This window comes from Petromyzon marinus, chromosome 50 (genome assembly GCF_048934315.1).
Source record: "Petromyzon marinus isolate PM22_M1 ecotype Great Lakes invasive population chromosome 50, UKy_Petmar_22M1.pri1.0, whole genome shotgun sequence".
NCBI classification, from domain to species: domain Eukaryota; kingdom Metazoa; phylum Chordata; class Hyperoartia; order Petromyzontiformes; family Petromyzontidae; genus Petromyzon; species Petromyzon marinus.
The window spans coordinates 11503177-11791534 of NC_133716.1; the positions used below are offsets into that span (position 1 = coordinate 11503177).

General features: G+C 51.2%; 4 protein-coding genes and 1 long non-coding RNA gene across 8 annotated transcripts in view; 2 read left to right on the top strand and 3 right to left on the bottom strand.

Moving 5' to 3' along the window:
* Positions 1-10659: 10659 nt before the first annotated feature.
* LOC142931204 (uncharacterized) lies at positions 10660-22521 on the bottom strand. Its single transcript, XR_012947208.1, has 3 exons — positions 20435-22521; positions 17447-18441; positions 10660-17172 (listed from the first exon to the last, which is right to left on the bottom strand). It is a non-coding gene; the product is annotated as an uncharacterized LOC142931204 (long non-coding RNA).
* Positions 22522-24149: 1628 nt separating this feature from the next.
* Positions 24150-188558, top strand: LOC103091800 (retinoic acid receptor RXR-alpha-A). 4 transcript variants are annotated; one of them, XM_032973029.2, is made up of 11 exons: positions 24150-24285; positions 27241-27300; positions 154448-154713; positions 172985-173144; positions 175877-176056; positions 179210-179400; positions 181768-181897; positions 183518-183650; positions 186058-186149; positions 187039-187144; positions 188390-188558. In XM_032973029.2, the coding sequence occupies exons 2-11, from the start codon at positions 27273-27275 to the stop codon at positions 188535-188537; spliced, it is 1434 nt and encodes a 477-aa protein (XP_032828920.2). In that variant the 5' UTR covers positions 24150-24285; positions 27241-27272; the 3' UTR covers positions 188538-188558. The 4 variants fall into 4 exon arrangements, with proteins under 4 accessions (XP_032828920.2, XP_032828919.2, XP_075930988.1 ...); XM_032973028.2 differs by lacking the exon at positions 24150-24285 and having other exon boundaries at positions 27169-27300; XM_032973030.2 differs by lacking the exons at positions 24150-24285; positions 27241-27300 and adding an exon at positions 112739-112856.
* A 7021-nt stretch (positions 188559-195579) lies between these two features.
* On the bottom strand, positions 195580-217458 carry DPP7 (dipeptidyl peptidase 7). The gene is made up of 13 exons (XM_032973027.2): positions 217305-217458; positions 214414-214628; positions 211682-211821; positions 210089-210252; positions 208396-208531; positions 206096-206177; positions 205021-205187; positions 204028-204088; positions 202890-203008; positions 202218-202374; positions 200622-200686; positions 197404-197471; positions 195580-196268 (listed from the first exon to the last, which is right to left on the bottom strand). Exons 2-13 carry the CDS (start codon positions 214625-214627, stop codon positions 196184-196186), a joined length of 1458 nt encoding a protein of 485 aa, XP_032828918.2. The 5' UTR covers position 214628; positions 217305-217458; the 3' UTR covers positions 195580-196183.
* A 7463-nt stretch (positions 217459-224921) lies between these two features.
* Positions 224922-252300, bottom strand: NAF1 (nuclear assembly factor 1 ribonucleoprotein). Its single transcript, XM_032972997.2, has 10 exons — positions 252201-252300; positions 244837-244942; positions 242891-243281; positions 241595-241733; positions 235943-236036; positions 231052-231134; positions 228978-229138; positions 228314-228365; positions 226443-226518; positions 224922-225951 (listed from the first exon to the last, which is right to left on the bottom strand). Exons 2-10 carry the CDS (start codon positions 244850-244852, stop codon positions 225476-225478), a joined length of 1488 nt encoding a protein of 495 aa, XP_032828888.1. The 5' UTR covers positions 244853-244942; positions 252201-252300; the 3' UTR covers positions 224922-225475.
* Positions 252301-263396: 11096 nt separating this feature from the next.
* The window catches only part of LOC116953090 (LIM domain transcription factor LMO4.1-like), a 47728-nt gene continuing 22766 nt past the window's right edge, over positions 263397-288358 (top strand). Inside the window, exons 1-2 of the mRNA XM_076074874.1 lie at positions 263397-263920; positions 267469-267833. Coding sequence (XP_075930989.1) covers positions 267505-267833 — 329 coding nt within the window. The 5' untranslated portion in view covers positions 263397-263920; positions 267469-267504. The remainder of the gene's footprint in view (positions 263921-267468; positions 267834-288358) is intronic.

Here is a 288358-nt window from a genome sequence, read left to right on the forward strand (position 1 = left end):
CAGCACCTCCTACGGCTACCACCGGCTTGACTCCTGACTCTCGTCGACCCCTCTCTACCCCTGGTTCCCTCTCCACCCTTCTCACTCTACCCGTTCCCACGGTGACCCCGCCTTCGTCACGGGGTCCCCCTTAAATACTAGACGAGACGTGACGTCATCGAGCCGCCCAGCGCGCATGATGCCACGTTCCGTGACGTCATCGCACTGGACGGCATACATGACGTCACGTCCCCATTTTACTCCTCTACACATGTGGTCACAACACTATAGTACTATAGTAAACAGTATACGCTCGCACGGATGTTGACTATACGAGTGAGGCACGCCGACTGAGACCGAGCATGGGAGATGATTACCCACAATCCCGCAGCGAGAGAGAGAAGAACCATTGGCTCAGTTGTAATCACGTGACACTCGGCAGACAAAGCACGTACTGTACGTACTGCTCGTATTGCAAGACATCGCTCGTTTATCAAATTATTATTTATTAAAAAAAATTGCTCGTCTTGCAAAACACTCGCAGACCAAGTTACTCGCAATCCAAGGTTTCACTGTAATCCCTTGTCCATCATGACGTCCTTTTTACTTCGATGTGTCAACAGCGTTACGGAGATCACGTGATGACGTGAGGGATCTGCCTTTGTAGTGAGGGTGAGATCACGTGATGACGTGAGGGATCTGCCTTTGTAGTGATGGTGAGATCACGTGATGACGTGAGGGTTCTGCCTTTGTAGTGAGGGTGAGATCACGTGATGACGTGAGGGTTCTGCCTTTGTAGTGAGGGTGAGATCACGTGATGACGTGAGGGTTCTGCATTTGTAGTGAGGGTGAGATCACGTGATGACGTGAGGGTTCTGCATTTGTAGTGAGGGTGAGATCACGTGATGACGTGAGGGTTCTGCATTTGTAGTGAGGGTTGTGAGTTGACGAAGAGGAGGGGGCAGGAGGCGCCCCGCCCCCCCACGTGGAGTGACGTCAGCCGCTAATGAATATTCATAGAGGGGGGAGGTGTCCACTGTCGTCGTCCTCGATTTGTGCCGCCACTCACCAAGCTGTAGGGCAGTGGTTCTTAACCTGGGTTCAATCGAACCCCAGGGGTTCGGTGAGTCGATCTCAGGGGTTCGGCAGAGCCCCCGCCACGGAGGTCCGGACACACTTGAATTATTGTGTAAATTTGTGATGACACACACGGCCCGCTTGGCCATCACTGGCTGCAGATGATCATGCTACACTGCTTGGCCAATCAGCGCTGCGGGGAATTTAGTGCGTACTCAGTAGTCAACGTGTGACTGTTGTTGTCGTACGTCGTGTGATTTCTTTAATATTTTATCCATTCTAACTATGTCGGGCAAAAGAAGAAAGTGGTCGGACGAATATGTACAACATGGATTCTCATGTATCACGGAACGTGATGGGAGTGAGCGTCCTATCTGCATGATTTGCAACGCCAAGTTGAGCAACTCTAGTCTTGCACCGGCAAAACTAAAGGAACACTTCTTGAAGCTGCATGGAGACGGGGAATACAAGAACACAACACTTGCTGAATTCAGGGTGAAGAGAGCCAGATTCGATGAAAGGGCCACTCTGCCTGCTCTTGGATTTGTACCTGTTAACAAACCGATCCTGACAGCATCGTACAAAGTTGCTTACCTGATCGCAAAGCAGGGCAAGCCACACACCATTGGTGAAACACTTGTGAAACCAGCTGCATTAAAGATGGCGAATCTGATACTCGGAACAGCGGCCGAAGGTAAATTATCCCAAATTCCCCTTTCAAATGACACCGTCAGTGACAGAATAGAAGACATGAGTAAAGACATCTTGGCTCAAGTAGTCGCGGATCTGATTTCAAGCCCGGCAAAATTCAACCTTCAACTCGACGAAACCACAGACGTTTCTGATCTAAGCTTGCTTGCTGTTTTACGTACGCTATGTGAAAGACGACATGATAAAAGAAGAGTTTTTATTTTGTAAGCCTCTTACAACAACAACGAAGGCAGCCGATGTGAAGAAGCTTGTGGATGACTTCTTCAGAGACAACAATCTTTCATGGGATATGGTTTCTGCAGTTTGTACGGACGGAGCTCCAGTCATGCTGGGAAGAAAGTCTGGTTTTGGTGCGCTAGTAAAGGCCGATGCACCACACATCATTGTGACGCATTGTATTCTGCACAGGCATGCGTTGGCAACAAAGACCTTACCTCCAAAAATGGCAGAAGTATTAAAAACTGTGGTGGAATGTGTGAACTATGTGCGAAAAAGTGCTCTGAGGCACCGCATCTTCAGTGAGCTGTGTAAAGAAAAGGGCTCTGAATTTGAGGTACTTCTGCTCCATTCTAATATTCGGTGGTTATCCCGGGGACAGGTGCTGAATCGTGTTTTTGCCATGCGTGTGGAATTTGCCCTGTTTTTGCAAGAGCACCAACACTGCCATGCAGATTGCTTCAAAAATCCTGAGTTCATTCTCATTTTAGCGTACATGGCTGATATATTCGCAGCTCTCAATCATCTCAATCAGCAGATGCAGGGTGGTGGAGTCAATATCGTGGAAGCGGAAGAACACCTGAAGGCTTTTCAAAAAAAGCTACCGTTATGGAAACGACGAACAGAGAACAATAACTTCGCAAACTTCCCGCTTCTGGACGACTGTGCAAGTAAGATCGAAGATGTGTCTGGAATCGGAGATATTTCTGTATCCACGGAACTGAAGCAAACAATTGCCACGCACTTAGATGAGCTTGCAAAGTCTCTCGACGGATATTTCCCTACAAGAGAGTGATATCCAGCATGGGTGAGACAGCCGTTCACGTTTGCTGTTGAAACAGCAGATGTCAATGATGAATTCCTCGACGAAATCATTGAAATTCAGCAGAGCCAGGTTCAACAGCAACTCTTCAGAACAACAACGCTCTCAACGTTTTGGTGTCGACAAATGAACAAGTATCCAGTTATTGCTAAGAAAGCCCTGGATTTTTTTATACCATTTGTTACAACATATCTTTGTGAGCAATCCTTTTCGAGGATGCTGGACATAAAAACGAAGAAAAGGAACAGACTTTGCTGTGAAAATGACATGAGAGTGGCACTTGCCAAGGTGAAGCCACGCATATCTGAACTGATCTCTCAAAGGCAACAGCAGAAGTCACATTGATTTCCAGGTATGTAATTTGTTGTGAGTTTATGCATTGTGTTGGTTTTATTCTTTGAACAAGGTAATGTTCATGCACGGCTCATTTTGTGTACCAGTAAAAAACATATCTACGTCTTGAATTTGAAAAAAATCACATTTTATTTTTCACTAAAGAGGGGTTCGGTGAATGCGCATATGAAACTGGTGGGGTTCGGTACCTCCAACAAGGTTAAGAACCACTGCTGTAGGGGTTCTCACCACCAGCTGTAGGGGTTCTCACCACCACGCTGTAGGGGTTCTCACCAAGCTGTAGGGGTTCTCACCACCAGCTGTAGGGGTTCTCACCAAGCTGTAGGGGTTCTCACCACCAGCTGTAGGGGTTCTCACCACCAGCTGTAGGGGTTCTCACCACCAGCTGTAGGGGTTCTCACCACCAGCTGTAGGGGTTCTCACCACCAGCTGTAGGGGTTCTCACCACGCTGTAGGGGTTCTCACCAAGCTGTAGGGGTTCTCACCACCAGCTGTAGGGGTTCTCACCAAGCTGTAGGGGTTCTCACCACCAGCTGTAGGGGTTCTCACCAAGCTGTAGGGGTTCTCACCACCAGCTGTAGGGGTTCTCACCACGCTGTAGGGGTTCTCACCACCAGCTGTAGGGGTTCTCACCACCACGCTGTAGGGGTTCTCACCAAGCTGTAGGGGTTCTCACCACCAGCTGTAGGGGTTCTCACCAAGCTGTAGGGGTTCTCACCACCAGCTGTAGGGGTTCTCACCACCAGCTGTAGGGGTTCTCACCACCAGCTGTAGGGGTTCTCACCACCAGCTGTAGGGGTTCTCACCACCAGCTGTAGGGGTTCTCACCACGCTGTAGGGGTTCTCACCAAGCTGTAGGGGTTCTCACCACCAGCTGTAGGGGTTCTCACCAAGCTGTAGGGGTTCTCACCACCAGCTGTAGGGGTTCTCACCACGCTGTAGGGGTTCTCACCACCAGCTGTAGGGGTTCTCACCACGCTGTAGGGGTTCTCACCACCAGCTGTAGGGGTTCTCACCACCAGCTGTAGGGGTTCTCACCACCAGCTGTAGGGGTTCTCACCACCAGCTGTAGGGGTTCTCACCACGCTGTAGGGGTTCTCACCAAGCTGTAGGGGTTCTCACCACCAGCTGTAGGGGTTCTCACCAAGCTGTAGGGGTTCTCACCACCAGCTGTAGGGGTTCTCACCACGCTGTAGGGGTTCTCACCAAGCTGTAGGGGTTCTCACCACCAGCTGTAGGGGTTCTCACCACGCTGTAGGGGTTCTCACCACCAGCTGTAGGGGTTCTCACCACCAAGCTGTAGGGGTTCTCGCCACCACGCTGTCGGGGTTCTCACCACCAGCTGTCGGGGTTCTCACCACCAAGCTGTAGGGGTTTTCACCACCACGCTGTAGGGGTTCTCACCACCAGCTGTAGGGGTTCTCACCACCAGCTGTAGGGGTTCTCACCACCAGCTGTAGGGGTTCTCACCACCAGCTGTAGGGGTTCTCACCACGCTGTAGGGGTTCTCACCACCAGCTGTAGGGGTTCTCACCACCAGCTGTAGGGGTTCTCACCACCAGCTGTAGGGGTTCTCACCACCAGCTGTAGGGGTTCTCACCACCAGCTGTAGGGGTTCTCACCACGCTGTAGGGGTTCTCACCAAGCTGTAGGGGTTCTCACCACCAGCTGTAGGGGTTCTCACCAAGCTGTAGGGGTTCTCACCACCAGCTGTAGGGGTTCTCACCAAGCTGTAGGGGTTCTCACCACCAGCTGTAGGGGTTCTCACCACGCTGTAGGGGTTCTCACCACCAGCTGTAGGGGTTCTCACCACCACGCTGTAGGGGTTCTCACCAAGCTGTAGGGGTTCTCACCACCAGCTGTAGGGGTTCTCACCAAGCTGTAGGGGTTCTCACCACCAGCTGTAGGGGTTCTCACCACCAGCTGTAGGGGTTCTCACCACCAGCTGTAGGGGTTCTCACCACCAGCTGTAGGGGTTCTCACCACCAGCTGTAGGGGTTCTCACCACGCTGTAGGGGTTCTCACCAAGCTGTAGGGGTTCTCACCACGCTGTAGGGGTTCTCACCACGCTGTAGGGGTTCTCACCAAGCTGTAGGGGTTCTCACCACCAGCTGTAGGGGTTCTCACCACCAGCTGTAGGGGTTCTCACCACGCTGTAGGGGTTCTCACCACCAGCTGTAGGGGTTCTCACCACCAGCTGTAGGGGTTCTCACCACCAGCTGTAGGGGTTCTCACCACCAGCTGTAGGGGTTCTCACCACGCTGTAGGGGTTCTCACCAAGCTGTAGGGGTTCTCACCACCAGCTGTAGGGGTTCTCACCAAGCTGTAGGGGTTCTCACCACCAGCTGTAGGGGTTCTCACCACGCTGTAGGGGTTCTCACCAAGCTGTAGGGGTTCTCACCACCAGCTGTAGGGGTTCTCACCACGCTGTAGGGGTTCTCACCACCAGCTGTAGGGGTTCTCACCACCAAGCTGTAGGGGTTCTCGCCACCACGCTGTCGGGGTTCTCACCACCAGCTGTCGGGGTTCTCACCACCAAGCTGTAGGGGTTTTCACCACCACGCTGTAGGGGTTCTCACCAAGCTGTAGGGGTTCTCACCACCAGCTGTAGGGGTTCTCACCCCCACGCTGTAGGGGTTCTCACCACCACGCTGTAGGGGTTCTCACCACGCTGTAGGGGTTCTCACCACGCTGTAGGGGTTCTCACCACCAGCTGTAGGGGTTCTCACCACCAGCTGTAGGGGTTCTCACCACCAGCTGTAGGGGTTCTCACCACCAGCTGTAGGGGTTCTCACCACGCTGTAGGGGTTCTCACCAAGCTGTAGGGGTTCTCACCACCAGCTGTAGGGGTTCTCACCAAGCTGTAGGGGTTCTCACCACCAGCTGTAGGGGTTCTCACCACGCTGTAGGGGTTCTCACCACGCTGTAGGGGTTCTCACCAAGCTGTAGGGGTTCTCACCACCAGCTGTAGGGGTTCTCACCACGCTGTAGGGGTTCTCACCACCAGCTGTAGGGGTTCTCACCACCACGCTGTAGGGGTTCTCACCAAGCTGTAGGGGTTCTCACCACCAGCTGTAGGGGTTCTCACCAAGCTGTAGGGGTTCTCACCACCAGCTGTAGGGGTTCTCACCACCAGCTGTAGGGGTTCTCACCACCAGCTGTAGGGGTTCTCACCACCAGCTGTAGGGGTTCTCACCACGCTGTAGGGGTTCTCACCACGCTGTAGGGGTTCTCACCAAGCTGTAGGGGTTCTCACCACCAGCTGTAGGGGTTCTCACCACGCTGTAGGGGTTCTCACCACCAGCTGTAGGGGTTCTCACCACGCTGTAGGGGTTCTCACCACCAGCTGTAGGGGTTCTCACCACCAGCTGTAGGGGTTCTCACCACCAGCTGTAGGGGTTCTCACCACCAGCTGTAGGGGTTCTCACCACGCTGTAGGGGTTCTCACCAAGCTGTAGGGGTTCTCACCACCAGCTGTAGGGGTTCTCACCAAGCTGTAGGGGTTCTCACCACCAGCTGTAGGGGTTCTCACCACGCTGTAGGGGTTCTCACCAAGCTGTAGGGGTTCTCACCAGCAGCTGTAGGGGTTCTCACCACGCTGTAGGGGTTCTCACCACCAGCTGTAGGGGTTCTCACCACCAAGCTGTAGGGGTTCTCGCCACCACGCTGTCGGGGTTCTCACCACCAGCTGTCGGGGTTCTCACCACCAAGCTGTAGGGGTTTTCACCACCACGCTGTAGGGGTTCTCACCAAGCTGTAGGGGTTCTCACCACCAGCTGTAGGGGTTCTCACCACCAGCTGTAAGGGTTTTCACCACCACGCTGTAGGGGGTTCTCACCACCAGCTGTAGGGGTTCTCACCACCAGCTGTAGGGGTTCTCACCACCAGCTGTAGGGGTTCTCACCACCAGCTGTAGGGGTTCTCACCACCAGCTGTAGGGGTTCTCACCACCGGCTGTAGGGGTTCTCACCACCAGCTGTAGGGGTTCTCACCAAGCTGCAGGGGTTCTCACCACCACGCTGTAGGGGTTCTCACCAAGCTGTAGGGGTTCTCACCACCAGCTGTAGGGGTTCTCACCACCACGCTGTAGGGGTTCTCACCACCACGCTGTAGGGGTTCTCACCACCAGCTGTAGGGGTTCTCACCACCAGCTGTAGGGGTTCTCACCACCAGCTGTAGGGGTTCTCACCACCAGCTGTAGGGGTTCTCACCACCATGCTGTAGGGGTTCTCACCACGCTGTAGGGGTTCTCACCACCAGCTGTAAGGGTTCTCACCACCAGCTGTAGGGGTTCTCACCACGAAGCTGTAGGGGTTCTCACCACCAGCTGTAGGGGTTCTCACCACCAGCTGTAGGGGTTCTCACCACCAGCTGTAGGGGTTCTCACCATCACGCTGTAGGGGTTCTCACCATCACGCTGTATTTAGTAAATACTCGGCATGCGAGAGCTTTGGGCTTCTTTCGCACCAAGCGTAGCCGACCGTTGCTACGGGATTTGGTCCTCGCCTAAATAAATATAATGAATGTTAACACACAGACATTTACTATGGTTAACACAGATATTTACTATGGTTAACACAGATATTTACTATGGTTAACACACAGACATTTAAGATGGTTAACACACAGACATTTACTATGGTTAACACACAGACATTTACTATGGTTAACACACAGACATTTACTATGGTTAACACAGATATTTACTATGGTTAACACACAGATATTTACTATGGTTAACACAGACATTTACTATGGTTAACACACAGACATTTACTATGGTTAACACACAGACATTTACTATGGTTAACACACAGACATTTACTATGGTTAACACACAGACATTTACTATGGTTAACACACAGACATTTACTATGGTTAACACACAGACATTTACTATGGTTAACACACAGACATTTACTATGGTTAACACACATGTATTTACTATGGTTAACACACAGATATTTACTATGGTTAACACACATGTATTTACTATGGTTAACACACAGACATTTACTGTGGTTAACACACAGACATTTACTATGGTTAACACACAGACTTTTACTATGGTTAACACAGACATTTACTATGGTTAACACACAGACATTTACTATGGTTAACACACAGACATTTACTATGGTTAACACACAGACATTTACTATGGTTAACACACAGACATTTACTATGGTTAACACAGACATTTACTATGGTTAACACACAGACATTTACTATGGTTAACACACAGACATTTACTATGGTTAACACAGACATTTACTATGGTTAACACACAGACTTTTACTATGGTTAACACACAGACTTTTACTATGGTTAACAAACAGACATTTACTGTGGTTAACACACAGACATTTACTATGGTTAACACGCAGACATTTACTATGGTTAACACACAGACATTTACTATGGTTAACACACAGACATTTACTATGGTTAACACACAGACATTTACTATGGTTAACACACAGACATTTACTATGGTTAACACACAGACATTTACTATGGTTAACACACAGACATTTACTATGGTTAACACACAGACATTTACTATGGTTAACACACAGACATTTACTATGGTTAACACAGACATTTACTATGGTTAACACACAGACATTTACTATGGTTAACACACAGACATTTACTATGGTTAACACACAGATATTTACTATGGTTAACACACAGACATTTACTATGGTTAACACAGACATTTACTATGGTTAACACACAGACATTTACTATGGTTAACACACAGACATTTACTATGGTTAACACACAGACATTTACTATGGTTAACACACAGACATTTACTGTGGTTAACACACAGACTTTTACTATGGTTAACACACAGACATTTACTATGGTTAAAACACAGACATTTACTATGGTTAACACACAGACATTTACTATGGTTAACACACAGACATTTACTATGGTTAACACACAGATATTTACTATGGTTAACACACAGACATTTACTATGGTTAACACACAGACAATTACTATGGTTAACACACAGACATTTACTATGGTTAACACACAGACATTTACTATGGTTAACACACAGACATTTACTATGGTTAACACACAGACATTTACTATGGTTAACACAGATATTTACTATGGTTAACACACAGACTTTTACTATGGTTAACACACAGACATTTACTATGGTTAACACACAGACTTTTACTATGGTTAACACACAGACATTTACTATGGTTAACACACAGACATTTACTATGGTTAACACACAGACATTTACTATGGTTAACACACAGACATTTACTATGGTTAACACACAGACATTTACTATGGTTAACACACAGACATTTACTATGGTTAACACACAGACATTTACTATGGTTAACACACAGACATTTACTATGGTTAACACAGACATTTACTATGGTTAACACACAGACATTTACTATCGTTAACACACAGACTGCGCGGTATTTACCGGGGCGGCCTTCCGCCATTGACCTGCGAACCCCTCAAGAAGCTGCGAGCGCGCTGCCAGCCGGACCCCCACGTGGCCTCCTGCGTGGCCCCCCACGCAGGAGGCCACGTGGCCCCCCACGTGGTCTCCTGCGCGGTTCCCCACGTGGCCCCCACGTGGCCTCCCACGTGGCCCCCCACGTGGCCTCCCACGTGGCCCCCCACGTGGCCCCCACGTGGCCTCCCACGTGGCCCCCCACGTGGCCTCCCACGTGGCCCCCCACGTGGCCCCCGTGTGGCCCCCATGTGAGCTTCAATCGAACTCGGGTGGCCGGGTTCGTAGCACAGCGTGCTAACCGCTACACCACCACTCCCACGTGGCACTTTTCTCTACCAAGCACCACGTTGGAAACGCCACAAAAAGCTCGTGTCAGAGCTCCCAGAGACACAAAGGCAAAGATCCCCCGTATAGCCTTAACAGACTGTAGGGGCAAGTGCTATTAGCGAACACCTATAAAGGCCGGCACGGCACACGAGGGGGTGGGTGGCCAACACCACGCACGGCCGCCTTTGTCTCCCTAGTGGCGATGTTCACACATCGCACCAGGTACTCATTTGATGCTGAGTCGACCTAGGGGAGGCCCAGGACCGGTTAAGATAACCGTCACTGATGTTGGCCGTGAGCGGGAATCGAACCCGGGTCGCCAGGTTTGTAGCACTAACCGCTACACTACCGTTCCGCACATACACACAGACACACAGCCACACAGACACACACATAGGCACACAGCCACACACACACAGACACAAACACATAGACGCACACAGACACACGCACAGACAGCCACACACACAGACACAGACATAGCCACACAGCCACACACATAGACACAAACACATAGACGCACACACACGCACATAGACACACGCACATAGACACACACACAGACACACACACAGACACACACAGACACACACAGACACACACACAGACACACTAAAACCCACAAATATACGTAACAAAAAAAAGAGACGTGGAATTCTAATGCTCTGCACAATTTTATAATCAGCAATGCCAATCAGCTGGAGAAATGTGCAAATTGGAAACATTCCGGACCGAAACTGCATAATGAACTCACTCGCATTGCAACCTATCATGGGATATTTTCCTTAATGCATACCGCAAGTGTTACGATAATGGCCCATGTCTTGATAATGAAGAGACTGCCTGTCATTGCCGTATAATAGAATGCCACTGTCAGAACTATGAGCACGCACCCCCAAATGGGTTGGTTGCGACATTTAAAGCGTAACTAAAAATCCCCGCTGCAAACGCAGGCCACCGCGAGATGTAGTGAATACGATTCATCAGCAAATGAGTGAACCAAATTTGCCTCGAGTGTAACTGCACGGATTCCAATCGCAAAAAAAACCGACTCGAACACGTTCGCCACTGACACTTGCACCCTGAAGGGACGAAGCAAATTGAGAGCATCTGCAATGAAGGTCTATCGCCCGAAACGTCACCTAGTGTATATATAGTTTTAATTTGAGGACCATGGTATTTATGATAAATGCGTTGAGTTCATTGACGTTGGTGATTGAATCAGAAATCTGAATAATTATTTATACTGGAGGAATCCGATGAGCTTGGGGCACAGGGTAAGAAAGTTACAGCAACAAACAGCACAACAACACGATAGGAGTGAAAAGTACAAGACAGCTAAACAAATCACCCAAACACAAATACAAATAAACCATCCCCATCCTACCAGGCAAAGCCCACTGAGATATTAACTTGTTTTTCAGCAGCGACCAGATTGATCATCATCACCACCAGAGTGATCATCACTCGTTATCAAAAAAAGCCATCTTCGGCAATGTCGTCATCATCATCATCGCCATTCAAATTACTCAGTTGCTGTGAACAGTACACTCACTCCCAAATGGATGAGTGAAGTTGGCTATGTTGTATGTCTCGCGTATGTAATGAAGCATGTGAGATGTTGTAACACTAAAATGTGTTATATGTGTAGTGTAAAGCGCCGGCTGGTGGCCAGCAGCGGCAACTGTGGTAGACAGACAGTACACACGCCGGTGAGGGCGTGCACGGGGTGTGTTGGCAGAGCAGAGGAACTAGGGCAAGGGTCACGGAGGACCCCATCTGGAGGCCCCTGGAACCTGCTAGCGGGTTCGAGAAGGGAGGCGCGGTCAGGGCGGAGCCAGGCCGTGCTGGGAGCATAAAAGGAGCCGAGAGCGGGGGGCTCGAGGCTGCCGGTTCTGGGAGTGGACTCGTCTCGTCGTCGCTGTCGTCTCGTCGCCGTCGTCGCCGCCGTCTTCACGAGATGTTGCGCTGCCGGAAGTTGTTGGCTGTCTCAGTCGGCGCCGCCGGTGTAAGATGGCTAGCGTTGTGTACAGGCTAGGCTAAGCTACTGTGGAGTGTGCAGGCGAGATCGTGTGTGTTCAATAAAGGTGCCTCCTACAAACCTCGTCTCCAAATCACTGACACTACATATATATCAGCACAACATGTCCTTGCCTAAACCGACACCTCTGTTCAATAATGTCGATGACGGGTTCTATCGATTACCTGTGTTTGAGTCCCAGCCATGGCTAACGTCATCAGCGAACGATATCAGTAACAGTACCAGGTATCCCTCGATTTACGAAAGGGATGCGTTCTTTAAAAAAAACACGTGTAGAATGACATTTAGTAAATCGGAAATGGCTTTCCTATTCATTTAGTACTAAAATTCAGGATGCGTTTCGGACAGTCACTCCAACTCTACTCTGAATCATATTAAAAACGATTGAATAATAATTCATTTTAAAAAGTTCTTTACCTTTTGATGGAACTCCGCAATAGATCTGCTGCCACTGCGGGGACACCGTGACGACCGTGACGACGATGACGACGATGACGACGCTGCCGCGACGACGACGCAGCCACTGCGGGGACACCGTGACGATGACGACGACGACGACGACGCTGCCGCGACGACGACGCAGCCACTCCCGGGTTGGTGGCTTCTCGTCTTGACGACCTCGCGGCGTACACACAGGGGGGAAAAAATCGATTTCGTTCGTCGAAAAAGTGTCCGCGAATTGCCAATGTGCGCTCGCGCGACATTTAGATAAAACCGAGCGTTCGTGCACCGAGGGATTCCCGCGCCGGGCCTCCGTCCGTCGCCGATGAATGCTGCCGGCATCGCGAAGTCATGGGCAGCAGGGTGGGCAAGTGCAGTGGTCAACACTCGTACCTCACAGCAACAAGGGTGCCGGGTTCCATTCCCCGACTCGTGTGCCTTTCTGCGCGGAGTTTCTATGCTGTCTCTCTTTCTCTTGCCCTGTTCTGGATGGGTTTCCTCCGGGCACTCTGGTTTCATCCCGGAGTATTGAAGGAGAAGAAGGAGGAGGAGAAGAATGTAACCGGAATTGGCTAAAACATCCCAATGCTTAACAGCAACAAAAATAACCTGAACATTACTCGATTGGGATTACACGCAGCAGCAGCAGCAGCATCGCCCCCCTACTGCAAAATAGTGTTGTGAACGTCAGTGAGGATTATACTAATTATTATAACAAGCGTAACAATAATAAAATGCATAGTAAAGGTTTTTGGGTTAGATCGCGTTATTTATAAATGTGTCATAACCCTCCACCACCCGACACGGCCAATCAGCAAAAAAGTGTCACGTTGACAAAAGACAATTAGTTCACTACTTTAGCCCTGATGAATAACATGTGGGGGAGCCTTCATCCAGCAGTGGATTTAGAAAGGGCTGTGCATTATAATTCCAGGTTCTCTGCTTAATCTTGATTTGAAGCTTTCGTGACTGCAGGAATTCGTACTCTTTGGTTCTTTCGGTAAAGTCACGTCGGTAGAAAAAACAATAGATCACAACGTTTCGATCGCAACACAAGCAATCGTCACCAGGTGGGACAACTACAGCAACTGTCTGCTTAAGTTACCATTATTTGCATCGCTTGCATAATGTACAGATTCAGACAGGATTTGTAATTGGTGTTTTTGCTCCAATAATTGCAGTTTATTGGAGTAAAATAATCATCAACATTGATCAAATAGGTGAACAAGCACACATTGAAAAAAAAGGAATAGGTTTTACCCTTTATGGCAATAAAACAGGAGGTGTTAAGTTGTTCAAACACCAAATATAAACTTTTTGCAAGGAATCAAGTCGGAACTAACCACACGTACTTGTGGTGAACATGAAAACAAACTCTGATAATACAGGGTGTTTAAATAATATGGACCAGATTTGAAATCGCTTTATCTCTGTAACCACGAACCGCCCATGAATGAAACTCTTACCACTTGAAAGGGCGGGGCATAGAGAGGGCGGGACATAGAGAGGGCGGGGCATAGAGAGGGCGGGGCATAGAAAGGGCGGGGCATAGAGAGGGCGGGGCATAGAGTTTAAAATGATCACCGCTCGATGCCTCTCCCAGCGCTCAAACAGCCCCTAGCCTCAGTCATTCTCTAGATGGTGACCCCAGCACACAAACAGCCCCTAGCCTCAGTCATTCTCTAGATGGTGACCCCAGCACACAAACAGCCCCTAGCCTCAGTCACTCTCTAGATGGTGACCCCAGCGTACAAACAGCCCCTAGCCTCAGTCATTCTCTAGATGGTGACCCCAGCACACAAACAGCCCCTAGCCTCAGTCATTCTCTAGATGGTGACCCCAGTGCACAAACAGCCCCTAGCCTCAGTCACTCTCTAGATGGTGACCCCAGCACACAAACAGCCCCTAGCCTCAGTCATTCTCTAGATGGTGACCCCAGCACACAAACAGCCCCTAGCCTCAGTCACTCTCTAGATGGTGACTCCAGTGAACAAACAGCCCCTAGCCGCAGTCACTCTCTAGATGGTGACCCCAGTGAACACAAACAGCCCCTAGCCTCAGTCATTCTCTAGATGGTGACCCCAGTGCACAAACAGCCCCTAGTCTCAGTCATTCTCTAGATGGTGACCCCAGTGAACACAAACAGCCCCTAGCCTCAGTCATTCTCTAGATGGTGACCCCAGTGCACAAACAGCCCCTAGCCTTAGTCATTGGCAAGACGGTGACCCCACAGCAACAAAAGGGGCGTTTAGCTTCCTGCAGTTCAGCAAGACTGAATCCGTAATTGCGGTGCAGCGTGTGTTTCAACGGCGTTTTGGCATTGATCCGCCAATGTCAAAGAGGAAACAGGCTGCTGATGTAAGGGGAAGAGCACAGGGCGACCACGCACCTCAGAGGAAAACGTGAGAAGAGAGGCGTTTGGGACGAATTCAACTATAGTCTTGTACAGCAGGTGGAGGGCACATAGAGCATTTATAAAATGGTTAGTAAAACTTGATAACTAATTCAACCGTTTGTAACTTTTACATGATGATACCTCCTTTGCCAGTAACAAGATATAGTAATAGGTTTTACCCTTTTAACTGGCCTTTTGGCATCTTCTGGTCCAACACCAGTGGAGACTAGGCTCTAAGAAAAGCCGTCTCGGGTGTGGACCAATCAAATTCAAGGACAGTGCATATCATTATCAGAGTTGTCTCTTTTGTTTGCATTTTGACTGCTTGTGTTGTGGTTATTGCAAACATGATACCTTGAATAAAGGTGTCAGTTTTTGTGCCAGTTAAAAGGGTAAAAACCTATTACTACGTTTGTAACTTTTTGTGTAATTATGACATGTCATCGTGAAATATACTACTTTGAAATTGGGTCCATATATGGCATTGTCTTTGAAACTGATTGGCCTAAATCAGAGACGGCCTTCTTTATGGCGTAGTCTCACCACTAGTGTTAGACCAGTGAACGGCAAAAGGCGAACAGCACAAAGACAATGCCGCACGTATCAGAGTATTTATAGCTGGAGGTGAGCAGCTGTATCATGGGGGACCTTTTTGCCAGTGTGCATGTCCACCACAAGTACAGTACGTGTGGTTAATGCAGTAACTTGATTCCTTACTAAAGGTGTCTATTTGGTGTTTTAACATATTAACACCTGTTTTGTTGCAAGGGTCAAAACTATTCTTATTTTTTCATACTTTGATACTGGCAAAAATATCCCATGATGCACTGTAAATAATGATCTCAACTCAACACGACCATATTTATGTATAAATGCCCATATATATTTTTTGTATTAAATGATTGCAATGGAAAACTTAAGTGAGTTTGTGTAGGACACGTGATGAGAAGCGACGATGATGGCTGCAGGATGAGACTGAGGACAGAATGACAGCTAAAGGATGGAGCACGCCCGAAATTAACCTCAACTTTTTATTTCATTTTGCCAGCTAAGGTCCACTGAGCTATGAAGCTCTTTTTGAGAAGCGACCTGGCCATCACGAATGATAGCTCAACGAAAATGGCTTATCATGCGGACATGTATAGCAGCCAAATACTCTAAGCACGTGATGTTGACTACAAATGTGGAGGGAAAACCGGACCCCGAGAAAAATCCACGCGATCACGGAGAGAGAGAGACACACACACTCCAAATACACAGCAGGCACCAAGGTCAGGATCGAACCCACGACCTCCTGTGTACCAGGCGAGGTCGTTAACATCTCCTAGCCATCGTGATGACGATGAGAGAGAGACACACACTCCAAATACACAGCAGGCACCAAGGTCAGGATCGAACCCACAACCTCCTGTGTACCAGGCGAGGTCGTTAACATCTCCTAGCCACCGTGATGATGATGAGAGAGACACACACTCCAAATACACAGCAGGCACCAAGGTCAGGATCGAACCCACGACCTCCTGTGTACCAGGCGAGGTCGTTAACATCTCCTAGTCACCGCGGCGCCCGTGATCTTAATGAATATCAACGATGGAGATGGAGCTATGAGAAGAGTGATCCACCACAGCGAGATGAGTTGTGGCATCGCACCAGTGATAGATGGCGTGGGGAGAGAGGGAGAGAGAGGCATTCGTCCAGCAGTGGATTGAACTTGGCTGACGATGACATTAGGACACGATCAGAATGACACGCAGGAATAGATACAGTACAGCAATGACCCCGATATGTTTTCACCCTTCAACGTCGTTTCGCAAAACATTTACGCCGTCACTTTAGTCATGAACGCTGCCGCCGCCGCCACGCTCACGGCATCGTCCCTCCTCTCTCGTCGTTCTCCGTCGCCTCTCGGCCCTTCGCCTCCAACCACCCGCCCTCTGCCGTCCTCTTAACGTCGCGTCTTAGATTTACGCCGTTTCGATTTACGACGTTTCAGATTTACGTCGGTTTCTATTTACGTCGCTTTCGATATCCGTGAGTCGCACCTCTCAGAAACGCCCCCAAATCGCGGGGGGGGGGGGGATAACTCTAACACGAACAGTTGGTTTCATTCCAACGTGCCTGCAACGTTGGTTGGACAAACCCTGCACGCTTCCCTGGGGGAGAGCGGCGGGGATTTTGTGTTCTCCTCCCGCCCGAGTGGACGATTCAGAGCGAGCCACTTCGGCGCTGCTGGTTCTGGCCGACGCCTGCCTCCACGCTGCCGCTGCGTGGAGATCGCGGGGAAGCTTCCTTGTTGCCTTGTGGTTGCGAAGGCGAGAAATAGAGAGGGTAGAGAGAGGAGAGGCAGAGAGGGTGGTAGAGAGAGAGGGAAGGAGAAAGAAAAAAAGAAAAACATTTTTTTTTGGTCTTTCATTTAAAAGGGGGGGGGGGGGGGGTTACATAAAGCAAAGAATTAAAAAAACAAAAAAAACGAAATGATGAACGGAGCAAAGTGCCGACTACACCGAGCATCTTCTTGTTTCTTCTGATCGTAAAAAAAAGAGGGAGGGAGGGAGAGAGAGGGAGAAATACCCGAAGGGCGACGGACCCCAACATCTTCAGGGGCTGGTCAACGTGCTCTTCGGCTACGCCAAGCTCGCCATATACAGGGCGAGGAAGGTGGCCCTGGAGGGGCAACGTCCAGCCAGCAGCCTGGGCATCTTCTGTGCTCTGGTCGGAGCCAGGGTGTGGCTGGAGTTCCGCCACGCGCGGCTGACCCACGCCGTGCCGGCCTTCAAGGAGCAGTGGGCGCTGGAGGAGGCCGTGTGCTCGGTGGCAGATGACGGTAGAGAGCTCTGCATGCAGATTGTGAGCTACCCATCGGAGGCCGTTTGACTGTGGGAAGGGCTGCGTGCAGATGCATCACTTGTCGTAGTTATAAAGAAAACAGAGAGCGAGAGAGAGCCAAATGGAGTAGGAGGAGAGGGGGTAGAGAGAGAGGAGAGGCAGAGAGGGGGGTAGAGAGAGAGGGGGGGGCAGAGAGAGGGGGGTAGAGAGAGAGGGAAGGGGAACATTTTTTTGGGTCTTTCATTTAAAAGGGGGGGGGGGGTTACATAAAGCAAAGCATTAAAAAACAAAAAAATCGAAATGATGAACGGAGCAAAGTGCCGACTACACCGAGCATCTTCTTGTTTCTTCTGATCGTAAAAAAAGAGGGAGGGAGAAAGAGAGAGAGGGAGAGGGCCTCTGTAATTTTTTTTCCATTCTTGCCCCGCTCATGACCCAGGCAGAACAAGATCCTAACCCAAACCTGACCTCCAGCTTCATGGAAAAAAAAGAGGTCCCATTAGGGGTGCCTGCGATGGACAACAAAACAGCAAGTGACGACTATTTTTTTTTAAAATACAGTGGTTCAGCGTTAAATGTAAAATGTTTACACGTACATGTAGTGTACATCTCTTTGGAAATCCACGGTTGAAGCTCTCCCCATACCATATCAGTCACGGGGGCTGTTTGACCATCATTCTTCACGGTCCTGGCCACTGCAGCTTCGTACATTTATTCCTCCGCGTTGATGCCAACCGTGGCTGGGAATCGAACACAGACATGCCGAGTTCATAGCGCAGTGTGCACACTGTGCCTCCACGGATTCTGTCCCTCCACCCACAGTATAATTATTTATTTAATGCTGGCAGAAAACACTGTTTTATTTCAGCATCAGCGCAAAAACTCCACACCAGGCGAATCACTCGGCTCGCTTATGATCGGTCGTGTACAGTACCCACGCAGGTGTTCGGGACGCGAGCGATGTTTGTCTCGGCCGCCGCGTCCCCGTGAGGGACGCCGATCATCCCCAGCGATCATCCCCAGCGATCATCCCCAGCGATCATCCCACCGATCATCCCACCGATCATCCCACCGATCATCCCCACCGATCATCCCCAGCGATCATTCCACCGATCATCCGACCTATCATCCCCACCGATCATCCCACCGATCATCCCCAGCAATCATCCCACCGAGCATCCCCACCGATCATCCCCAGCGATCATCCCACTGATCATCCCCAGCGATCATCCCCCCCGATCATCCCCCCCGATCATCCCCACCGATCATCCCCACCGATCATCCCACCGATCATCCCCACCGATCATCCCCACGATCATCCCCACCGATCATCCCCAGCGATCATCCCCAGCGATCATCCCCACGATCATCCCCAGCGATCATCCCCACGATCATCCCCAGTGATCATCCCCAGCGATCATCCCCAGCGATCATCCCACCGATCATCCCACCGATCATCCCCCTCGATCATCCCACCGATCATCCCCACCGATCATCCCCAGCGATCATCCCACCGATCATCCCCACCGATCATCCCCAGCGATCATCCCACCGATCATCCCCAGCGATCATCCCCCCCGATCATCCCCAGCAATCATCCCCACCGATCATCCCCACCGATCATCCCCACGATCATCCCCACCGATCATCCCCAGCGATCATCCCCAGCGATCATCCCCACGATCATCCCCACCGATCATCCCCAGCGATCATCCCCAGCGATCATCCCCAGCGATCATTCCGCTGGTCATGCCGCTGCAGGCCGTGAGTGCTGGGGCCGGGGGCGTCCAACATTCAAGGCCACTCGTGCTGAACGCGCGCTCTCGCGATCCCTTCCTTCTTACGGCATCATCATCACCACCACTATCATCATCACCACCACTATCATCATCACCACCACTATCATCATCACCACCATCATCATCATCACCACCACTAACATCATCACCACCATCATCATTATCACCGCCATCACCACCACTATCATCACCATCATCACCACCACTATCATTATCACCATCATCACCACCACCATAATCATCATCATCACCACCACGATCACGAACACCACCACTATCATCACCATCATCATCAACAACCGCCATTCGCCACTAAGTGGCGGTGACGTCACCACGACGCTTGTGCCAGGCCATGTGCACTTTGAGGCCACGTGAAGTGTCGAACGCCCGCTGGCAGGAGGTCACGGGGCAGACGCAGGTGCCACGGGTCGACTGACCGAGATGACTGGCTGATGCACCACCTGTGCCCCCTACTGTGCCAACCTGCTGTGCTTTAGCCACCCGGCGCTCCGCTCGTTGTTGTGAGCGTCGCTCCTCAGCCCTCCGTTGTTGTTGGAGGGCGACTGCCTCAAACTGCCCAGTAGCGTCCTTCACGAGCCTCCTCCACAGAGGCCGATCTTGACACCGCTGGTACCAGTCATCGGCAAGTCCACTCAGCTCCACGTCCTCCTGTACCACATCACTCCAGCTCTTCTCTAGCCCGTGCCGCGCCCGTTTAGCCCCCTCGATCCGCCCGAACAAAAGCTGTTTAGGCAGGCGGTGGCTGGGCATGCGGGCTACATAACCCAGCCATCATGATCACCACCTCAATCATCATCATCACCACCATCACGAGTATTCCCACCAGCCACTCGGTCTCGGCGTTTCTGAATGCCCCCCCCGCGCCCCCCACACCCCCCACCCCCGCCCCGTACCCTGCACCCCCACCCCCCACCTGTCTCCTTTCATTGTGGAGCGCCGCTCGCCGTCCATGCAGAATCGCAATATTTCTGTGGACTGCAATAATCCTCCTCCTCCTCCACAGGTGTCCAGTAGGGGACGAGTGAGAAAGTGACAACAACGACGCCCCATACAAAAACATCGTAAGGAGTGCAAAGTGAAGTGTGTAGGGAATCTAAGCAAGTCACTTAACGTAAAACATAAATACACAAGCCCAGGACATCAACTCGTGGCCGTGTTTCACTCAAGGCAGCGAAGCACAGAGCGACATCACCATTGAAGCCGCCTGACTGACGCCACCTGACTGAAGCCGCTTCCACTCCCACTGGCGATCGGGAGAACTTATCCCTGTGCCAACCTCGCCACGTTGGGGACCCTCCTCCTCCTGGTCAAACAGCACCACGTGGGGCCTGCAAAGGAAAAGCCACGCCGCCGGGGACGACGTTTCGGGCAATTGCCCCCCCCCCCGAAAGAAGTTTAACAGTAGTGTAGGCTTTCGCGACCAATATGTTTAATAATAAAGGTTTTTGGGGTTAGATGTATAAATGTGTCGTAACCCTCAACCACCCGACACAGCCAGTTAGGTTTGTCACGTGTGTTGGAGAGTGAATCCAAAACGTTTCTAATTTTGAGTTCGACGTTTCGCTATTACATCCAGCATCATCGGGCGATTTCCCAAAATCCTTTATTATGCATTATTATGAGTGCGAAAGAAGTTCAATATACATGCATACATTACAACCACCACCATCACCATCATCACAACCACCACCACAACAACCAAAATCACCATCACAACCACAACAACCAAAAAAAATCACCATCACAACCACAACTACCACCATCACAACCATCACCTGCGATTATTAGCCCGGCTGGCTTCGTACGGTGGGAAATAAGTTCAACATACAGTACATTACAACCACCACCACCATCACAACCACCACCACAACAACCAAAATCACCACCACCATCACAACCACCACAACAACCAAAATCACCACCACCATCACAACCACCACCACAGTACATTACAACCACCACCACCATCACAACCACCACCACAACAACCAAAATCACCACCACCATCACAACCACCACAACAACCAAAATCACCACCACCATCACAACCACCACCACAGTACATTACAACCACCACCACCATCATCAACCACCACAACAACCAAAATCACCACCACCATCACAACCACCACAGTACATTACAACCACCACCACCATCACAACCACCACAGTACATTACAACCACCACCATCACAACCACCACCACAATAACCAAAATCACCACCACCACAACAACCACCACAGTACATTACAACCACCACCATCACAAGCACCACCACAACCACCACCACCACAACAACCACCACAGTACATTACAATCACCACCATCACAACCACCACAACAACCACCACCACAACAACCACCACAGTACATTACAACCACCACCACCACCACAACAACCACCACAGTACATTACAACCACCGCAACCACCACCACCACAACAACCACCACAGTACATTAAAACCGCCACCACCATCACCGCCACCACAGTACATTACAACCACCACCACCACAACAACCACCACCACAACAACCACCACAGTACATTACAACCACCACAACAACCATCACAGTACATTACAACTACCACCACAACCACCACCACAGTACATTACAACCACCACAACAACCACCACAGTACATTACAACCACCATCACAACCACCACCACAACACATTACAACCACCACCACCACCACCACAACAACCACCACCATCACAACAACCACCACCACAACCACCACAGTACATTACAACCACCACCATCACCACCACCACAACCACCACAGTACATTACAACCACCACCACCATCACAACCACCATCACAACCACCACCACCACAACAACCACCAAAGTACATTACAACCATCACCACCACCGCAGTACATTACAACCACCACCATCACCACCACCACAACCACCACAGTACATTACAACCACCGCAACCACCACCACCACAACCACCACAGTACATTACAACCACCGCAACCACCACCACAACAACCACCACAGTACATTAAAACCGCCACCACCATCACCGCCACCACAGTACATTACAACCACCACCACCACCACAACAACCACCACAGTACATTACAACCACCACCATCACAACCACCACCATCACAACCACCACCACAGTACATTACAACCACCACAACAACCACCACAGTACATTACAACCACCACAACAACCACCACAGTACATTACAACCACCACCATCACAACCACCACCATCACAACCACCACCACAGTACATTACAACCACCACAACAACCACCACAGTACATTACAACCACCATCACAACCACCACCACAACACATTACAACCACCACCACCACAACAACCACCACCATCACAACAACCACCACCACCACAGTACATTACAACCACCACCACCATCACAACCACCACCACCACCACCACCACAACAACCACCAAAGTACATTACAACCATCACCACCACCGCAGTACATTACAACCACCATCACAACTACCACAACAACCACCACAACACATTACAACAACCACCACCACAGTACATTACAACCACCATCACAACAACCACCACCACCACAACAACCACCACAACCACCACAGTACATTACAACCACCACCATCACCACCACAACAACCACCACAGTACATTACAACCACCATCACAACCACCACAACAACCACCACCACCACCACAACACATTACAACCATCACCAAAACAATCACCACCACCACAACAACCACCACAGTACATTACAACCACCACCATCACAACCACCACGACAACAACCACCACCACAGTACATTACAACCACCACCACCATCACAACAATCACCACCACAACAACCACCACCACCACCACAACCACCACAGTACATTACAACCACCACCATCACCACCACCCCCACTACAACAACCACCACAGTACATTACAACCACCACCATCACAACCACCACCACCACAACAACCACCACCACAGTACATTACAACCACCACCATTACAACAACCACCACCACAACAACCACCACCACAACCACCACAGTACATTACAACCATCACCACAACAACCACAACCACCACAACAACCACCACAACCACCACCACAACCACAACAACCACCACCACCACAACAACCACCACAACAACCACCACCACAACAACCACCACCACAACCACCACCACAGTACATGGCATTGGGCGCAATGCTGTGCTGTGGACGCCTAACGTTGTAACGTGGCCGAGAGACGCCCACCAGAGAGACGGAGCGATGGAATCAGCCCATCCACTCGCATTGCTGGGCTGTTCGTGATCGCGATGGCGTGGGGAGGCCCTCATCCAGCAGACGAAGTCCCCAAAAGCGTGTTTTTTGTTGGTCTGGAAATACTTTACCCCGCCATGTGAACGTGGCGCCTCCAATCATTGGCCAACTGAGAATGTGTGCGCTATGAAGGAGGGGGCCATCGCCCGAAACGTCGCCCCGATTTCCTTTTATTGGCCACAGCGTTTACAACGAACGCCGCTCGCAATTGCCCGCTGGCAGCGGGGCGAAGCGACTTTGGAGTTTGGCTGCGATTTGCCCTCGGCCGGCGTCACTTGCGCCGCTGTCGTCCGTCGCGAGTCCCCCCCCACCCCCCCACCAACACAAGCGGCACCCCCCACCCCCAACACAGGCGGCGGGGACACCCAACAGCGCGTCACGTGACCAGCCTCCAGCCCAGCAGTGGAAGGAATTTAAAGGAGAGACGGAGCGAGACACTCGGTACACAGACACAGAGATACACACACACAGATACACACACAGAGAGACACACAGACAGAGACACACACACAGAGACACACACAGAGACACACACACAGAGATACACACAGACAGAGACACACAGAGAGAGACAGAGACACAGAGAGACAGAGACACAGAGAGAGACAGAGACACAGAGAGGGACACACAGAGAGACAGAGACACACAGAGAGACAGAGACACACAGAGAGACAGAGACAGAGAGACAGAGACACAAAGAGAGAGACACACAGAGACACACAGACACACACAGAGATACACACACAGGGAGACAGAGACACACAGAGAGAGACACAGAGAGACAGACACACCGAGACACACAGAGAGACAGACACACCGAGACACACAGAGAGAGACACACACACAGAGACACATACCACAGACACACACACCACAGACACACACAGAGACAGACAGGGACACACACAGACACACCGAGACACAGAGAGACACACACAGACACACCGAGACACAGAGAGACACACACAGACACAGAATAAACACACAGAAAGAGACAGACAGACACACCGAGACACATACAGACACAGAGAGACACACAGACACAGAATAAACACAGAGAGAGACACAGAGAGACACACACAGACACAGAATAAACACAGCGAGAGAGACACAGACACAGAATAAACACACAGAGATACACAGAATAAACACAGAGACACAGAGAGACACACACAGCCACACAGAGACAAAGACAGAGACACACAGAGACACACACAGACACAGAATAAACACACCGAGAGAGACACAGACACAGAATAAACACAGACACACAGAGATACACACAGATACAGACACAGATACACACAGAGACAGACAGAGAGCGACACACACAGAGACATAGAGAGACACACAGACATAGAGAGACACACAGACACACACGGAGACACACAGTTACACACAGAGACACATACAAACACAAAGACAAAGAGCCCCTATAGCCTTAACAGACTGTTGGGGTAATTGCTGTTAGCGAGCACCTATGAAGGCCGACAGGTACATAGACATAGATACACACAGAGATAGACAGGCGGATACACACAGAGATACAAACACACAGATACATAAACTCACAGATACATAGAGAAACAGAGATACACACACACATAGAGATGCACACAGATGCATACACAGCGATACACACAGATACGTACAAAGGGATACACACATACACAATTAGAGGTCCCATACCCAGAGATACACACAGCTTCATATATACAGACAATTGCTTGGACATATAGAAGGATAGGTGCATAGAGAGACACACACGCAGAGACACACACACAGGGACACACAGACACACGCAGAGACACACGCAGACATACAGAGACACAGACACACGCAGAGACACACGCAGAGCCACACAGAGACAGACACACACGTACAGACACACACGGAGACACACACGGAGACACACGCAGACACACACACGCAGACACACACACACAGACACACACACACAGACACACGCAGAGCCACACAGAGACAGACACACACGTACAGACACACACAGACACACGGAGACACACACGCAGAGACACACAGACACACGGAGACACACACGCAGAGACACACAGACAGACACGCAGAGACACAGACACACACACGCGCAGAGACACACAGACACACACAGAGACACACGCAGAGACACACACACACAGATACACGCAGAGCCACACAGAGACAGACACACACGTACAGACACACACAGACACACGGAGACACACGCAGAGACACACAGACAGACACGCAGAGACACAGACACACACACGCGCAGAGACACACAGACACACACAGAGACACACACAGAGACACACGCAGAGACACACAGACAGACACGCAGAGACACAGACACACACGCAGAGACACACAGACACACACACAGAGACACACAGACACACACGCAGAGACACAGACACACACACGCAGAGACACACAGACACACACACAGAGACACACAGACACACACAGAGACACAGAGACACACACACAGAGACACACCCCCACAAACACGCAGAGACACACAGACACACACACAGAGACACACGCAGAGACACAGAGACACACACGCAGAGACACACGCCCACACACACGCAGAGACACACAGACACACACACAGAGACACACAGACACACACAGAGACACAGAGACACACACACAGAGACACACCCCCACAAACACGCAGAGACACACAGACACACACACAGAGACACACGCAGAGACACAGAGACACACACGCAGAGACACACGCCCACACACACGCAGAGACACACAGACACACACACAGAGACACACAGACACACACAGAGACACAGAGACACACACACAGAGACACCCCCCCCCCCCACACACACGCAGAGACACACAGACACACACACAGAGACACACAGACACACACACAGAGACACACGCAGAGACACAGAGACACACACGCAGAGACACACACGCAGAGACACACCCCCACACACGCAGAGACACACAGACACACACACAGACACACAGACACACACACAGAGACACACCCCCACACACACGCAGAGACACACAGACACACACACAGAGACACACAGACACACACACAGAGACACACAGACACACACACAGAGACACACGCAGAGACACAGAGACACACACGCAGAGACACACCCCCACACACACGCAGAGACACACCCCCACACACACGCAGAGACACACAGACACACACACAGACACACACACACGTGTGTGTTCTCTCGCTGCACCGATACACACAAAACGTGTGTTGTAGCGCTGCTCACAGACACACAAACACACACACAGACACACAGACACACACACAGACACACACAGACACACACACAGACACACACACACACAGACACACACACAGACACACAACGTGTGCTCACCGCCCGGCAGGACGCGAGGCAGGAGGAGGAGGAGGAAGCGACATGGAGGGAAAGAACTTCTTCCACTTCGGTGAGACGGCGGCTCTGTAGATCTGTGTCTCTGTGTGTCTCTGTGTAGATCTGTGTCTCTGTGTGTCTCTGTGTAGATCTGTGTCTCTGTGTAGATCTGTGTGTCTCTGTGTGTCCCTGTGTGTCTCTGTGTGTCTCTGTGTCTCTGTGTGTCTCTGTGTCTCTGTGTAGATCTGTGTGTAGATCTGTGTGTCCGTGTGTCTCCGTGTGTCTCTGTGTGTCCGTGTGTCCCTGTGTGTCTCTGTGTGTCCGTGTGTCTCTGTGTGTCCGTGTGTCTCTGTGTGTCCGTGTGTCTCTGTGTGTCCGTGTGTCTTTGTAGATGAAGGCAGCCGGGCGTGGTGCTGGCCACCCACCCTCTCGTGTGCCGTGCCGGCCTTCATAGGTGCTCGCTAACAGCACTTGCCCCTACAGTCTGTTAAGGCTACACGGGGGATCTTTGTGGGTGTTTGTTTTTGTCTGTAGGTTTCGTGTGGGGAGCGGTGGTGCAGTGGTTAGCGCACCGCGATGTGAACCCGGCGAACCCGAGTTCGCGATTTGCCACTCGCGGTGGTCGGGTGTCTAGAAACTGGCCTCGCCTAGGTCGGCTCAGCCTTAAACGAGGACTCGGTGCGCGGCGTGGAAACACCAGCAACTGGGGAGACAAAGGCGGCCGGGCGCGCGTGGTTGCCGGCCACCCACCCGCGCGTGCCGTGTTGGACCCTTCATAAGGGGCTCACAAACAGCACTTGCCCCAGCAGTCTGCTCAAGGCTATACGGGGGACCTTGCTCTTTTGCTGTTCATGTGTGCACGTGTTCATGTTTGTTGTTGATGTACATTTTTATGTTTGTTGATGATGTGCATTTGTGTGTTGTCGGTGTAGAAACAGAAGGAATGTGCGTGGTGTGTTGTGTGTATGCGGTGTGTGTGTTGTTGATGTGTGTGTGTGTGTTTACTCTGCACGTGTACACAATATGTGGTTTTAATGATCAGGTAGCTGAGAGACATCTCACCGGGACGATGCCGTGAGATGGAACACCGCGTTAGCCAGGGCCGCCCAGGATCACCGTGATGTCAAGTGACGCAGCTTCGTCTCTCCGCTTTGTCTCTCTGTGATGTCTCTCTGTGATGTCTCTCCGCTTTGTCTCTCCGCTTTGTCTCTCCGCTTTGTCTCTCTGTGATGTCTGTCTGTGATGTCTCTCTGTGATGTCTCTCTGTGATGTCTCTCCGTGATGTCTCTCCGTGATGTCTCTCCGTGATGTCTCTCCGCTTTGTGTCTCCGCTTTGTGTCTCCGTGATGTCTCTCCGTGATGTCTCTCCGTGATGTCTCTCCGTGTTGTCTCTCCGTGATGTCTCTCCGTGATGTCTCTCCGTGATGTCTCTCCGCTTCGTCTCTCCGCCTCGTCTCTCCGTGATGTCTCTCCGTGATGTCTCTCCGTGATGTCTCTCCGTGATGTCTCTCCGTGTTGTCTCTCCGTGATGTCTCTCCGTGATGTCTCTCCGCTTCGTCTCTCCGCCTCGTCTCTCCGTGATGTCTCTCCGTGATGTCTGTCCGTGATGTCTCTCCGCGATGTCTCTCATTATATACTGCCCTTATTATGTTTGAAGCTGCAGTGTTTTTGATAAATTAAAGACGAGCTACAGCAGAGTGATTGTGGCCTTGCAACCCAAACTCCGGCCCATATAGTAAACCCATAGAGACTCAGAGAGATACATCGAGACCCATAGAGACTCGGAGAGATACATCGAGACCCATAGAGACTCAGAGAGATACATCGAGACCCATAGAGACTCAGAGAGATACATCGAGACCCATAGAGACTTAGAGAGATACATCGAGACCCATAGAGACTCAGAGAGATACATTGAGACCCATAGAGACTCGGAGAGATACATCGAGACCCATAGAGACTCAGAGAGATACATTGAGACCCATAGAGACTCGGAGAGATACATCGAGACCCATAGAGACTCACAGAGATACATCGAGACCCATAGAGACTCGGAGAGATACATTGAGACCCATAGAGACTCACAGAGATACATCGAGACCCATAGCGACTCAGAGAGATACATCGAGACCCATAGAGACTCAGAGAGATACATCGAGACCCATAGAGACTCGGAGAGATACATCGAGACCCATAGAGACTCAGAGAGATACATCGAGACCCACAGAGACTCAGAGAGACACATCGAGACCCACAGAGACTCAGAGAGATACATCGAGACCCATAGAGACTCAGAGAGATGCATCGAGACCCACAGAGACTCAGAGAGACACATCGAGACCCATAGAGACTCAGAGAGATACATCGAGACCCATAGAGACTTAGAGAGATACATCGAGACCCATAGAGACTCAGAGAGACACATCGAGACCCATAGAGACTCAGAGAGACACATCGAGACCCATAGAGACTCAGAGAGATACATCGAGACCCATAGAGACTCAGAGAGATACATCGAGACCCATAGAGACTCAGAGAGATACATCGAGACCCATAGAGACTCAGAGAGATACATCGAGACCCATAGAGACTCAGAGAGATACATCGAGACCCATAGAGACTCAGAGAGATACATCGAGACCCATAGAGACTCAGAGAGATACATCGAGACCCATAGAGACTCAGAGAGATACATCGAGACCCATAGAGACTCAGAGAGATACATCGAGACCCATAGAGACTCAGAGAGATACATCGAGACCCATAGAGACTCAGAGAGATACATCGAGACCCATAGAGACTCAGAGAGATACATCGAGACACATAGAGACTCAGAGAGATACATCGAGACCCATAGAGACTCAGAGAGATACATCGAGACCCATAGAGACTCAGAGAGATACATCGAGACCCATAGAGACTCAGAGAGATACATCGAGACCCATAGAGACTCAGAGAGATACATCGAGACCCATAGAGACTCAGAGAGATACATCGAGACCCATAGAGACTCAGAGAGATACATCGAGACCCATAGAGACTCAGAGAGATACATCGAGACCCATAGAGACTCGGAGAGATACATCGAGACCCATAGAAACTCAGAGAGATACATCGAGACCCATAGAGACTCAGAGAGATACATCGAGACCCATAGAGACTCAGAGAGATACATCGAGACCCATAGAGACTCACAGAGATACATCGAAACCCATAGAGACTCGGAGAGATACATCGAGACCCATAGAGACTCAGAGAGATACATCGAGACCCATAGAGACTCAGAGAGATACATCGAGACTCAGAGAGATACATCGAGACCCATAGAGACTCAGAGAGATACATCGAGACCCATAGAGACTCAGAGAGATACATCGAGACCCATAGAGACTCAGAGAGATACATCGAGACCCATAGAGACTCAGAGAGATACATCGAGACCCATAGAGACTCGGAGAGATACATAGAGGCTCATAGGGATATATGGAGACCCACAGTGACACATAGACACACATAGATATACATAAACATACGTAGAGATACATAGAGACTTATCGAGATACATTAAAGACAAACCACAGCAGTGATTGTGGCCATGCGACCCAAACGAATGGACCACACACACCTGTAAAGCCCTTATCAGTGCCCTACCTTATTACAGGACAATTCAGAACTTATTGGTCACCCCGTGCCCTTATGAATCTCAACGTTAGTCCTATACACTACACTATACACTAAATTACTATATACCTGTAAACCCCTTATCAGTGCCCTACCTTATTACAGGACAATTCAGAACTTATTGGTCACCCCGTGCCCTTATGAATCTCAACGTTCATCCTATACACTACACTTTACACTAAATTACTATATACCTGTAAACCCCTTATCAGTGCCCTACCTTATTACAGGCCAATTCAGAACTTATTGGTCACCCCGTGTCCTTATGAATCTCAACGTTTATTCTATACACTACACTATACACTAAACTACTATACAGTGAGGGAAAAAAGTATTTGATCCCCTGCTGATTTTGTACGTTTGCCCACTGACAAAGAAGGGATCAGTCTATAATTTTAATGGTAGGTTTATTTGAACAGTGAGAGAGAGAATAACAACAGAACAATCCAGAAAAATGCATGTCAAAAATGTTATAAATTGATTTGCATTTTAACGAGGGAAATGAGTATTTGACTCCTCTGCAAAACATGACTTAGTACTTGGTGGCAAAACCCTTGTTGGCAATCACAGAGGTCAGACGTTTCTTGTAGTTGGCCACCAGGTTTGCACACATCTCAGGAGGGATTTTGTCCCACTCCTCTTTGCAGATCTTCTCCAAGTCATTAAGGTTTCGAGGCTGACGTTTGGCAACTCGAACCTTCAGCTACCTCCACAGATTTTCTATGGGATTAAGGTCTGGAGACTGGCTAGGCCACTCCAGGACCTTAATGTGCTTCTTGTTGAGCCACTCCTTTGTTGCCTTGGCCGTGTGTTTTGGGTCATTGTCATGCTGGAATACCCATCCGCCACCCATTTTCAATGCCCTGGCTGAGGGAAGGAGGTTCTTACCCAAAATTTGACGGTACATGGCCCCGTCCAACGTCCCTTTGATGCGGTGAAGTTGTCCTGTCCCCTTAGCACAAAAACACCCCCAAAGCATAATGTTTCCACCTCCATGTTTGACGGTGGGGATGGTGTTCTTGGGGTCATAGGCAGCATTCCTCCTCCTCCAAACACGGCGAGTTGAGTTGATGCCAAAGAGCTCTATTCTGGTCTCATCTGACCACAACACTTTCACCCAGTTGTCTTCTGAATCATTCAGATGTTCATTGGCAAACTTCAGACGGGCATGTATATCTGCTTTCTTGAGCAGAGGGACCTTGCGGGCGCTGCAGGATTTCAGTCCTTCACGGCGTAGTGTGTTACCAATTGTTTTTTTGGTGACTATGGTCCCAGCTGCCTTGAGATCATTGACAAGATCCTCCCGTGTAGTTCTGGGCTGATTCCTCACCGTTCTCATGATCATTGCAACTCCACGAGGTGAGATCTTGCATGGAGCCCCAGGCCGAGGGAGATTGACAGTTCTTTTGTGTTTCTTCCATTTGCGAAAAATCGCACCAACTGTTGTCACCTTCTCACCAAGCTGCTTGGCAATGGTCTTGTAGCCCATTCCAGCCTTGTGTAGGTCTACAATATTGTCCCTGACATCCTTGGAGAGCTTTTTGGTCTTGGCCATGGTGGAGAGTTTGGAATCTGATTGATTTATTGCTTCTGTGGACAGGTGCCTTTTATACAGGTAACAAGCTGAGATTAGGAGCACTCCCTTTAAAGGTATGCTCCTAATCTCAGCTCGTTACCTGTATAAAAGACACCTGGGAGCCAAAAATCTTTCTGATTGAGAGGGGGTCAAATTCTTATTTCCCTCATTAAAATGCAAATCAATTTATAACATATTTGACATGCCTTTTTTCTGGATTGTTTTGTTGTTATTCTGTCTCTCACTGTTCAAATAAACCTACCATTAATATTATAGACTGATCATTTCTTTGTCAGTGGGCAAACGTACAAAATCAGCAGGGGATCAAATACTTGTATCACTGTATACCTGTAAACCCCTTATCAGTGCCCTACCTTATTACAGACCAATTCAGAACTTATTGGGGTCACCCCGTGCCCGTATGAATCTCAGCGTTCATCCTATACACTACACTATACACTAAATTACTATTTACCTGTGAACACCTTATCAGTGCCCTACCTTATTACAGACCAATTCAGAACTTATTGGTCACCCCGTGCCCTTATGAATCTCAACGTTCGTCCTATACACTACACTATACACTAAATTACTATATACCTGTAAACCCCTTATCAGTGCCCTACCTTATTACAGGACAATTCAGAACTTATTGGTCACCCCGTTCCCTTATGAATCTCAACGTTCATCCTACAAATCCTGTGTTGAAACGGCTGTACGCCGTATGGACCTGAAAGCTCAGTTTCCCTGCACAAGACTACGGGGTAAACCGTCTGGGTTGACAGCTGTGGGATCAAGAAGTAATCCGCCGTAATCTCCGCTCCTCTGAGCATGGGAGGAGGAATGGCAAAACTGCGCGAAATCTTCTCTCCTGAAGCCCTCTCCTCGTGGCTGCCAGGACCTTGACATTTATCATCTGGCTCCTGGATGTTATTGCCATGCGGAGGGAATGGAATAGAATTGACGAGTGTGTTGAGTTTCACAGAATGTCCAAACGTTAAACCATCTACACAACCTACACAACTTGTTTGGCACTATGTGTGTGTGCGTATGGGGAGTGGTAGTGCGGCGGTTAGCGCGCTGCGTGTCAAACCTGGTGACCCGGGTTCGATTCCCGCTCACGGTCAACAACAGTGACGGTTATCTCAACCGGTCCTGGGCCTCCCTTAGTCGACTCAGCCTCAAATGAGTACCTGGTACGGTGTGTAGTTAACATCGCCACTGGGGAGACAAAGGCGGTCGGGCGTGGTGTTGGCCACCCACTCCCTCGTGTGCCGTACCGGCCTTCATAGGTGCTCGCTAACAGCACTTGTCCCAACAGTCCGTTACAGGCTACACGAGGGATCTTTATCTTTGTTCTTGTACCGCCATTGGCGGAGTGTCACTGGAACGTTCATAAATGCCCCCTTTCCTGGCTTCTGCATTCACGCCGTTGCTCAGCAATGCAGTGGCCCCTGCGGTGCCGCGACACGCAGGGAGTGTGGTGGGCCTGGACGGTAACGATGGAGGGTTGGGGGGCTGCTATTGACGAGCACTGCACTGATCTTTCACGCCGGTCCAAGCGGCGGATCGCCCTAAATGCGTCTCTCCCTCCTCGTACCCCGGAAGCTAAGCTGCGTCGAGCCTGGCTGGCCCCGTGGATGGGTGCCCACCAGTGCCTGCCTGCTGCATGGGTCTGCTGCCCAGGAGATGGCCGCAGCCGCGGGTCACCTCCTCGCGCGCACGGTCGACTTTCTCCGCGACCCCCGACCCCCAGTGTGTCCGCCGCCCGCTCAAGCCGACGACACTCGTCCCCCGCGGTTGTCCAGACGTCCCAACGCGGACGCCGCCCCCCCTCTTGACAGAAGGGGCGTTGGGGCGCAGTGCGAGGCTCGTCCTTGTGCCTGGTGGACGCACCCCGCGCCTCTCCTCCTGTCGATCCTCGCCTCCTCGTCGGCACGCCCGCCGCTCTTATTGCCGGGTGCCGAGCGCAAATGCACGCGGTGTCAAGTGAGCGGCAGCGGGCGGCGATGTCGGAGTCTTGCACAAATAGATGAGTAGGTCGATCGTGTCTTGCATTGAGCGAGGCTGGAGGTGAGCTGCAGTGTGGTGAATGGGTGATGGAGTGAGCTCGTTGGGACCCGCAGTGTGGTGAGTGAATGGGTGAGTTGTTGTGACATGCAGTGTGTTGGTGGTGGTTGAACACCGTGTGGATGAGACGACACGGTCAGTGTCTGGTTGACCAAGCTCTCAACGCGGGTGGAGGAATCCACGGTTGAAGTTCACGGTAACAGTCATCGCGGTGGTGGTAGTAGTAGCGATAGAAGAGCGATAGGGAGGCAACTGACCGGCGATGAGCGAGTGACTGTGGAAGTGATTCAGTGAGTGCTGGTTCATCAATGGCCCCGGCTTCTGCCTCACTCTGACTTTACCGCAGCGAGGTGGAACTGGGTGACCCCACCCCAACCTCATGCCAATGTGTGGCTTGTAGAGCGGTCTTGTCTGTCCTCCATACTCAAGCACATCTCTCTCCGACCCACACCTCTCCATTCTATCAGAATGCGTCTCTTTATCTTTCGCCTCTTCTATGTACCCCAACGCCTGCGATTAGCACGGCTGGCTACGTACGGTGGGAAAGATGTTCACCACGCATCCATGCATCTCTCCCGGACGCGTCTTTCCTCCCTCCTACTCCTATGAATGCTGCACACCTATCTCCTGTCCAACTAAACCCGAATGAATCTATTTTCCTCCTATTCCTTATTCTTGAATCTCTCCTGTAATATAAATAATCTCCTATCACTTCTGTCCCATCTGGGTACATCTCCAGCAGCATCTGATGGCACCGCTCTCAACATCTCTTCCATCTCGCCTGAAAATAATCTACACAGGTAGTCACCATATCCCGCCATCTTCTGTTACTGCATCTCCGTCTCTTACATCTCTCATCTCACCACATCTCTCATCTGCAATCTGCCTTCTCCCATATCGCCATGACCGTATCTCTCTCTCTCTCTCTCGTCCGCTGTGTCTTTCATCTCACCAGCAATCTGGGTTGCTATTAATACACGCACGTTATAAATAAAGCGTGTGCCACAGGTTATGTGACTGTGACCTGTGGCTCCGGGCACGTGAGTGACTCTGGCCCCCGTTGCAAAAGGTCTGCGTGGCCATGGCTTATATTACAGTGTGAGCCGGTATCAGCCCATCATCATCATCGTATGGACAAGGTCACTGACTTTGTAAACTACAGCGCTGAACAAAACGGCTTTGCACGAGTATCCTGAACCCTCTTAGGTTTCATCACACACCGCTCATTAGTCTCTAACCTCATCCTCAAATGTAGACACGTTGATCCGTACCCAAGCTACGGATCATTTGTTACCCGGATAATTTTTAATGTTTCGACGAAGCCATTCCGAACTCTCAACTCGGAAGGAGTCGGGGGGGAAAAGCGAAATTTCCCGTCACCCTTTTTGTTGTTGTTATTGTTGTTGCTGTAGTACCGACGTAAAATGTCCTATAGATCGTACGTATCTCTCGTACGTACACACGTACGTATAGGTTGTACGTATATCGTATAGATCGTACGTATACCGTCAGCGCCACGGGTGCCCGGTTGCTCCTCCTTGCCGTAACGCGCCCCCGGCTACGGAGCCCGAGCACGGCAACGTCTCTCCGCGAGGACTCGAGTCGAGGACCCGGGGTCGGGGCGGGGGGGCCGTGATCTCGATGCTGCGGCAGTCTGTTGCCACGCTTGATTGCGTGGCCAGGAGTGGGCGGCGCGGGTTCCTGAGGGGTGCACGCTGGCACGACGGGATCCCGGCCCGGTATTTGAAAAGGGGTGTGGGAGGGGGGGGTGTCGAGAAGTTTCGCCAAATCGTCGCCACCGGAATTCAACGTTTGTCCAGAATGCCCCGGCGGTTTGGTCGCCGGCCGATTAAGAGTTGAGGACTTCTTGTTGCATTCGGTTGGCGAGATGTTAGCTACCTCGCCGGGTATGCAGGAGGTCGTGGGTTCGAGCCCGGCCCTGTCGCCTGCTGCTGTATATTTGGAGTTTGCGTTTCTCTCCCCTTGGTCGCGTGGATTTTTGTCCGGGTCCTCCAGTTTTTCCCTGCACACGTAGAATCAACATCACGGGTTTGAGAGTATTTGGCTGCTATACATTTCTACGTGATGAGCCAACTTCATTGAACTATCATTTGACTTTACCGAAAGACCCAAAGAATAAAAAAAAAGTTAAATCGTTAATTCGAGCAAATTCAATGCTGTTTTGGTGAAATATTAAATATTTGTATTGTTATTCTTGGGTCTTTCGGTAAAGTCACTTAGATAGGTTCAACGAAAATAAAAAAAATAACAGAAAACTACGACGCTTCGATCTACAACCGCTTGCGTTGCAATCGAAACATCGTAGTTTTCTGTTATTTTTGCAGAAAACTTCGATATGAATTCCTGCAGTCACCAAAGCTTTAAGTCGAGATTTGTATTGCTGATTAATCAACATTAACGCGAGTCATATATAGGGTAAGGCGTTGAAAGATTGACATTATTGGGAGACTGTAGTGTGTGCTTATTGTGTTTAATGAGGTGAGAAAAATGGAAGTTGCTCGCGTGGCGTGGGGCGTTAGTGTGTCAGTAGAGGGCGATGATTGGCATGTACAGTAGAGTCCCAGTTTAGTCATTCTCTGCAGAGCAGCGATTCTCAGAGTGTGGTCCCCCGGTTCCACCGGCGGTCCGTGACGGTCTTCCAGGTGGTCTGGGACGGTCCTCCAGGTGGTCTGTGACGGTCCTCCAGGTGGTCTATGATGGTCCTCCAGGTGGACTGGGACGGTCCTCCAGGTGGTCTGGGATGGTCCTCCAGGTGGACTGGGACGGTCCTCCAGGTGGTCTGGGATGGTCCTGCAGGTGGTCTGGGACGGTCCTGCAGGTGGTCTGTGACGGTTCTCCAGGTGGTCTGGGACGGTCCTGCAGGTGGTCTGGGACGGTCCTGCAGGTGGTCTGTGACGGTCCTCCAGGTGGCCTGTGACGGTCCTCCAGGTGGTCTGGGACGGTCCTCCAGGTGGTCTGGGACGTTCCTCCAGTTGGTCTGGGACGGTCCTCCAGGTGGTCTGTGACGGTCCTCCAGGTGGTCTGGGACGGTCTTCCAGGTGGTCTGGGATGGTCCTCCAGGTGGACTGGGACGGTCCTCCAGGTGGTCTGGGATGGTCCTGCAGGTGGACTGGGACGGTCCTCCAGGTGGTCTGGGACGGTCCTGCAGGTGGTCTGGGACGGTCCTGCAGGTGGTCTGTGACGGTCCTCCAGGTGGCCTGTGACGGTCCTCCAGGTGGTCTGGGACGGTCCTCCAGGTGGTCTGGGATGCTCCTCCAGGTGGTCTGGGACGGTCCTCCAGGTGGTCTGTGACGGTCCTCTAGGTGGTCTGGGACGGTCTTCCAGGTGGTCTGGGACGGTCCTCCAGGTGGTCTGTGATGGCTGTGATGCAAACGCAGCTTGATCCGGACAGTAATGACGACGTTTATTCTACCTTTTGTTTCGGACATTAAGTTAGGTAAACTACCCTGATTGAACTACCCTTACCCTAAGATCTAATGCCACCCCTTAAAAATAACACAACCTCATCTTCTGCTTAAAAAAAAATGTTCCGTAATATCAATCATTTTGTATGACTGCTATCTAGAGAGGTAAGTGAATGCGTTTTGTCATCAGGGGTTGGGGGCTGGGTGGTCCACGGTAGAGATTTCATCGGCTGAGTGGTCCGCGAGCCAAAATAGTTTGAGAACCACCGGGGTAGAGGCTGAGTGGTGCGGCACGTGTTGATGGTAGAGGCTGAGTGGTGCGGCACGTGTTGATGGTAGAGGGTGAGTGGTGTGGCACGTGTTAATGGTAGAGGCTGAGTGGTGTGGCACGTTTCGATGGTAGAGGGTGAGTGGTGCGGCACGTGTTGATGGTAGGGGCTGAGTGGTGCGGCACGTGTTTATGGTAGAGGCTGAGTGGTGCGGTACGTGTTGATGGTAGAGAGTGAGTGGTGTGGCACGTGTTGATGGTAGGGGCTGAGTGGTGCGGCACGTGTTCATGGTAGAGGGTGAGTGGTGCGGCACGTGTTGATGGTAGAGGGTGAGTGGTGTGGCACTTGTTCATCGTAGAGGGTGAGTGGTGCAGCACGTGTTAATGGTAGAGGGTGAGTGCTGTGGCACGTGTTCATGGTAGAGGGTGAGTGGTGCGGCACGTGTTCATCGTAGAGGGTGAGTGGTGCGGCACGTGTTCATGGTAGAGGGTGAGTGGTGCGGCACGTGTTCATGGTAGAGGAGTGGTGCGGCACGTGTTCATGGTAGAGGAGTGGTGCGGCACGTGTTCATGGTAGAGGCTGAGTGATGTGGCGCGTGTTGATGGTAGAGGGTGAGTGGTGTGGCACGTGTTCATGGTAGAGAGTGAGTGGTGCGGCACGTGTTGATGGTAGAGGCTGAGTGGTGCGGCACGTGTTCATCGTAGAGGGTGAGTGGTGCGGCACGTGTTAATGGTAGAGGAGTGGTGCGGCACGTGTTCATGGTAGAGGATGAGTGGTGTGGCACGTGTTGATGGTAGAGGATGAGTGGTGCGGCACGTGTTAATGGTAGAGGGTGAGTGGTGTGGCACGTGTTAATGGTAGAGGCTGAGTGGGCGGCACGTGTTGATGGTAGAGGGTGAGTGGTGTGGCACGTGTTCATGGTAGAGGGTGAGTGATGCGGCACGTGTTGATGGTAGAGGGTGAGTGGTGCGGCACGTGTTCATGGCAGAGTGGTGCCGCACGTGTTCATGGTAGAGGATGAGTCGTGTGGCACGTGTTGATGGTAGAGGGTGAGTGGTGCGGCACGTGTTAATGGTAGAGGATGAGTGGTGTGGCACGTGTTCATGGTACAGAATGAGTGGTGTGGACGTGTTCATGGTAGAGGATGAGTGGTCTGGCACGTGTTAATGGTAGAGGGTGAGTGGTGCGGCACGTGTTCATGGTAGAGGGTGAGTGGTGCGGCACGTGTTCATGGTAGGGGTGCGGTGCGGCACGTGTTCATGGTAGAGGGTGAGTGGTGCGGCACGTGTTCATGGTAGAGGGTGAGTGGTGCGGCACGTGTTGATGGTAGAGGGTGAGTGGTGCGGCACGTGTTCATGGTAGAGGGTGAGTGGTGCGGCACGTGTTCATGGTAGGGGGTGAGTGGTGCGGCACGTGTTCATGGTAGAGGGTGAGTGGTGCGGCACGTGTTCATGGTAGAGGGTGAGTGGTGCGGCACGTGTTGATGGTAGAGGGTGAGTGGTGCGGCACGTGTTGATGGTAGAGGGTGAGTGGTGCGGCACGTGTTCATGGTAGAGGGTGAGTGGTGCGGCACGTGTTCATGGTAGAGAGTGAGTGGTGCGGCACGTGTTGATGGTAGAGTGTGAGTGGTGCGGCACGTGTTGATGGTAGAGGGTGAGTGGTGCGGCACGTGTTGATGGTAGAGGGTGAGTGGCGCGGCACGTGTTCATGGTAGAGAGTGAGTGGTGCGGCACGTGTTGATGGTAGAGGGTGAGTGGTGTGGCACGTGTTCATGGTACAGGGTGAGTGGTGCGGCACGTGTTCATGGTAGAGGGTGAGTGGTGCGGCACGTGTTGATGGTAGAGGGTGAGTGGTGTGGCACGTGTTGATGGTAGAGGATGAGTGGTGCGGCACGTGTTCATGGTAGAGGGTGAGTGGTGCGGCACGTGTTCATGGTAGAGAGTGAGTGGTGCGACACGTGTTGATGGTAGAGGGTGAGTGGTGCGGCACGTGTTCATGGTAGAGGGTGAGTGGTGTGGCACGTGTTCATGGTAGAGGGTGAGTGGTGCGGCACGTGTTCATGGTAGAGGGTGAGTGGTGCGGCACGTGTTCATGGTAGAGGGTGAGTGGTGCGGCACGTGTTCATGGTAGAGGGTGAGTGGTGCGGCACGTGTTCATGGTAGAGGGTGAGTGGTGCGGCACGTGTTAATGGTAGAAGGTGAGTGGTGCGGCACGTGTTCATGGTAGAGAGTGAGTGGTGCGGCACGTGTTGATGGTAGAGGGTGAGTGGTGCGGCACGTGTTGATGGTAGAGGGTGAGTGGTGCGGCACGTGTTGATGGTAGAGGGTGAGTGGTGCGGCACGTGTTGATAGTAGAGGGTGAGTGGTGTGGCACGTGTTGATGGTAGAGGATGAGTGGTGTGGCACGTGTTGATGGTAGAGGGTGAGTGGTGCGGCACGTGTTCATGGTAGAGAGTGAGTGGTGCGGCACGTGTTGATGGTAGAGGGTGAGTGGTGCGGCACGTGTTCATGGTAGAGAGTGAGTGGTGTGGCACGTGTTGATGGTAGAGGGTGAGTGGTGCGGCACGTGTTCATGGTAGAGAGTGAGTGGTGCGGCACGTGTTGATGGTAGAGGATGAGTGGTGCGGCACGTGTTCATGGTTTGATATCATCCTGAACGTTCCGGAACGCTGTACCGGTGACCATCGTTGACACACCGCCACATCCATGTCACCTCATGATGCTGCGGTAATTGTGGAGTTATTGGATTGTAGGGCGAAATAAGACAACGTACAATCACATAGGGAAATTATGGATATGGGCATTCCCTGTATGCCTTACGCTGATATTCCCTCCTCCCAGCCAGTCCAGCAGCGTGAGGAATGGAGCCCTGGCTGTACGTACGTACGGTGAACTTTTTTCGCACCGTACGTAGCCAACCGTGCTAATCGGAGGTGCGGGGGAAGGACAACAAACTAAACACGAACGGCAGCTGTAAAGAAATGAGTTTTTAATCTAAATGATTTAAAAGTGCAGAGCTCTGGTAGCTTTCTAATATCGAAAGGAAGAGCGTTCCAGACGGCCGCAGAAGCGCATCTGAAAGCGCCACGCGATGCGGTGAGACCGTCTTTGTGCAAGGGCATGCGGTGGACGCAGCCCGTGTGGGCTCGGGTAGCGGATATTCTCCCGTAAACACCGCAGTCATTCGCTTGTTTACGCTTTGATCGAAATGAAAATTAAGCTCTGATAAACGATCTGTCAGGGTGTAAACATTGCGCAACGCGTTGCGAGCTGCGTTTCCGGGAGAAAGTTTGTGGTATTTTGGGGGATATGTTAAGAGAGATGCTGCATTATATGGTTATTTGCATGCATACATGAAGACAGAAATATGTTCAAGTTAATGACTTTATTAGGGGTTGCATGAGCCTAAGCACAACACTACGCGGTGACCTTTGACTTCGGTAAAGCAAAAGAAACCCTTGACTATATTTACCTTTTTAAATCATGGAGTGTTTTAGACATTTCTCCCAGACACTCTGTCACAGTCCCTCTGTTTATCTGAGCGGAGAGCTGGGTAAAGTAAAATTTTCTGAAATAAAATACTAACCTTCCGACAAAGTCCTGGGCAAAATGTAGCCCTTTCTGGGGACTTAAAAGCGTGAAATCTCCGGACATTCTGCGTGTCGGTGCACGTAAGAAACCGTACGTGTCCGTCACGCCGCTTACTTGAGTGACTTTAGCCACGTTCGGCCTTCCCCCCCCCCACGACTCAATTGAATCGCCGACCGCGAGCCATGCGTAACACCGCGGGGATGCTTGGCCGAAGGTAACAATAACAACAACAAAAACCCCTTCGCCTCGCCGATTGATCGCAGGTGATCAAGTTAGACCGCCTCTAGAGAGAGCACAAAGTTACGATGGTGGCCTCGGCGGTGCCGGCGGCGGGGCAACGCCTCGCAGCTCCCTCGCTGCAACGCCGCTTTCAATTCTCGCCGGGCTAATCCGGCGAGGCACGAGGTTGTCCCTGTTCTATTTTAAACTAAGCTGAACTCTTTATTTTTGTCTTGCCAGGTAAGGCCCACTGAGCTGCATCGCTCTTTCTTTAGTTGCCACCTAGCCACATCGTGGTAGCTCAACGAAGTGGATTGTCACCGTGTGGACATTTCGAGCAGCCAAACGGACTGTGAAGTGCGTGTTGGGATCGAACTCGCGACCTCCTGTATACCAGGCGAGGAGGTTCATATCTCGCGGCCACAGTGCCGGTTGGTTACCCTCACGACGCTTGTGGTGGGTGGGGGGGTTGGAGTCGCTCGCACGAACGCAGCCTTCATTCCCCCTTGTTGAGAGGACGGCAAGACTGGGCCCCGGCATAGGAATGGGGAGTTTTTGTTCTTTCCCCCCCCCTCCCCCCACAATAGGAAATGAGTACCTACCGAATCGATTTGAGGGAAGAGAGTCACTTTGATTTATTTTCTTTTATTTTAAAAAACACCTGTGCGATGATGAGGCAAAGGGTTGTTGTTGTTGTTATTGTGAAGTGGCTCCTCTATGGCCACGTGTGCCACTGGACAGGAAGTGATGGGCGGGCCTTTGGTGACGTCACTGGGATCATCGCCCCACGCTGGGAGTGGCTCGCAGGGGGTTTCCCTCCTTCGGGGAGCGAGGCGCAATGTGGAGGTGCCCACGATTTTTAAAGGGTAAGCAAGTGCGATCACGATGATAGTAAATAGGACATCGAGTCATCAAAAAAGTCGTCCAATAAAATGTTTAGTCGATTAATCAGCTCGTGTCGCTAATCTTCCACGCTGTCAATCGGACCGTACACATAATGCTCCTGCTATCTTTAGTTGAACGCAAGGTCTCAGATGTGTTCCGAGGTGGTGGTGGCTTTGCACGTGGCCTGTAATCCGGCGCTGTGGAGGCGGTGAGGTTTACTCAACCCCATAACAAATGTGTGTGAAACTCCTTTCCCGTGCACATCAAGGAGGGCGCCATGTGCCCTGCCTTGGCAGGAGACGGCGGCACGGCAAAATGTGGATCCTCACGCGTTCCGTCTGTGTGGGATAGAGCGTTGCCCCCTCGCACGCGTGAGTTATATTTTTGCTCCGGGCACTCCGGTTTCCTCCCATGACCCTTCTGACAGAGAGTCCCTGGAGTCAGTTTGGCTTTCCTGGATAAAAAAGGAGCTATTGTTTATGTATTTATATTTAAATAAAAAAAAGCCCCGTTTAAAATCAAATGTAGGGAATCCTCCCCCGGTGTTCCCGTTTCCTCCCACATGCAAGCTCCGCGTTAATCGGCTGAAAACGCCCCTCGTGTATCGGGGACCACAGAGCTTGGGCCGGCTCCACACCCACCGCGTGGCTTCTTGCCACCGCCTTCCTGCTCCTCCTCGTCTGCGGTTCCTCTTCCTTCCTTCCCGCGCCTCTTGAGTCGTCCGCTGTCTTCGAGGGCGAGCGACACGCCAGGCGGCGGCAGCGGCGCGGGTGTCGGGCCGGTCGAGTTCCTCGCCCGTTTAATCCCGCAGGACTCCGGCAACACATTCAAGGCCCGCAACGACGCGGCTCGTTTTTATTTTGTTGTTGCAACGTTGCCGACGGCTCCGGGGAGTGGCGGCGTGGATGGGCCCCGCTGCTCTTTGACCTTCCGTAAAAAATAAAACGTCAAGTCGTTAGCCGCCTGCCCGGCGTCGTCGCGAGCGGCGAGTTCAATATCGCTTGTGGGTCATGTCGGCCCGTCGTCGTCGTCATCATCGTCATCGTCGTCATCGTCGTCATCGTCATCTCCCCAAAGTTTATACAGCAGGTTTATTTCACGGGAATTCAACGGTTCTGTTCTATCATTGTGTATGATGATGATAGCAGCAGCAGCAGCAGCAATATATTCAGGAGCTGAATGCCAGCGGTGTGGAACTCTCCTTGCTCTGATTTTTTCTTTCCTCGGCCAAGCCTGAGAATTGGTGTACTTATGCAATTGGAACTTATATACATTATCAATTTGTTTTGTGATTTACTTACCGTGTACTTTGCACCTCCTATCATTTTTGCGTGTACTCTTTATTGTTTTAACTTTCTGAGCTGCCGCTTTACTGGACACATCTGTGAACAAGAACTTCGCAGCTCATGGGATTACCTCCAGGATGAATGAACATTCTCCGATTCTGAATTTCGAGGTGCGCTGCTGGTCACGACGAGAGGGCTTCAGGAGGGAGTGGGAGAGAGTTTGCATCGTTTGGCTCTTCCTCCTCCTCCTTTTGAAGGAGCGCACACTGCAGTGGTTTTACTGCACGGTCCGTAAGGCCGACGCTCATGATGCACAAGTGGAAAATAAAAAAAAACTCTCCCGTAGTAGCGTGCGACTGCGGCCACGCAGAACGGAGACCGTGCGACGTATAACGACGCAACGTCCCGCTCCACGGATGCGAAGGCGAGGCATCACGGCGATGCACTCCGCCACTGCTCCTGACGCCGTTGGCTTGTCCCAGCTGCACGTGACGCTGCCGTCGTTGCACCGCAATGGACGTCGGCAGCCGTGCGGCAAGAAGAAGAAGAAGCGGCGGCGCTGGGAACAACAACCCCCCTCTTGGTCATCCGTTTCATCAAGGGTCGATGTCTCTGTGCGGCAAGGCTGCCCTTGGAGGACCCCTCTTGGTGTGCGGCGGGGTCGATCTCACCTCCTCGGGATCTGTCGATCGCTCCGAATTGCACATCCCTCCTGCCTCTCGCCCGAGCGAGCCGCCCGCCACCGCTGCTGCCCTCAGCCCACCCCCAACCCGTCTGTGTTGCCAGTGATGTGGAACCGAACCCGGAACCCCACAATTGTTTAACTTGAACACTAAAATATAAACTAAACTGCTATTTATTTTACTAGCTAAGGCCCCAACTGAGCTGCATAGCTGTTTTTCAGAAGCGACCTGGCTATCACGGATGATAGCGCAACGAAGTGGCTCGTCATCACGCGGGAATTTATAGCAGGCAAATACTCCAAACGCGCGATGTTGATTCTAAATGTGCAGGGGAACAAAAACAGAGGACCCGGAGAAAAATCCACGCGACCACGGGGAGAGAGACACGCAAAATCGGGCGTCAGGGTCGGGATCGAACCCACGACCTCCTGCATACCCGGCGAGGGAGTTAACATCTCCTAGCCACCGTGGCGCATCGCTGGTGCTCGTGAGCATCACTCCCTGTGCTCCGCTGGGGATGCGGCCCAACACAGGAAGGGCGGTCAGTACCTCGACATCCGTGGGAATTCACTAAACGAAGTTTCGGTATAACGTGCTTGGGATTTATCACCGTCATTTTGCGCAGAAATCTTAAAAGAAAGTCAAATAGTAAATAAATAGACTGAAATTAATCAAAAGTACATTTATCGATCTACAGCGCTATATAAATAAGAAGACATGCCAGTGTTTTTATTTTAATACTTTACAGTATAAAATATATCCTTATTTTCAATATAAATTGTCTTTGCCTTTACAGTATAAATGGTAATCTGTGAAGTGTTTCTCGTGTCAAATGGTAAAGTTGCGAAGGCTGGGAACACATCCTCCGCATAGTACCAAGCGTATACGTTATGCGATATATGAACAAAGGTCCAGGAATGCATCTGCTTTGTATTTCGCGGTGTTACTGTACTTGGTCAGGCACGAGATGCTAACTACCTCGCTTGGTATACAGGAGGTCGTAGATTCGATCCACATCCTGAAGCCTGCTGTATATTTGGAGTTTCCATGTCTCTCTCTCCCCGTGGTCGCGTGGATTTTTTCTCCGGGCTTCTCCAGTTTCTCTCTCGGCACTGCGAATGAACGTCACGCGTTGAGAGTGTATGGCCGCTGTAATTGTCCACACGATGGCGAGACACTTCGTGGAGCTATCGTTTGTGATCGCCAGGCCACTTCTGAGAGAGCTACGGTATAGCTCAGTTGGCCCTACCTGATAAAATAAAAATAGTTTAGTTTTAAATTTTAGATAGCCGGTAGATTGTCCCTGTCCGATCTCGTTCGCGTTGATGCGCGCGCTTGTCATTGGCCCTCCGATCTCCTCCGCAGTGCGGTTCGCCCGCGGACGATTTGACAAAGCTCACTCGAGTTGTGACAAAAAAAAAACCTAAACGGATTGTTGCACAAGGCCATAGCAACCTAAACGGTTTAGGGTCATCTAACTTTAGCATCTTGAGTTTTTATTTTTGTAAATAACCCCAGGCAGTGTTTGGGATGCTGCAGATCCCAATCCCTGGTGATACAAATCCACGCAACCACTGGGAGATCATGCAAACTCCCAAATATACAGGCATCCGGCTCTGGATCGAACCGACGATCTCCTGTACACCAGACGAGGTAGTTAACATCTCACCATTGTCAGGATCGAACCCACGACCTCCTGTACACCAGGCGAGGTAGTTAACATCTCGCCACCGTGGCACCCATGTGGTAATTCGAAAGACAAGAGTATTCTCATTTTCCGGAGTGACCCGGTGTCAATGTCACATGATGGACGAATGTAGGTTTGTTGAACTTCTTTTGCACCGTACGTAGCCACACTCCGCTCATCGGAGGTGCTGCCGTAGAGGCGGCGCACGCAGCTTTGAGGTGCTCATTTCTATAATTTTATCCTTGACGGTCAGGAGCCGAATCCGGGTATGCAGAGATCACGGCGCCGTGTGAGGCCTGTGCGAACGTCGGCGGCGTCCACACGCGGCCTGACAGACCACAGGGGATGTATGGCTCGTTTGCGAGGTCCTATTAATTCACCGCACACGACAAGGGTTTGGTGTGGCCTCGGACACGGCCGGTTCGTTGCCTTTGTCTCCCCAGTGCTGATTTTTTACGCACCGAACCAGCTGGTGTTACTAAACGTGGAGGGGAAAACCCAGAGGGCCAGCAGGAAATCCACGCCGCCACGGGGAGAGAGAGACACGCAAACTCCAAATATAGGGTCGAGATCGAACCCACGACCCCCTGTACACCAGGCGAGGTAGTTAACATCTCACCATTGTCAGGATCGAACCCACGACGTCCTGTACACCAGGCGAGGTAGTTAACATCTCACCATTGTCAGGATCAAACCCACGACCTCCTGTACACCAGGCGAGGTAGTTAACATCTCACCAATGTCAGGCTCGAACCCACGACCTCCTGTACACCAGGCGAGGTAGTTAACATCTCGCCACCTTGGCGCTGCCTCGTGGAAGTCCAGGACTGGTTCAGATGCTCCTGCACAATTATTTTTGTCCATGAATGAGAATAAACTCAGGTAGCCGGGAGTAGAGCACATAAACCACTGCACCATCACTGCCACTGCCGACACACGTATGCATGCGCACACATTCGGGTTGAGTTTTGGATTTATAATGTGATATTGTCATATGTTTATAATGAACACTGTTAAATATTTACGTGTGTACATGCTAACAAAAGCTCCGTCACCCGATAGCATGTGACGCCACTATTGGCGAGCAAAGTGGAGGTGGTGGATGTGGTGATGATGGTGGTGGCGGTGATGGTTGATATTGTGAATCATGTGGTGCTGGAAGTGGTGTGGTGATGGTGGTGGTAGACAAGGTGGTGGTAGTGGTGGAAGTGGTGTGGTGATGGTGGTGGTAGAGAAGGTGGTGGTAGTGGTGGAAGTAGTGTGGTGATGGTGGTGGTAGAGAAGGTGGTGGTAGTGGTGGAAGTGGTGTGGTGATGGTGGTGGTAGAGAAGGTGGTGGTAGTGGTGGAAGTGGTGTGGTGATGGTGGTGGTAGAGAACGTGGTGGTAGTGGTGGAAGTGGTGTGGTGATGGTGGTGGTAGACAAGGTGGTAGTAGTGGTGGAAGTGGTGGCCATGGTGGTGTTGTTAGTGGGGAGGGGCAGTGTAGCGGTTGTGGCGCTGCGCTACGAACCTGGCGACCTGAGTTCGAGTTCCGCTTGCGGCCAACACCAGTGACGATTATCTGAACCTGTCCTGGGCTTCCCCTAGGTCGACTCAGCCTCAAATGAGTACCTGGTGCAGTGTGTAAACATCGCCACTGGGGAGACAAAGGTGGCCGGGCGTGGTGCTTCCCACCCACCCCTCGTGTGCTGTGCCGGCCTTCATAGGTGCTCGCTAACAGCACTTGCCCCTACAGTCTTGTTAAGGCTACACGGTGGATCTTTGTTTTTGGTGTTAGTGGTGATTTGTAGGTGGTAGAAGTGGTGGTGGTGATATGAAGGTAGTGGTTGTGGAGGAGGTGGTGGTGATTTGGAGGTGGTGGTGGCGAGGTGGTGATGATTCTGGGTGTTCCGACCACTTGGCTAATCGCACACACACATACACACACCCACACAACAACAACTGCCATTCGCCACTAAGTGGCGGTGACGTCACCACGACGCTTGTGCCAGGCCATGTGCACCTTGAGGCCACGTGGAGTGTCGAAAGCCCGCTGGCAGGAGGTCACGGGGCAGACCCAGGTGCCACGGGTCGACTGACTGAGATGATTGGCTGATGCACCACCTGTGCCCACTACTGTGCCAACCTGCTGTGCTTTAGCCACCCGGCACTCCGCTCATTGTTGTGAGCGTCACTCCTCCGCCCTCCGTTGTTGTTGGAGGGCGACTGCCTCCAACTGCCCAGTAGCGTCTTTCATGAGCCTCCTCCACAGAGGCCGATCTTGACACCGCTGGTACCAGTCATTGGCAAGTCCACTCAGCTCCACATCCTCCTGTACCACATCACTCCATCACTTCTCTAGCCCGTGCCGCGCCCGTTTAGCCCCCTCGATCCGGCCGAACAAAAGCTGTTTCGGCATGCGGTGGCTGGGCATGCGGGCTACATGACCCAGCCAACGCAGCCTTGCCTGCCGGAGGAGCTCACCGAGGGAACCTTGCCCAGATCTTTCAAGGATTTGTGAGCTCCTCACACAATCCAACCTGGTTAAACCCAGGATGGATCGTAGGCAGGCTAGCCTAAATGTTTCTAACCGGCGAAGATGTTCCATTAGGGGGGTCCACGTTTCGCAAGCGTAGAGAAGGGAGGGAATGACCGTCGCCGAGAAGACCTGAAGCTTAGTGCGGAGCGACAGACCAGGTAGCTTTCACACAGCATTACGCAACCGATGAAAAGATATTGCCGCTCGACTGATTCGGAGTGAGACCTCTGCTGTTAAACTGGAGCCGGTCATAAGCCATCCCTTGACCGCACCCGGGCATCGATCAGCCTCCCATTATATCTGTACCAAATGGAGATTCCCCCGGTACAGCTATTGAAGGCTTCACGAACTACGTGGTCAAAATACATGTTAAATAATGTGGGAGCCAGAGGACATCCCTGTCACACCTGCTCACCATCATGAAGGTCCTTAATGATCGTGAGCAGAGGGTCAGAGACTCCAAAAGCACGAAGAACAACCCAGAGCCCAGGCCTACTGATGGTATCATAGGCCTTAACCAGGTCAATAAAGCAGAGATGTAGGTCTTGCTGGAATTCCCTACACCTCTGCTGTAGCAGACGGACAGAAAATATGGCATCTGTGCAGGACCGCCCTTTCCTAAAACCGCATTGGGGCTCCGCAAGCCTCTCATCAGCGTGCCTGGCAAGGTGATGTTGAATAATCCTTGCCAGGACCTTTCCCGGCACACTGAGGAGTGAGATGCCCCTGTAGTTGTTACAGTCTGAGCGGTCCCCCTTCTTAAAGAGGGGGATCACCAGGACATCACTGAACCCGTCCAGTGGACCAGACTGTTGTTATGATGTCATATAGGGCAGTCTGTGCACAAACGCCACCCTCCCTCAGCATTTCGCTTGGGAGATCATCTCCTCCCGGTGCCTTTCCGTGGTTTCAGACTCCAGATCGCCTTCAGTACTTCCTCAACAGATGGCACCTAAGCCAGCCACTCACAGGGGGTGACTTCCTCCAATATTTGAGGCACCGCAGCCTCAGCAGGGTCATCCCCACTTTGTGCCACGATGTTTTCCTGGCTGAGGGATTTCCCCTCCCCCAGGACATCACAGAAATGCTGAGCAAATCTGCAAACCTGTTCCTGGGGGTCGGAGATTGGATCACCGTTTTTTCCCCTAATAATAGTAATAGGTGTTGCGCTGCAGGTTACTTTTTTGATGGAGTAGAATAGAGATTTGTGATCACGGGCCACTGAGGCAGACTCCATCTCCTGCGCAACCCGCGACCACCACCCATCCTTGCAGCGCCCCACGGCTCTCCGATCCTCCGAGCGAAGGCTGCGGTAAGCCTCATTCTCTGACGTGGGATTCTGTAGGTGATGACAGTGGGTCTGTCGCTTTTTCTCAACTATCCTGAACACCTCCTCTGTCAGCCAGGGTCTCTGGGGAGGTCTGGACCACGTACCCAAAGCAGCCATTGCAGCTGCATGAGTCACAGTCCTAAACCTCACCAATTTACCCTCAACATCAGGAGGAGTGGGGGACGATGCCAACCCCAGCTGCAAGCAATGATGAAATTCTCGCTTGCAACTTTCATCAGATAACTGAGACCAGGCCACTTAAGGTTTGAATGGGGTCCTGGGTGTACACCCACCACCGGAGTGGAAGAATAGCAGGCGCATCTTACAGATGACAAGTCGATGGTCAGAGGGCAGATCAGCTCTACGGTAGGTCCTGGTGTCAAGGACATGGGCTTGCATCCGCCGGTCCGTCACTATGTAGTCCAGCAGATGTTCTTGCTTGGACCCGGCATGCATCCATGATGTTGTGTGGATGCGCCGATGCCGGAACAGCGTGTTAGTAATTACAAGCCCATGGGTTGCACAAAAATCTAGCAACCTCCTACCGTTGTTATTGAGCTGATCTGGCTCATGCCCTCCAATCACTCCAGACCAGGTGCCAGCATCATGACCAACTCGTGCATTGAAGTCACCTAACAAGATGACTCTATCCCGAGGGGCCACTTTAGCCATCACCTGTGACAGGAGGTCATAGAAGGCATCTGACTCATCGGCTTTGCCTGCATCCCTCCACGGATGTTCGTCTTCGGTGGGGGCATAAGTAACCACGACCACCACTCTTCGCCTCCGGTTGATGGAAAGGCGAGCCCAAAGTAGCCTGGGGCTTACAGCTTCCCACACCACACCGCCACGCTCCCACGCCCCCTTCATTCTTTTGTTCAAAAGAAGAGCCACACCCTGTTGTTTGTCAGTCTGCTGCCCCGAGTAGAGAACTGTCCACCCCTCATGGTGGCAGGAGCCAGAACTGGTCCACCGGACCTCCTGAATGCCACAGAGATCCAGGCGGTACCGGTCCAGCTCCCGACAGAGGAGTGGCAGCCTCTCCTCCGCAGTGAGCGTTCGAACATTCCACGTGGCCACACGAAGTGGCTTTTCGTTGTTTCTGGAGGAGCCCCGAGGGTAGAGATTCAATCTCCTGGCTTCGCCAATTGGGGTTTGGCCAGGAGACGTCATAGACGCCTGTCCCCCCGGGGCCTCCGGCACAAGCTTATTAGTTAAATTTTGTATTCGTGGTAAAAATGTTGAAAGTGGAGGGGTTACCAGCCCCTCGCACCCGTCCAGAGCCCCCGTTTAGCCCCTGTGGTGGTCACAGACACCATGAGAGGAGGGGTCAATCGGAATTGGCCCTCCCCCCACAGCACTGTCCACGACACAGTTGCCCGTCCGACACCACGAGGAGGTAAGGGGTTGTTTTGCCAGACAGAAACAAAGACAAAAGACAAAGATCCCCCATATAGCCTTAACAGACTGTAGGGGAAAGTGCTGTTAGCGAGCACCTATGAAGGCCGGAACGCTACACGAGGGGGTGGGTGGCCAGCACCACGCCCGACCGCCTTTGTCTCCCTAGTGGCAATGTTTACACATCGCACCAAGTACTCATTTGAGGCTGAGTCGTCACACACACCCACCCACACACACCCACATACCCACCTACACCCACACACACACTCACCTACACACACACACACCCACACACACCTTACACCCACACCTTCGCTGTATTGGAGCGGCGCTCGTCTAATTAGGAGAAGCGATCTCCCCACGCACTTCTCTCTCCGCGTGACCGATGGCGCCGTGATGAGTGTTTTTTCGTGGCCAGAACACTCCACTTGTGGGATACCCGGGTTCAACTTCACTTGTGGGATACCCGGGTTCAACTTCACTTGTGGGATACCCGGGTTCAACTCCACTTGTGGGATACCCGGGTTCAACTCCACTGGTGGGATACCCGGGTTCAACTCCACTGGTGGGATACCCGGGTTCAACTCCACTGGTGGGATACCCGGGTTCAACTCCACTGGTGGGACACCCGGGTTCAACTTCACTTGTGGGATACCCGGGTTCAACTCCACTTGTGGGATACCCGGGTTGAACTCCACTGGTGGGATACCCGGGTTGAACTCCACTTGTGGGATACCCGGGTTGAACTCCACTGGTGGGATACCCGGGTTCAACTCCACTGGTGGGATACCCGGGTTCAACTCCGCTTGTGGGATACCCGGGTTCAACTCCACTCGTGGGATACCCGGGTTCAACTCCACTGGTGGGATACCCGGGTTCAACTCCACTTGTGGGATACCCGGGTTCAACTCCACTTGTGGGATACCCGGGTTCAACTCCACTCGTGGGATATCCGGGTTCAACTCCCGCTCGGGGTTTTAATCGGCTCGTCACTGATGAAACGGACAGCGCTTCGTGTGGCGGTCGGTCGTTTTTGTCCATGGGAATGTGGAATTTACACAACTCGCTTCGGGCCACCCCTGAAGTCGCGTACCGAACCGTGTTTGTTTTGAGCACCGTTTTGATCGCCGTATGTGTGTGTACGCGTGTGTGCGTGCGTGTGTGTACGTGTGTGTGCATGCGTGTACGCGTGTGTGCGTGTGTGTATGCGTTTGCATGCGTGTATGTATGTGTGTACGTGTGCGTGCGGATGTGCGTGTGTGTGCCAGTGTGTGTGCCTGTGTGTGTATGCCTGTGTGTATGTGTATGCGTGTGTGTGTGTGTGTGCCTGTGTGTATGCGTGTGTGTGTGTATGCGTGTGCTGATTTATAACTGAAAATTCTTCCAGTACTGTACTTGGGGGGAGAGAAAAAGCTTGCAAGTATCCCCCGTGCAGCGCGGTTTCCTCGATGTGTAGGAAATCATTGTACGGTTTTTTTGGTCGGTGAAGGGGTTTTTTTGTTAACCGGATCTTACTTAGTGTCAATTGAATGCATGAAAAATGTGGCCAAAATTAGTACCAGATGGGCCAAGGAAAGGGTTAAACCCCGCTTGCTGCTTGCTGTGTATGTACGTGTATGTGTGTGTATGTGTGTGTGTATGTGTGTGTGTGTAGGGGGAGCGGTGGTGTAGCGGTTAGCGCGCTGCGCTACGAACCTGGCGACTCGGGTTCGATTCCCGCTCACGGCCAACACCAGTGACGATTATCTGAACCGATCCCGGGCCTCCCCTAGGTCGGATCAGCCTCAAATGAGTACCTGGTGCGGTGTGTAAACATTGCCACTAGGGAGACAAAGGCGGTCGGGCGTGGTGCTGGCCACCCACCCCCTCGTGTACCGTTCCAGCCTTCATAGGTGCTCGCTAACAGCACTTGCCCCTACAGTCTGTAAGGCTATATGGGGGATCTTTATCTTTGTGTGTGCGTGTGTGTGCGTGTGTGTGCGTGTGTGTGTATACGTGTGTGTGTGTACGTGTGTGTGTGTACGTGTGTGTGTGTGTGTGTACGTCTGTGTGTGTGTACGTGTGTGTGTGTACGTGTGTGTGTGTGTACATGTGTGTGTGTGTGTACGTCGCTACAAATCACGATCGACCACAGTTTGATTCCTGGCAATGGCTTACATCATTGGATATCATAACGGGCCCTGGTCCTTCCCTAGGTCGACTCAGCCTTAAATGAGTACCTGGTGCCTTAATGCAAATGTCAGCACTGGGGAGACAGCGGCAGCTGGACGCGGTGTCACATCACCCCCTCGCGCGCCATTCCACTCTTCATCGGTTCTCACTCGCAGCACTTGCTCCGACTGTTTGCACAGCTATAGGGGGAGCTTTGTCTTTGTGCTTGCGTGCCTGTGTGTGCATGTGCGTGTGTACGCGTGTGCGTGTATGGAAGCGTGTGTGTGTGTGCGCACTTGTGAGCTTTTGCTCATCACCGTTAGCGGTCGTGACACAGCGATGGAAATTCCACATTCCCGTGGCAGGGACCAGCCTTCGCCCGAGACATTTTGGGCCACATTCCGAAAGGAGCGACGTTCAGCGTTAAACAAACGCCGCTCAGATGCTCTGGTCGAGCATGCCCTTGAGATTGTAACGGTCGCTTACAGCTCTCTGTCTCTCCACTGCTGGACGAAGGCCTCTCCACGCCGTTTCGGGCCATGGCGATCGTTTGACCGTACCTGACCACGTGCGTGGGTGGGCGAAGGAGAAGCCCACGTGACTGGCATGGACGCCGCTCGCCGCTCATTTGAGGCCGAGTCGATTCAGGGGAGGCCCGGCACCGATTCAGATGTTCCCCAGCGGTGGCCTTCGCCGGGATCTGAACTCTGGCGGTGGGGTTGGTGGCGCGGTGCGGTGACCGCCGCGTCACCGCCACCCACGCCCCGTCACACACCGAGGTGTCTGGACGCGTCGCGATCCATCGATGGAGTTTTTTCTCTTTGCCCTGTTGTTGTCCGCACCTTCGGACAGGCGTTGGAGCGGCGCAGCCGTGGCGGCACCGCACGTTCGTCTCTCTGTCCGCAGGGCGGCCGGCCGTGCGGCGGCTAGCGGGAGTCGCTTTCACGGACAGGACGGTCTGCCTCATGAGTGGGCCCCGCGCATCGTCAAGGGTGAGAGGAGTCTCGCTGCAACGACGTGGGCTCGCAACCCCCCCCGCTCCCTCGGCCGGCGTTCACGACGCAGGAGGACGACCGAGTCAGAGTCGGAAGAGGCTGGAGTTGAGATTTGAGATTTCGGCGGGGGGGGGGGGGGGGTCTGCTCACTCATTATCGTCAGGAATGAGCATTCGAGGTGGCTGGGTAGTTCGGAGGTCAGAGCACCAAAGCTGTGGCACCGCTGAACTCCCTGGGTTGGAATCCGGGTTGCAGCCGCCCCTGATTCAATCGACGATTTAATTTATTTTGAACCAAGTTAGAAGCGACCTGGCTATCACAAATTACAGCTCAAAGAAAGTGGCGTATCATCATCGTGTGGAAATTGAAGGCAGCGGCCGAATGCTTTCGACGCGTGACGTTGATCTGAATGTGGAAGGGAAAAACCGGAGAACCCCGCCGAAAAATCCACGCGACCACGGGGAGAGAGAGAGAGACACGCAAACTCCACATATACAGCAGGCGCCACGACCTCCTGCATGCCTGGCGAGGTAGTAAACATCCCGCCACCATGGCGATTCGGCTGCCTTCTTCGCAAGTCTCTCCGCCCGGTCAGCAAAGAATGCACCAAAAAAACCCCAGAAATCTTCCCGAGATTTCTGTGGTGCCGACTTAAGAGATTCTGACGCGGCCATTATGGCCCACCGTCGCCCCCACCTTCCCCCACTGCCCGGCCGCCTCAAATATCCCACAAGGTTGTTGCTCACCGTTTTAGCAAAAGCTCAGGGATTATGTCATTTGCCATCTGGCCCAGGCTGCTCGTTCTCGCCACGGCTGGCTTCTCACACAAACAGTGTACTATCGCGCGTGAGTGATACTGTACGTGCCTTTATGTGTGGGGAGCGGTGGTGTAGCGGTTAGCGCGCTGCAGTGCTACGAATCCGGCCACCAGAGTTCGATTCCCGCTCACGGCCAACACCGGTGACGATTATCTGAACCGGTTCTGGGCCTCCCCTAGGTCGACTCGGGCTCAGACAAGTACCTGGTGCGGTGTGTAAACATCGCCACGGGGGAGACAAAGGCGGTCGGGCGTGGTGCTGGCCACCACGCCCTCGTGTGCCGTGCCGGCCTTCATAGGTGCTCGCTAACAGCACTTGACCCAACAGTCTGTCAAGGTTATGCGAGGGAAGAAGCACAAATAGAAGGGTTTTGACCTGCAGTGTGGGGGGTGAGTGGGTGGGTTAGCAGCCGAGTGGGTGGTTGAGTGGGTGGGTGAGCGGGTGGGTGGGTGGGTGAGTGAGTGGGTGAGTGAGAGGGTAGGTGAGTGAGTGGGTGGGTGAGCGGGTGGGTGGGTGGGTGAGTGAGTGGGTGAGTGAGAGGGTAGGTGAGTGAGTGGGTGTGTGGGTGGGTGTGTGGGAGGGTGAGTGAGGGGTGGGTGAGTGAGTGAGTGGGTGAGTGGGTGGGTGAGTGAGTGAGTGGGTGGGTGGGTGAGTAGGCGGGTGGCTGGGTGGGTGAGTGGGAAGGTAGGTGAGTGGGTGAGTGGGTGGGTGAGTGGGTGAGTGGGTGGGTGGGTGAGTAGGTGGGTGAGTAGGTAGGTGGCTGGGTGGGTGAGTGGGAAGGTAGGTGAGTGGGTGAGTCGTTGTGATCTGCAGTGTGTGTGGTGGTTGAACAACACACAGATGAGACGAAATCGTCTCCTAGAATGAGTTCTCATTATGGCCGGGACCATGCAAATGAGTGAGTTCCCGACAATAGTCACCACAGAAATTAGCAGCGGTTGGAGGAGCCGCGGGTAAGGAGAGGTGACTGACGGGCGAGCGAGCAACTGGAGTGTGTCGGCGAGTGTTGGATCTTCACTCGCCCCGACTCGTTTTCACTTCTGAATTGTCTCAGGTGCAGTCCAGACGGCCCGACGTGGCAATTACATCCTTAGCTGCTTCTTGTGGGTGCGAGGAATGTTCGTCATCGGTTGGGCCCCGAAACAATATATATAAAAGGGAAATTTGTGAATATGTGTGTCTGTTCAAAATGTTTAGCGTGCTTCCCGGCATGCAACAAACTTGAAATTTGCCATGTGGGTTCCTTTCCAGACTGTACACCATGCAAACATTATAAAAATAGACTTTTGTATATTTTAGGGGCGGGGAGGCGCAATAATGTATATATGTTGCACAGCAAGTGAGCTGTGACGTCACATCTGTCATGTGACCCGTGTGCGGAAGCGTAACGGAGTGTGCCTGCTGGTCGCGGGTAAAGCGAAATACAAATGTGCTGCAGGTCTAAGGCGTTCTTCACGCAGCATTGCTTTATTATTTCAGTTGTTTACTGCCGTACGCACCCTGAAAGTTGTGTGTCTGCAGCAAGCGCGTGTATGTGTACCTATGGACGCACGCGCGTGTGTGGGGGGGGAGCGGTAGCGTAGTGGTTAGCACGCTGCGCTACGAACCCGGCGACCCGAGTTGGATTCCCGCTCACGGCCACCGCCGGTGACGATTATTTGAGCCGGTCCTGGGCCTCCCCTAGGTCGACTCAGCCTCAAACGAGTAACTGGTGTGGTGTGTGAACATGGCCACTGGGGAGACAAAGTCGGCCGGCCGTGGTGAATCCAAGTCCCGGGCGAAGCCGGGTAGTACAGCTACTTTTTAAAATGACGATCATAAAAAATTGTGCACGCTTTCAAACGCGTGCCACTCTTTGACTTGCCGGGTTGGTGGTGGTCGCGCCATTCGTTTCGTGGCCAACCCCAAAAGCGTGTTCACGACGCTTGGAATTTACACTTGGCGAACTCGCCGGATCGTCACCAGCTCTTACTCCAAGTCATGTCGGAGGAGTTTAACTCTCCGTGCGTGCGTGTGTCCGCGGGGAGTGGCGGCGTAGCGCTACGAACCCGGTGACCCGAGTTCGATTCCCGCTCACGGCCAACACCGCTGACGATTATCTGAATCGGTCTTGGGCCTCACCTAGGTCGACTCGGCCTCAAATGAGAACCTGGTGCGGTGGGTAAGCATCGCCACTGGGGAGACAAAGGCGGTCGGGCGTGGTGCTGACCGTCCACCCCCTCGTGTGCCGTGCCGGCACAGTCTGTTAAGGCTACACGGGGGATCTTTGTTTTTTGTGTGTGTGCGTGCGTGCGTGCGCTTCGAACCCCGTCGCCCGAGTTCGATTCCCGTTGGCCGGCCGACAGCGGTGACGGACATCTCATGACGGTGGAGCGCCGCAGATGTCCGCGGTCCGGTCCCCCTCGCATCACCGCAGATAGCCGCGTTGCCGCTGCTCGGTGCTGTCGTGCCATTGAACCCCATGGGCTCGGCTTTGCACTCGGGCGAGGGCACGCCGAGCCAAACTCCGGGCCCCGCGGTGTAAAGCGCGGTTGCCGACTCTTCGGCATCCGCTCCCATCTCTCTGGCCTCTCTCTCTGTGCGTGCGTGCTATGAATTATGGGGCCTATTGCCAAAAACGTCGCCGATTTTATACATTTCTATTTTTCAAAGAATACCACGCGGTGTTATTGTACGCATGTCAGCATGTACTTTGAACTTCTTTCGCACCGTACGTAGCCAACTGTGCTAATCGAAGGTGCGGGGGAAGGACACCAAACTGTGAGTCTATGGGTCTCTGTGTGAGTCTATGCGTCTCTCTGTGAGTCTATGGGTCTCTGTGTGAGTCTATGGGTCTTTGTGTGAGTCTATGGGTCTCTGTCTGAGTCTATGGGTCTCTGTGTGAGTCTATGGGTCTATGTGTGAGTCTATGGGTCTCTGTGAGTCTATGGGTCTCTGTGTGAGTCTATGGGTTCTGTGTGAGTCTATGGGTCTCTGTGTGAGTCTATGGGTCTCTGTGTGAGTCTATGGGTCTCTGTGTGAGTCATAGATCTTTGTGTGAGTCTATGGGTCTCTGTGTGAGTCTATGGGTCTCTGTGAGTCTATGGGTCTCTGTGTGAGTTTATGGGTCTCTGTGTGAGTCTATGGGTCTCTGTGTGAGTCTATGGGTCTCTGTGTGAGTCTATGGGTCTCTGTGTGAGTCTATGGGTCTCTGTGTGAGTCTATGGGTCTCTGTGTGAGTCTATGGGTCTCTGTGTGAGTCTATGGGTCTCTGTGTGAGTCTATAGGTCTATGTGTGAGTCTATGGGTCTCTGTGAGTCTATGGGTCTCTGTGTGAGTCTATGGGTCTCTGTGTGGGTCTGGGTCTCTGTGTAAGTCTATGGGTCTCTGTGTGAGTCTATGGGTCTCTGTGTGAGTCTATGGGTCTCATTGTGAGTCTATGGGGCTCTGTGTGAGTCTATAGGTCTCTGTGTGAGTCTATGGGTCTCTGTGTGAGTCTATGGGTCTCTATGTGAGTCTATGGGTCTCTGTGTGAGTCTATGGGTCTTTGTGTGAGTCTATAGGTCCCTGTGTGAGTCTATGGGTCTCTGTGTGAGTCTATGGGGCTCTGTGTGAGTCCATAGGGTCTCTGTTTGGGTCTATAGGTCTCTGTGTAAGTCTATGGGTCTCTGTGTGAGTCTATGGGTCTCTATGTGAGTCTATGGGCTCTGTGTGAGTCTATATATATGTGTGAGTCTATAGGTCTCTGTGTGAGTCTATGGGTCTCTGTGTGAGTCTATGGGTCTCTGTGTGAGTCTATGGGTCTCTGTGTGAGTCTATGGGTCTCTGTGTGAGTCTATGGGTCTCTGTGTGAGTCTATGGGTCTCTGTGTAAGTCTATGGGTCTCTGTGTGAGTCTATGGGTCTCTGTGTGAGTCTATGGGTCTATGTGTGAGTCTATGGGTCTCTGTGAGTCTATGGGTCTCTGTGTGAGTCTATGGGTCTCTGTGTGAGTCTATGGGTCTCTGTGTGGGTCTATGGGTCTCTGTGTAAGTCTGGGTCTCTGTGTGAGTCTATGGGTCTCTGTTTGAGTCTATGGGTCTCATTGTGAGTCTATGGGGCTCTGTGTGAGTCTATAGGTCTCTGTGTGAGTCTATGGGTCTCTGTGTGAGTCTATGGGTCTCTATGTGAGTCTTTGGGTCTCATCGCCAACTCTGTCATCATCATCAACATCATCAACAACCGTCATCATCATCATCGTCTACATCAACAACCGTCATCATCATCATCGTCTACATCAACAACCATCATCATCATCGTCAACTCTGTCATCATCGTCAACATCGTCAACAACTGTCATCATCGTCATCACTGTCATCATCTTCATCATCGTCAACATCATCAACAACCGTCATCATCGTCATCATCGTCAACTCCGTCATCATCGTCAACATCATCAACAACTGTCATCATCATCAAATGAACACCGTTAACATCGTCATCATTGTCATCATCGTCAACAACCATCATCATTGTCAACATCAACATCGTCAACACCGTCAACATTGTCATCATCGTCAACGTCGTCAACATCAACATCGTCAACGTCGTCAACTCCGTCAACACCGTCGATGTCTTCAAACTTTAATCCGCGCCTGGAAAAAAATCTCTCGCTCCTCGAGCTACTCGCTGGTAGCTCACCTCGCCGTCGTCGAGACGTTACCACGTGGGGCGCGTTACATGTGACGTTACCACGTGACGTTACCACGCGGGGCGCGTTACCCGTGACGTTACCCGTGACGTTACCACGTGCGGCACGTTACCCGTGACGTTACCCGTGACGTTACCCGTGACGTTACCACGTGCGGCACGTTACCCGTGACGTTACCAGGCGCCACGTGCCGCACAGCAGACGATCAACATCCGCTGGCATCGTTGGAAATGAGAAGGCCGCTGGTGAATTACTCGCCTGGTATTGTAACACACGGCTGGTATTGTAACACACGGCTGGTGTTGTAACACACGGCTGGTGTTGTAACACACGGCTGGTGTTGTAACACACGGCTGGTGTTGTAACACACGGCTGGTGTTGTAACACACGGCTGGTGTTGTAACACACGCCTGGTATTGTAACACACCGCTGGTATTGTAACACACGCCTGGTATTGTAACACACGGCTGGTATTGTAACACACGCCTGGTATTGTAACACATCTCTGGTATTGTAACACACGGCTGGTATTGTAACACACGGCTGGTATTGTAACACACCTCTGGTATTGTAACACACGGCTGGTATTGTAACACACGGCTGGTATTGTAACACACGGCTGGTATTGTAACACACGGCTGGTATTGTAACACACGGCTGGTATTGTAACACACGCCTGGTATTGTAACACACGGCTGGTATTGTAACACACGGCTGGTATTGTAACACACGGCTGGTATTGTAACACACGGCTGGTATTGTAACACACGGCTGGTATTGTAACACGCGCCTGGTATTGTAACACACGGCTGGTATTGTAACACACGGCTGGTGTTGTAACACGCGCCTGGTATTGTAACACACGGCTGGTGTTGTAACACACCGCTGGTATTGTAACACACGGCTGGTGTTGTAACACACGCCTGGTATTGTAACACACGGCTGGTATTGTAACACACGGCTGGTATTGTAACACACGGCTGGTATTGTAACACACGGCTGGTATTGTAACACACGGCTGGTATTGTAACACACGGCTGGTATTGTAACACACGGCTGGTATTGTAACACACGGCTGGTATTGTAACACGCGCCTGGTATTGTAACACACGGCTGGTATTGTAACACACGGCTGGTGTTGTAACACGCGCCTGGTATTGTAACACACGGCTGGTGTTGTAACACACCGCTGGTATTGTAACACACGGCTGGTGTTGTAACACACGCCTGGTATTGTAACACACGGCTGGTATTGTAACACACGGCTGGTATTGTAACACACGGCTGGTATTGTAACACACGGCTGGTATTGTAACACACGGCTGGTGTTGTAACACACGGCTGGTATTGTAACACACGGCTGGTATTGTAACACACGGCTGGTGTTGTAACACACGGCTGGTATTGTAACACACGGCTGGTATTGTAACACACGGCTGGTATTGTAACACACGGCTGGTATTGTAACACACAAGGCTGGTATTGTAACACATCTCTGGTATTGTAACACACGGCTGGTATTGTAACACACGGCTGGTGTTGTAACACACGGCTGGTATTGTAACACACGCCTGGTATTGTAACACACGGCTGGTATTGTAACACACGGCTGGTATTGTAACACATCTCTGGTATTGTAACACACGGCTGGTATTGTAACACACGGCTGGTGTTGTAACACACGGCTGGTATTGTAACACACGCCTGGTATTGTAACACACGGCTGGTATTGTAACACACGGCTGGTGTTGTAACACACGGCTGGTATTGTAACACTCGCCTGGTATTGTAACACACGCCTGGTATTGTAACACACGCCTGGTATTGTAACACATGGCTGGTATTGTAACACATGGCTGGTGTTGTAACACACGGCTGGTGTTGTAACACATGGCTGGTATTGTAACACACGGCTGGTATTGTAACACACGGCTGGTATTGTAACACACGGCTGGTGTTGTAACACACGGCTGGTATTGTAACACACGGCTGGTGTTGTAACACACGGCTGGTATTGTAACACACGGCTTGTATTGTAACACATCTCTGGTATTGTAACACATGGCTGGTATTGTAACACACGGCTGGTATTGTAACACACGGCTGGTATTGTAACACACGGCTGGTATTGTAACACACGGCTGGTGTTGTAACACACGGCTGGTATTGTAACACACGGCTGGTGTTGTAACACACGCCTGGTATTGTAACACATGGCTGGTATTGTAACACACGGCTGGTATTGTAACACACGGCTGGTATTGTAACACACGGCTGGTGTTGTAACACACGGCTGGTGTTGTAACACACGGCTGGTGTTGTAACACACGCCTGGTATTGTAACACATGGCTGGTATTGTAACACACGGCTGGTATTGTAACACACGGCTGGTATTGTAACACACGGCTGGTGTTGTAACACACGGCTGGTGTTGTAACACACGGCTGGTGTTGTAACACACGGCTGGTATTGTAACACACGGCTGGTGTTGTAACACACGGCTGGTATTGTAACACACGGCTGGTGTTGTAACACACGGCTGGTATTGTAACACACGGCTGGTATTGTAACACACGGCTGGTATTGTAACACACCGCTGGTGTTGTAACACACAAGGCTGGTATTGTAACACACGGCTGGTATTGTAACACACGGCTGGTATTGTAACACACGGCTGGTATTGTAACACACGGCTGGTATTGTAACACACGGCTGGTATTGTAACACACCTCTGGTATTGTAACACACGGCTTGTATTGTAACACATGGCTGGTATTGTAACACACGGCTGGTATTGTAACACATCTCTGGTATTGTAACACATGGCTGGTATTGTAACACACGGCTGGTATTGTAACACACGCCTGGTATTGTAACACACGGCTGGTATTGTAACACACGGCTGGTATTGTAACACACGGCTTGTATTGTAACACATCTCTGGTATTGTAACACACGGCTGGTATTGTAACACACGGCTGGTATTGTAACACACGGCTGGTATTGTAACACACGGCTGGTATTGTAACACACCGCTGGTGTTGTAACACACAAGGCTGGTATTGTAACACACGGCTGGTATTGTAACACACGGCTGGTATTGTAACACACGGCTGGTATTGTAACACACGGCTGGTATTGTAACACACGGCTGGTATTGTAACACACCTCTGGTATTGTAACACACGGCTGGTATTGTAACACATCTCTGGTATTGTAACACATGGCTGGTATTGTAACACACGGCTGGTATTGTAACACACGCCTGGTATTGTAACACACGGCTGGTATTGTAACACACAGCTGGTATTGTAACACACGCCTGGTATTGTAACACACGCCTGGTATTGTAACACATGGCTGGTATTGTAACACATGGCTGGTGTTGTAACACACGGCTGGTGTTGTAACACATGGCTGGTATTGTAACACACGGCTGGTATTGTAACACACGGCTGGTATTGTAACACACGGCTGGTGTTGTAACACACGGCTGGTATTGTAACACACGGCTGGTGTTGTAACACACGGCTGGTATTGTAACACACGGCTTGTATTGTAACACATCTCTGGTATTGTAACACATGGCTGGTATTGTAACACACGGCTGGTATTGTAACACACGGCTGGTATTGTAACACACGGCTGGTATTGTAACACACGGCTGGTGTTGTAACACACGGCTGGTGTTGTAACACACGGCTGGTATTGTAACACACGGCTGGTGTTGTAACACACGGCTGGTATTGTAACACACGGCTGGTGTTGTAACACACGGCTGGTATTGTAACACACGGCTGGTATTGTAACACACGGCTGGTATTGTAACACACGGCTGGTATTGTAACACACGGCTGGTATTGTAACACACGGCTGGTATTGTAACACATGGCTGGTATTGTAACACACGGCTGGTGTTGTAACACACCTCTGGTATTGTAACACACGGCTGGTATTGTAACACATCTCTGGTATTGTAACACATGGCTGGTATTGTAACACACGGCTGGTATTGTAACACACGCCTGGTATTGTAACACACGGCTGGTATTGTAACACACAGCTGGTATTGTAACACACGGCTGGTGTTGTAACACACGGCTGGTATTGTAACACACGGCTGGTATTGTAACACACGGCTTGTATTGTAACACATCTCTGGTATTGTAACACATGGCTGGTATTGTAACACACGGCTGGTATTGTAACACACGGCTGGTATTGTAACACACGGCTGGTATTGTAACACACGGCTTGTATTGTAACACATCTCTGGTATTGTAACACACGGCTGGTATTGTAACACACGGCTGGTGTTGTAACACACGGCTGGTATTGTAACACACGGCTTGTATTGTAACACATGGCTGGTGTTGTAACACACGGCTGGTATTGTAACACACGGCTGGTGTTGTAACACACGGCTGGTATTGTAACACACGGCTGGTGTTGTAACACACGGCTGGTATTGTAACACACGGCTGGTATTGTAACACACGGCTGGTATTGTAACACACGGCTGGTGTTGTAACACACGGCTGGTATTGTAACACACGGCTGGTGTTGTAACACACGGCTGGTATTGTAACACACGGCTGGTGTTGTAACACACGGCTGGTATTGTAACACACGGCTGGTGTTGTAACACAAGGCTGGTATTGTAACACACGGCTGGTATTGTAACACACGGCTGGTGTTGTAACACACGGCTGGTATTGTAACACACGGCTGGTATTGTAACACACGGCTGGTATTGTAACACACGGCTGGTGTTGTAACACACGCCTGGTATTGTAACACATGGCTGGTGTTGCAACACACCTCTGGTATTGTAACACACGGCTTGTATTGTAACACATCTCTGGTATTGTAACACACGGCTGGTATTGTAACACACGGCTGGTGTTGTAACACACGGCTGGTGTTGTAACACACGGCTGGTATTGTAACACATGGCTGGTATTGTAACACACGGCTGGTATTGTAACACACGGCTGGTGTTGTGACACACGGGGGGGTGGGGCTAGTACGGGGGGGGCTAGTACGGGGGGGGGGGCTAGTACGGGGGGGCTAGTACGGGGGGGGCTAGTACGGGGGGGCTAGTACGGGGGGACCTAGTACAGGGGGGCTAGCACGGGGGGGCTCGTTGCCACGGTTTTGTCGGACTGGAAAACGTGAGCTGAAGGTTTTGCACTGTGACCTGTGGTGTACCTTGGGGTGAGCGTGTCCTCGAAATGCCAGACTCGTTCAGGGGGAGTGGCCCCCGGTAAACGCACCCGACGTTGGGCAAACGTTGGGCCAGCGCGTTCCCTGATTACCGCTGGCTGTGGACTGTTTTTCTTCCGTTTTCAAACGATGTCGTTGTGCCTGGGAGCAATGTTGTGGTTCTCGCGTAGTCGCGTGCAGGTGACGGAACGGGGCGATTCAACGGTGGGAAAAGGCAACAGCGGCAGCATCGCAAGCCCGCCTCTGGAGAAACGCGACCCGACGCGTTTTGGCGTGATCGAACGCCACGGGTCACTCAATTGGGGGTTGCACGCACACGGCGACAGGGCGGCGATCGTCGCCACGTTCCGGCTCCGCAGATCACGCCGCTGTCGAGCGCGCAGGCAGTGCGACTGCGCCGTAGGAGCCCCCGGGGGGGGGGGGGGGGTGTCTTTGGTTGGTGATTTTGGTGACCCAGGTGACCCTCGCGAACGAGACTCAGCCCTGGTCTCTCAATCTCTCGCTTGGCGTGACGAATAATACACTTTTGACGGCAGTTCCCGGAGGACGCAGCAGTGAGGTGCGACTGCGCGGGGGATGTGGCGTGCATCTCTCCGCTGATCGGGTTTTGAGCTTTGGTGTCGGCACAGCGGTGGCTCCGCTGCCGCACGTGGCTGCCTGGGATCCGGCGCCGTGTCCGGCAGTGGCAGCAGCGAGGGTCGGTGGTTCTTGACAACTGCCGCGAGACTCCCTTTGCCGCGAGCGTCGAGGAGGTGCCGTGCCCTGGCTCGCCAGGAGAAGGCGGTGCACCAAAGTGTGCACTCATGTTTCCATCTTGTTTAGGCATCGAGTGTTGCTTCATCTCACGCGCGTGTGGATTTCTCTCTGGGCGCTCCGGTTCCCTCCAAGCACGCCCCTTTTCTGAAAAAAACATAGTCCCCTGGAGGGAGCGTGGCTTTTAATGGATAAAATAAGGAACTGTTATTTATTCATATTTCACGTACAAAAAATATATAGAAAATCTGGGGGAATCACCCAAAATGACGCTCGCGCTATCCCGTGGGCCCCAGGGTAACTTCACTTCACCCAGGTTACCTGTGAAATCTCGGGGGGGGGGAGGGGCGCATGGTAATCGGCAACACTGTGCAACACATTTTTTAAAAAATTTTTCCTGGGTAGTGTTATTTCCTAATTGCTTATGCCTCAAAAGGACAGAAAATGGCTGTTATTCTCCACAAACTTTGCTTATGCGACCAGGACAGTTATATTTTGAAATGTACCTATTTTCCAGAACATTTCAGATAGATTCAGTGCTGAGTAAACTTGGAGTAACTTCTAGAATATTCTAGAACTTTCCAGTAATATAAATAGTAGTATAAGTAAAGGGGCGTTGAGCCCACCAGTTCAGTTTAGTTTCAGCTGCCCAAGTGGATACATATCTACATTTTTCTGAGATGGCATCAAGAAGCTGCAAGCATCCGGCAGACGCATTTTGCGATATCTGCGGCCAATTCATCAAGACAGGAGCGAAAAAGTACTCTGTAGAAGCATCTGCTAAGATGTGCGAGGCCTACAAGGCATATTTCGGCATGCCTGTCGGGGATCAAGACAAACTCTGGGCACCTCATTTCACCTGCGAGCAATGCAAAGAAAACTCTAGAAGGTAAGATGGACAATTGTTGCTCGGAATTTTATGTTATAAAATTTGTTAACATTTTTTTAATTGTAAAAGTTTTTAATTTTTACCATTTTCAATGTTATTGAAAAAAATCTATCATATATGAAACATGTTGCGAGAATCTCTTACACATTAGTCATGGGTGAAATAAATGTATTTTTGTAGGATAGTACAGGGGAAAAGAGAGCCATGAAGTTCGCTATCCCAAGAATTTGACGGGAACCCACAACGTCGGACTGGCAAGAATGGACCTGCTATCACGTATCTGGACCTTCCTTCATCCATCGCCCCGGTGCCACACTGCCATGAGGTCACCGTACCCACTCCTCCGGATAGACAGCAGCCGTCTTTAGAAGAGAGCAGAGATCGAGGAAGAAGTTGTAGATCCAGATGACAACTTCAGAGGTGGAGCTGAGGAGAGAAATCTATACCACCCCAACCAAAAAGACCTCAACGTCTTGATCAGAGATCTTGGTCTCACCAAGTCCAATGCCGAGCTTTTGACGTCTAGGCTCAAGCAGTGGAACTTGTTGGATGAAAGTGTGCTAGTCGCAGATCAGAGGTAGCGTCACCAACCTTTTGCAGCTTCGTCACCCGTCAAGATGGGCTCTGCTTCTGCCACAATGTGACCAGTCTGTTCGAGGCAATCGGAATTGCCTGTAACCATTGACAGCTCATCCAGGAGCCTCAAAGCCGTGCTGCTCCATCATGGTAACAAGCACCCGTCTCTTCCCCTGGCTCACTCGGTGCACCTCAAAGAGGATTACAACAGCATCAAGACTTTGCTGGATGCCTTGAAGTATGATGAGTATGGCTGGGAAGTCATCGGAGACTTCAAAATGGTGGCACATTCTTGATGGGTCTCCAAGGCGGTTTTACCAAGTTTCCCTGCTATCTTTGCCTTTGGGACAGCAGGGACACCAAGGCGCACTACCACAGGCGGGACTGGCCACAGCGGACCGAGTTCTCTGTGGGGAGGAACAATGTCAAGTGGGATCCACTAGTGGCCCCCAGAAGGTGCTGATGCCACCACTGCACATCAAATTGGGCCTTATGAAACAACTTGTCAGAGCTGTAGATAAAGAGTCAGCAGCCTTTAAGTACCTTCAAGACTTCTTCCCGAAGCTATCTGAGACAAAGGTCAAAGCCGGTGTCTTTGTCGGACCACAGATAAAGAAGATCCTGGAGTGCAATGAATTCCCCAAAAAGCTCACTAGTAAGGAGAAAGCGGCTTGGGACAGCTTTGTTGCAGTAGTTCGGGGCTTCCTGGGCAATCACAAGTTTGAAAACTATGTGGAGCTGGTTGAGATGAAGAACTACGGCACAATGGGCTGCAGGATGTCTCTCAAAGTCCATATTCTTGATGCTCATCTTGATAAATGCAAGGAGTACATGGGAGCGTACTAGGAGAAGCAAAGCGAGTGCTTCCACCAGGATATACTGGACTTTGAACGCCGCTACCAAGGACAGCGTAACGAGAACATGATGACTACATTTGGGGGCTGATTCGTGAAAGTGATTTATAGTATAATCGTAAATCTCTAAAAACTACTCACTTCTAAATCTTTTGTAGTCATTTATGTATTATTTTAGTATAAATACATGTTAATTTTTATTCATATGTCGTTGTTTTCTGACTTTATGTAAACGAAAAGACAAATTCGCCCATTTTCTCATAAAAAATAGGTAAATTTGAAAATATCATTGTCCTGGTCACAAAAGCAAAGTTTGTGGTGAATAATGGCTATTTTCTATACTTTTTAGGCATAAGCAATTAGGAAATAACACTTACTACCCAGGAACAAAAAATGTGTTACATAGTGTAATCGGAGAGAGAGATCACTTTAATCAAAAGTTTCCCCCTCGTAGCAGCCGCCGTACACATCAAACATTTGCACAAAAAACATTTTTCGTTTAAAAAACCGCCACCACCCCCACCACCACCCCACCACCACCACCCCACCACCACCCCACCACCACCCCACCACCCCCCCACCACCCCACCACCACCCCACACAAAGGCTCACCGCCGTTCAATGCTCGTGCCGCGCTGTTGTTAATCATTACAATGAGACTTTGACAACGTGTGAACCCGGTTAAACTTTGACACTTGACCCTCGATTGCTTTATCAAGAGCCCGTGGCCTGGCCGCCGCTGCGGTTGGCTGGCTGGCTGGCCGGGGCCACTTTGAGCACACACGGGGGTGGGTGGGGGGGGGGGTTGGTGGATCACGCGGAGATCGTAACGTGCTGCGAGACCCAATCAGAATCTTCGTGCAGCCTGGAGAAATCCGATTAACTATGAAGCTCTTTTTCCCCACAGTAACATGCACGGGGTCAGAAAGTTTCAACAACAAAACAAAAAGAAATAAGTAAAAATGTGATTTATGTATTTGTTCTTTCGCACTGTACATGCTAATGCTGGGGAAGGACAACCAACTATGGGTCTCTGTTTGAGTATATATACATTTAAACTATTATCATTGTGACCTATCACTCGGTAAAATTGCACTCATAAGAGACTCCAAGCCCCCTCTCACCCACGCCGCCCGTGCACAGCACAGCAGGTCTCACAAAACCCATCCATGAGGACCCTCCTGGGTTGGGCCATCGCGTGCGGCGGATTTTCTCCGCTCTCCTTGACGAGTTGCCCTGTCGAAGCAGAGGAGAGGCGCCCACCGCCGTCCCATGCTCAGAGGACCTCGGCCAAACGTCCTCGATGCAAGATGCGCGTAAAAATAAATCGTGGGACCCATTAAGGTTTTGCTAGTTAAATACAGCGCAATAGTGATAATGATGACGTGTTTGCGTGTGTGTGGAACTTCTTCCGCACCATACGTAGCCAACCGTACACGCGTAAAAAGCTCACACATTGTTTACATACACACGAAACATTACATGTACATGCATACCTGAATACCTTGCACAATAAAGACAAAGATCCCCCGTATAGCCTAACCCAGAGTGTTGGGGCAAGTGCTGTTAGCGAGCACCTATGAAGGCCGGCACGGCACGCGAGGGGGTGGGTGGCCAGCACCACGCCCGGCCGCCTTTCTCTCCCCAGTGGTGATGTTTTTACACACTGCACCGGGTACTCATTTGAGGCCGAGTCAACGTAGGGGAGGCCCAGGACCGATTCAGATAATCGTCACTGGTGGTGGCCGTGAGCGGGAATCGAACTTGGGTTGACGGGTTGGTAGTGCAGTGCGCTGACCGCTGCACCACCGCTCCCCACGTACACACACCAGACACCCATCTCAAACAGCTCAAAGTAATGTCCTGCTGCTCAACAGAGCATCGAGGCATTGGTTCTCATCTCCCGTTTACAGCCCTGAGCCAGCGGTGGCATATCCACCATGCTTTGCTGGGGCCGAGTCGATCCATAGGACAACGAGGGTTGATGGAGCGAGTCAACCCCACGCTCGCTCTACCGCAGGGCCACGCGTACATCACACTCCTCACTCGCAGCAGCAAACGACATTACCACAGTACTCGTGCCACGCTAGGTGCACCTTGAGTCCACGTAGAGTGTGAAAGGCTCGCTGGCACGAGGTCACGGGACAGACCCAAGTGGCCATGCGTTGGATGGCAGACGCACCAGCTGTGCTCCCCATTCCGCCAGCTCGCTGCGTTTTATCCGCCCGGCGCTCCGCTGGTTGTTGTGAGCGTCGCTCCTCGCCGCTGTCGGAGGGCGACCGCCTCCAACTGCCCAGCAGCGCCCTTCACCTCGTATGCACACGTGCACGCACACACGTGCACAATTTAATTAAGCGGTGTGTTTCACATATACAGTGACGTTGAAGGGGGGGGACGTCACTCTTGAACCGCATTTCATCGTGAAATGTCCTCTCGATGGCCGTTAGGCTAATTGTTGGTTTAATATAGTGATGGATTTTGTGATTGATTGGCTGTGACTTTGAGAACAATGCGGGTGCAGCTTCGGCTGTGGGGGGGGAGGGATCTGCTGGGCGCCGTGGAAGAAGACCGCGCGTCTAAGTGGGGCGATGGCGACGAGGAGCAGCGGTGTTCGAGTGCTCGCTCACTCACTCTCTAGGGACTCCCAGAATCCTCGCTGCGTGTGTCTGTGTTTGCCTCTCCCCGTGTTTGTCTCTCCCATTGTCTGCGTCTGCCTCTCCTCGTGTCTGTTTGTGCAGCAGTCAAGGCAAGCTGAATTTGATTTCCGTTCGCGGCCAACACCAGTGACGATGATCTGTACCAGTGTCCTCACCGAGGTGAACTCACCGAGGTGAACTCAGCCTCAAATGAGTTCCTGGTGTGGTGTGTAAACATCACCACTGAGGACACGAAGGTGGCCGGGCTTGGTGCTTGCCACCCACCTACTCGTGCGCTGTGCCAGCCTTCATAGGTGCTCGCTGACAGCACTTGCCCCAACAGTCTGATAAAGGCTTTATGGCGGATCTTTGTCTAGCTCTCTAAATATGTCTGACTTTGTATCTGTCTGTGTGTGTCTTCTGTCTCTCTCTCACTGTCACTCTTTACATTTCTCAGTCTCTTTCAGTCTCTCTGCGTGTCTTTGTCTCTCTCTGTGTCTGTTTTGCCCCGTGTCTCTCTCCGTGCCGTCACGTTAATCTGCAGACGCATGGATGCCTGTTTCCGCGTCTCCGTCCATGTCTGCGTTGCGCTTGGGGTTTGAGACCCTGGTGGTTGAGCGCTGTGGGTGTCTGTGCACAGCTCCACTGCTGCACTGCTGCACAGTGCGAGCGATGGGAGTGTCTGCGTCTGCCGCGGTGCGTTTTCACGGCCCCCCCTCCGCCGGCTTTCCGGCGAATGAGCCGCAGCGGTAATTTGTTCACCGGGCTGAAACCGTCGGCACTCGGCAAGCGGTTTCGATCACGGGCGGCAGAAACCTGGATCCAAACCTCGGGCTCTCAACGGCGCTGGCCCGTCGTAACGTGCCGGGCCCCCAAACCCCCTCGCCGACCTTTGCGCCTCGTTCACGTGAAAACCCGCGTTGTCGCGTGCGGGTGACTGACAGGACGGAGCGATTCCAATGTTGGAAGAAAAAAAGCTCACGGCAGCTGTGTGACACCGGCGGCCTTCACAAGCCCATCGCTGGAGAAACGCGGCCCCAACGCGTTTCGCCTTTGCCGCATCCGGCAAAGAGCGGCCGTTGTTGATTTATTTTTGTTGTTGTGGGCCGTTCGAGTCATATACGGCGTGCAGGCTTATTGGCATTCCAGTAGAGGAGGCCGAGCTCACTGCTGCCACCACCACCGCCACTACCAACACCACCACCACCGCCACCACCATCACCACCAACACCACCGCCACTACCAACACCACCGCCGCCACCACCGCCACCATCACCACCAACACCACCGTCACCATCACCACCGCCACCCCTGGGCGGGTTCACGAGGTCAGGTGGAGTGCGGCTCGGTATGAGCAACCGTGGATTGTGGGGGGGCGGGGGGTTCGTGTGAGGTGGGGGCTTGGAGGGGGGTGTGACCACAAGGAGTGGAGATCCCGCACCGTGGGGACCACGCAGCGGGGTTGGCGGATCGCACGCGCGAAGTCCCCGCGTGCGAGACGCCTGATCGGCGGTGCCGTGGTATGGCCAGGAGATGGCAGTCCAGCAAGTTCTTCGTGATTGGTGCTTCCTCGTCTTCTTCTTCTTGTCGTACGGCCGCTGATGTAGATGTCACGGCGACGAGTATGACTCCACATTCAAGGAGGTCAAGCCCAGATAACCCGATGCACTGGGGGAGACAAAGGTGGCCAGGCGTGTTGGCCCTCACGAGCGCACGCTAAGAGCCCTTGCCCCTACAATGCGTTGCAGGCTATACAGGGGATCTTTGTTTTTGTGTATGCGTGTGGCTGTGTGCACAGTCTGAGCCCTTACAGGCAACGCGAGCGCATGCACGTACACGTGTGTGCGTGGGTGCGTGTATGTGCGTGTGTGCGTGGGTGCGTGTATGTGCGTGTGTGCGTGTATGTGCGTGTGCTGTGGGAGTGCTGTAGCGGTTTGCGCGCTGCGCTACGAACCTGCCAACCTGAGTTCGATTCGCGCTCACGGCCAACAACATCAGTGACGATTACCTGAACCTGTCTTGAGCCACCCCTAGGTCGACTCAGACATAAAATTTGTACCTTGTGCCATGTGCAAACATTGCCACTGGGGAGACAATGGCGATCGGTGCTGCCACAGCGTGGGCCTTCATAGGTGCTACTCGCGAACAGCACTTGCCCCTTACAGTCTGATCAGGCTACATGGGATGATCTTTGTCCTTGTTGTGTGTGCGTGTTCTGTTTACTCTGTGCGGGCAATTTGATTGTGATGCTAATATCGTTTGCCAGGGCCTTTTGAAGCCTGGAATTGGGAACAAACCGAGCCTCGGGGCAGTTAGACAAATCGTACGATTCAGCTCCAATGCGTGGCGTCTTTACAAAGCCGCATGCCGGGTTAACCGTGCCCGTGTTCAGAGCGCTCAGCTCACGTTTGGACGGTTCAAAAACCCTGCTTTTACGAGTACGCACTACATCCCCGTCGTAAAGCCAGCGGAGGCTGTGCTGCTGTGGTTTCATCCCGTTTCACGTCACGGGAATGTAGAATTTCCACGGTCTGGCTGGAGGGTGTTTCCCGTGGAGGTGAGCGTCAGTCCCACGCCTAAACTGACGAAAAGGGGGAGATGCGAATTTTTTTTCTTCTGGGCTCTGACCCAGGGCCCCCCCCCCCCCACCGTTTTGATTTGAGCGGGAAATTTGCTTCGAAGGACCGACGCAGAACGTCGCGGCGCCTTTGACGCGCGTAAACGCCGAGGCGCGGAGCGAGGCTGCGGTGTGCACAGAGAGAGGAGTTGCTCCACCGCCTCGCGATCGGAGGGTGCCTCGTGCATCTGGTCTGCCCGTAACCACCACGACGGATCGCCGGAGTCGTGCTTCCCTTCTGACCTCTCGAGGTCAGAGAGACTTCGTTCTGATAGAGGAGTCGCTCCGCCGTCTCGGGAGGGAGCCTCGTCGCCCTGGGAGGGGAGGGGAAACATCGTCCTCCCCCTGCCCCCCCCCCGCCCCCCTCGTTCACCCTGCTCCCCCTCCGGCCAGCAGGGTCTTGCTCCGCGTCACGGCAACGTGCTATGGAGACGATGCCTCGCAGCTTTAGTGGAGACCGCGATGTTACCCTCCGTTCGGCTGAACGAGGCTTCAGGTTTTGTTTTTTTTGACACGCTGCTTTAGGATTTATTTTTTTGTATCCCGTTACTTTGTACAGAGAAAAATAAAAATGAACGAGAAAAATTACCAATAAATGCACAGAAAGTAATAAATAAATGAGATATGCTTCAATGTGCGGTACTTTGTAAATAAGAATAAAATATTTTTTCTCCACTACGTTTAATTAATGTCAGTTTAAAATGTTAATACTGTACAGTATAAAATATAATATTACTTTTAATGCAAAATGTCTTTGTTTACAGTATGTATGGTAAGTTATGTGGGGTTTATAGTACAAAGCGGTGAGTTACCAAGGATGGGAGCGCATCCTCACGGTACTAACGCTCTACGTTATTCAACATATGGAAACTTCAATGGACGAACGGAGCTCCAGGAACGTGTCCACTTTGTGCGTGTCGAGGTGGTACTCCACCTCTGGGTCGCCTACATGGAACCTCTCTCTGCGGTGACGACAGAGGCTGGTCAAGCGTGTGCCAATCATTTGTAAAAAAATGTTGGTCGCGAGAGCTGGGTTCGGCCGAGTTCATTGACAAACCAAAACGACGTTTTATTTTGTGAGGTCATTGCCGGCGGGGGAATGAGAGCCACTTGACGAACCGGGTCTCACCGCAGACGGCTGAAACCCAGGATCTAACCCAGGATCTCCGCGGTGCCCGCTGAGTGTGCTGAACTTCTTTTGCACCCTAAGTAGCCAACCGTGCTAATCAGAGGTGCGGAGGGAAGGACAACAAACTAGCGGCTTGCATACAGGCGTCACCGCCAGCTACTACCGCTACCCCGCACCACGTAAACCAAGGAACGAGCGGTTGAGCCACAAGCATTGTGCGTGAGTTTATGTTACCCGGGTTAGAGGGCTGAACTTTACCGAAGCAACCTCCTCGCGAGAATCTTGTGGCCTTTGAATATGGGAGGATGGTGAGGACGCGAGCCATTTTAATGCCGGGGTAGGGTCAGTGACTTGGACGTTTCAGAATAGAAGGCGGCAGGGAAGCATTGTTGATGCGAAGAGGAAGGGCATGAGGAGTTCGCGATGGGTGAGACGCGTGTGCGGGGTGGAGGAGGGCGGCTTACAGGGACGGGGCACTGTGGCGGCGAGACTGTGAGAGAGCGCTCCTTGAAGGACATTCGATCCGCGCATCTGGAGGATGCACGGATATGGGAGGGCGGTGATGATTTGGCAGAGGCGCCGGTGAAGGACGTGTCGACCGTTGTTAGATTTTATCATCGTTACTCCCCACCCCTGCCCCCCACCGCTGCCCCGCATTTGTTCCGAACCCGCCATCGGTGCCGCGCAGAGCAGAACCGCTCGCGTTGGCAGCGCGACGCTGGGCGTCAAGACGACGGCCTACGGAAGCGGATATCGCAGAGCTACCCCTTAGAACTCCGTGAGTGACCTCTGGACCTCTGGCTCTCGCGCCCGCCCTGTCAAACAGAGAGTGGCGTTCGTCACATGACGCTCGAACCGATGTTTTAATCCTCTCCGTTTGAATTCGCACAGATTTCGTCCCGAACCAAACGTGAAGTGGCCATTTTTCTTTTCGTGTAGTCATCGGTGAAACCTTCGACTCGCCACCGTCTCTTGAGAACCCTGTAGGGCACGTGATGGTGGCGAGATGTTAACTCCCTCGCCTAGTGTACAGGAGGTCATGAGTTCGATCCCGACCCTAACGCCTGTATAGTTACAGTTTGCATGTCTCTCTCTCTCCCCTGTGGTCGCGTGGATTTGTCTCTGGGTCCTCCGGTTTTACCCTCCACATTAAGAATCAATGTCACGTGTTTCGAGTATTTTGGCTGCTATGAATTTCCACATGATGACAAGCCACTTATTGAGCTATCATTTGTGATGGCCAGGTCGCTTCTGAAAAAGAGTGACATCGCTTTGTGGGCCTTACCTGGTAAAAAAAACCACGGTAATTGGTTCCACGAAATCGGTCGTTAAGTGATTTGGTCATTAAGCGAGTGTAGGAAATACATGTTGAAGGCTTAATTCGTTCCAATAGCATCCGAAGTTATCCTTTTTCACCTAAGAAACGTATTTTACGATATTTATACATAAAGATAAGAACAACATTATAAACACATAACATTAAAAGAAACATGGTTAGTCAATGCATTGATTAATATTTACTGTACCTACAACAGCCCAGCGTTAACAGGGGCATGGTCGGTAAGTGTACACTTTGATCTCTTTGGAGGCCGTCGTTAAGTGATTAGTCGTTAACAGGGGTTCTACTCTACACATTACACTACTATACACTACACTATTATACACTATACTGTATACTACACTACTATACACTACACTTCTTTACACTACACTGTACACTACACAGTGGGCTCTATCGAGACTCCATCGTTGAGTGATTAGTCGTTAACAGGGGTTCTACTCTACACATTACACTACTATACACTACACTATTGTACACTATACTGTATACTACACTACTATACACTACACTACTATATACTACACTACTTTACACTACACTATACAAGACAAAGATCCCCTATATAGCCTTAACATCATAGTTTTTTGTTATTTTTTGTTATTTTCTTTGAAGTCATCTACGTGACTTTACCGAAAGACCCAAAGAATACTTTAACAGACTGTTGGGGCAAGTGCTGTGGGTGGCCAGCACCACGCCCGGCCGCCTTTGTCTGTCCCGTAGCGATGTTTACACACTGCACTAGGTACTATTTTGAGGCTGAGTCGACCTAGGAGAGGCCCAGGACCGGTTCAGATGATCGTCACCGGTGTTTGCGTGAGCGGGAATCGAACTCGGATCGCCGGATTTGTAGCGCAGCACGCTAACCGTTACGCTACCGCTCCCACACTACACTATACACTGCAGAGTGGGCTCATCGAGACTCCATCGTTGCGTGATTAGTCGTTAACAGGGGTTCTGCTCTACACATTACACTACTATACACTGCACTATTATACATTATACTGTATACTACACTACTATACACTACACTACTATATACTACACTACTTTACACTACACTATACACTACAGAGTGGGCTCTATCGAGACTCCATCGTTGAGTGATTAGTCGTTAACAGGGGTTCTAATCTACACATTACACTACTATACACTACACTATTATACACTATACTGTATACTACACTACTATACACTACACTACTATATGCTACACTACTTCACACTACACTGTACACTACACTGGGCTCTATCGAGACTCCGTCGTTGAGTGATTAGTCGTTGAGTGATTCGTCGTTAACAGGGGTTCTACGCTACACATTACACTACTATACACTACACTATTATACACTATACTGTATACTGCACTAGTATACACTATACTACTATATACTACACTACTTTACACTACACTATACACTACACAGTGGGCTCTATCGAGACTCTGTCGTTGAGTGATTAGTCGTTAACAAGGGTGTTCTCTAAAAGGGGTTCTACTGTATGGAAATAATAGTAAAACAAATGGAAACCTGGATTGGAACCGAGGATCTGAGTGGTGCCGGCGTTGCGACCTCCGGAGGAGGCACTCGGAGGTCGTGGTGCAGAACGGGCAACAGTCGCGGGATCCGGCAGAAGGAAGGAAGCGAGCAACGGCGATACGCGGTGCCATTTACGGCGTCGGCCACGATCGTCGCTCTACCCCCTCCTTTCGTATGGCTGACGTAGACGCAGAGCAACAATTACAATTTCATATGCAGGTGGTCAAGCCAGATAACCGCGTCAGGCGTAGCGGAGTAGTGCATCGCTGTGATGTCTCCTTCGTATTTGTGGATCGGGGCATCGCGTCGTTGTGTTGTACTATGGTCTGTTCTGGACGGCTACAGTCGCACCACCACTGGAGAATTAAACATTCTCCATTTGTGCAGCGTCACCGCATCTGCTGCTGCCGTGGTTTGTGCAGTGGATGCTACCCCCGCTCGTCCCCTGAAAGAGCCGAGCGGCGTTTAGCAGGAGGACGTATTCGGCCAGGCCTGCTGTGTGTGGAGGCTCAGATCTGCCTCCCTTCCTAATTGCATTAGCGCTGTCAAGGGGGATTGAGGGGTCAGTTGTGATCAGAAATTAGGCTCAGAGAGTAAATTCGGGGTGCGGTCTCTTTGGGATCCTCGGGGTTTTATTGGGGTTTATACAATGTGTATGGAGAATTAACGAGGTGGGGTTCCGCCACCACCAGCGCCGTAACCGCCACCGCCAATGTCGTGTCCAGACACACGCAGTGGATGCTGACCCACAACTCTGCCAGCTGTGAAACGGGCATTAATACTTCTCTCCAAGACATTTTTGAAGGACCGTTAGTGTGGCCCTACGAAGCCTGGGTGTCATGGCGGAAACCTCCGAGAGCGCCTGAAGGGCCTCAGCCTGGCTCTATGAAGCCTTTAATGTCAGCACACAACCCGTAGGAAGTACAAACATGCCTGAATCATCTCTCGGGAGATGCCAAGGTTAGCGGTTGATCTGAAGGATTTTAAAGGTGCCACTGTGTGCCTTTATGAGCCTCTCAAATTCAGAAGGATTTCTTAAGGGATTGTATGGACGCCAACGGGCTGACTCGGGCACAAGCACTGGGGGGACCCCCAGCGACTCATCGCAGTGGCATTCCGTGCATGCCTGGGCCAAGCGACGAGCTCCGGCGGAAGGCGATTTTCACGAAGGCCCGACTGGCCGCCAGCTAGCCACACGCCGAGGTGGAAGAGGGGGCCCGAGCGTGCTCCGCTACGCTCCCCTCCCCCGCAGGAACGCGATTTCTCCACGCACACAACAGCTGATGGGCGCCTCTGCACGGTCCCAGCCGGTAACGGGATCCCTGCAAGTCCAGAGCCAAGGGATCGTCGGAGCGGCGGCACACGGGGCCCTCCCAGCGGACACGGCGCAGGCCCCACGCTCGCCCGCGTGGCGACGGCGTAGCTGTGGTTACTACGCCTGCGGCAGCATTGGCCAGGGTGGCCGAACGTCTGCCGCGAGCGGAGGGGGACAAACGGCGTGGCATCGCCAGCACGCGCATGGCGGCGGCGCTCGGCCTGAACCCCGCTGCTGCTCCTGGATGGGCTCAGTGCGGCACTCCCAGGCTGCGGTGCCGAGGGACGGCGTCGAGCAACGGCGCTAGGTAACAGGAGACTCTCGGGTCGTCAGGCCACTCAGTAAGATGCTCGGGAGTTGAAATACCGGTCGCTGGTCGACTCATCCTCACCCTCGTAGTCGTCGTCATGATTATCGTCGTCGTTCTTTCCGGGGCAGTAACACGAGTTCCACGTTTAATTGACGTCAGTGGTGTTCGTCTTAGGGAGAGGCTGACTCCCCCCCCCCCCCCCGCGCCGTAGATATGTGGACTTTCTTCCGCCACTGGCTAAGTGGCCGCGTGTTGAGGCAAGCGCTTGTCACCACGTTTGGTCGAGCCGCGGGGGTGACGCTTGACGCAGCCGGGCCCCCTCGGCGCGGAGCATTCGGCCAATCTCCCATGCAGGACCTTTCTTAAGAGACTCGGCGGGGTTTCGTTTCTGCCTGGGCCCCACGATGTTGCCAAGCCCCTCATTCAATTGCATTTGACAACTCAAGCTGTTGTCCGAGGCACGTCAACGTCGCCACTTCCGCGGCAAATCCCATCGGGCGGCCCTAAGCCTCCTCTGACAAAAAAACGTACGGCCGGGTCTGCCGCTCATAGGCTTCGCCCACCTGTCCTGGCACCTGCTCACCGTTACGTCTAAAGCCGTTTTATAAAGCATAAGCCTCTTGGGGAGTCTGCACCTCAAACGACACTAATGTAATTAGTGCCGTTTAGGGTGCAGCCACTTACAGTAAGGGAAACAAGTATTTGATCCCCTGCTGATTTTGTACGTTTGCCCACTGACAAAGAAATGATCAGTCTATAATTTTAATGGTAGGTTTATTTTAACTGTGAGAGACAGAATAACAACAACAAAATCCAGAAAAACGCATGTCAAAAATGTTATGAATTGATTTGCATTTTAATGAGGGAAATAAGTATTTGACCCCTCTGCAAAACATGATTTAGTACTTGGTGGCAAAACCCTTGTTGGCAATCACAGAGGTCAGACGTTGCTTGTAGTTGGCCACCAGGTTTGCACACATCTCAGGAGGGATTTTGTCCCACTCCTCTTTGCAGATCTTCTCCAAGTCATTAAGGTTTCAAGGCTGACGTTTGGCAACTCGAACCTTCAGCTCCCTCCACAGATTTTCTATGGGATTAAGGTCTGGAGGTTGGCTAGGCCACTCCAGGACCTTAATGTGCTTCTTCTTGAGCCACTCCTTTGTTGCCTTGGCCGTGTGTTTTGGGTCATTGTCATGCTGGAATGCCCATCCACGACCCATTTTCAATGCCCTGGCTGAGGGAAGGAGGTTCTCACCCAAGATTTGACGGTACATGGCCCCGTCCATCGTCCCTTTGATGCGGTGAAGTTGTCCTGTCCCCTTAGCAGAAAAACACCTCCAAAGCATCCACCTCCATGTTTGATGGTGGGGATGGTGTTCTTGGGGTCATTGGCAGCATTCCTCCTCCTCCTCCAAACACGGCGAATTGAGTTGATGCCAAAGAGCTCCTTTTTGGTCTCATCTGACCACAACACTTTCACCCAGTTGTCCTCTGAATCATTCAGATGTTCATTGGCAAACATCAGACGGGCATGTATATGTGCTTTCTTAAGCAGGGGGACCTTGCGGGCGCTGCAGGTTTTCAGTCCTTCACGGCGTAGTGTGTTACGAATTGTTTTCTTGGTGACTATGGTCCCAGCTGCCTTGAGATCATTGACAAGATCCTCCCGTGTAGTTCTGGGCTGATTCCTCACCATTCTCGTGATCATTGCAACTCCACGAGGTGAGATCTTGCATGGAGCCCCAGGCCGAGGGAGATTGACAGTTCTTTTGTGTTTCTTCCATTTGCGAATAATCGCACCAACTGTTGTCACCTTCTCACCAAGCTGCTTGGCAATGGTCTTGTAGCCCATTCCAGCCTTGTGTAGGTGTACAATCTTGTCCCTGACATCCTGGGAGAGCTCTTTGGACTTGGCCATGGTGGAAAGTTTGGAATCTGATTGATTGATTGCTTCTGTGGACAGGTGTCTTTTATACAGGTAACAAGCTGAGATTAGGAGCACTCCCTTTAAGAGTGTGCTCCTAATCTCAGCTCGTTACCTGTATAAAAGACACCTGGGAGCCAGAAATCTTTCTGATTGAGAGGGGGTCAAATACTTATTTCCCTCATTAAAATGCAAATCAATTTATAACATTTTTGACATGCATTTTTCTGACTTTTTGTTGTTATTCTGTCTCTCACTGTTCAAACAAACCTATCATTAAAATTATAGACTGATCATTTCTTTGTCAGTGGGCAAACGTACAAAATCAGCAGGGGATCAAATACTTTTCTCCCTCACTGTAGATTTGCCATGGTGGCAAGATGTTGACTACCTCGCCTGGTATGTAGGAGGTGGTGGGTTCGATCCCTGACGTCTATATATTTGGAGTTTGCATGTTCTCCCTGCGGTCGTGTGGATTTTTCTCCGGGTCCTCCGGTTTTTCCATACGTTTAGAGTATGTGGCTGCTATAAATTTCCACATGATGGTAAGCCACTTTGGTTGAGCTATCATTTTTGACAGCCAGATCGCTTCTGAGAAAAAGAGACATGGTTTATAGTTTACAGATTTACGGTGGGCAGCCGGTCAAGCTTTCTGCGAAAGGGAGGTCTTCGCGTCGGTCGCAGCTTCAAACGGCGCACGGCAGAACGCATGGAGCTGAGACCGCGGGTGCTCACTTTGCATGGTGGGGGGTTGGGGTCGAAGGTTCAGTGTCCCCCGTGCGGCGATTTCCTCGGGTGGAATTTTGTCAAAGCACGTCCCGTGGTTAGCCGGGCGTCGGTCGCTACGCCGTTGCTGCTGCTGCACATGGCTGCCTGTAATACGGCACGGTAGAGGTGGCAGCGGCATTAGCAGCAGCGAGGGTTTGTGGATCACCGCACACAAATCTCGTGACACTCCCTTGCCCGTGGGCATTCCAGGAGGTGCCGGTACCCTGGCTTGCCATGAGAAAGCGGTGCGGCAAAAAATGTTTCCTCCTCGCACGCGTGGGTTTTTTTTTTCTGCCAGGTGCCCCGGTCGTGTCCCACACTCTTTAATTAGCCGGCAACACTTTGAACATGCGTAGAGGAGCGCAGAGCTTGGGCAATTGTTGGCGCGCCGGCTCATCGCGTGGCCACTGCCATCCCCGCTCCTCGTCTGTGACTTCTCTCCTCGCCCCTCTGAGTCGTCACCTCTCTATTTCTCGCTACGAGAGGGAGCCAATGCCACGCGGCAGCAATGCGGCATTTTCAAGTCGCGGCGATTGGTCATCTGTCGGCGTGGTGAGATACGCTAAAATGCCGGTCGCAGTCAGAATCCAGAATCGTTTCAAAGATCCACGGCGCTCCACTGCCGGATGCGAGTTACAACAATAAACAATGCGACAGAAAAACAATCGGGGTGCAAAGTGGAGAGAAGATAAGTGGGTCGCTAATATTAAGTGAATAAAAAAATCGATGAATACAAATGACAAAAGTGCATACATTCCTGCCGAATTTTCAACACTAAATGCAAGCTTGGGCAAGACAACAACGGTCCGAGACCACAACCGAGACAACAACAACACACAGTCCCTTCATAAGAAGGTACTTAGCATACAGAGCCTCATTTGCATTTCGAGTATTGCGACTGAGTGTGCAATGGATGGACAAAACGAATCCTTCTGCGCGACAGACCGATGACGACGATGACGACGACGACGATGATGACGTCAGGAATGGTGGCGACCAAGACGGCAGCGACCATGACGAATCAAGCCGACGGCAACGACGACGGTGATGGTGGCGGCGGCAGCGACCGTGACGACGGCGACGTATGCCAGCCCCTTTTTTCCGAGCGCTTCTTTCGAGCCGTGGGGGTGCGGTTCGGCAAAACTTGGAAAACTGACCGAGAACGGTGCAACGAGTGCGCGCAGAAGGGGTGCTGTCGAGTCAACGCGGAAAGCGTTGGTACCACGGTGGGGGGCGGGGGGGGGGGCCCAACGTTGGTCCTACGGTTCCAACCCGCACGCCGACGTTGGTCTCAACGTTTGCGCGCGTTCACCGGGGCGAGGAAGGGACGAATGCAAATCGGAGACGCCTCATCGAGCGTTTAATGAAAGTCGGTTGGTCCTGGCAGGGACGCGTCGCCAGGTGGGAGGATGGCGGCCGAAGAACGAGACTTTGTTGCAGCGTGACCGGCCGTGGGAGAGGGAATGCATCCCTGGGGAATGCCACCCACTCCTGTGGAGGTGGGGCGGGTAGCGGAAATTGTACATTCCTATGGCAGGGGCCATAGGAATGTAACCACGGACTTCGCACGCTTAGTGTGACCCGGGTCAGCGGGGACCCCCCACCCCCCCCGCCGCACTCAGCCGTGCCCAGGCTGTCTCGGTAACCTGCGCTCCGCCGGCATAGAGCCGTCAGATCAACTCGGGAGCCCATTTGGGACTTCACGCCATTCTTATCGTGCGAGGCCGTCGCGACGGAAGGCGCTGCGTTTCGCAGACGCGGCCTGCAGTGGCTCCGCGATCGGGGTGATGTTTCTGCGCGTGATCCCAATTTGGCCTTTTATAATTTTGGCCAAAAATTTGGGCCGTGATGCTGGCACACGATGGCCTGCCCTCTTCGAATGAACGTCGCGGGATCCCTAACAGCCACTGTGAGGCAGATGGCTCGAAGACCAAAAACAAATACAGATGGTCTCCGTTTTACGATGGTCCACGCTCACGACGTTTATGCAACACCACCACGGATTGATTGCGATGCAGAAACTTGATTTCCGACGCGTCTTCCGCATTTGAACAGAGTCGGTCTGGTTTCCGAAAAAAATGTATGGTTTAATGAGTTATCACGTTTTACTAACCATTTTATAAATGCTCTACGTGCCTTCCACCTGCTGTACGGACAACACCGAGACGCTAGTTGAATTCGTCCCAAACACCTCTCAAAGTGTCTTCTTCCACTGATTCTGTTTTTGAGGTCATCTAGATTAGTCGCTAATGGTGGCACAAAGACACCACGGTCTTTGACGCATCCCCACAGGAAAAAGTCGCAGGGTGTGGTGATGTCTGGTGATCTTGAGGGCCAACAGTGTAGCGACAAGTCTTGGGGTCCCGTGCGACCTATCCAACGTTCAGGCAGTGCGTCTTGTGAATGACTGAGGCTAGGGGCTGTTTGTGCGCCGGGAGAGGCATCTCGCGGTAATCATTTGAAACTCTATGCCTCGCCCTCTCTATGCCCCGCCCTCTCTATGCCCCGCTTTCTCTATGCCCCGCCCTTTCACGTGGTAAGAGGTTCATTCATGGGCGGTTCGTGGTTGCAGAGATATAGCAATTTCAAATCGGGTCCATCTTTTTGAAGCACCCTGTACATTTTAAGAATCATTTACCAAACGAACTAAAAGTTTAAGAAGCGGAGACGTATATAAATAGGTTTTAAGGCACATTTAAAAAATGTCCAGACTCGGCGATCATCAGTGTGAGGGCCGCTACACATTTGAAACGAATTGTTGGGGTTTGACAGCAGCCCGATGACGACGAAGATGATGATGATGGGTGGGGGTGTCTTCACGTGTTGTGTATTGTCGGGGGCCACACGTCAGGGGCCGCACGAAAGGCCACCCGGGGCCGCCAGTGGCCCGCGGGGCCTTGCAATGAAGAACGCCGGCTTATGGGAACATAGGGTTGGATTTTCGATGGTCCGATTAACGACGGGCTTTCCAGCTACGCATTGTGTCGTAAAAGCGGTGAACCGGCTGTACGTTGTGTTGTTTACGTTTTACCCACAATCCACCGAGGCAGTGTAGAATCATTGTGCGCTTTGTGACATCTAGTCCCCCGAGTGACCGGTTTCGTGTCCAGCCATGGTGGCTCTGGGCAGAGTGCTTGACCGCCAAGGTTGAGAATTCAAACCGGGGGTTGTGGGTCGCCTCGGCCCATCGACTTCAGCACCCCTTGGTGGTTTTCTTATGGGAAGAGTGACCTCTCCCATGGAATTCTTCATCATCGGTGATCATGGAGGTGAGCTCCCCATCGCCACGCTCGTTTTTTGAGCATGGAGAGGGGGGAGACGTTGAGACTCTTCAAGGCTTTTAGCCATTCGCAACAACAGCTACAGCAGTTACCTACTCCCCAGGATCAATGCCCTGCTCCTGTGTGTGCGTGTTTCAGACAAAGGAGCTCTTCTTCTGTCTTTGTGATTTGACGAGAGCGGGGGGTGAAAGGGATGACTGATTCGAGTCAAATGTCAGACTACTCTAAGATCGTGACATGCGTCCTTGCCGCATCAATTACTGGCAGCCTCCAAAACCTGCTTGGGCTCATGTCGGTGCCACCGCTGGAAATCTGCGGAAGCCCTCTTTACAAAATCAAAGTACCGTAGTCAGTGTCTCTGCCATGCCTACAGCAGGGAGAGACTGTCCGTATGATGCCGAGTGTTGCCTGTTTCCTAAAAAAAAAAGTTGTTCCCCTTTTTTCGCTCGACCTTAGAAGAACGATCGATTTGGCCGGTTCAATACCTGACCAGGATTTGAACTTGGTCACGTGATTGAGAGCCGAGCGTTCTGACCACAGTACCACCGGGTCACACTGCAGGTGGTCACAGCGAATCCGTCAATGACTCGAAGTTGATGTGCATTACACTTCTGTAATGGTTATTTGCATACTGTTGTGAGCGGTGCCACGGCGGCGAGATGTTAACTACCTCGCCTGGTGTACAGGAGGGGTCATGGGTTCGATCCTGACCCTGACACCTGTATATTTGGAGATTGCATGTTCTCCCCGTGGTCACGTGAATTTGTTTTCGGGCCCTCCGGTTTTCCCCCCCACATTTAGCAACGACATGCGTCTCGAGTGCTTTTGGCTGCTGCAAATTTGAGAGCAAATTCACAACATATACAATCTGAGTACGAAGTTTCGCCAGCAATTACAACTACCTTCATCAGGTGACAGCCAGATTTGTCTCCAACACACCGGTGTGCTGTACTAGTAATGCATTGGCATGTTCTTTTTACATGACAAACCTTACCAAGTGGCTGTGTCGGGCGGTGGCGGGTTTAACGACACATTTATATTTACACGATCTAACCCCCAAAAAATACATTATGAAGGTTTTTTGTTGCTGTTGCAATGGGAACGAGACGTTGTTGATCGTCGAGCGTCCCATCGACCGGCGCAAGAAAAAGGTATTCAGGACGTGGCTGTGCAAGGCGGGGATTGGCAGGAAATGGGGTTAACACGCCGACGGCAGAGGAAAATTGCGCGCTCGTGCAAGATAAATAACTAAATAACGGCGTCCGCAGCGGTGGTGGTGACGGCAGTGGCGATGAAACCGCCGAAGCTCACCTTGACGGTTTCCTGGCTGTGACTGCGACGGCCACGGGCGTCATGGAAACGTCGCAGTTGGAGCCTCGTCGGTCATGGCGGAAATGCGGCCACGGTGGCAGCGGAGTTTCTGCTGCTTGCCTGCGGTGGTTCGCGGCGGTTCGAGCCCGGCGGCCACCCTGGGCCTTTCTCACGGGAGAGGATTGAACGTTTGATAGTTTTTGCGCTTTCTCTATGCTCTGCAGCAGATATGATCAAAGGCTCCCCATGAGGTTATTGGGAAGCGGGGTGTGCCATTGCGTGCCCGTGCCACAGTCCAACATTTGCCAAATGCAGTATTTAAAAAAATGTTCGCAAATACATTTTTCATGCATGGCGGTAGAGCTGAGTGCTGAATTCCAATGTTGAGGTCTGCTGCTGGCCATGGCGAGAGGGATTCGCTAGAGAGAGAGAGTTCGTTCGTGCAGTTTTGGTGTTCCTCCTCCTCGTTTGGGTTGCATGGCCATGGGCGCGCACTCCTGTGGCTCGTGTTGTTAATTTTCCATTCGTGAAGGAAATGTGGTGCACATCGGCATGTTGATGATGCTCTGATGTGGTTGATGGTCATCGGTGTTTTCGAGGGGGAGGAGGGGAAGGAAGGGGAGGAGGGCGAGGAGGAGGCGATGTTTGGATCTTGAGCGAGGCGTTCATTCTGGACGCTAACAGCGTTCTTCCAGATCTGGGTGAGAATCTAGAACTCGCAACTTTGGATAAAACCACACAGGAATATCTCCACCTCTTGGGAGACTACTGCAGACTATACCTGTCTGTGAAACATAGCGCCTTTGCAATAGCCTCGCCATATTGGAATTGTGCGAATACCAGATGTACAGTGAGGGAAAAAAGTGTTTGATCCCCTGCTGATTTTGTACATTTGTCCACTGACAAAGAAATGATCAGTCTATAATTTCAATGGTAGGTTTATTTGAACAGTGAGAGACAGAATAACAACAAAAAATCCAGAAAAACGCATATCAAAAAAGTTATAAATTGATTTGCATTTTAATGAGGGAAATAAGTATTTGACCCCCTCTCAATTAGAAAGATATCTGGCTCCCAGGTGTCTTTTATACAGGTAACGAGCTGAGATTAGGAGCACACTCTTAAAGGGAGTGCTCCTAATCTCAGCTTCTTACCTGTATAAAAGACACCTGTCCACAGAAGCAATCAATCAATCAGATTCCAAACTCTCCACCATGGCCAAGACCAAAGAGCTCTCCAAGGATGTCAGGGACAAGATTGTAGACCTACACAAGGCTGGAATGGGCTACAAGACCATTGCCAAGCAGCTTGGTGAGAAGGTGACAACAGTTGGTGCGATTATTCGCAAAGGGAAGAAACACAAAATAGCTGTCAATCTCCCTCGGCCTGGGGCTCCATGCAAGATCTCACCTCGTGGAGTTGCAATGATCATGAGAACGGTGAGGAATCAGCCCAGAACTACACGGGAGGATCTTGTCAATGATCTCAAGGCAGCTGGGACCATAGTCACCAAGAAAACAATTGGTAACACACTACGCCGTGAAGGACTGAAATCCTGCAGCGCCCACAAGGTCCCCCTGCTCAAGAAAGCACATATACATGCCCACCTGAAGTTTGCCAATGAACATCTGAATGATTCAGAGGACAACTGGGTGAAAGTGTTGTGGTCAGATGAGACCAAAATGGAGCTCTTTGGCATCAACTCAACTCGCCGTGTTTGGAGGAGGAGGAATGCTGCCTATGACCCCAAAAACACCATCCCCACCTTCAAACATGGAGGTGGAAACATCATGCTTTGGGGGTGTTTTTCTGCTAAGGGGACAGGACAACTTCACCGCATCAAAGGGACGATGGACAGGGCCATGTACCGTCAAATCTTGGGTGAGAACCTCCTTCCCTCAGCCAGGGCATTGAAAATGGGTCGTGGATGTGTATTCCAGCATGACAATGACCCAAAACACACGGCCAAGGCAACAAAGGAGTGGCTCAAGAAGATGCACATTAAGGTCCTGGAGTGGCCTAGCCAATCTCCAGACCTTAATCCCATAGAAAATCTGTGGAGGGAGATGTGTGCAAACCTGGTGGCCAACTACAATAAACGTCTGACCTCTGTGATTGCCAACAAGGGTTTTGTCACCAAGTACTAAGTCATGTTTTGCAGAGGGGTCAAATACTTATTTCCCTCATTAAAATGCAAATCAATTTATAACTTTTTTGACATGCGTTTTTCTGGATTTTTTGTTGTTATTCTGTCTCTCACTGTTCAAATAAACCTACCATTGAAATTATAGACTGATCATTTCTTTGTCAGTGGACAAACGTACAAAATCAGCAGGGGATCAAATACTTTTTTCCCTCACTGTACCTATGGTTTGATTTGGTCCATTGCGATTTGTTTCTTTTACGCGTGTAAAAAAATATCTTCCTCACTCCAATCGACATTCGGTGGCGACCGGCACCGTGGTACCAGTGGCGGAAATTCCACATTCCTATGGAGGTCAGTATCCATAAGATGGCCACTGGCAACGTCCCACAGAATGGTCTTCGGTGAGAAAGTGCAAAATGTTCCCGAAATGCGGAGTCGATACCTTAAACCGGGATTGAACTCACGCATAACCGCTGTGAGTGGAACATTCTGGCCACAGCATAACCCAGGCAGACCCAGAGATGATGATAATGATCATATTGAATACGCTGGTGAAGATAATCATGTTTCGTTATTGATATATCGTTCATGTAAATTACATCTCTCACAATCGCTCAGCAAACCACAGACACGAGCCGGGACACAGCAGCCGCAGCAGCCAGGCGGTGGTGAACCAGCGGCGCTACCAGCAATTGCCCAAGCTCTGCGATACTCCACGTGTTACGATGTTTTCAGCCAATTGACGGGGCGTTTTATTCGTATCCAATGGGCAAACTAACGGGCGTTGGTGTACGTGGGCACTTGAGATGATGGTACAGTTCATTTCACAAGCGCAGGGAAAGGGAAGGGAAAAAAAAATGGCCCGGTCCTCGTGGGTTCGTTAGTGCCGTCGGTTCCTGGAGACGTTCACGTTCGTGGTCGCCGGTGAGCTCGCGTTCGTTCCCTTTAACCTCTTGGACTGTCGGCGCGAAGACGAGGCCGTGTAAAACCTTGCCGGGCATTAAAGCGGAGCCTTCTGGGTGACGTCACAAACAAATAACCCTGCCTTTACTTAATGCATTGGATACTAATGAAATACGGTGACGAAATATGTCTAAAATGTTCAACTTTCGCATTTTTTTTCGTGTAACCAGGTATGTATGTATGTTGAGCTTCTCAACATAAGTAGCCAACTGTGCTAATCGGAGGTGTGGAGAAAAGGCAAATAAACAAAAGTTCTAAATAAATTAGTTTTCATTCTAGATGTAAAGTGTATAGCTCCAGTGGCTTTCTAATATTGGAAGGAAGAGCATTTCAGATGGCCGCAGAAGCGCATCTGAAAGTGCGCGATGCGGTGACCGTCTTTGTTGAGTGGTCAGCCAAAGTTCACCGCTGCTGCTGCGAGGATGAACTGGAGTTCGCGTGATGGTTCATGCTCATTAAGACCTTAAGAGGCCAGGATGAGTCACATTGCGAGAGTGACTCGGGGCATGAGTCTGCTGCCAGTAGGGTGGCGATGCTCGTTCCTTTGTATGATCCCAATTGAGTAATATGCGGTGTGACTTTCGAATTTGGCAGATTTCTTGATCCTGACGCCACCACGCAATGGGCTCGCTCATCTTATCGCTCCACTGCGAGTGAAGCGGACGGCGTGTGTTTGCCATTGCGTTCATTACACAAGCGTGGTATTAATCAGGGCGGCCGCTTGAATTCGAACCGTGAGGGGGCTCAATCTGGCCAGCGCCCCCCAGCATCACGGCAATCGGAAGGTCGCGAGTTAAAATGCCCGGCTAAACTAAAACTACCAAACAATTTTAAATTTTACCAGGTTTTCTTCTTCTTTCATGTGGCATGTATGCAACAGTTTGCATAGACATCATAGTTGAATGTTAAGGTCCTTCAACCAATCCAAGGTAGCAGTAGATGCTATATAGATTGCAGCGATACTGCCAGGGTGTGCATGTGTAGTGGCATAGAATGGGTCACTACGGCGCGTCGCGCTGGTTACTGACAGAGAGGGGAATTGTGGGCGTAGATGCCGTTCTGCCAGCAGAGCAATGCCACGGAATGGGTCACTTGGGTGCGTAGCGCTGGTTGCTAACAGAAAGGGACATATGAGGACGTAGTAGCCCAGCCGGCTAGCAGGGCACGTGATAGGCCGGGGTAAGGGATGTGGGGCAAAGGTGACCGAGGGGACAGGTGGGGTATAGCCCAGAACCTTCTGGTAGGTTCCAGAAGGGGCGTGGCCGAGGACGGAGCCAGGTCATGCCGGGGGCATAAAAGGGAAGTCCCGAGGCTGAATCAGGGCTGTCTGTGGTTGGAATGGAACGTCGTCGTCTTCGGGGTCGTGGGTCAGGCAGCGTGTGGGCTGTCGTTATCCCGTGTGTGAACAAGTGTCTAAAGTGTAGAATAAATGTGTGTTGCCTCCTACGACTAGTGTGTCGCTAAAGTAACCCACTACACATGGATGGTGCACTCAATACTTGCATAGTTTGGGCTTTACCAGTTAAGGAAGACCCCCACTGAGCTACGTAGCTCTTTTTTCAGAAGCGACATGGCCACAAATGATAGCTCAATGAAGTGGCTTATCATCACGTGCAAATGTATAGCTGTAAATGTGTGATGTTAATTCTAAATGTGGTGGGAAAAACTGGAGGATCAGGATAAAAATCCATGTGACCACGGGGACAGAGAGACTCCAACTACACAGCAGGCGTCAGGGACGGTTAGGGGGTTACCTCTTCCCATCATCTCTACGGTGTCGATAAAACGAGTACCACTTTACATGGGAAGTCAACAGCGGTTGTCTGCGGATAGTCTCGCTCCCGCCATAGAAACGTGCAATTTCCACCGATGCCTCGATGCTCGATTTGAGCAAGGAAATCGCTCTCGCTGTCAGCGCGCTTAGCGAGTCTTTGCGCTTGCCGAGGTCACTTCACTGCCCTCGCTATGAGGTGGAGACGTTTGTCACCACCTCGTAGCGAGGTCGCTTCACTGCCCTCGCTACGAGGTGGAGACGTTTGTCTCTGTCTCTCTCTCTTCGCTCTTTGCAGGTCAGTCGTAAGCGGCGATGAAGAACGGGGTGGTTTCACGTTTCCCGTAGATCAGTGGTGGCGCCTTTGAGTGGCTGATGAGGCCTGCAGATAGTTTATATTCTGCTTCCATGCCGCCGCCGCCTACCGGTCATTTGACTTAATCTCGGCAATTTGCAACTCAGCGATTAGTAACTTCCCGTTAGGGTCACGGAACGTGGTGCAGGGAGAGGGTTCTTGGTGTGGGCACATAGTGTACACCGTTCACTCTGTACACTCCGTACACTCGTTACACACAGTGCATTACGTGTATTAGGTGCATACATAGTGCACTTGTTCTGGGATCCCTCGTAGTCGAGTAATGATTTCCCTCCAGGTGTCACTTGTCCGTGTTGTGAGGTGGGCCTGGCTGGCCATGGGTCTGGAGATGGCTGAGTAGGCCAATCCGTGACCTGCAGATCTTGACACAGTGGGGGGCAGGGATGGTCCATCCTGAGGCTCACCCTGGTCGTCTCTGTATGTTGCTTTGTGGCGTGTTCTCTTCCTGGCTATCAACTCTCTTCGGATGGCATCAAAGTGCTGAGTTCCATTGTTGTGAATTTGGCCCTCCATGATGGTCTATCAAGAGCAGAGATTTCCCAGTTGTTTGGATCTGTGTGGCTTCACTTGAGGTGCATTAAAAGGTTGTCACGGAAACGCTTCCTTCGACCTCCAGGGGCATGTAATCCATCGCTGAGCTGGGAATAGAAGATTTGCTAAGTAAGTCTCGAGTCGTTGATCCCCACAAGGTGACCTGCCCATTTGAGTTGGTACTTCATCATGATGGCTTCTATGCTGGATGAGTTGGATCGCTCCAGGACACCGGTATTCGTTTGTCTTTCTTCCCAGGTGATGTTTAGTATTTTCCTGAGACAGCGTCGATGAAACATTTAGAGAGATTTTACGTGTTTGCGATAGGTGGTCCAGGTTTCTGCACCACATAAGAGGGTTGGAATGATCACTGCATATACAGCCACTTTGGTCTTGGTGGTAATGTCGTGGTCTTTTGAAGACCCCGTTCTTAAGTTTGCCAAAGGCAGCACTAGCTCGGGCAATCCGAATGTTGGATTTCATAATCAACTAAGACATTGCTAGAGAGATGGCTGCCTAAGTATGGGAAACTGGAAACGTTTTCGAGTATTGCATTGTTGTTATTGATTGTAGGGGGTGGTAGGTGTCCTCCAGGAGCTTGTTCAAAAAGGATCTTTGTTTTGCTGGTGTTGAGTGTTATACCCAGCCTCCTGTAAGCATCTGTAAATATGTTGACGATGACCTGCAGGTCAACTTCTGAGCAGGCACCGACTTGGGCATCAGCACCATATTGGAATTAATGACGGATGTGATTGATGTTTTCGACTTGGCTCTGAAACGGTTGATGTTGAATATGTTCCCGTCTGTCCTATATGTGATAGTTATGCCTCTGGGAAGTCTGTTTCACTGTCAGATGAAGCATTCCCACCAGGAAGATGGAGAAATGAGTTTGTGCAATAACGCAGCCTTGCTTCACACGGGCCCTTACTTCGATTGGCTCTGAGGTTTCACCACCCGAGGGGTTGACAGCCTTCATGCCGTCGTGCAACAGACGGAGGACGTTAACACATTTTGTTGGGCAGCCACATCTTAGAAGGATTCTCCATAGTGCTTCACGATTAACAGAATCGAAAGCTTTAGTCAGATCGAAGAAGGCCATGTACAATGGTAGTCTCTGCTCCTGGCACTTTTCTTGGAGTTGTCGGGCTGAGCAGATCGTGTCTGAGGTTCCCCTGCCGGGTGGAACACCATTCAGTGATTCAGGAAGGAGTTCTCTCAGCAAGTGGTAGAAGTCTCTTTAGTAGGATTCTTGCCAGCATTTTACCAGCGGTGGCAAGAAGAGAGATTCCTCTGTAGTTGTCACAGTCTGACTTGTCAGCTCCTCGATGAATCGCTGCTCCAGGAGGAATTGATGCAATAGACGCCTCGATTCGGGTCCCACAAGACCACGTATGGGCAAAGACGCGACCCTACGGGCAAAGCCATGCCCACTCTCTTCCATATATGGGGGCTGATCCGTGGCAGCAATTTTCCTCCAGGACATAAGAGCGATGTTACGAAACGGCGTTATAAGAGGCAGCGCTATAAGAGGTATGCCTGTAGCATATATATACTTGTGTGTGCAGATGAAGATTCAGCACCCATGAGCACTTCATCCGTGACGCGCCCTATCCTGCCAGGCTCTGGGAATCTCAGCAGGTTTGAGTCCTTGTGCGGTGGCCGCACGGAGCGACCACCGCGCGCAGGTGTCACGGGCAGGCCGTGGGCACGAAACGGGCGTCACCTGTGCGACTTGCGCCACCCTCCTTCGTTAGGGCTCCACCGCTCGATGTGGTGATGTTTACGGTCAAGCATCCCCCATTGCTTGCGACGGTGGTGGGCGAGGGGCGCCTCTTCCGGCGGTGGGATGACGAAGCGGGGCTCGGACGCCGTTACGTGGAAGACAAGTGGCGAGCTGCGGGCTACGTTCGTTCCGTGCGACCAAGAAGAACGCGAAATACGAGCGAAATGAAATGCGAATCGCCAGCGCGGCTTCGCGCGTTCTCGTAATCTCTCGCCTGATCCCGGCTTAGTGCCCCAAACAGCATGCACCCTTGTGCGTGCGTGTGTTCATTACGTGGCCGTATCGGTGTGCCCTGTGTCTGTGCGCGGTGCAGTTTTTGGCGCTCTGCGCCGCAAACCCGGCGACCCGAGTTCGATTCCCCGCTTACGACGACTATCTGAACCGGTCCCCGGACCTCCCCTAGGTTGACTCGGCCTCAAACGATTACCTGGTTACGGCGTGTAAACATCCCCACTTGGGAGACAAAGGCGGCCGGGCGTGGCGTTGGCCACCCACCCCCGCGTGTGCCCGTGCCGGCCTCCATAGGCGCTGCTCGCTTACAGCGTTTACCCCAACAGTCCGTTAAAGGCTATATGGGGTATATTTGTCTTTGTGTAAACACACGTGTTTCTATGCGTGTGCACGCGTTTCTATGCGTGTGCACGCGTTTGTCCGTGCGTGTGCACGCGTTTGTCGGTGCGTGTGCACGCGTTTGTCCGTGCGTGTGCACGCGTGCGCACGTGCGTTGCTCCGTGATTGTTTGGTGACATTTCCCGTCCACCGCCTAAGAGCAGTGTCTGTAATTGACTCCATTATCCCACATTAGTGGCGGTGCTCACCCGTGTGAGTGGGGGCGTGGACGCTATCCCCCCTCCCACCCCACTATACAGCCAGAAGCACAGCATTTGTGATTCACTGTGGGGCCCTGTGCAGACAGTAACAGGGCTGTGTTGTTTACTCTCTCAGCGACCAAGCGGGCCCATCGTGATGGCCACGTCGGAGAGAGACAGCCTTTTCTTCCCCCTCCGCTGACATCCTGTTTTCGGATCCGGAATGTATCTTCCCGCGATTGAGAGCCGGATTCTCAGCTGCACGCTGGCCATACCAATGCCAAAACCGATAGCTGCATTTGAGTTACATGTATATATATTTTGTTCATGTTATTAATCACCCACCCACTCACCCATCCAGCCAACCGCTCGCCCACCCACTCAACAACTCACTCACCCACTGAACAACCCACTACCCACCCACTCAACAACCCACTCACCCACTCAACAACCCACTCACCCACTGAACAACCCACTCACCCACTCAATAACTCACTCACCCACTCTCCCACTCACCAACTCACTCACCCACCTGCCCATTCACTCATTGATCCGCTCACCCACCAACTGCCCACTCACCTAACCACGAAGTATTCATACTTCATAGTCACTTACGTGTCCAGACTCCCCGAGTCTCAAGACTCGTTTTCAGGAGAGTACTGCTGCCGATGAGTCCACCAATTCCCCTTCGAGTATTTGTATTTGTGTGTGGGAGGAAGCTGGAGTTCCAATCACTCCGCCGGACCACGAGCGACCCGCTCGTTGTACCGCCGTCCTTTGCCCCACCACACCACCCTGCCGGCTCAGAGTCTCGAAGGAACATCGGCGATCTCCTTGCGCGTGCCGCCCGATATCCAACGACGGCCGACGGGTTTTTACGAAAAGTTCACGAGCTGCAACGACAGCAAAAAACGGCGGGGAAAAGTCTCTCTCTCTCCCGTCATTTGTCGTTTTTCGTCACCTGGTTGCGGTAGCAAACGGAGAGGTGAAAGCGCGGCCGGAAAACGGAAGGTGGCAAGTTCAGCGTTGCCGCTCGCTTGGCCGTTGGTTTTTCCATTCATCATTCCAGTAGTGGGGTGGGGGGGGGTCAAGAAAACGAGTACCGGTTAGCGGCGCGTCAACACCGGTGGTTGTTGTTTGGGATGGAATCCCCCCCCCCCTCACCGCAGGAACGTGGAATTTCCATCGCTTGCTCAGGGCTGTAAATAGATGAGCACCTCGGGCCCACTTTAAAAAAAGAAAAAAAACGACTACATTTAGCCGATGACCAGGGGTGGTGGCTTTAAGAGTTCAGAGTGCTGAGCCAGCACTGGTGAAAGCCTGGGTTTGCATCCGGGGTTCCAGCCGCGCGTGATTAAACCAGCTTCTCAACCGCAGTGAGATGTCGGCCGTTGGCTCCCGGTCACCAAATGACTGCAGGGAAACACCCCTCACATTCAATGCCACCCTTCACTTCGCTTAAATTCAAGCTCTGAGAATTAAGACGTACGTTGAACTTCTTTCGCACACCGTACGCAGCCAACCGTGCTCATCGGGAGGTGGCGGGACGTAATATCGTTTTTTGGCTGTCACGCCAAAATCACGCTGGTTGAAGTAAACTTAAAAATGTGTCTCTGCCTCTCCCCGACACGAGCTTGTGGGGTGGGTGGGTCGCTAGCCCGCTGGTTCTTATTGAAGGTATTTGAGCCAGTGGTGAAAATTGTCAATTCCACATTACCATGGCAGTCGCCAGTCGTTCCTCGTGAGATCAACTCCAGCGTCGTGAGCGTTGCTCCCTATGCGGCCAACGCGCGTGGGGCCCCCTTTGCCCGCTGCGACAGGAGGAGAGAGCGAAAACAACACGGGAGGGTCGTCGTGGTAATGCCGCGGCGAAGGAGACGGGCGAAATGCATTCCCCCGTAATGGACGTGTTGTTGTCGTCAAGTGTTGTGACGAGTGTGTGCAGTGGCGCTCTTTCGCTCAAGTGGGGGGGAGCGGCCGGCGCAGCGGCTAGCGCGCCGCGAACCCGGCGCGACCCCGGTTCGACTCCCGCTCACGGCCACCAACACCGGTGACGATTGTCTGAACTGCTCCAGGGCGCCTCCCGTAGATCGACTCGGCCTCAAATGGGTAGCCGGTTGCGGTGTGCAAACATCGCCGCTTGGGGAGCGGCGCTGGCTACCCCGCTCCACTCGTGTGCCGCTCCGGCCTTCATAGGGGCTCGCTCGCAGCTCTTGCTCCAACACTCTGTGAAGGCTACATGGGGGATCTTTGTCTTTGCTGTGACACAATTCCACAGCAACGCTGTCGTCGCCACGGCTCGTCCGTGGCCCCCCCTCGCCCCCCCTCACCCCCCGTGCTCTGCGTCCCGTTGCACGCGCGCACAAATATCACCCTCTGTGTTGGGTCATCGTTAAACACTGGCAGTATACGCACACGGTGATCCAACTCAAACGGTACTAACTGTGACTGAGAATTGAGCCGTGATGTTGGTCGTGAAAAGCCGATGTATAACGTTTAGAATTACACGTTCGGGGCACCGTTGTGAAGCACGTCATGGATGGCGTGGGGGGTAAATAACCTCACCATCACTTGCACTGCCTTCTTCTTCTTCCTCTGTCGTACGGACTGAGGTAGCCGCAGAGGGAACAACTACGAAGCCGCATTCAGGCGGTCAGATCGCCGTGTCAGGAGGCAGCGGAGTGCACTGCTGCCCGATAATCGTCCAATGGTCAAACGATTCAGCCTCGCCCTCGGAGCTAATCCGAGAGTTAAAATATCGGTTTGACCATCATGCGATGAATGTCAGCGTCATACGCAGAGCGAGTGGGAAGCACCCCGCCCTCTGCTGTGCGTGGTTCCAGAGGTCCCTTGAAGATGAAGAAGGAGAAGAAGGAGAACTCTCAGATGTAGCTCTGTGACATCCTCTTGTGCGGGCCGTTTCTCTCACGCGAAGGGTTTGCTCTTCACTGCCAGGGTTCTCCATACATCCTCAGCTTCGGAGCTTGGCTTAGGCTGAGTTAATTGCGATGCGACGATGAGCATGGTTGGCTAAGTGCGGTGCGAAAGAAGTTCAACGTACTTACAGGCGTACATGCGAGGGGCTCTACGTGGATATCGTCACGCGTGAAGACCTCGTTTTTAAAGCCTGGCCACTGGAACCTAGCGCCACCCCTCTCGCCGAGACTCCGCAAGCGTGGCTCGGCTTCGCGACGAAATCTTCAGCGGGGCTTTAACCCTCCTCTGGCGATTTAAAACAGGGGGTGTTGAGATATTTAAAACGCCGAATAGTTACCAAGTGTGCGCCAACACACCACGTGCCTTTGGCAACGCGTGCAACACAAACAAACAAACGCACTCTGCAAACGTTGCTTGGCCTCGTGCGTTGGTGCGGTGTCTTTGTGCTGTGTCTTTGTGCGGTGTCTTTGTGCGGTGTCTTTGAGCAGTGTCTTTGCGCGGTGTCTCTGTGCGGTGTCTTTGTGCGGTGTCTTTGAGCGGTGTCTTTGCGCGGTGTCTTTGTACGGTGTCTTTGAGCGGTGTCTTTGAGCGGTGTCTTTGCGCGGTGTCTTTGCACGGTGTCTCTGTGCGGTGTCTTTGCATGGTGTCTCTGCGCGGTGTCTTTGCGCGGTGTCTTTGAGCGGTGTCTTTGAGCGGTGTCTTTGAGCGTACGTTTGTATTACCGCCCCCCTTATGACGTCGGTTGAATGAAGGGAAAATAGCCACGGGGATTTATCTGGGATCCCAGCAAGAATAATAATAATAATGGTGCGCAGTTTGTTGCGATCTGGATAGAGGCCGCCCCTCCTCGACTGGACATCTGTGAAACAAAGTGCTTTATAGCCGGTCGGATTCCTCCAGTGTGAGTTGACGTTCCGACTCTGACTCTTCTGTTATGGCCGAGGGGCGCCTCGGAGTGCGCTCCAGGGGATGTGCCGCCCCCACCACCACCACCCCCTCACCACCACCCCCAGTGGCAGCTGTCCCCGTGTGGCACAAAGTTGACTCGGCATCTGGCCTGCAAGCCGGGCATCGGTCTGCCGGTACGCGACGACGATTGCCCGCTGGGTGTAAAACCGCCTAATTGAGCGCACCGGGAAGGTGTCTCCTGCGTCTCCCTCCCGGGATTTTCCGTGGACTGAACAGCATTTTTTACTTTAAACGATGATGGACGTCGGTGTGTTTGTTGTTGTTGTGTAGTCACGGCCTACTGGGCTGAGAGACCCATCAGACTGGCTGAGGGAAGGGGTCGTTAAGCCGAGCGGTCAGAGCGTGGCAAGGAAGTGGACGGTCTCGGCCACAAAAACTGTCGCCGCAAATTAAACTTTTTTTTCTTCTTCTTCACTTAATCCAAACTCGCGTGTTTTCTTAAAGGGCGGGGTAATTACACCTTGGTGGTTCGATCGGGTGCGACACACACTCTCGCTCTCTCCCCCAGTATTGACCGATAACACCATGATAAACAGAGGACAGCAGAGCTTTGGCGGGGGGGGAGGGAATTTGATTGCTGGCTCGACACCGCTCGTCCGCGGGTCCCCCCTCGCACCTGCCGTGTCCATCCCCTGGCTCCCTCCACGAGGGCGAGCGGCTGCTGGGTGATGGTGGCCCAGCGCATAAGAAGTTGAAATTGTTGTTGTCGTTATTATTGTTGTTGTTATTGCAGATGACAAGGGAGCCACCGGTGTAAATCGTGAGGCTGCCGCATAGGGGGCCGTAGGGTAAATTCCGTGATATTGGGAGGGGGGGGGGGGTGGTGGCCCTTTGACACGATGTGGAAACCCGCTTGCCGCTCCACAGCCGGAACGTCGCTTGTTAAATAATTCTCCTTTGAAGGCCTCGGCGTCGTTGAAGAATCTGTAGTAGTCGTCGCCGTGGTCGTTATTTGTGCCGAGCACCGCTGCTGCCAACGCAGTGCCGCCGGGTAAGCGGTCTCGGCCTCGCTCGGCATCGGGGGGGAATGTTCGCAGCGCCGCCGCCGCTGCTGTGGCTGTGTGCGAGGGAGCGGTTGTGTTGGCTCGCTCGCTCGTGTCGCCGTGACATCCATCGCCTCCTTGAGCAAACGTTGGGCCCCTATGTACGGCAGCACGAACTCGGAGCGCTGCGCTGCGCTGCGTCTGCCGCGTCGATTCGTTCCGCGGCGTTCCAAGCACAGCCGCATCTCGGGACCCTGAGCAGAGCCGCGGGACGCTCGCCGGCTCCCTTGGGAACGGACGGCTTCATTGATTTGTTCGTTACCGCAAAGGAACGGTCGGAGCCCACGGTTCGCTGCTGCTGCATTGGGAGTGGTGCACAAGCACAGACAACAGCTCGGCACATTTTTCAATCGCACCGTGTGAGCCGTGACAGGGAAATATATATGTACCGTTTGGTTTGTTTTGCTATGAAGAAGTGCCACTGCCTCCCAAAACGTAATTCGTTATATTTATTTTTTTACTTTGAAGGCCGCAATGTTGTTGACAAATGTGTTGAGTTTTTTTTAATTTTGGTATTTGAACCCGGCTTGGGTCTCCTCGAGGTCAGCTCGGCCTAAAATTCAGTCGCCTGGTCCAGTGATGAGAACATTTTTCTTCTCTTGGCCACTCCTACAACATGGTCAGTGGTGTCTGGCGCGTGCTCCGTTTATGGGCCACTGCTAGCTTGTAAGTGAACATGAGCACTGGGGAGACGAAGGCAGAGGCCACACCACTCCTGCGTGTGCCCAGCTCACCTTGATGGGCGTTCGTGGGCAGCAGTGGCCCTGGAGGCTGCAGAATAGGGCCCGGGTAGGGGACGTTGACCTGACACAGTTCACGATGTACGTGTGTGTGTAGAAAAGTGCGCATCGAAGTGTGGAGAGATGCACCCTGGCAGTTGTAATTGAGCGGTGGAAACAGCGGTTTGCGTGCTGCGCTACGAATCCGGGGGCCTGAGGTCAATGTCTGGCCACGGCTAAAATCAGTGGTGAGTGATGTCTGAATTCGTGGTGGGTCCCCCCCCCCACAGGTATACTCGGCCTCAAGTGAGAACCTGGTGTGGCGTGTAAATATCAGCACTGGGGAGAACAAGGAAGCAGTGGCGTCACTAGGGGTGTGCGGACCGCACCGGGTGACACTATCGGAGGGGGTGACATTAACATGACTGTTGATACCATTTCTGTGCAGTGTTTCAACAGAAATGTATTTTTTTTTATATATAAACATATCCCCGTAGTTAGTTACAACAAAAACGTTGTTCGTAAGCCCGGCTTACATGTACTGTATCAATATACCTACAAGGCTAAAACTCTATGCTAATTTACTTTTTGAACCTTCTAATGCGCTCCGTTCAGAGCCGTCATTGTTACCCAACTGCAGTGACGCTTCGAGTCACGTGGTTTCGTCTGCATGCGCTACAAGCAGGTGCTGTTGTTTTTGTCGCTGGTCGTGTTTTTATAGTCGCTGATTTTGTCAAATGTTCTAGTGTTCTAGCTACAATATTGTGGTAATTAGTATTTGTGAACCTATATCAATGACTTTTTAGAGAATCACGTAGTAATTAAAGGGAATATTGTAATTTCAAGGTATAATTGAAATTGTTCTAGTTGTTTATGTCACTACTATTGCCATTACATTCAGTGATATAGGGGATTTACGAGTAACATTAGTACAAAAAACATTTCGAAGGGTTCTGTAGGTCTCGTATGGGCGGAAGTCCATGAGGGGTGGCAGCAAGCGGCGTGACGCCTCTGGGAGTGCAAAGTTTAGGAAAGGTAAACAAATCATTAAAAAAAAACCTACATTATTTTTTTAATCTTACCAAGTTAAGCCCACCAAGCCATTCGCTTCTTTTGCAGAAGCCACCTGGCCACAAATGATAGCTCAACGAAGGGGCTTGTCATCACGTGGACATTTATAGCAGCCAAAAAATCGAAATTACCCAACAGCACCAGGCTCGGGGTGGTCTTGCGTGCGTCCGCCCCATCTGGTTCTAACACTTGGGGGCAGCATTTCATGAACGCTGCTCCCCACGGTGAGGGTCCACGCAGGGGTGTCCGTGTCACTCTGTCCTGTCGCGCGACCCACGAGCCATCGCTGGACATCCCATGTTCATATGACGGGCTATGCCGGCATGCGTGTTGAGTTTCTTCCGTGCCGTACGTAGTCAACCGTGCTTATCGGAGGTGTGGAGGAAGGGCAAAAAACGATGGCTCTCTGTGTGAGTCTCTGGCTCTCTGTGTGAGGCTATGTATGTGTGTACGTTGAACGTCTTTCGCACTATACGTAGCCAACCGTGCTGATCGGAGGTGCTGGGGAAGGACTTGGTTATGCTCCTATGGGACAACTGCTTCCCACAAAGTGACTTCCCACAAGCGGCGGTAGGCATTTTATCCCCCCCCCCCCGACCGGGGCATGGCTTGGCGATGTGCTTGTGAGTGTTGTGTGCTTCTCCGCCCGTGAGCCACTGCGTGGATTCGTTGCGATATCGGTTCCAGCGTCTTCCATGGAGGGTGGTGACAGCCGTCTCTCTTGACTTGGGATTTTTATTCTTTACTTGACCCAGGAAGGTCGCACGGAGACCCCCGAGGCTCCTTTTCAGGAGGGTCCTGCCTACGGCTGTTTGGCCAAAATGTTTCTGTTTTTTTTGGCGGAAGAAAAAAACTGGAGAACCTGAAGAAAATCAGAATCAGAATTTTGTATTGATGCTGGAAGAATCCGATGAGCTATGAAGCTCTTTTTCACAGATGTCCAGGATGAAGCGGGTTAGAACGTGAGTAGGGGCAGGTTAAAAAAAAATCCTACACGTTTGAGGCGACCGCGATACAATTGTCCCCACCGGGTCAGCAACAACCCACTTGGTGTACTCGCCTGCCGGTTGTGCGTCAATCCACAGAACCACCTGGCCGGGCGTGCACGTCGGAGTAAAACGCTACGTGCGGAATGGTTTGTGCTTTCGTCAGGGTCTGTGGACATAGCGGGTGAAGGGGCAGCCCTGCAATTGGCCCGCTCATTCCACTGCTGTCAGAAGAGCCCCCCCTCTGGGAAGAGGGTATTTTGACCCCTACTCTTCTACGCTGGCCACTGCGTCTTGGAAGAGTTGGCAATAGCCGACGCTTTGCCCCACCGCGCGCGACACACCCATTGTGCGGACCAACTAAGTGGGCAATACCCACTTACACCACTGCGGTGGACAGAGGCGGTGGAAGGGGCAGGTGGATCTTAACCGCCGTGCCGGGAGATGGCACCAAACCGGCGCACCTCTGGATTGCAAGGCCGGCGCGTGAACCGTCGCACTTTTTCACGGCCGTGGCAGCTTCCCAACGAGAAAATTTGTGGCCGTGAAATGACGGGGCCACTGCATGAAGCTGTTCGACGCATGAGGCCTCAACATGGCCGAGCCAGCCCATTAAATGACCCACAGCCTCAACACTGACCCACAGCCTCGATACGGAGACTCAACTTTTGCCCAATTCCTTTCACCTCCATTCACCAGACTAAATTCCCACCATCCTGGGAGCCGCTCCACGCTAATCTCTGGAGCCCAGCGACTTTTAAAGCAGTGATGGCAGCGCGCGGTTTAGTGGCCATGGTCCAGGACGCGAGCGGCCGAATGGGCGTTCTTTCATTTGCACCTAGCAGATCTCCACCGTCGCAGCAGAGCCATCGCCCCGTAGACCGATTGTCGTTTCGGTGATGCAATACGACGGCATCCCGTCATCGTTCGGGGTCTTCCCTTTGAGCAATGCCCGCTCGGGTTACTGTTCAAACCCGTCAGGACCAGGTTCCGCGAGCGCGTGGCGTGCGTGGCGCCGGCCGTGGCAGCCAACGGTAGCGGCCTCTCCCTTTGATGTCAGGAATTGCAACAATGCGACGCTTATCTGCCACGCCGTCCGGTCTGCTTAGATCGTGGCAAACACTGGAAAATTACCCAGTGATTCGAAGCCAGACAACTAGATAGAGTGACTCGGCGTTGGGCGGCACAGGGATGAGCGAGACCTCGGGATTCCTGCACAACCTGGCCGCCTCTTTCACCGACTTGCTGCTCAGGGCCGGAAAAATCCCCCCCGAGTGCGGAGTGAGGCCACGGTCATCGACTTTCTGAAAGCTCAGGAAACTCCGGGGCCGATTGTGGCGATTTGCATGTACGTACAAATGTTGAACTTAATTTCGAAACTTACTTAGCCAACTGTACTAATCGGAGGTGCGTGGAAAGAACGGCAAACTCAGTACAAAAAGCATTTTAAAATAAGTTTATGAATCTAGATGATTTAAAAGTGCATTGCTCTAGTGGCTTCCTAATATCGAAAGTAAGAGTGTTCCATACGGTCGCAGAAGCGCATATGAAAGTGCGCGATGCTGCGAGACCGTCTTTGTTCGATGGTGAAGCCACAAGCCGCTGCTGCGAGGATGACCGGGGTTCGGCAAGGTATCGTGGTTCATTGGTGGCGAGCACTTCGTGTGTAACGAGTGCGACCTTGCAATGTATTCGTTCGGCAACCGGAAGCCAATGCAGCTCGGCGAGCACTGGACGGATACGAGTTGTCTGCCGATATCGCCTCGGCGCACGGCCTGTGAACCCCGTGAGCGCCTGATGCTGGGGTAGAATTTGCGCCAGCGCTGAAGCCATCCTCCCACAGGAACAAGCCTGGTTCAGGCCACAAAGAAGCTGCTGCTGCCGCGATTGGGGGATCCTGGCCCTTACAAAAAATGCCGAAGCCGCATTTGAAACAAAACAAAAAATATTCTTAAGACTGGTGCCTCATTTGTCGACCTGTCTTGGGCCTACGAATCGGATCGTAAGCCCGAGGCCTGGTGCTGTGAAGCTGACGGAATCCTCCTGCCACACGCCCCAACGCCACCACCGCCGCCGATTTGGCCATCACAGGATGCATCGAATCGATCTGGGCTCACCTTGCTCCCTTTGCTGTTTGTTTATTTACGGGTCAATTATCATTAATGATTATGATCATCATCTATGGGACCTTTTTTTGCAAATATCCAAAATGATGAAAAATAAGAATAGGTTTTACCCTTTCTAGTAAAAGAACAGGATTTGTGTTAAAATGTTCAAACATCAAATGGATTCCTCTCTCTCGCGAGGAATCAAGTCGGCATTAACAACACGTACTTGTGGTGAACATGCAAACAAACATGCTCTGATATTGAAGCTATGCATTGTCTTTGAAACCAGACACAGCCTTCTTTGTGGCCTTGCCTGCACCAGTGTTAGACCAGAGAACGCCCAGAAGGCGAACAGCACAGCGACGAAAGGTATCATGTGTTTTGAACATCTTTAACGCCCCCTTTATTGCCAGAAAGGGTAACGCCGATTCTTATTTTCCATCATTATTATTGTTCTGCTTGTTTAGCTAGGAAAACATCACAGAGTCTTAAGACAGTTTTGCAGGAGGGTCCTGCCAATTTGTTGCTGCCATGCGTGATACCAGTCGAGGAACCTTCGTGGCATTTTTTTAACGTTGGGAAGTTTGGCCCATTGCCGGTTCAATTGCGCGTTCATTCGTTCGTTCGTTTTATCCCTCGGAGGAAGCCCCGGAAGAAACCCATTCACGGAACCAGCAGGAGAAACGTAGAAACTCCACGGAGAAACAGGGTGCCCGGGGCGGGAAACCAACCCAGGCCTTCCTCACTGCGATGCCATGCTTTCTTATGAACGCACCGCCCTGCCGCCCATCATTTTGAGAGTTCTTTTTCCATTCTGACGCGCCGCAGTCGTAGCAGGAGGAGGATTTCGCGACCGATATCCGTTGTAAAGGTTTTTTAGGATTAGGGTTAGATCGCTGTGTAAAGATTATTGTGTCGTCAAAACCCGCCACCACCCGACGCAGCCAATCAGTGGGGTTTGTCTCTTCCCCCACCATGTTATGCCCAAGAAGGTAATCAACTTTGGCGAGGGGTCGAACCCCGAAAAATACCGCTCTCCGTGGGGGGTTGCGAATCTCTTGACAACACAAGTCTTCGATGCCACCGGTGCCGCCGGTACCGCCACTGCCGTGCAGCGATCAGCGCCGTTAAAAGTTCACCCCTTCCGCGAATCGGCTGAAAGGGGGTCGCGATTCGGGGGGGTCAAGTGTATTTTTTGTTTAACCAGGCGAGAGGAACTCACAGAGACTAGGAGGAGTCTCATTTGCAAGAGCGACCTGGGACAGTGGGTCATGGCTCTGCTCGCGCATCGATTCTCTCTCCGTCACTGTGGGTGGTGCGTGCAGAATCTGCAGTCGGGACAGACGTATATAATCTAAAAGCGGTGTGAAGCTGTGGGCTCTTGTGTACCTCCGCCAGCTCCTGTATCACTCCACCGCTGCACGAGGGCCTCCGTACGCCATGTCAGTCACGTGGGTCGCTCGGCCATACTTCACCGCGTTGGCCAGCGCGTTTTTGTTGGAGCGGACGGGGCGCACGAAACAGCTCAGGTGTCGTGCTCGCCGCCACTTTGTCTTGGCCGGGCATCAAATTCGGCTCAGCCAGGTTCATAACGCAGTGCGCTAACAACCCCTTGCACGACCGAATCCTGCAGCAGTGGTCACCTAATGCCTCATGCTGCTGGCACAGCGGCAAAAAATATATATATACCGTAACTCATGTTTATAATAAATGTTTTTTTTTGGGTTAGATCGTGTAAGTATAAATGTGTTGTTAACCCGCTAGCACCCGACACAGCCATCCAGTAAGGGTTTGTCACGTAAACAAAACGTGCCCAGTTAGTTACTAGGTCAGCCCACCGGTGTGCTGGAGAGCAAACCCAATTCACACATGCGATGTAATGCGCGTGTGACTCGTAAGCAATCGATTGGTCCGCCCCCGATTCGATTCGTGATTTTGACGGGAGCGCGACGATGGGTATTGAACCGGCGAACCCGAGAGCCGGGGCGCTGCGTGGATCGCGGTGCCGGCTCTGCCTGGCGTTGCCGCGGTGTGACGTGGGTCGGGGGGAGTGGGCGCGTAATTAGGCCGTGAAATCTCGCCGGGTGTGCGTGCGCGCGCGTGAACTTCAGGAGCGGCTGGGTGGCTCACGAGAGCCGTTGATGACCGCTTCAGCCGGTGCTGCTGGGTTTGGATCGGGGCTACAGCCGCCCCTGATTAATAACCCCCCCCCCCCCCCCTCTGGGGTTCCTCAATGCAGCGAGGAGTTGGTGCAGTCAGTCCGGTCGTCAATGACTGAACTTAAGAAATAGAAAAAAAAATGAATTTAAACGCCTTTCATGTAAACACATTCCATGGCTGCAAAACACGATTAAGGCTGCACACAATTATGGGAAACACCCACAATTCCATGCAGGCGTGGTTTTACACCACACATTTATTGAGCGCAGCGCCAAGTTGCTGTTTTCGCTTCGCGAAAAAACGCAGCGCGCCGTTTGGATGCTAGCTTTCCAGTGGATTGCCATAGCCACGTCTGGCTCGTCGAGCCAGGAGACCATCGCTGGCACCATGGCCCCCTCCAATGGACGGCGTCAGTGCCACGGAACGACTCCGCCCCCCCCCTCCGCCGAGTCGACGCGGTCCGCCGCTCTCGCCCACGGCCGGAGGGGCGCTCCCCCCGCGCCCCCCCCCCATTCTGTGACGAAGTTTCGATCGTCTCCCGCTCGTCAGTGACTTCGATATTTAAGGCTTCGTGAATCCGGGATCGGGAGAGTATTTAATGTATACTGGTGGAATCCGATGAGCTGTAAAGCTCTTTTTCACAGATGTCCAGTCGGGGCGGGTCAGAACGTTACAACAGCATACAGAAAACAAAAACACGATAGGAGTGCAACGTCCAGGAAAGCTAAGTAAATTACATTTTGATTTGAAGCTTTCGTGATTGCAGGGATTCATATTCTTGGTTCTTTCGGTAAAGTCACGTAGAAGGGAAACAATAAAATTTAAAAAAATATAAAACAATAAAATTCTCACGACGTTTCGACTGCAACACAAGCAATCATCATCAGGTGTGAAAACCACAACAAGAAAATTTGAAAAAAAGTGGCGGTTTTTTAACGTTAGCAACACGGATAGCGATTTGACAGTTTGTTTAGATGGACGAGTCCATTTATGTTCGGAAAAGAGGAGGGGCGAGACGAAAAAATGTGATGCGGTCTGAAAGCCACCGTAAGCGTGAACAATCAATTAAGACCCGAAATGGTTGATCAAATCCTTCCAATGATTGCTAAGCCAGAATCCATCTTCTCGGTTGAAATTGTCTCTGTGTTTGTATATTTGGATATCCTCATGAACGAATCTCTCATGGTAGCCAGATGGCTTGCAAAGAACCTCTGTCTTGGAGAAGTCTATGTCATGTGAGCCTACTGAATTATAACAGTGATCTGCCACGGCCGAGGTGTTGGTCCTACCGTGTTTTAGGTCTGCTTTGTGTTCACGAATGCCGTCCGAGACATGTCGTTTGGTTTCTCCAATGTAACTACTACCACAGAGGCAACTTAGTTTGTAGACGCTGGGTACTGTATGTCCGGAATCACATCTTTTACAGACGGAACCAGATCACGGATTTTATGTAATGTGTTGAATCGGACCTGGATCTTGTGTTTATTCAAGATTTTGGAGATCTTTTTTGTGATCTCCGCAATGTAGGGTAAAGTGATGGTTTTGAAAGGCTCCTCAAGAGGGTCCTTCTTCATGGTTTGAGTGATAGCTTTGCGGATTGTGTAGTCGGAGTAACCATTAGCCTTAAGAGCTTGGTGTACGTGCTGAGTTCACTGGCTATGTGTTCCTGGTCGGATATGCATTGGGCTCTATGGTGCAGAGTCTTGATGAGGGAATTCTTCTGGGATGGATGGTGGTTGTTTCCCTTCTACGTGACTTTACCGAAAGAACCAAGAATACTAAGTAAATTACTTTAAAATATACAAATACAACTAAATTATTTGTTTTCTTACCAGGTGAAGCTCACCAAGCTCTTGACTTATTTTTTAGAAGCGACCTGGCCACAAATGATAGCTTCACGTGGAAATGTATAGCATCAAAATGATCAAACAAAAATCTCAATGGATGTTTCTAATTGTGGAAGGAAAAACCGGAGCGCTGAGATATTTCTCGATTAATTATTTTACAAATGATATTTTTTTATCGCGGCTTCTTGAGATGGAGAATCCATTCGGAAATCTCCCACTGCGGTTCGTCCGTTTGTCACAAGGCTGTCTTGGAAGAGAGTCTTCAGAGAAATTATTAAAAAAAATCCTTCAGGTGGCATGTATGTACGTAGGTTGGTTGAACTTCTTCCGCACCGTATATAGCCAACCGTGCTAAACGGAGGTATGGGCAAAGGACAAGAAACTAAACACAAAAAGCATTTTGAAAGGAATGAGTTTTCAATCTAGATGCTTTAAAAGTGCATAGCTGCGGTGGCTTCCTAATAGCAGTGAGACCGTCTTTGTTCGATGGCTATCCAAGGATGAGCGCAGTGCGTTAATCCTATCCGCGACCGCTGCACCCGCTGTGTGCTAATGAGAGGTGCGAACCCTGGCTAAACGAAATCGGCTTGTTGTCGGAGCATTTCACCCACAATCGCGAGGACCGAGAGTTCACGTGCCGATCGGTGGTCGACTCGGCCAGGCATCGTCACCACCACTGGCAGGGCGAGCACGAGTTCAGCCGCACCACCTTGCCGGAAAGTCGACGGTGGTTGCCCTACGGAAGGACTTGCTCCCGCCGTCCGAATGCGGAGTCTTGACTGCGGGGCTCGGGACCGTCGCCGGTGACGAACTCCGCGGGGCGAGGCCGTGGCTCCCCGTCGGACGCGCAGCGTTGCGCAACGCTGCGCGGAGCCCTCGCTGCGAGGGCTCCATCGCCGTCACGTGACCGCGATGGAGCCCTCGCTGCGACGGCTCCATCGCCGTCACGTGACCGCGATGGAGCCCTCGCTGCGACGGCTCCATCGCCGTCACGTGACGGCGACGACGACGCAACCTGGAGGGAAATTATTCGTGCAGCTGTCATCGTCCGGCGTGCGCACTGCTTCGCACGCCGGACGCAACTCCGCGGCTGCCTCACACCGTAGCGTGTGCGTGCGTCAGGGGCTGAGAGAGGGACAGGGAGAGAGGGACAGGGAGAGAGACAGAGAGACACCGTGGCGTGTGTGTGCGTGAGGGGTGGAGAGAGGGACAGGGAGAGAGACAGAGAGACACCATGGTGTGTGTGTGCGTCAGGGGCGGAGAGAGGGACAGGGAGAGAGGGACAGGGAGAGAGGGACAGGGAGAGAGGGACAGGGAGAGAGGGACAGGGAGAGAGGGACAGGGAGAGAGGGACACGTAGAGAGACAGAGAGACACCATGGTGTGTGCGTGCGTGAGGGGTGGAGAGAGGGACAGGGAGAGAGAGACACGGAGAGAGACAGAGAGAGACAAAGAGAGAAAGGGACAGAGAGACACCGTGGTGTTTGCGCGTGTGAGAGAGATGCACAGAGGCATGGAGAGAGACTGACAGACAAACAGAGATAGAGAGACAGAGAGACAGCCAGAGGCAAATAAAGACAGATACTGTATAGAAATGGATGCAGAGACAGACAGTAAATACGAGACACACAGAGCGATCGATAGACGAACAGAGAGAAAGAGAGTTGAAGACAGAGTGGCAGAACAGGGAGGCAGAGAGACGCATACGTGGAGAACGAGACACACACAGATTAAGAGACGGATAAAGAGAGATTGAGAGACAGTCTGACAGAGAGACAGAAAAACTAAGATGTTATCAGACGAGTTGACACCCACGTTGCATTGCGGCTGAGAGACACACATATCTAGATGGGACAGAGAGACTGAGAGAGAGACTGAGACAGACACACACAGAGGGACTGAGATAAAGAGCCTGAGAGAGACACAGAAACAAAGACTGAGAGAGAGACAGACAGAGAGACACAGAGAGACTTGAGAGAGACACAGAGAGACTGAGAGAGAGAGACAGACAGAGAGCCTGAGAGAGACAGAGAGACTGAGAGAGAGAGAGAGACAGAGAGCCTGAGAGAGACGCACAGAAGGAGGCACAGATAGATACTGAGACAGAGACACAGAGAGAGCCTGAGAGAGAGACACACAGAGACAGACAGACAGAGAGACACACAGAGAGACTGAGAGAGAGACAGACAGAGAGCCTGAGAGAGACGCACCGAAGGAGGCACAGAGATACTGAGACAGAGACACACAGAGAGAGACTTAGAGAGAGACACACAGAGAGAGCCTGAGACAGAGAGACTGAGACAGAGACACACAGAGAGAGACTGAGAGAGAGACACAGAGAGAGACTGAGAGAGAGACACAGAAGGAGGTACAGAGAGATACTGAGACAGAGACACAGAGAGACTGAGAGAGAGACACACGGAGAGAGAGAGACTGAGAGAGAGACTGAGAGAGAGAGACTGAGAGACAGAGAGCCTGAGAGAGACTGAGAGAGAGACAGACAGAGAGCCTGAGACAGAGACACACAGAGAGAGCCTGAGACAGAGACACACAGAGAGAGACTGAGAGAGACTGAGAGCCTGAGAGAGACGCACAGGAGGCATAGAGAGAGCCTGAGACAGAGACACACAGAGAGAGCCTGAGACAGAGACACACAGAGAGAGCCTGAGACAGGCACACAGAAAGAGACTGAGAGAAAGACAGAGAGAGCCTGAGACAGAGACACAGAGAGAGAGCCTGAGACAGAGACACACACAGAGAGAGCCTGAGACAGACACAGAGAGAGAGAGCCTGAGACAGACACAGAGAGAGACTGAGAGACAGAGAGAGAGCCTGAGACAGACACACAGAGAGAGACTGAGAGAGAGACAGAGAGAGCCTGAGACAGAGACACAGAGAGAGAGCCTGAGACAGAGACACAGAGAGAGAGAGCCTGAGACAGACACCCAGAGAGAGCCTGAGACAGACACAGAGAGAGAGACTGAGAGACACAGAGAGAGAGCCTGAGACAGAGACACAGAGAGAGAGAGCCTGAGACAGACACATAGAGAGAGAGAGACGGAACCACAGAGAGAGTCACACACAGAGAGACAGAGGCACGGAGATGCGTGGGGTTGGGCCGCTTGGAATTCACACAAAAAACCCCCCACACACAAACACGACGCATTCCACTTTTTAAGCATCGCAGCGTTCCGCGACCTTTAAACCCTTCGGCGCGCACGCGGCAGTGAGCGCCGCCACAGTCGGCACCGCGAGACCAGGGGGAGCGCAGCGCACGCTCGCGCGTCTTGAACCGCGGCTCCCCTCCTCCCCGTCGTCCGTCGTTTCTCGTGCCGCTCCAACTCGAACCCCCGCCGCCGCTCACACCGGATTGTCGCGCGTTCCGAGCTGCCGTCGGAGACGCCGCTTTCCGTGAAAAACAAAAAATTTGGCTGCCGGATACCGGACCTACGGTGGTGGTGGTGGTGGCAACGGCCCTCGACCGTTTTCCGAGATTATTAATAATTTTATTAGATTATTTTAAAATTCGTAGTCCCGTTCTGCGGCGGCCGTGGACAACTCGAGAGCACTCCCCGCCACCCGGGAGAGGAGGAGGAGTGAGCGGCCCAGCTCGTCGACGCGCTCCACACGCGAGCTTCCGACGCGGGAGCCTCCGGCCATGGAGAGATACTGGTCCTTCTCCTCGCACTATGGTGAGGGCACTTTAATTCGTCGTTCCGCCAGTGTCTGTGCGTGTGTCAGGGGGCGGGAGTGGTCGCGCAGTCGTTCAGCGAGCACAGCGCTACGATCGCGTCAGGGCGCCGCGGTGGCTGGGAGATGTTTACTCCCTCGCCTGCTGTGCAGGAGGTCGTGGATTCGATCCCGACCCCGACGCCTGCTGCTGCTGTATATTTGGCGTCTGCATGTTCTCTCTCTCTCTCTGGCTCTTCCCGTAGTCGCGTGGATTTTTCTCCGGTCCTCCGGTTTTTCCCCTCCACATTTAGACATCGCACGTTTTAGAGTATTAGGTCGCGATAAATTTCCACACGATGACAAGCCACTTAGTTGAACGATCAATTGTGGCCATGTTCCTTCTAGAAAAAATAGCTCTGTAGCTCAGTGGGGCCTCCTTACCCTGGTACAATAACAAAAATTGTTTAGTTGAATCATTTCAATGGTTAATCCTGGGTTCAATTCCCACCCGTGTGACTATCCCCGTCTTGCGAGTGATACGTGAACTATTCCCCGGAGCCTTCCGCCAGTTGACTCTGCCTGCAGTGAGAACAGCGGACGTTCCGTTGCAGCGTGTGTACACAATCGGCGCAACGCCTTTACCATTAATTAGGTGCCTTCTAACAAAAACGGAATTGCATGTGCAGCACATCGGTCTGGATGGGGTACTAGTCTCATCCCCGGTTACTGACCCGGGCCGACGGATGCTCATGAACGGCGCGAACCCGTGGCAGTCTGCCGAGGCTCGCATAGTACTTTGTTGTCTGTGCATGTATAACGTGTGCTTATATTCAGCGTCTAGCGCCGTACTATGTTTCGATTTAAAGCTTTCGTGACTGCAAGGATTCATCTTCTTTGGTTCTTTCGGTAAAGTCACCACGTAGAATGAGAACAAAATAATAAATTGATACAATAAAATTCTCACGACGTTTCGGCCACAACACAAGCGGCCTTCAGTACTTTGTTGTCTGTGCATGTATAACGTGTGCTTATATTCAGCGTCTAGCGTAGTACTTTGCGTTGTGATATTGACAGAAATTGGCGATGCTTTTACGCCGCGCTCACGGTTCGATCCGCCCCACGCGCCAACCGGGCCACCTCTGACGCGGGTTAAAACGGGCGGTCGCTTTTTATCTTTATTGTCGCAGCCGCTTTTTCGTGGCTCGTGGGGGCATGGAGACGCTCCGGGTTTAACGCTTTTCTCATTCCGTTTTCACCACGAGCCTCTGGCACGCAACAAGCACTTGAGTTGAGTGTTTACATTGACACTGAGGTCATAGACAACAGTGGTGGAAGTTTGCTTCCGTGCATTTTTAAAATAATTATTAAGAAATGGATTTCAGGCGCTGAGCTCGTCTGAAACGCTTCTTCCTTCTGATATAACGAAGCCACTGCACTTTGAAATCATCTATAGATTGACAAACTCATTTCTTTACAACCGCTTTTTGTGTTTAGTTTGTTGTACCCCCACCCCCCCCCCGTACCTCCGATGAGCGCGGTTGGCTACGTACGGTGCGAAGGAAGTTCAACATACATAGACTCATACAGAGACCCATAGACTAACACAGAAACCCATAGACTCACACAGAGACTGATAGACTCACACAGAGACCCATAGACTCACACAGAGACCCATAGACTAACACAGAGACCCATAGAATAACACAGAGACCCAAAGACTCACACAGAGACCCATAGACTCACACAGAGACCCATAGACTAACACAGAGACCCATAGACTAACACAGAGACCCAAAGACTCACACAGAGACCCATAGACTCACACAGAGACCCATAGACTAACACAGAGACCCATAGACTCACAGAGACCCATAAACTTACACAGAGACCCACAGATTTACAGAGACCCATAGACTCACACAGAGACCCATAGACTCACAGAGACCCATAGACTCACACAGAGACCCATAGACTAACACAGAGACCCATAGACTAACACAGAGACCCATAAACTCACACAGAGACCCATAGTTTGTTGTCCTTCCCCCGCACCTCCGATTAGCACGGTTGGCTACGTATGGTGTGAAAAAAGTCCAACATCTATGCATACGTATACGGAAAAAACACAAGTAGATGAGAGTCTGGATCGAAGCACGCACTCCCTTGGGAACGTGGCCAGCTGTGCTTTTATCAGAACTCATGTGCCTGTATCAGAAGCGGCCTTTTGCCTTCACCCTACCGATGTCTTGTAAGCATGTGTTGCCTTAATCAGAACTGTGCTTATGTGGACAATAATATGGTAACATGAGTCTCCCAAATATTCTCCGCTCTGTCTCTCTGGCCTCTCTGCGTGTGTGCTGCTACGATTGGTCATGGCTCAATATTATAATGATTTCCTTCGAAGGCCACATGGTCATATTTACTTTGTTTTCGTTATTTGTGCATATATAAGGTGTGCTTATATCCAGCGTCAAGCGTAGTACATTCCGTTGCGATATTGTTAGAAATGGGCCAGTGTCTCTGGTCGCAGAGTTAAACTCGGAGTCGGGTTGTCGCGAGTTCAATCCCTGGTCAAGAGTTGAACAGCTCATTATCATCATCATCACACCTCTGGGGTTAGAAGATTATTTTTCTCGCGAACGATGGCAATGTGATTCAGTATCTAAATGCCGATGTCGAGGTCTGCTCGCTACCACGGGAGGACTTCAGGAGTGAGTCTGTGTCGCTTTGCTATTCCTCCCGCGGTCTGCATCGTCGCAGTCGCACTGCTGTGGCCCGTGCCTTTAAAACTTCCATTGGCGAGGGAGATGTTCGCGTCGGCCTGTTGACGACGCTCCGATGACGTGGACGGTCACACGAGCGGAGGCATTTACTCTGGGGCCGTCCGCCGTGGGCTCCGTGGACTCCGCTGGGCGGGAGACGGCAGCCCCCCTCTCGCGATGAGCCCCCACCACGTCACCTTGAGCGCTGCCGCTGCGTCGGCGAAGTGGACGTCGCGATCTCGAGCCGAGCCACGGTCGGGGGGATGAAGCTGCGGAGCGGTGTTCGGCGGCGGCCTCGCGCGCGAACGGAGCGTCGCAGGACAGTCCCCCTCGGCTACGCGTTTCAAATCGCGGAGCGGCATCGGATGAAATCTCTCGACGGACGTGTTTGCGTACGTACGTACTCACGCACGCAGAGCGCGTTCAATTTCTTTCTCACCGCACGTAAGCCAACCGTGCTAATCGGAGAGGTGCGGGGAGCAACAGCTGGCGTGCACACGTGGCCGTAGCGGAGGCAGTCAACTTGGTCCGGGTGTAAATATTCAAACTGCTGATCGGCTTAAATTTAGCCGCCACGCAAGAACGACACGGGTACCACGTGGCGGGACGGCGATCGTGCCGCGGGCTAGGCAGCGTGGAACTTCCCGCCACTCGTGTTGAGTGTTTGTAGCCGGGGCGAAGGCAACATGTTGTGGGTGTCTCTCTTGGCCACAAAATACTGGGGTGGGTGGGGTGAGGGTGCCCGGACCCCCACGACACCCCCCCAAGGGCCACGTCCCCTCCCTCCCTGGCCGTGGCGCTGCGGGCGGCGACTGCTCCGTGGAGAGAAGCTCGCCGAGTGACCCCCCCCCACCCTCCCCCCGTGGGTGCGGGTTAATGGGGGGGGGGGGGGGGGCGGCAGCAGCGACTCGTGTGGGCAGTTTGGGACAACGCTGCAGGCTGCAGCGCGTGGTGGTGGTGGTGGCGACGCGCTGCAGCTCCCCGGGGATCCACCGGAGCGCTTGGGCCGCGTCGCGCGATGCAGCCAGCGCCGTCTCGGGGCTGGAGAGCCGAAACGAGTTGTTACTAGCGGAACAACTTACTAGCGGAACGAGTTGTTACTAGCGGAACAACTTACTAGCGGAACGAGTTGTTACTAGCGGAACAACTTACTAGCGGAACGAGTTGTTACTAGCGGAACAACTTACTAGCAGAACGAGTTGTTACTAGCGGAACGAGTTGTTACTAGCGGAACAACTTACTAGCGGAACGAGTTGTTACTAGCGGAACAACTTACTAGCGGAACAACTTACTAGCGGAACGAGTTGTTACTAGCGGAACGAGTTGTTACTAGCGGAACGAGTTGTTACTAGCGGAACGACTTACTAGCGGAACGAGTTGTTACTAGCGGAACAACTTACTAGCGGAACGAGTTGTTACTAGCGGAACAACTTACTAGCGGAACGAGTTGTTACTAGCGGAACAACTTACTAGCGGAACGAGTTGTTACTAGCGGAACAACTTGCTAGCGGAACAACTTACTAGCAGAACGAGTTGTTACTAGCGGAATGAGTTGTTACTAGCGGAATGAGTTGTTACTAGCGGAATGAGTTGTTACTAGCGGAACGAGTTGTTACTAGCGGAACAACTTACTAGCGGAACGAGTTGTTATTAGCGGAACAACTTACTAGCGGAACGAGTTGTTACTAGCGGAACAACTTACTAGCGGAACGAGTTGTTACTAGCGGAACAACTTGCTAGCGGAACAACTTACTAGCAGAACGAGTTGTTACTAGCGGAATGAGTTGTTACTAGCGGAATGAGTTGTTACTAGCGGAATGAGTTGTTACTAGCGGAATGAGTTGTTACTAGCGGAACGAGTTGTTACTAGCGGAACAACTTACTAGCGGAATGAGTTGTTACTAGCGGAACGAGTTGTTACTAGCGGAACAACTTACTAGCGGAATGAGTTGTTACTAGCGGAACGAGTTGTTACTAGCGGAACGACTTACTAGCGGAACGAGTTGTTACTAGCGGAACGAGTTGTTGCTAGCGGAACGACTTACTAGCGGAACGAGTTGTTACTAGCGGAACAACTTACTAGCGGAACGAGTTGTTACTAGCGGAACGACTTACTAGCGGAATGAGTTGTTACTAGCGGAACGAGTTGTTATTAGCGGAACGACTTACTAGCGGAATGAGTTGTTACTAGCGGAACGAGTTGTTACTAGCGGAACGACTTACTAGCAGAACGAGTTGTTACTAGCGGAACAACTTACTAGCGGAACGAGTTGTTACTAGCGGAACAACTTACTAGCGGAACGAGTTGTTACTAGCGGAACAACTTACTAGCGGAACGAGTTGTTACTAGCGGAACGACTTACTAGCGGAACGAGTTGTTACTAGCGGAACGACTTACTAGCGGAAACCAGTTGTTACTAGCGGAACGAGTTGTTACTAGCGGAACGACTTACTAGCGGAACGAGTTGTTACTAGCGGAACAACTTACTAGCAGAACGAGTTGTTACTAGCGGAACGAGTTGTTACTAGTGGAACGAGTTGTTACTAGCGGAACGACTTACTAGCGGAACGAGTTGTTACTAGCGGAACGAGTTGTTACTAGCGGAACGAGTTGTTACTAGCGGAACGACTTACTAGCGGAACAACTTAATTAGCGGAACGACTTGCTGGCGGAACGTCTTACTGGCAGAACGAGTTGTTACTAGCGGAACGACTTACTAGCGGAACGAGTTGTTACTAGTGGAACAACTTACTAGCGGAACAAGTTGTTACTAGAGGAACAACTTACTAGCGGAACGAGTTGTTACTAGCGGAACAACTTACTAGCGGAACGAGTTGTTACTAGCGGAACGACTTACTAGCGGAACGAGTTGTTACTAGCGGAACGACTTACTAGCGGAACGAGTTGTTACTAGCGGAACGAGTTGTTACTAGCGGAACGACTTACTAGCGGAACGAGTTGTTACTAGCGGAACAACTTACTAGCGGAACGAGTTGTTACTAGCGGAACGAGTTGTTACTAGCGGAACGACTTACTAGCGGAACGAGTTGTTACTAGCGGAACGAGTTGTTACTAGCGGAACGAGTTGTTACTAGCGGAACGACTTACTAGCGGAACAACTTAATTAGCGGAACGACTTGCTGGCGGAACGTCTTACTGGCAGAACGAGTTGTTACTAGCGGAACGACTTACTAGCGGAACGAGTTGTTACTAGCGGAACTACTTACTAGCGGAACGAGTTGTTACTAGCGGAACGAGTTGTTACTAGCGGAACGACTTACTAGCGGAACGAGTTGTTACTAGCGGAACGACTTACTAGCGGAACGAGTTGTTACTAGCGGAACGACTTACTAGCGGAACGAGTTGTTACTAGCGGAATGAGTTGTTACTAGCGGAACGACTTACTAGCAGAACGAGTTGTTACTAGCGGAACGAGTTGTTACTAGCGGAACGAGTTGTTACTAGCGGAACGACTTACTAGCGGAACGAGTTGTTACTAGCGGAACGACTTACTAGCGGAACGAGTTGTTACTAGCGGAACGACTTACTAGCGGAACGAGTTGTTACTAGCGGAACGAGCTGTTACTAGCGGAACGAGTTGCTCGTGGAACGACTTACTGGCGGAACGTCTTACTGGCAGAACGATTTGTTCCTTGCGGAACGACTTACTAGTGGAACGAGTTGTTACTAGCGGAACGTCTTACTAGCGGAACGAGTTGTTACTAGCGGAACGACTTACTAGCGGAACGAGTTGTTACTAGCGGAATGAGTTGTTACTAGCGGAACGACTTACTAGCAGAACGAGTTGTTACTAGCGGAATGAGTTGTTACTAGCGGAACGAGTTGTTACTAGCGGAACGAGTTGTTACTAGCGGAACGACTTACTAGCGGAACGAGTTGTTACTAGCGGAACGACTTACTAGCGGAACGAGTTGTTACTAGCGGAACGACTTACTAGCGGAACGAGTTGTTACTAGCGGAACGAGCTGTTACTAGCGGAACGAGTTGCTCGTGGAACGACTTACTGGCAGAACGTCTTACTGGCAGAACGATTTGTTCCTTGCGGAACGACTTACTAGTGGAACGAGTTGTTACTAGCGGAACGTCTTACTAGCGGAACGAGTTGTTACTAGCGGAACGACTTACTAGCGGAACGAGTTGTTACTAGCAGAACGAGTTGTTACTAGCGGAACGACTTACTAGCGGAACGAGTTGTTACTAGCGGAACGACTTGCTCGTGGAACGACTTGCTTGTGGAACGACTTGCTGGCGGAGCCCGAGCCAAGTGATGAGTAAAAACCGGGTGTCGTTCCGAAGGGCTTAACGACGTGCGATGAGCGTGCACATTCGTGACGGGCTGGGACTCGTGAGGGTGCGCGATGAGAAATGCTCCGACTTCACTTCCTGAGCACAGGCGGTCACCGCATCGCGTGGCGCTTTCAGGTGCGCTCTTTCAAATCTAAATCCTTTCCCGAGAACTGCTTTTTTTAGTTTGTTGTCCACCCACCACACCTCCGATGTAGCACTGGTGGCTCGTTACGGTGCGAAAGAAGTTCAATATACAGAAACGATTTACTTTGTTTATTTGACCAGGTGAGGCTCACTGAGCTGTTTAGCTATTTTTCAGAAGTGACCTGGCCACCAGAAATGACAGCTGAACAAAGTGGCTTATCACGTGGAAATGTGTCGCCGCCAAATACTCTAAACGCTAAATGTGGAGGGAAAAACCGGACGACCCGGAGACAAATCCGCACGACCACCACGGGAAGAGAGAACACGCAAAACTCCAATTACACAGCAGGTGTCAGGGTCGGGATCGAACCCACGATCTCCTGTACGTTTAACATGTATGCTTTCGCAACCAATATAATCCGTAATAAAGGTGTGTTGTCATAGTAACGAATTGGCATGTTCCGTTTACGTGACAAACCTTACTAATTCGCCGTGTCGGGTGGTGGTGGGTTTAACGACACATTTATATCACGCAATCTGACCCGCAAGAACCCACATTATGGAACACCTGTATACCTGGCGAGGCACTTAACATCTCGCCACGTCAACACGCGACACTTTCACGGTGTCCACGGCTGCCTGTGCCTGCGTGCAAGCTGTGCAAGCCGTGCGCCTCTGCTTTGGCTGCTATCAGCTGGGTGGCCCCGTTGCTCAGAGAAACAAAACAAACTCTGCTCACAACCTCACAAAGCTCGAGTTCAGTTCCCGGGCGGGGAGTCGACTCAACCCGACCGCCATCGTCGTCGTCGTCGTCGTAAATTTGCGCGGACAAATTGGCAATCGGCACGCTCGCTCATTTCGCGTTAATGCAGTCCGATCACTTGAGAACAACTTTTTGTGGCTATCCTGTTGGAAATTCACTGTCGCTGCCACTGTGAGATGAAGCCTTCCCCCCCCCTCCTGCCCCCCACCTCCTGCCCCCCACCTCCTGCCCCCCACCTCCTGCCCCAGGCTGTCTCCATCACACTGTGTAACAAAATGTTTTTTCTTTAGTTCCTGGGTCGTAAGTGTTATTTTCGTATTGTTTATGCCTCCAGTACAGAAGGTGGCTATGATTATTCCCAACAAACTTTGCTTTTGTGACCACGACACAAAAGCAAAGTTAATAATCCACCCCATTAATAAATAACACTGTGTAACAATTTTGACTTAAAACTTTCGTGACTGCAGGAATTCATATTCTTGGTTCTTTCGGTAAAGTCACGTAGATAGAAAATAAAAATTTCATTAAAAGTAAAAGCAAAAAACCACCGTGTTTTTTTCTTTTCTTTTAAATTGTAATTTATTCTTTATTTAAAATTTTATTTAAAAAATTCTATCTACGTGACTTTATCGAAAGAACCAAAAATACTGTGTAACAATTTATTGATTGTATCCTGGGTAGTAAGTGTTATTTTATAATTGCTTATGCCTCAAATGTACATACAATGGCTATTATTATTCCCCACAAACTTTGCTTTTGTGACCAGGACAGTGATATTTAGAAATGTACCTATTTTCAATGAGAAAACGTGGTGTGCATTTGTGTCTTTCGTTCACATAAAGACCTGGTCACAAAAGCAAAGTTTGTGGGGAATGATAGCCATTTTCTATACTTTTGAGGCATAAGCAATTTGAAAATAACACTTACTACCCAGGATACAAAAATCGTGTTACATAGTGATCACCAGCTCAGCATCTCGCGCCCAAAGCGATCCGTCTCCCCGCATTCCTGCTTGGGCTGCCACTCCACCGTCAGTCTCGACCACCGGCTGTCACCCCCCCCCCCCCACGTCGACGCGACGTCTCTCTTGGACTTGTTTGTTTCTGAGCGTGCTGTCCCTCTCTCTATCTCTCGGTGTAAGGCAAAAACGTGCTTCCTTGAACACTTTCTCTCAGCTGTTGTTCCATTTTATTGGGGCGAGGGGGGGTTACACTGAAGAAGGCTCAGCGGTCGGTCCACCACCATTCTCGCGGCCTTACAAAAAGGACAAAGATCCACCGCGTAGCCCTACCAGACTTTTGGGGCGAGTGCTGGGAGCGTGAGCGCCTATGAAGGCCGGCACGGCACAAGAGAGGCGTGGGGTGGCCAGCACCGCGCCCGGCCGCCTTTGTATCCCCAGCGGCGATGTTTACGCACCGCACCGGGTGCTCATTCGAGGCCGCGTCCACCTAGGCGAGGCCCAGGACCGGTGCAGACGTTCGTCACCGGTGTCGGTGGCCGTGAGCAGGAGAATCGCAACTTCGTGCCCCGCCTGGTTCGTAGCGGTGGCCACCTCTCCCCCCCACCCATGCCTACTGCTGACAGAAGCTCCCTCGCGTGCCCGTCGGCCTTCCTACGGCGCCCGCCGCCGTCCGGCGCAGCCCCCCGACCGTTTACGTCCGTCGGATCCCTCCGTTCCGTTCAGCTGCCCGACCCTCGCTCCGCTGAAGGAAGCCGTCGTCTGTAACGGGCAGCCAACGCAGCAGCACCCCCCCCCCCCCCCCCCCGGTATTTCATCGAATGTGGCAGATTTGGACGCGAGACTCGTCTGCCGTGTTGCCCTGCGTCAAAGGGACGGGTTAGTCAGATTTCAGCCACGCGGTGTACGTCGGCAAGAATGTGACGTGTCTGTTCTCTGCTTCAATATCCGTCCGTCCGCGCATACAAAGATGAAGATCCACCGTGTAGCCTTCACAGACCGTTGGGGCAAGCACTGTTAGCGAGTAGCACCTATCAAGGCCGGCACGGCACACAATGGGGTGGATGGCCGGCACCATACCCGGCCGCCTTTTTCTCCCCGGTGGCGATTTTTTTTTACAAACTTCGGCAGGTACTCGTTTGAGGCTGAGGCGACCCAGGGAAGCCCCAGGGCCCGTTCAGATAATTATCAAGACCGTTGTTGGCTGTGAGCCGGATTCGAATTCCGGTCGCCGGGTTCGTCGCGCAGTGCGCTGCCGCTCCCATGTATTTTTCCTCCGCGTGGGAGAATACAAAGAGAATCTGGAGGAAAACCTATGCAGGATAGGGCGAGGACATACAAACACCAAACCGAAAGGCGTCCGAGTCGGGAATCAAACCCAGGCCCTCCGTGCTGCGAGACGGCAGGTTGTCGCCACTGGCGCTGCCAACCCCGGCCGCCCCGGCGGAGGCGCTTGAACGTTTCACTCAGATCCGTACGGCCTCCGTCTTCTTCCTGTTACACGCTCTGCTGCGGCGTCACGAGGAGCGTCGAGCTCTCCCATGACAGCCCTTCACTCCGGCCACATTCTCACCTGCTTCGAGTCATAAAGGTGGTGAGTCGCAAGGGATCGTGGATCACAACGGGTTCTCACCTGGCCGGCCATACGAGGTTTCAACCAGGTGAATGTTTATTCACGGTCATTAAAACTGGAGTAATAATAATAATTCCATTTATCTTCATTTGAAGCTTTCGCTACTGCAGGAATCCATACTCTTTGGTTCTTTCGGTAAAGTCACGTGGGTAGGTAGAAATAACATAAAATAAAAACAAATCACGAAGTTTATGAAAATAGGTTTTTCCCCTTTTTTTTCTGGCAACAAAACAGCTGTGTTAAGTTGTTAAACACCAACCTGAAACCTTTTACAAGGAATCGTGTCTGCATTAACCACAATACTTATGGTCAGGATGCAAACAAAACACATACTCTGATAATATATGCTTGTCCTGGAAACTGATTGGTCCACACCAGAGACAGCTTTCTTACATTCATGTCACGCTTTTCATCAAGGATCTCAAAGCGCTGTGCAGAACACCACAGCAGCAGACACTCAGCATAAAAATAATACTATGATTACAATTTAAGAATAATTGACTAAATTAACTCAAAATTGAATAAGTGGAAACGTGTAAATGGGTTTGAAGGCGCATTTAAAAAAAAAGTCCACAGACTCGGAGATCCCTAACTTCTCGTGGAAGAGCTTTCCGCTGGAATCGAATCTCCCCCAGTCGAATAAACGATGTTGATTATCAACGCCAAATAATCTAATTTACGTCCCGTGTGGCTCACGAAAGGGGGATCGATCACGGGAAATAACGAACCACAATGGGCATTCACCTCGCCAGAATGTAGGACGGCCACCGTGAGACGTGGTGGATCTCGGTGGACTCCGACTGGCGAAGTGTGAGTAAAGGTGTTGGTGTTGTCTGGTATCTGCCTCCGCACGCGAAACAGATGGAGACCTTAAATTAAATAATGTTGTCTGTGTCATATGTTAATGACTCGCCGCAGGTCACCGAGTCCGTAAACAAACAATAACGGCTCTTTATAAAAATACGCACACGTATACACTCGCACACAGACGCGCGCGCACGTCGAGATGCACGCACGCACATGAATGGACAAAAGAAGATAGAGATCCTCCGTGTAGCCCACACGCACTGTTGGGGCAAGTGCTGTTCGCGAGCACCCATGCAGGCCGGCACGGCACACGAGGGCGGGTGGTGTGGTCGGCACCACACCCGGCCGCCTTTATGTCGGCAGTGGCGTTGTTTACACACCGCAACAGGCTACTCATTTGAGGCTGAGTTGACTACGGGGAGGCCCAGGACCGGTTCAGATGTCACTCGCCACCGATGTTAGCCGTGATGGGGAATTAAACTCGGGTCGCTGGGTTCGTGGCGCATTGCGCTAACCACAAAGACACCCCCGTATAGCCTATAACAGACTTGGGGCAAGTGCTGTTAGCGAGCACCTATGAAGACCGGCACGGCACACGAGGGGGTGGGTGGCCAACATCACGCCTGGCCGCCTTTGTCTCCCCAGTGGCGATGTTTTCGCGTCACACCAGGTAATCATTTGAGGCTGAGTCGACCGAGGGGGAGGCCCAAGATCAGTTCAGATATTCATCACTGGTGTTGGCTGTGAGCGGATATCGAACCCGGGTCGCCGGCTTCGTAGCGCAGCGCGTTAACCGCTACGCCTTACGTAGTCAACTGTGCTAACCACACACAAAAAGACAAAGATCCCCCGTATAGCCTTAGACTGTAGGGACAAGTGCTGTTAGCGAACACCGATGAAGGCCGGAACGGCACACGAGGGGGTGGGTGGCCAGCACCACGCCCGACCGCCTTTGTCTCCCCAGTGGCGATGTTTACTACACACCACACCAGGTACTCATTTGAGGCTGAGTCGACCTAGGGGAGGCCCGGGACCGGTTCAGATAATCGTCACTGGTGTTGGCCGTGAGCGGGAATCGAACCCGGGTCGCCGGGTTCATAGCGCAGCGTGCTAACCGCTACACTACCACACACACACATTCACACACACATACATAAACACATATTCACACACATAAACACACATACACATTAACGCGATTAATTAAAGTAAATGGATTAATGGCCGCACTCAAAAACATTCTACAATATAAATGCATGCAATTTAAATAAATCAAACTGGATTTTAACACGACCCAGGTCATCGAGTTTATGAATGCTCAATTTTTATCATCAGCTTTTATGAAATGTAATTTTTGTAATTGAGGCTCTTCCACGCGGTAGGTCTGTTCAATTAAAACCGAAAAAAAATTCTTAAGACGCGTTAATTTCAACGTCACGATTCTGCCGACGTAATCGCACGCATAGCCTGCATGGCGCATTCACAGACGTTACATTGATACATGTAACAGGCGTTACATTGATACATGTAACAGGCGTTACATTGATACATTGATACATGTAACAGGCGTTACATTGATACATGTAACAGGCGTTACATTGATACATGTAACAGGCGTTACATTGATACATGTTACAGGCGTTACATTGATACATGTAACAGACGCCACAGACGTTACATTGATACATGTAACAGGCGTTACATTGATACGTTTAACAGGCGTTACATTGATACATGTAACAGGCGTTACATTGATACATGTAACAGGCGTTACATGGATTAATTTAACAGACGTTACATTTATAAATGTAACAGACGTTGAACACGTTACATTTATAAATGTAACAGACGTTACATGGATTAATTTAACAGACGTTACAGACGTTACATTTATAAATGTAACAGACGTTAAAGACGTTACATTTATAAATGTAACAGACGTTACATGGATTAATTTAACATACGTTACAGACGTTACATTTATAACTGTAACAGACGTTACATGGATTAATTTAACAGACGTTACAGACGTTACATTTATAAATGTAACAGACGTTAAAGACGTTACATTTATAAATGTAACAGACGTTACATGGATTAATTTAACAGACGTTACAGACGTTACATTTATAAATGTAGCAGACGTTAAAGACGTTACATTTATAAATGTAACAGACGTTACATGGATTAATTTAACATACGTTACAGACGTTACATTTATAACTGTAACAGACGTTACATGGATTAATTTAACAGACGTTACAGACGTTACATTTATAAATGTAACAGACGTTAAAGACGTTACATTTATAAATGTAACAGACGTTACATGGATTAATTTAACAGACGTTACAGACGTTACATTTATAACTGTAACAGACGTTACATGGATTAATTTAACAGCCATTACAGACGTTACATTTATAAACAATTGGGTCCCTGAGGGGGTGAACAGCCCTGGTTAGAAACTCCGCAGTGGAGCTACTCAATGGGGGCTTTCTCTTTTTTTGATCATAGTCTGTCATGCCACCGTCTTGACTCTCCTTTCTCAGCAACGCCTTCACCGCGTTCATTTCAGAAGGTGAAATCCTTCCCGCGTCGTTTTCACCGCAAGAAGGGAATAGCAAACTGGATAAGTGTTCTTTTGTTGAGCGGTGTGTGGCCTGTCCGCTCGCTGTGCACGGGTGACTGAAATGGCTTGCCTCCGTGCTATGGTGTTGTCGTTATGTCTGGTTCTTGTCATCGCCTTTTCCTCGCGACTTGGAAATTGTGAGTTCAAATCCCCGTCAGGGGTTGATTCAGCCCACCACCATCATCATCATCATCATCTTTCTGTGGTTAGTATATTTAATTTAAGAGTCTGGTCATCCTGTGGAGAGACAGAACCCCTTCGCTCATTTGAATGGGGAATGTCCACATTTCTGGGGAATTGCCACTTTGGCGTTGGTGGAAATTCCACGTTACTAAGACGGGGGCCAGTCTACCCATTTAACGGCCACTGATGACGCCTCGTGGCGAAGTGGTGTGTGCGAGGAGGCGTCCTTGCACTCCGTTGACGTGACTTTTGAACTCGGAGCCACGGTGTCTGTCGTTTTAAAATATTTACACAGTTCGCCGCGGCGCTGATATGGCTTGACACTTCAGGTATTGAGTGTGCAAAATGTACCTTAGCACGCGCACGCACGCGCACGCACGCGTTTATGTTCACGTGAGTGTGCGCAGGCCAGTCCGCTCTGATCGAGGCCAGTCGCAGCCTCTCCCCTCTTCAAATGAACTTCGGGCTGTGAGTTTTTTTTCCTTCTGGCTCCACCTCCTTCGCACGCCGTTGTTGATGCAGAGCGGCATCTGTAACTTGTATGTACGTGTGTGTGTGTACCTTCAACTTCTTTCGCACCGCACGTAGGCAGTCGTGCTCATTGGAGGTGTGGGTGGTGGAGGGACAACAAACTGTGTGTCTCTGTGTGAGTCTATGGGTCTCTGTGTGAGTCTATGGGTCTCTGTGTGAGTCTATAGGTCTCTGTGAGTCTGTGGGTCTCTGTGTGAGTCTATGGGTCTCTATGTGAGTCTATGGGTCTCTGTGTGAGTCTATGGGTCTCTGTGTGAGTCTGTGGGTCTCTGTGTGAGTCTATAGGTCTCTGTGTGAGTCTATGGGTCTCTGTGTGAGTCTATGGGTCTGTGTGTGAGTCTATGGGTCTCTGTGTGAGTCTATGGGTCTCTGTGTGAGTCTATAGGTCTCTGAGTCTATGGGTCTCTGTCTGAGTCTATGGGTCTGTGTGTGAATCTATGGGTCTCTGTGAGTCTATGGGTCTCTGTGTGAGTCTATGGGTCTCTGTGTGAGTCTATGGGTCTCTGTGTGAGTCTATGGGTCTCTGTGTGAGTCTATGGGTCTCTGTGTGAGTCTATGGGTCTCTGTGTGAGTCTATGGGTCTCTGTGTGAGTCTATGGGTCCCTGTGTGAGTGTGGGTCTCTGTGTGAGTCTATGGGTCTCTGTGTGAGTGTGGGTCTCTGTGTGAGTGTGGGTCTCTGTGTGAGTCTATGGGTCTCTGTGTGAGTGTGGGTCTCTGTGTGAGTGTGGGTCTCTGTGTGAGTCTATGGGTTTCTGTGTGAGTCTATGTGTCTCTGTGTGTGAGTCTATGGGTCTCTGTGTGAGTCTATGGGTCTCTGTGTGTGAGTGTATGGGTCTCTGTGTGAGTCTATGGGTCTCTATGTGAGTCTATGGGTCTCTGTGTGAGTGTATGGGTCTCTGTGTGAGTCTATGGGTCTCTGTGTGAGTCTATGGGTCTCTGTGTGAGTCTATGGGTCTCTGTGTGAGTCTATGGGTCTCTGTGTTAGTATATGGGTCTCTGTGTGAGTGTATGGGTCTCTGTGTGAGTGTATGGGTCTCTGTGTGAGTCTATGGGTCTCTGTGTGAGTGTATGGGTCTCTGTGTGAGTCTATGGGACTCTGTGTGAGTCTATGGGTCTCTGTGTGAGTCTATGGGTCTCTGTGTGAGTCTATGGGTCTCTGTGTTAGTCTATGGGTCTCTGTGTGAGTGTATGGGTCTCTGTGTGAGTGTATGCGTCTCTGTGTGAGTGTATGGGTCTCTGTGCAAGTCTATGGGTCTCTGTGCGAGTCTATGGGTCTCTGTGTGGGTGTATGAGTTTCTGTGTGAGTGTATGGGTCTCAGTGAGTCTATGGGTCTCTGTTTTCTTCTTTGTAGGGCTGATGTTGATGTAGAGCGACAACTGTAATTTTACACTGACGTGGCTGAGCCAGATGATTGCGTCAGGAGTAGCGGAGTGGTGAATCATCACTGCTGCTACAGTGAGGGAAAAAAGTATTTGATCCCCTGCTGATTTTGTACGTTTGCCCACTGACAAAGAAATTATCAGTCTATAATTTTAATGGTAGGTTCCTTTGAACAATGAGAGACAGAATAACAACAAAAAAATCCAGAAAAACGCATATCAAAAATTTTATAAATTGATTTGCATTTTAATGAAGGAAATAAGCACTTGACCCCTCTGCAAACATGACTTAGTACTTGGTGGCAAAACCCTTGTTGGCAATCACAGAGGTCAGACGTTTATTGTAGTTGGCCACCAGGTTTGCACACATCTCAGGAGGGATTTTGTCCCACTCTTCTTTGCAGATCTTCTCCAAGTCATTAAGGTTTTGAGGCTAACGTTTGGCAACTCGAACCTTCAGCTCCCTCCACAGATTCTCTATGGGATTAAGGTCTGGAGACTGGCTAGGCCACTCCAGGACCTTAATCTGCTTCTTCTTGAGTCACTCCTTTGTTGCCTTGGCCGTGTGTTTTTGGTCATTGTCATGCTGGAATACCCATCCACGACCCATTTTCAATGCCCTGGCTGAGTGAAGGAGGTTCTCACCCAAGATTTGACGGTACATGGCCCCGTCCATCGTCCCTTTGATGCGGTGAAGTTGTCCTGTCCACTTAGCAGAAACACACCCCCAAAGCATAATGTTTCCACCTCCATGTTTGACAGTGGGGATGGTGTTCTTGGGGTCATAGGCAGCATTCCTCCTCCTCCAAACACGGCGAGTTGAGTTGATGCCAAAGAGCTCCATTTGGTCTCGTAGCCCATTCCAGCCTTGTGTAAGTCTACAATCTTGTCCCTGACATCCTTGGAGAGCTCTTTGGTCTTGGCCATGGTAGAAAGTTTGGAATCTGATTGATTGATTGCTTCTGTGGACAGGTGTCTTTTATACAGGTAACAAGCTGAAATTAGGAGCACTCCCTTTAAGAATGAGCTCCTAATCTCAGCTCGTTACCTGTATAAAAGACACCTGGGAGCCAGAAATCTTTCCGATTGAGGGGGGGTCAAATACTTTTTTCCCTCATTAAAATGCAAATCAATTTATAACATTTTTGACATGCGTTTTTCTGGATTTTATTGTTGTTATTCTGTCTCTCACTGTTCAAATAAACCTACCATTAAAATTATAGACTGATAATTTCTTTGTCAGTAGGCAAACGTACAAAATCAGCAGGGGATCAAATACTTTTTTCCCTCACTGTACTTGCTGCTGCTGTGATGCCTCCGTAATTGTGAATCGGACATCGAGTCGTCACATGATCCCTGTTCTGGCAGCCGAAAGCCAGTGATGGGAATTCCACACGACTATGACAGGGGACCCATCTTTTTGTAAGATAGCCACTGCTAATGTTCACAATGTGGAACAGTCTGTCCCATAACGCAGTAGTTGCATTCCTGCAGAATACCGCGTTGTGGAAAATCTCGTGATTATAAATAATATATAATATAGGGGTAAAGTACAGCTTGTGATAACTCGTGAGATGCGTACGCAGGCTGAACGAGGATCCATAATCGAGCGTGTGGGTAGCATCTCGAAGCGTCCAGCAGCATCACGCCTTGTGATGCCACTCCGAGGCAGCCGTACGACCACTAGTTCCTACTCGCGCGACGTCGTTCCGTTCACTCCATCGCGTTATATTCAATTCCCATCCGCGTTGTAAAAAGTAGTTTCCCCAATACATTAATCATCGCGTTATACAGTAAAACCTTGGATTGCGAGCACAATTCGTTCCGGAAACGTGTTTGTAATCCAAAGCACTCGTATATCAAAGCACTCGTATATCAAAGCACTCGTATATCAGTTGTGATCACGTGACGCTCGGCAGACAAAGCGTATACGTACTACTCGTATTGTAAGACATCGCTCGTTTATCAAATTTATATTTATTTACATTTTTTGCTCGTCTTGCAAAACACTCGCAGACCAAGTTACTCACAATCCAAGGTTTTACTGTATATCCGATTAGCGTTATGACATCGCCATGTGTTATAGGAGAATCGACTTGTTTTCGTTTTAATTCACCTCGGACGGATGATGGGCATGTGTTGACCCCTGACTAGGATAATGAACCTGCGGCCTGATCTGAGCCGTCAAGACGGTTGACACCTGGCGAGTCAAATCACTGCCGCCCCCCCACCCCCGACCGTCACCCATCATACTTTATTATTGCAGCTGGGAGGTCACTCCTTCCCCTGCTGTTCTCATTGCCTCAAAAGCCCGGCCAATTATAATGCGTGCGCTGGATGTGCGTGCTCTGGATGTGCGTGCGCTGTACACACTGTAGGAGGGAAGTGTTTTGACGATTTTCAGATGAATTGGGGGGAAAAAAATCTGAAAAAAATCTCGCTCGGGATGCGACATTTCGAATGAGCCGGAGTCTTTGTTCCATTTCGGTTGAGCCGTAAAAACCCCTGCGTTACCTCCTGCCGAAGGTGGAGTCCCGCAACGTCGGGCGATGGACGCTCGGGTTGGCGATACGGGACCGAGCGGGGAGGAGCTGGGTTGCAGGCGCTGTGCAAAGAGAAAAGAAAATATTCAGAAATTCTGGAAAAGATCCAAAATTGTGCTCAAACATGCAGAGTCCAAAATGTCGCAATCGTAAACTCGTCGCTAGTATGTGGCATACGTTGTGTGCGTGTCTGTGTGTCGGCATTGCGGGTCTCCACTGACAAGTATCGTCTGTGTCAGCGGAGGCTTGTGCAGACAATGACAGGCGGGCACTTTTGTCGAGCCAGACTGACGTGTGTGCGTGTGTGCGTGTGTGTGCGTGTGTGTACGTGTGTTCGTGTGTGTGCGTGTGTGTACATGTGTTCGTGTGTTTGTGGGGAGCGCTAGTGTAGTGGTTAGCGCACTACGAACCCGGCGACCCAAGTTTCCAATTCCTGCTCACGGCCAACACCGGTGACGATTATCTGAACCGGTCCCGGGCCTCCCATAGATCAACTCAGCTTCAAATGAGTACCTGGTGCGATGTGTAAACATCGCCACTGGGGAGACAAAGGCGGCCGAGTGTGGTACTAGCCACTCACCCCCTCTTGTGCCGTGCCGGCCTTCATGGGTGCTCGCTAACAGAACGTGCCCCTACAGTCTGCCAAGGCTATATGGGCGATCTTTGCCTTTGTGTTTGTAGTACACTGACTGCCCATCCCAGGGTTATATTGTTATTTTTTCTTTACTTAATTTAGCTAATCTCAAGTTTGAGAGCTTATTTTGCAAACAGTTGTGGAACAACACTCACTCATCTCCCTCCCTGCCAGAGGAACGTGGAATTCCCACTGCGCCGACGACGACTCAACCCCGAGTTTTGTATGAGCGGGGAGATGAGTTCACTGCGGCGGTGAATATTGCGGCTGGTGGTTGTGTAAGAAACGACCTTGAGGCTCGTGAAGTTTGATCGTTAGACCTTGCGTTCTATACATTGTGGCTTTGTTCAGTTTGACGCAAGTGGGTTTCCTGACGTTCACGCTCCGTGAATCCTTGTCATCGGTGATAAACTGGCGATGGTGAAGAGCATTACTCATCAAAGATGTGGTTATCAGTTCGGCATCATAACAAGTTTAATCAGTTTACTATCTGCAGATATCTGATCAAACACCTGCTATCAGTTACCTTGCAAGGCCCATTAAGCTAGAGTGACTGGGAGCATTGGGATGCTGCCAGGCTTCAAATGCAGCGTGAAGCGTGTTTCCTGCGCCAAACTCGCACTGACCAGGGTGGTGAAGTATGGTCAAACAGCGTCCACGACCCGCGCGGTTTGGGGAAGCCCTGATCCTGCAGTGGGTTGACACGATGACTGTACGTGTGTAGAGCGAGTTGGTTTGGTTAAGCAGAGATTACTGTGCGATTAATGACACTCCCAGCCTGCATTGCTGCAAGTTGGCGAGGAGATGGCAGTATAGCAAGTGGGTTTTGCCGACGAGTCTGTGTCGATTTGTGGGTGCGACCTCTCTCTCTCTCTCTGTGAGTGGGGGTTTTCTCCAGGCTCTCCACTTACACACCACGCGGGGTAACTACGGCCAAGTTATCCAAAACATCCGAGCGTGCAGGATCTTCATTGAAAGTAGTCTTGAGACTCAATGAAACTTGCCTGGAGAAGGGAAGGGCATTGCTATTTTTTTAATATTATAAAATAAATTGTACTGTTTGTTGCTGTAACGTTCTTACCCGCCCCGACTGGACGTCTGTGAAAAAGAGCTTTACAGCTCATCGGATTCCTCCAGTTTAGATAAATATTCTGATTCTTGTTATTGTATCCTTGCTCATCTACTCAAGTTCACACAAAGCGAGCCAGGACTGGGTAGGAACTCCATCGGACTTCCCACAAAGTGGTCGTCACTTTATCTACCTCGGAGGGAGCGATGGGGATGATGGTTATGAGCCGATCCCTGCCCTGGAGTTTAACTCTGAAACTGCCAGCAGCTGGTCGAGCGTTCAGCGTACAGCGACGACCACTTAGACCTTTCTGGATGTGGCAAAAATAAAAAAACAAGACAAAATATCGTCGTGTTGGTGCGGGAGGGCTGTGCCATTGCACTTTGAACGTTGCTCGGCAGATAAAATTCCGAGTGTGTTATGGTGGCGCTGCGGGGACAAAGTTCAGCACGGGCCTTCAGCGAGCCTCGGCCAGTGGCAAAAAAACAAACCACAAACCGGCAAGCCCTGCAGATTGCGTGAGCCTCCCGTGTGTGTGTGTAGTTCAATTGAATCAAGATGTGTTATTTTCTGAACCCCACTTGAGCCTCACTCGCCAACACACTCCGGGGAGCATAATTTGTGCCGTACTTCTGACTGTGCAGGCTATCACAATTAACACGAATCCTCGATGATATTCACTCAAAGTAATCGATATCTTCATCACTGAGAATGCAAATAAACAAAATGGACAAGCGTGTGTGTATCATGACACTCAGTGGGTGTAACAGTAGATCTGTCATCCATTGATGTTGAACCCCAGTAACCCTAAAGGTGCTGGAAGTCTGGCACAAAGAGCCGTGGGTATAGAGCCACCGGACCCAAAGAATCTTAAGCTTAATTTTCTGCGTGAATATATAAAATTTGCAGTACACCGGAACAAATATAGAAAAAAGCAAAATTTTCTGCATTCATTATTTATTTCCCTCCCATTTCGCAACCAGGGTCAAAAAATCCTGCGGGGTGGTGGTGGTGGTGGTGGTGCGAGTAAAATTCAGTTCTCGTGATGTCAAAGCAGCCGGAAGACGAATGTTTATGAGCGGCTCAACACAAGGAAGCTTCGCAGTCTGTTGCCGTATTGCAGCACCCTGCCTGATGATGATCCGCTGACTCCGTGTTCCCAAGGCAGGGCGATTTGACTCCTCCTGCCCTAGATTTGGTCGGACGGTCCCTTGACTCACGTCCACAATCGTTACTTGGCGGACGGTGGCATCAGGAGATTACGACTCGTGGTGTCGCCACACGTCGAATGGGAAAGCAGCTGCTGAATGGACGACAGCCCTGCAGGCTCACTCGAGGTGGGCAACGGCGACGTTGTCAGACTGTCTCGCAGCCGGCGAGTATTGTGCCGTGCGAGTCTGGGCAGCCGTCTTTGTGTGGTCATTGCACGTCGTCCCGAGGGGACGTGCTCCCAAAACTTCTCATTACTCGTAAAGATCCCAAAACCTAATGACATTTGTTTTTAAACGATATTGCCAGATTGACGAACCGCTTTTATGTGTTCAGTTTGTTGACCTTCCCCACCTCCGCACCTCCGATTCAGCGCTGTTGCCCACGTGCGGTGCGAAGGAAGTTGAGCGTACACGTGTACAGTGGGCAGGAGGTTTGAGCGTGTGATACCGCGAACGCCTTCCTGGGCCCCCACCTCCAGGACGGCTCATCGGGACTCATCAACACCGTGGAGACTGAAAGTGGGCCGAGCGTTACGCCGGCCCCCCCCCCAACCCCCCCCCCCCCGTGCGCCGTGACAACCTTCGTACGTGCTCGTTTAACAGCGCCTGCACCAGACGGTGTCTGAAGGCTGACACGGGGGGGGGGATCTTTGTGTCTGCATCGTGGAAGCGTTCCCATCCGTGGCGTCGCGAGCGGCCCACCTTGGCATCGGCACGCTCCGACGCCCACGTTTTTGGAGGTGCGGGGGGTTGGCAGATCACACGCAGATCTGTGTGCGTGAAGCTGAAAGAGCTGCCGCACTGCGAGTTGGTGGGCCGGGAGGTGGAGTAGGGAAAGTGGAGTGGGTTCGTGAACCTCTCTGTGCGGACTCGGAGTGGTTTCCTCCCGTTTTTTAGTACGATGGGTTTCCTCTAATCACTTTGGTTTCCGTCAACACGAAGCAGAACAATCTCGTAGGATATCGAAAAATATTTTAATCGAACAGCACCATGTGGAACTCTTCTGAAAATGGCTTGAGACTCGGTGAGGGCATCCAGATCAAACAATTATGACAGTATTGCAATTATTATGAAAGCATATTCTGAATTTTATCAATCAATTATGATGTACGGACGTGTAAAATAGTGAAGAAAAGACAAGTCGGTTATTGACATGTCACGTTATGCGAACAGATACATTGATGAACACACGGGGATGGAAATCAAGAGCAGAACAAGTCACCTAGCATTCGGCGATTCCATACGTGTGCACGTCGAAAGTTCAGAGTTCAGACAGAGACACCACCGCACCCAATGCTCTTGACCAGGGAACAGCCCCAACAGTGGAGAGAGAGAGGGATGAAATAAACAATTCTAGTTTAGTAATGTGGGAGAGAGAGTGCCTTCTAGATAGGGTCCCCATGTGCGTTTTGTCTGCGTCTTCCCGTCAGACAGTAGCGCCCATTTGTTCGCGAGCTGTGATTTTGTGCATTTTTATTTTAAGCCAAACGTTAAACCCATGTTCAGCTGCGTTTATTGCAGCCTCTGAAACAACCGCCTGTGGAGTTCATTTAGTGCCGCTAATGGTGGCAGAAGGGTTGAATCAGCCCATCATCCATGTGGGGTAATTAAAATGAGTGCCGGTTTGTGGGGAAAGTTAACATTGGTTGAAGCTTAAAGTTGAAAGTTTATTTTGTTTAACTAGAGCGGACCCATGGAATTAGTCTGCCAGTAAGGGGCGATGATTGATGTGTGTAATCCCAATTGACTAATGTGCCGTGTAGCACACAATGGCCTACTCTTGTGAATGGTGTCAAGGGACCTTTAACGTCCTTTGCGGAGTGGACGGCGCATAGCTATATTACCTTGATCACACCCGCAGTACTACACCCGCAGTATTACACCCGCAGTATTACACCCGCAGTATTACACCCGCAGTATTACACCCGCAGTATTACACCCGCAGTATTACACCCGCAGTATTACACCCGCAGTATTACACCCGCAGTATTACACCCGCAGTATTACACCCGCAGTACTACACCCGCAGTATTACACCCGCAGTACTACACCCGCAGTATTACACCCGCAGTATTACACCCGCAGTATTACACCCGCAGTATTACACCCGCAGTATTACACCCGCAGTATTACACCCGCAGTATTACACCCGCAGTACTACACCCGCAGTATTACACCCGCAGTATTACACCCGCAGTATTACACCCGCAGTATTACACCCGCAGTATTACACCCACAGTATTACACCCGCAGTATTACACCCGCAGTATTACACCCGCAGTACTACACCCACAGTATTACACCCGCAGTATTACACCCGCAGTATTACACCCGCAGTATTACACCCGCAGTATTACACCCGCAGTATTACACCCGCAGTATTACACCCGCAGTATTACACCCGCAGTATTACACCCACAGTACTACACCCGCAGTATTACACCCGCAGTATTACACCCGCAGTACTACACCCGCAGTATTACACCCGCAGTATTACACCCGCAGTATTACACCCGCAGTATTACACCCGCAGTACTACACCCGCAGTATTACACCCGCAGTATTACACCCGCAGTATTACACCCGCAGTAATAACCAGGGCAGCCACTGGATTGGAGAATGGGGTACAGGGGTATGGGGTACGGAGGGGTACCGGGAACGTGGTTCGGGGAACGTGGTACAGGGAACGTGGTACGGGGAATGGGGAATGGGGAATGGGGTAGTGGGGGATACGGGGAATGGGGAACGGGGAACGGAATGTGTGTGTGTTTGCCAAACTGACTGGGTATTGATGTGATTCCGGACATACAGTACCCTGGTGTCTACAAACTAAGTTGCATCTGTGGTAGTAGTTACATTGGAGAAACAAAACGCCATGTCTCGGACCGCATTCGTGAACACAAAGCAGACCTTAAACACGGTAGGACCAACACCTCGGCCGTGGCAGATCATTGTTATAATTCAGTAGGCTCACATGACATTGACTTTTCCAAGACAGAGGTTCTTTGTAAGCCATCTGGCTACCATGAGAGATTCGTTCATGAGGCTATCCACATATACAAGCACAGAGACAATTTCAACCGAGAAGATGGATTCTGGCTTAGCAATCATTGGAAAGATTTGATAAACCATTTCAGGTCTTAATTGATTGTTCACGCTTACAGTGGCTTTCAGACAGCATACATTAATTTTTCGTTCCTCCCTCCTCTTTTCAGAACAAAGATGGACTAGTCCTTCTAAATAAACTGCCAAATCGCTGCTCGTGGCGCTGATGTTTTTCTATAAATAAATAAATACACCGTTTAAAAATAAATACATTTATGCAAACCGACACACCAGATGACGACCGTTTGTGTTATGGTCGAAACGTCGTGAGAATTTTTATTGTTTTATATATATTTTATTATTTTATTGTTTCCCTTCAACGTGACTTTACCGCAAGAGCTAAGAATAAGAATATGACTGGATATTATGAAGTTATGCCTAAAATAATAAACAAAAAATGTATCCTCAAAATGTTAATCATTTCACAAACGAAGTGGAAGTAATGAATATAAATCGTACCCAATCACAATATTTTATGTATTAAAATAATATTGATTTGTAAAAAGTTAAGTTGTAAAGCTGCAAAATGGTGTTGGTGAACATTATTTAAATAAAGATGATTTTGAAAATATATTAAAAGTAAATTATTAAAAGTGTTGACTAAAGTGGAATTTGACGCAACTCATAACACGAGATAACAGTGTAATGTTAGACAGGGAAAACTTACGAACGTTTAATCCAACGTTCGGAAATGCGAGCTTACAACACTCTTGTGTGTCGTGTACACGTGCAGCCAAGAGTGACGTTGACCAACTTCATCCTCCCGTGTGTCGAGGCGACCTGGAGTGCTCACTCCTTGCACTTCCTCCAACAATTGTTTGGCTCAACCGGGGGGCCCTGCGTGATCGCCCGTGTGCGTGCGTTGGTCTGCGTCCTTTGTCAGCGCAGCTGGCCGATGCGAGCGGCTGGCTGATATTGCCGCCTGTCGAGGAAGTGCGAGGGACGATCCGGAGCCTGGAGACCGGGTAGAGTGCCGGGCAGAGGTGTGACCTCTTAAGTGAACTGCTGAGGGAGGGTGGCGAAAGTGTGCATGCTGCCCTACGTGACATCATCGTAAACGTCTGGTGCACAGGACCGGTTCCGGAGGATTGGGAGGATGCCCTGGTGGTGGGTATTTATTTTTAAGAAGGGGAACCGCACTGATTGCAACAACTACCGGAGGATCTCCATCCTCTGTGTGCTGGGAAAGGTCTTGCCAAGGTTTATCCAACATCGCCTTACCAGGCACGCTGATGAGAGGCTTGCAGAGCCCCAATGTGGTTTCGGATCGATTTAGTTCTGAACAGACGCCGTATTCTCTTGTCTGCTACAGCAGAGGTGTAGGGAATTTCAGCAGGACCTACCTACATCTCTGCTTTTATTGACCTGGTCAAGGCCTATGACACCACCAATAGGCCAGGCTCTGGGTTGTCCTTCGCGCTTTCGGGGTCCAGTGCGTTGTTCCATGAGTGTGAGAGAACTGGTTCTGTGCAGACACATATCCAGCATTGTACTGTTGTAGTATGGTACTGTAGTGTACAGTGTCGTGCTGCGTTTTCCATTTGGCAATGCCCAGGAGTCGGGGCAACCAAATTCACAAGAGGTATTTTTTTGTTCAATAATTCAAGGTGCCGCAATGCATGAATGCACTGTGGTGGTGAATGCAAGGCTGTGGGGTGCTTAATAAATGACGGCACGAAGCCGGCCTCTTAAAGCAGGGGTCCCCAACCCCCCGGGCCGCGGACCGGTACCGGTCCGTGGCCTGTTAGGAACCGGGCCGCACAGCAGCAGGAGGTGAGAGCGGTGAGTTCGCACGTGGCCCGCCCATTAGTTTATTATTTACCACCTTCGTCCACGCCTCTTTCCCGCACTGCGCACTTGTCAGAGTCACACAAGCTAACCCTAGTAGCCAAAATGAGTAAAAAAACAAACGTCGCTGGAGAGCTTCCAGTGAAAAAAATTGTCTTCCACGAAACCGGTCCCTGGTGCCATAAAGGTTGGGGACCGCTGCCTTAAAGAGCCACGGCATGCGACTCCAGAGCCGCACGGTTTTGTCGGCCCCCTGGCCGTGCCAAAGCAGTGCCCTCTCGCGGCCACCGCTGGAATCGCGGCTCGAATCCCATTCAGGTTCACGGTTCTATGTCCAGGGGCCGCCCCGGTTAATAATGCTCATCATATTACTCTGGTGGAATCCCGTGATGCCATTTCGCAAGAGAGCTGGCTCATTGTGTGCCTGGCGTCGGGGCTCAACATTTGTTTCAATTGGGACCCTTCACGGCGAACGTCACCTCCGACTGGCCAGACCAATGCCCCAGGGGATGTCGCTGCGTTGTTGTCTCCTTGGAGCAATGTTCAGGTCGTGTCTCAGCATTGGGAGTGTTTAGGCCAACACCAGTCGCCTTCATGTTTTACGGAGCTATTGGGAAAGAAACAAGGAACAGCCGGAGGAAACCCGTTGCCGGAACAGGGGGTGAATATGCAAAGTCCGCACAGAAAGGCACCCGAGTTTGGAGTCGAACCCAGGAGGTTCTTGCTGCGAGGCGTGAGCCGTAACCACTGTGGCACTAACCGGCCAGTTGAGAGACAGGTCTCCCCAGCTGGGCTCGAGTGGGGGTGGGAGATTTTGTCGTTACGGGGGATGGTCTGGCATGCAAATCTGTTTTTGCTATCTGCCAAAGCTAATAATTCAGAAGATACTATAAAATGCCGCATTTATATCACGTGTGTACAGTATGTAATAAACGTGCAATACATTCAGGTAATGCTTATATCAATAACAACGAAATAAACTTTCGCAATTTAACGTTGCCAATTTTTTGGGTGAATTATTTTTTTACTATCAAATCACTCCTGTACAGTTTAATCCGAGACCGCATCACCGTAAAGGCGTGGAGGGGGGGAGGCCGTGAGGCCTACCGAGCAAGGGAGGCCGAGTACAGGCGATCGTAGCTGTCAACCCAGACGGTTTACTTCCGTATTCTTGTCCTGGGAAATTGAGTTTTCAGGTCCATACGGCGTACGGCCGTTTCAATACGAGCACATGTTTTTGTCTCTTTGTCTTTGTGTTTCTCGCTTTGTGATGGGACTTTGTAGGATAAACGTTGAGATTTATAAGGGCACGGGGTGACCAACAAGGTGGGAATTGGTCTGTAATGAGGTAGACACTGATAAGTGGTTGACAGCTATGGGAGATGGTCTGTAGGCCTTGAAATATTGTTAATTTGTAAAAACAAATGTGAAAATAACGAGAGAGAATGCACTTGCAGAGTACATGGCATGAGAACGGAATCCTGAATTCGATCCAACAGATAAAGTACAGCAGACATCCAACAATCCCTGTTTTCCATAATACATGTTTTTTGGATTAGATCGCGTAAATATATAAATGTGTTGTTAAACCCGCCACCACCCGACACGGCAAATTAGTAAGGTTTGTCACGTAAACAGAACGTGCAAACTCGTTACTCGTAGAGCACACCGGTGTGTTGGAGAGCAAAGCCACAACATTCACAATCTGAGTACGACGTTTCCCTGTTTTGATGCGGGGGGACTGCATCGCTGATCTTGTCCATGTGCGGCACACGGCAACATGTTAAGTCACCGCAAACAATTCCGGCCACTGCGGTGCAGCGCTTATTGCGGGAGACATCAGCCGCACGATTCCGCTGATCCGTCCAGAGTCACCGGGTTGCAGGTCGGTGCAGTGTCGCATTACAACCGGTTAAATTAGTCACCGATAAATTCGTGGTATGCAGGGTTTCGAATTTTGATGAGACCACGATGGTGCAATTCGGCCGCATGGGCCTGTATTGAAGGTTTTTTTTTTGTTGTTGGTATTTTTCAACTTAATTTCCAAATCTAAAAAAATGTAAGAAAAAAACATTTAAAATCTATTTCTACTCAACAAATAACGTCAGCACTCGCTAGCCCGTGCTGAAATAAATCCCAAAAAATAAAACTGCTAAATTAAAATAAATAAAATCCTTACCTTTGCATGTGTTTCCCTGCAGCTCTGCTCCTTCAGCTCCTCATTACCCCCCCCCCCCCCCCCCACTGTGCATTGCGGATTACAGGAGCCGTCGCGAACCGCAAATTATCTGCGAATTACACGGATTTGCAGATTTATTTTTGTTTCTGCTTTATAGCTCTAGACTCGCCAGTGCTCAAACGCCAATGCCAGTCAGAGGATTTAACATTTATTTCGGGAAGTCTTCCGGCTTGCCCCCCCCCCCCCCCCCAAATTTCGGCGTGCTCGAATCTGGCCGTGAGAGGTATTACCGTCCGCGATTTGAAACGGGGACGCGGTTGTGTAGGTGTTTTCTTTTTGTATTATTGGGATTGTGTCATCGCAACCACAGGCTGTCAATGAATCCCAGGAATCGCCATGAAGCGTCAGTGTAGGGATCGTCCATAGAAACCAAGTGATTGCAAACCTGCCCCGAGTGAGGCTGACTCACTCAGCCGTGCACGAGTACCAGGCGAGGTGACTGGGCATGCTGCGGGTCATCCTCGCAGCAGCAGGAGCAGCGGCTTTTGGCTGGCCATTGAACAAAGATGGTCACCGCATTGCCCGGCGCTTTCAGATGCGCTTCTGCGGCCGTCTGGAACGCTCTTCCTTCTGATATTAGGAAGCCGCTGGAACTATGGACTTTAAAATTATCCAGATTGAAAAACAACTTATTTCAAACTGCTTTTTATGTTTAGTTTGTTGTCCTTCCCCCCACACCTCGGATTAGCACGTTTGGCTACGTACGCACATACAGGCCACTACTGCTTGTGTGCCGCGTCACCCTTATTAGGTGCTCGCTAACAGTACTTGCCCGGTTGCGGCCTGTTAAGGACTATACGGGGTATCTTTGTCTCTCTGGGTACGTGTACGTACGTGAAGTTCGACTCCTCGCCTCGTGACCAAGACGCTGCTTGCCGATTGCTGTCTTGCCCCGGCGTGGGCCACCATTAGGTCGACTCCGACGTTTAAACCCAGCGTGCCCAGACGGACCATGTGGGGGGGGTGCACCTCATGGCCCCCCCTCCCCCCCCCTGACAGTGGCCTTGTAAACCCACGCTTATGAGTAGCAGACTCCCGACAGCTAATCAGGAATAATATATGCAACCGACGCACGCAGCCAGTGTATTAATTTACCAAAAAGATGTGTTTTCATGCCTCACTGTTGTGCGTTGCGGTGCCGAACAGACTTGCTGGATAATGTATCTGCCGGTTAGAAATCCGCAGAAGCCAGAGCCCCGTTTTTTCGGTGAGCGCAATCACTCGCGCCGCATGCCCGTGCGGTATTTATTTCGATCTGCCTCGGTTAACGAGGCCGGATCGCTTGCCTCGCCGTTTGAAGGTCATGAGTTCAAATCTTGACCCGGGTCAATTCAATTCATTACCAACGTCTTTCTGAGGTCGATTAAATGAAAAGCACTTTGTGAGAAATCAACAACTGTCCTGTGGGGTGACAGGTCTCTGCCATAATAATGTGGAAATTATCCCGCTGGCTTAGGACTGGGAGATGAGCGACGGCTGCCCCACGTTGCGGTGGTGAGATTTTGACTACCTTGCCTGGTACACTGAAGGTCGTGGGTTTGATCCCGATCCTGATGCCTGCTGTTTATTTGGAATTTGCATGTCTCTCTGTCCCCGTGGTCACGTGGATTTTTCTCCGGGTCCTCCAGTTTTTCCCCTCCGCATTTAAAATCAACGTCACATGTTTAGAATATTTGGCTGCTCTAAATATCCACGTGATAAGCCATTGCGTCGTGCTATCATTTGTGATTGCCAGGTATATTCTGAAAAATAGCTCATATTCTAGATTTGAAGCTTTCGTGACTGCAAGGATCCATACTCTTTGGTTCTATTCGGTAAAGTCACGTAGGTAAAAATAAAATAACAAAAAATCACGACGTTTCGGCCACAACAGAAGTGGCCTTCATCAGGTGAAGGGACTGGACTGTCCAGAGGACGGCGTTGGAGTGAAGACAGCCCAGGTCGTGTCCTTTAAGCTGTGTGGGAGGAAACAAAAAACGCCTTGACAAAAGAATTATCATAACAATGATGTACTGGACCGGCACGGTGGGGGGGGGGGGGGGGGGGGAGTTTACATAATGTTGGTGTGAAGGGAAATAAGCTGCTGTGAAAGTTTGGGATACCACTACTTGAATAAATATACTTTACCATTGAAAATTAGTTTAATGTTTGGTTTGATTTAGAACATCTTTCCAATGATTGCTTAATTTGAAACCATCCTCTCGGTTGAAATTGTGTCTGTGTTTGTAAATCTGAATTGCCTCGTGGACAAATCTCTGATAAAAACCCGTGGGTTTGCAGAGAACCTTGGTATCGGAGAAAACTATGTCGTGATCACCCACAGGGTTGTAACAGTGATCAGCTACGGCAGAAGAATTCGTTCTGCCATGTTTCAAATCTGATTTGTGCTCGCGAATTCGGTCAGAGACATGTCGTTTCGTCTCCCCGATATAGCTCATATCTCAGTGGGCCTTACCTGGTAAAATAAGCATAGTTTATAGTTGAGTCTCCAATATTACGTCTGGAGCTCATGGCATGCTGCGGTAATTCCCACACAAATTCCCAAGTGGCTGTGAAGAGAATCAGACCTTCTCCTGGGTGCAAACTGTTTCAGTTGGTGGTGAGTGTTCTGAAACACTAGCCTACAACTCCCACAAAGACAAAGAACATCCCCTATATAACTTAACAGACTTTATTGGGCTATCATTTGTGGCCAGGTCGCGTCTGACAAAGAGATATTTATAGCTCAGTGGGCCTTACCTGGCACAACAAAAACAAATAAGAGTCTGGTATGCAGCAGCCCTTGGTTCAACCGAATTGTTCTCGAGCGCGGTGCGTTGATGCTTTTAATACAACTTTCATGACACACACGCACATATATATAATTACTCTATTCATATAAATATGTTTCGTTAAATGTGGCATGATCCATCCCCCGGGAAGCAAACATTATAAATGTGTACTTTTTTTTCACCTGAAGACAATTGCTTGTGTTGAGATCGAAACATCGTGATTTTTATTATTATTTTTCTATCTACGTGAATTTACCGAAAGACCCAGAGAGCATTATAAGTGTGTTGGATGACTGTGACCCGGCAGAACCACTCTGCGCAGTCGCCACGCTCAGTGAACCTTTTCCTGGTAAAAAAATGTTTTATTTGAGTCGGCCATCACGACGCAACGTGTCGGCCACGTGCTGTGTTCCTGCCTGCGGGGAAGCGTCCGCAAAGTCTCTCGGGGGGTTAATTTTCTGGAGGGGTCCCCCCCCATGCCGTTTGTTTGAGAATGCTGCTCCCCTTTCTGTCCTTCCAGAAAGGGGAGCAGCATCGCTTAGAAAGTTATTTTTGAGACAGAACGTGGCGGGCAGGAAAGCGCCTGATGACGGACGCTTGTGTTGCGCCTGAAACGTCGTGATTTATTTTATTTTTTATACCTACGTAACTTTACCGAAAGAACCAAAGAGTATGGCGGTTTTACAATCGACAAGGGGAGGCCGTGGCACCGAGGGACACGCACAGGAGGGGGAGCCGGGCGACGAGAGGCCCGCAAAGAGCCGTTCACTTGAACCCAAGTGAACTGCACACCGATAGAAAGACCCGAGTCAGATGGTGAGGTCGTAATTAGACTCCTGAGAGCAAATCGAAGGAGATCGGGGTCCCGACCGCGCAACGGCCGTGGGGATTGGCAGGAGGCGTTGTGAGAGGGGGGTGTGTGGTCGGCCGAGAGGTTTCGTGGCGTGGATTTTCAGCCGCGCGGTGACCCTCTCGCTCTCTCAGCCTCGGTTTGGGGGATGTGCGTTGCAACCGGAGAAACCCCGGGGAATGGCGCTCAGAACAGCGCACGCGACGTCGGCACTGGGACGTCCTGCCAACGTCCACAGTCGCCCCCCCCACCACCCGGGGTAGGAGAGTGGAACGCTCCGGGGCGCGTGAGCATCTCTGGCGTGTTTATCGCGCCACTCTGACCATATTGAATGTCGACGCAAATGTCTCGGAAAATTGAATTAATGAGATTTTGATGCTCACCATGTGGTCAGTCGCGAGGCGTTTTATTTTTCTTTTGCGCGGCGGGTCACTGCTCACGACGGTCCTTATCGTGGCGTGAAGCATTTGTCAAGGGTGGAAAAAAAGGCGAGAGGGAACACCTTGTTGGTTCCGGGAGGCTTCATCGACGGCCTTGTGGAGAGATCTACAATCGCGTTAGGGTGCCGCGGTGGCGAGATGTTAACTACCTCGCCTGGTATGCAGTAGGTCGTGGGTTCGATCCCGTCCCTGATGGCCTGCTGCTGTATATTTGGGAGTTGCGGTGGCTCTCTTTCTCTCTCCCCGTGGTCGCGTGGCGTTTTCTCCGGGTCCTCCGGTATTTCCCTCCACATTTTATGGCTGCTGTTAACTTGAACATGATGATGATAATCCACTTTGTTGAGCAATCATTTGTGATTGCCAGGTCGCTTCTGAAAATGAGCTACGGAAAGCTCAGTTGCCCTTGGTCAAACCGAGTAGTTCTCGAGCGTAGTGCGTTGATGCTCTTCATACAACTTTCATGACACACATACATAAATATACTGTATTAATCTCAATCAGTTTTTTCGCCAAATGAGGCAAGATCCACCCCCGAGAAGTAAACATTATAAATGTGTTGGATGACTGTGACGTGGCAGAACCACTGCGCAGTCGCCACGCAAGGTCAAGCAGCGTCTTCTGGCGTTGGGCAAGAGAGGCCCGGGCGAGGCGACTTGGAAGTCGTTTCGTGGTGGCGTCATCTTCCGTCATCTTCCGTCATCTTCTGTCATCTTCCGTCATCTTCCGAGACCGTTCCCTTGAACGCACCGCGAGGATCTCGCGATTAGGGGGAGTTCCACAAGGGTGACGGTGACTCCGATAGCGACACAATATCGGACATGATTATTCTGCAAAAGCGAATTATCTCTGACCAAAAGAGCCCAGTCTCCCCGAATCCACCTTCCCCACTTGAATTCCTCCTGTGCTGCTGCTCTGATGAGAAACACTGCCAGCTCCGATCTCCCGTCCTATCGGCTTGTGGGCCTAGCACAGCCATTTCTCTCTTCAAAGTCCCCTGGATGGCTCAGCGATGCCACCTCTGACCTTTTGGAACGCGTGCTTCGAATCCAGGTTTCAGATGCCAGTGATTTAAACTGGGTTCAGGTCACCAATAGTGGCACACACAACACAAAAAGCCCCAACACAATGAATTTGCTTTCGCACTAAATTGAGCCGGAGCCTATCCCTGAGAATGAAATACAATAACACCCCGATTTACGCCCCTCCCATTGTACGCGCTTTCGCAACAACGGTACTCAGCTTATCAATACCCAATCCCGTGTTACGTACCGTGTCGCCTTAACGTCCTCGAGATTTATAAACTGAACCATTAAGACCCAAATCGTTTACGTTTCATGGCGAATATTCAGGTGCTTGATGGTGCCCAAGCGACCGTGTCCTTGACTGGCTCTACAGTCCCTTTCACGTCTACTCCGTGTATACATTTTTTTTGCCCCCATGTGCCGCATTTAGGGCGACTATTTTTTATACAAGCGTAAACTATTTTTTGTATTTGATGAACAACTAATGATGCTACATGTAGTGTAATAGACAAGGTAATATAATGTGTTAATATACCAATATACACTTTCTATACCAATGGTTGTACAGTATAGATGCGCGGTGGGTTAGTGAGCATCCTGTTTAGGTTCTGTACCACGTTACGATCCACCACGCCGTCTCTAGTAGTAGTACCGACTGCTAGTAGTAGGTTTTGTACCACGTCACGATCTACCACGCCATCTCTAGTAGTAGTACCGACTGCTAGTAGTAGGTTTTGTACCACGTTACGATCCACCACGCCATCTCTAGTAGTAGTACCGACTGCTTGTAGTAGGTTTTGTACCACGTAATGATCTACCACGCCATCTCTAGTAGTAGTACCGACTGCTAGTAGTAGGTTTTGTACCAGGTTACGAACCACCACGCCATCTCTAGTAGTAGTACCGACTGCTAGTAGTAGGTTTGGTACCACGTCACGATCTACCACGCCATCTCTAGTAGTAGTACCGACTGCTTGTAGTAGGTTTTGTACCACGTAATGATCTACCACGCCATATCTAGTAGTAGTACCGACTGCTTGTAGTAGGTTTTGTACCAGGTTACGAACCACCACGCCATCTCTAGTAGTAGTACCGACTGCTTGTAGTAGGTTTTGTACCACGTCTCGATCCACCATGCCATCTCTAGTAGTAGTACCGACTGCTAGTAGTAGGTTCTGTACCACGTTACGATCCACCATGCCCTCTCTTTGTTTCGATTTACATTCTGGTTTTCAGGAACGCATCCAGAGTGTAAACCGGGGTATGCCTGTATTTCAGTTTCACTCATGCCGTGGGGGGCCCCGGGAGGGTTAGAAAATGTTGCCCCCTACTGTGTGAATAAAAGGTCACTTTAAGGGATCTCAGAGGTAGCTCTGTATTTAATATGGAATGGTGTTGCACTGTGCTGTGAGTTCCAAATCGATTCTTCCTCTCACTAGTTGAGGATGAGCACACAATTGTCCCAATTAAAGTGACCTAGCAGTAGTGCCGGCTCCCAGCATGCACTGCGTGTAGTGACCTAGCTGTAGTGCTGTCTCCCAGCATGCACCACATTTTGTGATGTAGTCATAATATAAGCAGCGTAGGTTGCATGATTGTGGCACTCTTGATTGTGATTTTAAATATATGTAAAAAATAATTACCAATTAACAAAATCGCGCTGGTCATGTATATGTAGTCCAACTGAGTCACAGACATTTTTCCTTTTTAGAGGCAACACTTTTATTTGTAACACGTAACACAAAGGGGTAACTGCCCCTTCACCAGATATAGCCTAGGGTGGTGACCACCCAGCTAACTACACTATAGAGAGGAGTTACAGCTACGAAGGGTCGGACCCTCACTCGGGTCCCTGACCACATGTTGATGCCTCGTAAGATGTAGAGCTTCCAGCTTGTAGACGTGGAGCTTCAGCTTGTAGAATGCAGCGACCCCGGTCCCTCTCAGGGACCCACCTTTTATCCCCCTACGGTCGGGGCTGCTCCGCCCTTGGCCCCACCCACCTTCTGGAGCCTTCTAGCTCCCTCCCGATCCCTCTCGAGAGCTCTCCCCGGACACATGATCACCCCCTAGTCCCCCCACCTGGGGGCCTCTCTGTGGACACTCTAGATCACGTGTCTACGGGGTCAACCGGAGTGCCATGGCCCGGGGCAACCCTGCCCCTGGGCTGACACTGTCCCACTCCCCCTGGTGGGAGCTCGCACTACACGCTATGCGTCGTGCCTGCGCCATCCCAGCGCTCACCAAGCCCCGCCAGGGCTGGTGCTACACCCACCAAGGGTGTACGCGATGACGGTGCATCGCACGCCACGGCCCTTCCGGGCCGGCACCATACCGTGACATCCCCGATGTCACTACAAATGTGTATGTGTAATGACATAGAATTGGTCACTACGTAGCATAGCGCTGGCTGCTGGCAGGGAAGGGGATCTGCAGCTTGTAGCAGCCCTAACTGACAGCAGGCCACGTGATAGACCCAGAGCCCGCTAGTAGGTTCCAGAAGGGGGGCGTGGCCGGGACGGAGCGAGGCCGCGCTAACAGGATAAAAGGGGACTCCAAGCAGGAGCTCGGGGCCGTCGTTTGGAGTGGGATACCTGTCGTCGTTGCGGCTGAAGATCGTCGCATCGCCGCTGTCGTCTCGTGCCTTCGTCGCTGTCGTCTCCACTTGATAATTGCGCCTCTCGACGTAGTTGGCTGTCGTAGTTCAGCGCCGTCAGTATCAGACGGCTAGTGTTGTGTGTAGGCTAGCAACCAGTGTCGGGTTGCGTATAAGCAAGAAACAGAGAGTGTGTAACAGTGCAGGGTGTATATAAAGTCTACAAAGTGTGCTTGGTGTTTAATTAAAGAATTGCCTCCCAGAAGTTACGTCTTCAAGTCAATCACTACATATGTACCAGATACAAAACATTTGATTTTGGATTGTTCCTTTGGCGCGATGGAGCCGTTGTCTGAGCATTTGACTCACAATCGGAACGCCGTGAGTTCAAACTCAGTTGTGGGGGTCCACTCAGGCTAACACCATCACTCCAAGGTGGGATAAAACAACAAGCTTTTTCCAGGAAGTCGACCAAAACAATTGCCTTGGTAAAGCCGAGTCCTCGACATGCGAATGTGGAATTTACGCCACCAGCACAGTTCCGCCAAGGGGCATATTCGTTGGCCCCACAAAGATGGAAACATTTTGACTTCGGGTCTTGACGCTGATGAAACGACGGCCGTCGGGTGAGAACAGCAACAACAAAAAAACGCACTGCCCATTTATAAAAAAAAATGCAAACTCTATCTCACGACCTCTGCAGTCCAGCTCCACGCTCGCACACAAACCCGGCCATTGTGAGCCCCCACCCTCCCAGCACGAGAAGCGGTGGAGGGGGGGGGGCGCGTGCGCTGCAGACAACAAGACACGGGTATTTGTGCTGCCGCGCCGGTGCATTCCAGTGCCACCCACGCGCGTGCTCGCTAATTCGCTCGATCAGACAAGCGCGGTCCCTTGTGGGGGGCCCTGGGCCTCAACCGCCTTGTGGCCCGGTCCGGGCCACAAGGCGGTTGAGGCGCAGGGGAGCGGTCCACGTCCCGGCCGCCCGCCCCCCCCCCCCCCTTTTTTGACGGAATTATTTCGACGCAACCGGCACGCCGCTCGCAGGCTCGTGCCAGAAATCGCGGTCTCGTCCCCCGGCGGGCTTCTCCCGGCCCCCCGTTCGCTTCCGACGAAGTGTAAACACCGATACTCGAGTACAACAACGTCTCCATATCTTGTAGATACCGTGTGTGCTGGCGACGTCTGGTGCGCGCGGCCGTGTGTGTGTGTGTCCGCGGCTGTTCCTGCATTCGTTTTTTTGAAGGCTTGGTGAAGATTGTGAGAAGCTCCTCTTCCCCGTGACTCTTGCCACGGTTCAGTCACTGCGCTGTGACTGCCATGGCACCTTTGGTGCAATGGTGCAGTGATTGTTTTTTAATATTATTATCATCGTGACTAAAATTGTTCACCCAGGAGGAGTCTCAAGATTCATTTTCAAGAGGGTCCTGCCAGGTTTTCACAGGAGGGCTAGCATTGCTACTGTTCAATCCAAAATTGAGTCATTAGTGGGTAACTTTTCAGCAATCAGATGTTCGGTCAATACCACTTACAATGTATGGGGGTTTCTTTTAGCTATGGGAGGAAACCGGAGAACCCAGAGGGAACCCACGCAAAACAATAGGGGAGAACATACAAAATCCACACAGGTGCCCGAGTCGGGAATCGAACCCAGGCCATTCTTGCTGTGAGACATCGCTGTTAGCAATACGCCACGCTGATGTCCCTACAGTGATGCGCTCTCTTGAAAGTAACTTTTTTTAAGTGTGATTTTTTTCTCATAACGAGCGAAGGTTTAAAACAAGATTGCCTCTGTGATGCTCGGCCGTGATCGGTGGCATTCATTTACCCGAGGAAGCCTCTGCTGAGTCTCAAGGCTCTCTTTTGGGAGGGTCCGGCCTTTGTGCCGCTTGGCCAGAACTGTTTAAGAATGATTGGCTGCTAGTGGGAGGAAGCGCTAGTGCCCAAAGCAAACCCCACACACCCTCAAAGGCCCCCGCACGGACAGATTCAAATCGCAGACAGACTCAGTCCAGTGAGTGGCCCAAATCCCTTGGTGGTGGGCCAGTCCCAAGGCAGCGCTGCAAATCTATTGGCACCTCACGCAAATGAGCCTGAAGCCGGTATTCACCGGTGGCTATCTATTGAAACATTAACCAGGCTCCTTGGGATCCTGCTTAGCTTTCGAGATCCGATGAGATTGGGTGCAGTCCAGGTACTCTGGCCGTCCATACGTGGCAAGAGATATTTGCTTTTGGGGTTGCGAGTTTAAAATAACAGCGATCGCTAATGGACCCGTCCACCCAGAAAAGCTAACACCTTATTTCAGGCTATGGCTTTTTTGCTGCTGCTGCTGCTGCTGCAGCAGCAGAAGGAGGCGGTGAGTAATTGCGAGTAATTGTTTTACAATTTGCCTTATTTCAAACAATTAAGCAGTCGGCGCTTTCGAATTGGCTGCACCGAGTCACGAGAGGAAATTCTACATTCCCTTGACGAGGCCACTCATGCCAATGCAGATTTCCGCTGCCAACTTTCTTCAAGCCTGTAGTAGTTTTTTTACAAGCCTCAGTTCCATGCTGGTGATGATGAGTCTTTTGGGCTGGATAATACCCGAAACTGCACTTAAACTCATGACTTCCCAACTGTGAGCTGCCAAGTTGAACGTTCTCATCTAAAACACTTTTTTTTATAGAAACTTAAAAGTATATTTATATAAAAAATACGCACGTACGTTTGTTTGAACGTCTTTCGCACCACCGTACGTAGCCAACCTCCCGTGCTAACCCGAGGTGCGGGGGAAGGACAACAAACGATCTCAAAGGAAAGAACACGGAGTCTTTCCATTAATTAGGCTCGGTTATTGCTCGGTGATACCCCTGCGGAGAACTTTGAATCTGGGGAGATGAGGGGGAAGAAAGTGAGGGGGCCTGTAGGGGTGGAGGGGGGCCTGTGGGGGGCTGGTTGAGTTGTCTGACAGCGGCTGCTGGTGTCTCAGGGAGCCAGCACACGAAGGCCGGCTTGTTGTTGTCGTTGTTTGTTGTTGTCCCATTGTAGTCGCGTCTTGTGCAGTGGATCTTCGCCGCCATGTCTACTCTCCCGATGTTAGATTTCTCAGAGACGATAATTCGCGTGTATCGTCCGGTTCTAAAGGGCGATTCACCTCCATTTGCTCGGCGTTGCTCAAATGCGGGTTATTTATTTATTTGGTTGTTTTTCAAATCGTTCCCTGTTTCTTCAATTTCAAGTAAAAAAAAATTGCGTGTGCCTCAAACGACTTGAGATAATCCAAGAAGAAAAAATCACCACATTCGCCTTAAAAGAACAAAAGAAAACCTATTAATCGGTGACTTTTTGGGCACGTGATATGAAGCACCATTCCGCAAAAAACGTCGCCTATCATTTAACTTTTTTCCTTTAAGGCCACAGTGTTTGTTATTGACGAATGCGTTGAGTATTTTTGTTAATTATATTAATTGTGCTTGCGCACCACCGCCGATCACCTCCGACTCGCGCGGTTGGCTACGTACGGCGCGAACGAAGCTCAACATACGTACTGTCTGTACTGTACGTAGAACGCGGGGGCAGCGGTCGTCGGCAGGTGATGTGACCGCGACCCAGGTCGCCCTTGTACTGAGGCAGTGGTGTTTCACGCCTCTCCCTGGCTTCGCTCGTTCTCCTGGTCTGCGCCAAGCGGTATTCGCCACGGAATCGCGCATCAACACGCGTACGTACCGTGCACCGCGCGTTCCCACGCTCCGTCCCTCACAGTCGGGGTGAGAATTGCCTCCAAACGATGATGACGATGATGTTGATTATGTCGTGGGGCAGTCATTCGTGCTCGGGCCGGCCTCCGTGGCCTCGCTGCCGTGGAGGACCGGGCTCCATCGCGAGAGAATAATTCCCGTGCCGAATCCAGGAATCCCACCGAGTGATTCTGACGAGGCCATTACAAACCCCCTGAACCCAGGGGTCGGCAATCAAAATTACAAGAAGAGAGGGGTTTTTTTTGTCGAATTTGGTGGAAAAATAAAGAAAAAATCTAAACTTCCAGAGCCGCAACGCACGTGAAGACGAGACAGCGGTCTCTTAATGAGTAACGTCACGAAGCAGTTCCTGAAAGAGCTGCAGGCTGCCGACTCGCTGCCCTCAGCACCTCGAAGTGGACTACGGAGGAGGAGACGACCCAAGGGTGGATGGGGACGCTGAGGTCGTGTGTTGTAGGCGCTGCTTGAGGGACGTGTCGAATGTGAGGCGGACGAGAAGACTTCGCTCCACGTGGTGGTGACGGCGGTGGTCAGACTAAGGCCCACGTATTCTGGGTCACGGCTCGGCTCGCGCTCGTCTCTGGCTCAAAGCGAGCCGTGGCTCAGGGCCTTGAGCCAGGGTCGCAGCCGAGCTCAGGGTGTGTCCCCGTGAGCTGAGCCCGAGCCGAGCCATGGCTCGGCCGCTCGTTCGCTCATTCGCGCCACTGAACGCAGCCGAGCGGCTCGCGAGCCCAGCTAAGCAGCGTGAGAAGCCGAGCCGGGGCCGGGACGCAGCCCCCCGGGGAGCGGCCGTCCGGACGCCGGGCGTCGGCCACCTTCGCCGGCGGCTTTGGGAGTCTTGTCCGCACGGTCTCATATCCGCAGGAGCGACAGTTGTGGACTTCTCGCCAATTTGTTCCCTAGTTTACTCACTCCGAACATGACGGTGAGGACGGGGCTCGAGTCGAGGATTTCAACTCTCGAGCCTCCCCTGTGGGTGCGCGTGAGCCACGTGCCCTGGGCACGGCGTCCGTCTTGGATGTTTGCTTCGACCCGTCCCGGGGAATATAAACAACGCCGACGCTCGCTCCGCTGGCTTCGCTTTTGTTATCGCTCACTCGGGTCTGTTTTTTGTTACCGGCGACCGTGCCCCTCGGCGACGGAGCGCTCGTTCCGTTTTAGATGTCGCGTTACCCGCGTGGGACCGCGCTTGCGCAAGGGAAGTTGACATCGCGGAGAGAAAGGCAAAGGACGACGACGATGATGATGATTCCCTGCGGCTTCTGATGATAACGATGTTTATTGTTGTGATACTACTACTGTTGCCGCTGCCGCTGGTCTTGGTGCCGGCAACATTTTTCCGAACGCCGTGTACGCGTTTTGCAACGTAAGAGCCGGCGAGCGCGGAGAGTGCCATGTGGACAGGGAAGCGTTGGCACAGACGGCCGTCGCGAGGCACGCAGAGGGAGAGACTGCGTGACCGTCACTGTGCCGCCCCCCCCACCCCGGCCCTCGCAGATCCCTCAGCGCAGATGAACGGCCCCCCGGTGTTGTCGCACCACCACATGATGGGCGCTGGCCCGCAGCACCACGGCCTGCACCATGAGCTCCCCCACCACGGCATCTCCTCCTCCTCGTCGCCCATGGGCGGCGGAGACCTTTCCCCGCCCGCGCTCAACGGCATGTGCTCGCCGTACCCGGTCATCTCCTCCTCCACCGTGGGGCACAACCTGCACACGCCGCCGTCCTCCCAGCACGGCGTGTCCTACATGGGCGGCCCGCAGGTACGCACGAGCAGGCACGCACGAGCAGGCACGCATGCACGCACGCACGCAAGCACAAAACAAAGATCCCCGTGTAGCCTGAACAGACTGTTGGGGCAAGTGCTGTTAGCGAGCACCTATGAAGGCCGGCACGGCACACGAGGGGGTGGGTGGCCACCAACACGTCCGGCCGCCTTTGTCTCCCCGGTGGCGATGTTTACACACCGTACCAGGTACCCATTTGAGGCTGAGTCGACCTAGGGATAATCGTCACTGGTTTTGGTGGCCATGACCCAGGGTTCAAAGCGCACCGCGCTAACCGCTCCACCACCGCACTACACACGCACGCCACGCTGGTCACACTCTGCCACCCGTTAGGGCGGTCGCCGCCTACAGAGCTCGTCACCGGAGATCGGTCCACATCGGGCACCTGGAGACCCCTGCCATCGGAGATATTTTTTTCACTTTGTTGTCTGATGGCATAATCGGAGGACCGACCTGTTGTCTGGAGGTCCTCTCGGAGAGACCAGCCTGTGAGTCTACCGTCAAGCCATCTCGTCGGAGACCGGTCTGCCCGTCTCTTGGCGTAGCGTGCAAATATAGACAGTTAAAAATAACACTGCCAAAAACACAAACAAAATAATGCAAGTGAAAGTTACGATGGAGACATTTTTTTCTCGCTTTGACTTTCAGTCTGTTTCAAGGTCCCGCGCTTTAGTGAGATGCTGTGGTGTGGTGTGTCACATCGCGGGGCTGATGTCACATCCACTTACTCTCACGTCGCCGCGCGTGCTCCCACGGCCTCTCCTCTCTCGCTCCGCAAAACCCCTGCGCCTCCTCCTTGCACGAGGCTGCCTGCAGGTTTTTTTCTTTTCCCAATAAAAACTGCATTATCAGTGCGATGACAGAGAATAAATTACCTGCCTAATCAATATCGTCAAAAAAGAAAATATCAAGTCGTGCTGCTCACAGAAGCATCAACGATTCGTAACAAATACAGCCGCTTTGTTGATCCACTGGTGGATGAAGGCCTTTCTACTGCCGTGTCAGTCTTGGGCAGTTGTTTGGCCATACTTCATCCATATTGGTCAGTATATTTTGGCGACGAAGCAAGCACAGGGACGGTTCAGGTACCTGAACTGCATTATCAGTGCCTGAACCGTTCGCCACTTATGTTAGCCACGGTCGGGAATCGAACTCGGGCCGCCACAGCGGGTCCTTAACGACTGCACCGCCGCGGGCGCATCATGAGGCGAAAGTGGCAGCATCCCGGGGCCACTGGTGGAATTTACACATTCCCGTGGCCAATTCCAGTCTCAAGACTTTTTCGAACTCCCAGAAAGTGGTTCTCATTTTATCATTCCAGAGGTACAATGACGACGACGACGACGATGGACCGAGCTGATCCCAAGTAGCGGTTTGACTTAACGGCCTCCCAGTTGCGTCATCAGCGCTCTGAGCACCGAGCCGTGGTCACACTCTCTCTGTTGTAGCCGCCGTATCGGGGGGGGTGTCGGGGGGGCGGCCGCGACTCGTGCCAGACAACGGCTCCGGAAGGCGACGCTGACGAATCTACCCCTCGAGTCACTCCAATAGGGCTCCGTCACGCAGCGCTAGCGGGCGCTCCTTCGCCGTACGTGGCCACTGCAGAGAGAGAGAGCGGGCGGCGCCACCACGTTCCCAGCCGTCGACTTGGCTGGGACCGCCAAGCCCACTCGACACGACAACCATGCGGCGTTGTCGCAGGCAGCAAAGACGGCAATTACATTAATTCTATCCTTTGTGTCTTATTATTATGCTTGTTTACCCAGGAGAGGAGTGTGACTTTTTCTGGAGGGCAATATCAAAACATTTTTTTATTATTATTTGCCACATTTGGACCGTGATGCCGACAGGCATCAGACCTCTCTCGCGAACGACGTCACGGGATCCCATTGTTTGTTGTATCGTCCGCTGCAAAGCGAACGGTGCGTGGCGTCGCTACTGCCCCGGCGGCTGCCTTGGCAACCGCGGGATTTACCGCTTGCGGACGCTGGGATTCTCACCGCGAACCTCTGCGACAAGCGCCGTGCCAACGATTTGCCATGGAAATCCTCGCCGAGTCTCAGGGCTCCGTCTCAGGGTGGGGTGTGCTGCACCGGGATGCTGTTGGCCAATGCCTTGAGTGAGAGTTTGGCTCCGTGCAGCAGGAAACCGTAGAGATCGCACGTGATGGTGTGACGTTCACAAAGTGGTTGGTACGGTACTGTACTTTAGTGGTGGCCGTGGTGGTGGTGATGGTAGAATCGTTGTGATCGTAGTGATGGTGGTAGTGTGGAAAGAGTTGTTGGTGGTGGTGGCAGTGGTGGTGGTAGAGAAGGTGGCGTTTGTGATGATATTTGTGGGAACGGTGGTCATGTTAGCAGTGGTACTGGTTGTGGTGGTGGTGCTGTTGGGGAGTGGTGGTGCAGCGGTTAGTTCGATTCCCACTCGGTCCTGGGCTTTCCCAGGGTCGACTCAGCCTAAATCGAGTTCCTGGTGCGGTGTAAACATCAGATTAGGCCTCCGTGTTAAATTGTAAACATCAGCACTGGGGGGATAAAGGCGCCCCGTGCGTGGCGCTGGCCACCCACCCCCTCGTGTGCTGGTGCCGGCCTTAATGCGTACTCTCTACAACACTTGCCCCAACAGTCTGTTGAGGCTATATTGGGCATCTGTGTCTTTGTTGGCAGCGATCTTGATTGTCGTGGTAGCGGTGGTGGTGGTGGTGGTGGTGTGTGAGTAGCAGTGGTTGTGGTGGGCTGGCGGCACTAGTGGTGTAGTGGTTTTGGTGGTCCTGGTGGTGGTGTGTGAGTAGCAGTGGTTATGGCGAGCGGTAGTGTAGTGGTTAGCGCGCTGCACTACGAGCCTGGCGACCCGAGTTCGATTCCCGCTCACGGCCAACACCACCGACGATTATCTGAACCGGTCATGGGCCTCCCCTAGGTCGATTCAGCCTAAAATTAGTACCTGGTGTGGTGTCTAAACATCGCCACTAAGGATACAAAGGCGGTGGTGGTTGGTGCTGGCCACCCACCCCCTCGTGTGCCGTGCCGACCTTCAAAGGTGCTCGTTAACAGCACTTGGCCCAGCAGTCTGTTGAAGGCTATACGGGGGAGCTTTGTCTTTGGTGGGCTGGCGGCACTAGTGGTGTATGGTGGTGTTGCTGGTGGTTGTGGTGGTTGCTATATTGGTCGTCGTGTTGCTGATGTTATTGTTTGTGACGCCCCGAATAATTCATCGCCTCGTACAGGCTGCTGTTTTAACCAGCAGCAGAATATGAAACGAGTCGGATCGTTTTTGGCTGCAGGCGACGAGTGAAGCGCATTTCCCTTAATAACTTGAGACTGGAAATGCTAATTAAACCTTTCATAAAGTTTACGTGAACTGCATGGTGCACACATCAGAACGCACACACACGCACATACGCACGTACGCACGCACGCACACACGCACATGCCCAAAGACAGAGATCCCCCACAAAGGCTTAACAGACTGTTGGGGCAAGTGCTGTTAGCAAGCACCTTTGAAGGCCGGCACAGCACACGAGGGGCTTGGGTGGCCAGCTCCATGCCCGGCCGCCTTTGTCTTCCTAGTTGCAATTTTTACACTCCAGGTACACTTTTGAGGCTAAGTCGACTTAGGGGAGGCCCATGGTGTTGGCCATCAATGGGAATCGAACTCAAAAGTGTACCTGTACACACACACCACACAAATACACACACACACGCGCACAAACACACACACGCGTTCAAACACACACACGGGCACAAACACACACACACGGGCACAAACACACACGCGCACACACGCGTGCACATGCAAAAACACGCACGCACACACAGACACATACGCGTATACACAAACACGCGCACACACTAACATACGCGCACAAACACACGAGCACAAACACACGCGCGCACACAAACACAACAACAACAACCGCCATTCGCCACTAAGTGGCGGTGACGTCACCACGACGCTTGTGCCAGACCATGTGCACCTTGAGGCCACGTGAAGTGTCGAACGCCCGCTGGCTGGAGGTCACGGGGCAGACCCAGGTGCCACGGGTCGACTGACTGAGATGACTGAGATGACTGGCTGATGCACCACCTCTGCCCCCTACTGTGCCAACCTGCTGTGATTTAGCAACCCGGCGCTCCGCTCGTTGTTGTGAGCGTCGCTCCTCCGCCCTCCGTTGTTGTTGGAGGGCGACTGCCTCCAACTGCCCAGTAGCGTCTTTCACGAGCCTCCTCCACAGAGGCCGATCTTGACACCGCTGGTACCAGTCATTGGCAAGTCCACTCAGCTCCACGTCCTCCTGTACCACATCACTGCATCTCTTCTCTAGCCCGTGCCGCGTCCATTTAGCCCCCTCGATCCGGCCGAACAAAAGCTGTTTCGGCATGCGGTGGCTGGGCATGCGGGCTACATGACCCAGCCAACGCAGCCTTGCCTGCTGGAGGAGCTCACCGATGGGACCGTGCCCAGATCTTTCAAGGATTTGTGAACTCCTCACACAATCCAGCCTGGTTAAACCCAGGATGGATCGTAGGCAGGCCAGCCTAAATGTTTCTAACCAGTGAGGATGTTCCATTAGGGGGTCCACGTTTCGCAAGCATAGAGAAGGGAGGGAATGACCGTGGCCGAGAAGACCTGAAGCTTAGTGCGGAGCGACAGACCAGGTAGCTTCCACACAGCGTTACGCAACTGATGAAAAGATATTGCCGCTCGACTGATTCGGAGTGAGACCTCTGCTGTTAAACTGGAACCGGTCATAAGCACACTGCCCAGGTATGGGAAACTCTCCACTCTCTCCACAACTGCCCCATCACCGATTGGGAGTTGTAGGGGTGGAGTGTCCGATGGTACAAAATACCCAGGCAGGTGCTTAGTTTTGGTGGGGCTGATGGTAAGGCCCCATCTCTTAGTGGCACGCTCCAGTCTCAGCAGCAGCGTCTCCAACTCCTCCTCTGAATGAGCAGCTATTACCAAATCATCGGCATACATAATGTGGTTGAGCAATAGGGAGCCATTCCTTGACTGCACCCGGGCATCGATCAGCCTCTCATTATATCTGTACCATATGGAGATTCGCCCAGTAGAGCTATTGGAGGCTTCACGAACTACGTGGTCAAAATAGATGTTAAATAATGTGGGGGCCAGAGGACATCCCTGTCGCACCCCAAGGTGTACAGGGAATGGCTCTGACTCCCGGCCACGTAGTTTTACCCGGGCCCGCTCACCATCATGAAGGTCCTTAATGATCGTGAGCAGAGGGTCAGGTACTCCAAAAGCACGAAGAACAACCCAGAGCCCAGGCCTACTGATGGTATCATAGGCCTTGACCAGGTCAATAAAGCAGAGATGTAGGTCTTGCTGGAATTCCCTACACCTCTGCTGTAGCAGACGAACAGAAAATATGGCATCTGTGCAGGACTGCCCTTTCTGAAACCACATTGGGGCTCCGCACGCCTCTCCTCAGCGTGCCTGGCGAGGCGATGTTGAATAATCCTTGCCAGGACCTTTCCCGGGCACACTAAGGAGTGAGATGCCCCTGTAGTTGTTACAGTCTGTGCGGTCCCCCTTCTCAAAGAGGGGGACCACCAGGGCATCCTTCCAATCCTGCGGAACCCGTCCAGTGGTCCAGACTGTTGTTATGATGTCATATAGGGCAGTCTGTGCACAAACGCCACCCTCCCTCAGCATTCGCTTGGGAGATCATCTCTGCCCGCTGCCTTTCCTGGTCTCAGACTCCGGATCGCCTTCAGTACTTCCACAACAGATGGCACCTCAGCCAGCCACTCACAGGGGGTGACTTCTTCCAATATTTGAGGCAACGCAGCCTCAGCAGGGTCATCCTCACTTTGTGCCACAATGTTTTCCTGGCTGAGGGATTTTCCCTCCCCCAGGACCTCACAGAAATGCTCAGCAAATCTGCAAACCTGTTCCTGGGGGTCGGAGATTGGCTCACCGTTTTTTCCCCTAATGATGCTAATAGGTGTGGCGCTGCAGGTTACTTTTTTGATGGAATTAAATAGAGATTTGTGATCGCGGGCCACTGAGGCAGACTCCATCTCCTCAGCAACCCGCGACCACCACCCATCCTTGCAGCGCCTCACGGCTCTCCGAACCTCCGAGCGAAGGCTGCGGTAAGCCTCCTCATTCTCTGACATGGGATTCTGTTGCCGATGACAGTGGGCCTGTCGCTTTTTCTCAACTATCCTGAACACCTCTGTCAGCCAGGGTCTCTGGGGAGGTCTGGACCGCGTACCCAAAGCAGCCAATCCAGCTGCATGAGTGACAGTCCTGTCCTAAACCTCGCCCATTTACCCTCGACATCTGGAGGACTGGGGGACGATGCCAACCCCGGCCGCAGGCGATGATGGAATTCTCGCTTGCAACTTTCATCAGATAACTGAGACCAGATCACTTTAGGTTGGAATGGGGTCCTGGGTGTACACCCACCACCAGAGCGGAAGAATGGCAGGCGCATCTTACAGATGACAAGTCGATGGTCGGAGCGCAGATCAGCTCCACGGTAGGTCCTGGTGTCAAGGACATGGGCTCGCATCCGCTGGTCCGTCACTATGTAGTCCAGCAGATGTTCTTGCTTGGACCCGGCATGCATCCATGATGTTGTGTGGATGCGCCGATGCCGGAACAGCGTGTTGGTAATTACAAGCCCATGGGCTGCACAAAAATCTAGCAGCCTCCTGCAGTTGTTATTGAGCTGATCTGGCCCATGCCCTCCAATCACTCCAGACCAGGTGCCAGCATCATGACCCACTCGGGCATTGAAGTCACCCAACAAGATGACTCTATCCCGAGGGGCCACTTTAGCCAGCACCTGTGACAGGAGGTCATAGAAGGCATCTGACTCATCGGCTTTGCCTGCATCCCTCCACGGATATTCGCCTTCGGTGGAGGCATAAGTAACCACGACCACCACTCCTCACCTCCGATTGTTGGGAAGGCGAGCCCAAAGTAGCCTGGGGCTTACAGCTTCCCACACCTCACCGCCACCCTCCCACGCCCCCTTCATTCTTTTGTTCATAAGAAGAGCCACACCCTGTTGTTTGACAGTCTGCTGCCCCGAGTAGAGGACTGTCCACCCCTCATGATGGCAGGAGCCAGAACCGGTCCACCGGACCTCCTGAATGCCACAGAGATCCAGGCAGTACCGGTCCAGCTCCTGACAGAGGAGTGGCAGCCTCTCCTCCGCAGTGAGCGTTCGAACATTCCACGTGGCCATCCGTAGTGGCTTTTCGTTGTTTCTGGAGGAGCCCCGAGGGTAGAGATTCAATCTCCTGGCTCCGCCAATTGGGGTTTGGCCAGGAGACGTCATAGACGCCTGTCCCCCCGGGGCCTCCGGCACAAGCTTATTAGTTAGATATTTTATACGTGGTTTAGTGGTAAATTTTTGAAGGTGGAGGTGTTACCAGCCCCTCGCACCCGTCCAGAGCCCTCGTTTAGCCACTGTGGTGGTCACAGACGCCATGAGGGGAGGAGCCAATCGGAATTGGACCTCCCCCCACAGCACTGTCCACGACAGAGTTGCCCGTCCGGCACCGCGAGGAGGTAGGGGGTTGTTTTGCCGAACAACACACAAACACACACACGCGTGCACACACACAAACACACACACAGACACATTCTCGCTCGTTGGTTTCCAATGGCTTCTCCAATTTACAAGGAGAACAGCGCTCATCTGTTAAAATGTTTTATCGGCCAAACGTCTAATTCCAGGACCCTCCTGAACAGAGCTTTGAGACTCGGTGAGACTTTTCCAGGATAAGTAATTTACTTTGTGATCATCGTCATCCCTTTACTCATATTTACAACGAGTGCAGCTTTGTTGGTTGTCAACAGCGGTTGCCCTTAATAGAGGTTCTTGGTCTTAGATTGCTTTTTTATAAATGTGTCGTCAAGCTCGCCACCACCCGACACAGCCACTTGTAAGGTCTCTTAAATAGAGGGATAAATACGCCTCTATTTAAGACCGAAACAGCACGAGGATTTCTCCACAACTCTGGCTGTCGCCTGACGATGCTAGTTGTAATTACTGGCGAAACGTCGTACTTGAATTGTAAATGTTGTGGATTTACTCTCCAACGTACCGGTGTGCTGAACTAGTAACGAATTGGCATGTTAAAATCAAGACTGGCATGTTTTGTTTACATGACAATGCTTACTAATTGACTGTGTCGGGTGGTGGCGGGTTTAATGACAATATTGGTCACGAAAGCCTACGTGTTAAACTGAGCGGTTGCCCTGTGGAATGACTGGCACCTGTCAATGGAATGTGGAATTCCTCCAGTGGCTCAGGAATGGCAACACGAATGACAACCCTGCTCACGCTCATTTGAGCTGGGGGACGCCTGATTTGTGGTTTGCATTACTTTTTGGACCGCGCGGTGGCGAGATGTTAACTACCTCGCCTGGTATACAGGAGGCCATGGGTTTGATCCCGACCCCTGACGATTCCTGTACACTATATCCATTTGCTGGCCACTGGGCGTTTGGGGGGGCCTTTGGGGGGTGGGGGAGAGGGGGGGTGGGGGGTTGGCCTGAGCCCTGCCACCGTGAGCGCCGTGCCGTCTTGCCGGAACGTTCCTCTTTTTTGCTGGAATTGTCCCTCGCTCGCCGAGATCGCCGCTTGACGGGGCGCTGCCGTGATTTCCAGTGACTTGCACGACGGTCACAATGCCAGGCGAGCGAGCGGACAAAGGTCAATACATTTTGAGGCCTCCGGGGTGGGGGGGATGTGGCATTTTTTCCGCAGAACAGAAACATGCAGCTGGTCGATAATAACTCTGCTGGTAGAGGAAAAAAAGTAGCCACCCGCAAAAGTGGGGGGGCGGGGGGGGGTGGCAATCGTTTCCCCGCCGTTGAAAGGGCTGCCCACCGGGAGAAGGTCACGGAAATTACGTCCGGAGCGCTGCGTTTTAGCCGAGCGGCGGGCGAAATAACGGGAATGGTCGAGAGGTCGTAGCGATCACCATGCACGCATGCACGCACACCTCGCCATCGCTACCTTCCTTCTGCCAGATTGGCCGGAGCTGTCGCGCAGTCTGATGCCCCAGCTCACAGGCTCTGTGTTGTACGGTCAACATCCCCCTTTGTCTACCACCTCCAGCTGCCACGCCAATGCCCATCTCGGTCAACTGGCCTCCTCCACTTCGTTCGCAACTGTTACCTGTGCTGTCAAGAGTGCTCTCTGCATGCCAGTCAGGTTTTAAGGCTTTTGTTCTTGGAGCCGGCATGAGAAGCAAAACGAGAATTTATCTCAGATGTTTTTGTTTCATGCGTGCGGTCGTTCGTGACCCAGCTGAGAGCAATTTCGCTTTGCCTGGCTGGGATGGGCTTGAACGCAGCATCTCAGCAGTGCTCTGGATGTAATGTTGAACTCCTTTCTCACCACTGTACGTAGCCAACCGTGTCAATCGGAGGCGCTCTGGCATGGCATGAGCCCTCCGATCCACCCGGCATAAACAACGCCACTTTTCTTACCGCGTTCCACTTGAAGCTTCCAAGTTGCTTCCGCGGTGGCGAAATATTAACGACCTCGCCTGATATACAGGAGGTCGTGGGATCGCTCCTGTGAAGTCTGCTGTGTATTTGGGGTTTGCGTGTTCACTCTCCCCGTGGTGGTGTGGATTTTTCTTTGGCTCGTCCGGTTCTTCCCTTTTCATATAGAATCAACATCACACTTTTAGAGTATGTGGCCGCTTTAAATTTCCACACGATAAGCCACTTTATTGGGCTATTATTTATGGTCAGGTCGCTTCTGAAAAAGAGTTCCATAGTTCAGTGGGGCCTTACCTGGTACAATAAAAATAGTTTTAGTTTTTAGTGGTAGCTTCCATTTTCCTGCTGGTGTGCGAAAGAAGTTCAATGTACGTGCAGACAATTTAGCCGGCCAAAGAAACCCGAGCTTGCCTCTCTCTCCCTTCTGGCTGCTGTGGCATCCAGCTCTTGAAATCTGTGCAGGGACTAACCCTGCCTCAAACTCCCTCTGCTTAACGCTCGAGTCTCTCCGCTCTCGGTTAGTTTTGTCCGCAGAAACACAACCCTGCTGACAGGACGCAAAACTCTGGATTATCTTCCTCACAAGAGCGCCCCCCCCCCCCCCCGTGTGTGTTGGATATTTTCCACCAAGTGTCGTCACGTGAACGTTTTCAACGATACGTTGACGTCGGTTTTGCTAAATTATTAAAGCATAAAAATGTTGAAATTCAAAACAATATAGTTGTCTTGATGGGGCTTTGCCTTAAAATGTAGATTTGAGTAGAATTTTTAATAATTTAATGATCCAAGAAATGTAATTCACACCCAACATCCATGTATACAGTATGTGAGTGTGCATGTGTGCACATGTTTGTATGTGTTGTACAGGGTGTTTGAAAAAGATGGACCCGATTTAAAATCGCTTTATCTCTGCAACCACGAACCGCCCATGAATGAAACTCTTACCACTTGAAAGGGCGGGGCATAGAGAAGGTGGGGCATAGAGAAGGCGGGGCATAGAGAGGGCGGGGCATAGAGATGGCGGGGCAATAGAGATGGCGGGGCATAGAGATGGCGGGGTATAGAGAGGGCGGGGCATAGAGAGGGCGGGGCATAGAGTTTAAAATGATCACTGCTAGATGCCTCTCCCAGCACACAAACAGCCCCTAGGCTCAGTCATTCTCTAGATGGTGACCCCAGCACACAAACAGCCCCTAGGCTCAGTCACTCTCTAGATGGTGACCCCAGCGCACAAACAACCCCTAGCATCAGTCATTCTCTAGATGGTGACCCCAGCACACAAACAGCCCCTAGCCTCAGTCACTCTCTAGATGGTGACCCCAGCGCACAAACAGCCCCTAGCCTCAGTCACTCTCTAGATGGTGACCCCAGCGTACAAACAGCCCCTAGCCTCAGTCATTCTCTAGATGGTGACCCCAGCACACAAACAGCCCCTAGCCTCAGTCATTCTGTAGATGGTGACCCCAGCGCACAAACAGCCCCTAGCCTTAGTCATTGGCAAGACGGTGACCCCACAGCAACACAAGGGGCGTTTTGCCTTCTGCAGTTCAGCAAGACTGAATCCGTAATTGCGGTGTAGCGTGCGTTTCAACGGCGTTTTGGCATTGATCCGCCAATATCAAAGAGCATTCGTCGTTGGTACCGACAATTGGGGAAACAGGCTGCTGATGTAAGGGGAAGAGCACAGGGCGACCACGCACCTCAGAGGAAAACGTGAGAAGAGAGGCGTTTGGGATGAATTCAACTATCGTCTCGATGTTGTCCGTACAGCAGGTGGAGGGCACATAGAGCATTTATAAAATGGTTAGTAAAACTTGATAACTTATTCAACCGTTTGTAACTTTTTGTGTAATTGTAACATGTTGCAATCGTGAAACATACTGCTTTGAAATTGTGTACATTTTTTTAAAAACCCTGTATATATCAGCAATAGTGACGCATAGGTTAGTGCAACGCTACAAACCTGGTGTCCTGAGTTCAATTCCCACTCACTACCATTCACAGTGTGGTATATTTTATCTGGTCTTGGGGCTCCCTCAAGGTTGACTGAGCCTCAAAACAAAAAGCTGGTCTGGTGTTTGGACTGTTTTTTTGTTTAGTTTGTTGTCCTTCCCCGCACCTCCGATTCGCACGGTTGGCTACGTACGGTGCGAAATAAGTTCTTCAGCATATTGTACATGAGCACTGGGGAGACACAGGCGACCGGGTTGTGGTGTTTGCCACTCTCCCCCTCGTGTGCAGTGTCGGCCTTCATAGGTGCTTGATAACAGCACTTGTCCCAACAGCCTGGGTAGGCTACACGGGGGGGGGGGGGGGGGGGGGGGCAGGGATCTTCGTCTTTTGTGTGTGTTGGGTGTGCGGTGGCATAAGACCTTGACATTGGTTGACCTCAGCTGTTTGTACGTTGAATTCTGTTTGAAGGGAGCCATAATCACATCGTCCATTTGTGGGAGTACAGAACTTGGCATCTGCTCATCTCCACCTCTGGTCCTCGGCTAGCAGATGGAACCTCACATTCCCGTGGCAGAGGCCAGTCCAATCCATAGGATGACAAATTTTGTATTTTTGTTTGGCTAGCAGAAACGTGCTGCCTGAAAGGAGATTCACGTACGTCTGACATTTGTGTTTTGGTGTCGGTTATTATCGTTTTTTTTATATCTCGTGAGTCAGGTAAGCCGTAATGCGGGGAATGGCTGGAGCTTGAGTTTTGTATTCGGGGCTAATGTCTGCACAGAATGTTGGACTTCTTTCTCACCGTACGTAGATCAAATCGTGCTCACAGCGGCTTCATGCAGAGGCTACAGAGAGCGGAGGACAATTACATAGCGCAGCCCGCCAAGCTGGCAGCACCGGTGTGTGTGTGCCCCCCGTCACGCACACACCGGCGTGAAGCTGGATTAGTGAAGAGAAAAGACTCTAAAGTCACAGCTGCGTGACCTTACAGGCACGGCACCACAGGCGCCCTCTTGTGACCAGTTTAACACGTTCAATATTATACATAATAAAGGTTTTTTGGGTTAGATCGCCTCAGTATAAATGTGCCGTTAAATCTGCCACCACCCGACACAGCCAACCGGTATAGTTTGCCACTTAAACAAATCGTGGCCAACGAGTGACTTCAGCCCACCAGTGCGTGTTGGAGAGCGAATTCACAAAATTTACATTTTGAGTCCCATGACGTTTCGCCAGTAATAACAACTAGCATCATCAGGCGACAAAATCTGGCTGTCGCCTGACGATGCTAGTTGTAATTACTGGCGAAACGTCGTACTCAGATTATTCATTTTGTGCATTTGTTCTCCAACACGCCGGCGTGCTGTGCTTTGGCATGTACCGTTTACGTGACAAACATTACTAATTGGCTGTCGGGCGGTGGTGGGTTTCATGACACATTTATATTTTCTCGATCGAGCCTAAAAAAACCTCTTATGGATGATGTTGGTCGGGAAAGCCAACGTGTCAAACAACCAGCATCATCGGGCGATTTGCCAGAATTGTGAAGAGATCCACCTGCCTCTGGTCTTTAATAGACCAAGATGACGCCATCGCTGTGATCCAAACATGGAGAACAGAGAGGGGGGTCGTATCACGTGGTCCAGCGCATAGAGGGGGAATTGAAACCCTTTAATGGGAGGGCCAACGCTGAATCTCATGATTGTTTTCAGGAGGGGTCTCGCCAAGTCTTTTTTTTTGCAGCAGGGTGCGATGACTGCGCTGTAGATTACAATGCAGTCACTTGAGCTGTATCACTTTGACATCGTCTAGATTGAAAACTCATTTCTCTAGAACTGCTTTTTGTTGTGTTTAGTTTGTTGTCCTTCCCCCGCACCTCCGATTAGTACGGTTGGCTACGTACGGTGCGAAAGAAGTTCAACGTACGTACATTGCGGTGTGCGTTTTTCAATTGTGGCAAAACTTGGAACCGTCACGACGGCACACGATGGCTTCCCCTTGTGAATGACGTTACAGAATCATCACCGTCCACAGTGAAGCAAACGCCGCGTCGCCGTACTTTTACGGTTAACACACGCGCGCACGCCGCCGTATTAAACTAAAAACTAAACAATTTTTTGTATTTACCAGGTCAGGCCCCACTGAGCTACGTAGATTTTTTTCGGAAGCGACCTGGCCGTAAATAATAGCTCAATGAAGTGGCTTATTATCAAGTAAAAATGTGTGGCAGCCAAATAACTGAAAACGCGCAACGGCGGTTCTATGGGGAGAAGAAGATCGTCATCACGATCCTTGGGCAGATATCCCGTAGGTGTCCACGGCACATTTTGTCATTTGTTTCCACTTTCCTCTCTCTTGTGCCAATATGCTCAAGTAGTGCACATCTTTCTGGCACCATGCAAACTCCAAATATACAGCAGGCACCCCCGCTGTACTAACCTGGGAAGGCCACTCGGACTCACACCGCAAATTCGCGGCCAATGATCGGCGGGCGGGCGCCGCCGCCGTCCTGCGGGCCGGGCGGCATGGGGGGCGGCACGGGGGGCGGCACGGGGGGGCGGCACGGGGGGGGGGGGCGGCATGGTGGGGCAACACGGAGGGCAGCGAATTCGAGATTTTGGCTCCTCCACGCCGCGCACCGTTAGGAGCCTGCCGCGGTGGCCGTGCGCTGGCACGCGTTTGTCGGAGTGACAAGGGGCGGCACAAATTGCCGTTGCGTTCGCCGCACCGCGGATGGCCACCTGGGGACGTGGGGCGTTAGTCCGCGGTCACGGGGGAGGTTCCACGACGAGGAGCCGCTGCCGATTTTGCCGTTGGTCTCTCCGCTCCGCGTGCTCTGTGCCCATGCCATATTTGGTCACGCTGAGGCTTTGTGTTCGTGTCACCGTGACTTGTTCTCCGAGCCCTCCAATTCAACCGTTTGTCTGCATGGCTATTTCTGTCTCTTGTCCATCTGTGTCCCTGTGAGTTTTCCGTGTCTATTTGTCTTTGTGCGTTAGACATTCTCACTCTGTCTATTTATCCATCTCTCTCTCTCTGCCTGGTTGGGTTTCTCTCAGCTGTGTGTGTGTTTGTTTGCCTTTCTGTACAACCATCCAGGAGTTCACTTGTCCGTCAGTCAGTGGATATGTCTGTCTCTAAATACACTTTAACATCTGTTTGTCACACGATTCAGTTGGCTGTCGGTTGGTTTGTTCATCAGGCAGTCTTTCTGTTTTATTTTGTGTCTCTATTTTTACGTCTGTCTGTTTGTGTGTGCCTGTCCGTCTGTCTATCTGTATGGCTGTATATTAGTTTATTGGTCTTGTCTATCTGTTTGTGTGTCAATAATTCTGGTTGTCTGTCCAGCTGTCCATCCGTTAGCCAGTTTGTTGATAGATTTGCCAGTCTGTGAGTCCATCTGTCTGCATGTCTGCACATTTGTCTGTCCATCTGTCCGTCTGCGTTTACACCTCATTGTCTGCAAATTTGTCTTTCCGTCAGCCCCATGTATCCCTCTTGGTCATTCAATCGCTCTTTCCTCCTTCTTGCGCATCCGTCTCACCGGTGCGTTTCTGCGCGTATTGTGGGGAGCGGTAGTGTCGTGGCTAGCATGCTGCGCTACGAACCTGGCGACCTGGGTTCGTTTCCCGCTCACGGTCATCTGAGGATGATTTGAACTGGTCCTGGGCCTCCCCTAGGTCGACTCAGCCTCAAATGAGTACCCGGTGCGGTGTGTAAACATCGCCACTGGGGATACAAAGGCGGCCGGGCGTGGTGCTGGCCACCCACCCCCTCGTGTACCGTTCCGGCCCTCATAGGTGCTCGCTAACAGCACTTGCCCCAACAGTCTGGTAAAGCGATACGGGGGATCTTTGTGTGTGTGTGCGTGTGTGTGTGTGTGCGTGTGTGTGTGCGTGTGTGTGCGTGTGTGTGCGTGTGTGTGCGTGTGTGTGCGTGTGTGTGTGTGTGTCTGCGTGCGCGCGTGGAACGCAGCGGCTCACAAAGAGGACGGACACAAGGGATTCAAAAGGGCACGCAGGGAAACGCATCGCCAATTTTTATATTTGACATTTTGTCCCGAATTTCATTTACGTGAAAAAAAGCCTGTTTATTTATTATTACTTTCATAAAAGCCCGTGTGGATAAATAATTAGGGCTATGACAGAGTGTTCTTTTTAATAATGCATTTCTTTGTGGGGTTTGTGATTAATTATGCGTTTGGACACAATGCCACAGGACCGGTGCTTGGTCACTCATTTTCCACGAGGGATAGACTCAAAGTTTCCTTGTTTTGGTCCTTGCATTTCATGGTTATATTCTCATCGCAGTCACCACTAAAATATCAATCACATTGACAACCACCACCGTCGCCACCATCACCACCACTACGACAACAGCCGCCGCCATCACCATCATCACCACCCGCCATCAGGGCTACCGCTGTTACTACCACCGCCCCCACACAACAATCACCATCGTTGTCAACACCACTACCAGGACTACCGCCATCACTACCACCACCACCGCCGTCACCACCGCCGCCGCCACCTGTGTTACCATCCCATTCATATGACAGCTCCCTTCATGTACAGTGTTGCCCTTTCCCTGAGCCTACCGTAAATGTAACGTTAGCATGTCCTGTGCATAAAACTGTGAATAATGAGTTCTTGCACGCGTGATGGGACTCGTGCACAGACCCAGATGTCATGATGGCCGGTACCAATGACGTCTCCTTAGCGCAAAAAATTAAAATTTGAACAATTTTTATTTTATTTTGTCGATTCATCGGTGACAAGACTGGGGATTCGTTTACGACCCGGGAATCATTCCTAGACTCCCCCGTTAATTTAGAGGTGATTCCTGCTTCTCCGTTCAAATGAGCGGCATTCTGTTAGCTTCTTTGTTGTCCTTACTCCCCACCTCCGATTGTCACGGTTGGCTACGTACGGTACAGTAAAGTCAGACACACAACAAAATCAGCGATCGGATATCTGCCAATATTTGGAAGGGGCTAGGCGGTGACGTTGCCCATAGGGGTGTGTGCCTCTGCCCATCTATGGCCTTGTGAAACCCGAATCGAGGTGTCTGTTGTACCGATGCCGCTCAGTCGAGCCGACAGCCACGTTCGATAATTATCGATTCATCTAGGAGTTCATCACTGCGTCGAGTCATTGGCAAGCCATCCGTGGGTCGCGCAATGCCATTGGTTAGCAGAGCGTTGTGTGTAACGCCCCACCCCCTTTTTTTACCATCGGCCAATATCTGCGTGATGTTAGCCAATCGCATGGCAGCAGATGGATATTTTTCACGTGGGAATCACTCACGGGAGACTTGGGACTTCTGCACCAAGTCTCCCGGGATTCAAATCGTCTACGCCGCCCGCGCTGCCCGTCCGCTCCTGACGTGCCCAGAGGCTACGGTGGGTCTCGGGCGCCTGAGGTCACCCGCTTTGGACGTTCCACCACGCCGCTAGAGTCTCACCAAAAGGTCCCTTTCGTGAAACGAACCACTTGAGGAAGGCCCGACTTTGACAGATGCGTTTACGATCGCATAATCAAAGCGGCTCGAATAGGGCTGAGGTGGCGTTCACTCGCTCTCGTTACTCACCTCTGGGGTGAACGTCATTCCTGGTGTTGTTATTATAATGTGTTGTTGTTGTTGTTGTTCCAGTTATCAATTTGCACGTTGGTCTGTACTGCGGCTTGTGGTAACGTTGGCACGACATGACTAAACAGAGCATCTACGGCTTGCTAGAGAACGCCTGTCGCTCGCCAACCACCGCGGGCGCGTGGAACTCTGTCCGCTGTCTACGGCGATGGCACTCCAGCCATGCCGTTGCATTGGTGGGGGCTGAGCATTACCACGGCGATGCCCCCCTGCGCCTACGTTGGTGAGGGCCGAGCGATACCATGGTGCTTACCTCCCTGCCGCGCTCATTGGGGGGATCCCATTGTGCCCAGGGAGGGTGGAGATTCCATTGGGCAGAAGTGGATTTCCAGATTGAGCAGGGACTTCCTCCCCACTTGACCTCCTCTGGCCGTTCACCTATTACTGCGGGTATCGCTCGACCTACGAGGGATTTGTTCTTCAAAAAAACACTCGCAGAACGAAATTTCGTAAATCGTAATGGCTTTTCTCACTAAATTATCGCAAACATTTTGGAATTCGTTTCGGGCAGTCATTCCAACTCTACGCCTAACCTAAAACTATACACCTAAATCGCTTTTCACAGTGCAAATATTAAAACGATTGAATCATAATTGATTAATTTATGAACAAATATACCTTTTGATGGAACTCGCCAAAAGCCCTGCATGTTGGATTGACTGGCGAGGCGATGTGGAGGCGTCACTGCTGCCACTGCGGGGACGCCGTGACGCCATCGCGGGTGGATGACGACGCAGTCGCCCGGGTGGCCTCTCGTTCGATGATCTGACGGCACGTGTGGCCGGAATGAAACTTCGTTCAGGGGGATGCCTGTACTATCGTCTTTCTCAATCAGAGCACGGCAACCCTCAATTCCACCGCCCCGGCTGCGTCCGGGTCAAAGCCGCCAACCGGTGGTCGTCCGTGGCTTCCCTCTCTCTCGCGAAACCCAGCGGCAGCCGCCCCCTGATTATTACCGCGGGAGCGCTGGCCGCGGTGATGCCACGCTCAGCTCGCTTCACAGCGGGCGTTAAGGGTCACGTGCACAGTGTGTACGCTCGTGCACAGCGTGTACGCTCGTGAACGCGAGTGGTGGACGGCCGAGATGGAGAGAGGCGCCGGGTGACGAATATGCGCCGCCCCCCCTCCCCCCCCCGTGCAGATGAACTCGAGCCTAAACATGGGCAGTGTGAGCAGCTCGGAGGACGTGAAGCCGCCCCTGGGTCTGCACGGGAACATCCGCCTGGGCTCCCCGCTGCCCTTCCCCAACCCGCTCTGCCTCCCCAAGCACATCTGCGCCATCTGCGGCGACCGCTCCTCCGGTAAACGCGGCGGCTCGTCCCGGCGAGCCCGGCGGACGCTCCCATTGCACAGCCGGTGGCCACTGCCGCCCAGTCCGCTTGCTCGTGCCTGGCTCTGCTCGAAGCCTCCTTGTCGGTGTGTCTGTGTGTGTCCGTGTGTGTCCGTGTGTGTCTGTGTGTGTCCGTGTGTGTCTGTGTGTGTCCGTGTGTGTCTGCGTGTCTGTGTGTGTCTGTGTGTGTGTGTGCGTGTCTGTGTGTGTCCGTGTGTGTCCGTGTGTGTCCGTGTGTGTCTGTGTGTGTCCGTGTGTGTCCGTGAGTGTCTGCATGTCTGTGTGTGTCCGTATGTGTCCGTGTGTGTCTGTGTGTGTCTGTGTGTGTCTGTGTGTGTGCGTGTCTGTGTGTGTCTGTGTGTCTGTGTGTGTGTGTGCGTGTCTGTGTGTGTCCGTGTGTGTCGGGGGAGCGATAGTGTAGCGGTTAGCGCACTGCACTATGAACCTGGCGACCCGGGTTCGATTCCCGCTCACGGCTAACACCAGTGACGATTATCTGAACCGGTCCTGGGCCTCCCCTAGGTCGACTCAGCCTCAAATGAGTACCTGGTGCGGTGTGTAAACATTGCCACTAGGGAGACAAAGGCGGTCGGGCGTGGTGCTGGCCACCCACCCCCTCGTGTACCGTTCCGGCCTTCATAAGTGCTCGCTAACAGCACTTGCCCCTACAGTCTGTTAAGGCTATATGGGGGATCGTTGTCTTTGTCTGTGTGTGTCTGTGTGTGTCCGTGTGTGTCTGTGTGTCCGTGTGTGTCTGTGTGACCAGGAAAGGCAGCGGGCAGAGATGAACTCCCAAGCAAAATGCTGAGGGAGGGTGGCGTTTGTGCACAGACTGCCCTATATGACATCATAACAACAGTCTGGACCACTGGACGGGTTCCGCAGGATTGGAAGGATGCCCTGGTGGTCCCCCTTTTTAAGAAGGGGGACCGCACAGACTGTAACAACTACAGGGGCATCTCACTCCTCAGTGTGCCGGGAAAGGTCCTGGCAAGGATTATTCAGCATCGCCTTGCCAGGCACGCTGAGGAGAGGCGTGCGGTGCATCAGTTAGCGCGCTGCGCTACGATCCTGGCAACCCGAGTTCGATCCCGTTCACGGCCAATACCGTTGACGATTATCAAATGAGTACCTGGTGCGATGTGTAAACATCACTACGAGGGAGACAAAGGTCGTGGTGCTGGCCACCCACCCCCTCGTGTGCCGTGCCGGCCTTCATAGGTGCTCGCTGACAACACTTGCCCCAACAGTCTGTTAAGGCTATACGGGGGATCTTTATATTTGTTCAGTGTGTGTGTTCTATGTGTGTTATGTGTGTGTTTATGTTCCGTGTGTGTGTTCTGTGTGTGTGTGTTTACATTATGTGTGTGTATGTTCTGTGTGTGTGTGTATGTTCTCTGTGTATGTGTTTACATTCTGTGTGTGTGTGTATTTTCTGTGTGTGTATATGTTCTCTGTGTGTGATTGTTTACGTTCTGTGTGTGTACGTGTGTCTGTGTGTGTGTACGTGTGTCTGTGTGTGTACGTGTGTCTGTGTGTGTACGTGTGTTTCTCTGTGTGTACGTGTGTCTGTGTGTGTACGTGTGGTGTGTGTGTGTGTGTACGTGTGGTGTGTGTGTACGTGTGGTGTGTGTGTGTACGTGGGTCTGTGTGTGTGTACCTGTGGTGTGGGTGTACGTGGGTCTGTGTGTGTACGTGTGTCTGTGTGTGTGTATGTGTGGTGTGTGTGTGTACGTGTGTCTATGTGTGTATACGTGGGTCTGTGTGTGTACGTGTGTCTGTGTGTGTGTACGTGTGTCTGTGTGTGTACGTGGGTCTGTGTGTATGTTGTGTGTGTGTTTGTGTATGTTCTGTGTGTATGTTCTGTGTGTGTATGTTCTGTGTGTGTATGTTCTGTGTGTGTGTGTGTGCTCAATGGGATTCCACTGGGCGTGGGCCGTGGCTGCCGACGAGCCAGCTGTGCTCTCGTGTCCAGTGAACAATCGGCGGTGGCCGCATCCCAGATCCCCACGCTCCCCAGCCCGCGATGAGCGTTCTCATGGACGTGTGGCCACCACGGGGAAAGAAAAACTACAACCACCACGTTAATTGGTTTCCTTTGTTTGCGTTCCCACTCTGGATTTGCAATCACAGAGTGTCACGTAGGGCTGATTTTATTTCTATTTCTACCATATCCTCGTGTTTGTCTCCCCTTGTGTATCGGCAAGCATGTTTTATTCTCGTTTCTGTCTGTCTTTATGCATGTTCTGCGTATACGCGCGTGAGTGCGGCGTGCGTGTCTGTGCCCCCGCGTTTCTCAGCGTCACAGCTGGTGAGCGCTGTGCTGCGCCACGAACCCGGCGACCCGAGTCCTATTCACGCTCACGGCCACCAACGACACCGTTGATAGCGATTATCTGAACCGGTCCCGGGCCTCCCGTGGGTCGACTCGACTTCAAACGAGTACCCGGTGCGACGCGTAAACATCGCCGCTGGGGAGACAAAGGCGGCCGGGCGTGCGCGGTGCCGGCCACCCACCCACCCGGCCTTCGTAGGCGCTACTCGCGAACTGCTCTTGCCCCGACAGTCCGTTGAGGCTACGCGGGGTGTCTTTTTAACACGTAGGCTTTTGCGACCAACGTGATCCATAATATATATTTCCGCGATCTAACCCCAAAACAACCCCTATATTGTGGGGTGTCTGTGCGTGCGTGCGTGCACCAGGCAAGCACTACGGTGTGTACAGCTGCGAGGGCTGCAAGGGCTTCTTCAAGCGCACGGTGCGCAAGGACCTCACCTACACGTGTCGCGACACCAAGGGCTGCATCGTGGACAAGCGGCAGCGCAACCGCTGCCAGTACTGCCGCTACCAGAAGTGCCTCAACACCGGCATGAAGCGTGAAGGTGAGCGCGGTGCGCCCGCCGGCTGGAGTCCGCTCCAGGCTGGAGTCCGCTCCAGGCTAGAGTCTGCTCCAGGCTGGAGTCCGCTCCAGGCTGGAGTCCGCTCCAGGCTAGAGTCTGCTCCAGGCTAGAGTTCGCTCCAGGCTGGAGTCTGCTCCAGGCTGGAGTTTGCTCCAGGCTAGAGTTTGCTCCAGGCTGGAGTCTGCTCCAGGCTAGAGTCTGCTCCAGGCTAAAGTCCGCTCCAGGCTAGAGTCTGCTTCAGGCTAGAGTCCGCTCCAGGCTAGAGTCTGATCCAGGCTAGAGTATGCTCCAGGCTAGAGTCTGCTCCAGGCTAAAGTCCGCTCCAGGCTAGAGTCTGCTCCAGGCTAGAGTCTGCTCCAGGCTAGAGTCTGCTCTAGGCTAGAGTCTGCTCCAGACTAAAGTCCGCTCCAGGCTAAAGTCCGCTCCAGCTGAAGTTTGCTCCAGGCTGAAGTCCCCTGCCGGAACGCAGGTTTGAGCGCCGGGCCACCGCCCAAGTGTGCTCGACGGGACGCGAGGATCCCGTCTGGAAGCTCCGCTACGTCCACCCAACTCGTACGAGGGGTTGCACGACGCAACACTGCCACCTCCTGACCCTTGCAGCGCCACGCCTACAGCATCTGGCACCTTGCCAGTGTGGGGTGATGAAAGCTTGACATTGCCAGTGTGGGCCTTTTGGAAGACCGGTGCCCCTCTTTTGGTTAACGGGAGATGCACCCCCCCCTCCCCCCCCCCCCCCACCAAAGACACAATGAGAGTGTTAATCTGCCTGTCGCCAAAACAATCCGGGCATCGCGCGTCGTCGAAGATTATTGGCCGTTTCCGCTCGTGGCCGTCGATCGTGTCCCACCGGCGCTCGCTTAGAATGCCGCCGCGGGCTGGGTAACCGGGCACGCGATGCACAGGGCAGAGCCCTCGTGGGTCTGTGATGTGACTCACCGTGGGTCTGTGATGTGACTCGTCGTGGGCCTGTGATCTAAGTTGTCGTGGGTCTGTGAACCGACTCACCGTGGGCCTGTGAACCGACTCGTCGTGGGCCTGTGATCTGAGTTGTCGTGGGTCTGTGAATCGACTCATCGTGGGCCTGTGAACCGACTCGTCGTGGGTCTGTGATGTGACTCGTCGTGGGTCTGTGATGTGACTCGTCGTGGGCCTGTGATCTGAGTTGTCGTGGGTCTGTGAATCGACTCATCGTGGGTCTGTGAACCGACTCATCGTGGGTCTGTGATCTGACTCATCGTGGGTCTGTGAACCGACTCATCGTGGGTCTGTGAACCGACTCATCGTGGGTCTGTGAACCGACTCATCGTGGGTCTGTGATCTGACTCATCGTGGGTCTGTGAACCGACTCATCGTGGGTCTGTGAACCGACTCATCGTGGGTCTGTGAACCGACTCGTCATGGGTCTGTGATCCGAGTCGCGAGCTGAGACGACGGCGCCGCACGTCGCCGCGGCGGGGACGAGGCGATCTGGACCCTACGGGAGGTCTCCCATCGGTAGCCGAACGCGTCGAACGCCCCCGACGCGCCCAACCTCGTTCCCGGAATCAAACGGCGCTGATCCTCGCCGCGTGCAGCACCTCGGGGCCCCGAGGAGCTCCCTGGGCGTGATTGGCCGGCTCGACGGCGTGCACGACTCCATGATACTTGGCAGCACCCTCCTCACGATGAATCTCGCGACTCGGTGAAGCTTTCGCTTGTGAACGAGCGAAGTAATCGTCGTAGTGATAATAATAACAATTGCCTCCCACTGCTTGAAACCGTACAAAGTCCCCATCGCTCCCATCCCACATCAACCACCTCCAGTCCCTCACGATTCCCCCTGCACGCCGGTTCACACCCGCCCCGCCAAAGATCCCCCATGTAGCCTTTGACGGACAGTTAGGGCAAGTGCTGTTAGCACCACGCCCGACCGCCTTTGCCTCCCCAGTGGCGAGGTATTTGCACACCGCACCAGGTACTCAGTTGAGGCTGAGTCGACCTAGGGGAGACCCAGGATCGGTTCAGATAATCATCACTGGTGTTGGCCGTACACACACACAAACACACACACAGACCCACGTACACACACACAGACCCACGTACACACACACCACACGTACACACACACCACACGTACACACACACACCACACGTACACACACACAGACACACGTACACACACACACCACACGTACACACACAGACACACGTACACACACACACCACACGTACACACACACACCACACGTACACACACACACCACACGTACACACACACACCACACGTACACACACACACCACACGTACACACACACAGACCCACGTACACACACACCACACGTACACACACACAGACACACGTACACACACAGACACACGTACACACACACGGACACACGTACACACACACACCACACGTACACACACACAGATACACACACAGACCCACGTACACACACACCACACGTACACACACACCACACGTACACACACACCACACGTACACACACACACCACACATACACACACACACCACACGTACACACACCACACGTACACACACAGACCCACGTACACACACACACCACACGTACACACACACCACACGTACACACACACACCACACGTACGCACACAGACACACGTACACACACAGACACACGTACACACACAGACACACACAGACACACGTACACACACACACACACCACACGTACACACACACAGACACACGTACACACACAGACACACGTACACACAGACACACGTACACACACACACCACACGTACACACACACAGACACACGTACACACACAGACACACGTACACACACAGACACACGTACACACACAGACACACGTACACACACAGACACACGTACACACACACACACCACACGTACACACACAGACACACGTACACACACAGACACACGTACACACACACACCACACGTACACACACAGACACACGTACACACACAGACACACGTACACACACACACCACACGTACACACACACACCACACGTGCACTCGCGCACACAAAGCGACCTGACGCGCAGACACGCGTACGGCCGGCGTGTCCACATGACGGCGGCTACAGCGTGCCCCCCTTTCCCCTCTCCGTGCCCCACCGCCGCCGCCGCCACCGCAGCCGTGCAGGAGGAGCGCCAGCGGGGGAGGGAGCGCGAGGACTGCGACAGCGAGAGCGGCGTCCCGCTCGAGGACATGCCGGTCGAGAAGATCCTCGAGGCCGAGCTCGCCGTGGAGCCCAAGACTGAGGGCGGCTGTGAGCCCGGCGGCGGCGGCGGCGGCAGGAGCCGCACCGCCTCTCCCGGCACCTCGGTGCGTCCGAGCGCCCGTTTGTGCGTGCGTGTGAGAGGTCCTGGCAAGGATTGTTCAGCATCGCCATGCCAGGCATGCCGAGGAGAAGCTTGCTGAGCCACAAAGTGGTTTCAGGAAAGGGTGGTCGTGCATGGACGCCATATTATCTGTCCGTCTGCTACAGCAGAAGTTTTGGGGAATGCCAACGGGACTTACGTCTCTGCTTTATCGACCTTCAATAGGCCATGGCTCTGGGTTGTTCTTCGTGCCCGGATAAAGGCCCGGGTAAAGCTTCGTGGCCAGGAGTTCACCTTAGGGTGCAACAGGGATATCCTCTGGCTCCCACATTATTTAACATAATCTTTGACCACGTAGTCTGAGAAGCTTTTCATGGTTGTACCGGATAAATTTATATCTGGTACACATACAGTGGGAGTCTGATCGATGCCCGGGTGCGGTTGAGGGATTGCTCCCTATTGGTCAACCATGCTATGTATGCTGATGACCTGGTGATTGCTGCTCACTCTGAGGAGGAGTTAGGGGCACTGCTGCTAAACCTGGAGCGTGCCGCTAAGAGGCGGGGTCTTACCATCAACCCCACCAAAATTAGCACCTGCTTGGGTATTTTGTGCCATAAAACACTCCACCCCCTCAATTTCCCATTGGTGATGGAGCAGTTGTGGAGAGAGGGGAGATTTTTCAATACCTGGGCAGTGTGCTCATGACCAGCCCCGGTTTGATAGCAAAGGTCTCACTCCGAATCAGTCGAGCGGCAATATCTTTTCATTGGCTGGCTGCGTAATGCTGTATGGAAGCTACCTGGTTTGTCGCTCCACACGAAGCTTCGGGTCTTCTCGGCCACAGTCATTCCCTCCCTTCTCTATGCTTGTGAAACGTGGACCCCTCTAATGGAACATCTCCACCAGTTAGGAACATTCAGGCTGGCCTGCCTCCGATCCATCCAGATTTTAACCAGGCTGGATTGTGTAAGGAGCTCACAGATCCTTGAAAAATCTGGACACATTCTCATCAGTGAGCTCCTCTGGCAGGCAAGGCTGCGTTGGCTGGGTCATGTAGCCTGCTTGCCAAGCCACCACATGTTTAATTAGCTTCTGTTTGGCCAGATAGAGGGGGCTAAATGGGCACGACACAGGCTGGAAAGGAGATGGACTGATGCGTTACAGGAGGATGTGGCGCTGAGGGGACTTGCCAAAGACTGCTACCAGTGGTGTCAAGATCGACCTTGAACACTTCACGTGGCCTCAAAGTGCACATAGCCTGGCACAAGCACCATGGTGACATCACCGCGACTTAGTGGCGAATGGCGTCTGTTGTTGTTGTTGTGAGTTTGCATGTGAGTGGGTGTGAGTGAGTGAGTGTGAGTGAATGTGAGGGTTTGTGTGAGCGTGTGAGTGAGTAAGTGAGCGTGTGAGTGAGTGAGTGTGAGCGTGTGAGTGAGTGTGAGTGAGTGTGAGCGTGTGAGTGAGTGAGTGAGCGTGTGAGTGAGTGAGTGTGACCGTGTGAGTGAGTGTAAGTGAGTGAGTGTGAGCGTGTGAGTGAGTGTGAGTGAGTGTGTGAGCGTGTGAGTGAGTGAGTGAGCGTGTGAGTGAGTGTGACCGTGTGAGTGAGTGTGAGTGAGTGAGTGTGAGCGTGTGAGTGAGTGTGAGTGAGTGTGTGAGCGTGTGAGTGAATGAGTGTGAGTGAGTGAGTGAGCGTGTGAGTGAATGAGGGTGAGTGAGTGAGTGAGCGTGTGAGTGAATGAGGGTGAGTGCGCAAGTGACTGAACGTGTGAGTGAGAGTGAGTGAGTGTGAGTGTGCGAGTGAGTGTGAGTGAGCCTGACCGAGCGAGTGAGTTCGATATTCGAATGGAGAAACTTCGTCCCGTGACCGGACACTGGACAGTACAATCGGTACTAATTTGGGGGTGGGAGTGTGTGTGTCTGTGAGTGAGTGTGAGTGAGTGTGTCTGTGAGTGAGTGAGTGTGTGAGTGACTGAGCGTGTGAGTGTGTACGCGTGTGTGTGTGTGTGTATATATGGGGAGCGATAGTGTGGCGGCTAGCGCGCTGCGCTATGAACCTGGCGACCCGGGTTCGATTCCCGCTCACGGCCAACACCAGTGACGATTATCTGAACCGGTCCCGGGCCTCCCCTAGGTCGACTCAGCCTCAAATGAGTACCTGGTGCGGTGTGTAAACATCGCCACTAGGGAGACAAAGGCGGTCGGGCGTGGTGCTGGCCACCCACCCCCTCGTGTGCCGTGTCAGCCTTCATAGGTGCTCGCTAACAGCACTTGCCCCTAAAGTCTGTTAAGGCTACACGGGGGATCTTTGTCTTTGTATATACAAATAGACAATTTCTAAATCCGTTCAGCGACGTGTTTTTTGCAGCCGAACGACCCCGTCACGAACATTTGCCAAGCGGCCGACAAGCAGCTCTTCACGCTCGTCGAGTGGTCCAAGAGGGTGCCGCACTTCTCCGAGCTCCCCCTCGACGACCAAGTGATCCTGCTGAGAGCCGGTAACCCCCCACCACCACCCCCACCACCACCTCCACCACCATGGCGGCTTCCTTCCTCCCTCCCCGCCCGCCTCGGCAGTCACGGTTATCGGCGGCCAAAGGGGCTGACCACGAGCGGTCCGAGCGTCGTCTGTCCAGTTTCGACACGCACTGTCTCATCAGCAGAGTCAGGCTCGCTTGAATTATTAAGTGCTGGTGAACTGCCAAATGTTGTAGGCAAGGACTCTCGCATCTTACCCGGAAGACAGAAATAATTGCTCAACTCCTCATCCGCGTCCACCTCACTCCCTCTCTTCAACATCGGCGGTCTTCACATCAAATTGGTTCCCCATTTCACCTGCCTCGTTTCTGCCCTCTCCCCTACGCGCTCGCTTGACTTGACGACGAAATCCACGCTTGCGTCAACACGGAGCCTCCGCTTACTTTGGACGGGCCAGGGTCTTCGAGAACCGTTACCTCAAGACCCACACCAAGGTGGCGGTTTTACAACGCCGTTTGTGTCTCCACCCTGGCTCTACGGCTCGGAGACGTGGGCCCCATATAGGCGGCACATCGACATCCTGGAAGCCTTCCGCACCAAGTCGTTCTGCACTGAGGCGAGTGCGGCGAAGCGACGCCTCCGCTGGCTTGGCCAGGTGGTCCGCACGGCCCGATCACCGCCTCCCCCGACGAGTTCCCCACGGCCAACTCAGCGCAGCCAAACGCCCCGCTGGGGGACGTCAAAAGCACTTCAAGGACCACAGCAAGGACCTGCTGCAACATCGATGCCCTCCAGCCTGGAACCCCGGGCGTTGGACAGGTCCACCTGGCGGCGGTCCACCTGCGCCAGAGGGGCTCAGCACCCGGAAGACGCCGTCTCGACGAAGGGATGCGAGAGACGCGCCCAGAGACACCAACGCGCAGCTGGGATAACGCCATCCGACACCCGACACACACCGCACGTGTCCCAGCTGCAGCAGCAGAGCGCCAAAAGCGCCGACCCATCCCTACCCCCCATCCACACGAGGAGCAATCGCCATCATCATCATCCTTTTCGATGGACAGCCAAGAGATCTTGAAGATACGAGACGAGAGTCCTTGCTGATGAGCCCCGCGAGGCTGAAACTGGTCCCGAGTTTGCACGCTTGACCACGTGCCGCTGGTTAACGTGAGGCCAAGAGTACGCTTGGTAGCCGAGGCGTGCGTGTGTGCATTGTTCAGTGTGCGTATGCGTGTAGGCGCGTAATGTGTGTGTGTGTGTATAATGTGTATGTAACGTATGTGTAATGTGTGGGTGTATGTGTAGAGTGGTAGTGTAGCGGTTAGTGCTCTGTGCTACGAAACTCGACTACCCGAGTTCGATTCCTGCTCACGGCCAACACCAGTGACAATTATTTGAAACGGTCCTGGACTTCCTCCCCTAGGTCGACTTGGCCTCAAATGAATAGCTGGTGCGGTGTGTTAACATTTCTACTAGAGAGACAAAGGCGGCCGGGCGTGGTGCTGGCCACCCACCCCCTCCTGTGCCATGCCGGCCTTCATAGATGCTCGCGAACAGCACTTTCCCCGACAGTCTGTTAGGGCTATACGGGGGATCTTTGTATTTGTGCGTGTGTGTATAATGTGCGCGTGCCTGCGTAGGGTGGAACGAGCTGCTCATCGCGTCGTTCTCGCACCGCTCGATCGGCGTCTCCGACGGGATCTTGCTGGCCACGGGGCTGCACGTCCACCGCAGCAGTGCCCACAGCGCCGGCGTCGGCTCCATCTTCGACCGGTGGGCGCCCGAGCGGCCGCGCTCCCGCGCCGCCAGATTCTCTCTCCGCCAGATTCTCTCTCCGCCAGATTCTCTCTCCGCCAGATTCTCTCTCAGCCAGATTCTCTCTCCGCCAGATTCTCTCTCCGCGTTCCTCCCACACCTCTCTCCAGAGCGGACAATTTTGATTTATTCGCACAGACATTTTGAGTGCGTTCATTTCTGCCGAATTCAATACGATGCGGCACGCTTGTTGATGAGAGTGACGAGGACGATTATGATGATGTGCATTTAATAATAATAATAATTTACATTTGGTGCATTTCATCCGTAGATCCCAATGTGTATGTAAATCAGGAAATAAACAGAACCTGCGGGGTAAACGGAAAGAAAGTCCAGCTTAGAGAGCGACATAGAGAGCACCAGCGTCTCCGACTGGCTTCCTACTCAAAGGCACAAAGCGATGCTCCCCAAGCCTGGGAGCAAAATCCCTGGTGGTCACCCCAGGAACAGAACCTGGACCTCGTGGTTCCTCAGGGAGAGAGGCGATGCGATAGATCCCAGGGACCTCGTTGGGAGAGCAGTCGGTTCCCGTAGACATCGCGCGCGCGTTGATTTTGGCTTTGCGGGCGCCGTGAGAGCGGGCGTCGGTCGCGGACGTTCGGGCTTCACGCCGGCAGAGACCGCCCGCGAGAGCTACGAAGCCCCCTCGGTCACCGGCGTCACTGGCGTCACCGGCGTCACCGGCCGCCCATAGCCCGGTTCGACCGTGACGGGGACGCACAGGAGGAAGTTAATGTGAGAGGTTTTTTTTAGTTTTGGAATAGATCGCGTACATTTAAATGTAGTGTCGTCGTTAAACCTGCTACCACCACCGCCCGACACGGCCAATTGGTGAGGTTTGTCACGTAAACAAAACGTGCCGATTAGTCGTTATTTCAGCACAGCGGTTGTTGATAATGACGATCATCGTGATGAAGCGCGCTGTAGTTACTGGCAAAATATCATGGTACTCGAATTGTAAATGTTGTTGGTTTACTCTCTAACACACACTGGTTTGCTGAACTAGGAACGAATTTGCATGTTTTGTTTATGTGTCAAACCTTACTAATTGGCTGTGTTGGGTGGTGGCGGGTTTAATAACACATTTATATTTAAGTGATCTAAACCTAAAAACCTCTTATGGATGAGATTGGTCATGAAAGCTACTAAGCTACTAAGTGTTATACAGAGGAAGTTACGTACACAAATTAATCAACTGAATATGTTAACTCGCATTTTTTTATTCTAGCAGGTAAGGCCCACTGAGCTATGTAGTTATTTTTCAGAAGCGACCTGGCCATCACAAATGATAACTCAACAAAGTGGCTTATCACGCAGAAAATTATAGCAGCCAAATATCCGAAAAGTGCGTCAAAACATGCAAACAGTTAATGCAGCCTTGATGCCTTGCACAGGGTAACTTGATGTTCAAACTTGGTGTTTGAACATCTGAACACCTGTTTTATTGCGAGAAAGGGTAAAACCTATTCTTATTTTTTTCATCATGTTTGAGATAATATTTGATTTTTAATAATTGTATTTCAACGAGAGCCCGGTGCAGAGCATGAACCGCGGTGCAGGGAGCGGGGCGGGGGGGGGGTACAGAAACTCCGTGGACACAAGTCCCGAACGCCGTGATCCTGGGTTTAGAAGAGGGGGATATTTAGCTCGCTGCTGCCCCACTGAGTGGGAGGGGACGGTGAGAGAGGAAGAACTTGAGTAAGGGAGTAGAGGGAGCGGCGAGAAGGGGGGAAATGGAATAAGGGAGGGGAGGAGCATTTGGGAATTAATAACTTACAAGCACTTAGTGAACTTATCAACCGGTAAAAGCCCCGCATGAGATGGTATCGTTAGAATGAACCGCGTGTAAAGGCACGTGGACGATGCTCGTAGCAGCCCGTGGCTGCCGCCACTGCCGCTGTCTCCTGGCCGAGTGGCGCTTGACGAGGAGCTGCGTGGCTCAGTGCGAGCCTCCGCTCGGGGGGGGGGGACAAAGCTCTCGCTCGTGAAGTCAACAAAGCGCGCAAGCCTAGCGGATTAATTTAGCCACGAATTGCGCCGTGGCCCTGGGTAGCGGCGACTCGCCACTCGGCGGAGGATGTGATCGGTCACAGCCACGCCGGACGGCTCGGGGTCACGCGGACCACTTCGCTGCTGCTCGATAACGGAGTGGCAGGACGTGATGGTGGCGGACGTGAGGGTGTGAGGGTGGCAGGACGTGAGGGTGGCAGGACGTGAGGGTGGCGGACGTGAGGACGTGAGGGTGGCAGGACGTGAGGGTGACAGGACGTGAGGGTGGCAGGACGTGAGGACGTCAGGGTGACAGGACGTGAGGGTGTGAGGGTGGTGGGCGCTAGGAGCTGAGAGGCGCGGCGTCTGCTTTTAGGGTCCTCACGGAGCTCGTCTCCAAGATGCGTGACATGAACATGGACAAGGCCGAGCTGGGCTGCCTGCGTGCCATCGTCCTCTTCAACCCCGGTGCGGCACCACCACCGCCACTACCGCCACCGCCACCGCCACCACCGCCACCACCTCCACCACCTCCGCCACCACCGCCACCACCTCCACCACCTCCACCACCTCCACCACCGCCACTACCGCCACTACCGCCACCGCCACCGACACCACCGCCACCACCTCCACCACCTCCGCCACCACCGCCACTACCGCCTCCGCCACCACCGCCACCACCTCCGCCACCACCGCCACCAGGCCCACCACCCCCACCACCTTCAGTTTCAGTTTATTTATTTTGGTATAGTCCTGTGAGCCATTCCGCTCTTGAATCGGGTGCAACCACAACAAACAAAAAAACAAAAACACGAACAAGAAAAACATCTTACAGTGACTACCACCACCGCCACTGCCGCCACCACCATCACCGCTGCTCCTGCTGCTACTCTTACTGCAGCTGCTGCTGTCATTGTTGTTGCTCTTACGCTCTATGTCTGTATGTTGAACTTCTTTCGTACCATACATAGCCAACCGTGCTAATCAGAGGTGCGACTGGTGTTACTGCTGACAGTGCAAGTGCGTGCGGGGAGCGGTAGTGTAGCGGTCAGCGCTACGCTGCGCTACGAACACGGCGACCCGAGTTCGATTCCCGCTCACGGCCAACACCCAGTGACGATTATCTGAACCAGTCCTGGGCCTCCCCTAGGTCGACTCGGCCTCAAACGAGTACCGAGTGCGATGTGTAAAAACCGGGGAGATAAAGGTCGTGTTGCTGGCCACCCACCCGCTCGTGCTCCGTTCCGGCCTTCATAGGTGCCCACAAACAGCACTTCCCCCAACAGTCTGTTACGGCTAAACGGTGGGGTGGGGGGGATCTTTGTCTTTGATGTGCGCTGGGACTCTGCTGACACAGACGCAAAGGGGCTGTCGAGTCCCAGTGACGTGGAGGCACTCCGGGAGAAAGTCTACGCATCGCTGGAATCCTACTGCAAGCAGAAATACCCCGATCAGCCCGGCAGGTGAGTGGGGAAGACGGCGGCCACTCGCACCTTGAGCCGCCTGGACTTAAGCGGCCTTCGCCCCGGGTCCAGCAACAGCCCAGCAACAGTCCAGACACGGCCACGCAGTCTGAACGAAAGCTGACATGTATGTTGAACGTCGTTTGTGCCGTACGTAGCCCGCTGTGCTAATCGGGCATGCGGATTATGTGCTGGGATTTGCACTGAAACAGAATTATACAACAAACATTTTTTTTTATTCTACCAGGTAAGGCCCACCGAGCTATGTAGCTCATTTTCAGAACCGACCTGGCCACAAATGATAGCTCAACGAAGTGGCGTATCAAGTGGAAATTTATCGCGGCCAAATAATCTAAACGCATGTTTCTAAATGTGGAGGGAAAAACCGGAGGACCCGGAGAAAAATCCACGCGACCATCGGGAGACATGCACACTCCAAATATACAAGCTTCAGGGTCGGGATGGAACCCACGACCTCCTGTATACCAGGCGAGGTAGTTAACATCTTGCCAACCTGGCACTTTGCATTGACTGCTCAAGCAAATTGGGTTAGGGCAGTCAGGGATGATGGCCGATGGACGAGACCGGGAGTGAAACGACGACCGTGGAGGTGAAGCAATGAGATGAGAGGGGGGGGGGGGGTGGATTGCAAGGCTGCGAGGAATGGCGATGTCTAGCAATGGATCGATCAAGGCTGATGGTGGTGGTGATGATGATGAGTTAGCCGCTGGAAGTTCTTGTATCTGACACGAGGGTGTAGTGAGGGAATGTGTTGCTGTTAGGATTGAACCGAAGGACCTTTAAATCCTAGAGCAATATCTCTGTCACAGTCTCCATTCAATCTGTTGTCCTTGTTGATATTGGTGCGCCACGGCGGCGAGATGTTATCTCCCTCGCCTGGTATGCAGGAGGTCGTGGGTTCGATCCTGACCCAACGCCTGTATACTTGGAGTTTGCGTGTCTCTTTCCCCGTGGTTGCGTGGATTTTCTTATGGGTCCTCCGGTTTTTCACCTCCACATTTAGAATCAACATCACGCGTTTAGAGCATTGTCAGCTATAAATGTCCACGCGATGATAATCCACCTAGGCGAGCCATCATTTGTGATAGCCAAGTGGCTGCTGAAAGAAAAGAGCTACATAGCTCAGTGGGGGCCTTACCTGGTAAGATGAAAAAAATAGTGAAGTAGTAAAGTGTCAACGGTTGTGATGCTGTGCGATTGTTGTTCCCCTTCTGGCTTGTCCAGGTTCGCGAAGCTGTTGCTGCGCCTGCCCGCCCTGCGTTCCATCGGCCTCAAGTGCCTGGAACACTTGTTTTTCTTCAAGCTCATCGGCGACACTCCCATAGACACCTTCCTCATGGAAATGCTGGAGGCCCCCCATCAGATGACTTGAGATTGGGGGGGGGGGGTGTCAGGCGGGTGGGCGGGGTGGATGGGTGGTTGGGGGGGGTCGGAGATGATGCCTCTTCGGAGTTTTCAAACATTTTATCAAAATCGCACGTCCGGAGAAAAATCTCGTGGGACTTTATGCAAAAACTCCCGCTCGGCTCGGAGGCGGAGGAGGGAGCGGGTTCCACACGTGGCAGCGTGAAGCTTTTCACACGACGAGCTGCAGCTGAAAATGTATTTCCTTCGAAAAAAGAAAACCCTTTGATTTTGTTGTGAATTTGAGGCCGTCAAAAATTATCGCGGCCTTGTGTTTTATAGCCTCTACCGCTGCCAAACGCAGATCCTCTCCGTACGTTTCAAGCTTCGAGGGGCGCCTACCTTCTGCTTTGCAAACGAGACTGGGGAAGATCTGTTAAAACATTTTAAAAATTACAACTTAAACCGTCGGCCGAACAGCTGCTTCAAGACTCGTGCGCGCAAGTTGAGAAGACGTTCGAGACGTGGCATCGAGCCGCATACAGGATTAAAATCGCCTTGTGGTTGTGAAAGCAGTGATATTTTTTTGGCGAGCATTGTTTCGGAAGAAACTTTAATTAGTTTGCCACTAATTTCTCTGCATATTTAAAATTGGAATGTATTTGCAATTTTTAAAAAACTAATTTTATCACAGATGTGCAATTTGCATCAAGGCGCAGACTGCAAAAGCATTTCCATTTGTTCTGGAACTCCGCCACAGACGGCAGAGCCACACGACAGCCGAGATCTGTACGGGGCCGATCCTACCCAGCCGCGAGGCCACATCCTCTTCAGCCGGATTTCACGAGAGTTCTCCAGTGCGTGGACGTGGGTTTAACAGCGTTAAGTGCAAACAAGACAAATTCATCTTATTGATAAAATTCTCCTGAGTACGGAAAAAGAAGACAACCTCATTCATCGCAAAGCACTGATGGAGTGCGTAAATGTTGGTCCTTAAAATAGACAGCTGCCGACTGGCCTCTGCGACCTGGCCGAACTGGCCGCAAGGAGAGGAGAATTGGCGTCATGAAATTCCCGAACGTGCACCGAGTTCCATTGCTGAAACATCGCTTGCTCCCAGCATGCAAGCGCGTGTTGTGGCAGACTCCCAGCATGCAGTGCATTGAGCGACGCAGCTGTAATCAAACAAACAGGAGCCACGCTTGCGCTGATGTCCTTTAAAATGTTGTAACTTTAACTTGTTACTGTTTTTGTTATTAACGACGCTTCAAACTCAGGCCAAACAGCCCATGACACGGCACATTGCGAGTTGCCCACGTGGTTAGGGACGGTTGTATTCGTTTGTTGGGGCTCCGTCATGATGACTTGCAGGAACAGATTTAGGCGGTGAATGCTTAAACTGAAATTTGAGATGGTTGGCATTTTCAAATTCAATATATTAGAATGTAACATTGCCAAGTTGTGGTGTTTGGAAAAATCGAATATTTTTTTTTCCAGAGAAAGAAAATTACATTGTTAGGATTTTTAGATCATAGTTCCATCATTGCAACATGAAAAGCTTTTAGAAGAATTAATAAAACATGCAATTTATATATAGAACTTTAATAAATTATAATCATCAGTTATTTATCCAGGAAAGCCACACTCTTGAGTGCCAAGACTCTGGTCTAGAGGGAGGGGTCCTGCGTTGGGAAGTTCGGTTCGGTCGACTCCTCGTTTTGAGGAGCAGTTTCCTCCCCGCGCGTGGGGAAAGATGCCGGGGAAGCCAGGGAGAATTCCCTCGACAGAGGATGGCCAGGAATCAACGGGCTCATTGCGTATACTCTGTGGGGTTTCCTCGGCAAGGCACTTTCTCTTGAAGGAAAAAAAAAACTTTAAAGCGTAAGCATCTATTTGTTGTTGTTGTTAAAAGACGGACCTGTACAAATTGTGTTACTGCCTGTGGTCGCGGAAACGACGTCGAGGTTTTGCACACCAATTGTTTTGGTGATTGTTGCATGAACTATGGGATAATGCAGATTATTGATATAACGTTTTAAATTATCTCTGTCGGTTAATACACATTTGTAATGCACATTTACAGGAATTTAAAAGCCATCACTGATAATGGGATGATGTAATACTTATATAAATAATTAAATCCCTATCATTAGTACGCTAGAGACACCAAACTGGGGGGAGAACCCGTGCAGTTACGCACATACACATCATGCATTAGTATTATAATTGTTATACGCGTGTGTGTGTGTTTGAGCACAAAATATGCATTAAGATAAAAAAAAAAGCTGGAATATGTTTGCCGTGAACGCCTGTGGACGTCTCGTAACATGGCAAAAGCTCCCCAGCACATTAATAAGAGCCATCTGCTTAGACACTCATTTATTTAACCGTGCAAGAGCCGTGTAAGATTTGTTATCCGTGTTTGAGAATTGCAGCCCTGGCGGGAGCAATGTGTGACCCAGGTTGGTGTCCGAGTGAGGTTGGTGGCGTGGTGATTTTTTTCCGCTTTGTCGGTCACGCTCGATCTAACCCTGGGAGCCGTACGTGCTTGGTAACCCCAACACCAACACAGCCGATGATGTCGCACGTGATCACGCCCACGTAGCCCCGGTCATCCGCTGCTCGACAGCAGGTACCATTCCCGACAGAAATTACCGGCGGCCGTAGCCAGCGGCAGGAGCCAAGCTTAGTGTTTCAGCGGTAAGAGGAGGGGCGCCTCCCCTTGCTCGTGTTTTCACAGCTACGAAGAGGCGACCGAGCAGAGCCAAGCGGCTGTGTTTCCCAGGCTATCTGACGTGAGTTCAGCTCTTTGAAATGCGACATGAAGGGACCGTTCGAGCGCGTGGGTCGTGCGTAGCGCCAAAGTGACGCCACTGCCACGTTACGCGTGACCCGCTTCATCGCCGCGCGACACGAACTAGAGAGTGTGCCTCAAAGTCCACTTTAAGTTTTAATTTTGAACAGCGTTCAAAACTTGTGCCTGGCAGCTTGCGATACACAGCGTTTTGGTACATGTTTTGCGAGATTTGTATTCGGAGGGTTGTGCATGCGCGTGTGCTTTTGTTTTTGCGTGATACAAATGTGAATAAGCGACGACGAGAGCTTTTGCCAGGTTGTGAACATCCCCTGCGGCTTGTACGACTCAGTCCGCGTGGGTTCCAGTGCCTAAGAAATCAAGAGAAGACAATCCGGAATGGCCGACCATTTTTTTTTGCTAGTGTCAAGAGTCAAAATGGGGAAGGGGGTGTGGGAACTAAAATCAACTCTTGCAAGGAACAGGGTACCTGTGTCTCAGATTTTCATAAAGTGTGGAGGTGGGGGGGGGAAGGTTTTTACGCATTGAATTGTCGCTGCTCACTGCTCGTTTTACTCGGCTGTTCATGGGAATAGTCCGGGCTCTCATTAATGTGATGAGGTGAGATTGTTGACAACTTAAAACGTCGTTCTTAGAGTTTGTGAACGCCAATCAGATTTTTACTGGTAAGTTTTCGTTGGTTTTTATTTTACTTAAATGTCACCTAGAAGTAAAAAAAAATCAATCGCTCTCGAAGGTGTCAAGACATGTTAAGTGGTTTTGTTTTTAAATTACCTTTCGCAGCTTGTGTTCAACTTTTACCTCAGTAAAAGCCATCGGGGGGGGGGGGGGGGGAAATGCGTCTAAAACAATGTGTTTGAGTTTCAACGACGGAACGAGAGATGCAATTTTTAAGAATAAAAGGTGTATAAATGATGGTCTCGGTATTAAGACGACGATCAGGAAACAGCATTTGGTAACGCTCGCGTCTAAAAATAAAGTCTATTTTTGTACAGATGTCATTTTAAATGTTCACTTTTAGGCCAATGATGTGTAGATCGTGAACGATGTACAGTAGCCGAGAATGAATAACACATTCAAGACGACGGCTCTCGTGAGGTTAGAAACGTTTGTGTGTTTAGGTGCACTGTGATTCATTAATAAAGAGGCTTTGGGCGGTCCGTTAAGCGACAAGCATTATTTTTTTGCTGCGAGCTATTGACGCGTCACAGGCAAACGTAGTACATGTGTTTTAATGTACGTCTAATAAACTGCCAGAATAATCGTTCTCACGCGTTTCAGTTGCGGTCTTTGTATGGTTGGCCCTGCGAAATGATTGAGGGTTGGCGAGGTGTTAACCACATCGCCTGGTATCCAGGTTGTGGGTTGTCCCCTACCGTGAACGCTCTATATTTGGAGTTTGCGTGTTCTTCCTGTGGTTTGTGTGGATTTTTTGGGTCTCATAGCCCATGCAAAAGGAGCCAGTACTTGCGCAACAGGTGGGAGGTGTGTAAAGAGCCCTCCACAGGTGGGGGCAACCAGCCAATGAGGGGTGGCAGTGTGACCGCCGGGAAGTATAAAAGGGGCAACTCGGCTCAGGTGAGAGGCAGCGGTCGTTTGGCCTTTTTACAGCACTTGTCCCAATAGGGTTCAAGGCTATACGGGGGATGTCTCTTTAATTGTACCTACCTGGTTAAAAAGCCATCCCATTTTTAACAACTGATTATGCATTTCGTTTCTCAAGTCCGCTTGTCCTGGTCAGGGTCGTGGCGGCAGCATGTTGAGGTGGGCGGTCCAGACCTCCCTTTCCTTGGCGACACTCTCGCTCTTCTTGGGGGAAATCCTCAGGCATTCCCAGGCCAGCTGAGCGACACTCCTGCCAGCGTGTCCTGGGGCCAACCCCAGGGTCTTCGCCCCGTGGGACGTGCCTGATAGAGATCCAGGGGGAGTCTACCAGTCGGCATCCTTACCAGGTGCCCGAACTACCTCAACTGGCTCCTCTCGATTTGGAGGAGCAGCGGCTCGACTCTGAGGCTCTCCTGGATTACCGAGCGCCTCGCCCGATCACAGAGTGAGCCCGGCAACCCTGCGGAGAAACCTCATTTGGCCCCTTGTACCCGGGATCTCATCCTTTCGGTCGTTAACCGACACTCATGACCATAGGTGAGGATGTGAATGTAGATCAACCTGTAAACTGATAGCTTTGCTCGAGAACTCAGCTCCAACTTCACTACCACAGAACGGTGCAGTGCCCGCAACACTGCAGACGCTGCACCGATCCGCTGGCCGATCTGTCGCTCCCACTTACCATCACTCGCGAAAGAGACCCCGAGGTACTTAAACTCCTCCACTAAGGGCAGCTGTTCCCCCCTCACCTGGAGAGAACAATTCCCCACCTCCCGGGGAGTGAACCATGACGCAAATTTGGGGGTGCTGATCCTCATCCCTGCCGCTTCACACTCGGCATCAAACCGTTCAAGTGCACGCTGGAGGTCACAGACTGACGAGGCCAAGAGGACATCATCTGCCAAAATCAGAGATGTCACCTCCATGCCTCCATACTGGATACTCTCCATACCTCGGCTGCACCTTGATATTCTGTCCATGAAAATCTCAAAAAAGACGAACCTTTGGCGGAGTCCAACACCCACAGTGAACGACTTTCATTTAACACCAAGAATATGGACACAGCTTTCACTCCGGGAATAGAGGGACTGGATAGTGCAAAAGCAGCAATGATACATCATACTCCCACAGCACCTCCCACAAGACATTGCAGGGAACACGGTCACATGACCTATCCAAGTCTACAAGAGGTAGACTGGAGAAGCGTACTCCCATGACCCTTCAAATATCTGAGAAATCCATTGCTCCATGAAAACGACAAAATCCACATTGTTCCTCCTGAACCTGAGGCTCAATTACTGGGTGGAGCCTCCTGTCCAGCACTCTGGCATAAGTTTTACCTGGGATGCTGATGAGTGCGATTCCTCTGTAGTTGGAACACACCCTCTGGTCCTCTTTTAATAAAATATGGGAATCACGACTCCAGTTTGCCAATCCAGATGTACGTACCCGCCTTCCATGCAACAGTGAAGAGGCGTGTTTACCACGACACTCCTACACCGTCCAGCGCTTTCAACTCTGGGCAAATCTCGTCCATCCCAGCAGCTTTGCCACTACGAAGACCCTCGACCGCCAAAGCGACTTCAGCAGCTGTGTGGATACCACTTTTTAAAAAAATACATCGTTTACTTAAATTTTTAGTTTTTTGTCAAGTGCCTCCCCAATTCAAATAATTGTTTTCATTTCAGCAAGTGGACAAACGTCTATTTGGTTTGGGCACAGAACAGATTCAATCGCCACGATTCCATGGCACAATTTGACTTCGGGGATTTGTTCTTATTCCTGCTGTTGTATTGTCCGTCTCGTTGGTTACATGCAACTAAAATTTTACTCCTTCACGAATTACAAATGTGTAAAAATGTGCATTCCGTGTACGTAACTGCATCGTCAGCACAAGTTTAAATGCTTGTATCGTGAACCAAATTACATCTTATACAATTTTGGGCAAATGTTATGGACTACGGTATTTAATTCTTTTTTTTTTCAAAATCGAAGCTTCCTGCTACTAAAATGAAGTATCCCCAGAGCCAGTGGCGGAAATTCCAACCTTCCTTTGGTGGCAGTTCCCATAGAACGGCCACTGTTAGTATCCCACATGGATGATTTGTAGATTAACTCCTCTATTCAAACAATCAGCAGCTGGTAGTTGAAAGTTAAACACCTTCAGGTTGGGAGTGGAGTGCTCCAAGCCACTGTACCACCCCAAGCTGAATAAAATAGTGGCATATCTAACACGATCTTTTCCCTATTGTGTTTGTAATAATCAAAAATAATGAATACTTTTGATACAAATGTTAATAAATCCAAGTTAATTTCTTCAATTCAGCCCTTTTAAGACTCCAGGTGGAATTAATGCCATGCCCATTGAGGCTGATGCATCGAGCAGGATTTGATACGCGGATCCAATTGGTGATGCTCATCTCTGGTGACCCTGTACTACCGATGGCGGTTCCACATTCCCATTAAGGGCACCGGTCTCTCCACAGAACTTGTTCACAAGTGGCTATTATTTGATCAACCACGGAGAGTGGTGGTGGGGTGAAAGGACTGACCACGGACCTGGGATTTGTTACCTGGTGGTGAATATGGGAATCCACCAGACCATATCTGCTTATTCCAGTGACACTTGATAACAACTCGGCATCCTGGATGTTTGCTGTCAAGTTTATTTTTTATGTGCCTGTGAACCAACAGGGAAACTCCTCTCGCCTGCAGCTCCCCGAGAACTTCCGGATGTGGCCAATCCGTGACTCTTCCCATGTTTGGCTGTGGATCTTCAAGCCGCTCGTCCACGATTTGTGCAGGCAAATAGGAAGACGACATTAAGCTACACCGAGCCTAGTGGTAAATTGACCCCACTTATCTGTGGGGAATCGTGAATAATGTAAAACGGAGGTGCTCCACAGATTGAGACTCTCCTGTGTGCGTGTGTTGAACTTCTTTCGAATAGCCAGCCGTGCTAATCGGAGGTGTGGGGGAAAGATTATTTGCGGACACTGGTTCGATTGTGGCTACCACAGCACTTGGATTCTCAGTCGGAAAAGGCCACGGGGTTCAGATACCCAGTTGTGGAGGGAATCATGCTAATTATTATCCCGGCAGGGTGGATAATGAAGCGAGCAGTGCCACTGTGTAAACTTGTAATTTGGCCAACCTGTTGATAAACTGTCCGAGCAAGGAGACCCGTGGAATATTGCCTCGTGGCTGGCAGGCTGAGCACGAGCGTGTGTGTCTGTGGCAGCGACTCTCGCGGTTTAAACAGCTAGCCAGGTGTGCAGCAGAGCGGACTCCAGCTTGCGGGCAGTGACAACAGACTCCGGGTCAGCTGGGTTCGAGTACCTGAAACACAAAATGAGAAATCACTCTTCCCTCCTGCAAATGGCCCAAGACGGAAGCTCTGGGATGAAAACACACGAGCAGCAGAATCAGAATATTTTATTGACACTGGAGGAATCCGATGAGCTATGCGGCTCTTTTTCAAAGATGTCCAGTAGGAGTGGGTCAGAAAGTAACAACAAACATTACTAAAACAAGCCTGGAGTGCAACGTTTCAGGAAAAGGAAAAAAAATCACTAAAAATGTCTAGGTTTTATTTTAGCAGGTAAAAGCCCAGAGCTTTGATATACTTTTTCAGAAGTGACTTCCCCACAAATGATAGCTCAACGAAGTGGCGTGTAAATTTATAGCAGCCAAATAATCTAAATACTCCAAACGCACATTGATTTTAAATGTGGAGGAGAAAAACCGGAGGACCTGGAGGAAAAAAAAATCCACACGACCACAGGGAGAACACGCAAACTCCAAATCTACAGCAGCAGCAGCAGGCGTCAGGGTCGGGATCGAACCCACGACCTCCTGCATACCAGGCGAGGGAGATGACATCTCCTAGCCACCGTGGCGCCTCTTGAGCAGCGAGATGTGTAGAGACTAACCCGACCCATAAAAATGTGGAAATACCAAGTTGGTTCGGACCAAGCAAAATACGGCCACAGCTCACTTATACATGAAGGAGATTTATCCAGGGGAAGCCGCACGGAGGCGTGGATCCATTTTCAGAAGGCTCCTGCATTGGGATGTTTTGGCAAATTCCATGTTTGAGTATGTGTGTGGGAGGTTTACAGGAATGCTGGAAAATAACACAATGCCAAATTCTGATCCACGTACCACAGTCTACTTGCTGTACTGCCACCTACAAATGGCATCACCTCCAAAACCCAGCTCGTGGGCATCTTGTAAATTCTCAATCCTCGGCATTATTTACAAATGAGGGGTCGCCGTCAACGGCACCATCGCTGCCATGTAGAACTTTCACATGCGCTTCTGCGGCCGTCTGGAACACTCCTCCTTCCGATATTCGGAAGTTGGCAACATACGCTGCAAACAGAAGTTCTGCATATGTGCAACAACCACCATCGCCGCCACCAAGCACAACACCACCCTCGCCGTCACCACCACCAGTACGATGTGGGCTCACCTTAGGTCCAGGTGGTGGGCGCCTCCTATGACCTTCACAGCGACGTTACCGCCCACGTCGTGCTGGAACTGCTCGGACACAAACCCCGGACAGGGCGAGGATCAACGCTCGTCTCCCACGGTGGCCATGAGCAAGCCAGCGGGGAAATTCCACATTCTGATGTCCAAGACCAGTCTGGATATGACCACCGTTGACTTCTTAACCCTTTCCCGTTCAGATGACGTACACGTACAAGTGAGGGAAAAAAGTATTTGATCCCCTGCTGATTTTGTACGTTTGCCCACTGACAAAGAAATGATCAGTCTATAATTTTAATGGTAGGTTTATTTGAACAGTGAGAGACAGAATAACAACAACAAAATCCAGAAAAACGCATGTCCAAAATGTTATCAATTGATTTGCATTTTAATGAGGTAAATAAGTATTTGACCCCTCTGCAAAACATGACTTTGTACTTGGTGGCAAAACCCTTGTTGGCAATCACAGAGGTCAGACGTTTCTTGTAGTTGGTCACCAGGTTTGCACACATCTCAGGAGGGACTTTGTCCCACTCCTCTTTGCAGATCTTCTCCAAGTCATTAAGGTTTCGAGGCTGACGTTTGGCAACTCGAACCTTCAGCTCCCTCCACAGATTTTCTATGGGATTAAGGTCTGGAGACTGGCTAGGCCACTCCAGGACCTTCATGTGCTTCTTCTTGAGCCACTCCTTTGTTGCCTTGGCCGTGTGTTTTGGGTCATTGTCATGCGGGAATACACATCCACGACCCATTTTCAATGCCCTGGCTGAGGGAAGGAGGTTCTCACCCAGGATTTGACGGTACATGGCCCCGTCCATCGTCCCTTTGATGCGGTGAAGCTGTCCTGTCCCCTTAGCAGAAAAAACACCCCCAAAGCATAATGTTTCCACCTCCATGTTTGACGGTGGGGATGGTGTTCTTGGGGTCATAGGCAGCATTCCTCCTCCTCCAAACACGGCGAGTTGAGTTGATGCCAAAGAGCTCCATTTTGGTCTCATCTGACCACAACACTTTCACCCAGTTGTCCTCTGAATCATTCCCATGTTCATTGGGAAACTTCAGACGGGCATGTATATGTGCTTTCTTGAGCAGGGGGGCCTTGCGGGCGCTGCAGGATTTCAGTCCTTCACGGTGTAGTGTGTTACAAATTGTTTTCTTGGTGACCATGGTCCCAGCTGCCTTGAGATAATTGGCAAGATCCTCCCGTGTAGTTCTGGGCTGATTCCTCACCGTTCTGATGATCATTGCAACTCCACGAGGTGAGATCTTGCATGGAGCCCCAGGCCGAGGGAGATTGACAGTTCTTTTGTGTTTCTTCCATTTGCGAATAATCGCACCAACTGTTGTCACCTTCTCACCAAGCTGCTTGGCAATGGTCTTGTAGCCCATTCCAGCCTTGTGTAGGTCTACAATCTTGTCCCTGACATCCTTGGAGAGCTCTTTGGTCTTGGCCATTGTGGAGAGTTTGGAATCTGATTGATTGATTGCTTCTGTGGACAGGTGCCTTTTATACAGGTAACAAACTGAGATTAGGAGCACTCCCTATAAGAGTGTGCTCCTAATTTCAGCTTGTTACCTCTATAAAAGACACCTGGGAGCCAGAAATCTTTCTGATTGAGAGGGGGTCAAATACTTATTTACCTCATTAAAATGCAAATCAATTTATAACATTTTTGCCATGCGTTTTTTGGATTTTTTTGTTGTTATTCTGTCTCTCACTGTTCAAATAAACCTACCATTAAAATTATCGACTGATCATTTCTTTGTCAGTGGACAAACGTACAAAATCAGCAGGGGATCAAATACTTTTTTCCCTCACTGTACATCATCAATACTCTGGTTCTTTCGCTAAAGTCACGTAGGTATAAAATTAAATTAAAACACGTTTCGGGCGCAATACAAGCGTCCGTCATCAGGTGGAACCCCGAAACGTCGTGATTGCGCCCGAAACGTCGTGATTTAATTTTATTTCTACTTACGTGACTTACCGAAAGAACCAAAGAGTATGGATCCCTGCAGTCACGAAAACTTCAAATCTATATTGTATATCATCAAAATGAAACTGGAAGAAAAAAACTACAAATAACTTTATCGGTACCGAGGCTCCCACAAGGCCATGCGGGAGGGCGTGTGGCACAGTTTGGCACCGGCTACTGTAGAGTGCGGTCCTGTCGCTACGGTTCTCTGCGGTGAGAGCAATGTCGTTTAAAACAACGGCGCTACTATGCCTCTCTAAATAAAATTAACGCTGAGCTGCTTGCACGTTCCGAGATGTAGAGGTGAATGTGATGGGAAAAGATAAAAAAGCAAAGGTCCCTGCATTGTGGAAGCAAGACCATGGGCTGAACCACTCGCCGACCAGGATTTAAACTCTCAACCTTCTGACTGAGAGAAAAGCGCCCTGAACTGCAGCCACATCTGGTGTCAGCCAGTCATAAATGCGGACTAGGTACGACTCCCAACCACGGTCACGTGCTCGGTACCGGTCTGGGATTGACTCATCGCTTCCAGGATGGACAGAATCCTGAACCACTCTAAGATGAGGACTTGCAATATTTGACGAGCACTGACCAATGTTCATTTTAGCGGCAAAAAAACCATTACAATCATGAACACTTGAGGTGTAAATATGGTCAGCCTCATACTAATCAAGACCCCTTGTGTCCATGGAGATTTGCTGGAATAATTGAGACCCCTGTGTGTTAGTTGAGAGTTCGGGTGATGCACCTATCTGTGCGTCACGAGTTGTGGTTGCTCAAGAGCCACGGCCATTCCGTGTGATCTGCCAGTGACCTCGGTGCAAACGTCAACCAAAACTCTCGTGTTGGCATCCCTCAAGTGTGGCAAACAAAATGTTTACACAATAGCTTGAAAATAATTTATTTAAAAAAATAGTATGACTTTAATTTTACACAGCGTCATTCACGCTGGTACCACAAACACACCACACTTGAGACCCTGGTTTAGGCACGGACGGCTGACACGCAGACTGAAACACAGGACATTGGCGGCTCCGAACAAGGCATGAGCTCACTCAGCCACCGGAACATCACCGAAATCTCTCTCCAACATGGCCAATCTACGAGTGCCCTCGGCCGACCCATACTTGGCCCATCTGCTCAAGAGAACGTGCGTGTGTGTGGTTTGTTTATTGAACCTGGGACCCAGTTGTCAAGCGACCGATTCGTTCATTCAACTCACCCCTCCGTTTCCCCACGGATCCAAGTTTCCATTGGAGAAGATGATGTTGCTTGAGGAGTTCACGTCTAGGAGATGGACGGGATACCGGTCAAGAAACTCATTACATTTGCATCGATGATGCAACTCTTTCCACCAATGCGGTTTTTGTTAGAGGTATTCAATTGGCAGTAAGGAGGTCTACAGATACTGGTTGTGGGCAAATGCGTTTTTCAGATTCACAAATCATATATTTTTTATGGTTTGTCTCCGCAACTTGGAACCCTTTTAGTCAATTGGGCCAGTTTTCTTAAAGGTAAGTCCCAAATAACAACGCAACTTTATCCTCAAATTTTACAGGTTTTTTGGGTTATAACACGTACATATATAAGTCTGTATTTAAACCCGCCACCACCCGGACACAGCCAATTAGTAAGGTTTGTCACGTAAACAGAACATGCCAATTCGTTACTAGTACAGCACACCGGTGTGTTGGAGAGCAAAGCCACAACATTTACAAAGCAATTGTTTTTTTAACTAATGTCCCCACTTAAGTAATCTAAATCGGCCAAAATGCTACGGAAATTATGGGTGGCTGGAAGCATGGGAGAGCTGAATGTATATTTATTCAAGTAGTGGTATCCCAAACTTTCACAGCAGCTTATTTCCCTTCACACCAACATTATGTAAACTCCCCTCCCCCCGTGCCGGTCCAGTACATCATTGTTATGCTAATTCCTTTGTCAAGGCGTTTTTTGTTTCCTCCCAATCAGCTTAAAGGACGCGACCTGGGCTTGGCTGTCTTCACTCCAACGCCGTCCTCTGGACAGTCCGGTCCCTTCACCTGATGAAGGCCACTTGTGTTGTGGCCGAAACGTCGTAATTTTTGTTGTTTTATTTTTTACCTACGTGACTTTACCGAATAGAACCAAAGAGTATGGATCCTTGCAGTCACGAAAGCTTCAAATCTAGAAGAGCTGAATGTGTTTCACTCAAATAGGGCCTTGTGGGTAACGCCATGCTCAGAGAGACTGCCAGCGAGAACCCAAGGATTTACTTTTGTTTTTCTGTAAATAAAACCAAATTACAGGCTATGGAACGCTAAACAAGTGGGTATTATTTTATCTCCTTTATTAAAACTATCAATCTAAAGTAATGTAGAGGGGGAAATCAAATCCTGGCTGCTGCTTCCAGGGTGGCACCAACAGCCAGCAGATCCAAGCAAAGTTTCTTTGACGTCCACATTCTGAGCCTCCCAAATTCACACGAGCCGTTTAAAATGTTTGAGCAGTTAATTGGAAACAAGGCTGAGGTCATCAACTCTGCAATTGAGAATCTGGGTTTAAATAGAAAAGCAGCTCAAATCTGTAATCTAAACCCAGGATCAGAATCTTTATTTAGACTGGAGGAGTCCGATGAGTATGGGCAGGTCAGATATCTCAGCTATGCCAAAGTAGTTCCCCGAAATGAGGATTAGTCCCTGTGCCACCTTGCACCGGCACTGCTACCCTACGCCACCCTGCGCCACCCTGCGCCACCACTCCCTCCCCTCAGCTAGCCTGATCTATCCGGCCAGCCTGTGCCACCCCCGGGGGTCCAAGCTGTGTGGGTGTTGCTCACCCTTGCCCCAGTACTGCGTGGCGAGCCAGGTCTCGCGTGGCACCACGCCCCAGCGCTTGGCGCAGTATTCGCGCCGCGCGGCTGCCGTGTAGGGCAGGGCGGGGAACATGTCGCTCACGTTGTTGGTGGAGCACAGCAGGTTGATCTCCGTGCACGCCTGCACACGCTCTCGCGGGCGCAGGCGCGGGTGCAGCGTTAGCGGAAGGGACGGCCCACGGAGGCAGCGGGCAGCAGTAACGGTGCAGGCAGCGGCAATGGTGGCGGAAAAAGTGGTGACAAGCAGCAGTAGGCATGGCCCCAGTGGAATTTGTCGTCGAGTATAGTTCGTGTAACCAAGCGAGTACTCGGGACACGCGGACAGCCTCATTTCGCAAGAGTGAGACGGGTCTCCAAAATGACAAGCAAAAAAATACAGCAATGGAGCACACCGATATTGGAGCAAAACAACTGTGAAATTCTCCGGTTTCCTGTGGAGTCGTGACCACCATGTCAAGGGCTCTGCTACCGCGCGCCGTGCGATCAGGAGGGAGGCGGAGTGACATCGATGTGCAGGTAATCACAATGGTGATCATGACCGTAATAATGATGGTTATTGCAGGGATGGCAGTGATAGTGATGGTGGTTCAGGGTGGTGATGTAATGGTCACTGTGCTGGTGGTGATGGGACATCACCTGGTAGTCCCAGGCCAGGCTGTCGGGGCCTAATCCACACCCAGTGGGGTCTGCGCACTCGATGAACTCCGCTGCTGGATCGAGACACTTGGCCGTTCCACTAGTGTTGTAGAAGAGAGCTGGACACGGAAAACATTCGCCGTTTGCTATTAATTGCCGGAGGTTAACTTCACCACGGAGCATGTGTGTGCACACATGTACACAGACACACGCACACCCATACAATAGACAGACACACAGACAAAGACTCCTCCCACCCCCCCCATTGCAAATACATGTTGTTGGGGCAAATGCAGTTAAGTGAGCACCCAATGAAGGCCGGCACATGAGGAGGTGGTGTGATTAGCACCACAGCTGCTTTGCCTTTGTCACCCCAGTGTTGAGGTTTTGACATTTACACCACGCACCAGACACCCATTTAAAGAATGAGTCTCCCTCAAAGTCCAACTCAGGTTGATCCAGGAGCAGAATTCGAATATTTATTTTTACTCGAGGAATCCAATGAGCTAATAAAAGCTCTTTTTCACAGATGTCCAGTTGGGGCAGGTCAGAAAGGTCACAACAAAATAAAAACATGAGAGGATTGCAAAGTATAGGAAATATATAAAAAAAACTCTAAAAATATATACAAAATAACAATTTTTATCTTACAAAGTGAGATAAAAAAGATCCACTACCAGGAATTGAACCCAATCAGTATCACAGCACTTCATATTGGCTATGTTATCAACAGCTCCTGTACCTCCGATTAGCAGGGTTGGCTATGTACGGTGCGAAAGAAGTTCAACATACATACGAAGACAAAGGTCCGCCCGTATAGCCCGTTAGGGCACGTGTTGTTTAACAAGTAGAACCTATGAAGGCCGGAACGTACTACACGTACATAGTCGCCCTTGCAGATGCGCTTCCGCGGCCGTCTTGAATACTCTTCCTTTCGAGATTAGGAAGCCACTGGAGCTATGCACTTTTAAATCATCGAGATTTAAAACGAATTTGCTTAAAACTAGTTTGTGTTTAGTTTATTTTTCGCCCGCACCTCCATTTAGCACGGTTGGCTATGTACAGTGCAAAAGAAGTTAAACCTATATACGTACAGACTTTGAGCAGGAAGACACTGGAGGGTTTAGTTCGAGCTTACCGACAGCTTGCATCAGACCATCCAGAGGATCTTTGCTGTTGAGCAGCAGGTCACAGGCCACCTATGCAGAAGCACACGAACGGAACGCGCAACACAAAAACCCACTTGGCTCTCAGTTTGTAGAACCACAGACTCCATGCATGCTGGGCTGTTGGAAACGGGTTAGCAGCTTCTTACACTGAAAGAAAAAATAATATTGAAAGTCCTCAATGTTCATGCAAACCGCCAGTGCCCTCTAGTGGCACCAGTGGTATCTGCTGTAACATCTGATAACCACACTGCCATGTGGTGCATGCTTGGAGCCACAATTGCAGCTGCACCACGATGAGTGGTGCATGCTGGGAGCCACTGTGCATGGTGGGAGCCATATTGCGGCTGCACCATTATGAGTGGTGCATGCTGGGAGCCACCACTGCAGTTGCACAACTAATGGCAGTGCTCAGTCTTCCCTACATAGGATACCCACCACAGTTCAAGTCCCAACCATAACGGTTGCACATTTTATCTGCTGGCTTAATACGCAGCACTCTAGGAGCGCATCGCACCAAACTTGGTGGCGCATGCAAACACTTAATCACACGTGATCCTATGTTCCTGTCGCAGTGCTCGCATTCTGTGTATGCTAAGATTTTTATTTTACCAGGTAAGGCCCACTGAGCTATACAGCTCTTTTTCAGAAGCGACCTGGCCACAAATGATAGCTCAAGGAAGTGGCTTATCATCACGTGGAAATTTATAGCAAGCAAATACTCTAAATACATGATATTGATTATAAATGTGGAGAGAAAAACCATACCCAGAGAAAAATCCAAATGACCACGGGAAGAGTGACATGCAAACCAGTGTCAGGGTCGGGATCGAACCCACGATCTCCTGTATACCAGGCAAGGTAGTTAACAACTTGCCACCGTGGCACCCCACCTAATACCGTGCGTGTGCCGTGTTAGTGGCAGTGCTCCGTGCTTAATCGCGTGCGGGCGGCGTGACACCCACGTTGACCGGGTTAGCGGGCAGCGAGCCCATGAAGGAGGCTGCGTAGGGGTAGTCCAGCATGGCCAGGTAGGTGAAGGTATTCCGCGCCCAGCCGTACATGTGCCGCACGTCCGCAGCAGAGCTGGGAGCCTGGCACAGGCGCATCCGCTGCGCTATCTGAGCCCACTCTGAACACAAAGCGCACACAAAGATCACCAGTGTAGACTTCAACAGACCGCTGGCTCAAGTGATATTCGAGATTAGAAGTGCCTAATGAAGTGCAGTACTGCCCACGAGGAGGTGGGCGTCCAATGCCACGCATGGCCACCTTTCTCTGTGTGTACACACGCACAGCTCTTGGCAATCCACAGCTGGACGAGCGAATCCCTGTGCTGTGCGGGGCATGGGGGTTATTTGACCATACTTCATCACACCGGTCAGTGTGGGTTGAAGGGGGGACCGCATACCCCACGACAGGGTTCAGATATCACCTCGCCATTTAACTTTTAAAATGAAGTTGAATCAAACCAGTTTTTTTCCACTCCCATTCAGAAGAAATCTCAAGCTTTTGGCCAACAAGCTTTGCTCAGGGTTTACCGTGGGAGAGCGACGTAGATTGAAGAGGAACGGTGAGGTTGATCTGATTTTGTTTGGACGCCACCAGTCAGATTTAGAAGATACGATAAGAATCCCCGAAGTACAGCGAGTCAATAGAGGTTTTTAACATCTTGCCATGGTAGCGAGATGTTAACTACCTCGCCTGGTATACAGGAGGTCGCCAGTTCGATCCCAACCCTGATGACTGCTGTATATTTTGACTTTGCATGTTCCCTGTCCCCGTTGTCGTGTGGCTTTTGCTCCGGGTCCTCCGGTTTTTCCCTCCACATCTAGAAAATTGCGTTTTAGAGTATTTGGCTGCTATAAATTTTCATGTGATAAGCCACTTTGTTGAGCTATAATTTGTGGCCAGGTCGCTTATGAAAAAAAGCTATATAGCTCAGTGGGCCTTACCTGGTAAAAAAATATAGTACTTTATAGAATTCCAGACGCATTTCATGAGCGAGAAAGCAATGTCTGTGGCACCTATCAGACTTACCTTGTTTGTCGGCAAGTTTCTTGAGTTCAATGAAACCAGCCCTCACTATGTCCGGGCACTTAGGATTGTACTTCTCAAAGTCCTACAAGAAGAATAAAAAAAATATCAAAATTAAATCGCACAAAGCCAACCAGTGACATCACTTCAGTGTGAAAGCCATTAAATTAAATAATAATAGAATACGACGTTTCGATTGCAACACAAGCAACCATCATCAGGTACAAATGAATGAGAAAACAAATATAGTAAACTTGGAAATATAATACAATACGACACAGAGAGTTGGCTAACACAACAGTTAACACCCCACCTGGTTGATTATGTTCTTCCAAAGATCGCTAAATTTGAGAGATAAAACATGGACACGGAGACACACAGACAGACAGACACACAAGAAGAGAGAGACTCACAGAGACAGAGAGACACACACACACAGGCAGTGTGCCTTCACGAACGCTTCTAATCTAGTGTGAAAGCCATACCATGAAAACACCGCTCTCTCAGTACACGTGGTGCATGCTGGGAGCTAGCAATGGGCACTACGGTGGCGAGATGTTGTCTCCTTCGCCTTGTATCCAGGAGCTCGTGGCTTCAATCCCCACCCAGACACCAGCATATTTGGAGTTTGCATGTTCTCCCCGTGGTCACGTAGATTTTTCTGCTCTTGTTCCTGCGGCTGGTTGGCCTGGGGGGCTCACAGCCCGGGCGCCATACGGGCACCATCACAGCTCAGGCACCATACAGGCACCATCACAGCTCAGGCACCATACAGGCACCATCACAGCTCAGGCACCATACAGGCACCATCACAGCTCAGGCACCATGACAGCCCAGGCACCATACAGGCACCATGACAGCCCAGGCACCATACAGGCACCATGACAGCCCAGGCACCATACAGGCACCATACAGGCACCATCACAGCTCAGGCACCATACAGGCACCATCACAGCTCAGGCACCATACAGGCACCATCACAGCTCAGGCACCATACAGGCACCATCACAGCTCAGGCACCATACAGGCACCATCACAGCTCAGGCACCATACAGGCACCATCACAGCTCGGGCACCATACAGGCACCGTCACAGCGCAGGCACCATACAGGCACCATCACAGCTCAGGCACCATACGGGCACCATCACAGCTCAGGCACCATACAGGCACCATCACAGCTCAGGCACCATACGGGCACCATCACAGCTCAGGCACCATACGGGCACTATCACAGCTCAGGCACCATACAGGCACCATGACAGCCCAGGCACCATACAGGCACCATGACAGCCCAGGCACCATGACAGCTCAGGCACCATACAGGCACCATCACAGCCCAGGCACCATACAGGCACCATGACAGCCCAGGCACCATACAGGCACCATGACAGCTCAGGCACCATAGAGGCACCATGACAGCCCAGGCACCATACAGGCACCATGACAGCCCAGGCACCATACAGGCACCATCACAGCTCAGGCACCATACAGGCACCATCACAGCTCAGGCACCATACAGGCACCATCATAGCTCAGGCACCATACAGGCCCCATGACAGCTCAGGCACCATACAGGCACCATCACAGCTCAGGCACCATACAGGCACCATCACAGCCCAGGCACCATACAGGCACCATCACAGCTCAGGCACCATACAGGCACCATCACAGCCCAGGCACCATACAGGCACCATCACAGCTCAGGCACCATACAGGCACCATCACAGCTCAGGCACCATACAGGCACCGTCACAGCTCAGGCACCATACAGGCACCGTCACAGCTCAGGCACCATCACAGCTCAGGCACCATGACAGCTGAGGTGCCATACGATGATGCACTACCCATGGAATGAGAATCGCGTCCGAACTTGTCCATGGCCTCCCCCCATGGCCAAGCCTTAACCGTGTACTTGGCACGGCATATGTAACCTCGGCACACTTGAAGCCGTGCGAGGGACTGTGTGCGTGTGTGTGCATCTCACAGCCGTAGGGTAGGGAGCTGTAGCGTAGCGGTGAGCACGCTGCGCTACGAACGCGGCGGCCCGAGTTCGATTCCCACAGATGGCCGACACCAGTGACGAATATCTGAACCGGTCCTGGGCCTCCCCGAGGTCGACTCAGCCTCAAATGAGCATGTTGTATGGTGTGTAAACATCACCACTGGGGCGACAAAGGTGGCCGGCTGTGGTTTTGACTACACCACCCCCTCGTGCCGGCCTTCATTAGGTGATACTCGCTAACAGCACTTGCCCCGACAGTCTGTGAAGGCTACACGGTGGATCTTGGTATGCGTATCTCACAGCCGTGACATCCCGGAAGAATTGCAGGGGGTCTCCCTGTCCAGACACGAAGGGGATGGGGGCACTGGCGGCCAGGGCAGCGTCCACCAGATGGGGGTAGTGCATGCGGAAGTAGGCGCTCAGCATTCCTCCATAGCTGAAGATGAGAAAAAAGACACAGAGCCACAGACACACACACGCGGACAACAACAACCGCCATTCGCCACTAAGTGCCGGTGACGTCACCACGATGCTTGTGCCAGGCGGACACACACACACACTCACAGAGACGCATGGAGAGGTGACGTGGGAGGGGCGACACAGGGCACGCTGCGATAGCCAGACAGAAATGGAATTACAACCAGAGGTGGCCTATGGAGCAAATTCTAAAATGGACAAGTTCTTTGGTGACACCTTCTTTGGCAGCGGTGGAGGAGTATAAATAACAAAACTTACACCGGTCAAATGACAGTGGCCTCAAATGGAAGAGTACTGTATGTACAATAGGCGACATTAGCCCTTCTTCATAGCACATAAAGAATGGCCATTTAGTAATACTTTGATTGATAGAAGGGTTTGTTTGGTATTTAATAGCTACTAATAGGCATCTATTCATATGCCAATTTGACCGGTTATTATAATTTTTTAAATGCAATTCTTATCAGGCCCAGTGTGTAAAGTGCAGTTTCTGATTGGCGACAAACACCTCACGCAGTCCCACTCCACCACACATTACTCCTCCCCATCTTCTCCACACCTTGTAGATTACTGTGTTTCAATAGTCATAAAAAAATTACTTTAACTCTCTCCTATGGAGTAAACAAAAATCAAATTCAATCTCGACGTACGGTGGCTCGAGTTTGTACAGTCACTGATCGAGACCTCACTTGAGAGCCCAGTTTAATCACTGTCAGCCGAAACTCTGATTTCAGACCCACCGTTGCGGGCTCAAGCCTCTCATGAAGCCATCACGAACCCCCTTCGAGAAAACCGGACCTACGAGTGTGTTGACTTTGGAATTCAGGAGGAGGCGTGTGTTGACTTGGGAATTCAGGAGGAGGCGTGTGTTGACTTGGGAATTCAGGAGGAGGCATGTTTTGACTTGGGAATTCAGGAGGAGGCATGTTTTGACTTGGGAATTCAGAAGGAGGCATGTTGTGACTTGGGAATTCAGGAGGCATGTGTTGACTTGGGAATTCAGGAGGAGGCATGTGTTGACTTGGGAATTCAGGAGGAGGCGTGTGTTGACTTTGGAATTCAGGAGGAGGCGTGTGTTGACTTTGGAATTCAGGAGGAGGCGTGTGTTGACTTGGGAATTCAGGAGAAGGCGTGTGTTGACTTGGGAAGTCAGGAGGAGGCATGTTTTGATTTAAAGCTTTCGTGACTGCAGTAATTCATATTCTTAGCTCTTTCCGTAAAGTCACGTTGAAGGGAAGCAATAAAATAATAATATATATAAAACAATAAAAAAATTTAAATTAAAAATTCTCACGACGTTTCGACCATAACGCAAACGTTTGTGTTATGGTCGAAACGTCGTGAGAATTTTTATTGTTTTATATATATTTTATTATTTTATTGTTTCCCTTCAACGTGACTTTACCGAAAGAGCTAAGAATATGAGGAGGCATGTGTTGACTTGGGCGCCAGGCAAACGAGGGGTAACCGACGGCCGTCGATTTGATCACACGCGGCCGCCCATCCCCGCTCTCACCTTCCTCCAAACGACACCACCTTGGACTTCTGGGCCCCGAAGTTCTGCTTGATGCTGTCGAGCAGCACGGCGAAGTCTGCCAGCGCCTGCTCGATGGTCAGCAGGCCGATGGTGTCCAGTCGGAAGGAATCCTTCCCGAAAGGGAGGCTCTCGCCATAGTACCGCTGCCGTCAAAGGCAAAGAGTGCGACGAGATGAGAGTTGTCCCGCCTCCGATTAGCAAGGTTGGCTACGTGCGGTGGCGATAGAAGCATACGTACATTGTGCATCATACTTTAGAGTATTTGGCTGCTATACATTGCCACATGATAAGCCACTGCAGTGTGATTGCCGTACCACAAAGACATAGATCTCTCAGGACACTTGGTGCACGCTGGGAACCAGCAATGGGCACCGCGGTGGTGAGATGTCATCTCCCTCGCCTGGGATGCTGGAGATCGTGGGTTCAACCCCAACCCTGACACTTGTATATTTGGAGTTATCATGTTTTCCCCATGGTCACGAAGATTTTCTCCTCCGGATTTTCCCTCCAAATTTAGAATCACCATATGATTAGATTATTTCGCTGCGTTAAATTTCCAAATGATGAGCCACTTCAATGAGCCATCATTTGTGGACTGGTCGCTTCTGAAAAAGAGCCATGTAGGCTCAGTGGGTCTTACCTGGTAAAATAAATAAAAAATGGTTTAGCTTATAGTCTAGTTCTTGGTGAAAGACGCAGATCAACATCAATGGGCTCGCACCGAGGCTGCGTTTTCCCGGCTGTCTGACAAGAGTTCCGAGCTTTGTCAGTGAGAAACTAAAACAACACTTTAATGTTATTGTGAGGCTCTAGTCACATCACTGACATTGCACTGCTCCCGTGCAGCTCTGTGGGTGATGCTGGAGCGTTGGAGACAGTCACCCAACCCAGGAAAGCCACAATGAGTCTCAAGACTCTCCTCAGGAGGGTCATTGCCAACTTCCCTGCAGTGGGGGTGCGGCTGCTATGCGGAAACCCAATTGAGAAATTTGCAGGCAATGTCTTAGCATTGTGATGTTTGTCCAATATCAGTGACATTACGTTACTTTTTATAATTCTTGCATCCTTCTAGACACATCCTATCCGCCTTCTTATTTGTTCGCAATACATCTGTTATCTCCTCGCTCGGTTTTTATTTTCTGAATAAAATACAACTCGCGCATCAACCCAAGAGGATGATGATGAATGAAGCAGAGGTTTGTAACTCTCGGCCTCCCATCTCGAGAGTCTACTACTCTGACCAACGCAGGACTCGATCCAATAAAGACATAACGAGAGACACGAGCGATGGCCCCCATTGCTCATTCGCGGAGAGACTCGATTGGCCTCTCTCCTGTCCCCTTCGCTACCATCACTGCTACCCAAGTCATCGACGGCGGAGGATCGCCGATGAATCTAAAGACACCCGATCTGCAAGTCGAGTGACCTGGCTCGAGCGCCACCCGCGAGCGCCACCCGCCACCCACGAGCGCCACCCGCGAGCGCCACCCGCTAGCCACGAGCGAGCACAACAGCAGGTAGAAACTTCACGGACACCACAGGGACAGCACGGGCGTAGACGGCGAGACGTACATGCTCCGCGAACACGATGAGGGCTTTAAACTCCTGCGCCAGCTCGATCATGAAGCCCGTGTTATTGGCGAACGCCCAAATGTCTCCCTCATTGCCCGTGTAGAAGAAAATCGGTCCGACGCCCTTCTCCCAGTACTGGTCTGAAAGTCAAAACACACACAAAAAAAACTAAAAACGCACGCACAAAGATCAAAGATCTCGCATTGCACCTCAAAAGACAAAAGGGGCATTTTCAATCGACGAATCGATGTCGTAGTGCGCATGCTGCAGAGATTTGGTCTCTTGTTCAAGCAAGATTTGTGCCTCGAAGGCAACAATGTAGTGCAGTACAAAAACATTTGAAATAATGTACAACTTAGATTTAGTTCGCATCAATACGAAAACCGCATCTCAACAGGCTGTACAGGACATGGCGGGCATATTGGGTTTGAAGAGAGGAAGAGACGCCCAATGGAAAAGCAGAACACGTCACGAGGCTGGGTTTGGACACAGGGCCAGCGGCAGTCGACAGAAGTTTGCTGGCGTGAGGCAGTTCCAGGGAACACATTTTTTTATCACGCAGATGCGAATTGGATATAACGCGATCGACTGAACGGGCCTTAATTAACAAACCGAGACATCATTTTATACGTAGACTTTCACAATCAATGCTGTGATGCACAAGTCGTTTCTTTTGGGTTAGATGGTCTGTGAAGGTATGTCAATTTTTTTTTATAAAACCCTCCAAAATTTGACAGCCAATCAAGTCAAGTTGTCACGTAGTGGGCAAATGTTCTGATTGATTTGGTTTAGCAGCAAAACTGGAGGAATGTTGAAGAGCGAGAAAAATGTCGACAAACCGCTTACACAACTGTATTTGATTGGAACTGTCGAGTGGTGGAGGGTTAGAGATGGACTTGCTGGTAATTGACTTGCAAATGATTTGAAGGCAACGTTTACGTGCATGTGCACGTCTCCGTATTGATGGCAGAGATCACAACGGTAGAAGGAGTGACGGTTCTAATTTAGAATAAAGTAGAAATGGGAGGGAGTGGGTTGGGCAGACAATCCCTAGGACCCACGTATTGAGATAAAACCCGGCCCGTACTGGACCTGTCCCAAAGTGGTCCAGCACAGCTTTGTATGTTAAACTTCTTCCGTACAGAACATAGCCAAGCGTGCTCATCGGAGGTGCGGAGGGAAGGACAACAAACCAAAGCTTTGGTATAATCTCTAATGCTTGTGGAAACTCAGCATCGGGTTTACTAATAAAAGTGGCCTTCGGCTGCTTTGAAGTTAATGGTTAGTTTGTGTTACGAAATTCAATCAAGTGACTTATTTTTGTTGCCCGCCTAGCCTTTGTAGTCATGTGCATCCAGGGTGGTGGGGGGGTCAGTGGGGGTGGGATCTGGGTGGGTCAAGAACCAGCAGCCTCACCTCCAAATTGCTAGAGACGTGCGCAACCAACGCCCACCTTTAAAAGAAACATTTCAAGGAAGATCATCGCCTTCGTCGCCGGTCCTAAATATTAACGCTGCGCTCGTCAGCTTCGCTACACACGTGCCCCCGGTGTTTTTATAACCAATCGTGTATCAAGGACGCATGCCCCCCCATCCTTGACACATTCGGAATTGCCCACGCATAGCTAATTTTATGTTGGTGGCACGACCCTATAATTATCGATGCCAAGCTTTGCTAACTCGTTGCCATGTCTGGTTAGTACAATCTTACATTCATAGGAGATCATTCCACATTTGTGCTGTGATGCTGAAGGGTTTGGCCCATCTCACCTTCTGATGGTGTGATCCTACCCTTTGGAGTGGCTGTGTGGATACACCATAAATGAGAGGTGGGGGGGGGTTGGGATAAAATCTTTCCCTGAAACTTATTGGTGACTTTTGGTGCACAAAGATCTGAACTGGCACTTCACTGTGGTTAGCGCCCTATGGTTTTTAAAACAAGGAACGTCGCCCTTCGTCTCCACCAGTTCAATCATCCATGCATCTGTATCTGTGAGAAGCGGTAGTTTAGTGGTTAGCTCGCTACCCTACGAACCTGGCGACTCGAGTTAAATTCCCGAACAATTATTTGAACCCATCCTGGGCCTTTCCTAGGTTATATCAGCCTCAAATGAGTACCTCGTACAATGTGTAAATATTTTCACTGGGGAGACGGACAGCTGGCATCCTACCATCCACCGCCTTCATAGGTGCTCGCTAACAGCACTTGCCACAACAGTCTGTTAAGGTTATATGGGGAATCTTTGTGTATGTGTGTGTAGAGCAGTGGCGCAGCCAGTTAACACATTGTGCTATTTAAGAATCGAACATTTACAGCCCGTGCTGTTATTGGTTCATGTGAAGCCAGTATCTCCTACAGATGCTACCATGCACAAATTAGGAAAATTTCGAATTGATGAGGGCCGAATCATGAACCGTTCACAATTAATTGAAAATCGCGTGGATGTTGGGGAAGTCACAATATTGAGCTATGTCATGGCAGCAAGCCTATGGCAGCACTGGCCCGCCTGGTGAAGTAAGTTCAAGTAAACCCGCACAACCCGCATGACGTGGGGGGAGGCCCTCGTCCAGCAGTGGATTTACCAAAAGGGGTGCACAGCAGTGCTCGGCACCAAGATTCTCGTTTCTACGGAAGCAGCAGCAGCAGCAGGAGGAACAGCAGGAGTAGCAGCATCAGAAACAGGAGCAGCAGTAGGAGCAGCAGCAGGAGCAACAACAGGAGCAGCAGCTCACCTGACACGAGGTAGCGTTGCTTGTAGGTCTTGTCCCCTTGGGAGTTGAAGTTGAAGTGGTCGAGGATTTGGTCGAAGTAGCGCACCTGCAGCTGAACAGAGGAGCCAGGGAGGGGCAGGGCAGCGGTTCCGGCCGGCAGAGCACACGCGGAGAGCGCGCACAGCAGCAGCGGCAATATCATCGTCGTCGTCGTCGTCAGCATGGCAGCCATCATCCTGTACACAACGGACGACAACGACACTCACGAGCTCAGCCTGTGACCACATCGCCCACAACTTGCCCCCCCATCTTGTTAGATCTCGGGGAGGAGAGCCGGGCCCGCGCGTGGATATTATTCGTACGGGTGACCAACGCGCACAGGCTACGGCGGTGCTGCAAGGCCACACAGCTGACAGCAACATTAATCGTTGTACTGTATTTCCATGCTTCCACATCTATGCTCGCCGCCTTCACCAACCCACACAAACCGGTGTGCAGTATGGTACAAAATATATCCCCGTGGCCTGAACAGGTTTGGCGATGCCATCATCCAGCAGTGGATAAGCAAAAGCCCCGTGGGTCTAAAGCAGTGTTTTTTTTTAACTCATCCTCATGGACCCCTCCTCCCAAGAGTCTGACTTTTTTCACGATGACCAATCGTTTCAAGACAAACGAATCCACTGTACACTGCACGCACCCGATGGTTGTTTATCACGAAGGTCATTTGTTTCGGCAGCTACATATATACTTTCAGGGTGTGAGAATGAAAACGCAACAAACCAATATGCCAAACAACAATTTCAATGTAATTATTTAATAAAGTGCAGCCTCCAAATCTTGAATGCACTCTCGTATGGGGCCGTCCATAAATGACGTCGTCCATAAATGACGTCACGCACCTGGCGGGGGGGGGTCAGACATTTGTGACGATGTGTGACGAGGGGGGGGGGGGGTTGAGAAATGTGACGTCACATCAAAATGCGCAATCTTAAATAAATGTAGAATTCTTATTACAACACTCCTACAACATCAGAGTGCAGCGCCACATTAAATACGCACTACAATGACAATAGTTGAAAGCCATTTGAAGCATGTTTTATTTTCAAAATGGAAATATATTTTTTTGGGGGGGGCAGAGCTTTGTGACGTCATATTTAAGGGGGGGGGGTCTGACTTTTTGTGACGCCGTGTGACGAGGGGGGGGTCAAAAATCCTCCAAAATCGCGTGACGTCATTTATGAACGGCCCCTATGCACTTTTAAGGCATTGGTATTTTAAGACTATCATCACGCGAACTGTGGTCATCAAAGATTTGAAGTTTTCGTGACTGCAAGGATGACCACACTCTTTGGTTCTTTCGGTAAAGTCACGTAGATGAAAAATAAAAATAATGAAAATAATAAAATGAAAATAACTAAATTAAATCACGACGTTTCGGGCGCAACACAAGCATCCATCATCCCACCTGATGATCATCCCACCTGATGATGGACGCTTGTGTTGCGCCCAAAACGTCGTGATTTAATTTAGTTATTTTCATTATTTTTATTTTTCATCTACGTGACTTTACCGTGGTCATCCTCACTGCAGCAGCGGCTTTTGGCTAATCATCGACCTGGGCGGTCTCACTGCATCGCGTGGCGCTTTCAGATGCAATTCTGCGGCCGTCTGGAACGCTCTTCCTTCCGATATTAGGAAGCCACTGGAGCTGTGTAATTTTAAAATGGAGATTGAAAACTCATGTCTTCATAACTGCTTTTTGTGTTTAGTTTACTGTCATTCCCCCGCACCACCGCTTTGGCACTGTTGGCTACGTACGGTGCGAAAGAAGTTCAACTTGCACACGGGACAGAAAGCCGATCACGTGGATATAGAGAACGCGAATCAGACGTCGTGAGTCGTTTGAAGGGCCGATGGAGCGGTGAGATGACCTCGTGCGCGCGAGCGAAGACCGGTTGTGTGTGGGACCGGGCAAGGGACGGCAAAGGCGCCCGGGGGAGGCCTTTATCCAGCAGTGGACAGATCATGGGCCTGACGCTCAAATAGTTATGATCGCAATCGCGTATGAAGTGATCAATTTATAGATAGCCCACTGAGATCTAGTGACCCTGAACGGTGTACTGTGAAAGCGACGGCTCCATGTCTTACAGAGGAGCGAGTTACGTGTAAGATTGGTTGGCGGGTGACATGTGGAGGCTCCGAATACGGTGCAATGTTGCTGTATCTGTAGATGGATCATCACATGGCTCACCATGTACAGACACAGTCCGGTACGCAAAAATACAAATAACAAAATATACAAAACACACAGCAAAGATCCCCCGTATAGCCTTACGATACTTTTGGGGCAAGTGCTGTTAGAGAGAAGCGGCCAGTATGAAGGCCGGCACGGCGCACGAGGGGGTGGGTGGATGTCCAGACACCACGCCCGGCCGCCTTTGTCTTCCCAGTGGCGATGTTAAGTACGCGCCGCACTGGGTACTCAAGTAAAGGCCGAGCTGACATAGTTTGAGGCCCAGAACCGGTTCAGTTAATCGTCACCGGTGTTGGCCGTGAGCGGGGAATCGAACTGGGCTCGCCGCTCGGAGCTGAGCGCAGTGCGCTAATCACTGCGCCACCGCTCCTCGCACACGCAACAAAGGTCGGCAACCCCATCCATTCAACCTTTCTGCCAACTCTTCGCGAGCTCACTTGGCACAACGAGGCAGCAAGGCACGCGGCGCGACCAAGGAGCGCGGATGTAAACGTTACGATGATGGGGATCGTCCAACAAGAGTTAGGGGCACGGACACAACACGCGAGTGTTGTGAAGAATCGTGGACTCGAGCGATAGCAAAGACGCGAGCCACAGTAAAGACGCGAGCCACAGTAAAGGCCAGCGATAGTAATGACCAGCGATCGTGAATACTTACTGAAAGTAACGCCTTTAGCCCACAGTAACGCCTTTAGCCCACAGCGATGGCTTTCAAGCGAGTCTCTGAGCTCCTCACGCCGCCCGCTGCCACTGCTGCTTCCTCCTCGGGCACAGCGATCAGCTGAGCCGTCACGTGACCTCTTATACCGACGCGCGCGTGACCCTGCACGTGACCAATCACGAGACACGCGGCGGGGGGGGGGTGACCAGTCACGTGGCACAAGGCGTGGGCGGCTGACCCGTCGTCACGTGACTGTGACGAGTGCTATCGGGGGAGCGGTGGTGCAGCGGTTAGCGCTACGCTGCGCTACGAACCCGGCCACCCGAGTTTGATTCCCGCTCACGGCCGGGCGTGGCGGTGCTTGGCCACCCCTCCCCGTCGTGTACGGTGGGGGTCCTTCACAGACGCGCTTCTGCGGCCGTCTGGAACGCTCCTCTTTCCGATAGTAGGAAGCCACTGGAGCTAACGCACTTTTAAATAATCATCTAGATTGACAAACTCATTCCTTAACAACTGCTTTTTGTGTACTCTTTTGTTCTTTCGGTAAAGTCACGTAGGTAGAAAAATCATAGTAGATCACGACGTTTCGATCACAACACAAGCGATCGTCAACCACAGCAAGAAAACCTACAGCAGTGTTTTCTTGCTGTGGTTGCCCCACCTGATGACGATCGCTTGTGTTGTGATCGAAACGATCTATTATTTTTTATACCTACGTGACTTTACCGAAAGAACCAAAGCGTATGGATTCCTGCAGTCACGAAAGCTTCAAATCAAGATTGTATTTTGTGTGTTTAGTTTGTTGTCCAGCGCGGTTGGCTGCGTACGGTGCGAAAGGATTTCTATGCACATTTTTTTCTTGCTGGACAACGGCGTGCGGTAGATAGTTCATAGTTCCATTTATTTGGTATAGCCCTGTGAGACATTCGGCTCTTGAATCGGGTGCAACCGCAACAAACAAAAACATGAACAAGAAAACATCTTAAAGTGACTATGTGACTGTGCAAACAGAAAATCCAGGAAAAAAACATCAAAATATTCCTGAAATAGCACACTACACTAACGCTGTGTGCAAACATCCCAGTGGGATGCAAGTCAAACAACAACCACAAGAAAACTAAGATTAAGGCCATCAGTCTAACTCCGTACTACAATAAACAAAAACATGGCCAAACCAAAAAACTTTTCGAAATCACCAAAATAAAGCCATAAATGCAATGTAACAGTGATCATAGGGACTGTGACCGAATTTTTTACAATAAACTACATAAATAACATGTAACACCAAACCCTAGAGCCATAGCTGGCTGCATGAGTCACTACACAACAACAGGAGCATCAGTCGGAGTATCACATTTTTCAATGCACCTTTAAGATCAGCACACTAAATCAAAATACAGATGACACTTTGCAGCGGTCATCCGGAGCGAAACATTTTATCTTATTTTAGGCCACTGAATAGCAGTGGCAGCAAGGGGTGTACAACTCCTCTAGAGCAGTTTTGAGTGAAGATCTGTGATTCAAGTTGCAGTTTATTGGCAATAGCATTCCAGACCCTAGGGGCATCAATAGCAAAGGCCCTTCCTCCAGTTTTTGTACGGCAATAGGGAATGTGAAGCTGGTAAATTAGCGAAGACCAGAGGTAAAATTTGTTCTTTGAAACAGAGGGGAGATCCAGCAGGTAGTCTGCGGATTTTTTTGTAAGTACATCGTGAATAAATAAGATCTGGTGCACAAGCCGTCGAACATTAAGAGATGTTAAGTTTGACCCAATGTAGAGATCACAGTGGTGAGTCAGATATGGGCAGTTCAATGCAAATCTTAAGGCCGAGGGATAGATGGAATCAAGCTTCTTCAGTACATTACTTGGGGCTGATTTATACACAATATCACATTAATCAAGTAGAGGCAGTATGGTAGCTTTTATTAATTCCAAACGGAACATAGGGGGGAAGCAGTGCTTGTGTCGATACAGAAAACCAATGATTGTTTTTGTCTTTTTACCAATATAATCAATGTGATCTTCAAAATTCAGTTTTGAATCCAGGATGACCCCAAGATACTTATAGATCTTGACTTGCTCTATTTGATAATTATTTAAGGAATTTAATTGGGGAAAAATTACTTTCTGCTTTAGTCCCGGTGAGAAGCATAGCACCTTGATTTTGGAGGTATTCAGGACTAGTTTAAGAGCAACTAGCTGATGTTGTAGTTTGTTGAAATCACCCTGGAGCTTAGCAATCACGTCATCCGGAGAGCGGCCAGCAGTAATCAGTATCGTGTCATCTGCAAAAATATTTACCCTGGAATGATCCAGGTCAGTGCCCAAGTCATTGACATGAAGAGAGAACAAAAGGGGGCCGAGGATGGAACCCTGTGGAACCCCTTTTGATATCTTAACACTGTATTCTTAGCTCTTTCGGTAAAATCACGTTGAAGGGAAACAATAAAATAATATATATAAAACAATAAAAATTCTCACGACGTTTCGACCATAACACAAACGGTCGCCATCAGGTGTGTCGGTTTGCATTAATTTATTTATTTTTAACGGTGTATTTATTTATAAAAAACGTCAGCGCCACGCGGAGCGATTTGGCAGTTTATTTAGAAGGACTAGTCCATCTATGTTCTGAAAAGAGGAGGGGGGAGACGAAAAATGTATGTATGCTGTCTGAAAGCCACTGTAAGCGTGAACAATCAATTAAGATCTGAAATGGTTTATCAAATCTTTCCAATGATTGCTAAGCCAGAATCCATCTTCTCGGTTAAAATTGCCTCTGTGCTTGTATATGTGGATAGCCTCATGAACGAATCTCTCATGGTAGCCAGATGGCTTACAAAAAACCTCTGTCTTGGAAAAGTCAATGTCATGTGAGCCTACTGAATTGTAACAATGATCTGCCACGGCCGAGGTGTTGGTCCTACCGTGTTTAAGGTCTGCTTTGTGTTCACGAATGCGGTCCGAGACATGGCGTTTGGTTTCTCCAATGTAACTACTACCACAGAGGCAACTTAGTTTGTAGACACCAGGGTACTGTATGTTCGGAATCACATCTTTTACAGACGGAACCAGATCACGGATTTTATGTAATGTGTTGAAACGGACCTGGATCTTGTGTTTATTCAAGATTTTGGAGATATCTTTTGTGATCCCCGCAATGTAGGGTAAAGTGATGGTTTTGAAAGGCTCCTCAAGAGGGTCCTTCTTCATGGTTTGAGTGATAGCTTTGCGGATTGTATAGTCGGAGTAACCATTAGCCTTAAGAGCTTGGTGTACGTGCTTGAGTTCACTGCCTATGTGTTCCTGGTCGGATATGCATTGGGCTCTATGATACAGTCTTGATGAGAGAATTCTTCTGTGATGGATGGTGGTGGGAATCTGGTTTCAGATAAGCATCCGTATGGGTAGCTTTCCTGTAGTTTGTGTTATTGTCGAAACGTCGTGGGAATTTTTATTGTTTTATATATTTTATTATTTTATTGTTTCCCTTCAACGTGCCTTTACCGAAAGAGCTAAGAATAGGCAGATTGTCTGTTTTGGATGCCTTTTCAATACATTTGATTGTTTTCCAAAAAATGTGATTTCAGGAGAGTGGAGGAAAAGTAGGCATTTTTTGCATGCCGTATTTTTTTTAAGCATCTATTCTTTAAAATCCTGTATTCTAGCCAGTCATTTACCAAATTACTTTTCTGAGCACATGCCCTAGCCTTGTCCATAGTTTTCATGAACTTTGTAATCAAAGGATCATACCATGGTGGCCAGTTGCCTTTAGTTTTAAATCTAACCAACGGAGCATGTTGTTAAGAATTTGGAGAAACGTGTACCTGAAAGTCTCCCAAGCCGTAGTCAGGTTGGGGATATCACAGACCTTGTCAATATCCGAGTGAAGCACATCATTAGTAAATGCCTGAGTGCTGAAGTGCCTCAAAGAGTGCTTCTCAACAATTTTAGGGGGAGCTTTGGGTCTGGCTGATGATCTCATCCCAAAAATGGAGTGATCACTAAGGTTATTACCCAGAACCAGTCAGTGCGAAATTGTGAGGGGCATTTGTCAATAGGACGCCAAGCAGAGTTGACTGTCCCGGATTTTTTAGGTTGGGTCTTGTGGGGACATTTATTAATTGAAACAGGTTAAATTCATCTGTAAAATTGTGGGTTTAGCCAATTCCAATTCAGATCACCCACTAAAACTATTTCACCTTTAGGGAGGCCCCCAAAAAGCTCTCTCAGTGCAGATGCAGCTTCAACATCCTTCCCACTAGGCAGTCTATAGCAGCATACTACCAATATCTGTTGATTATTTGGGAGAGTTATTCTGAGAGCCAAACCTTCAAAGCAACATTTTTAAATAAAGGAGTGAGCTGGTGAACATGCAATAGTATTACGAACATAGATGGCAATTCCACCTCCTTTAGAGCCTCGGTCAAGCTGAAAAAGGTTGTAGTTGTCACTCGTAATCTGCAAGTCATTGACGGCAGGAGTGAGAAATGTTTCTGTTAGGCAAAAAATGTCCGGGTCAAGATTTGCCACTTTTAGTTTTACTTGACTTAATTTAATCACAAGCCCTCTGATGCTGACATGTAGAACACCAACACCTTTTCTGCCAGACAAATCTACAGAATTATACGAGTTATTTACATTTGGGCCAGGATGAAGCTCAATACCACCCAGAAATAAAAAAAGTAGAATTAATAGTTTGCACAAGTATTTTATGTGAAAGGATGAAGAGCGGCGAACCTTGGACGAATAGCAGTAGCTCGCAGATGGTGTTAGTTTTAAGAGTAGAATGAAGTTTGGAAGGAGTGCTGGTGAAGTAATGGGACACATATTGGGTTTAAAAGGATACAATGATGGAGTGTAGAAGTGTCTATGAGCTGTTTCATTTGCAGGTGCAGTGGCAAATCGAGCAACAAGTATGGACGCAAAGTAACGAGGGTAGCTGTTTGTAGAGTTGAGTGTGGCAATGTTGCCTTGGCAGGAACACAGGTTGGAGTCCGTGGCAATGTTGCCTAGGCAGGAACACAGCTTGGAGTCCGTGGCAATGTTGCCTTGGCAGGAACACAGCTTGGAGTCCGGAGCAGCCAACATCCCTTGACCAATTGTCCACAGAGAGGCGTGTTTAAGGCATGGCGGTCACACAAATATACAATTGCAATCTCCCAACTGGAATAGTAGCCAAATTGAAAAATCGAATTCAACATTCCGGTTGTATTAGTGACTGAGCTGAGAAGACATTAAAAACAAAGTGTGTATTTCCATCTTTGTATCTATCCATGATTCACCTTGTTTCCTTTGGGTTCATTCTTGAGGACCAGTTCCGCTATAAGGGGCCGTCCATAAATGACGTCACGCACCTAGGGGGGGGGGGGGGTCAGACATTTGTGACGATTTGTGACGAGGGAAAGGGGGGTGAGAAATGTGACGTCACATCAATATGCGCAGCTTTAAATAAATATAGACAACACGTTCTACTTAATTAAATAGACTTTTTAATAAATGTTTTATCCTACAACATCAGAGTGCGGCGCCACATTAAATACGCACTACAATGACAATAGTTTAAAGCGATTTGAAGCATGTTTTATATTTTTTTAGGGGGGGGGCGGGCAGCTTTGTGACGTCATATTTGAGAGGCGGTCTGACTTTTTGTGACGTCGTGTGACGAAGGGGGGGGGTCAAAAAATCGCGTGACGTCATTTATGGACGGCCCCTAAAACATGTGTGTGGGGGGGGGGGGGGGGGGGCGACGCACGCCTCCCCGCTCCCTGTGAACGGGCGGGCCGCGGCGTCCACCCCCTCCACTCCCCCCTCTCGCCGGGCCACTTGCATTTTAGCGAGCGCTGGGGGTAATAAGTAATTTAAAAAAAAACTGTTTTTAAAAACACGCTTTTATGAAATGTACTAGTAATGTCAGAACCCCACCACTCCAGGAAGTGGCCCTGAAGCTTGCCACAACGTAAGGGGGACCGTGGGCAATTACAGCCAACGTGAGTTGAGCGTGGACAATTACACCCAACCAGAAATATAACATGAAAAAATAATGTTTAGAAATATATATATTTTTCATGATATAATATAGTATTGGCATCAGTATGGCATAAGCATACCAAGTTTGCAGTCGATACCACAGTGAAGTGGGTTAAAACTGAGTTACAAGATTTGAGGATACGACAGAGTGAGTTAAAATAAAGCGTGTAGTAATAATAAAAAGACTTTACCTCTGCCCAGTATGCAGGGCAGAATGGGAAACGAACGGGCAAACATTGCCAATTGCGGCATTTCACCCGCGTGGACCTTAGCAACGCAATGCGTGTACCCTGCGCGTGAACCGTACCCTGGTGCATGGGCACTTCATTGAAAACCTCTTGCAGTAAAAAGTGTCCAGTGGTGCTCGCTGCAGCCACCGACTGGTCCTTGGGACCTCGACCCATATCTGTGCTCGCGATGCGCCCGTCCCCACCCAGTGTTGCCACCCAAGGCCTCTTTCACGACATCAGTTTTGGTTTCTTGACATTTTTAACTCACTTTTACATTTCTATCAATGAAACCAGGATTTATAATGCGCCATATTAAGCAAAAACATGCTTGAGACGGAAGAGCCGATGGCGCTGAGAAAATGAAAACGCGAGGAGCAGAAATGTCTGGTATTAACTAGCAACCGATTGAGTCACGTCTCAGTCGGCAGAACCTGCTCCAGACCGCGGGGGATGCAGATGTGCGGCTCCGTTCTGTTGTCCTAACGCACAGTTAGCTACGTACGGTGCGAAATACATTGAACATACGTATATACACAGCAGTAGCAGGTCCATATCAGATGAACTTAACATAAAAAAATGTTGTAAACGATGCCCTTTGCCAGCGTTGATAGAAATATTTCAAATGTCAGACATGGGCAGATTTTAGTTCTTCTCATTTCCCTTCACACCAACATTATGTAAACTCCCCTCCCCCTGCGCCTGGTCCATCATGGTCTCCTCCGCTCCTGGTCCATCATGGTCCATCATGTACCTCCTACGTACATCATGCTCATTTTTATGCTAATTCCTTTGTCAAGGCGCCTTTGTTTCCTCCCACACAGCTTAAAGGACGCGACCTGGGCTTGGCTGTTTTCACTCCAACGCTGTCCTCTGGACAGTCCGGTCCCTTCACCTGATGAAGGCCACTTGTGTTGTGGCCGAAACGTCGTGATTTTTTTGTTTTATTTTTTACCTACATGATTTTACCGAATAGAACCAAAGAGTATAGATTTTAGTTTCTTGCGTCAAAAGCTCCTGGCAGTAGTGGTGGAAAGGCCAAGTAGCTCGAGCACCGTTGCTAACCTGCCGTTGTGTCCCATGAGGCTCCGTCCAATTCAGCAAACGGCAAGGATCAGAACTTCGGCGAGTAGGCCACTGGTGGAAGCTATACCTCCCATAATGAAACACGACTCTCCAAATGTGTACTGCATTGTAAACACAACTGAACGTATATCGTAACGTGTTAAATATACACGCTTGTTTGAATACCGTAACTGACTCATCTGAACCCACAAGGTCAGGCTCAATGTAAGGGCGCGTATAGAGCTTGAAACTCGGGCATGCTCCAAATCCGTTGTTTGGACAAAAGACATGTCACACGGGATGTTGCTTTAATGCAAATTCTTTAAAGGTACAAATGCATACACCGCTTCACATTCAAAAATTCCAAATTGTACTTTTCATTTTTATTTCAAGAAGTGAACGTCCACTGGAAATCGTAGGACCCATTTCAAAGTAAAAAAAAATAAACACGTATTATAATATACCAACGAAAAGACAACTCCAGGTTTTTACACGAAAAAACACATACCCATGCCACCATACATTCTGACCCATGTTGATCCCCCATCCAGGCAATCACAAGGAAATGTCATCGTTGAATTGATAAACGTTGTGTTGTCATGGACCTGCTTGCAACCAACCATATTTCCCTTGGCAAATTCAGCACGTATGATAAACGGCGCAAGGGGAGGCAAAAATAATTCGGTTAAAAATCTGCATTCCAGCATTGTCATAATTTAACTCGGTAATTAACCGCTGAAAGCTATAATACACCTTTCACACATATGTATAGATTTCAGAAAATGCATTTACTGCGGTGGCATAAACCGGCGAGTGGTAAAAATGTCCGCGGTCTCTAGGCCTGGCTAGTAAAATGGTTGAGGACTGTTTGGATTCCTGCGTCTGAAGGGCATTTGCCCGTGCCTTATCGGAGGGCGGTAACGCGGTGCGTTCACATTCAGAGGCCTCGCGTGGAAGTTACCCATTTCTCTCGATTCAAAGTACGGGTTGTAATTGCCAGGATGCCCAAAGCTGGCGCAGTCTCCTTGCCAATACGGCGGCTGAGGAGGGAAGCCAGGGTGCATATACGGCGGTGGCCGCGGTGGCGCTGCTGGTGGAGGAAATCCTCGCCCGCCCGCGTGGCTTGGCCCTCGGAAACGATTGTGGAACATCGGAGGCCGGGGTCCCCAGGGTTGTCCAAAAGCGTTGCCGTCATGAAAGGGCCCGCGTGGCTGCATGTGGCTGAACTCAAAGTTGGGCCTCCCCCTGCCTCTGGCCCAGCCTCTGCCCCGGGGGTTGTGCTGCTGTCCCTCTGCTCGAGGAAGATGAGTTCCGGCCATTTCTGAAGAAATAAAACAAATATTTCACACGCGTTCAAGCCTCGTAGTGTGACGAGCATTACGATTTGCCGCCAGACAGACAGCAGTGGCTATGCACGCCGGTAATCTAAACTAAATAAAAAAAAAATATTATTTACCAGGTAAGGCCCACTGAGCTATAGAGCACTTTTCAGAAGTGACCTGGCCACAAATGATGGCTCAACGAAGGGGCTTTTCTTGTGGAAATGTATAGTAGCCAAATACTCTAAACACGTGATGTTGATTCTAAATGCGGAGGTAAAAACCGTGGGGCACCCGAAGTAAAAATCCACGTGACCACGGGGAAAACATGCCAACTCCAAATACACAGGCATCAGGGTCGGGATTGAACCCACGACCTCCTGTATACCAAAATGTTATTTATATTGCTTCCAAGAGGCTTTGTGTAATTATCGAGACTCACAAGATTCACGTCACCTTTCCCACAGTGCACTGAAGAGTCATCACCACTCACCTGGTCGAGTGTTGGCTCTTTGTGAGTTTTTTCCTTTGGCGGCTTTCTCTTGTTCATCGTCGCTGTAGTCGACAGCCTGCAATACATTGAACGTGTTGTATACACCAGAGCAGGACACACCCAACAACCCAGTGAAATGGACATCGCACAGACGATGGCTGCTCCCTTTGGATGGGTGGAGCCCAACCATCAAAATCAGCTTCCACATTTCAAATTGATTCGGTTGAACCAACTAAACTATAAACTAAACTATTTTCTGAGAATAGGTTTTCCCCTTTTTTCTGGCAGCAAAACAGGTGTTAAGATGTTAAAACACCAAACTGAAACCTTTTACAAGGAATCATGTCTGCATTCACCACAATACTTGTGGTCAGAATGCAAACAAAAAACATACACCAAAAGGTTTCAGTTTGGTGTTTTAACATCTTAACACCTATTCTTGGTTCTTTCGGTAAAGTCACGTAGAAGGGAAACAATCAAATAATAAAAATATAAAACATTAAAATTCTCACGACGTTTCGACTGCAACACAAGCAATCATCATCAGGTGTGAAAACCACAGCAAGAAAAATTTGAAAAAAGTGGCATTTTTTAAACGTTAGCACCACGGAGAGCGATTTGGCAGTTATTCAGATGGACGAGTCCATCTATGTTCGGAAAAGAGGAGGGGGGAGACGAAAATAATGGATGCGGTCTGAAAGCCACCGTAAGCGTGAACAATCAATTAAGACCCGAAATGGTTGATCAAATCCTTCCAATGATTGTTAAGCCAGAATCCATCTTCTCGGTTGAAATTGTCTGTGTTTGTATATGTGGATAGCCTTATGAACGAATCTCTCATGGTAGCCAGATGGCTTGCAGAGAACCTCTGTCTTGGAGAAGTCAATGTCATGTGAGCCTACTGAATTATAACAGTGATCTGCCACGGCCGAGGTGTTGGTCCTACCGTAATTTAGGTCTGCTTTGTGTTCACGGATGCGGTTCGAGACATGGCGTTTGGTTTCTCCAATGTAACTGCTACCACAGAGGCAACTTAGTTTGTAGACACCAGGGTACTGTATGTCCGGAATCACATCTTTTACAGACGGAACCAGATCACGGATTTTATGTAATGTGTTGAATCGGACCTGGATCTTGTGTTTATTCAAGATTTTGGAGATCTTTTTTGTGATCCCTGCAATGTAGGGTAAAGACCTTGCCAAACTCACTGATCATAACCAATGTGAGAGAAAACAGGCGAGCGCGTACAAATTAAGCGACGCATGCCGAGCCTGTGGTTACTCGTTAGAAAGGACACCTCACAAAATGGACAATTGTTTAAAATATTGACGTTCATTTTTTTCATACATTTCTCAGAACCCTGTTTGGGTTAGGCAAGGGGGGTACTCGGTGGAAACAAAATTCAACAATGTTTCCCTTAAATTTTGATTTAAAGCATTCGTGACTGCAGTAATTCATATTCTTAGCTCTTTCGGTAAAGTCACGTTGAAGGAAAACAATAAAATAATAAAATATATATGAAACAATAAAAATTCTCACGACGTTTCGAAAGAACCAAGAATATGAATCTCTGCAGTCACGAAAGCTTTAAATCAAAATGTAACCACTTACGTAATTGAATGTGATTAATTACGTTGGTCATTGGTTATCAATGATCGTATTATCATGGCTATTCAAGCCATAATGAACATCGTTAATTGTAAATATATGTTATTTTTCATGGCGACACAACGTTACTCATGAATGTTGAGTTTTTGTTGTTGTTTGTTATTGTGCACCGTCGCCAACACGGTAGCACCAACAGCATCACAAAACGGTGTGAAGAGCCCCTAACCTTGAGTCAGGAACTTGTGGACAGAATAAAAACATACCTCAGGAGGCGGCTCGATGTCATCCTTCCAAGAAGCATCTGAACCTTTGAGTCTGATGGAAAAAAACATTGCAAGAGAAATTCTTCACTTTTAAAATGACATTGTTTTTTCTCTCAATAGAGATCAAATTATTTGTGCAGCGTAGTTGAACGACACTACTGTGTCGGCTCGGTATGGGGGCTGTAGGCGGGTGTCACGGAGGTCGTGTCGGGCCGTGACACTCCGCGTGAACCCAACAGGACACGTGACCGGATAAAGGGGGGCCAGGGGCCCCAGGGGGGTCACGTGGTTGGGGGCTCGGGCCTTCCCGAAGGCTCGGGAAGGGGGGCGTGGCCTGGGGCGGAGCCGGCCACGCCGGGGTGGTTTATAAGCGGGGCGTGAACGGAGAGCCGGGCTGTCGTGCGCTGTTCTGCTGCGTCAACTCTGGGATGAAGCCAACATCTACGATCCTCGGTCTCCGGTCCAGTGATGTAGAATCCCCGTGTGTTAGCTAAATTGGGAACGGTGGTTAACCACCCTATGTCGTTATCCTGTTACTGTTGAGAGTTACCCGTTGTGTTTAGCTAATAAATAGTGTTGCCTCCAAAGTTCGAGTGTGCGCCTGAATTTAACCCACTACATTTGCATAAAAAAACCAAATGGTATTTATGAAACAACTCCTTACTGCTTCAGTTTTTCCGTAAAGATATACTGAGTGTAGTCCGTCATTTCCGGGGTACAGTAGAGAGTGGTGCCAGCCGCGATGCCCTTTTGGGTGACGTCGTCTGCCGAATTGAAGCGCAGGGAGTAGAACGGGTGGGTGACAGGCCCAAAGGTCTCAAACACCTGCGGAAGACGAGAGACGCGCGCTTGCACATGAGAGTCTCGCGCTCGCACATGGATGAGCGGTGTGCAAAAACAAAAACCCACGGTCGTACGTCATCACCGGGGGGGGGGGGGGGGCGTGTTCTCTGATTGAAAAGCGCTCTCTCGCTCTCTTACATCCACAGCGAAGCGCATTGCGGGATTTTGGTTACAAGGAGGCGCACGGCAGAATATCCGAATGCACACAGGCAGTGACCTACATGCAAACAGATGGGCTCATCAGGCACACGCACAGCGTCCGTGCTGCGCTGCAAGAGGAGGCTGCGTCTCAACTTGGAAAACCAATTTTTGCCCGCGGATAAATTATTCCGTAATTATTGTTATTGCACTCGGTTTTTTTTCACCCCCCAAAAATGTCAACAACCCCAATGATGAAAAATTACCTGGAAATTACTTCACTGGGATTTACATGGCAGCAACATCACCCCCTGGTACAGGAAACTTACTAAAAACTATTTTTTTCATTTTACCAGGCAAGGCCCACTGAGCTATATAGCTCTTACTCATACTCTTTGGTTTTTTCGGTAAAGTCACGTAGATAAAATAAAATTCAAATAAAATAAAACAACTAAATCAAATCACGACGTTTCGGAGGCAACACAAGCTTCCGTCTTCAGGTGGAACAGTCACAGCAAGGTAGCTGCATCAAGTGGGGAGCTCTGAGAGCCTCGAGCTGATATACAGGTTAAGGTGGGGGGGAGGAGCCAAGCAGGGAGCCACGACGAGGCGAAGTTAATCCGTCTTTTGTTATGTTGAGGGTTCGGGGGGAGCGGTGGTTCACTGCACGGGGGCAATGAAAAATGGTAAAAAAAAGGCTGTGCGCTTATAAGGTAGCTGAAGTTTTGACTTGGTTTATGACATCTTTCAGTGGTTGCTTAATTTAAAACCATCCTGGAAAGATGTCATAAACCAAGTCAAAACTTCAGCTACCTTATAAGTGCGCAGCCTTTTTTTACCATTTTTCATTGCCCCCGTGCAGTGAACCACCGCTCCCCCTGCACCCTCAACATAACAAAAGACGGATTAACTTAGCCCCGCACGCTATCATCACTCCCTGCTTGGCTCCTCCCCCCCCACCTTAACCTGTATATAAGCTCGTGTGTCTCAGAGCTCCCCACTTGATGCAGCGATCTTGCTCTGACTGTTCCACCTGAAGACGGAAGCTTGTGTTGCCTCCGAAACGTCGTGATTTTATTTAGTTTTCTTTTATTTTTATTTTATTTTATCTACGTGACTTTACCGAAAAAACCAAAGAGTATGAATCCCTGCAGTCACGAAAGCTTCAAATCTAGAATATATATAGCTCATTTTCAGAAGCAACCTACCCACAAACGATAGCTCAACAAAGTGGTTTATCACGTGGATATGTATAGCTGTCAAATACTCGAAACGCATGAGTCTAAATGTGGAGGTGAAAAACCGGAGGACCCGGAGAAAATTCCACTTGACCACGGGGAGAAAACTCCAAATATACAGGCATCAAGGGTTGGAATCGAAAACGACCTCCTGCATAATAGGCGAGGGAGTTAACATCTGAACGTGGCGCTCCAAAGCAGGATCCTCCAGATAAAAAGAGTCGTTGAGACTGAGTCAGGCTTTCCTGGGTAACCAAGCGGATTGATAATAATAATAGAGCGCTGTATGCCTTTGCATGGCGGTATGGCCAGCGTTGTTTGCAGGTTGGCATTAGAAGTAAAATCAAATAAATGTTATTACAGCGGTGGTCGTGAAGGCCGAGTCGGCCGGCGTACATTCCAGCCGCACCGTAGGCAGGTCTGTTATTGACTTCGCACGGCTCGCGTCACCGATGACTGCACGATCGCGGACCTCGGTCCAGTCGCGCCGCGCGTTGAAGACGGGAACGGCGTGCCTACCTTCCCAACGGACTTTCTGTCCGACGAGAAGAGCAACGTGTCTTCGTTGAGTGGAGACTTGTCTTTTAAGGACTCCACGACCACTGAAACGTGCATGGGAGAGGCAGGGGGGTCAGTGGGGGTTCAGGTGGATCAATCGAGTTTCGTGGAGTGAAGAGGGTGGATTTTTTGGAAAACGAAGAGCAAATATTTCACAAAACGCAATGGAATCATGGAGGTGAACTAACATGCCAAAAATAAAAGGTTTTTTTTAGTTTATTCCCCCAGTTCTATCCTGATTGTGATATCGGTGTCACATCATCAAGCTATAAACTCAACTATAAATTATTTATATTTTACCAGGTACGGCCTACTTGAGCTATGTAGCTTTTTTCACAAGTGACCTGGCTATCACAAACGACAGCCCAACCAAGTGGCTTATCATGTGGAAATTTACAGCAGCCAAATACCCTAAACGCGTGTTGATTATAAATGTGGAGAGAAAAATGCACGCGACCACAAGCAGAACATGCAAACTCCAAATATACAGGCATCGTCAGAGCCGGGATCGGACCCATCTGACCTGTATACCAGGCAAAATTGTTAACATCTCGCCACCGTGGCGCCCAATGACATCTTCAAACATTCAATTCCATTCTCTCATCGAGCAGTGCAACCCTTCTTCGTGTTAGGTTATGACCCACGGAAGCCGATGTCAGAGCTACCTCCGACATCCCCTTCGAGCCACCTCCGTTCCACGCAGAAAGGGGACAGCACTCTATGCACGCCGCCAGCCGCGATGCGTTTTATTTGCGCGCGATTGTTGATGACCGAGCTGAGACCATTAACTCGCTGCACTCGACGCACATGGATTAACCCACGGGCGTCTGCCCGGACTCAAACATAGGTTGCGGGCTCAGCGCTCTGACCTCCGAGCCAACCCGGTCGCTTCTCTCAAGAAAAGAGGTCTTCAGAGGCTCTGCGAGGTTTGGTGCCCCTCGTGACATCCCATATTCTAGCGGCCACGACGAGAACCGAGAGCGTGCTGTGCCGACAAGAGTTCCATCCCGAGGCAAGACGCCCCCCCCCAACCCCACCCCGTGACGCAACACGCAAGACGCGACACGGCCCCCCTGTCAAATCCTACTGCCGGACGAGGGCCTCCGTTACTCGCAGAGGTCACTCATCCATACGTCACTAACGGCCGGCCAGTGCGGGTCGGCAAAATTTAGGGAGCGTGCGACGGTGGCGTTCACTGCGCTCTCCTCTGCCGAGCACGCGGCGCTGCGATGAGTCAACTCCACAAACCTCGACACGTCTGTGTGCGCACCGCCTGTATCGAGAAACTTGTACAGGCAGTCCTCAACTTATGAACAGCCGCACTTACGAACACCCACACTTATGACCGGATCGCATTACGAACGGGATCTTGGGAACAAATTAAGTTCGTAAGTCGATGAATGTCCGCATCGCCTTCCCACTGCGCAACCGAGCCGCGCTGGGGCCGTACCGAGCCAGGCCGGTCCAACCAAGGAGACACCAAGGAGACACCAAGGAGACACCAAGGAGACACCAAGGTGACACCAAGGAGACACCAAGGTGACACCAAGGTGACACCAAGGTGACACCAAGGAGACACCAAGGTGACACCAAGGTGACACCAAGGTGACACCAAGGAGAGATCAAGTAGACACCAAGGTGACACCAAGGAGACACCAAGGTGACACCAAGGTGGCACCAAGGTGAGACCAAGGTGACACCAAGGAGACACCAAGGAGACACCAAGGTGACACCAAGGTGACACCAAGATGACACCAAGGTGGCACCAAGGTGACACCAAGGTGACACCAAGGAGACACCAAGGAGAGATCAAGGTGACACTAAGGAGACACCAAGGTGACACCAAGGTGACACCAAGGAGACACCAAGGAAACACCAACGTGACACCAAGGTGACACCAAGGTGACACCTTGGTGACACCAAGGTGACACCAAGGAGAGACCAGGGAGACACCAAGGTGACACCAAGGAGACACCAAGGAGACACCAAGGAGACACCAAGGTGACACCAAGGAGACACCAAGGTGACACCAAGGAGACACCAAGGTGACACCAAGGAGACACCAAGGAGAGACCAAGGAGACACCAAGGTGACACCAAGGTGACACCAAGGAGACACCAAGTTGACACCAAGTAGAGACCAAGGAGACACCAAGGTGACACCAAGGAGAGACCAAGGAGAGACCAAGGTGACACCAAGGAGAGACCAAGGAGAGACCAAGGTGACACCAAGGTGACACCAAGGAGACACCAAGGAGACACCAAGGTGACACCAAGAAGACACCAAGGTGACACCAAGGAGACACCAAGGTGACACCAAGGAGACACCAAGGAGAGACCAAGGAGACACCAAGGTGACACCAAGGTGACACCAAGGAGACACCAAGTTGACACCAAGTAGAGACCAAGGAGACACCAAGGTGACACCAAGGTGACACCAAGGAGAGACCAAGGAGACACCAAGTTGACACCAAGGAGACACCAAGGAGACACCAAGGAGACACCAAGGTGACACCAAGGAGACACCAAGGAGACACCAAGGAGAGACCAAGGAGAGACCAAGGAGACACCAAGGTGACACCAAGGAGACACCAAGGAGACACCAAGGAGACACCAAGGAGAGACAAAGGAGACACCAAGGAAACACCAAGGAGAGACCAAGGTGACACCAAGGTGACACCAAGGAGACACCTTGGTGACACCAAGGTGACACCAAGGAGAGACCAAGGTGACACCAAGGAGAGACCAAGGAGAGACCAAGGTGACACCAAGGTGACACCAAGGAGACACCAAGGTGACACCAAGGAGACACCAAGGTGACACCAAGGAGACACCAAGGAGAGACCAAGGAGACACCAAGGTGACACCAAGGAGACACCACGTTGACACCAAGTAGAGACCAAGGAGACACCAAGGTGGCACCAAGGAGACACCAAGGAGAGACCAAGGAGACACCAAGGTGACACCAAGGAGACACCAAGGAGAGACCAAGGTGACACCAAGGAGAGACCAAGGAGACACCAAGGAGACACCAAGGAGAGACACCAAGGAGAGACAAAGGAGACACCAAGGAGACACCAAGGTGACACCAAGGAGAGACCAAGGTGACACCAAGGAGACACCAAGGTGACACCAAGGTGACACCAAGGAGACACCAAGGAGAGACCAAGGAGACACCAAGGTGACACCAAGGAGACACCAAGGAGAGACCAAGGTGACACCAAGGAGAGACCAAGGAGACACCAAGGAGACACCAAGGAGAGACAAAGGAGACACCAAGGAGACACCAAGGTGACACCAAGGAGAGACCAAGGAGACACCAAGGAGAGACCAAGGAGAGACCAAGGAGACACCAAGGAGACACCAAGGTGACACCAAGGAGACACCAAGGTGACACCAAGGTGACACCAACATGACACCAAGGTGACACCAAGGTGACACCAAGGAGACACCAAGGTGACACCAAGGTGACACCAAGGAGACACCAACGTGACACCAAGGAGACACCAACGTGACACCAACGTGACACCAAGGTGACACCAAGGTGACACCAAGGTGACACCAACGTGACACCAACGTGACACCAAGGTGACACCAAGGTGACACCAACGTGACACCAAGGTGACATCAAGGTGACACCAACGTGACACCAAGGTGACACCAACATGACACCAAGGTGACATCAAGGTGCACCAAGGAGACACCAAGGTGACACCAAGGAGACACCAAGGTGACACCAACATGACACCAAGGTGACATCAAGGTGACACCAAGGAGACACCAAGGTGACACCAAGGTGACACCAAGGAGACACCAAGGTGACACCAACATGACACCAAGGTGACATCAAGGTGACACCAAGGAGACACCAAGGTGACACCAAGGAGACACCAAGGTGACACCAAGGTGACACCAACGTCACACCAACGTGACACCAAGGAGAGACCAAGGTGACACCAAGGTGACACCACGGTGACACCAAGGTGACACCAAGGAGAGACCAAGGTGACACCAACGTGACACCAAGGTGACACCAAGGTGACACCAAGGTGACACCACGGTGACACCACGGTGACACCAAGGAGAGACCAAGGTGACACCAACGTGACACCAAGGTGACACCAAGGTGACACCAAGGTGACACCAACGTGACACCAAGGAGAGACCAAGGAGAGACCAAGGTGACACCAAGGAGACACCAAGGAGAGACCACGGAGACACCAAGGAGAGACCAAGGTGACACCAAGGTGACACCAAGGTGACACCAAGGAGAGACCAAGGAGAGACCAAGGTGACACCAAGGAGACACCAAGGAGAGACCACGGAGACACCAAGGAGAGACCAAGGAGAGACCAAGTTGACACCAGGTCATCTTTTTCCACTGCACAACCAGAGCCGTGCCACTGACATGACACGCAATGAACACATTACGATGCCAGCATCCCACGTTGAAGCGCACCGACTGACGCAACACACATGACTGAAATGTCACGACGTGCGGCGGTAACGATGAACCGCTTCACCTCCCTCCACACCTGCACTGACCAGCGTGGTGAAGTATGGTCAAATCACTACGAAAACCGACAAGGTGCTGGGGATGCCTTCATCCATTAGCGGGTTGATGACAAAGTGTTTCGATAATTAAAATCGTTCCAAACTATTCTAGAGCACAGCAAAGCACAAATGCAATGAATAAGGGAAAACGTTGCCAATGCAATCAGCCATGTTCCGGTTGCCTGTAGGTTTTCATCAGTTCTGCTTAACGCTTTGAATATTAAAAAAAATCAGCTCGGGTGTTTCGTTGAACGGTGATATATCAGTAATGTAATTATCAAAAGTCTCAGGGAACTTACCTAGTTGGCCCAGGAGGCTGGTGACCACCCCAATTGGCTCCATTTTGACATCTTCGGGAATCTCGATGGTGACCTCGGGCACAGGCGGCAGGTCCTGAGGATAGCGAGCGCACACAGCGAACGGGCGGTCACCACTCGCGTCGCGTCGCTCCCGCTCGCGCGCAGACGCAGTCATCCACACCAACACATCCGGGACTTACTCGCGTGAACACGCACACAAGGGAGACGCAACTCGGTTACCCTGGAAGCAGTTATCATGATCACCATCAAACACCTCGAGACCCAAACACCCACACCCCGAGGAGTCATCTCTCAGTCCTACAATTAAACAATCCACCTGGAGCCTGCATGCCCATTCCATTGCTCCATCACCATGGTGCATGTTCCCCTGGACGCGTTACCTTCACTCACAGCCAGGCGTGAATTACATTACAGCTTAGGCGTCGAATGATACGAAACTAAAAACTATCCTTAAATTTATCAGGTCAGGCTCACCAAGCTATATAGTTATTTTTCAGAAGCAAACTGTGCATCTCTCCACGCTCCTCTGCACACTCTTAATCATTTGTTCCCATCTTTGTGTCAGTGTCCATGCGCATCTGGCCCACGTCTCACCGCAGGTAACAAAACACCGATTAAGTTCCTTCTCCAGACACATCCGCACGTCGCTTTGCATGAACGAGGACAACCCGCTCCCCGTTGTTTTCATTATTTTGATGTTGTCACTGTGCCCGCGGCTGGCCTGCAGTAGCTGCCCCAAGGCTCACCACACCGGTGTTTTTTTGTCTTCTTCTTCCACTTTCCTTCCGACAAGACGTCCCCGGTTGCTGAGCAAAGTTGTCGTTGTTTCGCCGACAATTTCATCTTGGGTCCAACGTCGGGTGCCGAATTCGTGAACGCTTTTTTCTCCTTCTGACAATTTCCTGAAGTTCTTTGCCAATTGTCGTCACTTCAAGGACCGCATCGTCAACACACATCATGGGCTGTTAAAGTTTTTCTCCACCGATATTCACGCCCTCGTTTCTCCAATCAAATGTTGGGGGGGAAAAAAAACCCCTTTTCCACCTTCACGGTGACCATCTGTCAAACTCAACATGTTCACCAATAAGTGACCTTAAAATAAAAAAAACCCATAATAGTTATGTCTGTATTATGAAATTCTTCCACACTGTACGTAGCCAACCGTGCTAATCGGAAGTGCGAGGGCCATGGCCCTTCTTCATAGGACATTCATAAATGTGCCATGAAGAAGGATATGAGGAAGGGCCATATTACAGTGAGGGAAAAAAGTATTTGATCCCCTGCTGATTTTGTACGTTTGCCCACTGACGAAGAAATGATCAGTCTATAATTTTAATGGTAGGTTTATTTGAACAGTGAGAGACAGAATAACAACAACAAAATCCAGAAAAACGCATGTCAAAAATGTTATAAATTGATTTGCATTTTAATGAGGGAAATAAGTATTTGACCCCCTCTCAATCAGAAAGATTTCTGGCTCCCAGGTGTCTTTTATACAAGTAACGAGCTGAGATTGGGAGCACACTCTTAAAAGGAGTGCTCCTAATCTCAGCTTGTTACCTGTATAAAAGACACCTGTCCACAGAAGCAATCAATCAATCATATTACAAACTCTCCACCATGACCAAGACCAAAGAGCTCTCCAAGGATGTCAGGGACAAGATTGTAGACCTACACAAGGCTGGAATGGGCTACAAGACCATTGCCAAGCAGCTTGGTGAGACGGTGACAACAGTTGCAAGATCTCACCTCGTGGAGTTGCAATGATCATGAGAACGGTGAGGAATCATCCCAGAACTACACGGGAGGATCTGGTCAATGATCTCAAGGCAGCTGGGACCATAGTCACCAAGAAAACAATTGGTAACACTACGCCGTGAAGGACTGAAATTCTGCAGCGCCCGCAAGGTCCCCCTGCTCAAGAAAGCACATATACATGCCCGTCTGAAGTTTGCCAATAAACATCTGAATGGTTCAGAGGACAACTGGGTGAAAGTGTTGCGGTCAGATGAGACCAAAATGGAGCTCTTTGGCATCAACTCAACTCGCCATGTTTGGAGGAGGAGGAATGCTGCCTATGACCCTAAGAACACCATCCCCACCGTCAAACATGGAGGTGGAAACATTATGCTTTGGGGGTGTTTTTCTGCTAAGGGGACATAACTTCACCGCATCAAAGGGACGATGGACAGGGCCATGTACCGTAAAAATCTTGGGTGAGAACCTCCTTCCCTCAGCCAGGGCATTGAAAATGGGTCGTGGATGGGTATTCCAGCATGACAATGACCCAAAACACACGGCCAAGGCAACAAAGGAGTGGCTCAAAAAGAAGCACATTAAGGTCCTGGAGTGGCCTCGCCAGTCTCCAGACCTTAATCCCATAGAAAATCTTGGAGGGAGCTGAAGGTTCGAGTTGCCAAACGTCAGCCTAGAAACCTTAATGACTTGGAGAAGATCTGCAAAGAGGAGTGGGACAAAATCCCTCCTGAGATGTGTGCAAACCTGGTGGCCAACTACAAGAAACGTCTGACCTCTGTGATTGCCAACAAGGGTTTTTCCACCAAGCACTAAGTCATGTTTTGCAGAGGGGTCAAATACTTATTTCCCTCATTAAAATGCAAATCAATTTATAACATTTTTGACATGCGTTTTTCTGAATTTTTGTTGTAATTATGTCTCTCGCTGTTCAAGTAAACCTACCATTAAAATTATAGACTGATCATTTCTTTGTCAGTGAGCAAACGTACAAAATCAGCAGGGGATCAAATACTTTTTTCCCTCACTGTATATACTTTTCCTTTTAAGGCCACAGTGTTATGGATGAACGTGTTGAGTTTTGTTTGTTGTGCTTTGTGTACCCCTGCCAAAGCAGCAGCAGCAGCATCACCAGATGACTTTGTGACTGTGATGAAGTTAGAGCCGTTGTAGTTGCGTCAGTATTTCCGCGAGGAATGGCATGACCGCCGTGCAGGGTGATATGAATAAATTAATGGGTAGAATTTTCCAGAGGATCGACATCAATGCGATAGCGTCCCTAGACGCACTGACATCCAATGGTGTGTGAGCTCAAGCCATATTGTCTAATACATTATTAAACACTGAGGAAGCAATTATCTCACGCTAATTACTGAATAATTAACAGTGCATTTATAATAAATGTCTACAACCCATTCGCTCGCACGTCACGGCCAACACTGTGCCTTCATTTTCACGGTATTTTTTACCAATAAAAAAGATATATCTTGCCCATCAAATTTTAGGTTATTAAACTTTTTGAGACATGAAAGATTTGACACTGAATTTAATAATAATAATAAGTAGCGATTGCTAACTCGCTTCCCTCAGGCCCACCAGAAGAAGAATAACCATCAGCGGAGTTTAAAAAAAGAAAAATCAAGAAACACCCTGGGTGGCGGTGGTGGTGGCGGCGGTGGGACCGACTACGCTGCACGTGGCGTGTGACCCGGCATCGCTCTGGAGCCAGCAGCGAGCGTTGGCGGACCATTGCACGTACAAAGTGCCTGCCGCAAATTATTCACAATACCTTGCTGATCTCATCAAGGAGCAGAAATCATCACACAAACTCCGGTCATCCCCCTAGCAGCAGCGGCGTGTGGCTCACCGTCGAACAAAGATCGCATCGCTCGCTTTAACATGCGCTTCTGCGGCTGTCTGGAACGTTCCTCCTTCCGGTATTACGAAGCCAAAGGAGGTAAGCACTTTTAAATAATCTATATGGAAAACTTATTTCCTTAGAACTGCTCTTTGTGTTTCGTTTGTTGTCCTTCCCCCAAACCTCCAACAACGGCTGGCTACGTACGGTGCGAATACAAATTCAACATACATATATACAAACGTTGCAAAACTCCCTTCTCGTTGGGTATCAAGCTGCCGTACCCTGGCTCACCAGAACAAGGTGATAACAGCAAAGTGCGGACTTCCAGTAAAACCTTGTGGATTGCGAGTAACTTGGTATGCGAGTGTTTTGCAAGACGAGCAAAATTTTTAAATATAAATATTAATTTGATAAACGAGCGAGGTCTTGCAATACGAGTAGTACGTATACGCTTTGCCGAGCGTCACGTGATCACAACTGATATACGAGTGTTTTGATATACGAGTGTTTTGGATTACAAACACGTTTCCGGAAGGAATTATGCTCGCAATCCAAGGTTTTACTGGACCTCCATTTGTCCTATCTGTACAGGCTAGAACGCTGCCCCGTCACGTGTGTGGATAGAACGCTGCCCCGTCACGTGTGTGGATAGAACCCTGCCCCGTCACGTGTGTGGATAGAACGCTGCCCCGTCACGTGTGTGGATAGAACGCTGCCCCGTCACGTGTGTGGATAGAACCCTGCCCCGTCACGTGTGTGGATAGAACGCTGCCCCGTCACGTGTGTGGATAGAACGCTGCCCCGTCACGTGTGTGGATAGAACGCTGCCCCGTCACGTGTGTGGATAGAACGCTGCCCCGTCACGTGTGTGGATAAACGCTGTCCCGTCACGTGTGTGTATAGAACGCTGCCCTGTCACGTGTGTGTATAGAACGCTGCCCCGTCACGTGTGTGTATAGAACGCTGCCCCGTCACGTGTGTGGATAGAACGCTGCCCCGTCACGTGTGTGGGTAGAACGCTGCCCCGTCACGTGTGTGGATAGAACGCTGCCCCGTCACGTGTGTGGATAGAACGCTGCCCCGTCACGTGTGTGGATAGAACGCTGCCCCGTCACGTGTGTGGGTTTTCTCCGGGTGCTCCGGTTTCCTTCCGCATGCATAAACTCATCAATTGGCTGGAAGCACCTTAACCCCTTCCCGTTCCAATCACGTACGAGTACGTCATCGTACGTGTACGTCACGTACGATGACGTACACGTAACTGGACATGCGGGAGGGCATGTGGCAGAGTTTGCCACCAGCTATCGTGGAGTGCGGTCGTGTCCCTACAATTCTCTGCAGCGAGTACAATGTCTTTAAAAACAGCGGCGCTGTTTTGAGCACTCACCCACCCTGCAACTTGCAGACATCTCGGAATGGGAATAGTGTTCACGTATAAACCAAATGGCAGCAAGGCCCTCCTGAAAAAACGAGTCCATGGACTCAACGTGGCTTCCTGGGTAAATAACTCATAATTATGACATTGTGAAATATTTAATTTCCAGTAGAAAACCAATGTTGGAATTCTCTCATTTGCAATTCAGAGTGCGTGAGCCAAGCAGGTCGTTCTTCGCTTGAGTGCTTTATCGCAGTGGCTGGCAACTCCCCTGCTATGGTTTAATGCTTCGGCTCTTCACACTAAAATCTGACCATTTTGTTTTTTTTATATATATAATTCTTCTGATGAGAAGACGCTGTTGATAAACAGGTCGCGAGAAGAACGAGCGGGATTCTGACCAGCTCCCCCGCGAAGAGGGCCCATACATTCACCATCCTAAATACTGCTGAACTCGATCACGTACAGCGGTGAATGGGTTAATAAATAACAAGAACACATGGCGCGGGTCTCCGCGCGTGGTTTGCACGCGGCTCACAAGTGGGAGCTGCTTGCGAACAAGCAGCGCGCCACGCCACGGCACGGCAGGACACGTTCGGGATGCAGCGGAGCAAAAACAAACACTGAAACCGTCCCCCACCTCCAGGTCCAGCTCGCCCTTCACTTTCACTTTCGGCACCGACTTGGATGAAAAATAATCGTCTCCAAACTCGAAATCGTCAGCGACCGGTGTTGGCGATGCGGAGGACAGGGACGAGGTTGACTCGTCGGACGAATCGCTGCAAAGGGACGCAAACGGGAGGCAGATTAGACGCCACGGCTCAACTCCCGCCCAACGCAGACGCAGCTGTGAATAAAGCGAACATGTACGGTGCCCTCTTCCCTGCGAGCTACGCTCAGCGTCAGGTAGTTTGCACGTATGTACGTATGTTGAACTTCCTTCGTGCCGGACGTAGCCGGCCGTGCTAATCGGAAGTGTCTGCAGAAAGGCGCCTAAAATCAGGGGTGTAGCAACGCAGGCAGAGGTGCATAAATTATCATCAATTCTGAAGCTCGCAGCCACGTGCACCGAATCACGTGCGTAAGCTGGCAATGTTCGTTTCAATCGCATGAAGCTCTGTACCCGTGGCACACCACGGGAAGGGAAGTAAGAGCCAACGCATCAGAAGAGAAAACATGAGCGGGATGGAAAGCCGAGACAGAAATCCCCAAGACGGACAAAGAGGAGGGCACGGCTCGAGACGAGCAGCAGGGAGGCCGAGGAGGAGAGCTGGCCAGCAGGAGGGGGAGTGACGGGGCCAAGGTGTCAGGGATGAGAGGGTGATGATGAGGAGGAGAGCTGGCCAGCAGGAGGGGGAGTGACCGGGCCAAGGTGTCAGGGATGAGAGGGTGATGATGAGGAGGAGAGCTGGCCAGCAGGAGAGGGAATGACCGGGCCAGGGTGTCAGGGATGAGAGGGTGATGATGAGAGGGGAGGGAAGAGAAGGAGAGAACGAGCGAGCAGGAAAAAGTTGCATGGAGCGGCGTCTGTTTTCACTGGGGGCGCGGAGAGGGGAGGGATTACATTATCAAAACAAATGAAAGGACAAAAACACAGAAAATATAAATCATTAACGCTGTTGTGGAAAATCAGTCTCTCCACTTAGAACACAAGTTTACCGTTTACACAATCCATCGGCTCCACGACCTTCTGGGAGTGCATCGTTTCAGCAGCATTGACCGGCAGAAGAAACCATGGACCGATTGCGACACGCAGTGGGCTCATCAGCAGTGGCAAGCTCGCTTGAACCACTGCATCTGGCAGTGCTCGCTGGTGCACTGCCAGATGCCACAGGCGAGGACACTCCCCTTAAGTCATGGGTCCTCCCAGAAGGCCATGGGGCCCGATGGGTTGTGTAAGGAATCCTTTTTACATTTGACATGAACAGAGTCTCACCTGTCTTCAGCTGCACGGTCTGGGATTAATTTTACATCCATCTCTTCCGAGTCGGAGGCCACCACTTCTGCCTGAAATGGTAACGCCCCTTGTCCACACAAGGGCCCCTTGGGAAGTTCACTTCCCGGCATATCGACCGATTTTTGAGAAACGGCTGCTTCTGACGTTACAACGATCGCACTGCTGGATTCGCCCGCGTCTCTTAATTCATCCTGTACGCCAATTTGCGGTGTGCCTAATTGTGGCACTGGTAATTCAGAACTCATAAGCTCCTGTGGTTGTATAAGCAGAGTCCCAGATGTGTTATTTTCATCTAAACTTTCCTCATATTTCTTTTGGCCTTCTGAACAGACCTCTGAAATTGAATCTTCACAATCCATCTTGGTTTGTTCTGTAATAATAAGAAAAACAAGCAGTTTTTAAAACATGCGAAAACATAGACACCGATGAACTAAATAAAAAAATATACATATACAAGCTCTGTTCCAACGTTTAATCCCCAAAGGCAGAGAAAGCTCGTCAAGTTCATAACATCGGAGATCACAGGAGATTGATTGGCAAGTCTGCGTAATTAATGGAATGTTTCATCATGTTTTGCTTTATGTAATCGTTGATGCAAATTGCATCTCAAAGTTGCTGAGGATGCACAGACGAGCTGGAAGGCAGCCAAGCGAGGAGCCGGCGCAACCAACAATTGCCCTCTGTAGTCCTCGACGTGGACGTATTGGCGGTACACCAGTGCAGCGTAACAACAGTCTGACGATGTCCGTGTTGCCCTCCTTGAGTGAGCCGCAGGACTCTCCATCAGAAGTTGCACTTCGATTCAGCAGCTGCTTTCCAATTCGAACGCGTGGCGACACCACGAGTCGTAATCTGCTGATGCCACCGTCCGCCGACAAACGATTCCGGGAATGAATCGAGGAATCGTCCGACCAATTCTAGGGCAGGAGGAGTCAATCTCGCTGCCTTCGGAACACGGAGCGACCAATCGCCATCAGGCTGGGTGCTGCTATACGGCAACAGACTGTGAAGCTTCTTCGTGTTCAGCTGCTCGTAAACATTCGTCTTCCGACTGCTCCGACATGGAGAGAACCCATTTTTACGCACCCTACAAGATTTTCTGAACGGGGTTCGCGAATTGCGGGAAAATTAATGACTGCGAAAAATGTAGATATTGAGACATTTTCAGCCAATTCACGAGTACTTACACGTGTGTGAGGAAACTGGCGATGGAACAGATGACACATTGAGATACATGCGTTTAGATTATTTTGGCTGCTATATATTTCCACATGATAAGCCACTACACGCTGAGCTATCATTTGTGGCCAGGTCGCCTCCGAAAAAGGAGTAATAGCTCAGCAGGCTTTTGACTTGGTAAAATAAAAAGTTTAGTTACATTTTTTTGTGATTTTCTTACCTTTCCTATACTTTGCACTGTGATCGTGTTTTTGTATTGTTCGTTGTGACTTTCTAACCTGCCCCGACTGGACATCTGTGAAAAAGAGCTTTTTAAATCTTGACTTAAAACTTTCGTGACTGCAGGAATTCATATTCTTTGGATCTTTCGGTAAAGGCACGTAGACACGTGACTTTACCGAAGGACCCAAATAAGAAGAGCTTCATAGCTCATCCTAAATAAGATTCTGTTTAGTCCACGATTTGCTGCACCACATTTCTCCTCCACGCCCACGGGAAGGGGCTTTTCGGAGCATCAGTGCAGCGATCCACGAACTCTCACCTCCGCAGTGCTGGCTTACAGGCCGGCGTAGCCACAAACCATCTGGGACACATGATGGTCCCAGGCATTACAAAAACAATGTACAAGGGAGTCCCCCCTATATCTTCCTCCTTAGACATTCCGAGGTGAATGACAAACATCCCCAGTCCCTGTGAGAGTGAAGACAAGCGGGAAGGGTGGCTTGGTGGGGATGCGTCGTCTCTACCTCCAGTGTCACTCATGGCCGCTCTCAAAGCGTTCCTCTGTGGGTGACGCGGGATGGCGGCGATGCCACTTGTCTATCGCCTTGGGGACACCCGGGCAGACACGAGCTGTGGGGGCATGGACATTCAGTGACAGGTTATCAAACAACCGACGAGCATTTTGATATCTGGATCGAAAAGCGTTGCACTATTAAAATAATAAAAATAGGCAGATTGATCCATCTTAGGCAGATCCAGATTTTAATTCTAGATTTGAAGCTTTCGTGACTGCAAGGATTCATACTCTTTGGTTTTTTCAAATTGAGCAACTTTTTGGAAATATGTCATCAACCAAGTTAAACGTGAGCTGGGTTATAATTGTACAGCCGTTTCCGTTTATACCAGGATGGTGCCTGCGCTCGTACAGCACGCCATCGCCTGCCCCCCGAACCCTCTGCATCATAACAACAGGTGGGTTTTACCCGCTTTCTTGCAGTGCACCACCACTCCCCCAGAACCCCCTGCATCATAACAACAGGTGGGTTTTACCCGCTTTCTTGCAGTGCACCACCACTCCTCCCGAACCTCCTGCATCATAACAACAGGTGGGTTTTACCCGCTATCTTGCAGTGCACCACCACTCCTCCCGAACCCCCTGCATCATAACAACAGGTGGGTTTTACCCGCTTTCTTGCAGTGCACCACCACTCCCCCAGAACCCCCTGCATCATAACAACAGGTGGGTTTTACCCGCTTTCTTGCAGTGCACCACCACTCCTCCCGAACCCCCTGCATCATAACAACAGGTGGGTTTTACCCACTTTCTTGCAGTTCACCACCACTCCTCCCGAACCCCCTGCATCATAACAACAGGTGGGTTTTACCCGCTATCTTGCAGTGCACCACCACTCCTCCCGAACCCCCTGCATCATAACAACAGGTGGGTTTTACCCGCTATCTTGCAGTGCACCACCACTCCTCCCGAACCCCCTGCATCATAACAACAGGTGGGTTTAACCCGCTTTCTTGCAGTGCACCACCACTCCTCCCGAACCCCCTGCATCATAACAACAGGTGGGTTTTACCCGCTATCTTGCAGTGCACCACCACTCCTCCCGAACCCCCTGCATCATAACAACAGGTGGGTTTTACCCGCTTTCTTGCAGTGCACCACCACTCCCCCAGAACCCCCTGCATCATAACAACAGGTGGGTTTTACCCGCTTTCTTGCAGTGCACCACCACTCCTCCCGAACCCCCTGCATCATAACAACAGGTGGGTTTTACCCACTTTCTTGCAGTGCACCACCACTCCTCCCGAACCCCCTGCATCATAACAACAGGTGGGTTTTACCCGCTATCTTGCAGTGCACCACCACTCCTCCCGAACCCCCTGCATCATAACAACAGGTGGGTTTAACCCGCTTTCTTGCAGTGCACCACCACTCCTCCCGAACCCCCTGCATCATAACAACAGGTGGGTTTTACCCGCTATCTTGCAGTGCACCACCACTCCTCCCGAACCCCCTGCATCATAACAACAGGTGGGTTTTACCCGCTTTCTTGCAGTGCACCACCACTCCCCCAGAACCCCCTGCATCATAACAACAGGTGGGTTTTACCCGCTTTCTTGCAGTGCACCACCACTCCTCCCGAACCCCCTGCATCATAACAACAGGTGGGTTTTACCCACTTTCTTGCAGTTCACCACCACTCCTCCCGAACCCCCTGCATCATAACAACAGGTGGGTTTTACCCGCTATCTTGCAGTGCACCACCACTCCTCCCGAACCCCCTGCATCATAACAACAGGTGGGTTTTACCCGCTATCTTGCAGTGCACCACCACTCCTCCCGAACCCCCTGCATCATAACAACAGGTGGGTTTAACCCGCTTTCTTGCAGTGCACCACCACTCCTCCCGAACCCCCTGCATCATAACAACAGGTGGGTTTTACCCGCTATCTTGCAGTGCACCACCACTCCTCCCGAACCCCCTGCATCATAACAACAGGTGAGTTTTACCCGCTTTCTTGCAGTGCACCACCACTCCTCCCGAACCCCCTGCATCATAACAACAGGTGGGTTTTACCCGCTATCTTGCAGTGCACCACCACTCCTCCAGAACCCCCTGCAGCATAACAACAGGTGGGTTTTACCCGCTTTCTTGCAGTGCACCACCACTCCTCCCGAACACCTTGCATCATAACAACAGGTGGGTTTTACCCGCTATCTTGCAGTGCACCACCACTCCTCCCGAACCCCCTGCATCATAACAACAGGTGGGTTTTACCCGCTTTCTTGCAGCGCACCACCACTCCTCCCGAACCCCCTGCATCATAACAACAGGTGGGTTTTACCCGCTTTCTTGCAGTGCACCACCACTCCTCCCGAACCCCCTGCATCATAACAAAAGGCGGCTTAACTTAGCCCTCCCCTCCCCACCCACATCCCTTCCTGGCTCCCCCCCCTTAACCTGTATATAATCTCGGGTATTCCAGAGCTGTTCACTTGATACAGCTAATTTTGCTGTGTCTGTTCCACCTGAAGACGGAAGCTTGTGTTGCCTCCGAAACGTCGTGATTTAATTTAGTTGTTTTATTTTACGTACGTGACTTTACCGAAAAAACCAAAGAGTATAAGATCCAGATTTTACCGATACACCGGATCTGATGACACACGCAGCTCAATGCGATATAACATGAAGGGTGCAGCATTGACAGTCCGACAAGCTCCCCCTGTTTAAGCTTAACAGACTGTAGGGGCATGTTGACAGTCCGACAAACTCCCCCTGTTTAACCTTAACAGACTGTAGGGGGCATGTTGACAGTCCGACAAACTCCCCCTGTTTAACCTTCACAGACTGTAGGGGGCATGTTGACAGTCCGACAAACTCCCCCTGTTTAACCTTAACAGACTGTAGGGGGCATGTTGACAGTCCGACAAGCTCCCCCTGTTTAACCTTCACAGACTGTAGGGGCATGTTGACAGTCCAAGCTCCCCTGTTTAACCTTAACAGACTGTAGGGGGCATGTTGACAGTCCGACAAGCTCCCCCAGTTTAACCTTAACAGACTGTAGGGGCATGTTGACAGTCCAAGCTCCCCTGTTTAACCTTAACAGACTGTAGGGGCATGTTGACAGTCCGACAAGCTCCCCCAGTTTAACCTTAACAGACTGTAGGGGGCATGTTGACAGTCCAAGCTCCCCCTGTTTAACCTTAACAGACTGTAGGGGCATGTTGACAGTCCAAGCTCCCCCTGTTTAACCTTAACAGACTGTAGGGGGCATGTTGACAGTCCAAGCTCCCCCTGTTTAACCTTAACAGACTGTAGGGGCATGTTGACAGTCCGACAAACTCCCCTGTTTAACCTTAACAGACTGTAGGGGCATGTTGACAGTCCGACAAACTCCCCTGTTTAACCTTAACAGACTGTAGGGGGCATGTTGACAGTCCGACAAGCTCCCCCTGTTTAACCTTCACAGACTGTAGGGGGCATGTTGACAGTCCAAGCTCCCCCTGTTTAACCTTAACAGACTGTAGGGGGCATGTTGACAGTCCAAGCTCCCCCAGTTTAACCTTAACAGACTGTAGGGGGCATGTTGACAGTCCGACAAACTCCCCTGTTTAACCTTAACAGACTGTAGGGGCAAGTGCTGTTAGCGAGCAGCACCTATGAAGGCCGGCACGGCACACGAGGGGGTGGGTGGCCAGCACCACACCCGGCCGCCTTTGTCTCCCTAGTGACGATGTGTACACACCGTACCAGGTACTCATTTGGGTCTACTTTGGGGAGGCCCAGGAACGGTTCAGATAAATCGCATGAACACATTCACAGCGGTACCGTACCAAGGCATATAGACATACTACACACGTGAATTAATGTCCACAATAACTAAAGTAACGAATAAACGTATACTAAATACATAATAAACAACGGTGGTCCGTTGTACGAAACACAAAGTGGAATTCGTTTGGAATATACGAGACAGTCTCGAGCGGAGTGAGAGTCTTGAGTGAGAGAATCTAGAGTGAGAGAGTCTAGAGTGAGACAGTCTAGAGTGAGACAGTCTCTAGTAAGTCTAGAGTGAGACAGTCTAGAGTGAGACATTCTAGAGTGAGACAGTCTAGAGTGAGACAGTCTAGAGTGTAGACAGTCTAGAGTGAGACAGTCTAGAGTGAGATAGTCTAGAGTGAGAGAGTCTAGAGTGAGACAGTCTCTAGTAAGTCTAGAGTGAGACAGTCTAGAGTGAGACATTCTAGAGTGTAGACAGTCTAGAGTGAGCCAGTCTAGAGTGAGATAGTCTCTAGTAAGTCTAGAGTGAGACAGTCTAGAGTGAGATAGTCTAGAGTGAGATAGTCTCTAGTAAGACAGTCTCTAGTAACAGTCTAGAGTGAGACAGTCTAGAGTGAGACATTCTAGAGTGAGACAGTCTAGAGTGAGACAGTCTAGAGTGAGATAGTTTCTAGTAAGACAGTCTAGAGTGAGACAGTCTAGAGTGAGAGTCTCTAGTAAGACAGTCTAGAGTGAGATAGTCTAGAGTAAGACAGTCTCCAGTAACAGTCTAGAGTGAGACAGTCTAGAGTGAGACAGTCTAGAGTGAGATAGTCTCTAGTAAGACAGTCTCTAGTAAGACAGTCTAGAGTGAGACAGTCTAGAGTGAGACAGTCTAGAGTGAGACAGTCTAGAGTGAGATAGTCTCTAGTAAGACAGTCTAGAGTGAGACAGTCTAGAGTGAGACAGTCTCTAGTAAGACAGACTAGAGTGAGATAGTCTCTAGTAAGACAGTCTAGAGTGAGAGAGTCTAGAGTAAGACAGTCTAGAGTGAGACAGTCTAGAGTGAGACAGTCTCTAGTGAGACAGTCTAGAGTGAGATAGTCTAGAGTGAGATAGTCTAGAGTGAGACAGTCTAGAGTGAGACAGTCTAGAGTGAGATAGTCTCTAGTAAGACAGTCTAGAGTGAGACAGTCTAGAGTGAGACAGTCTAGAGTGAGACAGACTAGAGTGAGATAGTCTCTAGTAAGACAGTCTAGAGTGAGACAGTCTAGAGTAAGACAGTCTAGAGTGAGACAGTCTAGAGTGAGACAGTCTCTAGTGAGACAGTCTAGAGTGAGATAGTCTAGAGTGAGATAGTCTAGAGTGAGACAGTCTAGAGTGAGATCGTCTCTAGTAAGACAGTCTAGAGTGAGACAGTCTCGAGTGAGACAGTCTAGACTCTAGAGTGACAGTCTAGAGTGAGACAGTCTAGAGTGAGACAGTCTAGAGTGAGACAGTCTAGAGTAAGACAGTCTAGAGACAGTCTAGAGACAGTCTAGAGTGAGACAGTCTAGAGTGGGACAGTCTAGAGTGGGACAGTCTAGAGTGAGACAGTCTAGAGTGAGACAGTCTACAGTGAGACAGTCTAGAGTGAGATAGTCTCTAGTAACAGTCAAGAGTGAGACAGTCTAGAGTGAGACAGTCTAGAGTGAGATAGTCTCTAGTAAGACAGTCTAGAGTGAGACAGTCTAGAGTGAGACAGTCTAGAGTGAGACAGTCTCTAGTAAGACAGACTAGAGTGAGATAGTCTCTAGTAAGACAGTCTATAGTGAGACAGTCTAGAGTAAGACAGTCTATAGTGAGACAGTCTAGAGTAAGACAGTCTAGAGTGAGACAGTCTAGAGTGAGATAGTCTCTAGTAAGGCAGTCTAGAGTGAGATAGTCTAGAGTGAGACAGTCTAGAGTGAGACAGTCTAGAGTGAGACAGTCTAGAGTGAGACAGTCTAGAGTGAGATCGTCTCTAGTAAGACAGTCTAGAGTGAGACAGTCTCGAGTGAGACAGTCTAGAGTGAGATAGTCTAGAGTGAGATAGTCTAGAGTGAGATAGTCTCTAGTAAGACAGTCTCTAGTAACAGTCTAGAGTGAGACAGTCTAGAGTGAGATAGTCTAGAGTGACAGTCTAGAGTGAGACAGTCTAGAGTGAGACAGTCTAGAGTGAGACAGTCTCTAGTAAGACAGTCTAGAGTGAGACAGTCTAGAGTGAGACAGTCTAGAGTGAGACAGTCTCTAGTAAGACAGACTAGAGTGAGATAGTCTCTAGTAAGACAGTCTAGAGTGAGACAGTCTAGAGTAAGACAGTCTCTAGTAAGACAGTCTAGAGTGAGACAGTCTCGAGTGAGACAGTCTAGAGTGAGATAGTCTAGAGTGAGATAGTCTAGAGTGAGATAGTCTAGAGTGACAGTCTAGAGTGAGATAGTCTAGAGTGAGACAGTCTAGAGTGAGACAGTCTAGAGTGAGACAGTCTAGAGTGAGATAGTCTCTAGTAAGACAGTCTAGAGTGAGATAGTCTCTAGTAAGACAGTCTAGAGTGAGACAGTCTAGAGTGAGACAGTCTAGAGTGAGACAGTCTAGAGTGAGACAGTCTAGAGTGAGACAGTCTAGAGTGAGACAGTCTAGAGTGAGACAGTCTCTAGTAAGACAGACTAGAGTGAGATAGTCTCTAGTAAGACAGTCTAGAGTAAGACAGTCTAGAGTGAGACAGTCTCTAGTAAGGCAGTCTAGAGTGAGATAGTCTAGAGTGAGACAGTCTAGAGTGAGACAGTCTAGAGTGAGATCGTCTCTAGTAAGACAGTCTAGAGTGAGACAGTCTCGAGTGAGACAGTCTCGAGTGAGACAGTCTCGAGTGAGACAGTCTAGAGTGAGACAGTCTAGAGTGAGATCGTCTCTAGTAAGACAGTCTAGAGTGAGACAGTCTAGAGTGAGACAGTCTAGAGTGAGACAGTCTAGAGTGAGACAGTCTAGAGTGAGACAGTCTCTAGTAAGACAGTCTAGAGTGAGACAGTCTAGAGTGAGACAGTCTAGAATGAGACAGTCTAGAGTGAGAGTCTAGAGTGAGATAGTCTAGAGTGAGAGTGTCTCTAGTAAGACAGTCTAGAGTGAGACAGTCTAGAGTGAGATAGTCTCTAGTAAGACAGTCTAGAGTTAGACAGTCTAGAGTGAGACAGTCTCTAGTAAGACAGTCTAGAGTGAGACAGTCTAGAGTAAGACAGTCTAGAGTGAGATAGTTTGTGTGTGTGAGTGGAGCGAGGCGGTGTGTGTGTGGAGCAAGGCGGTGTGTGTGTGGAGCAAGGCGGTTTGTGTGTGTAGAGCGAGGCGGTGTGTGTGTGTGGAGCGAGGCGGTGTGTGTGTGGAGCGAGGCGGTGTGTGTGTGTGGAGCGAGGCGGTGTGTGGAGCGAGGCGGTGTGTGTGTGTGTGGAGCGAGGCGGTGTGTGTGGAGCGAGGTGGTGTGTGTGTGTGGAGCGAGGTGGTGTGTGTGTGTGGAGCAAGGCGGTGTGTGTGGAGCGAGGCGGTGTGTGTGTGTGGAGCGAGGCGGTGTGTGTGGAGCGAGGCGGCGTGTGTCTGGAGTCACTCACGCTGCTCCACGTGCGTAGTGCGACGCGGCAAGGCCCAAGAGTCCGCGGCGATTTGATGAGTCTTTATTCCCGGTCGAACCTTTGGATTTTCAACTAAGGGTCCGTGGTGATTTGATTTAAATTAAATCACCAGGGACCCTGAGTTGAAAACCACCTTACTGCAGCCTTGCACCCACTTCGCTTCTCACTCGTGAATTGTTTGTATAGCAATGTTAATACACACAGCGTGGACCCCCTTGGTGCAGCGTGGACCCCAGGGGTGTGCAGCGTGGACCCCCTTGGGGGTGCAGCGTGGACCCCCTTGGGGGTGCAGCGTGGACCCCCCTGGGGGTGCAGCGTGGACCCCCTGGGGGTGCAGCGTGGACCCCCTGGGGGTGCAGCGTGGACCCCCTGGGGGTGCAGCGTGGACCCCCCTGGGGGTGCAGCGTGGACCCCCTGGGGGTGCAGCGTGGACCCCCCTGGGGTGCAGCGTGGACCCCCAGGTTAAGAACCCCTGGACTAATCCGTGGCGATGTTAATGGATCATATAATTATCCACGATTTGACTCCCGACTGTCCGTGGGATTGTCGCGGATGGCGAGATGGATTTGTGCCGCTCAACTCCTCTTATCTGCGAACACTTCGCGGACGAGAGGGGTAATGAGAATCTCATAAAGAGAGACACTCACACAGACACAGAGACACTCACACAGAGAGACAGACACAGAGAGACACTCACACAGACACAGAGAGACACTCACACAGAGAGACACTCATACAGAGAGACACTCACACAGACACAGAGACACTCACAGAGAGACACTCAGACAGACACAGAGAGACACGCAAACATAGAGACACTCACACAAAGACACTCACACAGAGAGACACTCACACAGAGAGACACTCAGACAGACACAGAGAGACACGCAGACAGAGAGACACTCACGCAGACACAAAGAGACACTCACACAGAGAGACACTCAGACAGACACAGAGACTCACACAGACACAGAGAGACACTCACACAGAGAGACACTCACACAGAGAGACACGCAGACAGACACAGAGAGACACTCACACAGAGAGACACTCACACAAAGAGACACTCAGACAGACACAGAGAGACACACAGAGAGACACATACACAGAGAAAAACGCAGACCGACACAAAGAGACACTCACACAGAGAGACACTCACACAGAGAGACACGCAGACAGAGAGACACTCACACAGAGAGACACTCAGACACACACAGAGAGACACTCACACAGAGAGACGCTCACACAGACACAGAGAGACACTCACACAGAGAGACACCCACACAGAGAGACACGCAGACAGAGAGACACTCACACAAACACAGAAAGACACTCACACAGAGAGACACTCACACAGAGACACTCACACAGAGAGACACTCACACAGACACAGAGAGACACTCACACAGAGAGACACTCAGACAGACACAGAGAGACACTCAGACAGACACAGAGAGACACGCAGACAGAGAGACACTCACACAGAGAGACACGCAGACAGAGAGACACTCACACAGACACAGAGAAACACACAGAGAGACACTCACACAGACACAGAGACTCACACAGACACAGAGAGACACACAGGCACAGAGATACACAGCCACAGAGAGACACTCACTCAGACACAGAGAGACACACACACAGGCACAGAGAGAGACACACAGACACAGAGACACACACACAGACACAGAGAGACTCACACACAGACACAGAGACACACAGACACTGAGACACACACACAGACACAGAGAGACTCACACACAGACACAGAGACACACAGACACTGAGAGACACACACACAGACACAGAGAGACAACGGGGACATGATGGGCGAAGTATTTGTAAAGGAATCGTTATTCACTCTGCTCTCCCGTGCACGCTGACATTGGATGTGGGAACCGACTCAGAGTTGTGCTTGTGTTGAACCTGTGCTGCTGCTGCTGCTGATAAGATGCTCTCACACTGTGGGCTGGCGCCACGTGTGTAAACAAAACAACCGTATTTGTGTAGGTGTGTGTGTAGGTGTGTTTCAAGTTTCATTTATTAGGTATAGCCCTGTGAGCCACGCGGCTCTTGAGTCGGGTGCAACCGCAACAAACAACATGAACAGAGAACGTCTTAAAGCGACAACGCATAACAGAAACATCCTGGGATAAACCGGCAAATATTCCACGCAAAAAAAACTTACATTTTTGATTTAAAGCTTTCGTGACTGCAGTAATTCATATTCTTAGCTCTTTCGGTAAAGTCACGTTGAAGGGAAACAATAAAATAATAAATATATATAAAACAATAAAAATTCTCACGACGTTTCGACCATAACACAAACGGTCGTCAAACCGACACACCTGATGATGACCGTTTGTGTTATGGTCGAAACGTCGTGATAATTTTTATTGTTATATATATTTTATTATTTTATTGTTTCCCTTCAACGTGACTTTACCGAAAGAGCTAAGAATATTAAAAAAACGTATTAAAACGCTTTGTGCAAAAATCACAATGTGGTGCAAGCCAACAACAACAACAACCATAAGACAATTTAGATTAACCATATGTTTTCGAATTACCAAAATAAAGATATAAAAACAAAGTAACAACAGTAATCATAGGAACTGCGATTTTAAATTTAACAATAAACGAAAGACATAACACGTACGACAAAAAACTGCAAACATAGCTGGCAGCACGACACTCCCAGTGCATGATGTGTGAGTGAGTCAGCAGCAGCGTGAGTGAGTGTATGATGTGTGAGACGGCGTATGATGTGTGAGTGAGTCAGTGTATGACGTGTGAGTCAGTGTATGATGTGTGAGTGAGTGTATGATGTGTGAGTGAGTCAGCAGCAGCGTGAGTCAGTGTATGATGTGTGAGTCAGTGTATGATGTGTGAGTGAGTCAGTGTATGATGTGTGAGTCAGTGTATGATGTGTGAGTCAGTGTATGATGTGTGAGTGAGTGTATGATGTGTGAGCGAGTCAGCGGCAGTGTGAATGAGTGTATGATGTGCGAGTGAACCAGCACACGCTGAGTGAACCTGTGCATGATTAGTGAATGGGTCAGTGATTGTGCGAGTGTATGATGCGTGAGTGAGTAAGTGCATGATGAGCGAGTCAGTGCATGATGTGAGTGAGTCAGTGCATGGTGTGAGTGAGTCAGTGCATGGTGTGAGTGAGTCTGTGCATGATGTGTGAGTGAGTCAGTCTATGATGTGTGAGTGAGTCAGTGCATGATGAGTGAGTCAGTGCATGATGTGTGAGTGAGTAAGCGCATGATGAGTGAGTCAGTGTATGATGTGTGAGTGAGTCAGTGCATGGTGTGTGAGTGAGTCAGTGCATGATGTGTGAGTGAGTAAGCGCATGATGTGTGAGTGAGTCAGTGTATGATGTGTGAGTGAGTCAGTGTATGATGTGTGAGTGAGTCAGTGCATGATGAGTGAGTCAGTGCATGATGTGTGAGTGAGTCAGTGCATGATGTGTGAGTGAGTAAGCGCATGATGAGTGAGTGAGTGTATGATGTGTGAGTGAGTCAGTGTATGATGTGTGAGTGAGTCAGTGTATGATGTGTGAGTGAGTCAGTGCATGGTGTGTGAGTGAGTCAGTGTATGATGTGTGAGTGAGTCAGTGTATGATGTGTGAGTGAGTCAGTGTATGATGTGTGAGTGAGTCAGTGTATGATGTGTGAGTGAGTCAGTGTATGATGTGTGAGTGAGTCAGTGTATGATGTGTGAGTGAGTCAGTGTATGATGTGTGAGTGAGTCAGTGTATGATGTGTGAGTGAGTCAGTGTATGATGTGTGAGTGAGTCAGTGTATGATGTGTGAGTGAGTCAGTGTATGGTGTGTGAGTGAGTCAGTGTATGATGTGTGAGTGAGTCAGTGTATGATGTGTGAGTGAGTCAGTGCATGGTGTGTGAGTGAGTCAGTGTATGATGTGTGAGTGAGTCAGTGTATGATGTGTGAGTGAGTCAGTGTATGATGTGTGAGTGAGTCAGTGTATGATGTGTGAGTGAGTCAGTGTATGATGTGTGAGTGAGTCAGTGTATGATGTGTGAGTGAGTCAGTGCATGGTGTGTGAGTGAGTCAGTGTATGATGTGTGAGTGAGTCAGTGTATGATGTGTGAGTGAGTCAGTGTATGATGTGTGAGTGAGTCAGTGTATGGTGTGTGAGTGAGTCAGTGTATGATGTGTGAGTGAGTCAGTGTATGATGTGTGAGTGAGTCGCCCCCCCCCCCCGGCTCCGTCAGCCCCCCCCCCCGGTCCCGTTGCCCCCCCCCCCCCCCGGTCCCGTCGGCTCTGTCGGCCCCCTCGGTTCCAACGGCTCCCTCCGTGTGTGTGCTCACAACAACGAGCAGAGCGCTGGGTAGCTAAAGCACAGCAAGTTGGCACAGTCGGGGGCACAGGTGGTGCATCAGCCAGTCGACCCGTGGCACCTGGGTCTGCCCCGTGACCTCCTGCCAGCTTGCGTTCGACACTTCACGTGGCCTCAAGGTGCACATGGCCTGGCACAAGCGTCGTGGTGACGTCACCGCCACTTCGTGGGCGAATGGCGTTTGTTGTTGTGTAGGTGTGTGTGCAGTAGGGGGCGCAGGTGGTGCATTGGGCCAGTCATCTCAATCAATCGACCCATGGCACCTGGGTCTGCCCCGTGTCGTTAAACCCGCCACCACCCGACACAGCCAATTAACAAGGGTTGTCACGTAAACAGACCACGCCGAGTGGTTGGTGTTGCGCGTGCCCCATGTCGAGTGGGCTTCTCGGGATGTGCTTGCTGCTGTGAGGTACAGCGGCCACTAGGGGACGCTCTTGCCCCGTGCATCAGAGCCACGCGGTGGAGCAACTTGAGACGATGGCACCGTCGTACGTACGTAACGACTCTGGCGACGATGTAGTCAGAGCCACTTTTTATTTGGACACAGCCACAATAAATGTTCCCAGGCTTCGTGGTTGTCTCCACTCCTCGTGCTCTCCCCTTTTGCATATTCCTCGGTCCTCCTTTCTGGAACCTTCTTGTCCACTTGTTCTTCCCTTAGCCAATCCCTGCCCTTCCCCTCTCATGGATACTCTCTCTGTTTTCCGATCGATCTCGTTCAAGCCTTATTCCTCCAATCCCTTCAAAAGTCTGCCTCCCGACCAATCACGGTGGAGGCCTCTTTCTACCAATCGGAGACCTTTGGTTATTCTCAAATAGCCGTTCGGCTGCATATTGGCTTGGCGTTGCGGTCGAATCGCGGGTTCCAGTGGGGAGAGCGACTTGCTGGGATCTGGGAGTAGTGCGAACCCGGTGGTGGCTTGAGGCGTTGCTGCTCTGGAAAAAAAACTGAGAAATCGTTGATCGATCCATTATAAACGGGTTGGATCACGTAAATATAAATGTGTCGTTCAACCCACCACCACCCGACACAGCCAATTAGTAAGGGTTGTCACGTTAACTTCAGCACGCCTGCGTGTTGGAGAGACAACCAACATAATTTACAACTTACTCTCCAACACACCGGTGACTAACTTACGATTTGGCTGTGCCAGGTGGTGGCGGGTTCAACGACACATTTATATTTACGCGATCTGACCAACATTTTTTTATTGATAATATTGGTCGCGATAGCCTAAGTGTTAGTCTCGTCGATCAATGTTTGGTCGCCGGGTTGATGGCAGCATTCGTGTTATCATTTGTCACTTTAAAATGTTTTTTTCATTTTACCAGGTAAGGCCTACTTACTGAGCTGTGTAGCTGTCTTTCAGAAGCGACCTGGGAACAAATGATAGGTCAACGAAGCGTCGTATCACGTGGACATTTCTAGCAGCTAAATGCTCTAAACGCGTGTTGATTATAAATGTGGAGTGAAAAACCTGGAGGATTCAGAGAAAAATCCAAGTGACCACGGGGAGAACACGCAAACTCCAAATATACAGGCGTCGGGATCGAACCCACGACCTCCTGTATACTATGCGAGGTAGTTGACATCTCGCCGCGTGAAGCCTTCCATATCTAACAGAGAACAGGGTCCTTTCTGAAAAACATCTTGCAGTTCAAAGGCATTGGTTCTGCTGATGAGACACTGAATGACAAAACCGGTCCAGTGTTTTTTTCTTGTATTTGTTCAACTGATGCTGCTGAAGAAAGGACGTGTGGCTGATGGGATGTGATTAACATTTGTTTTTGTTTATCTGGAGACATGTATTTGAAGGGGGCATTGTTCATTTATTGTATTGCCAATGTGGAATTAATTGTGTTTGAAGGTGTAGAATTGTCGGTTCAAAATGTTAAAATTGAGGCCGCTAATTCTTAACAGAGTCCAGGATTGTGCGTGTTAACTTCACCTGGTCTGGCCACACCTGATCTAGGTACTGAATTAACCATGGCCCAGACGTCACCGACTTCCCAAACATGATTCCATCATCGCCAAAGCAATTACCGTGCCGCGCTAATTCACGCGTGTAACACAACACGTGCACAGACGCCAGTTAATGTACCACGTCACCCCCAGGTCACCAGGTCATCCCCTGGTCACCAGGTCACCCCCAGGTCACCAGGTTATCCCCTGGTCACAAGGTCACCCCCAGGTCACCAGGTCACCCCCAGGTCACCAGGTCATCCCATGGTCACCAAGTCACCCTCAGGTCACCAGGTCATCCCCTGGTCACCAGGTCATCCCCTGGTCACCAGGTCACCGCCAGGTCACCACGTCATCCCCTGGTCACCAGGCCACCCCCAGGTCACCCCAGGTCACCAGGTTATCCCCTGGTCACCAGGTCATCCCCTGGTCACCAGGTTATCCCCTGGTCACCAGGTCATCCCTTGGTCACCAGGCCACCCCCAGGTCACCAGGTCACCCCCAGGTGACCAGGTCATCCCCTGGTCACCAGGTCATCCCCTGGTCACCAGGTCACCTCCAGGTCACCAGGTCACCCCCAGGTCACCAGGTCACCCCCAGCTCACCCCCTGGTCACCCAGTTCCCCGTGCCACACGCTGCACGGCGCCTCTATTGACTTGGTAATCGCCTTGATATTTATTTACAGAATGCAGTCACGGCCAACGTTAACCAAGGACATCCGCGCCGTTCGTTTTGTTCGGAACTGAATAAAGGAATACATCGCATGTGAGTGGAACAACAATCATCATTAAACATATATCGAACAGGATAGCTGCCAATCCCTGCTTGCAATGGTCAGCCCACTGGACTTACAATTCAAAGGCTGCCGGTTCGATCTCCCGGTGCGGCAGTCGGAACAAATGGGAACGCTCCTCGAATCGCTCCCCTGCCGGGTCTGCACACCCAGCAGCGTAGTCAATGGCGACAACAGTGGAATGTGTACAATTGTGGGCATCCTGCCACCTCTCTCCAGCCGCCTGGTCAACGTGGAAGAGGAGGCCAAATCCGGACCAGAATCTTTATTTCGACTGCAGGAGGAATCCGATGAGCTATTAAGCTCTTTGTTACAGATGTCCAGTATGGGCAGGTTACAACAACAAACAGTACTGCACAAAACTAAATGACGTCAAAATAGAGTTAAAGGTAAGCGAGTGACTATTTTATTTGTATAAATACAAAAAGTTATATTTATCAAGCTTCTGCAAGGCACCAAAAACGACAACAAAACAGTCCCCGACCACATCATTTTATTGAGCAGTCCCTTCATACAATGGTACATTAACGTTGAAATATCGATACACAGGTGAGAATCAAAGTTACAAATCACATTTGCAAATGCGGCCGCTTTACCCAGCGCCAATCGTCCGCAGAGCTCCCCCGGGTGGAGTCCGTTCCGTCAGGGGTCAGCGCGAGCGAGTCCCGGGTGGGAAGAGCGCAGCGCCACGAGCAGGCGCTGCTCGTGAGAGATGTCTTGCAGCATGATCGCGTGTTCCTTACGTGCACGGGTGGCCAAACTGTAACAGACCAAGAGCCAAAAAAAGTTCCCGTGAGCCACGTGTAGTGACATAGAATCGGTATGAACGGTTTTGTATTGACAGTTTTCGGCACAGCACGGGAAACATTCCCTGCCGCGTATGCTTTATTAAAGAGTCGCGTGCAGCTCTGGGGCCATGGGAGCTGCGTGCCCATGCGCAAATCGTCACACGTGAATGTCCGATTGGCACGGGTGGCTACGTACGGTGCGAGAGAATTTCAACATGCACACACTGTGTGGTTTATCCGTGTCCATCACGCAGGGTGGACATTCCGGAGTACCTGGAATTGCCCACAGGATGACCCCAGCCTGCAATTACGGTACTCTCAAAGCGACATTCAAAACGGTAAAATCTGTCCGGTAGCTTCTACTCGACTGTGAAAGATGAATGCAGTTATGAGTGAAGCGTTTGCTTGTTTACGTTTGCCAAACCAATTACAACTCGCCCACAGCGCATTGTCGCTGCATGGGTTCGCAGAATGGGCATGAGCAGGGACATTCTGTACCGGGACACATACCGGCGCTCGCCACCACGACCCTACCTAGGGCAATTAAAGCATCGCCACCTGTGACCAACCACCCTTCCGAAAACCTCTCTTGTTCCGGTCATCCTCACAGCAGCAGCGGCTTTTGGCTCACCATCGAGCGAAGGCAGTCACCGCGTCATCGCGCGCTTTCACATGCGCTTCCGTGGCCGTCTGGAACGCTCTTCCGTCATCAGAAAGCCACTCGAGGTAAATCATCGAGGTTGAAAACGCATTTATTTAGAACTGATTTTTGTGTTTAGTTCGTGGGTCCCTTCTCCCGCATCTCTGATGAGGACGGCGGGCTACGTGCTGTGCGAAAGAAGTTCAATATACAGTGAGTACATACAGGGAAGCAGCAAGTGAAAATATGTTACAACAATAATACGATTGCCATGTGTCGTGGAAAGCCTCTCCGACACGGGTTTAGACTGACAACCTTCCCGCTATGAGCTGCTCCAGGATCGCCAGACAGACAGCACGTAGTAGGTATGTAGAACTTCTTTTGCACCGTACCTAGCTACCCTTGCCAATCGGAGGTGCGGGGGAAAGAGAAGAACCCCGTCGCAGTGAGACGATTAGTTTTTATTCTTCGCATCACATCTACAGTCAGTTTCCGCACCACACTTTTCAAATGGTGTGGCCACACATAACGTGGTATAACGAAGCATGGAGAGAGCGCGTTTCTAATGTCACTGGGGAAACGAGAAGCACACGAAGCAGAGAGCGGGATCTTCACGAAGTGGTAGATCTACACTGGCTGCTGATGCTGTTGATGACGATGGTGCGTTGCTTGGTTTGTTGTTACATGTCCTCATTATACCTTGACCTCTGCCACCCATAGCTGCATTTGCTTTGTTGTTTAAAATAACCAAAGAGGGTGCATGTAGACCCACATACGTGTGTGCAGTGCCCTTTATCGATGTACGATGCTAACCGGGAACCTCGCAGTCTTGTATAATTAACAAAAATACGGAACCTGGACGATCGGTCGTTCAGATGTCAGGACAACACACGACTGGCAACGCAATACGTGCCAGCGCACGGATTTGGTGTTGTCACTGATTGAACGGCGACAACAAATTAACTGATGAATGCTCGACTCGTAAACCCCCTGTGCACACCCCAATGTGATCGGTGTAATGCGATATCGATCCCCGCAGTGAAATCCCATTTGACTTCAAATGCGGCGAACGAATTTCGTTGGTCGGGGTGAGCCGTTTACAGAACGAGCATGTGGGAGCCTGGCCACATTGGCGCGTTCTAAAAAAAATAAAACATATGCCAAGCCATCTCACGGTTCGGTTAGTGTGCGTTTACACTCAAAGCAATTACTCTGCACACAAGGTCAACAGGGCATCTCGGCCAATGCCTCGCCCTTGCTTGTGCCAGATATGACAGCTGCTGCACGTTCTACACCCGGACTCTGTGTAGTCGCGCTTTCCTCCCGTGTCCCCCCTGGGCGTCACTGCAATGTCTCGGTATGCTGACCTCCTCCATCCGGCACGCGACGACTCCCACTCATCACAAGAATCGCTTCCTCGTTGCATCCACCATGGGGTTGTCGTTTTTTACGGTCTTATTCGAACTTGTATCCTATACAGCAGCGGGGTTTTCTTAACCTGGGGTGCACGTACCTCCCCTGGGGATGCGAGATGCCCTTTCTGGGGGTGCGAGACATGGCTAGATTTTTTTAGAAGGTAAATCATCGAAACATAAATGATAACTTACCGGTACTTTGGTTCATCAAACCTACGTATGTATTAACATTGTACATTTTGTAACGATTCAGAACCAAAGGGGGTAAAGGTTAAGGAGCACTGATTTACATTATCCTGCCATACAATGTCCAGATTCCTCTGCAGAAGCAGTGTCGCAGTGATCATCAGCATCATCATCATCATCACGATCTGTGTGGTGCTAAGCGCGCGAGCCAACCCCGCGTTGGGGATCAGATTTCAGCACCCGGCGGACGCCGTCTTGTCCGCGGAGAATGTGAGATGCTCAGTTCAGCTCCTAAAGACGCTCCCAACATGTGGAGCGAAACGTCGGACAGCGTGTCAAGCAAAACGCGGAACAAACCGGCAACAGTTCGCAGAGCCGTTTGACGCTGGGAAGATGGAGGGCCGTTGCCAGAAACGTCGGCGACTATGTTTTACATTGAATGGCGCGCTGTTATTTGGCGAATGTGTTGAGTCTCGCTCTGTAGTCGGTGCATTGAGCTTGGTGGGAGACGCGCGGAACGGACACGTTTGTTCCTCATACCTGCCAACCCCTATTCACTGCCCTACCTTATCACAGACCAATTCACACCTTATTAGTCACCCCGTGCCCTTATAAATCTCAACGTTCATCCTACGAAGTCCCATCACAAAGCAAGAAACACAAATATGTTTTTTTGCCTGAATTGAAACGGCCGTATGGACCTGAAATCTGAATTCCCCTGCACAAGAAGAATCCGGGGTGATCCGCCTGGCTTGACCGCTGTAGCTCCTCCTCGACGGGGGAGAGAGAGGCGGGGGGGCGTCCAGACCCGGGCCCCCCACCCCATGGCACGGGGCGCGGTGTCCCGCGAGGGCCCTGCAGGGGGCGCATCGCCACGCGGCACTCCTCGCGTAGCGGGCTGGGAGCTGGTGGGGGGGGGGGGGGCGCAGCGGGGCACCCCCCCCCCCCCTTCCACCATATAGAGACGCACCCCCACCCACCCACCCCACCACACCCCACCCCCAGTAAGAAGGCGGGTCCCCTGCATGGAGGCGGGGCGCTTATAAAGGGCCGGGCGCGCCTGCGTGGCCGCGCTCCGGCACAGCGCTCGAGTCGGCGTTGGCGGCGGCGTTGTTCGGGAGCGCTCTGCGCTCTGCGCGCTCCTCGGTGCCTTCCCCCGCCGCTATCGCCCCGGTAACCCGCGCGCTCCCATCGCCATCCGATTAGCCCCGCCAGCTGCGACCAAGTGGCAAGCCCGACAGGGAGAGAGAGGGGAGAGAGAGAGGAGAGAGAGGAGAGAGGGCGCCGCCTTGCACCCGTGCGCAGCGGCCCGCGGTGGCGAACCGAGCAGCAGCGGCGGCGGTGGTGATGTAGGAGCCGCTGCAGAGAGCAAGAGCGGCGGCGGCGGCGGCGGTGGTGGTGGCGTGCGGCTCACGGAGCGCGACTCGCGTGCGGCAGCGGGAGCCGCGGGCGAGGAGGAGGAGGAGGCGAGGGAGGGAGGGAGCCCCGCAGCGATCTCCACCGGAATAAAAGGCTACGCTCTCGTGTTTCCTTATCAATCGGGTAAGTTAAGATGCGCCACTCCAGCCGGCTCTGGCGGGCCTCCAGCTCGGTTTCCAATGAGCTCAGCTTTTAGACGTTAATGGAAAGGAGCTTTGTAAGGGGGAAGGCGGGAGCGGGCGGGGCGAGGCACTAATGGTAATGGAAAGTGCCTCCTCGGCCGAGGCGGCTCCGCGATAAGACTCGCAGCAATCCCATTTAATTTCTCGCCAGGGTAATGTAATAGGAGGATCAGTAAATACATTTCCCCGTGTCCCGAAGCCGCTCTCTTCCCCCGGGGGCTCTTTTCCATTTCAGCATTTTTAATCCGAGCATCTGCAACACAATCCAGGCAATTACGCGGCGCGGCGCGCTCCGACCTGAAACTTGATGAGTTACTCTCGGCTCCCCCACCCCAGGGGACGAGGGCGAGGGAGGAGAGAGAGGGGGGAGAGCCTTACCCAGGCAGCCGCGTTCCCTTGATTCTTTATTAACTTAACAAGCCGGACAAGTGCTCGCCTTTTCAGGACCCCCCCCCCCCCGACCATGTCGTTATCTGCAGGCTCCGCTAATGGGGGGGGGGGGGGGGGAGGACGCCTCTAATGGCACTTTTCAAAGCGCGCTCAGCCTCAGCTGTCGCCTGGCCCCGCTGGCTTTGGCGTTGCGCCCGGGTAATTGGGAGCCCGAGAAGGAAGGAGGCCATGCCTCCCTCCCTCCCTCCACCCCACGATCTCCCCTCCTGCCCCCCTCTCCCCCGTGCCTGCACGCAAATTGTCCGGAGCGGTTTAATGGGAGCGCGGGTCGCAAATTGAGCGCTTTTGCTGTTTTGCTATTCCTGGTGGTGCGATGCGCGGATGAACGCGGATTACGGGAAGCCGGCGAGCTGTTCGGTTGAGCGACTGCGCTTTAGATCTGGCCGTCCGAGTTGGGATTCCAGGCCTCGGCTGACGTTCGTTGGCGAGTGAAATCTGAACCCAGGCCCTGGGTTACGCGGTGAAGTATGGTCCAACCACTCGCGCGACCCGACGTTGTTTTGGAGAGGCCTTCGTCCAGCAGTGGATTGGCGGAGAGCAGCAGAACGGTGCCTGGCAATGTTCGTGGCCGATTTTGAAGGGACGATCGCTCCGTACCAGCCAGTCGGGCAGACTCTCGCGTTCCGTCTCCCAGCTGGTCGGCGGAGGTCGGCGGAGGCCGCGCGTGTCGGTGTCGTGACATTAGCTGACGGGACTCGCGTTGACACGCTCCGTAGATCCCAGTGGACATGGGACGTTGGACCAACGTTGGCTTAACGTTGGTACAACTATTCCAAGCACATGCCAGCGTTGGCACGTTTACCCTGTCCCCCTCCATCCACAAAAGGCAGCCCCCAATGAGACCCCGGGTGTCACCTACGGTCTGCGAGCTGCTGTCTGTAAGAGGGTGCGGGCTCTGCTGCAAGAGATGTTAACTCCCTCGCCTGGTATACAGGAGGCCGTGGGTTTGATCCCTAACCCTGATGCCTGCTGTATATTTGGAGTTTGCATGGTCTTTCTCTCCCTGTGGTCGCGTTGATTTTTCTCCGGGTTCTCCGTTGTTTCCCCCTCCACATTTAGAATCAACATCACGCGTTTAGAGTAGTTGGCTGCTATACATCTCCACACGACGATAAGCCACTTCGTTGAGCGATCATTTGTGGCCAGTTCGCTTCTGAAAAAGAGTTGCATGGCTCGGTGGGGCCTTCTTACCTGGTAAAAAAAAATAGTCTAGTAGTTTATAGCAGCTGCTGCATTCAGGCGGCACGTGGGGGGGCCTCCCCCAACATAACTACCCGCAGCGCCGTGGGCAGTCCACTTGCCTGACGTGAAGCCCTGCACCATGCTTCACCACGCTGGTCGGTGTGGGTCGGTGAAGGAGGGTCTGCGGCAAAGGGGTCCAGTTCCGACGTCACTGGCGGTAGCCACGGCTGGGAATTTAACCGTGGGGTCACCGGGTTCGTAGCGCAGCGTTCTGACGGGTTCCACGCACGTCGCGTGTGCGGCGTGCGTCCGGGACCGCATCAAATCGTGACCAGAAGAGGAAAAATTTGACGCGAAATCATCGCGCGTGTATCGGTGATGTGTGCGGACGCGGGCCGTGAATGGAAGGACTGAATGCGAGTTAGCCCAGGTGGAGGCAGGAGCTTCCGTCCCTTCCTAAAATGTTGGTCACGGGAGTGGTTTGACCATGCTTCACCGCGTTGGACAGAGCGGTCTGGTGAATGAAGGACGCGTACCTAGGGCCTGGGTTCAGGTTTCACTCGCCAACGAACATCAACCGTGGCCCGGAATCCAACTCGGATCGCCAGCTCCATAGCGCAGTGCGCTTCACCACACTCGCACACTGCACCGCTCGCCGCTCTCACCGCTCGCGAGATCCAGTTGCTGGAAGTGAAAGAGCTCCGTGTGTGAGACAGCCGGCAGGGCATAGCCGGCACGGGTCACACGTGTGTCCCAGGAGGGTAGTAGGATTCTCAGCTGAGTTCATTAACGGAGTATGTGTTAACATGATCTCAATGGGGTGTATATATGAGTCCATCAATGGAGTATGTGTGTTTAGTTTGTTGTCCTTCCCCCACACTATTTAGCACGGTTGGTTACGTACGCCGTGAAATACGTTCTACATACATCTGAGTATATACGAGTTCATAAATGTGAAGAGGATCTCAATAGAGTGTATAGGGGTGCTTCAATGGAGTATGTGTGTTGGGTGCGGTGTTGGCCCTATTTTCGAATGTCGAACGTGGCGACTGTGCCATGTCTCATCTGTGACTCGTCTCTCTCGAGCTGCCGCACGCGGCCCCGGCTTTTGGGGGGGGGGGGGGGGGGGATCCACGCGGTTTGTAAGCGCGCCATGGCCAGGTGCTCGTTAGGTGGAGCGAGACCGCTCGCGCTCAGCTCGCTCGTGTGCGTGGAAGCAGACGCCGTGGGCAACCCCTTGCGATTAGGATGCTCCGTTCTCACGGGATGGATTTTCCAGGGTGAAATGTTTTAATGATTTTAAAATATATACAAATACAGAGATGCCCATTTTTATTTATCGTCCGCCGCGGACCGAGCGTAGCATTAATTGACGTGGACTGTGCCCCTTGAAATTGGCAGGGCAGAGTGCAGCTGTTGCAAAGTTGAACACATTTCTTGGGTGATGATGATGCTGCTGCTGCGTTGGCCATGGTGAAAAAGCACAAACAACAGTAAAATAAATCGACACGCTTCATATCAATAACACCATTGCCTTGAAATGAACACCCTCATGGGCGACGTTTCAGGCAATGAGCATTATTCTCAGCGCATGAACAGAGGGGCAAGAGGGACGGTGTGAGATAACAATGGTTGGAGTGCATCTTGCACCATAGGGCCTGATAAGAAGTACATTTTAAAAAATTGTACCCCGATTTGGAATATCGGTTAGCTAATAGTAGCCACTGAGTAACAGACAAACCTGTCGGTAAACCATAAGTATCACAGCAAAAGAAATGAATTTGTGCGCAAGTTCAAATCGTCACTTGTTGCTGGCACGTTTGTGTTGTGGGTGTGCGTTTGACCCACGCAACGCAGGCGGCCGCTGGTGACCGGAGCTCCGCGGAGGGCGGCATGGTGAACCCGGCCCGCGGCAAGGAGAGCGGGGGGCCTTGCGCCGCCGGCGGGGGAGCGGCCGGCGCGGGGGGAGGAGCCGGGGGGGGCGCGGGGGGAGGGGGAGCGGGAGGGGGGGCCCCGCCCTCGGGGGGCGGCACTGCGCCGGGCGGCAAGACGTGCGCGGGCTGCGGGGCGCGCATTGCGGACCGCTTCCTGCTCTACTCGATGGAGCGCTACTGGCACACGCGCTGCCTGCGCTGCTCCTGCTGCCAGGCGCAGCTGGGCGACATCGGCTCCTCGTGCTACACGCGCCAGGGCATGATCCTGTGCCGGAACGACTACATCAGGTGAGGGCGGCGCACGCACGATCCCGGGTCTGTCGCCTGGTCGCGTGCCACGCTCGTGCACGATCGCAGGCTCCTGCGCGTGTTCGCGTGCCACGCTCGGACCACTGGGCGCTCCGCGGTGGCGGACGCGGCTTCTGTGGCAGCAGGGGGGGGGGCGGCAAGGGGGGGGGGTGCAGGATTTGCGGTGTCCTCGCTCGGAGCGCGGAGCGGCACTCACCTGGGCACGCCGTGGGAGCGCTGCGTGGCGAGCTGGGTCTGAGCACAGCTGGGAATGACCGACCTAACCTCTGGAGTTGAGCTTGCATCACGCCAGCTCGAGTTTATCGGCCTCACAGGATTCTCAGTTGTGTACACGCGCCGTATTTCCGGAGCCTTCTCTCAGCCAGATATTGTTTATACATCTGTTGCAAATTTGCGTTGTCACTTAAAAAGTAATATAGATATATTTTATTTATATAAGGCTGAGGGGGTCAGATTATTTTCGGTGACCCCCACTCGGTGTAGAATGTTGGAGCTCGGTGACCCCATGTGCCTGGGCCAGGCTTGTGAATGTCACGCAATAGATCTGGCTATGATGCGCCTGCACTGCAGAGCAGCAGTCAGCGTGCACCTCCCGCCCCTCTCAAGTCTCCCCGCATCTCCCCATGCGTTTGTGCCACCCGATCGCCTTCCAACCAGGCGATGCCCACCTGTTCTCGAGCCTGTGCCCGCACGTTGCCTCCGCGCAAGGCACCGGTGCGGCTTCCCATTGCCGAGATTGCTTCTCTTTTTCATTGGTCAATCTCCCGAGTGCTCCCCGTGTCTCCACCGGTTTGTAAAACCCGTGCAAGCCGACCGGCACGGAGGCCGCAGGCGCACGAGCTGCGTCTTGCCGACGCGCGAATATTCCGAGAACGCCGTCCCCCAAATGCCGTCAGGAATGCCACTCCGCGTTTGCGCGCGCTCGTCATTCATGCCGGTGGGCGGGCCTTGCAGGTGGCAGCAACCTTTGCAATAATATTTAATATTTAAGGGACCAGGATTTTTTTTTTTATTCCCCTGTGCGAGCGGCGTTGGCGCCAGCCCCTATGTCAAGTTGACATCCGTGTGGCCATGGTGGCGGCGTTGCTTAATGGACCGGCCTCTGTGCGACGTTACGCGGATATTGTTGGCAGCCTCTCTCGCGCTCCGCGGATCATTAGCGCCAGGTTATGGACGCGCCTCGCCCCGGCCGCTAAGCCGGCCGTTGGGGCCCCGCGTATCAATTCTCACTCCCGTGGAGCTGCACGCAAAACAGAACCGCGTCCTTCCGACTTTAATCCTGCAGTCGGTGGGCGGCGGCGGCAGTGGCGGCCGCGGCGGCGGTCGGTTTGCCCCCATGCCGACGCGTCGTTCGTCAGCGGCACACTGCCGCCTTGCGCGCGGCAGCTTTGCGAGACGAGCACCGGCCGCCGACGCTGCTGCTGCTGTGCCGACGGCCGCCCCACCCTCCCCCGTGGTGTTTGCCTTGAGTGCAGAGCCCCTTAGGGCCACTTCCCACCCAACTTGGCCTGAACCCCAAGGTTAAAGCCTACTGAGCTGAATAACTGTTTTTCAGAAATGAACCTAGTTATCACAAATGATAGCTCAACGAAGCGGCTTATCTTTTGGAAATGTATAGCGTCCAATGATACTCTGAACGTGAGACGTTGATTCTAAGTGTGGAGGGGAAAAACGGGAGGACCCCGGAGAAAAATCCACGCAGTGCCCACTGGGAGAGAGACATCGCAAACTCCAATAATACAGCCATAGTCAGGGTCAGGATGGAACCTACGACCTCCTGAATACCCGGCGAGGTAGTCAACATCTCGCCACCATGGCAGGTCGGGTCCGAGTCGTGGGACCGCAACGGCCGTGCGACGGAATGTTTTGCATCTGCGCGGTTTCATCCAGCAATGCAAAGCGGCTGTCGTGCTGTGACACATCTATCCCCCGAGGCGGGTGTCCGAGGGAGGTTGTTCCCGTACGGTCCTCTTCTGTTATGATGATGGGGTGTCTAATGTACTGAAGAGGTTTAGAGTTCAACTGCGTCTTGAGTTTTACATAGTTGCTGGCGTTGAACGTTGGGGGGTGGGCGACGATTGCTACGCATCTCCCAATTAAGTAATTGGTGAGCTTCCTTTCAATGTTTGACAAGTTGCAGAAATAATTTGACTTCTGACTGTGTAGGGTTGGTTCGGACTCGGTAGGGTTGCGGATAGAGGGGTCGGATCACAGCCGCAGGTCGTGATGCGTCCGACTTTGAAGGGACGTTGTTTCGTTTGGGTCGCGCCGGTCGCTTTGTCTTGTGCTGCCAAATGGGAGGACGGTGGTCGTGCGGCATTTACCAAATTGTCAGGATCCCCCGTGATCACCGAACCTATGATTTGTTAAGACTGCCACCATGGTGGTAACTTGAAGGGGGTGGAATAATTCACCTTCCCGACCCCGACATTGACTGGGCGAGTCTTTGCGCCAATTCCACGATGGAATTAAATTCCGGTGACCGGTCTGCCATAATTGAATCTAGTGGATGGGCCACCATTCGCTGCGGCGTGGTGAATGGTGGCAGCCCCCTCGAGTGGCCGTAGGGCAGATGCAGCGCAGCGTGGCTGCGTCGTCGTCCACACGGCGCGCGCGCGTTGCTACTCCTCCGTCGCAACAGCGGCGCGACTTCCCCCGTGCTCGGCGCCCGTGTGCGAGAATGCGCCCGCCACTGGCCTCGTGCGCTCCGCGTGGCTGCCGCGCGCCATTTGGGGCACGGCGACAGCGGCGCGTGCAGACGAAAGCGAAACTGCATGCCAATTGCAAGGCGGAGCCCCATTGGAGATTTTGGAAGGTAAATAATTAAACGCAGTGTAACCAAAGGAGGGGGGGGGGAGAGCAAGCCTCGTGGAAACGGATGCCGCCGCTGCCATCTCAGGGTGGCTATGCGGGAGCCTGGGACTCGTGCCCAACCAGCCAGCAGCAGCCCCCGGATCGCAGGGGTCCTGCGAGGAGAGGCCTTCCTTGAGGAGAGGCCTTCCTTGAGGAGAGGCCTTCCTTGAGGAGAGGCCTTCCTTGAGGAGAGGCCTTCCTTGAGGAGGGGCCTTCCTTGAGGAGGGGCCTTCCTTGAGGAGGGGCCTTCCTTGAGGAGGGGCCTTCCTTGAGGAGGGGCCTTCCTTGAGGAGGGGCCTTCCTTGAGGAGAGGCCTTCCTTGAGGAGAGGCCTTCCTTGAGGAGAGGCCTTCCTTGAGGAGAGGCCTTCCTTGAGGAGAGGCCTTCCTTGAGGAGAGGCCTTCCTTGAGGAGAGGCCTTCCTTGAGGAGAGGCCTTCCTTGAGGAGAGGCCTTCCTTGAGGAGAGGCCTTCCTTGAGGAGAGGCCTTCCTTGAGGAGAGGCCTTCCTTGAGGAGAGGCCTTCCTTGAGGAGAGGCCTTCCTTGAGGAGAGGCCTTCCTTGAGGAGAGGCCTTCCTTGAGGAGAGGCCTTCCTTGAGGAGAGGCCTTCCTTGAGGAGAGGCCTGCGTCAGAATGTGACCTGCGATGATGTCGACAGGTTGCGGGAAGCGTGCTTGTGCACGCTTGCGTGCGTACCGAGAATGTGGGGATGGCACTGGAAGGTGCATTGAGACGGACCGGGAGCGCGACTTGCCGTACTGTCTCCTGGCTTCTACCAGCCCAGTGGATTTGGCAGTCTCGCAGCACCGACCTCACCTATAATGTGCTGATGATTGACAGGTGTGAGCACCTGGTCTCATGCACACACACACACACGCCTCGAAAGTGAGTCTCCAGCCACCCCACCAGGAAGGGCTATTGTGCGAGGTTGTTGTTTTATTATCAAGTGGCGTGGGACCATCGTAAGTGAGACTAGATCAGGCCATGAATGAAGCGGTTAACCACCACGTCTTGGCGACGGTGACGATACAATCGGTGCATTCCCAGCTCACGCACCAGTTGGCGGAATCAACTTGTAAATACCTCCGGTGTGCACTGCACCCCCCCCCCCCCCACTCAGACCTCCCCCTTGTACCCACCGTGGGGGGTGGGGGACACGGGAGGAGTGTGGTGGGGAGCTGACGGGGCCCCCCTTGGCAGTGAACAATCGGCCTGGTGGCCGGCTTTGTGGCCGGCTCTTGCGTCCCACTCCCTCCCCACCGTGACCAAGGCGCGCCTCGCTCTCCTCTTGCCCCACCGCCTGCTTCGCTTGCACCGGCCCCGTCCTGGTTGATGTTGTAATGTACGTGTGTTGAACATACGTTTGTGTGTATTTATATAATTAATGTGCAGGGCCGCACTCTTTCAATAAAATTCGCGCACGGACGTTGCTCTACCTCCTGCAGAGTTCCTGCAGTTTGACCGCTGCCAGTTTCTCAGAAACGCGTTTTACGAGCCCCCCCCCCCTTCCGCAGAGGCCAATGCCAACACCGCCGGTTACCTGCTCTCGACAAGTCTGCTCAGCTCCAGGTCGTCCCGTACAAAATCATCCCGTCTGTTCTCCGGCCCGTGCTGTGCCCATTTGGCCCCTTGTGTTTGGCCGGAAAAAAAAAGAACTGAATTGGGCACGCGACAGCGCTGGGCACGCGGGGCTACACGATGCAGCCAACACATCCTCCTCCCCTGTTGGAGGAAACCCAAATGACTTCACTTTGTCCGGATCTTTCAATTGCCCGCGATCCCTTTGCAAAATCTGACCACGTCCAGAATCGGTTCGTAAGCAAGCGAGCCTGAAGACGGTCACATGCGCAGATACGTATACGAGGAAATGTACAGAGAGAGGGAGACAAAGATCACCCAGATAGCCTTTTAACAAACTGTTGGGGCAAGTGCTGTTTTCAAGCACCTAGGAAGGATGGCACGGTCGCTTGATTACTGATATTTACACACCGCACCAAGTACTCGTTTAAGTCTGCGTCTACCTAGGGGGAGGCCCTGGACCAGTTCAAATATTATCCGTTATTGGTCAAAAGCGGGACTCAAACTTGGGTCGCCGGGTTCATGGCTCAGTGAGGTGCTATCCACTATACTACCTCTTTCCATAGAGAGAGAGACGCACACAGACACATACACAGAGGCAAACACAAAGTAGACGCGCAGGGAAATACAGAAATGCCGACGTAATCAAACATGGCAACGTACATACGCAGAGAGGGACGACAGTAACTCTCCAAGTCCACTTGCTCGCGAGCCCCCTCCACGCCCCCCCCCCCCCCGGCTCATCCTCCTCCCATCACGTCCACTGTCACCGAAATGTCACCCCTAACGCTTGCCCTGGTGACGAGATGTTAACTCCCTCACCTGGTATACAGGAGGCCGTGGGTTGGATCCCGACTGACGCCTGCTGCTGTATATTTGGAGTTTGCGTCTCTCTTCCCGTGGTGGTCATGTGGATTTTTCTCTGGGTCCTCTGGTCTTTCCCTCCACATTTTAGAATCGACATCGCACGTTTTGAGTATTTGCCTGCTATAAATGTCCACATTATAAGCCACTTCGTTGAGCTATCATTTGTGGCCAGGTTGCTTCTGAAAAAGAGCTACGTAGCTCAGTGGGCCTTACCTGGTAAAATAAAAAAAAATAGCTTGGTTTAGTTTTAGCATCACTATTATTGTTATCAATTGACAAGCGTGAAGACGCAGACGCAAAAACTCTGCACACGGGCAGTCGTCCGGGGACACGGCATGACCCCTCGCCCACCCTCTCGTGCCTGGTCTTCACTCAGCCCATCATCTCTCCAGGGTCGATAAAACGGGTACCAGTTTGTGGGAACGTCAATAGCGTTTGTACTATTAGTACGCTCGCCCCCGCCTTAGGAACGTGGAATTTCCACCACTGTTTCTGTTGGGTTGTCAACAGGAGATGAGTGCCAACCGCAATGATTGTTGGAACAGGAAATCGCCCAGAGCACCGAGGGGCTCTGCCACACGGAGTCTTTATTTATCCTGGATGAATCCGATGAGCTATAAAGCTCTTTTTCCCAGATGTCCTGTTGGGGCGGGTGATGCTCGTGATGTCACCCGCTGCACTCGGCCATGAGCCGCAGTTCACCGAAACCGCGTGGGATCAAGCGTTCCGTGCCCCCACGTGAATTTTACTGAGCATGGGCCCCTCCTCAGCCGCAGGTGACACGTTGAGTAAAACAGACGGTTGCTGGCTTCGTTTCCTTCCCAGAGACGTAGCCAACCGAACTAAATCTAGATTTCAAATGCATAGCTCTCAGTGGCTTCCTAATGTCAGAAGGCAGAGCGTTCCAGACGGCTGCAGAAGCGCATCTGAAAGCGCCACGCGATGCGGTGACCACCGTCTTTGTTCGATGTCTTAGCCAGAAGCCGCTGCTGCTGCGAGGAGGAGTACCAGAGTTGGCACAATTGTTTCTGCCCCTTGATGAGATCAGCAAGGTATCGTGGTTCATTTGTGGCAAGCACTTTGTGTGTAATGAGTGCGACCTTATAAGGTGTTCGTTCGGCAACAGGAAGTCAATGCAGCTCGACGAGCACCGGACGAATACGGTCGGATCTTGTAGTACTCGTTACGACGCGTGCCAGAGAATGTCCTAGCTGCGGCTTGGTACACGGATCTTGTAGTACTCGTTACCACGCGTGCCAGAGAATGTTGTCCTAGCTGACGCTTAGTACACGGATCTTATAGTACTCGTTACCACGCGTGCCAGAGAATGTCGTCCTAGCTGCCGCTTAGTACACGGATCTTGTAGTACTCGTTACCACGCGTGCCAGAGAATGTCCTAGCTGCGGCTTAGTACACGGATCTTGTAGTACTCGTTACCACGCGTGCCAGAGAATGTTGTCCTAGCTGCCGCTTAGTACACGGATCTTGTAGTACTCGTTACCACGCGTGCCAGAGAATGTTGTCCTAGCTGCGGCTTAGTACACGGATCTTGTAGTACTCGTTACTACGCGTGCGAGAGAATGTTGTTCTAGCTGCGGCTTAGTACACGGATCTTGTAGTACTCGTTACCACGCGTGCCAGAGAATGTTGTCCTAGCTGACGCTTGGTACACGGATCTTGTAGTACTCATTACCACGCGTGCCAGAGAATGTCGTCCTAGCTGACGCTTGGTACACGGATCTTGTAGTACTCGTTACCACGCGTGCCAGAGAATGTCGTTCTAGCTGCCGCTTAGTACACGGATCTTGTAGTACTCGTTACCACGCGTGCCAGAGAATGTTGTTCTAGCTGCCGCTTGGTACACGGATCTTGTAGTACTCGTTACCACACGTGCCAGAGAATGTTGTCCTAGCTGACGCTTGGTACACGGATCTTGTAGTACTCGTTACCACGCGTGCCAGAGAATGTCGTCCTAGCTGCCGCTTGGTACACGGATCTTGTAGTACTCGTTACCACGCGTGCCAGAGAATGTTGTCCTAGCTGCGGCTTAGTACACGGATCTTGTAGTACTCGTTACCACGCGTGCCAGAGAATGTCGTCCTAGCTGACGCTTAGTACACGGATCTTGTAGTACTCGTTACCACGCGTGCGAGAGAATGTTGTCCTAGTTGCCGCTTAGTACACGCGGCGTTAATGTTTAACCTTAAATTGTCAAATTTGAAAAGTAATTGCGAATAGATTTCCAAATGTTGTGTTTCCGTTGGGCAGTTGCCATCTCTGTATTTGGAGTTGCTCACAGCTTAAGTCCCCACGTGACAGACGAACACGTGGGTCCATAGGTTGGGATGTACATATGTACGTATGTGTGCGATGTGAAATGTCGAGACTCAAGTCAAGTTTATTTGTCTACCCCGGTGAGAAGTCAAGAGATTTGGATTACTTTCATTTTCCACAGTGGCCTGGATCAACAAAAGTGACCAATGCAAGGCAAATAAAATAAATGATCAGCAGTGAAGCAATTATAAACCTGCGGAAAAACAATTGCGTGACGACGAGAAATCAAAACTAATGCACAATCAGAAATCAATGTTTGATAATAAATTGCCCTTCAGCGCGCGTCAGCTCGGGCAGATTGTTATTGTGTGACGACTCTTGGTGAAATCGCAAGTGAAGATACGCCGAAAGGTTAAACGGCAATAGGCCGACTCTCATGCTGATAGGCAAATGGACCATTCGCCACAGCGTGTCGGCTGTCTGCTGGGCGCCACGTTGGACGCAGTGAAGTTTGAACGCAGAGGGGGGGGGAGGGCGAAGTTTCTGGAATAAAGGCGAAGTGATCTTTGTGACCTTTGACCTTGGTGATCTTGCACACCGCACGCCCATTTCCCTGTCAATGGTTCGTTACGAGCTTGGCAGGGGTGTAAACTGTCCCGGTGCCCGACGGAGCGCTTCACCCGCTCGCTCACCTCACCGCCACTTGGGCTCCTATTATTCTTTTTATTCGTCCGTGGGGCCACTGCGGAAATCTGTGGTGGGAAACCGTTCGCCGTACCAATTTATGTACACGGCCAATAACAACAGCGAGTTGCTTGATAACCCGACCGTCTTCTTCTCTCTGATGTAGATGCAGATCAACAACTACAATTTTACATTCAGGCGGTCAAGCCCAGATTATCGCGTCAGGAACAGCGGAGTGTACCGCCGCTCATTACGTTCGCGAGATACTCGCACTTCGGCCGGGTGAGTGCCTCAATGCTCATAAGGAGGCCCTGGGACAAGGATCCTCTCCGGCGCATTGTTTAGCCCTGAACATGGCTTGTTGTTGTTGTTGTTGCTCTAGAGAGTGGGAGATCGATCGATGTTCGGACGCCGCGTTGACGGCATTCCTCGTGATTTCTCACTTAACAGAGTGCGACGCACTTTACAAGGGTTATGAGCGGAAACAATGAGGGTAGCTAAAAGTGATTCGGTGAATAGGGATGGGGTGTGGGGAGGGAGGTTAGCAGGTACGGGAATTACGGGGGTGCCTAGGGATGTGGGGAAGGATGGGCCAAGGAGAAGAGGTGGGGGTCTTGAGGGAGGAGCGGAAACTCGACAGGGAGAGAGGGGTGCTCCTCGCTTAATGTGGAAGGGAAGTTTGTTCCAGCGCAAGGGGGGCAGGTAGGGAAAAAGGAGCGGAAACGGTGATTGTGCACAAGGAGAGGGGGGAGCGCTTAGAAGTAGGAGAGACTGAGAGCGGAGCGGGCGGGAGGGGATCTAAATCGAGACGAGGGTAGCGAGGGGCCCTCCGCTAACCTGGTCATCACATGGATGTTGAACTTCCTTTGCACCGTTCCTAGCCAACCGTGCTAATCGGAGATGCGGGGATGGACGACAAACTAAACACAAAAAGCAGTTCTGAAGGAATGAGTTTGTCACTCTGGATGATTTAAAAGTGCACAGCTCCAGTGGCTTTTCTAATATCGGAAGGAAGAGCGTTCCAGACGGCCGCAGAAGCGCATCTGAAAGCACGTGACGCAGCGAGCGTGGCATAAGTCACTGTTATTGGGCCATTAGGACCATTCAGGTTCTGCCACCTCAGGTGGTACCGACAAGTTAGATACCTGCTCTGGGCTCTGTGGCTGTACCGCGACGACGCTTACGCAGAGGGCGGAGGCAGTGGACGTGGCGCTGCTTACGGTACGAACCGTGAGCGGGCGACCGCCACTTCCACGTTCCCCCGCCGGTTACAGAGCCCAGCGGTCTAGCAGGAGCGTCGAACCACAACGCTGAGGATAGAGAGGGGACGAGGCAGTGGACGTGGCGCTGCCGGAACCCGGCAGCCTAGCGGGCGACCGTCTGCAAGCCCCAATTGCCGCCAGGCACACAGCTGGTCAACGTGCATGAACGGACAATCGGCTATTTTGGGAAAATCAAAACGCATGGCGGTTTCGTCCAACCATTTGACCGATGGCACCGTGGACAGAGCTGCTCCGGTGCAAAGGTTTGTATGTGTGTGGTCGCACCATACGTAGCCCACTGTAGCTAAAGGTTACGAGTTCACCTCCTGGCCAGGGTTCGCGACCCTGCTTTTTAGTCTCAAAGTTGATTTAAACAAAATAAATGAGCGTCGCCTTGGGGGGGGGGGGGCGGGTTGAAGAAGACGGCGGTCGGCCTCGACACGGGGCCCTGCCATGGGAACGTGGAATGGGTGGCCCTGCAGCTGAGATGAACACGCCCCCCCCACTCCAATTGATCGAGCGAGCAGGGAAGAGTTCCCCCACTTCCGCAGTTTTACAGCTCTGAATGACGCCGCGTGCGTGTGTGTGCGTGTGTGTGTGCGTGCGTGTGTGTGTGTGCGTGTGTGTGTGTGTGCGTGCGTGTGTGTGTGTGCGTGTGTGTGCGCGTGTGCGTGTGCGTGCGTGTGTCCGTGTGGGGAGCGGTAGTGTAGCGGTTAGCGCGCTGCGCTATGAACCTGGCGACCCGGGTTCGATTCCCGCTCACGGCCAACACCAGTGACGATTATCTGAACCGGTCCCGGGCCTCCCCTAGGTCGACTCAGCCTCAAATGAGTACCTGGTGCGGTGTGTAAACATCGCCACTAGGGAGACAAAGGCGGATGGGCGTGGTGTTGGCCACCCACCCCCTCGTGTGCCGTGCCGGCCTTCATAGGTGCTCGCTAACAGCACTTGCCCCAACAGTCTGTTAAGGCTATACGGGGGATCTTTGTGTGCGTGACGCGGCACGTGACGCCGCGTACCGCGCTCTTTAATAATAATCGGAGGGGGTTTACTTTCTCCACCCTCTGTTGCATCACTTGTAAAGCGATGTTCTTAGAGAATGTTGTTTTCTTGACGTGGGGTGATATCCCCCCCCCCCCTCTCTCTCTCCTGTGCCGTCTGATGAAGATCCTCGAAGCGAGTTGCGATCCTTGGAAGGATCGCAGCTGTGAGGAGGAATTCCTTATCATCTTGTGTCCCACGCAGTCAGAGGCTGAAGCGGTGTAGCGTGGTGTTAAGCGGTATCGTGATGTTGTGCAGGATGCAGTGAAGTCGTGTAAGGTGGTGCAGCGTGTGTAGTGTATGGTAGTGGTGTAGTGTATGGTAGTGGTGTAGTGTATGGTAGTGGTGTAGTGTATGGTAATGGTGCAGGGTATGGTAGTGGTGCAGGGTATGGTAGTGGTGTATGTGGTGTAGTGTATGGTAGTGGTGTATGGGGTGTAGTGGTGCAGTGTATGGTAGTGGTGTATGTGGTGTAGTGGTGTAGTGTATGGTAGTGGTGTATGTGGTGTAGTGGTGTAGTGTATGGTAGTGTATGGTAGTGGTGTAGTGTATGGTAGTGGTGTATGTGGTGTAGTGGTGTAGTGTATGGTAGTGGTGTATGTGGTGTAGTGGTGTAGTGTATGGTAGTGGTGTATGTGGTGTAGTGTATGGTAGTGGTGTAGTGTATGGTAGTGGTGGTGTAGTGTATGGTAGTGGTGTATGTGTATGGTAGTGGTGTAGTGGTGTAGTGTATGGTAGTGGTGTAGTGGTGTAGTGTATGGTAGTGGTGGTGTAATGTATGGTAGTGGTGTAGTGTATGGTAGTGGTGTAGTGTATGGTAGTGGTGTATGTGGTGTAGTGGTGCAGTGTGGTGTAGATGGAGCTCTAGAGCGCCCTTCTGGCGGGTAATTGGCCTCGTCAATGTGCTGGCGAGACGTCTTGGAGGAGGTGGGAGTCCCCCCCACACTTTACCCCACCGCACGGGAGAACACATTCACACCATCGCTGGGTGGGCCGAGGCGGTGGGGAGTTTTCTTTAACAAAAACGAAATCTTGCGGCACCGTTTTCGCGTGCCGTGCTGCCGGGAGATGGCACCGCTGACTCTGGATGGCAAATTTGCGGTGCGGCGCTCCCCTCCGTTCCACGGGAGTGCCTCCCGGTCACCGTAAATGTTTGGTTGTCCCTGCAAGGCCCCTCTGTACGTGTGGTATGTTGAGCTTCTTTCGTAGCGAACTGTCGGTGATGCTGATGTAGAATTAGAAAAAAGTCTAAGATTTTCACGCCACATCCCCCGTCCACATCCTCCGTCCACATCCTCCGTCCACATCGTACGCTGACGTACCAGGCGCATCGACGGTACCGGCTGGCACTCCGGATTCATCAGAGCGGGTGGGGGGAGGGGGAGAATGGATTTTCTTTGGGGGGGTAGAAAATTATTTTCTCAGTCCAATGTACTCCTTGTGGCCGGTGAGCCTTCAAATTGACCATTATTTAGTTATCTGATCTTCATCAGTAGGTTATATATATGTGTGTGTGTGTGATAAGAGGTGTAATTCTTTAGTAGTAGCGTAGTGGTTAGCACGCTGTGCAATGAACCCGGCGACTCGAGTTTGATTCCCCCTCACGGCTAATACCAATGACGATTATTTGAATCGGTGCTTGTCCTCTCCTAGGTCGATTTGGCCTCAAATGAGTACCTGGTGTGGTGTGTAAACATCGCCACTAGGGATACAAAGGCGGTCGGGCGTGGTGCTGGCCAGTCACCCCCTCGTGTGCCGTTCCGGCCTTCATAGGTGCTCGCTAACAGCACTTGCCCCAACAGTCTGTAAAGGCTATAGGGGGGATCTTTGTCTTTGTAATTCTTCAACTTTCGTTTCTTTTTTTTAAATAGGATACTGATTGTAGACTCGTTCCGTCATTGGGGTGTTTTCATTTCCGTGTAAATATTTTGTAGTTCGTTGCCAGTCGAGTGGCTCCAACCGCCTCGTTGTTAAACTCGTCAGAAGAATGTTGCTTAAAGTCTGATTCCTGACCAAGACTCCCAGGCCTTGAGGGAGGCACTGGGACCGGCTGAGCTAAGGGAGCCTCACCTGCCCAACGAGTCGGTGGATACCTGGTTTCCGCCGTTCCTGAGCTCTTCCTCTGGTGCTGGTGGACGAGGAGGTAGTGGTTTCTCGTGGTCGTGACCACACGACGCTGTTCCGGTGCGCACGGTGATTTTTTTACATGGCCGGTGACCTGTGTTGGCGCATTTGCAATAAAATAGGTAAATTGAATGGGGCAGTAATATCTTATTTTTTTAAATACACCCCCCCCGCCGCCACCTTCCTCCCCGCACCCCCACCCTCCCCCATCCATCCTGGCATAGTCCGGCCGCAGACGGCCGTCAGCCTCCACCCCCGGCCCTCTCAACCCCCCTCTGGCCGCTCGAGAGTGAGTGGCGTGGAATGAAAAGGGTTGGGAGGCCCGGCCCCAGGGAGGCCCGGCCCCAGGGAGGCCCAGAGTTCACCGAGCCATCCTGCGCAGGACACTGTCCAAAATTTGGGCGTGAAACATCACCGGTAACATTTGACGTGAGAGGAATTCCTGGTGCCGGTTGCGGTTGCTAAGCGCCGGCTTCTGCATTTCGAGATATATACGACGGCTACCACACGCGGGCGTGTCGCGGTGACGCAGCCGTTAGCCGGCCCCAGCCTCGTGTTGATTTTAATTTGTTCGGCTCCCGAGCTGTGTTTGTGCTCGCCGTGCACAGAGGAGCCCAAAAGACCAAACGAGGATTCGCTCGCGGCAGAGCCGTGCTGCTGCGTTCCGCTTGCAGTGCGTGCGCTGCAGGCTTGGCGCCGGGTTTCCTTCGGCCGAGCTTAGGAACGAGGCTCGTCGACCTCCGATCACCGGTGGTGTCGGTGTGGAAGCGAGAAAGTGGCGGTCGCAGATGACTGTGGCTGCATGGGCTCTCGTGATGCGCGTAATGTCGCTGGTTGCAAGAGACCGATTGTGGCAATAATTAATTGGCTGTTTGGCCGGTGAGACACGGCGATAAACAGGGCTGAGTGTAATTGTTTACAATGGTAAACACCAACAAACGTGAGAATCCAACGCCGTGTGATACCGTAATCCTCGCGGGTCATCCTTGAGACTTGACCTGTTCGATAAAGCCATTTGTAATGAAGGCGGTGGCGCCGTAGCGTGATGTGAACTCCCTCGCCTGGTATGCAGGAGGTGGTGGGTTTGATCCCGACCCAGACGCCTGTATACTTGGAGTTTGCGTGTCTTTCTCTCCCCGAGGTTGTGTCGACTTTTCTCTGGGTCTTCCGGTTTATCCCTTCACATTTAAAATCAACATCACGCGTTTAGAGCATTTTGCTGATATAACTTTCTACACTATGATAAGGCGATTTGTTGAGCTATCATTTGTCCTGGCCAGGTCGCTTCTGAAAAAAACTACATAGCTCAGTCGGGCCTTACCTGGTAAAATGAAAAATGTTTTAGTTTTGAAGGTCAAATGTCGACTTTCCAACAGCCGCGGAGGCAGCGGTGAGGTGTGAGGGCCTCTGTGGCGGTGACTACAATGACCTCTTGACGACAAACTAAACACAAGCACCTCCGATTAGCACGGTTGGCTACGTACGGTGCAAAATAAGTTCAACATACGTACATTGCAACCATCAGCATCATCACAACCACCACCATTACAACCATCACGTCCGAAACATTCGTGAGGTACACGTGGACAATTAAGGGTGTTTACAGAAAACTCCGTGTGACTCTTAGCCTACAAAAACAGGCAATTAGAGACTCGACATTGTGGACTTGGGTCTTTCTCAAGGGACACATCTTGCACGAAATGTCAAGCTGCTGCTTCACAATAAGTACAGTCTGTAACTAGTTTACATACCAAGGACAGAGATCCCCCGTATAGGATTAACAGACTGTTGGGGCAAGTGCTGTTAACGAGGGGGTGGGTGGTCAGCACCACGCCCGACCGCCTTTGTCTCCCCAGTGGCGATGTGTACACACCGCACCAGGCACTCATTTGAGGCCGAGTCGACCTAGGGGAGGACCAGGACCGGTTCAGATAATCGTGACTGGTGTTGGCCATGAGCGGGAATAGAACTCGGGTCGCCGGGTTCGTAGCGCAGCAGCGTACTGAGCGCTCCCCACTCGTTAATGCGAGCACAGTGGCTCGGGAAGTTCATTTCAACGGTGCGAGGGCAGCGACTCGACTTTCACACCGTGGGGGAAGACTGTGGAGGAGGAGGAGGAGGAGTGGGGATAGCGATGCATTGCTGTGGTGGTGATGGTTAAGGCAAGACTGGACTTTATATTGCGATCCCAGTAAATGTGGAATTCCCATGCGGAATAAGCAGATATGTTCTGCGGCTCGATTGTAGGTACCACGTATATTAGGGGGTTTGAATGTCGGCGTGTCGGATGAGAGGAGTTCCACTGCACAGTATTGCGATCGTGGAAGCGAGGCGCAAGCCATTCAATGCTTCTGCATGTAAACGGTAAAATTGTCGTCGGCTGTCCCCCCCCCCCCCCCCCGGGGTTCGAGGATGACGTCCGTCAGGTTTTGTTGGTGGCTCTCGAGGTGTGCTGAGGAGCCCAATTTCTGGATCCCGCAAATCTTTGGGCATTGAGGGCGCCACGCGACCCCAGGCGGCAGTGGGAATCCGCAGTGCCCGTGGTCGACTTCCGTTTTCCTTTTTAACGGTTTTACTTAACTTGATTCCTCTGTTTGTCTGGGTCAAATCTTGTAATCAAAATTTCGTCCACTTCCCGTTGTCCAATCAATTCCACATTTTGCACACGTACTCAGATCCGATGACAATGCATGCCTGTATAAAAATCGGCATCAATTCATCAAAGAATTGCCTCCTTTCAAGCAATTACAATGTTTGTATGGACGGCTTATTAATGAGATATTTTTGTGTAGGTCAAAAATGCCGTGGTCTCTAGACTGCAGAATCGGCTCGCACAAAACGCAGACGCCGCGTGTCTCAGGTGCCATTGACGTTCTTCTCGACCGTGAGTTAAACGAAATTGTTCATAAAACCGTTGATTAAAAAAAACACTTTCTAAAGGAGTTTATTGTTGTTGTGGCGGCGATCCGCTCCGCCGTCGTGGAGACGTTGCGGCCTCCAAGTGGGCCCGCAGCCTGCTGCATGCGGCGGCGCTACCCCCGAGGTGGCGGGCGGCCTGCTGCTCCTTCCACTCTTGAATGTCGACGTTTCAACGTTTCAGGGGAGGACCCGAGGGTATCCCTGAGCCGCGCTTCCTTTGTCCAATCGCCTCGTCCGCTGCCCATTGGAGAGCTGGGAGAGAAGGATCCGTATAGATATATATACACAAGTCAGGACACGTGGAACGTACGGTTACAAGCATTTGCACGCGGAATCCGTCAGTTGCCCAGCGTCACGTGATCGCCACGAGCAGAACTTTACACGATCCTGATGCGCGGTCACAACGCGTGTCCGCACTTTCATGAAATCGGAGGCGTTTTTTTCCCAGAGTATTTACAAATAAATTACCGCCAGACATATCACGTTTACGAGTTACACATTCCAAGCCGCCTCCGCCAAATAAAACAATGTAATACCCGACTAATTTGCGATAGTGGTGTTGTCCCAAGAGTACGAAAGGTGTGAAACGGGGCATCGTCAGGGATGGTGGCGGGGGGGAGGGCGTCTATGAACACGTCATAATACCACGTGCTCCGACTGCTTCACTCACAGCGGACGGTGGCGAGTTCCCCGTGTGACGTCATTTCGCAATGACGCAAGGCCACCGTGAGCCACGTGCGTCATTGCCCCACAGTTCGGAAAACTTCCCCGGCAAGATTCGACTCGCTCGGGGGAACCCACGTGGCGGGTTCGCGCGTGCGCGAGCCCTCGTCGTCGTCGTCGACACGCGCCAAGGCAGCAGGCAACCTGGGCCGCTCCCCGACTCGTTACCCCCACCTGACCCCAGTCTCCTGTCCGATCCCTCCCCCACGTTCTCGCTTGCCCCTCCCCACGTCACTCCCTCCGTCCCCTCTCCCCTTCACTCTCCCTGCCGCGTTTCCACGAAGCGACCGCTTCGCCCCACCCCCCTCTCTCTATCCTCACGTTCACGTCACGCTCCTCTCGGCTGACCAGATGATGTCCCCCGCCTCTCGTGGCATTGCAGGCTGCAGCCTGTAGGTTGTAGCCTGCAGGCTGCAGCCCGTAGGTTGTAGCCTGCAGGCTGTAGCCTGCAGGCTACAGCCTGCAGGCTACAGCCTACAGCCTGCAGGCTACAGCCTGCAGGCTGTAGCCTGCAGGCTGTAGGTTGTAGCCTGCAGTCTGTAGGTTGTAGCCTGCAGGCTGCAGCCCGTAGGTTGTAGCCTGCAGGCTGCAGTCTGTAGGTTGTAGCCTGCAGGCTGTCGATTGCACGATGTAGGTTGTGGCCTGTCGTCTGCATGCTGCAGTGTGTAGTCTGTAGGCTGCATCGGTAGGTTGTAGGTTTTGCTGGCTGCTCGTTGAGCCGGGCTTCGCAGGCAGCAGTGGCACGAGAGGCCAGCTCGGCACTCGTTCGCGTCGCCCTCGGAGAGTTGAGCTGGCGGGGAGGGGGTGGGGGGCTCTGAGTTAATCCGCGTGTTTCAATTTGGACTCCAAAGAGCCGCTGTGGGGCGGGAGTTTGTGCGTGGAAGCGAATTTGCCACGGCATGAACAACGCGGGAGCCGTGAGCAGATAACCGGATTTGGCGGTGGAGCTTTTCTAATTAAGGGCTTAAATTAATAGCCTGGGCCGTTATCAGATGAGAGCGACATTCTTCAGAATTGCTTCATAACCTTTGAATGACAGCGCCGCAAATAGCCCCTCCGCTACTGCTAAGCCCGGAACGTGCGAACAAATAACCAAAAAAATTTAATTAAGAAAATTGGCCGCGCCCGCTCTCTCGCGCGCGTTATTGGACGTCGGAATCAAAGGGAAATGAATTAAACGTCGCCAAGGCAACTCTAACTCGCGGAAAGGAAATCAAATTTCAACTTTGGGGAGGGAGCTTTACATTTCCAGACGTTTTAAATTACTAATGGGGGGGGAGGGGGTAAGGGGAGGGAGCCCTCGACCAACTCGACGGAGCGTGAAAACGCCGAAAGTACCCGAGCTTATATAATGCAGATTACTAATTTAAATTAATTACATCGCATCACATTACCCACTCCATTCATCTTCACTTGTCAAAGCAGAATTAATCCATAACAAGATGAATTTCGGCGCCCCCGTGGATACGCCGCACCACCGCCACCACCGCCGCTGCCGCCGGCTCCGACCGAAGCGGATCGCTCGCTCCTGGGGCGCGATGGAAAATTGGAGCGAGCGGTTCACTCGGCGCTCGGCGAGCGCGCATCCATCCGGCCATCGCTGCGAGTGCAGCCGGGCGGGCCACGGCCGCACTCGTGGCTCCGGCCACGTTTTGAATGACGACAAGGATGACAGAAAAAAAATGCTACGATGATTATAATTACTCACATCGATCGCTTCGACTGAACTCGAGGTGCGCGCGAAAGGCCGCCGCCAAAAAAAATATTGATTTCATTAAAGGGGAGCGGCGTTCGTTTAAAATCCCTCGGCCTAATTGTAAGTGAGAAGCCAGCAACCGGGACGTTGAACTGCGTGCGAGCGATAACGATGTGCCCACGTTCAGCCACGTTCACCGCGTTCGGTCACCGCAGCGCTTCCAGACGCGCTTTTGCGGCCGTCTGGAACGCTCCGACTTCCGATATTGAGAAGCCAACGGAGCTACGCACCTTTAAATCCTCCGGCTTGACAAACTTTTCTTTAGAACTGCTTTTTGTCTTCAGTTTGTCCCGCGTGGCGGTGGTGCTGAAGAAAGTCTCGCATCGAACGGAAATGGCAACGTTTTTGTGAGGGCCAATGGCGTTTAGACGACGGATCGAGAACGTTGTCGGACGTGGAATGAAAGTCGGTTGTGTCATCGTGATACAAACTCCAGGTTGTGTCACCGTGATACAAACTCCAGGTTGTGTCACTGATACAAACTCCAGGTTGTGTCACTGATACAAACTCCAGCTTGTGTCATCGTGATACAAACTCCAGGTTGTGTCACCGTGATACAAACTCCAGCTTGTGTCACTGATACAAACTCCAGGTTGTGTCATCGTGATACAAACTCCAGGTTGTGTCACTGATACAAACTCCAGGTTGTGTCATCGTGATACAAACTCCAGGTTGTGTCATCGTGATACAAACTCCAGGTTGTGTCATCGTGATACAAACTCCAGGTTGTGTCACCGTGATACAAACTCCAGGTTGTGTCACTGTGATACAAACTCCAGGTTGTGTCACTGTGATACAAACTCCAGGTTGTGTCACTGTGATACAAACTCCAGGTTGTGTCACTGTGATACAAACTCCAGGTTGTGTCACTGTGATACAAACTCCAGGTTGTGTCACTGTGATACAAACTCCAGGTTGTGTCACTGATACAACTCCAGGTTGTGTCACTGATACAACTCCAGGTTGTGTCACTGATACAACTCCAGGTTGTGTCACCGTGATACAAACTCCAGGTTGTGTCACCGGGATACAAACTCCAGGTTGTGTCATCGTGATACAAACTCCAGGTTGTGTCACTGTGATACAAACTGCAGGTTGAGTCACCGTGATACAAACTCCAGGTTGTGTCATCGTGATACAACTCCAGGTTGAGTCACTGTGATACAAACTCCAGCTTGTGTCACTGTGATACAAACTCCAGGTTGTGTCACCGTGATACAAACTCCAGCTTGTGTCACTGTGATACAAACTCCAGCTTGTGTCACCGTGATACAAACTCCAGCTTGTGACACCGTGATACAAACTCCAGCTTGTGTCACCGTGATGAAAACTCCAGGTTGTGTCACCGTGATGCAAACTCCAGGTTGTGTCACTGATACAACTCCAGGTTGTGTCACTGATACAACTCCAGGTTGTGTCACTGATACAAACTCCAGATTCTGTCACCGTGATACAAACTCCAGGTTGTGTCACCGTGATACAAACTCCAGCTTGTGTCACCGTGATACAAACTCCAGGTTGTGTCACTGATACAAACTGCAGGTTGAGTCACTGTGATACAAACTCCAGGTTGAGTCACTGTGATACAAACTCCAGGTTGTGTCATCGTGATACAAACTCCAGGTTGTGTCATCGTGATACAAACTCCAGGTTGTGTCATCGTGATACAAACTCCAGGTTGTGTCATCGTGATACAAACTCCAGGTTGAGTCACTGATACAAACTCCAGGTTGTGTCACTGATACAAATTCCAGGTTGTGTCATCGTGATACAACTCCAGGTTGTGTCACCGTGATACAAACTCCAGCTTGTGTCACTGTGATACAAACTCCAGCTTGTGTCACTGTGATACAAACTCCAGGTTGTGTCACCGTGATACAAACTCCAGGTTGTGTCACCGTGATCCAAACTCCAGGTTGTGTCATCGTGATACAAACTCCAGGTTGAGTCACCTTGATACAAACTCCAGGTTGTGTCATCGTGATACAAACTCCAGGTTGTGTCATCGTGATACAAACTCCAGGTTGTGTCATCGTGATACAAACTCCAGGTTGTGTCACCGTGATACAATCTCCAGGTTGTGTCACCGTGATACAAACTCCAGCTTGTGTCACCGTGATACAAACTCCAGGTTGTGTCACCGTGATACAAACTCAGGTTGTGTCACCGTGATACAAACTCAGGTTGTGTCACCGTGATACAAACTCCAGGTTGAGTCACCGTGATACAAACTCCAGCTTGTGTCACTGTGATACAAACTGCAGGTTGTGTCACCGTGATGCAAACTCCAGGTTGTGTCACCGTGATACAAACTCCAGGTTGTGTCACCGTGATACAAACTCCAGGTTGTGTCACCGTGATACAAACTCCAGGTTGTGTCACCATGATACAAACTCCAGGTTGTGTCACCGTGATACAAACTCCAG

Coding starts and splice junctions, on each gene's coding strand:
- LOC103091800 (XM_032973030.2), top strand. CDS start 112,823: ATGGAGAGATACTGGTCCTTCTCCTCGCACTATG. Junction 173,145..175,876: donor CTGCGGCGACCGCTCCTCCG/GTAAACGCGGCG, acceptor TGCGTGCACCAG/GCAAGCACTACGGTGTGTAC. Junction 183,651..186,057: donor GTCGGCTCCATCTTCGACCG/GTGGGCGCCCGA, acceptor GTCTGCTTTTAG/GGTCCTCACGGAGCTCGTCT.
- DPP7 (XM_032973027.2), bottom strand. CDS start 214,627: ATGATGGCTGCCATGCTGACGACGACGACGACGATGATATTGCCGCTG. Junction 204,089..205,020: donor TGCCCGCTAACCCGGTCAAC/GTGGGTGTCACG, acceptor GCTTCTGCATAG/GTGGCCTGTGACCTGCTGCT. Junction 200,687..202,217: donor CACGCAGTACTGGGGCAAGG/GTGAGCAACACC, acceptor TCCATCTCCTAG/ACGTGAACTCCTCAAGCAAC.
- NAF1 (XM_032972997.2), bottom strand. Junction 236,037..241,594: donor AGGGCGAGCTGGACCTGGAG/GTGGGGGACGGT, acceptor CGCTATCCTCAG/GACCTGCCGCCTGTGCCCGA. Junction 231,135..235,942: donor CAGCCTCCTGGGCCAACTAG/GTAAGTTCCCTG, acceptor TGCACGTTTCAG/TGGTCGTGGAGTCCTTAAAA.